The following is a 288,358-nucleotide window of genomic DNA, read 5'->3' on the forward strand; positions in this document are numbered from 1 at the left end:
ATATCAGAGAATATGAGAAGGCAAAAAAGAAATGTCGAGATATCACAACAATAGTAAATGCAGGACACAGCTACAGCCCTATGGCTGGGGAGACACGGGGACAAGGTTGGAATTATTAGAAGTTTGGGATAATGAGAAGCTTGGAGGAGATATTCCATGAAATAGGAATTTAGACCTCTGAGGAGGGGTCAGTAGCTAGCTGCTCCTGGTACTGGGGGTGAGGGTGGGGATGGTAATGAAGCTGAGTCTGGAAGTGTTAGGAAAACTGCACACTGAAATTCACTGTTAAAGCCAAAGTGTAGAATCCTGACTAGAGCAATGCTGACAGGAACAGGGAGGAGCAGGTCCCTTCTTACCCTCCAGCCTACCAGTATCCCTTTAATGTCTCTTTCTGGCATAGCCCAAGTCGGGAGCTGACAAGGCAGTAATGTGGTTTTGAAGAGTCTCCACCTCAGCATCAAAAAAACAAATGAGGAAGGGTAGCTTTGAAGCTAAGAAATAATAGTTTGACAACCAAGGCACGCTACTCTTTTGATGACTTCAGATTCATACCTCCTGTTGCTTCTACCTATGTAATCTGGACCTTCCTTGACTCTCTAAACTCAATCCCTAACTCAAAAGGCTTTGGTCATCTCAACTTTCTTTCAGATCCTCAAATTCACATCATAAATCCTTGCCTTAAGATTATCACACTTTGCCTGGACCATCCCCTATCTCCATGTCACTTAGGCTTTTTGTTTGCTTGTTGTTTGTTTTCATTCCTTTTCATTTTTTCATCTTTAACGTCTCAGCTAAATTATCTCCTGCACAGAGTGGGCTTCCTTAACTACACAAAGTGACTGACTCTTGTTCATAGCACCTCGTCCTTTTCCTTCATTGTGCTTATTATATATTTTCATTATATGTTTGTTTGTGTGACTATTTGCTTTATGACTGTCCCCACCAATAGAATGCAAGCTTCATCCTTACTTTGTTCATCACTTCATATATACCACCTCAAGCAGCTCCTGCCATTTAAATGCTGAATGATATGGATGGAAAGGATGCTGTACTGAACCACCTCACTCTCTTGGCAGGGGGATCGAATTCATCCACAGAAGATTCAATTTCAGATTGAGTAAGTGTTGAATCAGTAATTGCGTGTCTGTGTGTGTGCGTGCATGGAGGCGGGGAAGAGTGGTTGAGAAGTCTAGTGCGAAAGAAAATTTTCTTGACAAAACCAGAGTTGCATTAAGAACATATATAAGAAACAGAGTCATAATTATCGGGGTGGGGGGAAGAGTCCAGAAAGTGGCTTTCTGGAAGAAGTGGAAATAGGCAAGATATATTCCAATGATGGACACTCTGAAAACCAAGCACAGCGTCAAGAGCAACCTGATTTCCTCTGAGAACCAGGAAAGGGTTAGTTTCTGGTGCACTAGCACTGGTCTAGTTTAGCAAATAGAAAATGTTCCAATAAAAGCTATGTGTCACAAGACTACCTTAGCAGCGAGGCTGGCAACACAGCCACTCAGAGGGGAAGTTTGGGAGCTAAAAGTAAAAAGAGAGGAATAAGGAAATGAGTTTTTTCAAATTGACCTATAGTTTGCCCCTTTTCTTTTTTGTTTTTTTACCTGCCTTTCCCCAGGTTCCCCCAAACAAAGTATTTTCACTACAAGGATTAGTCTCCACCAACACCCTTCAGCAGATAATGTGGGGAATTCATAGCTTGTAGTTGGGGCCAGCTTCATGGGTGTACGGTTTGCACAGCTGCACAGGCTCGCAAGGGCAAAACACTTGCTCTGATGTTCTCCTGTTGCCATCTTGAAATTCAAATAACTTTTGAGCAAAGGATACTACATTTTTATTTTGTACCAGACCCTACATTTTTTTAAAGATTTTATTTATTTATTCATGAGAGACACAGAAGGAGAGAGGCAGAGACTTAGGCAGAGGGAGAAGCAGGCTCCATACAAAGAACCCCTTGTGGGACTCGATCCTGGAACTCCAGGATCATGCCCTGAGCTAAAGGCAGGCACTTAACCACTGAGCCACCCAGGCATCCCAAGACCCTGCAAATTATTAATGCCAGTCGTGCTTATAGTGTAATTTTGGGCCATATTATGTTAAATACAAAGCCATATATGTCTTCCCTAACCCTGGGTTTTACTGGAAAACCTTCTTTTATTAGTATGAATCCAGAAGGTGCACCCAGCACCCAAGATAAAGGTCACAAACCAATAGATCCTCTAAAGATGATCATGCACATCATAAATGAGTGCAGGGGCAGCCTGTGCTTTGGGGATATTAAAGTCTATGCAATTTAACATAAACTACCTCCCTCCTTTCTCTACACCCTCAGATCCCTAGACAGCTTTCTTGTCTGTAAAATGGGTTTTCAGAGAGATTAAATGTGAATGAAGGTGTATAAAACTCCAAGTGCAATACCCAGTGTGGAAGAGGGACTCCACATATGGGAGCTTTGGTTGTGTGTGTGCTTTCTTAGGAAATTGGGGACCAGCACCATCCTGATTAGAATTCATCTGGTCTCCTCACTGTTGCCCAGCCAGACCTGGCTCTGCAGTTCCCAGACTGCATCACACTCTCCTGCGGCCCATTGGCTTGCTCCTTGCGACCCTCTCAGAAATTACTGTTGCCCCTTTTCCATCTGGCTCCCCCACTTATCCCTAAAGACTAGCTCCTGGGTCCCCTTTTCTGAACCTTTCCCCAAATGCCCATCCTCCATCTGTGTGAGGTGATCCTTCTTTGGGCTCCTGTCTCCCTCTCTTCTCATCACTACAGCTGCACAGTGTTGCACCGATGCGTCAGCTCCTGGGTTTGTCTCCTCTGGTGTCTATATTTCCCAGTAAGGCAGGACCTGTGTCTTTAATCTCTGGCTCTGTAGTCTCTGAGTAGATGCTCAGTAAATATTTATCCTTAAACGAATGAATACATAAGTGAATAAAAGAAGGCAGGAAGAAATGAATTAATTTGTGCTCTGTGTGTGTGTGTGTGTGTGTGTGTGCGCGTATGCCCCCTAGTAACAGAACCGAGGTGCAAACCAGCCTTTCTAATAACCTGGAGATAAGCCAGCTCTCCCTTTTGAAGCTGAAAGCAGCAGGACATCATTTCCCTAAGTAAAAGGAGTGCTCGAGTTTTCAGGAATCTGGCCTGTGGCCACAGGTATAGAAATGGCAGACTTCTGGATCTGGGTTGGGGGAAGGAGCGCCATTTGAATGCAGAGATCATTTTTCTTGGCACTTGTCAAAGAAGAAGACAGAGACATCTGCATGCCCCAATGACATCACTTGGCCCTGCCTTGCACAATAGAGGAAAAAAAAATGTCAGGGCAAGTTTCCAGTTTATCTAGACATAGCTGAGCCAAGGCCAGGATTTTCCACCCCTCTTCCCACCCCTACTGATCCCAGCACTGAAAATGGCTCTTGGAGCACTGAATAAAACTGCCCTCGAAGAGCCAAACTCTTAATCGGATTTGCAGCCATGAATTCAAGGCACTGTGCCCATGTCCCTCTTTCCCTTTGTGCTTCCATCCCCCCAACCCAACTTCCATCCAAGGAAACCACTGTCTTCAGTGTGAGGGCTGTCATCGCTAGGCATTTCTTTGTACTTAAATGATATATGCATATATTCTTAAAACTATATAACACTGCTTTATATTTTTTTGAATGTTATGTGTTCCACTATGTTGTATGTATTCATCTTTAATTTACTTAAACTTATGATGTCTTCCCAATGTGATATTATAAAATTAATCCACAAGGATAGTTGTAGCCCTACTTCATTCATGATATGTAGTGGCACGCCCTTTGGTAGTATCAACTCCCTTGGGTGAACATCAAATGTGACAGAGATGCCCATTCAAGATGACCTGCATGCGTATGTGAGACAAGGCTGGAAAAGCAAAGGACATGCTACACACACGACCCCGTGTCTTCTCATCTTGGTGTATCTGGGTGTGTCATGGGGCTGGGGGTATTTGTGGTATGTTGTACCACATGTAGGTGAGGCTGATCTTATTCCATGAGCTTTGTTCACACCTTGACTAATTCTGTAATTGGATATCTCGTTGCCAGAAGAACACTAGGCTGGAAGTCAGGAACCCAGATTCTTGTCCCAGTTTTTGACAAGCACTCACATGACCTGGGGCAAGAGGTTTTACCTCCTGAATCTCTGAGTTTCCACATGGAGTATAAATGATTTCTATAAACCACACAGGTCTGAGAGAAACATGAGATGTGTTGATTGGCTGAAATGTGGAGAAATTGTTGGACTTTGTGAAGAAGGACTCAGTGATCCACTCTGCAAAGGGATTTTGCAATGGGATTAAGTTAAGAATGTTGACATAGGGAGATTACCCTGGATTAGTGGGTGGACCCATTGTGATCACGAGGGTCCTCATAAGAGGGAAACAGGAGGCTCAGAGTTGGAGAAGGAGACACGGTGCTGAAAGCACAGATGAATGTGTGTTTTGGGGGAGAGAGGAGGAGAGATTTGAAGATGCTCCATGGCTGGCTTTGATGATGAAGGAGGAGACACAGGCCAGGATATGCAATGGCATCTAAAAGCTAGAAAAGCGAGGGACAGACTTCCTCCAGAGCATCCAGAAAGAACACAGCCCTGCCAATGTCTTGATTTTAGGACTTTTGGCTTCTAGAACTGTAACCTAATACATTTGTGCTATTCCAACCACTAACTCTGTGGCACTTTGTCATAGCACCAATAGGAAATTAATACGAGGAGTGAATGAGCCCAACATGATAAAACCACTCCAGCATTTTTATCTCCTTAAGTATTTTGATTCCTTTGTGTGCCTTAAGCCAAGGCATTTCTAGCATCGCTACGTCCTTGAGTGTGGGCTACAGTTTCCCCGAGTCAATGTTGCAGTCAATACTCCAAGCAAACGTTGAGAACCATTCTCGATTATTCTATCTTAACACACTGAATCCAGGTTCTCCGTAAGTGGCCCCCTTTGATAAATTCAGCATAATCCATATTGTGTTCGTTTCTTTTATGACCTTTAGAATCCCACTCCTATTCTTCCCCGGTTTCTGTTAATATTAATTCGCAAAATCTTGCAATGTGTTAAGTGTGTGAGCCTGTTCCTTTCAGGTGAGAGTCTGCGTTTACCCACTGAATCTTTGCAGGGATCCCTGACTCCATTCTTGTCAGGAATGGAGAAATCAGGGATCTGAAGGCAGTGAGGGAACAGGCACCCCTTTGTGGGGTCATCACCTTAGGTGAGATCTTTACATGAAGTGACAGGAGACGAGGCTCTGCTTCTGCTGTTAAAGAAGCTTCATAAAGACTTAAATCTGACATCCTCCTTCTTATCTTCTCTTTCCTGACATGGTTCCCTTCTCACAAAAAAAAAGACGGTGTGAAGCTGGAAATGCACAGCCTCTGCTATAATTCAGCAGCCCGTAAAGGTAGCAGGTGCCCCTGATGTTTAGATGCATCAGCCTGTGGCTACAAAACATGAGAAACGTTTTTTAAAGGCATTCGCGGAAGTTTCCTGCCTCCCTATTGATTAAAAATAGGATTTAAACCTTGCATTAGCATATATTGTTTTCATTAAGTTTTCTGGCAAGTTGAAAACAAGTAGCCCTTATTCCGAGGGTAAGGTATCTTTACTGCTTTCAAATCCAACCAGATAAGATTAGCATCCCCAGATTCCCCGCATTTTCTTGGGACTACTGATAGTAATTACCATTAGGGTAAAAGTTCAGTTGCAGAGAATAGCTGATTTTAGTAAGAAAAGACTCTTATCACAGACTATTAAACACATTCCAGAATCATTAGGGAAAGTGCAGAAACAAATTCTGGTTTGTGCTTCTAAGAACAACTTTTAAATTACACTGCGGCACCTGGCAGTCAGGAGAGCCGCTGCTTCTACTGCAGTCAGGAGAGCCGCTGCTTCTACTGCAGTCAGACATCAAGAAGCTGCTGACCAAGGGATCAAAAGCTGCCTCTGCACTTGACGGGTTCCAGAACCACACTGGCTCTGCGAAGGTCCATGCAAACAGAAAGGAGGTTCATTGCCCACCTCAGATTTCAATCCCAAGCAAATGATACTGCTCAGCAGATCGAGATCACAACCAAAACACAAAACAAACTAAACAAAACACAAAAACCTTAGGAGCAAGGGAGTTCTAGGAGATGTAATTTTTAGCATCCTGACATTTTGTCTAGGAAGGCTGTGGGAAGAAACCAATCCATGGTGTTGGCTCACTTCCCATGAGGATTTCTGAATGAAGTACCATCAAGAACCTGTCTGGAAAACTGCAGTTGCATAACATGAGCCAAATGATTGTACTGGTGAGTGAGGGCCACACCAGGAAAATCCTCCTGGCAGTGAGCTGGGAAACAGAAGGAGCACGGAGAAGGAGGCAGGACCAGTTGCCTTTAAGGGAGGAAGGCAAGTGAGGAAAGAAATTCAGCCGCAGTGCATATGTTCCTTGGCTCAGAAATTTGAACTCTGAATTCTGTTCCATTGTTATCTTTCTGTGTTTTAGATTTTCCTTCATAGTTACTTTTATCTTTTTTTTTTTTTTAAGTCTTCCGATTCTATTCCAGAAAGGCAGGCAAACCAGTCTCTCTCCTACATTCAAGATACACAGTGAGAGCAACAGTGAGCAAGAGTGGGTTCCTGCCAGAGGGGAATTCCCTCCAGCTAGCTTCTCAATTTAAGAATTCTCAGTTTACATCGAATTTGGCAAGTGGGAGCCAAACATGCACTGTTTTTATGTTGAAGTTTGTATCTATACAATTAACTAAGTAAAAGCTAGCATGCTACATGAATGCTGATTAATCACGCCTCATTTAAATAACAACAATTAAGACATTGTTCAAGCTGTCCTGGTTTGCATATGCAAATTGTGTTTTTCTCTGCTACTGGAAACTCACTCATCACAGCTGCATGAAAAAATGTCTGGCTTATGAAGTTTTCCATCAATCTTCACATGATAATGCTTAGTTATGCTGAATTAATTAGCATTTGCAAATTAACAAATTTGACTTTCATTTACATCTACCTTTAACTCCTAGGATTGTACGATGAATCCTTAAAAGGGCTTGTGAAGAATAATCATTTAATATTAAATCAAATAATAAAACATTTAAGTTGGGAAGCACGCATGTGAAGAAGTTGGACTACAGGCGTGCTTCTGACAAATCGAACATATGGAGCCTTTCGATTTATGTAAGAGCAATGATCCCTGAGAGCCCCCAACAGTCCATGTTGGCACAGATTCTCCAGTGACTGAGATTGCTCTTTTTTCTCTATATCTCTTCTGTTTTCCATAAGCATTTTTAAACTGTTTCCTTACACGGAAATCACCAAATCCCCTCAGAATTTTACAATAAAGCAAGAGGAGGGTTATTACTTAGTCATTGCTGTTAACAGTGGTGCATTAGATTTCTAACATCTTTTATGCTCTGTGTAACCAGAACCACTTATCCCTCAGTACAATCACACCAAGAAAGACTAGTTTGTGTCATTTATTTGGATGTATTTCAGAGATTTATATACCTTAATAGAGAAGCTACCTCTAAGCCTCTAAACCCAAATCTTGGAAAATACCTGCTCCCTCTCCCACAATTATTCGGTTTAGAAGCCAATGTGCTCTAGAAGTCAACTTGGGTCCTTCTAAAAATCCAATATGAATGATTCAATAAAGAAATAGTATCCAACTTTCTCTTAATTACGTAGGTCCAGGCGCAAACCACATGGTTCTTCTGGGTCTTAAAGACTGGGTGATTGACATAAGACTTGTTCCTAGGCTGAATATGTAGCCCTGTCTTCAATTAAAGGCTTCCTTCCTCAGTGCTGTTCTATTGATTAATTTGTAATCTGCTAGAACATCTTCTTGTGTTTATTACCTAAGACACAGTTCCAGACAGGAATTCTTTGTGAAACACCTTGTCAGTGATGATTCAAACTCCAATTGTGCATCTTAATGATTTCTTGGTGAACAGATGTTATTCTGAATAATCAATTTCGTTATTCATCTGCTTCTGTCTTCTCTCATATCTTTCACAGATAATATTTATCAACTGGATAATTTATCTTAATAATCAAGAAATTAGTCACATATGCTTGTGGTGTATGGTAATTGGGGGAAAAAATTTCCTGAGACAAAGAGGGGTTGAAATAAATTGTAACTGACTAGGCAAACTGATTTCAATATTTTATTGATTCTCATAAACTATTCAAAAGCATTCAGATGTTACCATTTCTTGCCTCTCTGAAAACATAACAGAGGGCTCCTGAGCAGTAGCATCTATCTCCATAGCAAGAACAATGTCTTTGGCCTGGCTTCCTTGCCTGGTCCTATAAGGAGGGCAAAATATCCTCTATCTCCCCAGAATAAGTGGTGACTCCCAGGAAACCCACAAGTTTTTAAGTACCAGATTAATCAACCATGTTTAGTAACTTTCACATAGGCAAACACAAGAACTTGCTTCCACACTATTTTTGATAATCTATTCTGGAGAGAGCAAATTGGTCAATTCATGTGCCAACTCCAGTGAACTAATAAAAGCTTTCTGGAACTCTGCATTAAGAAGATTCTGGGGTCATATATGAATTTAATAGGAAAGAACACAGGTCAGACATCATTTCTGCTTCGAGTCACATCTTTTGCTCTGGCCTTTGCTCCAGCAATCACCTGTGCACAGGTGAGGTCTGTTACCACCTCACTTCACCTGCATTGTGTATCTTTTGTCATCTGTCCAGGGTCATCTTTGCTCCTGTTGTGGGGGTGTCTGCAGAAACTGGACCAGCCCTTCTACCAGAGGGCAACCTGTTGAGGCAACCCTTGACCTTGGGCTGGGAGCCAGTGGCCAAGTACTCCATTTCTGTCTTGCACAAACAGGCAAATCTGAAGAATATTCCAAGCTGTTTCTCAGATGATTCTCGAGATTGGGCCTCAGTTGCTGAGCAGAAATCAGCTCAACAATGCATTCGTGGATTCCCTCTTTCACCCCCTCAACTCCCCATTCCTATCCTCTGAAACCTCTTCTCAAAGTAAATTATTGCCATAAAAATTCTGATTTCTACTTCTCCTTTTTCAGGAAATCCAAGCTAGGAAAAAAATGCCACACTAATTTATTGGGGTTAGCCATGAGTGAAAAGTCCATGAGGAGTTACAACTCTAAGCTACAGAGCTGCCACATGGAGTCTCTTCCATCCTTTATAACTTAAATTCTAATAACAGAGCAGCTGACTCTACCCAGATGGTTGGTCAGCTAGAAGTTGTTTTCAATAGGTAAGGTCTAGAACCAACAAATGTTTTAACTTCGAGCTCGATCTTTGGTTCATTATCTTTAAAAAACTGGGACAAATCGTTCATTCCTATCATCACCAACAATACCAATAACATTATCTGGGTGGTTTTTTCTGGGTGTGTACTTTTTCAAAATATGGACTAAGTGTTGGGGAAGATCAAGTAGAGAAAAGCAACAACAAGACTTGCTTTGAAGCCTAAAATGTAAACGATAAAGAGAAAACCCAAGGGGAAAAGTTAAAATAATACCATGAAATAGCATATTTTAAAAGCTACATTAAAAAATAAAATAAAATACAAGCTAAATAAATGACATGAAGAAAGGCTCATTATTTTCAGAGAGACTCTCCAGGGAAGAGGTGGAAGTTGACTGAGGGGACAAAACAGGGTTTCATAGGCAAAGGCGTAGACAGGAATTTCCAGGCTGAGGACTGGCTTGGGCAGAGTGGTGTGGGAGTAATTAGCTAGTTTAGGAGAAGACATTTAGGGAAATAGAGGAGACAAATTTGGGGAGATAGGGTGGGATTAGATGATAGAGGAAGATAAAGATCAGAATTAGAAATGCGTTAAGTAGGGTCTTACTTGACTCAAATTTACTTGACTCAAACTTTTATCAACAGTGCTTCATCTTTTGGATCAGAAACAGTAAGAAAGTATCTCAGGTCACATAGAACACAAATAAGACCACAGTCTGCTCTTAAACATTACAACTGCTCCCCTACTCCCCCCCCCCCCCATATCTTGGGAAGACTAAAGAGTAAATGTGGGAAATTTAAATAATGCTTGAACACAGGAGAAGCAAAAGGCAAGAATTTACAGTTTAAGCCTTCAGTTTCAAACCTGGATACCAGTGTTTTACTTTAAATATTTTATTTTAAGTAATCTCTACACTCAACATGGGGCTTGAACTTATACCCCTGAGATCGAGAGTTGGGTGCTTTTACTGATCAGGTCAGCCAGGTGCCCCACCAGTGTCTTTTTCTGAACTAAGTCACTATTCTTTATAGAAATCATCTCTAGATTCCAAGACTTAGAAGATGGTCTGAGATGCTTAGGAAGCATTACAGGCTTGACCACCAGGGGACCTGGGTGGCTCAGTAGTTGACCGTCTGCTCAGGCCATGATCCTGGGATCCCGGGATCCAATCCTGCATCGGGATCCCCGCAGGGAGCCTGCTACTCCCTCTCCCTATGTCTCTGCCTCTCTTTCTGTGTGTCTCCTGAATAAATAAGTAAAATCTTAAAAAAAAACAAAAACAAACAAACAAAAAAAAAACGAAAAAGGGCTTATATATTAAAGAGTTAAAATGATTCAGCAAGTGAGGATGGAGCAGGAAAAAACTTGAAAATCTGCAGTGGGAAGAGGGACTGAGCTGCCACTTTTTAATTGTATTTCTTCCTTTTTATTTTGTATTCTTAATATTATAAAAAATGCATTCACTTCACAAATATTTTTTGAATGCTTACTGTGTATGATGGAAAGGTTATCAGAACACATATTTGGAGTCAAAGCTGCATCCAAATCCACATTCTGCCATTTTTAGCAAACTGAATATAGTTTCAAGTCCTCAATTTCCTTTTATGTAAAATGGGAGAAATGGTACCCACCTTATAGTCTACAGTAGGAATTGTGCCTGAAAAATCCCTATAGAAAGTGACTGATTAAGTGAAGCTTTAAAATTTTTAAGTTTTATTTTCTATTTCATCAAAAAAATATTAAAAGATCTATGCTGTGCACTAGGGTATCAGTGAATTTCCTAGTTATAATTTCAGCAGTTGGTTAGAACTTAAATGTCTCCATTAAATTTTTACATTTGGTCAGAGCTTAACTTTGGTTAAGACCTAAATATTTCCATTAGATTTTTAATTTTCTGTAAGAAATCCTAACCTGCTTGTCATTTAGGGATGGTCAAGTCAATTTCCATGGATTTGATTTCACTGCTTCCTCTCTGATTGAAAAACAAGTAAACCGAAAGAGCTTTTTATTTGTTTCACAAGATTCTACTCAAATCACTTGGAAAATCTGTTTTCTATATTCTCATTCAAAAATTCTCTCCAGCAATCTTAAAAATGTGCAGTAATTTTTTTATTGCTTCTACCATTCTGCTTTGAGTTTAATTCTGTAAGATTCCATTATTAAAGCTTTTGGTAAGTGATCACTATGATTATATTACATCAGAAACTCAGCCTGTAAATTTTCTACAATTAATGATTTAAACAAGCTTCTTAATACTTAGATTTCCTTAGGCAAAGATAATAGAATGGATAAAAATTTCAGAAATTAGCAAAATGCCTAATATTCATAATACACCTGTTGTCTTTGGTAGTACTGTGGTAGTGTTTCTATGGAATGAAAAGCTTTGTGCAAGTTGGAAAAATACTTAAGAGTGACCTGACAATGTCACTCTTTTTTTCGTTAACCTGTAGGAAAATAACAACAGAAAAGCACATCAGAAACATCATAGTCTTAGTTTCAAGAGCTACTTTTGTCTGAAAATGGAAAAAAAAAATCTACCATATTTACCCATAGTTGACATGTCTCCATCATTTAGAAAGGAGGGCAAAAGTTTGTAGCAAAATGTGATTTCAATCAGTAGCTTGAGGCATCCAACAAAGATATATTGACCCTACAGTGTCTCTTTCCAAGTACGCTGTGCAAGCAAGTATTTTCCTCACAAAAGACAAAACCAGTCACTGTTCAAAACCAACATGGCTAGGTTGAAAATATCGGCAACATCTGTGAATTTCTCTGCAAACCCATCAGCAGGAACAGGCGGTAATTTAACAGCCAAATAAGCAAAGTAAATGACTCTACAGAGAACTCCTTTATACAGGATGGGCTGTGGGGGCTGATGCAATCAAATTACTCAGGCTGTCCCACTGAGTTTGCAATTTTCTTCTCCAAATATAATGCCAACTATGGTGGCTGCTGCTATAACCACCTAGGTCTGAATATCCTCTACTTCCTACCACCCATCTGCTACTCCACTCAAAGAGGACAGCTCCATGTTTTCCAAACCTGTTATAAACTTGTAGCTTATCTTTGCTCATGCTATTCCCTCTTCCTAGAATGACTTGTGCTTATTTCTTTCCTTGAAGAAAGACTACTCATTCTTCTAAATCTTGGTCACACCACTATCTTCCCTCAGAAGGCTTTCTAGGCACCCTGCCTCCCAAAGGTGTGTCATAGAACACTTAGTCATCATTTATCTTTTGTTATGGACTTAATCATGTCCCCCGCCCCTCCAAAATTCATATGTTGAAGTCCTAACTCCCAAGACCTCAGAATGTGATTGTATATGGAGATCGGGTCTTTATGGAGGTGATTAAAGCTAAATGAGCTCATATGGGTGGGCTCCAATTCAATATGGCTGATGTCCTTATAAAATGAGAATAGGACACAGGCATACACAGAGGGAAAACCATAAAAAAAAAAAAAAAAAAAAAAAACCCGGGGGAAAGCAGCTAGTCAACAAACCAAAGAAAGAAATCAACCCTGCCAACAATTGCTCTCATGCTTCCAGCCTCCAGAACCATGAAAAAAATAACTTCCTGTTATTTAAGTCCCCTGTGGTACTTTGTTATGCAGCCCTAGCAAGCTAATCCACTTCTCCAGCTCCTCCTGCCAGAATGAGTCCCCAAGACCAGAATGATGCCTGAGTCCCCCAGTATGGGCTCAGTAAGTGGTTATTGAATGAAATAAATTGAAGATGGAGCAGAACAGGGGCATGGATAAGAAACTGGTAAAGGAATTACTTGTCACATTGACAGAGATGTTCACCCCTCTTCTAGTAGAAAAGCTTTTTTGTTAACTACAAATCTGATTTTCCAAAGCAAGGGTTTCAAGTACCTGGGTGGCTCAGTTGATTAAGCATCTGCCATCAGCTCAGGTCATGATACCAGGATCCTGAGGACTCCCTGCTCAGCGAGGTGTCTGCTTCTCCCTCTGCCCCTCCCCCTGCTTGTGCTCTCTCTCTCTCATGATCTCTCTCTCACAATTTTTTTTTTTTAAAGCAAAGATTTCAAGATGAAAAAAGAAACAGCTTCTGAACATGGTTTCCCTTGCTCTGCTAGCCAATGTCCAGGCAAAGGCCAAAAGACGCCTGTTAATACAGAATAGCTGACGTCAGCAAGAAGTCCCGTCCACCTCAGTGGTGAGTTGTAGGTAGCACTGCTTGTATTGATAAACATTTCCATCTCACACTCTGAAAATTCTAGTCCTATAGTTGGATATCTAGTCCTCAGAAGTAAATCTCTTTAAGATGGCATTATTCTCAAAAGCCAAGATAAGGAAACAACCCATGTGTTTGTCAATGGTGAAGGGATAAAGAAAACGTGATATATATACAAAATGGAATATTATTCAGCTTTAGCAAAGAAGGAAACCCTGTCATTTGCAACAACATGGATAAACCTGGAGGGCATTTATGATGAATGAAATAAACCAATCACAGAGAAAGACGAAGACTGTATGATCTCATTTACATGGGAATCTAAAACAAAACAAAACAAAACAAAACACCGAAAACCTCAAACTCATAGAGACAGAGGGTGGAAAATTGGTTGCCAGGGGTCAGGGGCTGGGAATAGGGGAAAAGGTTGGTCAAAGGGCACAAGCTTCCAGCTGAACAATGGATGCATAAGTTCTGGGGTCTAATGCACAGCATAGTGACTATAGTTAATCATATCGTATTGTACATTCTAAATTTGCTCACAGACTAGATTTTAAGCCTTCTCCGCCGTGAAAAGCAAAACAAAACAGAACAAGAATGCAATTATGCAAGGTGATGGGTATGTTAATTAACTTGATTGTGGGAGTTCTTTCACAACGCATAAGGATAACAAGCCATCACATTGTACACTCTAAATAAATTATAATTTTATTTGTCAGTTATACCTCAAGAAAACTAGAAAAAAATAGCTGTCAGTCTCTGCCCCATCTCTTGTTATTTTAATAACTTTTAAGCTATAATTTATTTATTGATATGTTAAAATCCATTAATTTTATACATTAACTTTGTACATATAACTTTCAAAACACTCAGCCTTATAATTTATTTATAGATCCTTTTTAGTTCTATGAGTACACAAATAATGCACATCATCTCATCTACAAATAATGATACTTCCCACCCCCCTGCAATCCTCATATGTTTACCTCTTATCTTATCTCGCTCTGCTGTCTAGAACTTCCAGTGTAATGTTGAAATGTGGTGAAAGCAAACACTTTTGCCTTGGTCTTATTATCACGTGGTGAAGTCTTCAATGTTTGAGCAAAAAACTCGAGGGGGTTTTTTTGGTGCTCTTTATCAAAGAAGTGCTCTTCCATGACTAAGTTAAGAGAGAGTTTCATCATGGATGGATGCTACATTATATAAGTTGTTTTTCTGCGTTTCTTAGGGGTGATTTTTTTCTCTTTTAATCAGTTATTGTGGTGACTTATACTGATTTTCTAATATTAAACTAATCTTGCAACTAGGCATGATGGATTATGATTTTCAAATATTACTGGAATTGTTTGGCTCATGATTCGCATCTGTATTTACCAGTAAGACTGGGCTGTGATTCTCTGGAGGTCCTCCTCAGATGTGACAGATGAATTCATAAAGAAAATGTGGTGTATACAGACAATGGAATATGAGTCAGCCTTGACAAAAAGGAAACCGTGCCAGATGTGACAACGTGCATGAACCTGGGGGACATCGTGCTAAGTGAAATAAACCAGTCACAGAAGGACGAAGACGACGTGATGATTCCACTTACACAAGGAATCTAAAATAGGAATCCAACTCATAAAACAGAGAGGAGAACGGTGGTTGCCAGGGACTGGGGGGCTAGGAGCAGGGCCACAGGGAGCTGTTGTTCAACAGGTTAAAGCTTCAGTTATGCGAGATGAACAAGTTCGAGAAATCTGCCGTACAACATTGTGCCTACAGTCAACAACACACTATTAGGTACCCCGAAATTTATTATGAGGATAGCTATCGCGTTAGGATTTCTTACTGCAATAAAAATTCAAAAAAATTTAAAAAGTAGCACTGGTCTCGTGCACTTGGTTGGCACTTTTTTCTGTTCAATAATAGGGATATGATGTAAGTGCTTTTAATAATTTTATTATTTTTGACCAATGTATTAAGGAACCATTTGCCTGCAGCAAAATTTCATACATTTTATTCATACAAGTCAACGGCTTTTGCCAAACGTCTATGAGGTACACCCACGGGAGGCACAGAGCATTTCCAGCCCTCTCTTCCATCGCTTGCGTCCCCGCGCTGCCCGTTTCCATCACCAGCACCTGCCCCAGGAAGCCACTCATCGACCTTCTAGTGCACAGATAGGTTTTGCTTGCTCCAGCAGTTCACATAAATAGAACCATGCAGGTGTGACCGGCTTCTTCCACTCAGCAAACGGTGGAAGATGTTGACCGGGACTAGTTCGATGGTGGTGGCAGCACCAAAGCTGTGCTCCCAGCCGGTGGGAGTCACCCTTACCATCACGTCCTGGGCGTGATCCCCTATGATCCTTCAAACGTGGCTTCTCCCAGCTGAAGGCCACACGGACCGGCCTCCTGTCTCAAGCCTCTGACAGTGCTTCTCCGTAGGCTACAGTTTGATGTAGTTGAGATTTCACGCTGTTGGTTGCTGTGGCCTTGTGGCTTTTAGGCAATTTCTGATAGAAGACAGAAACTCTGTTTTAACTCTGCTGTTTCAATCCTGGAAATTGGGGGCTTTGTACATTAGGCTAGAGTTTGCTGCTCTGGCCACCTTGGAAAGCTCTGCTGCTCCCCACCTCCTCCCAAACCTCTGACGTGGATGCCTCAGTCAGGTCTTACTGAACTGCCACACTTCCCCCCACACAGCTCTGGCCCCTTGTCTCCTTCACATCACCCTAGAGTATGGCCTTTGAAGCATTTCTGATTCTCTGAAGGGATCCGGCTGCCTTGGTTGCTTACTTGACTTCAGTTCCTTTCCGTCCTAGAATGGAAGCAATATTTGAAATAATCCCTGATACCAAAAAGGCTCTAATAGATATTTGTGAATGAGGACACTAAAAAAGTTATCCATGGGACCTTCTGGTTTATAGATCAGTCTCCTATATGTTACTTTAACATAAACTGTTATCTGTAGGGCTGATCTTTCTTGATCGGTTTTGAGTCTATCAAAACCACGAACGCAAAAAGTCAAGGGGACTCTGGGACAAAGCAGTAGCTAGTCTAAGAAGCCACTTGTTTGTCCTTCAGTCTCACTCTTTCAACCCAGACCTGTAGCTTGACAAAAACTGAGAAGAAGCATTCTATTCTCAACAGCTACCTGGATTTAGGATCCTTCATTGGCGGTTACTTTTCTTTTCTTTCTCTGAAGATGTTATTTTTTTATTTATTCAAGAGACAGAGAGAGTGAGGGAGCCGTGGGGGTGGGAGGTGGGGGGGAGGAACAGAGGGAGAGGGACAAGCAGACTCCATGCTGAGTGCGAGCCCATTGTGGGGCCGATCTCAGGACCCTGAGATCACAACCTGAGCTGAAATCAAGAGTCAGTTGCTTAACTGACTGAGCCACCCACAAACCCTGGGCAGTTATTATTCTGGGAGTGAAGCCTTTAATTCAAGGAGGTAATATTTTTCTGAAACACTCTTTAAGCATGTGCACCTGTAGGAGGCAGAACAGCACCTCCCAAGGATGTCCATTCCCCGATTCCCAGATAGAACTAAAATTGAAGGTCTTAAAATAGAGATATTATCCTGGATTATCTGGGTGAACCCAATCTGACCTAATGAGCCCCTAAAGGCAGAGAATGTTCTCTGGCTGGAGACCAGGGTTGCGGCAGACGTAGAGTCAGGGAGATTCCAAGAAAGGGAAAGCAAGGACATTGCTGATCCTTGATATGGGCCCTCCTGTGAGGACTCAAGAGGAAATTTAGGGTGGCTCCTATCTGACCACCAGTAAGAAAATGAGGCTTCAGTCCTACAGCTTCAAGGGACCTGCCTCTGACACCAGCCCAAATGAGCCTGGGGAATAGATTCTTCCCTTCCACGGTTTCCCAAGACCCCGATTTCAATGAAGCCAGCTGAGATCACCCCAGCTTCTGGTCTCCAAACTGTGAGATCATGAATCTGTTTTGTTTTAAACTGCTAAGTATGGTAATTTGTTACAGCAGCCATAGCAAACAAACAGCACTCTATTTGAAAATCGTAATTCCTTGACTCAGCACTATTGATGAATTATCAATGAATAAGTATATTCATTGATTTGTTACTGATTTTTATGGAAGTGATTTGATTCCAATTTTCTTTCTTTAAAAAAGATGTATTTATTTATTTGAGAGAGAGGGAGTGAGAAAGAGGGTAGGAGCACGGGCAGGGGAAAGGCAGAGGGAGAGGATCTTAAGCAGACTCCCTGCGGAGCACAGAACCTGAGTCAGGACTTGATCTCAGGACATGAGATCATGACCTGAGCCACAATCAAGAGTCAGGTTTTCAACCGACTGAGCCACCCAGGCACCCCGATGCCTATTTTCTGAAGGAGGAAATTCCATGTAAAGAATTTGCTCTCTGTTCTTACATATAAAGACATCAAACACTTCTTATGATATGTAAGGACTAATTCCTTAGTTATTCAAGAACTAATGCACAATAATGTGGCCATAGTTAGTAGCATCATCTTGCCTGCACATCAAATCATCACATTGCACACCTTAAATATATACGATTTTTTAATTGTCAAGTATACCTCAATAAAACTGAGGGGGAAAAAGAAAATAAATAAGTAAAAATAAATAATTTGCTCTTTGTTTTTACTCACAAATGTCTTACTTTGTGATATGAAAGAACTAATTACACCTACAGCTCTTTAACTCTTTCACATAAATATATAAGTGAATGCATTTCATTATTTATGTAAATGAATTGTGATTAGCTGCCTTCGATTAATTCTATGATTAATATAACTAATATTGTTTGAGTGACTATTATGTGCCAGGTGGTTGGGGACATGACAGAAAATGAAACAAGAAATAGTCTCACTCACATGGAGCTTATGTTCTAGAAAGGTAGAAGAGACTGGAGAGGGGATTTACAGGGAATGGTGTGTATGGTTGGATTGGAGGTCTTAGGGGCTGCAGTGTGATGAGGGAAATACTGAGAAACTGATGCTCAGACCAAGACGCACAGGAGCTGAAGCTTGCCTGGCATGTGGAGGAGCATGAGGAGAACGGAATGCAGCAGGTGCGTCAGGGAGGTGGCTGAGGCGTGAGGCCAGGCCACCGCGTCAGCAAGAAGTGAGTCCCTGGAGGGTTGGGGCAGGGCAGGGGGGTGGCATGCCTGCCTGGGATGTGGACAGGGCCTCTCTGGCTGCTGGGGGGAAGACAGGCTACTGCGGAGCAGGAGGGAAGCGGGAGCACCTCCCTGGAGGACCTCCCCAGCGCAGTCCTGTGTTGACACGAAGACCTATTTACCGCACACATCTGTGCTTGTGTGTAAACACCTACACGCTGATAACATCTCCCTCTGTGGCAGATAAGAGCCCGTCAGACTTAGAACAGTCACCCCGGCTTTCTTGTTATACCTACACCGCTGTTCTCTCTAAAACTGAACCCACATGTGAAAATCACCTGTGTTTGTTCCTCTTGACATGCTAAAGAGCTTCACTTACCCAGTAAGGCAACTCACAATTGTGATAGCAAGAAAAAAAATTAAATTGCCGTGTATTTAGTCCTCTACTTACGCATTTTTCTCTGGCAGCTTTAGCAGATGGCTTCTCAAACCAATGCCTGCAATTCAGCCAAGTGGGCTCTCCCTCAGTAGGAGGTAACCCAACCACCTGAAGAGAGAGGACCTTCTAACTTAAAATAATAGTGTCTTGGGAAATCAAAATTTACATAGAAATTTTTTTCTTTTCTTTTTTTTTAGAAATTTACATAAAACTTACTCCACAAATCTAGAAATCAGAATTTACATAGAAATTTACATAAAACTTACTCTGCATCTCTAATCATTCTCGATGCTTACATTTCACAAAATGCAAAGGATTTTTGTTTGGTTTGTTTTTTTGCATTTACTGCTGATTCACTGTGAAATCCATCATACACTTAGTTGGTGCTCGTTAAAAACGTGTTGAAAAATTACTTAATTTTGCTATGAAGTCAACCGATCACAGCGGAAGGCCGAGCCAGTCCTGGGAATAACTGCGAAGGTCAAATGCAGGCGGGAAAGGTACTTCCAAGGGGCCAATTTGCTTCAAGATATAGTCTGCTACTTGATGTGATGAGCACTGGGTGTTATGCTATATGTTATGCTATATGTTGGCAAATTGAACTCCAATAAAAAAAAATCAATTAAAAAAAAGGATACAGTCTGCTAAGGACACCGGGGCTGTTTGGGAAATGCGAAGAGTCACCTGGAAAGATACTTTCTCCAAACTTCCCAGAATTTTGAATCGAAAGAAGAAACAAGTGGCTACTTAAAAACACTGAAAAAAAAGTAAAAATAAATAAATAAATAAAAACACTGAAGGATTGCAAACGTCCAAGGTCCTGAGGCGCTCATGGCCCTGCGCCCACAGGTCTATCAGAACTGTGACATGTAGGCAGTTGGGCCCTATTTTCAACAACTTTTGAAACTTGCAACAATTAACAGCGTTCTTCTCAAGAAGAAGAAGAAGAAAAAGGCTTCAAGCCTGGGCTTTCATGTTTAAAGGAACTCCCCACAAACACTGTTTCTGAGCTACACTTTTTTCTATCTTCTAGTGGAAATTATAACCACAGGTTACCATGTTTTCTTTCCTGTGTTTGAAAACCACATGTGTTTTAGTGAAAACATTAGGGTGAACAATGAAATGCAAGACTTTAAAATACCAGGTAGCTGTCAATGGAAATGGAAATGTCTTACTTATGGCTTCCTCTGCTGCAATAAATTCTAATAAGTTGAAAATGTTAACTTTTAGCCAATCTCAATGCATACAAATCAATTATCTGAGATCAAAGTAGTTATCTGGAGTAAAAAAAAAAAAAGGACAAATATTTGTCAGAGCCATGTTATTGTATACCTTATGGATTTTTGACATTGTGATAAACATATTGTCCATCCCAACGGAGGAAGCAGAGGCTTAGAGAGATGGATCTCCCTCATATCCATGTGGCTGGTCAATAGTGAAGCTCGGTCACAAATCTGGGCTTCTACGCTTCTAAAGTCCATACACTCTCCACCAGACCTCCCTAACTGTATTCGTAATATAGCAGATCATGTTAGAAGGGGAGAGGGGTACATGGAGTGCGGGCTTACTTACCAACTTCCACATGTCATATTTAATCTAATTCTTACCTGTGAGGTAGCTAAATGGGAGCAAAGAAGTATTATAAAATGTGTTGAGCAACTACTATGCAAGCAAGAACTTTAAATGTCATGGGGAGCCTTTTATAATCAAGATTTGGGTGCTGTAGGAGCCCCTGGGTGGCTCAGCAGTGGAGCATCTACCTTCAGCTCAGGTTGTGACCCCGGGGTCCTGGGATCGAGTCCTGCATCTGGCTCCTGGCAGGGGGCCTGGGTCTCTGCCTCTCTCAGTGTGTCTCTCATGAATAAATACAATAAAATCTTAAAAAAAAAAGATTTAGTTGCTGCTGAAGGTACAGAAATAGGTGATCGTGCTTCTATAAGGCTGTCAGAAACCAAGTAAGTTGACACCTAGACTTTTCTGAAAGCAGCGCTTGAAAATTCCCTCTATTTCTCAGAGATCCTCAGCAGGAGCAGAGGCCCCTCAGGACCAAGGGGTGAAGAGACTTGCACCCTGTGCCAGGCAGCGTCCTGCTTCAGGTTCTGTGATGGGAAGGGGAGGGGAGGGGGCCCCCCCGGGGCCCTCAGCCTGGATGGCCAGCACCTGCCACAGTGGCTCCCTTGCTCCTGCGATGCTCCTCCCTTCTCTGGGCCCCGCTGGCCGCTCAGGGCGGCTGCTCCCTGGGAGAGTCTATCCCAGCACCTGACCCTGGAGCTCTGGCTGTTGTAGAAAATCAATTTTGTCTACTATGATCCGTGCTCGGTTCCAGCCCCTCAGGAGGCTATCCGCAGATCACATCGCTCCTTTGTGAGCAAAGAAATATTTGAAAAACAGTAATAAAGGAACGTGAGTGTTCTCCAAAGGTCTTTATACCGAGCTAACATATAGATTTGTCTTTCTGCAGTGTAGCAACTTTTCTTTTGTAGAATTTCTTTTTTTTAATATTTTATTTATTTATTCATGAGAGATGCAGAGAGAGAGAGAGGCAGAGACATTGGCAGAGGGAGAAGCAGTCAGGGAGCCCCATGCAGGACTCGATCCCGGGCCGAAGGCAGACACTCCACTCCTGAGCCACCCAGGCCTCCCAGCTACTTTTCTTTTGAAATAAATATTTTCAGCTCCTTAACTAAAGAAGTACAATGAAGCATAATTGAACAATTAGGAAGACAAGCAGACAAGTTCTTAGCAGTCAATCTTACTGTTTAATATGCTTTTTCAATCCTCGGTTTTCCATTGTATAAACCTTATGTCTCATTAATGCAAGTAAAACTTGTCTGGATGATTCTCTGTTGCCTTTGTTTCCCTGTTAGGACAGTTACTTCACAATGCTTTAGTCTCACGGACATGCCATCTCCACGTTGGGTGGTCATGATTAACTCCCACTTGTACTTCGTGTTCTTGATTGGATCACATTTAGAAATTGGGTTGAACTGCCTTTTGCCCAAGTTGAAAAAACATTTTGTGTTTTTTTTTTTTTTTAATTTTGGGGGCATTTGCCAACTGATTATAATGAGGAACTTTCATTTTTCTTTACTGGGTATCTGATCTTTAATAGAACAAATATTTTGCATCGTCTGCTCTGTACAAGGTGTGGTGGTAGGGATACAGGGACGCCACATAAATCCATACCGAGGAGATGTCGATGGGCTGCCACTCAGCAGGAGTGGCAGGGTGTGTCACAGGATTTCAGAGAGAGAGAGAGAGAGATCACTGTGAAAACAAGAGGTGAGGAGGAGGAGCCTAGAATTATAGCAAGGAGATTCACAAGGACTGGAAACACCATCTTGCCTAATTCCTTTACTCATAAAGCAAGAAAATTAAAAAAAAAAAAAGGGACTCAAAAGTATTAATGATTTGGGGTGACACTGTCATCATACTTAATTTGTTGGCTTCCTAAAAAGCACAAAGAGAGAGGAAGATAGAGACAGAAACAGAAAGAGCAAGAAATAGACAGAAGCAGGGAGACAGAGATAGAGACAGAGAATCACAAAGAGATAGAGAGACAGGAAGAGAGAATACATCTGCTCTCACTGTCCACATTCACTGAATTCATCAATTCTCCATTACCTGGGACACCAAACCTGTTTCTGCCTATACAGAAAGGCCTTTATGAATATGATAATATTGCAATCCATCTTCAAATAGTTTTTTTTAAATTAAATCTATTTAAACTAAAACAAACGAATAAACAAAAAACAGGTCACCCATTTCTCCTGCCACCATCTCCCACCTCTGGTAACCACAGATATGTTCTCTGTATCTGAGTTTACTTGATTTTTGTTTGTTTTAGATTCCACGTACAAGAGAGATCACATATAATGGCAATTTGTCTTTCCGTCTGTTATTTCACGAAGCGTAATGCCCTTGAGGTCCATCCATGTTGTTGCAAATGACAAGATTCCATCCTTTTTTTTTTTTTTTTAAATGGCTAGGCTAGGTAATATTCCATTATATATATGACATTTTCTTTGTCCATTCATCCACCAATGGACACTAAGGTTGCATCCATATCTCGGCTATTATAAATCATGCTGCAGTGAACATGAGGTGCAGATATCTTTTTGGAATAGCATTTTTGTTTTCTTTGGATAAATACCCAGAAATTAAATTGCTGAATCATATGGTGGTTCTTTATATAATTGTTAGAGGACCCTCCATTCTGTTTTCCATAGTGGCTGCACCAATTTACATTTCCACCAACTGTGCATGAGGGTTCTTCCCCTTTCTCCACATCCTTGCCAACACTTGTTATTTCTAGTCTCTTTCAAATAACCTTTTTATTGGGGTTGATACAGACAGGAAAGTACAGAAGCCACAGATGTACATCTAGATGAATTTTTGCAAAGTGAACATATCTAAGTAACCTACTTCTTATATCAAGTGATCAAAATATCACCAACGCAGCATAGCCATCCTAACCCCTCTTCCCAGACACTACACCCCCACCTCCCCAAATGTAGCAACTGCAATCCTGACTTCTCATAACATAAATGTATTTTACCCATATTTGAATTTTATGTAAATGGAATCACACAGTATGTATCTTTTAGACCAGGCTTCTTTCACTCAATGTTACAATTCCAAGATTTGTTTGTACCCTAGCACTAGTGCGTTAATTTTCACTGCTGCATCGTGCCCATTGATTGACATACCACAGCTTAATTATTGCATTTTACATTGATGGATGCTTGAGCCATTTCCAGGGTGAGATGATTATGAATAGTACTGGTGTGAATATGTTGTACCTATCTTTTAGTGCATATCCATTTCTGTGGATTGTGTGTTCCTGTGTGCCTGGATCATGGAATATGCACCTACTCAGCTTCAATAGATACTGCCAAGAAGTTTCCCAAAGTGGTGTTAATTTGCATGAGAATTCTGCTTTCTTCATAACCTCCCCATAATGTACATAATGGACTCACTATTCCCAGGGAGTCACAAAATAGATGGTGGAATTTTTGGAATTTTCTTCTTTAGCTAAGAAATAAAAGGGAGAATTTAAGTTTAGAACCATGGAAGAGGTCTCCATTCTGTCCAAATGAAATTGAAAAGGAAAGAGTGTGAATCCGCAAAAAAGTAAGTAAATAGAGAGAGGTTTGGAAAAACAAATACACGTACAATAGTTTTTTTAATTCTTTTAAGTTCTTTGACACTTTGTGGAACATGCAGAAGGCCACAATAACCTCAAGAACCTATGTCTAAACGCTTCAGTTGATTGCTTGTTTGGTTTCTTTCTTGAGGTTCTTACTAGGTTCCTAGGAAAAGTAGAAGCTGGGTAATAACATGTAGCAGCTAGACTTTTCTGCACCTTGCTGTGTTTCACCCAGAAGCCTTTTTAAATTCTTAAGTTTTTAAGTCTTTTTAAGTTCCCTTGGCAGGTCAAGTCACAAGACATGACGTTCTCAAGCAACAGCTTTCTTGTCTTTTTGCCTGGAGACAAACTTTCTTAGTGTGATTAAAATTAATCCACATTTCTGCAGCCCTCCCAGATTTATGTAACACCCAAACTTATTTACTTAATCTGGCAGTCAGGATCAGTAGCTTTCACCTGACCAAAATCTTTTTCCTCTAGCTTAATGTGCATGATCCAGCTAGTAAACAGGGAGTTCGTGGGTTGGTTTTTTTTTTTTTTTTTTTTTTCACAGTGAAGGGACACTGCTAAAACAAGTTATATTTGAAGGGGGGAAAAAACCCATTCTGTAGAGTTATAAAGGCAGATTTAAACAGTGGCATTGTTCATTCTTGAAGGTATTTTGTGTAGGGGGGGAATAATTTTTGTCATTTAGTAAAAAGCAAAGCAGCTAGTCCTACTTAGAGCAACCACAGAATTACAATCATTTAATTCCTTGGTAATAATTCCTTGACAAAATATCAACAAATCAAGTAAAAATCAGACATTAAAAAATATCTCATTGATTGTAAACTACACGTGTGATGTACATGGTTTTAGCTTGTATCTCAAGACTTGTACCCTCAGCCATGAGGAGAATAAGAGAACAAAGAAATAGTCATTTTTCTATTTTGAGCTTGAGGGAATTAAAGTTTCTTTTATATACATGCTTATATTTTTCAAGTTTTCTGTGATGAGTATCCATTACTTTACAATCAGGCAACAAGTAAAATTTATTTTTAAAATACAATAATTCCCCAAATTACACATAGTTAAAAGTTGGTAAGGAAATATACCAAAATTTTCATTGCCTTGGGTTGGGGAATTGTGAGTAATCTTTTTCCTGTTTTTACTTGTCTCTAATTTCTAGATATGTGTGTGTATGTGTACATGCAAATAAATTTGTAACTTTTATCATAGGAAAATAATGTTATTTTTCAAAATCTACTTGCAGAATGTGGCCTGGATTTTTAGCCTTCGTAGATGGTGGCCGGAATTCTCCAAACCCAATTAGTGAGGTCCAAATGAGCCCCACCTGGGTTCCAATTCTGGCTCTGCCACTAATTTGCTATGTGATACTGGATAAGTCACTTATCTTCTCTGAACCTGAATCTCATCTGTAAAGTGTGAATAATAACACCCATATTATGAGATTGTTACAACGGCTTAACAGATGATTTATGTAAAATACCATGGCACAAATGCTCTACAAATGGTAGTTGATCAAAGTACAGCATTCTCAAGGTTTTCTAGGGATCAAAGTACTTTATACTTTGATACAAAGTACTTTATACTTTGTATACAAAGTACTTTATACCCATTCATAAATTTGACAGGTTTCATCAAAGTACTTTATAGGCCTCGTCTACTTTATTCTCCCTATGAAATTTGCAGGAAGCAATATGACTATCTCCCCCTTTTATTGATTTTAAAACAGAGGACAGAATTTTTAAAATAATGTATGTTTGTGGTCTATTTAGAAAAGTAAGTGTATCTTCTAATCTGAAATGCCATGTCCTTGATTTTTTTTTAAATTATTTTTGAAATATAGCCAAAATAGAATGAATGGCACATCAGTTTGGAATCCACAACATAGTGATTCTATACATTTAACTGTGGTTCTTGAGCATATCTCCATCAAGTTCAAATAGGTGAGAAAACATTAGTTTTTCATTATTTTAAATGTTGCATAAATGTACAAATAAAAGCTATTGCTATGACTACTTAAATATCCCAGTTTTTTCTTTAATCATCAGAGTACATTTATTCAAGTACTGGGCAATTTGAGTGTGTATGTGAGTGTGTGTAATTAATGTGTAAAACTGAGACAAAACATCTACTCCCCAAAAGATATATTGAATCCCAAGTGTAGTGCTTTACTTCTTTTGTTTGCTGACTCTGTCAAATAATGAGCAGAAAAAAAGAAAAAGAAGAAAATGTCAGCTTGGATCTACTTACAACTTATGAGCCAATATGAGTTTAAAAAAATAACCAGTCTCTAGGGTTGCCATTTCAGGTCAAAACCAAACATTTCAGGGATGAGATGGTTGGGTTGGGGGATGAAGTGTGACCATGCAACAGCACACCTAACTGACTCACATAACAGCAAAATATGGTCAATTTAGCCTCATTAGACCAGTGTTCTGACTAGAGGGGAAAAAATTACTCATATTTTTTCCACAAAATTTGTAAAGTGAATGGCTGAGACTCTGGTGTAGGCCAGAAAGCTGTATACAAAGAAGAAAGTAAGGATTTGCCATGCTTCCTATGCTGTGTATGACTTCCTTAAAAGTATTTGAATATTTTATCCAGTGAATATATTTAAATAGCAATCAGTACTAGAAGCAAATTATATTACATTCCCCATCACTGACAATCAGAACTTTCTTTTAATTGGCATTTATTTGCAGAATTTTAAAGTTAGAAGAAACCTGATAGACTCTCCCACATAGTCCAACATGAATTCTCTGTGTGTGTATTAATCAAAATAAAATCATAAATGATGTGTGTTTGAGGGTAGGATGAAAAAGGGAGTATTGAGGGGCAGGTGTGGTTTTTGCTTTTTTTTACAAAAGGGATTGAGGGAATAAAGTGGTTTCTTCTAAAGTAATATGCCTTCACTGATAGATATTCAAATCCTAGGCAATTGCATTATGTCAAATGGTAGAATTATAATAATCCCATTCATAAATTTGACAGGTTTCATCTTGATTTCTTCCTCTGGGATTCACAGATTAGTTCTCAGATTTATTAGTCTTCCCGGGGGAGAATTTCTCATCAGATGTACAGTCTTTTTGACTTTCAGGCTGCTTTTACTTTCCAGTGGAGGAGAAGCACTAAAAAGGGGTGTCTAATCAATATTTCTTTAGTTTCAGACCAATTTTTATATACATTTGGACCATACTCATTATGCTGATATTCTTGGACTTACCAAATCCAAAGCTGTACCTATGGGTCCTTAGAAATACTAGACCTTTCCTTTTTCCCTGATTCTACTATTAGACCTCACAGAGGCACCAAAAGTTTTTTGTGTTAACTTGTTTCTATGCAACAGTATTGAAAATGTTACCATTTGCTATCTGCTTCAGGTACTTATGTTATAATTAGTCTCTTTGTTGTCAGTGGTGACTTTAAAAAAAAATCAGTGCTATAGGATGTCAGAAGCCACAATTAACACAAGACAGCAATATTGTGTTCTTATAACTCCACTACTTTAAAAAAAATGGGGTGGGGTGGGTGATGGAGAGGAGACACTATCACGCTCAACTTCATTCTTCTGTAATGTAATAATAGTTGGTGTTCAAGGAAAAAAGTAACCCCTAAATGTTCTACTTCATTAAAAAGTGAATTCTGCTTTATTTTCTATGGCTGTCTTGTTAAGTGGGCATTTTGACACATTATAATTTATAAATTGACCGTGTATACATCCGTTAACTCTTCTCCGAAAACCTTGTTAATTAGGACATCTGTAACCCTACACAATTCCTTTACCGTTTCAAGAGTCAGGCTAAAATTTCAGCTCTTGTCTTGTTTCTGTGTATATTATGGCAAAAATCTTGAATTTGGGGCTCAACAGACTAGGAGTCCAGCCATACCCCATCACTTACTGGCTCCGTGAGCCTGGCAAGTCATTCGTCTGATCTCTAAGGCTCAGCTGTCACCTCTGTAAAATGAAGAAGATGTTCCCCATCTCAGGGGGATTCATTGTAACAATCAAATGAAATAATTAAAAACAAAAAACAAAAAACAAAACAAACAAAACAAAACACCAAAATGAAATAATTAAAGTGTTCCACACCAGGCCTTGGCACACGTCATAAATGCACAGTAAACATTATCTACTATGAGGTCACTCATCATCTTTGTCTTAACTGAAGACATAAAACCTACCTCCCATACCTCATCTAAGATTTTAAAACTAGCTTAATCTTACTAAGCATACGTAACAACAACGGAACTTTCAAAAACATCACACGGTGAACATTGTTACCTTTCTACCTCAGAATAAAATCCGTATTCACCATTCCCCCCTCATGGTTTGGAAGAGTTGGCATCAATCTTATTATCAATAGAAATTAAGGTTTATTTACTCTCTTAAGGGAGGGCCAGGTTTGGCTTCACCATTTAGAGCTCTCTTCTTGCAATAACAATTTCTAACTTCTAATTTTCCTTTTTCCCATTTGAATGCATAACATTCGACTGCATAGGAAAAGAAACAAACAAAAAAACCCTCCCTTTCCCTTGTCCAAGCTGTGAATTTAAAATACCTGTTTTTCATCTGTGCCTCTGTCACTTTCACCTCTAGCTCCTAGAATAATTTTGACATTTTCTGAATAAATTTACACTAAATTCCACATGTTTCTCAGGTCTTTGGTTAGGGTAGATCATTGCCTTCTAATTCCATGCCAATTCTTCTGGGGATTCAGGCGGACTACTTTAAACACAATCTCTGCCAGCCCTCTGGGAAAGTGACAGCTGAGTAGCCAACTCCTCATGATGTTGTCCAAACTGGTTTCCCTCTGAGTGGTGACTTTCCGCAGAGACAAAAGTGTCCTTGTTAAACAATCCTTTGCTCAAATTGTCTGTGTTGGTCATGTCCTACTTCTCCCCAAATACTATCTTCCTCCAATTTGAGGCTCATAATAAGAACATCGTCTTTAATTTCTATCCTAAATCCTTCACAGCTGCAAGATGTGGTCTCTTCAGGAGACAGAGGATCACCGCCAGCCAGGTCCAAAATACCAAGCAAGGTGAGGTCTTCGGTCATCAAATTCCCAGTTGAGGAAGATGGACTGTGGTCTCTCCAGGGATAAGATTCTTGACGTTGTTTATTTCTTAGCTCTGGATCCAAAGCAGAAACCATCCCTGTTTCAGCTAAGGTGGACTGAAGCCTCTGTACCACAGTGTGTATTCAGCATCATTCCAGGAAACTTTAGGGCAGAAACCAAAGGGGGAAAAGAGGTACACAACTGAAAGTTTGAGTGTGTTTCATGCAATGAGTGGAACCTCCCCACCCACATGTAGTCCCCTCCAGGAAATGCCATTTCCTCTTCCAGGAAACAAAGGTGTGGAGAACTTCTGAGCAGCAGCCGTGTTGATAAAACAATGAGACAATATCTGATATAAAACACAAATACCTTATAGCCTGGTGAAGGAGGAGGCTGGCCCCACAGGATGCTAGGATCAAAAAGATCTACAGGTATCCCTAGCATTTAGCATGTAACAAGAGCAGATCTGGATTTTTTTTTCCAGGTGAGATTCAAGACAAATATACAAACACCCACCAAAAAAGCCAAAAACCTCTTCCTAGACGTATGATGAATATGGTTTTAAAAGATTCAGCCTTTGGATTAATGTGTTTTCAGTTGTAAGACTATGTGGTCATAGAATAGCAGAGGGGCATAGGGCCCCGGAGACCAGTTGTCCAAAGGCGAGACAAGCAGAGAACACAGGGAATGGGCTGTAGAATGGAGACAATATTCAACGGTGCTTGATGGGCCTGCTTCACACAGCCCTGAGTTTGAATCCTGGCTCTGGTACTTTATTAACTGTAGGGTTTGGGGCAAGCTGCATTATCCTTGTAAGCTCCATTATTCTCATCTCTAATACAGAGATGACTGGTGATGATAGAACATCTACCCCATATCTGTTATGAGGATTAAATGAACAGTGCATCGAAAGTACTCATCACATTGTCTGGTATCCGGGTTCTCAGGACATGGATACCAGGCAATCCATAATGACAATAATGATGACATTATTTGGAACTTTTTTAAAGCCACCAACTTTAGACTATATTAAAAAGACATACGCATTTCTCTTGAGCTTCTTCTACATATACGTAACTCCTTTCTCGAATGGTCAATGAAAATCCCATCAAAGGGGAGTGAGTGTGTTCACGATCTTGCAGGCACTGCAGCATTGACAGTGTCATCTCTTCTTGATGTCGTAGGCTCTGCTTAAGGACGGATGGAGAAGAGCCAGGAGGAAGGCGATTTGAACAGGGAGGTTTCTCTTTTGCAGTCTGTGAAGCTAGACTTCTCAGTGGGGCTAATTCTTCTGCCATCTTCCCAGCCATACATACTTTCTGCCACCAAATTTTACTAGCAAGTATACAATAGGTGCCTACCATGTGCCAGGCTCTCATGATGCCATGATTGAGCGGCACATCTGAGTGTCTATCTACCATCACACCTCTTGGCTAGAATCTTCCAAGAGGTGGCAAAAGGTGATTCTGCTGGGTGATTCTGGCCTAAGTGTCGGTTCAACGCTATTAGGTATTAACAAGTATAGGAGAGGGGCTGGTTTTCAGGGATTATATTTTTATCCATAAAAGGTATGTTTGTTTTGCTGAGTTCATGTAGATTAAAGTTACCAATATGTGGCTTCCCAGCACAGGCCTGCCACAAAGCTGCAAGGTGAATCGCTCAAGTCACCAAAACAGTCTGGGCCTACATTCTCATTTTTATTTTATTTTTTATTTTTAAGATTTATTTATTTATTCATTCAGAGAGAGCGAGAGAGAGGCAGAGACACAGGCAGAGGGAGAAGCAGGCTCCCTCTGGGGAACCTGATGAGGGACTCAATTCCTGGGACACCGGGATCACACCCCTGGGCTGAAGGCAGACGCTCAACCACTGAGCCACCCAGGTGCTCCCATTTTCATCTTTATTTTTTTTTTAAGATTTTATTTGTTTATTCATGAGAGACAGAGAGGCAGAGACACAGGCAGAGGGCAAAGCAAGCTCTATGCAGGGAGCCTGACATGGGACTCGATCCTGGATCTCCAGGATCAGGCCCTGGGCAGAAGGCAGTGCTAAACCGCTGAGCCACCTGGGCTGGCCCCATTTGCATCTTTAGATTAAGAGTTTGGTCGGGATCCCTGGGTGGAGCCTGCTTCTCCCTCTGCCTGTGTCTCTGCCTCTCTCTCTCACATGAATAAATAAATAAAATTAAAAAAAAAAAAAAGAGTTTAGAGCTGTAACCAGAGGACCTTTTTAGCTGACACTCAATGCACCTGTGATCAGAAGCCTACTAATCCAAGGTTTTGCTCTTTTATACCTTTTAGATCACTCTCTCTCTCTCAAAAAAGAAAATATTTCTCAGACTAATTTGGTCTTAGCACATTACAGTAGCAAAAGCCCAAACCAAGTACACTTTAATCATGTCGTGTCATAACTGAGAGAGAAGAGCCCTGTAATAGTTTCGGTAACCAGACATAACAGTTCCCCGACCGGAATGAAAGATGAACTCTCCGGGCTATAGGAAAAAAACCAGCCCAATTATCCTCACCATGATTACCATCAGTACCACCACCACGGTGGGCAAGTCTTCAAATGACAAACGCAGTGTCTGGACATTACGTCGCCGTTCCAAGCGCTGTCCAACTTAAAGCGATGCAACTTTGAAAAGTAGACACAAGACCACAGTGTGCAAAAAAAAAAAAAAAAAAAAAAAAAAAGAAAAGAAAAAGAAAAAGAAAAAAGAAAAAAAAGAAAGAAAGAAAAGAAAAAATAGAAAAGAATTAAAATCGCAGGTTAGGGCACAGTCTAGAAAGGATGATCCACGCAAACCTCCTGGAGTAGGTCACTTGAAAATTTGAGAGCGAATGTGGATGGAGCCCTTTGCAGAGTAAAAATAGACAAAAGCGGTGAAGCCCGTTTTCGCCCAAGGACCCTGCTCCTTCCCTGCGGAAGGATCCTTTTCCATCTCGGGCTGGGGGAGGCGCGGAGTCCCCCGCGCTCGGCGGCCCGGCCCGCGACCTTGCCCCGTCCCGGGGGCGGGGGGCGGGGGGCGTGCGGTTGGGGGTCCCCGTGGGGGGCGCGGCCGCGGGGGGCGGGGATGCGGCTGCGGGGCGGCGTCTGCGGAGCCCGCTGGGGCGCTCGGGCGGCGGGGTGACGAGCGCCCCCTGGCCGGACCCGGCCCGCCAGAGCCCGCGCGGCCGCCGAGCAACAACACGTCGGGACGGCCGCCCCGCCTGCAGGTAGGAGCCCGGGCGCCGCGGGGTGCGCGCGGGGCCGGCCCCACGGTCCGGGGAGGGGGTCGCGGGCCACCCCCAAGCCGCAGAGGGACCCGAGCGCAGCGAACTTTGGGGCGCTCGCGGTTTGGGGATGCTGCGCCCCTGGCCGTGTGAATGCCACCGGGGCCGGGGCTGGGGGCGCCTTCTCTTCCTTCTTGTCCCCACCCCACCCCACCCCAGTCTTACCTGCACGGATTGGGGCGAGCGGGAGGGAAGAAGGTGGCAAGTCTCAGACCCTTGGCAAACCCTTGATGGAGAGCCGCTTGATGCGGGTGGCGACCTGTCCACGGGGGCAAACAACTGGTTTTCATGGGGTCTGTCTCTTCTAGGCAACCCTAAGTTTCTTTTCAAGGGCCTGGGGTAGGGCGAGGCGGCTCGGAGGCAGACACAGGAAAGAGGCAAGTGTGGGCTCCGTCCTGTAACCTCAAGCGAGGCTGCACCGGCTCTCAGGGCCCCGTGTTAGGCAAGTGGAGTTAAAGAGCTTTATTTCATTCGGTTCCTTAGAGCCCCAGGTATCCGTGTGAAACGGCCTGTCCACGCCCCAGGGCTTGGGGGCTCGCTCTGGGCCGCCTTGCGAATCCCAAAGGCCGCCCCCACCCCTCGGAAGACGCGGATTCTTTCCGCCAGGAGTGTGCCATGCAGCTGCCTTGTCCTCTGGGGTTGCCCTGCTCAAAGGGGTGCTAAGAAAAGGTTATGCAGTCATGGCACAAGCTGACCGGACGGGGTGGTGACGTGCAGGTGCAGGGAGAATGGAGAACTCACTGCTCTGCCCCGCAGGGGGTGAGAGTGCAGCAGCCCACCGGGGGGCGGGGGTAGGACGTAGGCCCCCCTGCCCCAGGTGCCCGCCCCAGGTGCCCACCCCAGCACAAGTCTGGCGGCTGCTGCACTAGTTCTCTCCATGCCCCCCTCGCACCTCTCTGTAGCAGTGCCCACCACCTGACGTTTGGCACAGGAGCCCTGCTAAGGCCCCTGGGTCGCCCCCCCTCTCCCACCCTACACCCCAGCCTTGCGAATCACCATCCTCATGCGTTTGTTAGGTTATCTTGGGTATCTCTTGTAAAATGGCAGGCTTACTGCGGATGCTTGATCTCTTTAAAAAATGCTGTGTCTAGTGGGAAAGAGGGTGACGCTTACTAATTTGGTTGCAAATTACTTTTGAAGTTTATGCACAGCTGTTTAAAATCCCTCTGAGATCGGTGCCATTGTTCGAGGCAGGTGTCTGCCACAGATTGGTCCTGTTAGTCCCTTTCTTCTGCTGATTGAATGTATGTATATTTAAAGCCTGGGCACAGGAAGACCTTCTAAAACCTTCCAAGCCCCAGCTGTGAAACTCCTCCCAGTTAGTGATTAAGACTAAATTAAGTTGTTCGGTTTGGTTCGGGTCTTTTTTTTTTTTTTCTCACTCTCTCTCTGTCTCATAAACTTTTATCTCCGATTTCAAAAGTAACCGGCTCAGCATCACCAGCCTTTGTTTTCAGCCTCCTGTGATTTTCTTGTAAACGTTTAAAATGTGAAGTTCCAGGGAGGACTCTTGTCACCACCCTCCACTTTGTCATGTTCACTTCCGCTGCTGTCTTGTGCGATGGTGGCTCAGAGTGGCAAGTAGTGCTTGGGCAAGCTTCTTTGTAGGTTCTCCTACGGGTCTACCTTCTGAAGACAGAAATTCCTTTATCGAGTTGGCTCTGAATGTACATGGGTCAGCGGCTGGAACTTTCTTTTGCCATGGCCATTTCCCTTTCAGCTATGCAGGGATATTGTCCAATCATTGACACCTTGGTCCTTCTTACCATCTCAAAGATCCCTTTCAACACTAATCCTCCGTTTCACTTGTTCAGAGCAGGTACTGGAGTTTCCCTTGAATAGCCCATTTGTCTTTGGTCATTTCTATAAAGGTCACTCATTCTGTTATATTCGCTCTCTTCTGTGGGAAAGATACAGTTCTTCTGTATAATGAACTTAATGTTTTATCTAAAATTCTCTGTGGACTGGGTTCAGGATTTTTTGAGAGTGTGGGCTTACAGTGCAAATCTGTAACTGGCATCCAGGAGTAAAGTCCCACAAATCCCCTCATAATGCAAGATTTAATGATGCTAGGACATTTGCTTTCCTTTAAAATAGGAATTAGAATTAGCACTTCCTGTTTTTAATGCAGTTCATGTTTCAGACTGATTATTATGTTGTTTGCCCCTGAGAATATTGCTGATAGAGTAATCACACGTGACTGTTAATAAGGGTATATTTTATCTCAAGTGATTCTCTTTTTATAGGGTTCAGCCTTTTCTTTTTTTGAAGTGATTTTCCGAAATTGTTTAAAACAAATTGTTGTAGGATGAAAAATCCCAGAGAACACAGATGTAGCATGTGACACTATGTTTATATAATTTTGTTGCCCCAAATCAAATCTGTAATTGAAAGTAGAGAAAGTAGTCTTACGGTAACATACCTAGCATTTAACTTCTTCTTTCTGTTTCTGTACATTATATTAAAAATTTAAATGTCTCATTTTCAAGCAGCAGTGCATCTCATTTTGCCTTGTCACATCTATTCTGCTTGTTAAGGAAGAAATCATGGGAAATGCAGAAAAACATTGAGGCAGGAAGAAATCATGAGAAAGTCAGAAAAACATTGAAAGGTGAATTGAAAGTGTTTTCTAGGGAAATAGCTTCATTACCCTAACACATCAGGTATTTATACACAAATTCACATTGCTCTCTCATCTAAAAATATCCTTGGGGACAGTGAGAATCAGAGACTTCGGAAATTAGGAATAGTTTACCCCAGCCTAGAATCATAGATTTCTGCTCTGGGATTAAATTAGAAGATTTGTAAGGTACTCACTCTGGCGGGACATGCTTCCACAGGTGGATGTTAATTTTTGAGTTAAGCTAGTAATATTGATGATTAGTGATAGTAGTCAGAGCCAGAAAAATCACTAAAGCATGATTTTTAACTTAACTTCCCTTTGCTCATGATGCCCTTGATGCATTCGTACTTATATTTATGTGCCAGATACGAACCTCAGAATTTTGTATTTGACAAACATTACTGTCTCATTTAATCTTCACCAAGCTTTTATAAGTTAGATATTGTCATCACCATTTTCATTTTATAGGTGAAGAAACTGACGCTCAGGGACCAGGGAACCCATAAGCAGGAGGGCTCTTGAAAAATAAAAGGTTGCTCTAAGTAGGGTTGTCCCTACCTAATGTGAAGGACCTCGTGATTTAGAAATAAATCATTGTCAAGAATAAAGTAGGCTTGGTATTAGTGCCACTAGCTCTAAATGTGTGGAACAGGCCTTTTGCAGATTAAAAGTTAAATTATCTCCTGTATGCAATCAAAACAAGACAAATTCCTGGGGCCTGGAGAGAGCCAAAAGGTTGACAGCTCTACTTTAATTCATCAGGCTTTTGTTATAGGCCTCAGAACCACACACTGGAGTGTACAATCCATACGGGAGATGCACACAACTCAAAAGGAAATTAAAATGACCTGTGATAATTTCATCATGTATTTACATTGTTATATGTCAGCTTATAGGATTATGGTGATCACCTATATTGCGTATTTATTTCCCGTTTTCCCCTCTAGAATGTAAACCATGTGAAGGCTAGTGTTTCATCCGTAGCCATATCCCTAGTTTCCATCACAGGGCCTGGCACATAGGAGGGCCCCCAGTAAATCAGTGCAGAGTGAATGTGGAAGTGCTGTCCTGGGGATGTACATGGGAATACCTAAATTTGGGGTGTCTGAGAAGATATCTCAGGAGCAGTGATGGCTCAGCTAGGTGGCAGTGAGCCAGGCGAGGATGTTCTAGAAGTTGGAGATGGCATTTGTAGGATGGCCTGACCGCATGTGAGCATGACATCTTTGCAAGGAGAGGAGTGCAGTCTGGGTTGAGCACAGTGCGGGGGGGTGGGGAGATGCAAGAGAGCAGGGTAAGCCCAGAGGCTTCCCCTCAAAGTGTGTTTGTGGCATCCACTGCCACTCTAGTTAAAAGTACAAAGAGCAGACCCTTAACTGTCCTTTGCTCATCTGCAGCCCCCTGAACCATTCTCCCTGACTGACCAAGTCCCTAGTTACTAGAGTGCCATCAGACCAAACCAGGTGCTATGAGTATATAGTCAGATAAGGTGACTCAAAAAAAAAAAAAAAAAGATAAGGTGACTCCCCACAGCTCAGGTGAACAAGTGAGGCCTTCTATGAGTGTAAGCTGGAACGCCTTTCTTGTCGTTTTGGGAGAAGTTCATTTAGTTGTGTGTTTTGCATTTTTACAACAATAGCCTTCAACCTTTTCCATTCTGTGGTCCATCTGTGTACTGATTTCAGTGATACAAAAAATAGGCCTCTTACACCATTGTTGTTGTTTTTAACTTCAAGACATGATCCGTTATTAGGTTATGGAATTATTGATTTGTGATGAATTTCTCTTTAAAAATGAAATGGAACAGAAAATGCTAGAACCCATTTTGTGCAGCGAGAGTAATTATTTCATGAAGCTATATGTCATGGAATTTAGGGCATGCTCAATCTGCTTCTTACATGAACATTTAAAATTATAGGCTTATGGCATTTAGTTTTCTGTACCATTCCTGGTAAGTCACAGAATCACATAAACTCTGGGCTGGAGGGAAGAAGGAAAAACAGAAAGTGCCATTTGTTGAGCATGCGCTGTGCCGGCTGCCTGGTTGCATGGGATCATTTACTGCTAAAGCTCTGTGCACTAGGTGGGTCATTCATGGTTTGCAGAGGAAACCCTGACTCTTGTTGAGGTTAAGAAGGTTGATCAGGGGTCACACAACAAATTACCGGCGGTGAACCCTGATCTCTTGGCTCCAATTTAATATTCTTTTTATGCCTCCGCGGCATATATATGTGGGTTGGATTCCCCACGTTTATCGGTTGGCTGTTTAGGGAAGATATTTTCTTGGGGCAAGTGTTATAACCATATTCCACATTGTTAGGAAGAATATAAACTTTGAGCTATATCCCATCAGCTTCTTTTTTAAAAAAAGATTTTATTTATTCATGAGAGACAGAGAGAGAGAGAGAGAGGCAGAGACACAGGCAGAGGGAGAAACAGGCTCCCTACCGGGAGCCTGATGTGAGACTCGATTCCAGGACCCCGGGGTCATGCCCTGAGCAGAAGGCAGGTGCTCAACCTCTGAGCCACCCAGGTGCTGCTATCCCATCAGCTTCCTAAAGGACTAGATCAGTTAGGTAGAAATAATATTGATTATATAGACCAGGGATCATTCCACCTGAAGTTGACAAAGATGAAAGCAGCTATTCTTTCTGCCCCTAAAGCTCTCCTTCCCCAGGTGCTTCTCTGGGGAGGGGCCATGTGAGATGAGCCACTTTCCTTTCTAAAGCCAGGACCCCTGGGGCTATGGCTGAGACCAACTGTCTACTTTCCCCAGTGTGTATACAGAGATTGATGGGTGTTTTTACTGGACAAAATTATGCAACTATGTAAATTCATGATGCTATATAATTCCATGATTTCCACCTTCAGCCAGGCTCTCGAACTTTCCCTGGTCACCTCTGCTTGCTTTCTACAGCAGCCACTTCTGACCTTCTCCTGCCACCCCATTCCCGTACTCTCAACACGTTGCCTTGTTTCCTGGTTCACTGAGAAAAATGGAAGTCTTCTTGATGAAAAACAGCCTGACTTTGTGATCACAGGGCTGTAACATATTTCAACTGAGTCTATTCTCCCACCCTCCCCTCCTCTTTACAATGAAAAAAATGATGCCTCATCCCCTGGCAAATGTTCTTCCTCCATTGATCCTTTGGGATCCATTTCTTCCTCATTCTCTCATCTGTGCTACCCTTCCCTCCCTCATCACTGGCCCCATTCTCACTGCATCAAACATGCTTAAACCCCTTCCCTCTCTGAAGAAAAAGACTGTCCTTCCTCTAGCTACTTTCTTTTCTCTTCCCTCCTCCTCACAACCAGACCCCTTAAATTGTCCCCTCTGCCAGCTCCTCTGTCCTCGCTCCACAAAGTCATGGCCACAGACCTCTGGTTTTGCCTCTACTAACTTTTAGGAAGCTGTCACTCATGCTCCCTATTGCTAATCCTTGCTGAATTCCACTCCTTTCTTGCTTGACTTCTCTGCAGCAGACTGTGCATTGAGCACTCCTGCGTTCTTAGAGCAAAGTTTCCTTCTGTCCTCTTTCTCGTTGTTCTTCCTTCTTTTCTTCTCCTTTGCAATCTCCTCCTTTCTTTTCTGTCTCCTGGAAGGCTGATGATCCTCATTTCTCTCTCCTCATGGTAGCCTCACTCCTCATTCATCTTAAGAGCCATCTCCTCACTGACCACTACCCAAAAGTTACCTCTCCAAAGTTCTACTGATCTTCTTCTGCCACTAGTTGATGGACACATTCAATACCGGATGCCCCAAACCGAACACATCAGCTTCCCCTTTCTCTTGCTGCAAATATTTCCCTACCACTCTTTTCTGTATCTGGCATTGGCATCACCTCTTCTCACATAAGCAGAAATCTAGATGTTTTTCCTTGCCCTTCACCTCTATAGCTCACCCCAAACCACATTCTATTAGTTTCACCTCCTGCATCTCTTTATTCCATCCACCCTTTCCCACCTCCTCTTCCCCACTCCGTTTACAGGCCACCACCACTTCTCCTCTCTGTATGGCTTCTGGAACCTCCTACCTGGCCTCTGTTACTATAGATAGTTGTCCCTGTTACAGGCAGAAGAACCCTTCTAGGACCCAGATCTGAGTGTGTCACTCCTGGCTTTAAATTCTCCAGTGGCTACCCACTATACTTGAAACGAAACCCAGACCTTGTAACATGAATTAGAGGGTTTTAGTTGGTCTATACCCCCCTGTCCTCAAGCCTCATCTCTCCAGCAACACACACATCACATTCCTCCCAGTCTGAGCCCCTTTTGGTTCCTTAGTGGTCCCATGCATCCCATGGCTCATGGAACTTCTTGCCCAAATTCTAAAACTCTCCATCTTTTGGCAAATTCCTATACATGTTCAGTCCCTTAGACATCTTTTCCACAGAAATCTTCTCCTCATCCTGTAAATTTGGATTTTGTTTCCTTCCACATGTTCTTAAAAGATATATGAGATCATCCATATAAAGTCCTTACCACAACGTGTAGCATTAGTAGCCAAACACCAAATGTTATGACCACAGCACTTAGAATGTATTGTCATTGTTTGTTGGCTTTTAGATTTCTCCAATAGATTATAAACTCTATAAGGGCAGATGCCACATTCCCACTTATTCTCTGTTGAATCCCTAGTCTCTGTCAACAAATCTGACATATAGTAGGTACTCAATAAATATTAGTGGAATAAATAAATGAGCCTAAATTTTAGAACCTGTTTTGTCTAAGAGACTATGTGCTAAGTGATAGGAGGAAGGAATCCCAGTCTAAGGGTTTAAATATCTGCCCAAGTAGAATCATTATCATCTTGGACAGTCCTGTGGGTCTGTGGATTTATCTGGATAAATTCTAAAAAATAAGAGTTGGAAGTGTTGGGAAACATTCAAAGATGCAAAAAGCAATTTGCTGCAAGATAAAAACTCCATCTCCCCTCTTTATGGTGTGATTTATTTTTTCTCCATCCTCCTCACAGTTTCTCACTTTAATGACCACTATAACACCAACAATAAAAGGAAAAAAGACTGAGTTAAGAATGATCAGGGAATAAAAGGCAATATTGAAATATCCTGAAATATCCTGCAAGCAGAGGATGAAGTAATAGGTGAACTTTAAATATAGATATACCAAGACTCAAAAATTATTTTAGTAAAAAGAAAATATTAAAGGATAAAAGAGGTAAAATATTTTTAATGAAACAATAAAAGATTTTAAAGACTCCTCAGAAAAAAAAATCATAATCATCTTAAAAATTCATTGAAGCAGGTAATAGAAAGAAAGGTAAAAAGTAAAAAAAAAAAAAAAAAAAAAAACTAAATTCAAGAACTAGGACGACAAACGCGTGCCAAAGATAAAATCGTTGAAAGCATTTAAAGAAAGACGTTTTAAAATTAAAGAATAATAAATTACTTAGGGGGACTCACAGGTAGAATAACCAAAAGATATTGAAACCAAAGGAAAAAAATGCCATAATCCTTTAAAGGAGATAAAAAAATAAATCCCAACAATAATAAAACTAAACGGGCCTATGCAGAGGTTCCTAACAGTAAGTAAGCCACAGCTAAAACTGGAGTTTAGGATTCTTGTTTGTAACAACAACAACAAAAAGCCCCTGTGGGATTTCAGAGGCAGATTTCAAAGTTCCACAGTGACATTTCCCTCCTGGAGAGGGGCCGCAGGAGGTCAGCTGAGGATAACCAAATAGTTATGCTCACCTTTGCCGGCAGACTAAGGGAGACACTTCTCACCTCCAAGACTCAGCTACTCTGCATTCCAGCCCCATCATGGCTTCACCATCCAAAGTATCCTGCTTTCCTTTGGGAAATAAGAAAATAAGGTAGCCCTGTAAATTCTAAGTGCATTCTTCCATCTGTTCATGAAGAGCTCTTCACAATCAGAGTCCCTTTGGGGAACTACAAAAACAGTGTCCTTTTGGTTATGCCTTTGCTGTGTGGCTTGTAATGTCTCTCTCTCTCTCTCTCTAATATTTTCTTATGTCTCTGAGGACTTGCAGTTTCTCTCCAGCTCCTCACCAGAGCTCAGTAATGATATTTTAATTATGTTATTATCTCCTCTAGTAAGCTCACCTTAAGGGCATGTGCCAGGTCTTAGGTTTCTTTCTTTTACTTTAGCTCATGGCACAGAGCTCAGGCTGCCTCTGGACCCAAGTGAGGAAGGTCAGGAAGCCCCTCAGAGTCAGGGAATATATTTTGTTTTCCTCCAACTGTCAGCATGAAGGTTTCAGTGAATATCACATTTCCTAGGGCCCGATCATTAGCGTCTAAGAGCCCTAAGCTCTGCAATTTTTGCCCATATTTGCAATGTGAGGCTGAGGGATCTAACTGAAAAGTGGTTCATAGAGCCAAGTACATTGTTGCAGTTGCAGTGCTGACTTCTGGTAGCCAGTCCCTAGTTTGGCATCTGCTGCCCCCCCCGAACCTGCTTCCTCTCACTAGTTATCTGGTGTCTTCTCTGCCCATCATTCTCCAGGCTCCTTGCTAAGTGGGGACATAGATAGTTGGCACACAGGGTTTTAAGAATCTGAATTAGAGCATCATCACCTTCACCTCCCTGCCTTTGTCCTGCTTTTCCATGGACACTCCAGTCTTTCATGGCCATCCAACTGTGAAGGCAGAGAGGAAGGTTGTAGACATGGCTATGAGAACACAATTTTCTCAATCCAGTTTTACCATATGGACCAAAAGATGCAGGAGTTGAATGAGGGGTCTCTAGGATCCCTCCTGATCCTAATATTTTATAGCTGTTTTCTGGGTGTTCCTTTGGTATATCTGCATGTTCCAATCACATGTCACCAGGTACCTGGAGTGGTATAGTGCCGGATAGAGGGGTACAGTGCTGGATAAGTGGCAAGGTGCCCAGGCTCAGGTTAGCCCATTTGTAAGTGTTGATGAATAGCTTGGATGATGAACAAATGTCACCAAGAGCGGTATGTGTAATCCTTCACCCACATATAGGACCATAGTCACCCGAACTCCAAAGCCTTCCATCTGGAGTTCTGATGTTGTAACACCAGAACATCTTTCCTTTGGTCTTAGTAATGATAATATGCCAAATTTTCTCAGATACTGTAAAACCAAGTTTTCTGACAGTACTGGTTCTCCAAAAGGAACAACCTCAGTGGATTTTGTTTCTGGAAGATAAGATAATGAGGAATAGCAGCCAGATAGAATCTTCTCTAAGAATGGGAGTTTTTAAAAATTTCTTCTGCATTATTCAAGTAGAATAATAAATTAACATGGCTTTTTTTTTACACATATTCAGGCTATTTAGATGGGGTGATATTCATAGTAACCATAAATAAACTCTTTCATAAGAGGAACTTGAATCACTCTACCCCTCGCATATAACTAGACCAATCTTAGAAAGTTTTGTAAAAATCCTTTTAATTTTGATGAAATAATTCAGCGAGAAAGAACTTGCATAATCCCAAATTCTGAAGCAAAGGCAGCATAAGTATTTGCCGAAGGCACAGCCCAGGATTCTTGAAACTTCCTTCCTGTCTTCCAATAAAAAAAAAAGGGAGGGGGGGATTTTACTACTGAGATTCTTTCCTGGTTCGTGGGCATTGAGATTTGTTAATGTTTATAGTACACTTGAGATCTGAGAGTAAACGTACTTCAGGAGCGTAAGCCACATGAGCAGTAAAAAAAAAAAAAAAGGCTTTTTGTTACCTATTGAAATAAATGCAATATATTTGACAAAAAAAAAAACCCTGCCTATATTGCTAAGTATAAATTAGCACATAATTTTAGAAATTGATGAAATAAAACTCATCCATTAACAGTTTCTCATGGGTAGAGCTGATAGAGAGAAATGTGTATACATGACATCGTATTCGAATTTTATTATTTCAATAGAAATGAAAGGGAGAACAAGCCCCTTCTCTTCAGAGAAAAGACTGCAAGTATTCAGAACAGAGAGAACATATGTTTATTTAAGTATAAATATTGTAGATATTTTCTCATGGAAAAATAACCAAGTCCTTTGGGTCTAACTATCTAGACCTAGACAGGGATCCCACTATTTATCACACTATGTATTCAAGTACTGCACTATCTCAAGACACTTCATAATACAGCTACAAAAGCAAACTGTAAAGAATCATCAAACACCCTACAGATCCAACGAATGAAACATATATTTCTTCAGATATTTGTCTAAAAAGTACCAATAGAAAAATTTAGACTGAACTCCAGGGAATTTTAATCCACACACCACATTTTCATAGGCTTTTGCAAGGTAGAGTCAGAGGATTACATTTTCTGAGAACCACTGTTTGAAAAGCTTGACCACTAATCAGTTAAGTGTGACATAGGCTTGAAATGAGATGTGGTAATAAATAATCAAGGGTAAAGGACAACTTAACACATGTTGATTGTGGGCCAGTGCTGTTGCCCTGAGGTTGTCAGAGTTGCAGTTTATTATTTATTTGACATTCGGCTCAGAGTGTTGCTTTGGATGTCAATCGCCGTGTAATGAACGTCCACTAAAACTTAGTGGCTTAAAACAGCATCATTTTATTTGTTCATGATTCTGTGGATCAGGAACTTTTTGGGCTGACTCCACTCCTTAGGGGAATCGCCTGGGATCTCTCATGAGATTGTGGACAGATAGGAGATGGGTCTATGGCTCCTAGAAGGTATGGCTAGAAGCCTGGGACCACCCCAACTCCCTTTCTTTCTCTGTGCAGCTCCCTTGAGCTTCTCTTCATGGTGGTTAGAGCCTAAGAGTGAGTGTTCTGAGTGTACAAAGGCCAAAGCTGAGAACTCTTAGGGGCTAAACTGAGAATTCCCAGAGCATCACTTCTGCTTCATTTCCTTGGTCAGCAAGTCAAGGCCAACCAAGGTCACGGTTGCATCTCTCTGGAGTGAGGCCATGCAGCATTGCAGAAGAGGAGGCATGGTATAGCACGAGTCATTAGGCTATCTGCTAAACCATTTCATGAAGGTGATCTCATGTTTGTCTTCTCAGCTGGAGCCCCTATGTCTCTCTTCCCAAGCACACCATACTCTGCGTGACAGCAGAGCTAACACACTATCTTAAGGCGACTCTCCACTTGACAAGTCCATGGTTACTCCACACCACCTGTAGGATGCAATTCAGACTGTTGGCTTGGTTTGCCATGCCCTTCCCACCCCGTCCCCCACCTACTCCTCCAGCCTCTCTGCTCAAAGGCTTATGCACCCCAGTTCTTCAGCTGCTTCTCAGGTAGCAGCACTCCATGTGGGACCGTGTGCTGGGAGGCCCTGCTTACCCCCAGAATCCTGCCCCCCAACACTGGCACATCCCCCATGTGCCTGGGGTCCTGCACTGATGGCCCTGCCCTCTCCCCAGGCCCACTGCTGGTGCACGCGAGCAGACATCTGTCTCTTGCTCTGCCATCCAGCCCTTGACCTTAGCAGGTAGGCCCCTCTGCAAGTGCTTGGTACCATTTACTGATGTCGGCATCCCAGCGCAATGCCAGAGCTGCAGAGTGCCTGCGGGAGAGTCCAGAGAACCCCAAAGAGAAAGAAGGTAGGTGTGATGAGGAGAATGGTGAGCTGTGTGACCCAGCCCAAGCTGCAGGTGCAGTATTACCAAAGTGCAGGTGAAGAATGCGTTGGATAAACCAAAGACAAGAAACAAGCATAGTCAGTAGAACAGAAAATTCGATTAGATATGGGGAAGAGCAAGGCGTGTCCTATTTAAGAAAGCACGAAACTGTGAGCAGAGGGCCTTACCTCAGACCAGCCCCGTGGCCTCTACAGAGATGTGCAAGAGGCACCCCTCCAGGGCACCCTGGACCTGAAATGTTTTGAGAAGCCAGGACACCCTGATCCAAGTGGTGTGTGGCTCTCAGCAAGTGACCACCACCCTGAGAGGGCAGAGGAGAAGCTGAGCAGAGAGAAGGGAAGAGCCTGCTTCTGGGAAAATGTGTGGGGCCATCACACCTAAAAGGGAGATGTCACTTGTGTCGCTTGCGGGAGTACCTCCAGCCCCAAGCTCAACTGACTGAATCACATGAATGTGACCCTGATGGTGATGTGCTTGGCTCTGGTGACAAAGTACAGGGGACGTGGTGTGACTGGGGAGAGGTGGGGTGACCACTAAGCCTGATCAAAGGAGATCCACCTTGAAATAACTCATAGTCCTCTTCTGGCTGAACAACTATAAAGGACGTAACCATCATGTGAAAATATTTTTTCTGTATAACAGATGCTGCTCTGGTCAACTTATACCCATTAACTCACCTGAGGTAGGTCCTCTGTTGTCCTCATTTCACAGATGAGGACACAGGTAAAAGGCTTGTTCAAGGTCACAGAGCTCCTAAATGGCAGAGCTGGCATGTGATCACAGGCAGTTTGGTGTCGTAGTCTCTATTCTTAACCATTCTACTCGGCCAAGCCTGAATTTGCCAATATACTGTAGCTACTGTCTCGTTTTTTAAAAAAATGTTACTTGACATTGTTATTAATTCTGAGAAGTGAGTTTTGAGAATTCCTTCCCTCTTTATATCTCAGTTATTGTTTTCGGCACATTTAAAATTGGCAAATTCTATCATATGTAGATGCACACGTGTACGTACATGTATACTGACAGCTGTAGCTTTCAAAAAGCTGTGAGAGGAACGTTAGTTTAATTAAAAATGAGTGAGAAATGCAGCCAGATTAACATTCTTTAGTAATCACTTTGAAGTCTCAACTTCAGCTTTATGGGATTGTTCTGGAAATGAGAAGAATGATATATTGTTATACTAGGAGATAGATTTAATTTTTTTTTTTAGTATATCCCTGATGTGACTTTATAATCTGCTTTTTAGTAAGTTCTCATATCTATGAATCACTAATAAGGTTCACATTAAGTTTTTGATCTTTTTAGGTCTATGATTTATTATTATTATTTGACAAGTTCCAGAAGCACAGATTCTGAAAAGTTCAGAGAGATATTTATTTAAGAAAACATTACTTTTGTCAATATTTTCCAAAGATTAATTTTTTAAATCCCAAGGAATCTGTACTTTGTCATTTTTTGTTGGTTTGCAAAATAAAATCAGAAACACAATAGCTGCTTCCTATTTGAGCAAATGGCCAATTTTCAGAGGTTGAGCAATTCATTGAATATAAATAATAGCCTTGAAATATATATAAATAGGAAACTCATAATAACTACCTAGGGCATACAACATTATCTCAGAGGCAGATACAAAGTGCCTACGTTTCTGTACGCTTCTGTTTTAACCTGATCCCTCCTTCATGGACCCCTGGCTTCCAGCCAGTACTTTTAGAGGACTTATGGATTCGGCAACAGAGGAAGGGAAGAAGCTGTGAATAGAACAGAGGATTTTTTTTTTTTCTTGGAGTGGACTTCCCAGCAAATCCAAGGGTGACCAGCTTTGGAGCACTACTACCTCCCTGATCTCAAAATACCTTCCATTATGCTGCCAGAATGTTCTCACTTCACTTTAGTATCTAAAATTCTGCCAACTAGAAGTATAAGGAACACACATCCTCTTAGAAATTCCAGTCCTGATGAGATTTCGTTCCCATGTTACTCAGTAACTTAGAGAAGATGGGAGTCTTCATGAGACGGAAGGCTGGAGTTTATTCAGTCCACAAATATGAATCAATCAAGCACATAATTGGTTATTGATCAGTGACTCATCTAGATATTAGGGGTATAGGGGAGAAGAGGGGGCCAAGATCCTGGCCTGCATGAAGCCTACTTTCTTTTGGAGGAGAAAGGCTATGAAAAAAGGTAAACAGTCCATAAATGAGATAATTTAGATGATGACAGTGCAATTAAGTTACAGTGAGGAAAGTAAAGATACTTTCAACTTTCTGGAATGTGGCCTGCTCTTAGATTGCTAAATGCTTTGTTTTTATGGACAATGAGAGAGAGGAAAAATATCTGATATTTTTCTGATATTCACTGTCACAAAACCATGGTTTTATAAAAATGAGATGATGTAGAAAATGCATATTCTGCTTTTTCCTGGTCCCAAATAATGTCTAATTCTCATCCTGCATTCTTCTTGGGACCATGGCTCCTTTTCCATCACTGTGTTCCTTTGTTGATACATGCCTGGGATGCAGTAGGTGGTCAATAAATATTTTTCTCTCGATAGATAGATAGATAGATAGATAGATATAGAAATAGAAATAGATATAGATCTATATAGATATTCCATATATGTGGAATTTGACTCAGGATTCCTGTTAGTAATGAGGAGCTACACCTTTTCTTAAAAGAAAAAACAAAATCTTAACTTTGTACTGCCTATTGCTACAATTTCAGCAGGTAAGCACACGAGAAGAAGGAAACTAAAAGTCGGCTTGCCTAATTAATTCCCACTCATGCAGCTCTAGCCCCAGAGCTTTCACTTCCTGTCTTCTTAGTAACTTCCACATAGGCAACATCTGAAGGGACGTGCTTTTTTATGCCTGAGAATGCACCTGGTACCCTACATATTTCCCTGGGAAGAGAATGGCTCTCCTTAGTTCTTAAATAGGGCCATTTCTTGCCCCTTTTTCTTAAATCTTTTTTTTAATTTATTTTTTATTGGTGTTCAATTTACTAACATACAGAATAACCCCCAGTGCCCGTCACCCATTCACTCCCACCCCCCGCCCTCCTCCCCTTCTACCACCCCTAGTTCGTTTCCCAGAGTTAGCAGTCTTTACGTTCTGTCTCCCTTTCTGATATTTCCCACACATTTCTTCTCCCTTCCCTTATATTCCCTTTCACTATTATTTATATTCCCCAAATGAATGAGAACATATAATGTTTGTCCTTCTCCGACTGACTTACTTCACTCAGCATAATACCCTCCAGTTCCATCCACGTTGAAGCAAATGGTGGGTATTTGTCTAATGCAATCCCTATCAAAATACCATGGACTTTCTTCAGAGAGTTAGAACAAATTATTTTAAGATTTGTGTGGAATCAGAAAAGACCCCGAATAGCCAGGGGAATTTTAAAAAAGAAAACCATATCTGGGGGCATCACAATGCCAGATTTCAGGTTGTACTACAAAGCTGTGGTCATCAAGACAGTGTGGTACTGGCACAAAAACAGACACATAGATCAATGGAACAGAATAGAGAATCCAGAAGTGGACCCTGAACTTTATGGGCAACTAATATTCGATAAAGGAGGAAAGACTATCCATTGGAAGAAAGACAGTCCCTTTTTCTTAAATCTTAAGGATAAAAACCATCTCTTAGAATCTTCCCCAAGTCTGATAACACTGAAGGCCTCTTGACTCCCACTATTTAACTCTGACTCTAAAGCAACCTTCACAAATACCAGTAATCTCCCATGCCAACTGGGAAAAAATAGCCTTAACCTAAAAATCTTAACTTCTCTTTCTGTATCAAGGTGACCGACCATATCTTCACAAATGAAAGGGAGTGATTCTGTAGATGACACCATTCTAGCCAGGAGGACTGTTATGCTCCCAGGGGCTCCATGGAGTCAGTCCACCAGCTTCCAAAGCAATTTCCCAGACCTTCATACTACACTCTTGGTGCTTATTTGCTGAAGCATCAGCCTAACTTCTTTACCCCGTATCTTTTATCTCAGTTTTCTGGTTGTATTTTATCTAAGTCATCTTTACCTTAGTTGAGCTAAAGCTGTGGTTTTGCAAATTAAATCAGTTGTGGGTTTCTGCATATATCTACTCCATGTGTTTACTAAGCCTTTTCTAAAAAAAAAAATTAGCATTCTATGTCTGTTTTCATCTTTTTAGTTGTGTGAAGGAAGATTTGTTTTGCTTAAGGTTTTTTAAAAACAAATTCAAAACTATTTAGAAGAACACATTTTAAGAAACCAAAAATGCTTTTTAGACCTATAATTTTAGCCATAGTTGAATTCCCTTAAAGTTTTGATGTTTGATTGTAATGAAGAGATCATGGGACTTTTGAGGCTGGACTCCATGCTTTAAGCAGAGAAGCTGTTCCATGTGTTTCAACATGGAAGAGATTTTGAAAGGCATCTCTTATAGCTGCCATGGAATATGCAAAGGTGGGGAGGTGGTATTAAGTAGGAATCTATTATAATAATTTAGTGAAAATAATGTTTTCAAGCTAAAATACTGAAGAGTAGGGATCAAGTAGAAAATAAATAACCAGATAAAATTCACAGGACGTATTGCATAGCTGTGTGGAAAGGTTGAAAGTGAAGGAATACTCACCGTTGAGTCCAATATGTGTAGCTTGGGGACTCAAGATATGGTAATTGCCTTGATCAAGACAGAGGAGAGATGAGAGGCAGAGGCATTGGGGGCAGAGGCATTGGGGGAAAGGTAGCGTTCCTATTTATTCTGACTGTGTGTGACACCACTTGGAGAAGGCCAATATGTAGCCGAGAACAATAGGACTGAGGGACGTGCAGATGGACTTCAAGAAAAATGTAGCTCTTGAAGTTACCACTAAGTAGAAGATCATTGAAGCCATCGGAAGACAAAAAAAGTCAAGTCCAAACCTGGATGTTTTTTCCATAGTATTTAGGCAAAGCAAACCAAACCAACACAGTAGACCAGGAGTGACCAAAGGGATGGAGGGGACGATGGGAGGGAAGGGAGGGAGCTGCCAGTGCCACGTGTGATATGGAGGAGGAAGACCAAGAGCGAGTCGGTGGGTCTGGAGGCTGGCATCGCCACCACCTTTGAGACAGCAGGATTGGCAGTGTGATGGGTGGCAGAAGCCAAATGGCACAGGGTGGGGAAGCCAAGGGAAGTTGAGGAAATGAAAATGGTCTGCAAAACTTGTTGGCAGAGGAAAGAGGCAGAGCCACATCTGCAGAAGAAGCAATGTCAGAAGTTGTCAGGCGATGGGAAGTGTGAGAGTGTTTGCAGATGGGAGGGGGACAGAGGCTGAAATCACAAGAAGGACAAGGGGTGCAGGGAGGGAGTAATTGCAGAGATGTGGCTGGTGGTGGGCGGGGGGGGGCAGGATCATACATGGGACACTATGGGGAGAAGAGGTGGAGGTAGAGATAGCTTGAACCAGAGGGAAGGAAGCTCGAGCAAATTTGCGCCTTGTGGCTCCCATTTTCTCACCAAAATGGACTGTCCCATATGCCCAGGGCAGAGAAGACACAACCTGTCAGCTACAGGTTGTGTGAACAGATCCTCAGTGTCCAAGAGGAGATTCAAACGTAAGGAGAACAAGCGTAGGATAGCCTATTTAGGAAACAGGAAGGGAAGCAGCCCAGGGATGAGATAAAAAATAAAGTTAAGATTGTTATCAAATTCGATAATAAATCAAATGCTTTATAATCCTAAATAAGATCTTATTTGTTGCTCTGTGTGTGTGTGTGTGTGTGTGTGTGTGTGTGTTTGCTAATGATTTCTGGTTTATTATAAGGAATACAAGCCAAGAAAAGCCAAATGGGAGAGATGCACAGGGCAGGGTATCAGTGGGGGGGAGATGCAGGGCTTCCATGTATTTGTTGCTGTTTTATAGTAAAAATACACAGCACAAATTTACCTTTTTTTTTTTTTTTTTTTTAAAGCTTACGGCGCAGTGGCGTTAGTTAGATTCATCACTGCTGTGATCAATTTCCAGAGCTTTCTCATCATCCCAAATAGAAACTCAGGACCCACTAGGCAATAACTCCCTATGACCAGCTCCCCAAAACTTCTAGAAACCGCCCTTCCACCTTCTGTCTCTGCGGATTTGCCTGTTCTAGGTCTCTCCTATTTGTTGCTTTTAAAGCATGTTGCACAAAGTAAGAAAAAAAGGGAATAACAAGAAGGTAATCATTCTTACTAGAATGTTCTGTAGATGAAGAGATCGTTCTTAAACCCTCCCCTATTTTCTTAATCCACACTGCGGTATCCACTTCTAAAACATAACAACCCTGTTATAAACTCGGTATGACGCATTACCCTTGAAGTAATTCAAATTCACTTTGAGCACCCTTAAATTCACCTTCAGTGTCTGTTCACGGTATCCATATACACCACAACGGGTGTCTTTTCCCCTCACCCAAATGATAGCACAGAATTGCAGTTTGGTAAATATTTTTCCGTGTGGCAGTCTGTTTCCGAGGATTGCTTTCTTCAGCTGAATCTGTGTTGTCTGAAATAGAAGCTCCTAAAAATAGCCTGTATGTGCATCACTTAGAAAGATGAGAGATTCTACTACTAAGATATGCAAACAGATAACCCCTCGGCTTTAATGTCAGCTACAGGTTGTGTGAACAGATCCTCAGTGTCCAAGAGGAGATTCAAATGAGTAGTTCTGGCATGAGACTCCTTTATTTTTCATGGAAATCCTGTTTGATTCCCAATGAAAGTTAATTTGGATGGGAAGACCTATTGGAAGAAATGTCTGATACTATAATCATCTTCCAAACACAACTTCTATTTTCATTTTCTGTGACCAACCCCAGAAAGAGAGGACAAAATTCCCGCAGTGGAGGTGAGTGACATGTACCTCTTCTTACGGCTGTACCCAGTAGGTGGGGCCTTGCCAGATGCCTTCTAAATTGGGGATTCAGAATATGAGAGACTCCTAACTCTGGGAAACAAACTAGGGGTGGTGGAAGGGGAGGTGGGGGTGACTGGGTGACGGGCACTGAGGGGGGCACTTGATGGAATGAGCACTGGGTGTAATTCTATATATTGGCAAATTGAACACCAATAAAAAATTCATAAATAAAAAAAATTTAAAAAATAAATTGGGGATTCACATGGAAAGGTCAACAGCCGGGAGGGGGGCACGCCTGGGTGGCTCAGTCAGTCAAGGGTGTGACTCTGGGTCTCAGTTCAGGTCTTAACCTCGAGATCGTGAGTTCAAAACCTTTCCCACTTAAAAAAATAAATAAAAAATAAACTTGCATTGGGCTTTACGCTGGGCATGGAGACCACTAAAAAAAAAAAAGAAGAAGAAGAGATATCAACAGCCATTGCACTTCCCAAGCCCCAAAGCTAGCTACTCCCCTCTAAACATTGCTGACCCTGCTATCAAAAAGGGGAACTGTGTTCATATTGTTTCCCTTCCCCCGACCTTACCTCCCCTCATCCCATTCCCATGCATCTTTGCTTCTCAGCTTTGAGCCCCGTCTGTCTCCTAAAGCCACTAATCTGGAGTTTCCTCTCATCAGAAACACTTGCCTCAGAAATCTGTGTGGACGTGAGCACAGACTGTTCTTTGTTGCTTTATGTGGGTCAGTCATGTATCCCAGGGAATCTATAATCATCTTGCAGGTGTGTGTTTTCATCTGTAAAATCATAAAATGTTACTATTTTACAGATGAGGACATTAAGCCCAGAAAGGTGAAGTAACTAGGCTAAGGTCACACAGCCGAATTCAACAGATAGATGGTAGATTAGCACATTTAAGAGGATGGAGGGAGAAATGTGTGTTTCTTCCCCAAAATTACTTGAATGGGCTCTGCCAGAGTTTCTCTCTGTAGCTTTTTTTTTTCTGTTTCTATTGCTAATTGGCACCTTCGTGTTCCAGAGATCTTTCTCCGCACAAGGTACAATTCCATACTATTAGTTATAGTTTGGTTTTTAAAATTATAATCCCATTTCCTGCCTTCCAGAGGTCATCTTGATTGAAGTTTTAGGTGTTTGGAAGCTAGTGATGCATTTACAGATTTTACATTTTAGAGAGCAATTTGCAAACAGCTACTATAATTGAAGATGTGTCTATACCCAGTAGTTCTCCTACTTTGCACACATTCTATAGAAATTCTCAGACATGTGCCAAAGGGAACACCTACAAGAATGGTTGTAACACTACTTGTTTATTACAGCAAACAAACAAACCAGCAAAAACAAAATGAAACAAAACCCATCAAACATCAACCGAAGAACAGATATAAGATTGTCATATCTGTATTTCACGGTATACTAGAGAGCAGTACTTCTCAAAGTGTGATCCTGGGGACCCGGGAGATCCTCAAGACTTTTTCAGGGAATTCTCATCTCAAAACTGACTTTACAGAACTACTAAGGCATTTTCACCTTTTCATTCTGTCCAGTGGGAATTTTCCAGAGGCTGCATGTTAGAATAGAAACAGACTGGGTGCAGAAGTAGATATGAAAAGCCTGCTGTCTTCCATGAACTGAGATATTAAAAAGATTTGCAAAAACATAAAAGAGTACCACATTTCTCATTTGCTTGCCTTAAAAATACTATTTATCATAAATCATGCTTACGCTAGGATATCATGTATAATGGATTTTTATTGTTACTTTTAGTTAGAAAATAGCAGTTTTTGCATTTTCTCAGTGTTATTTTCTGATACAGCAAAGAGATTTAATCCATGTAAACCAAAGGTCTTCATCATCCTCAATAATTTTCAAGAAAGTGAAGGAATCCTAAGATCCAGAAGTTTGAGAACCACTGCTATAAAGTCAGGAAAGTGAATAAATTGAGACTGTATGTATCAACAAGAATGAGTCTGGCAAACACAATAAATGGAGTTGCAGAAGCATATAAATAGAATTTTAAAGCCAGAAAAACATGCTACATATAGAGTAGATATATACTACATGTATCAAAATATGGTGGAAATAATAAACTCTACAGTCTGTACAGTAATTCTTTTGATAAAAAGAATGAAAATGAAAGAGAATGCAGTCAGTGGGAAGACATTGGAAACTTGAAACACATTGGTTAGGTTTTCCTTTTTGGTTGGATTATAGGTGTAAGGTGTTCCTTAAGTTATTTTTTTTTATGTTTTTGTATGCCTGGAATGTTTTTTAATAAGATTTAAAAACTAATAACCAAGGATGCCTGGATGGCTCAGCGGTTTAGTGCCTGCCTTTGGCCTAGGGCATGATCCTGGAGTCCTGGGATCAAGTCCCACATCGGGGTCCCTGCATGGAGCCTGCTTCTCCCTCTGCCTATGTCTCTGCCTCTCTCTCTCATGAATAAATAAATAAATAAAGTCTTTAAAAAAAAGAGAGAAGAAAAAAACCCTAATAACTGGGGTCACCTGGGTAGCTCAGTCAGTTAAGCATCTGCCTTCTGCTCAAGTCATGATACCAGGGTCCTGGGATCAAGCCCCATGTCGAGCTCCCTGCTCCGCAAGGAGTCTGCTTCTCTCTCTCCCTCTGCCTCTCCCCACCCCCACTCCCTGCTCAGGCTCTGTCTCAAATAAATAAATACAATCTTAAAAAAAAAAAAAACTAACTAAAAGTCATATACAAGTCAGTAATAAAAAGCAAAAGCCCAACTAAAAAATAGGCAATGGACTTGAACAGACATTTCTCCAAAGATATTATACTAATGGCTGAGAAGCATGTAAGAAGATGTTCAACATCACTAACCATTAGAAAAATGCAAATATCACAGCGAGATATTACCTCACACCTACTGGATGGCTACTCTCAGAAACCCCAGATAGCAAGTTTTAGTGAGGATGCAGAAAAATGTGTGCACTGTTATTGAGAATGTAAAATGGTACACCTGTGTTGGAAAACAATATGGCAGTTACTCAAAAAATTAAAAATAGAATCGTAGTATGATTCAACAGTCCCATTTGTGGGCATACAGTCAAAGGGACATTGCGCACCTCTTCATAGCAGCATTATTCACAATAGCCAATGTGTGGAAACAATCCAAGAAAACATTGCTGGATGAATGGATAGACAAAATGTGGTATATACATACAGTGGAGTATTATTCAGTCTTAAAAAGGAAGAAAATTCTGACACATTCTATAACATGGATAAACCTTGAGGATATGATCTAAATAAGCAAGTTACAAGACAGACAAACGCTGAGTGATTCCACTTACATGAGGTATCAAATGTAAGTCAGAACTGTAGAAACAGAAAATAGAATGGTAGTTCCATGGGCTGGGGCTGGGGGCAACGTTGCCAAAATGGGCAGTTGTTGATTAATGGGTACAGAGTTTCAGTTCTGCATGGTGAAAAGTTCTGGAGACCTATTGTACAACAATGTGAATATACTTAACACCCCTGAACTGTATACACTTAAAAGTGGTTAAGATGGTACCTTTTATGTTATATTTTTTGGCCACAATAAATAAATTAATGGTTATAACAAGATTTTGTCTGACCTAGGGATTTTTGGGTTACTTGCTGTCACTCCAGTTATTGTTAAAAAATAGTAAATTAACTAAATCTGAATTATCTAATTGTATTTCTTTCTCAGACTCCCTGCTTCTAGTCTTTTACGTTGGTTCATAGTGAGCATTTTGCCTTTCTGGAATACTGTCTATTTCCTCTTAACTATCTAAATCCTACCTGAAGGTAATTCTGATGGATCCCACTGGAGGATGCCCAACTAAACTCTGCGTTCTCCTTGATAGAATCAGGAACCATCCTAAATCATTTGGATCCCTACTACCTGGAAGACTCAGTACACTTATTTTGCATACAACCTATTGTCCATTACTCGTCTCATCTATGTATTTTTTCTTAATTTTTCAGAGGTATTTGATCACCTTAACTAGAATTTTGTTGCATAGGTTTGTCACTGAGCTTTGCCTATAGCTAGCACACAATAAGATTGGTGAATAAATGATCAGATGAATGGATGGATCTATCAGTGGGATTTTAAAGATGTAGCTGAACTGAATGTGGTAAAAATTAAGTATAATATTTTCTCAGAATTACTAAGGTTCTGGTTTCCCTATGCTTTACTGATATTCCTTGCACCAAACACCACATTTCCTCTCAACAGCCCCATCTTGCTTTATCCAAAGAGCCACTTCCACCCCAAGCCTGGATGGAGAGTCCATAAGGTTGGCTTTACTCTGCTCTCCTGCTCCCTGTGCCACCACATTTTTATGGCTCTCTTTGTTTTAAGTGGCTTACTATTAATTGGCACATGAAAACAAACACCAGGTAGCAAAAATGATAAATACCAGGGCTTATACAACATCGAAAGAATCATGCCTTGTTTTGATATCTAACGTCTCTGATCTCAATTCCTTACTATTCTACATACAAGCTGTGACAGTTTAAGTCTTTTTAAAATTGGGGTAAATATACATAGCACAAAATTTACCATCTTAACCCCTTTAAAGTGTGCGATTCAGTGGTATTAAGTACGTTTACATTGTTGTACGGTCCACAGCCACCTTCCATCTACAGAATTTTTCAATTTCCCAACCAGAAACTCTGTCCCCGCTAAACACTAGCTCCCATTCCCTGCCCCTCCCCAGCCTTGAGTAACCTCTACTTTACTTTCTGTCTCTATGAATTTGACTATTCTATATACCTCACATAAGTGGAATCATAATATTTGTCCTTTTGTGTCTGGCTTATTTCACTTACGATAATATCCTCAAGGTTCAACCATGTTGTAGCATGTATTAGAATTTTGTTCCTTTTGGGGACTGAATAATATTCTACTTTAAGCCTTTTGGACTTCAGTTGCCTCCTCTGTAGGATGGGATCAGTGGCCTGTTCCTCAAAGTTTGCTGTGATGATTTAACAAGACCATGAACAATGGTGGACTGTGCCCAGCACAGGGCTTTGACTTAACATACTGATTTAGTTTCCTTCTTTCCCTTTCTACTTTATAAATTTCATAAGGACCAGATGCAAAAAAATATGTGTTTCTCATTTCCCTAATTCCTTACGTCACACGGTAGTGAGTGCACAGAAATGATTAGGTGTAACTGAGTCGAGGAATCCCCAGATTTGGTAAATTAGAGATCCTCTGCCAGGGTCCCAGCATTATAAAAGTGATTGTCTGTTTCACACTTTTTCTGCTCCTGCTCCTCACCCCTACCTATAAATCAATATCATAGAGATAATAATAGCAGACCTCCATCACTCAGGAAGACAAAGTTGTAATACACCATAGGATTCAGATCTTTAATAGCTTAGGTAATAACGAATGTTTCAATGGTTATCTCATAAATTCAGACAGTTAGGACAGGCTGAGAAAATCAAGCCAAAGACCCAGTTTTCAGTTATCTTAATTTGTGATCATCTTTTGGCCTAAGTCAATTAGAGTTAATCACTATGGACTTAATTATAGTCTCACTTCTTGCTGTTAACAGTATGTTCTGTGGTCTTTCCATTAGAATGGCAAATGGATACTTATGTTGCCAGGGTAGCTGGGTCACTAAAAAGGCAAATCTGATGAAGAACCTTGAGTGATGTTGATTATGGTAGAAATAGAAAGACTTCCAGGAACTTTCCAGAATGGATGCTGAGTGGCAGGAATTAAACTAAAAACCAACTCTGTGACAATCAGATTGATTTTCCTCATTGGTAAAATTACTGTGAAAGAATTTAGTTTACATTCTCTCTTGATTTTTAAAACTCTATTTTCCCCAAACCTCTCTTTTTAGAGCTCCCCCAAAATATTAATTTAACACATAAACTTTTTGCTTTAAGAATTTCTTTTTGCTTCAGTATGAATGATTTACTCCACCCTGAGTATGCTCAGAGAGAAAAGTCAAGTTTTTTGAAATTATTTTTCAATTAAATGAATCTTGCCTATCTAGGTTGAGACAGCAGTGAGCATGTAAATGTATGTAGAAAACAATGTCACATCTCTTTTATTTTTTCTTAGGAAAAATTAGATTGGTAAAGTATGTGAATATTTTATTAGGCACCTAAAGTAATATAGCTTTCCAGTTTGTTGAAAGTAAATGTGTCTTCTTTGTTAAAAAACTAGGCTTCCGAATCTTTTAGAAATAATATATTACATATCTCAGGAAGTCCAACCCTTTAACTGAGTGGAAAATAAAGGAATGCTTTATTTGTGCTATAGGCATATCTCAGAGCCATTATGGGTTTGGTTCCAGACCACCTGTAAATGTCACAATAAAGCAAACATCACAATAAGGGAAGTCAAATGAAGTTTTTGGTTTCCAAATGCATATAAAAGTTATGTTTACACTATAGATGGTCTATTAAGTGTGCAATGGTATTATGTCTAAAAAACAATATACATACTTAATATTAATTTTAAAATATTATTTTAAAATGCTAACCATCATTTGAGCCGTCACTGAGTTGTAACCTTTGCTTGTAGAGGGTCTTGCATTACTGCTAATGGCTGCTGACTGATCAGGGTGGTGGTTGCTGAAGCTGGAGATGGCTGTGGCAATTCCATAAAATAAGACACTGATGAAGTTTGCCACACTGATTGGCCCTTCTCTTCATGAACGATTTCTCCGTAGCATGTGGTGCTGTCTGAAAGCATTTTATCCCCAGTAGAACTTCTTTCAAAATTGGAGTCAGTCTTCTCAAACTTTGCTGCTGCTTTGTCAAGTTCATAGAATATTCAAAATCCTTTGTCATCATTTCGATAAGCTTCACAGCATCTTTAGGAATGGATTCCATCTCAAGAAACCACTTGCTTTGCTCATCCATGAGAAGCAATTACTCATACATTCAAGTTTTATCACGAGATTGTAGTAGATCAATTCCATCTTCAGGTTTCACTTCTAATTTTGGTTCTCTGGTTATTTCCACCTCATCTGTAGTGACTTCCTCCACTAAAGTCTTGAGCCCCTTAAAGATCTATGAGGGCTGGAATCAACTTCTCCCAAACTCCTGTGAATGTTGGTATTTTGACCTCTTCCCATGTACCATGAATGTTCTTAATGGCATCTAGAATGGTGAATCCTTTTCAGAAGTGTTTCAATTTACTTTGCCCAGATCCATCATTATAGATGGATTTTCCCAGAAGAATCACTATCTATGGCAGCCATTGCCTTATGAAATGTATTCCTTAAACCATAAACTTGAAAGTCAAAATGACTCCTTGATCCCTGGGCTGCAGAATGGGTGTTGTCTTAGCAGACATAAAAACATTATTCTTGTCCATTTCCATCAGAGCTCTTGGGTGACCAGGTGCATTGTCAATGAGCTGTCATATTTTGCAAAGCATCTTTTTTTTTCTGACCATTAGGTCTCAGCAGTGACCTTAAAATGTTCAGTAGACCATGCTGTGAGCAGATGTGCTGTAATCCTGGCTTTGTTGTTCCATTTATAGAGCACAGAGAGAGTAAATCTAGCATGATTCGTAAGAGTCATAGACTTTTTAAAATGGTAAATGGGCTTCCCCTTAAAGTCACCAGCTGCATTAGCCCCTAACAAGAGAGTCAGCCTGTCTTTTGAAGCTTTGAAGCCAGACATTGACTTCTCCTCTCTAGCTATGTAAGTCCTAGAAGGGATCTTCTTCCAACACAAGGCTGGTTCATTGACATTGACAGTCTTGTTGTGTAGTGTAGCCACCTTCATTAATTATCTTAGCTCGAGCTGGATAACTTGCTGCTTCACCTTGCACTTTGATGTTGTGGAGATGGTGTCTTCCTTAAATGTCATGAACCAACCTCTGCTAGCTTCACACTTTTCTTCTACAGCTTTGTCCCCTCTCTCAGCCTTCACAGAATTTAATAGAGTTGGGACCTTGCTCTGAATGAGACTTTGGCTTAAGGGAATGTTGTTTCTGGTTTCATCTTCTGTCCAACCACTAGACCTTTCTCCATATCAGCAGTAAGGCTGTTTTGCTTTCTTATCATTCGTGTAGCATGTTTAATTTACATGTAGCATGTTTAATTTCCTTCAAGAATTTTTCCTGGAGGTACCTGGGTGGCTCAGTGGTTGAGCACCTGCCTTTGGCTCAGGTCGTGATCCCGGGGTTCTGGAATCGAGTCCCACATCAGGCTCCCTGTGCGGAGCCTGCTTATCCCTCTGCCTATGTCTCTGCCTCTCTCTCTCTCTGTGTCTCTCATGAATAAATAAATAAACCTTAAGAAAAAAGAATTTTTCCTTTGCATTCATAACTTAGATAGCTGCTACAAGAGGTCTTGCTCACTGAGAATAAACATATCTAGCTTCTGGTTTAAAGAAAGAGATGTGTGACTCTTTCACTTGAACACTTAATGCCACTGTAGGGTTATTAACTGGCCTAATTTCAGTATTGTTGACTCAGGGAATAGGGAGAGGGAGAGATATAGGGGAGTGACCAGTTGGAGGGACAGTCAGAACACATTTATTAATTAAGTTCACCATCTTATGTGGGTTTGGTTCATGGCGCCCCAAAACAATTACAATAGTCACGCCAAAGATCACTGCTCACACATCACCATAACAAATATAAGAATAATGAATAAGCCTGAAATATTGCAAAGATTACCGGGATGTGACATACAGACATGAAGTGAGTGCCTGCTTTTGGAAAGTGGTGCTGATAGCCTTGCTCAAAGCCATATTGCCACAAACCTTCAATTTATACCCTCCCCCTCCCCAAAAAAAAGCAGCATCCACAAAGTGTAATAAAACGAAGTTAGTAAAATGAGGTTACCTCTGTACTAAAACTAGAGACCAAAATCAAGTGTGGGTCTTACAGAGTTGGAGATCGTATAAAAATAAAAGGCAAAACATAATACCATACAAACAACCCATCCTGCTCTTCCTTCCCAGGGTCCCATCTTTAAGGGTTACACAGGGTCTCCCAAAGGAGAGAGTATCTTAGCAATTAAGCAGCGGTTGCTTTGGAGACAAACACGGCAGTGCTAGATCCCTGGTTGTGGGCAGGGCAGGTGGGGATGCAGAAGGGGCTCAGATCTCTGGATCCATCCTGCACATAATGATAAAAACGAACACGGCACTCATATTTTTGCCGTCTTGCCTTTCTCTCCACGTGTACAGAAGTTGTGAGCCCTTTGTGTTACCAGACACGTTGTGAGAAAACTAAGTGTGAATTAATGAAATTTCAGAATAAATAGTTCAATTGTTTTAATTCTAGTTTATCAACTTGAGGGCAGGCAAAGTAATTTAAATAGCTAAAAATGGGTTGTCAGCAGCAGCCACCTTTAAAACTAGAAACTGGGGGGTCCTGGTATAGGGGAATGGGCCTCACATGCTAACTCATAGCTCTTTTCTTGCTTACCTGTAAATCCTTGTGTGAAATGTTTAACCCCTATGCCCAGTTTCTTCATCTGCAAAGTAGATGTTTTCTACTTTGCAGAGCAGCTTTGAACCTTTTTTTTATGTGAGTATAGGGCACATAGTAGGTGCTCAATCAATGGTAGCCAATCATATTATTTTAACTCGCATTTCCATCATAAATATCTGTAACTCATGTACTTCAGCATATCCACTTAAGACTCAAAATAGTCTTAGCACTTCGCAAAGTCACCAAAACATGTTCTCCAGAGTCAACGTCCAGTCTATCTCTTCCTTGGGAAATTTGACACACATTCCAAATCAATCAGGGATGAGGGGTCAACTGAATTAACGAGGTTTTCTGTTTATTATAGTAAGTGATACTGTGAGTTTTACTTACCTGAGGGAAGAATGGTAACCTACCTTGAAGCTGTATGCAAACCATCTGAAAAATGTGTGACCCTCTTAGCAATAGGGGTCTAGAAATGACTTCTCCTTTTCCCATAATGAGGAGGGTTGACCTGCTGGTTCCCAGTCCTGACAACTGCCTACACACAGCATAAGCTAAATAAGATGACTTTTCCTCTCAGCCAGGAAGGATGCACTTGAAGAGTGAATGCCAGGAGGGGCACAGGTGGAAACCGTGTGCCCAGTGCCCAGATTTCCCCACTTGGGTAGTCATCCCAGCACTGGTGTGGCCCTCCCTGAATAACACCCCCGCCGGGCACAGGACAGCCTTGTCAGAAAATGTGCTCTCCTAGGGTGAGTCTGTGTCATCCTCAATGACAGTGTCTTAAGCGTCTGGAGGTGTATGTTTGCTTTTCTTATGTAACCACAAAATAGCGGTTGGTTTCTCTCTAATAGATAAGGGTGAGAGAAGTTGCTGCTGGCTTAAAAATGATGTATGAAGTCTAATTCTGAGAATGAACTTAGTTTAGTCAAACAGACCTAGCTCTTACTTCTTCCTCTCTCCTTTTTCCCCAACTCAACCCATCCCCACGTGGGTTTCCCCTTCCTTTGGAGATACAAAGAAACCCAAGCAGGCTCAGCAGAAAATGTCAGGAAGCATGTGCTGTGCTGACAGCATTTTCAGACACCCGGGCTCCACCTGTGTGACTTTTTCTTCTTTTCTTTTTAAAAGTAAACACAGCAGGGTGTGCATGCACCAATTACTGAGCACACAGAACTACAGGACTGGCTTCAAAGGATGGCGGAGGGAGCTGCTGCCTCCCTGCCAGGCAGATAAAGAGCTGTGCTCTCCCTGAAGAAGAGTCCACTTCCTACCCCTGGACTTTTCTCAGAGCCCTGCATAAGGAACTCTCACATAGGGAAAGGACAGCTTGGCAGTGGGGATTCCCTCTGGCTCTGGGACCTTCTGAACCCAAGTAAAGAAAGAAATCTTTTTATAAGTTTGTTTGGCAGAAACAATGAAAAGCATGTGAACTTGACCTTGAAATACTTTGCACCTTATGGATGGTGTATTTTCCCACCGTGTTTCTAGGAATACCTAAGGAAACTATGATGTAGTGACTGTGCTTTTTAGATAAGGAATTTGAAGTGCAGAGCAAACAGGTCACCTGGGACAGCAAATTCAACATTGAGCTGATCCTGTGACTTCCTAGTATGTGCCCTGTGTGCCACAATCTAACATTGCAAAATGGGAGGCAAATCCCACCTGACAGTCCTGCTGCTGAATTATGCTCAGATGCTGCTCCTGTCTTAGAATTCTTAGGTCTAGAATCATACATGCTCGTTATTCACATATCCCTGGTTTGTTGCTTCCACTAAAACTAAGTGTTGCAAAGAGGAAATGCCTATGATCCATGCTCAATGAGTATTTATTGTGTGCATGTTATTGAACAGATCATTTATATGTTATTCCTATAACATCTGAGCACAAGGATCTTTCTCCAGGATAACAGCTTTGTGTCTGTAAATACTTTAGAAGAGCAGAGTTGTGAGCACCTAGCAGGCCCAGAAGCCATCCCATACCATAGGGCGTTGGGGCGTAGAGGGGAGAGATTAATCTCTATTCCCATGTCTTACAGGCCAAGAAGCTGAGACCCACAGAGATAAAGTGATTTTTCCCAGATTTGCCACTTCCTCTCTGCGCTTTGTATTGGCCTCATATTCTCGGTGCAAACACAAGAACCGGCCACAGTTACAATCTCGGTCCCTTTGCGTAGCCCAGGCACCTGCCTATAGCAGAGAATCAAGGAGCATGGTGATTGTCACAAAACGTGTTTGCTTTCCTAGATCTTGAACTTAATATTGCAGAACTGCCCTTGGGCTGATCATTTTAATAAGTTCATATGGAAATCAGATACTATCCAGTGAGTAGGGGGAAAATCATTTGAAATTTGAATATGAACACTTTTTGGAGAAAAGAATAAAGAATAGATATTACTTTGTATGGCAAAGAGGAGGCTTGGGGGTGACTTTAATATGTAGCATCAATATAAGCAAGATAATTGAAAAGAGAGTACTAACTAGCAATTTTCTGGTCTTCACTTAAAAGGGAGAAATAGGCTTTTAATATAGCAGAAAGTTTTCTGTTTAGTTATTTGAAAAAAAGGATAAAAATGATAATCAGCAGAAGTCAGCACAGATTTACTAGATTTCATGCCAAACTCCCCTAATTTCCATTTTTGTAGGGTTACCAGACTAGTGAAATACTAGGCCAGCGAGGGAGCATTTTGATTTTCCCCGAGGGAGCATTTTGATTTCAGTGAGACACTTACCCGGAATGTCTTATGTCTTATAATCCTCTTGCTGAGTATATGGAAATGGCCCCGCTGGTGCCAAGGAGCGACAATCTCAGGATTAGTGGAGGAAGTGGTATCTGGGGGGGTAGATTTCAATACAGAAAGGCATCTCCAACCAAATTAAAACTATATATATATATATTTTTTTTTTTTTTTTTTTTTAAGGAAAGACCTTTCATAGCTAAATGCACATCTGAGGATTCACAGTATTCTCTGGAAAGAACTTTTTTTTTTTTGGTTTGGGTTTGGGTTTTTTTTGTTTGTTTGTTGTTGTTTTTTTTTTTGGAAAGAACTTTTATGCAATCTGTGATTCCAAGTGCTGAACTCAGAGACTGTCCACAAGGTATCTGGGCAAAATCCTCCAAGTTCTAACATGTCACTGTCATTTACTGACGAGTCGTGGAATTATGGTAAAACAAAGTATTAGGATCCACAGAGAGGAAACCAGAGGCTCTAACTATCAAATCCTCTAATATTTCTTCTCTTGATGTGAAGAACCATAACTCGATGCTTAGCCGTGTCACTTTCGATTATTTAAATTAAAAGCACTTCCTTTGCAGGTCGTTTGGAAACAGTTCAGTTAAAAGCTGACAGGCAGCCTAGACTCGGAAGTAGGATGCTTGGTCTTACTCCAATTCAGACTTTCCTCCAAGCAGCGGTGAGAGGCCTGCTCCGTCACACCTGTGTCACCCTGGTGACAGCAACATGGCATCAGCGCTAAGCCAGGAAATTCTCAGTTTTAGTGCTGCTGGGATCTCTGAAAGCAGAAGGAACCAGTGGGGAGAGTCTTGGTTTTAAAGAGCCAATCCTCATGCCCTTCAAAGCTAGTCATGCCAGCTGTTAGATCTGAAACCAAGAATTTAACATTTCCCAATGAAACGGACTTTGTAAGATGCTTCTCGTCTCCCTCTGCTACGAGGCCATTCCTGTTGGAATGCCATCTTCCTCCAGTCAGAATCCAGCCCGGCTTTCCTAGCTAACTACAGGCCCAGCAAGGACATAGCTGCAATTGGTGAAGGTCAGTTGGGCCAGACTTGCATACCGATGTCCTGCTGCCCCAAAGTCAGCCATCCCTGGACCCCAGGTCCAATGGTCCCAAACGTTGGATGCCAGAGCAGAGCACAGCAGACATTCTCCCTGGACAAGCCACAGAGTCTAATCAGCTCAGCAAGATGAGGGGCATTTCAGCCAGGAGCTGAAGGCAGATTGTGGGGGACACTGGCAGAAGCCATGGTCCCATTCTTACTGCTCCTTCTGGGGAGAGAGGGTGCCGGGAGCAAATCTCCCTCCTTCCTCTCTGCCTTCCTATTTGCATGAAGGCCAGATGTTCTGTTTCTGTCACTTTTTATGCCATTCCATCACCAGGGAGGAAGCACAGAACTGCAGAGGCCCCAGAGGAGGAAGCGTGGGTTGGGTGGCACCATAGTTGTGGAACCAGAAAAAAAACCAGTATTGCTCCTGCTTCCCTGACCAGCTTTGCAAAGACAGGAAGTGTGGTTTCATTCCTGGGATCAATTCAGGTGAAGGTGTCCCTTGAGGACCTTAGAGAAGCATTAGATGAATAATACCTTTTAATCACCGTGCGTCCGCAGTGAAGACCAGCTGTAGAGAACTCGGTGGGAACCCCAAGGTTTTCTTGGCAAAGATGTCAACATAACTCACTCGGTCAGATGTAATTAAAAATAATTACTTACAGAACAGAACTGAGCTTACAGGAGATCAAAGAACTGTGTGTCTTTTAGAATAGACCCCATAAAGGGGAGAGAACGTTTACAGCAGAGGGCCCTCGGGTTAACACCTGTGGTTCTTGAGTTCCAGTCACCACCCCACCATGATTAGCTGTATGACCTTGGACAAATGTCCTCACCTCTTTGAGCCTCTTTCCCTATCTATAAAATGTGGATAAGAAGAGCAACTTGAATATGTCATAAGACCCCAGCATTCAAATGGAGGAAACGTATATGAAATCATTTTGAGTAAATGTCCATTTCTGCTATCCTTCATTCTTATTCATTTCCTTGAGAGGTAAACTGAGGCAAAGATTCATGAAATCCTTAATGCTTTCAATTCTTTCTAGAACAAGATGAAATGGTAGTTTTAAAAATAAATAAAAGTAAGAGAGAAAGAGAATCCCCCACTTCCCTAGAACCATTCACAAATGCCCCTAGTGAAGAGCCAAGAGTACTCAGCCTCTCTTCCATGTCTGCCAATCCATGCTCCTGCCTCCAGGACCTGTCTCTGTCCCCAAAGCCTGACCAGCCTATTGTAGAGGCAGCCTGACCAGTGCTCACTCCACTCTCAACCGTTGGGATGGGAGATGTTGAGAATTAGAGGCAAGAGTATTTTCAAGATATTGTAGGTTTGGTTTTCTTTCAAGGAACAAAAGGTTGTGCCCCCGAGCTCAGCCTTTTGCTACTTGCAGCCCAAGAGCATGACAGAGGTACTTAGTACACAATGTGTTTCCTTCTGCTTTCTCACTCAGAGATCTTCCCCAGGCAAATTTGAATTTCAAATTTTTAAACCTCAGATAAATATCTGTGCCCAGAAGATGGTTTGGGTTTGTTTTGCACTGTCGGTTGTAGGGACGGGAATATGACATCGATGCCAGATGCCCCATTGTCACATCCTCTTTTCTTGTTGAGCAGGACAGAGAGACTTGGCTGCTCACTCTGAAGGCAGAGAAGAGGAAGGAGCAGAGAGGGGGAGGAGGAGTTTGTAGAGTATAAGAATAAAATTCTGTTTTGTCATCAGGATAATTCTCTATTGTTCAGAAAATGCTTTCAGTATATTCTTGTTTCCTACTTAAGTCTTGTGAAGTGTGGTATTTGTTAGTCTATCTGTTTGGGTGCTGTGACAGAGCTCCGAAGTAACAGTGGCCTAAGCTTGATAGCTGACTTCTCTCCCACCTGAGAATCTGGGCTCAGGTGGCCAAGCGCATTGCCAACACAATTGCCAAGGTGATTCAATGCCACCACCTCCATATTCTTGCCAGTGGCAGGAGGCAGGTGGGCCCAAACTTGGAAGTTGTGCACCTGTTTTGGCCACATCCAGCTCCAGGGGAATTGAAGGGAATGGATCTAAGGGCAGCTCTTGGTCTCTGTGCTGACTCTAAGGTTTGTGCCATAGGCTGCCCCGACCTTCAAATGCCCTCTTTTGGAGACTACCATTGGCCATGTTCTTTCTCTTGCCCTCATCCTCCTTTTCCCCTAGTTCACCTTCCCTGTCATCCCCCTTCCCCTGCCCTGTTTCCATGCCCACCTCCAGCCAGTCTCTGTTGCCATCCATCCTCTTTTCCTGCTGCACCTCTACTCTCCATGCTCAGCATCACCTGCCCGGCTGTCTCCCCCACATCTGCCTTCCTCCCCAGAGTCCTTCCCTGGGCCCTGACTCTCACTGCCCTTGGCTGTGGAACCCCTCAGATGTCCCCTCAGGTGTTCTGGAGCTAGGGAGGGATCTGATATCACTGCTCAGTAAAAATAAAGAACATCTGACCTGACTGCCCAGCGGCCTTACAGTGTGTTCCTAAAACTCCCAATGGGAGCTTGGAATACATTTCCTGGTAAATCTATTGTAAATCCACTGTAGGTGGTTTCACAGTATCATTGAGTGCTTTAGAAAATGTGTACATTTGGATTCAGTATCATGGATAACACTTCTCTGGGAAAATTATATTCTCTGATCTAAACAAGCTAGTTATTAAAGGACTTGTGGACCACTGTTCTTTCCTAAATTAGGAAGCCCTATTTATAAGAATTGGGATAGTCTGGAAATCAAGGGCTGTGGCTTCATTGTCTTAGTGCTGCCCCATGACACCTCCTGCCTACGATACTCCCAAACAAGTGATATCAGGTGAAAGAATGACTTGTTAAATCGCTAAATCTTATCAGGACTTGGGATCTGAATGCACACCACATGAGACCCCGGGCCAGGCCCACAGATGCCTTGCCATGGAAAGGGACTAAGTGTGGAATCAGAGAATGAAGGCCTCATCACCTACAAGTTCTGCAGCCTTGAAGAAAGCCCTAACTTTTGTGGGGACCCATTTCTCCCTTCTCTGTAATGGGAACCATCCATCCTACTTTACATAATTGTTAGGAGTGAAAGATGAGTCAATAGATGAAAAGCATTTTCCCCTTTTTGTTATCTAAGATCATTCTTAAAAATCAAAATTATAAAAAAAAAATTGGAATTGCAATCTCCTCAGAAGTAACTATTTAAAATCACCTAAAATCTGGTCTACCCAGTGATGGCATTTTGTTCAGGTTTTTTTCCCCACCAAGATTTATGCATGTAAATTTATAGCTTTTTAAGTGAGTTCCTACTATATATATGTATATTATATATTATATACATATATTATGTATATATTGTGTATATGCATATTATATACATGCATATTATATATGCATATTATATATATAACTATGTATTAATGTAGTTATGTAGTATGTGCTAACCATAGTATGTGTATATATATAATGTATTTATATTATATATGTACTATATATAATGTATATTACATATATAATGTATATTACATATATATATGGTCAGTACATCCCTTTTTTTAGCTTAACTATATCCTGTAAATATCTTTATTTTACTGAATAACAATCTACTGGTTGTAAAATATTCCATTGTAGTTATTTGCCTTAATATATTCCAACAATGTCATATTTTTGGTCATTAAGGCTGTTTCCAGTTATGCCGTAATTAAGCAATGCCACAATGGGCATTCTTATAGGTATACTTTCATATGCTTGCCTTATTTTAAAGTCATTTAATACTTGTTTTCTTTCATAAAAATTGTACATGTCCCTTCTACAAACCATTATGGCCACATCTGTTTCTGAATTTAGACTTTATAAAGGTAATAAAGTTATGCACTGTATATTACAAAATATTCCCAATAAACTTGCATGTTGGGGGGAGGACATTAACAGTTATGTTCAGTATAAAAATTGGTCATAAATAGCCCATATCAGGTTTTGCTATGAAATCAGCTTGCACTACAGAATTTTTTTTTTCTATTTTCTGAGCATCTTGGATTTTGGAATTGCAGAGAGGGGATTATGAAGCTGGCTAATTTACATTTCTTCTTTTCTAGTGAAATTGACCTTTTTCATATTTTATTGACCCTTCATAATATTTATTTTGTAAAATTCTGCTCTCAAACTTTGCCAATTTTTTGATTAGGCAAATAATATTTCATTATTAGGCTTGTCCTTTTATTATTAGCTTTTCACATTATTAGCTTTTCACACATTTGTCAGATATTTGCCATATACTTCACAGTCCTGTCTCCCAATTTGCTGTTTTTCTTATACTTTGTTAATGTTTGCCACACATACATTCTTTAGGTAACATAGTATAGACATGTATTCCTTTATGGAGCTGGTTTGTGGTATCATATTTGAGAAGTCCTCCCTAATTCCAAAGGATATAATTATTAATCTACATATCTAGTACTTCTAGTAGTGTAGAGGTTTTAATCTCTGCATTAATACCATCAACCTGTCTGAATTTTATTTTGATGTTAGCTTTAACATCAAGCAAATGGCCACAACCCCATTTATGAAACAATCCTTCTTTCCCCCTGGACTTCAAATGCAATCTTTATTATAACCAAAACTTTCGTAAATATTTGGATCTGTTTTGGGACATTCTATTTTCTTCTGACAATCTGCCCAACTCTTCTGCTGCCAGCATGTCACAATTTATATTATTACACCTTTATTTTGATATCTATTAGGGTTAGGGAGGAAGGAAGGATGAATAGGCTGATCACAGGGTTTTTAGGAGAGTGAAACTATTCTGTGTGATTCTATAATGATGGATAACTTGCCATTATTTGTTTGTCCAAACGCAATGAATGCACAACACCAAGAATTAACCCTAAGGTAAACTCTGGAGTTGGGGTGATGATGGTGTGTCAGTGTAGGTTCATGGATCATAACTAGTGTTTCATCTGGTGGGGGATGTTGATAGTGGGGGAGGCTGTCAGGAGTGTGTGGGAAATCTCTGTACCTTATGCTGAATTTTGCTGTAAATCTAAAACTGCTCTGAGAAATGAATTCTATTAAAAAACAACAACAATCCAAAACTAGACATTGCTTCTGAAATCAAAGAACTTACATCCAAGTGGGGGGGGTATAAAAAGATAAATAGAAAATTAGAGTAGATTGCAATTTAGCAAGTATTGTGATACAAATGGGTACTACAGAACAATGCTTCTCAAACTGTGATGAAGAACCAATTTTTTAAAAAAACAAAAGCAATTTCCAATACCTATTAACACTAGCAGTCTCTTTTATTACCTTCATTTTTGAAGAGCTATTTGTAAACTGTCAAGTACTCTATGCATATTGCTTGTTATTTGCCACTAATCTGTAATGCATTCCTTGTTAAAATGAAGATACTTATTCACTCCACCTACCTTCTACTCTGGAGAACAATGAAATTGCAGTTATGAAATGCTGCGGTGTCCTTTTAAGAGACTGTTGTCTTATAAGAATAGGCTGAAGTACATTTCAAACAATGGCTCTGATCACCAAATAATCTTAAGAGCTCACTAAAAATTCACCACATAAAGTCAAAGCTTGGCATTTGCAAGAGATATATCCCATAATCAAATGCTTCTTTTTCTTTTTACCATTTTTTTTCCTTCAAAGAAGCAAAGTTTCTAATCTCTTCACATTTTGTATGTGTATGATGAATACAGAAACCCCCCTTTGGGATGTGCATAATGAGCAGTGAGCTAGGTTCATTAAGTGAGTGAGTGCCTGGCTACTGTATCTGAAGCTGCTGCTGCTGGCCAAAATTCGCAAAGTCATCCATGTCACAAATAAATCTGAGTGGGCCAAGGGTCTCACATCTGGTGGGTTGCACAGTCTTTCTGTGTGAGCAGAACTAATAATACTCTAGGCATATAGTACTTTAGTATATAAATCCAACCATTTGTCCAGATCATATTCCTCACTGAATGATACCCACAACAGTGGAATACAGGCACAGTGGAGAGAGAAATGAAGAAGAAACTAGGGGGGCCTGGGTCCTAGTTACACTTCTTCCCCTCATTAGACAGGTAACTTTGATCTCTTGCCTTAATTTCTCTGAGCCTTAATCCATCAAGAGGACAGACCACTTGATGACTCAGAGCTCTTTCAGCTTTCAAAAAGAAAGAAAATAGATCAACTAATTTATTCACTGATTTATTCATTCGTAGTTCATTTATCCATTCACTTTTTCAAATGATACTTATTGTGAGTGTTATATGCCAGTTACTGTGCTACTCATGGTCCCCAAATGGGAAGGCAGTATGAAAAAGACACCCTGCCCCATGCCTGTGCACTCCCTTCTTCCTGTGGGGCTAGAATTCACTAACCATGGGGAAGTGATGAGAGATAGTAAGGGATGGATAAGGGAAATCCTCTGGGCTTCACCACATTTAATGCATTTAGTTAGAACAAGGGCTCCTCAACCTCAACGCTGTTGATGTGTTTGTGTGGGGGCCGTCCTGTGTGTTGTAGGTTGTTTAGAAGTATCTCTGGCCCCAATGCACCTGGTGAGAGTCACACCCTCACCCTGACATTTGTGACAACCAAAGAAGTCTCCAGACATTGTGAAATGTCCCCTGGAGTCAGACCACCCTGGTTGAGAACCAGTTATATAGAACCACCTAAGTGCCCAGTACTGTGCTAGATGCTGCAAGTCAGAATGAAAAGGACATGGGCCTGGCCTTTTGGTGTTTATGCTAATGTGCTCTTTCTAGAACTTCAGAGTGTTCCTAGTAAGTGGAAGCCTCAGAGTACTGAGCCCTACCTACAAAGCTTCTATTACAAGTGGGGCTGGGTGGGGCTAGAGCATTTGCATTTCTAGAGTTCCCACATTGATAGTGATGCTCAATGAGAACCCCTGAGCTAGTGAGTTCCCATCTTGCTGGCTAGGTGGGTGTCCACTGCAGTTATGGGTGACAATACGGAAGTTCTCTTTTCATGCATTAAAACTGTTCCCTGAGAATCAGAGTGATATGTGGTTTTTAAAATGAAGCAATGGACCCCAGATGGGCTACTAAACCTATAATGAATTTGACATGTCCCAGGGAGAAAAACAAGTAGAGGATCTCATAACCTAGAACAATGACAAATGTTGCTCAATTTTATAAATTAATTTTGACTTCATTCTGAGTGACCAGATTAATAAGTCAGTTAAGGAGCTAGTGTAGGAACCTAAATAGTATCTAATTTCACAGTTTCCATGGATTCTCACCTCTAATTCCAAATAAACTTTTAAAACCTACTCATTTCTAAGTTAGGGACATTTCTCTCTGCAGCAAGGTTGGGGTGATTCCCCTAGACTCACATGCACAGATCCATTCAAGATCATATGACCCTACTCTGCCTCTTTTGTTTCCTTCTGGTCTCTATCCTTGGTCCATCCCATCCCCTTCTCTGCAGCACTCTTCATGCGATGAGTAGTAACCCAGAGCAGCATTGCTTGTCACAGCTTACACAGGGAGGATTCCCTGTACCTTATTCTGTACAAAGCTCTTAGCTCATCTGTGGACTGAACATTGCTATTTCCGTTTGCTGTGGTGATACTACTAAATACTGTATTTTCTTTGAAAAGTGTCACACACACACACACACCCTCAGGAGGAAGTGGGGTGTGGTATCAGAGCAGCACTGGGAAGGCAGAGGTGTTTTGCTACTGATGTACTCAAGAGTGAAAGCCTCTGTTGCCATTTCTTGTTTTTTTCTGTCTCTAATGCAAAATCCACGTTGACTGGCCATTTCACTTTACTAACATGATAAAAGGGCAAGGGAGTAGAGTTCAGGCTCTCAAAACCTCCTTCTTGTGTCCAGCGTGGTGCTTTGTATATAGCAGGTAGGTTAAGCAGATGCTTACTGGGCAATGGCAAAAGGTTGATGTGCATGTTGCTTCTTTCCTTAACCAGTAGTTTAGGTATATAACATAGTTCATTGAGCAAGTTATCATCATTGGTAACTCATTTTCATCGAGGAGATTTCTTTTTTTTTAGATTTTATTTATTAATTCATCAGAGACAGAGACAGAGAGAGGCAGAGACACAGGCAGAGGGAGAAGAGGCTCCATGCAGGAAGCCTGATGTGAGACTTGATTCTGGGACTCCAGGATCACGGCCTGGGCCAAAGGCAGGCACTAAACTCCTAGCCACCCAGGGAACCCCCCCGCCTTTTTAAGATTTTATTCATTGGGGAGATTTCTAAGGATACTCTAGGAAAGTCTGAAGTGATTCCACCAAACACTATTGTAAGCATTTCCCATAAATTAATTAATTTAATCCCCATGACAACTCTATGAAATAGATCAATTATTTTCCTTATGTTACGGATATGGAAACATAGACACAAAGAAATGGGGTCATTTGTCTCATACTATGCAATTGTAAAAGCTGGCTTTTATTCCATGCCAGTGTCATTTGCACATCTGTGAGTTCATCCATGTGTCTCCCTCTTCTTTGTCTACTGCCCTGCAAAGGCTGGAGGAAAGTGGACTGTGTGTCCAGGGACTTCAGCTTCACCTTCTCAGTCAAGGTGCTCATTGACCAGAGTGCCCTGGGCCCTGGCTCTGATTGAGGCAGTTGCTTTTCTTCACTGAATATCTAACTGCCAGAAAGAACTCTTACTCTTGTGCAGTAGGAAGATTTCAAAGCATCCTGTGTCTCATGAGAGTCCTGGGTTGACAAGAAGGTGGAATCACAGAGAAAATTGTCTCTTTCCCCCTCAATCTGATTGAGATATAAATGACAACTTAAAATTAGACATACTTAAGGTATATAACTTGGTGATTTGACGTACCTATATATTGTGAAATATGAGCACTATCAAGCTAATTAACATATCCACTTCATAGTTACTTTGTGAGTGTGTGTGTGTGTGTGTGTGTGTGTGTGTGGTGAAGATCATCTTTTGACACAGGGACAGAGCCTTAAATTAAATTTGCTTCCTACCTGAGGCAGCATCTTTGGACTCAGTAAGAGATTACCCTAACCGAGGTTAGAAAATGGTGCCAAGGAGACCAAGTCCCTCCCAACTTTATGTAAAGCAGCTTTGTTCTAGACCCTGGCCACGTAAATCCCCACTCATCCCAACCTGCCATCTCTAATATCATGAATGACAGAAGCAGGGAGGTGAGATAGCATACACTGGTGACGTCCTGGAGATGTTACCCAGTTCAGCAGCATTGACTTCACTTCCACACAAGAGCTTTTGTTATTCCAGGAAACTTAAACTCCAATTATATTAGCCACTTTTTCATAGCGATGGGGTAGAAAGATCATTAAACCACAGGTACTGACAAAGAGGAACATTATTTTAGTACCTAAGGTAATTAAGCAAGTACGCAGCATGGAGGCTGCTGAGAAAGCCCATGCGGATGCTCGTAATAGTCCTTTCTAATTAGGGGCTGGTAAAGCAGATGGAAACCACTCTGTGGGGAAATCTCCATGCTTTCACTTCCTTCCTGACCTAACCTTAAAAGGCATTTTCTAACAAGAAATAATGAACTAGTTTGGGTGGAGATGTTTAGCAACATCCAAGGCTGGAATCCAGGCTCCGCTCTGTGCTAGCTTTCTGAGTAGCTCTCAGCAAGCTACTTACCCACTCAAGCCTCAGGCTTCTTATCTGTAGACTGGAGCTAATTACACCCACCTCGTGGACTTAGAAGACTGAATAATATAAACTATGTAGAGCTCTTTACATACATGTGAATTGTAGAGGACCCAATAAATAACCTCTCGAGGCTACGCTTATAACAAATGGAGAGATATTGGAAGTCAGAGATGGAAAAAAGTCAGCTTGAGGCTGGATTGATGGATATGGCTAAAGTGTTCAAGCAAATAGGCTGGTTTTGTTCACAGTGTCTTAGGCAATGCTGGACAATGGCCGGCCTCCCAGGACTGAGGTGAGTGGGCCCCACCCTGCTTATGGCAGAGAAGAGTGGAGAAACATGCTCCCTGAAAGTCAGCAAATTCTACCCAAAAGAAAGGAGAGGCTAGGCTGGGCAGGTACAATTTATTCTCCTAAAACTTACCCATCAGATAAATCACTCCTCTTTCTGTGGGGAGCAGGGAAGGATTTCTAAATGAGGCAGTACATGAAGGAGGTCCCCAAAAAAATGAGAAGGATTGAGAGACAGCAGTTGTGCTGGAGAGGGTGGAGAGGACAGAGCATTCCAAACAGAGGGACTGGTGTACACAGCCACCAAGATGGATGGTCAAGAGGTCCCCAGCAAATAGAGAAGTCAAGATACGCTAAGAGGCATGCTATGTGGGGAGGACAAGTTGGAGCCAACATAGGAGGCTCTGAAATAACAGATTAAGAAGTCATGATTTAATTCAGCAAGTACCAGGATAGTGTTCTTGAATACTGGTGTAACTTGATCAGAGCTATGCTTTAGTGGACTGTCTGTTCATATCACACATTAAAATTAGTGTCAGAATAGGAACAATGTCATTCCAGGTGTTTTGTTTTCTATATTTCAATATTTATTTTGCTTCTATATTATTTTTGGTTATATTAGTTATATCTGCTGGGATGGCATAACAAAATGCCACAGAGTGGGAGGCTCTCCTAGTTCTGGAGGCCGAATATCTAAGATTAAGGTTGGTTTCTGGTAAGATCTGTCTTCCTGCATGTTGTGGCACCTTCCCACTGTGTCCTCACATCATGAACAGAGAGAAATCACTGGTGTCTCTTCCTCTTCTTATAAGGAGACTATCCTATTGGATTAAGGTCCCACCCTAAGGACCTCATTGAACCTTAGTTACCTCCTAAAGATCCTATCTCCAAATATAGTCACACAGGGGCTTAGAGTCTTAGTGTGTGAATTTGTGGGGGACACAGTTCTGACCCTAACAGTTGGTAGAGGGATGTCTTGTTAATGTTTTCAGGTAGGAGGACAGTACTAGCTCTGTCAACAAATCCCCTTTCTCATTCTTTCTAACAGCTGGTTCAATGTTAGGCTTAGATTCTTCGGTCATTGTAGCACATACTGTAGGAGGGATTTTTTTTTTAATTTTTTTAAACATTTTTATTCATTTATGACAGTCACAGAGAGAGAGAGAGGCAGGGACATAGGCAGAGGGAGAAGCAGGCTCCATGCACCGAGAGCCCGACGTGGGATTCGATCCTGGGTCTCCAGGATCGCGCCCTGGGCCAAAGGCAGGCGCCAAACCGCTGCGCCACCCAGGGATCCCTGTAGGAGGGATTTTTTAAAAAATATTATCTTCAGGTCATGCTTATTATGTTAATTCATCTTTAAGACCATATTTTTGGACAAAAGGCTAATATTTAATCTGATGCTTTTTATTATACTACTTTGTAGAACAGTAAAACACTTTTCATTCTATCGTTCACTATTTGCCATCTTTCTTCTCTGCCCACTGCAAGGCAAGTTATGCTTAATTTATAGGTTATTTTCTACAACAGTCACTTTTACCCAAGAAACATTTCTATCTGTAAAGAAATGCAAATGCTACAGATGTCACTTAATTTGCCTGCATTTGCCTGATGTTTGACTTCTCAAACTTTAGCAGAGCTGACCCAGTTGGATACCACTGAATGCTTTTTGTCTCATTCCCAGGTTGACTGCTGATTCATTCGTGTTCTCTCTTCTACACGTTCGAGGTGTTGATATTTCTGTAAGACCCTCCCTCTGTCACTGAGAAACCTCCTGCTAAATTATCACAATACAAATGCTGTCCACACTTTTGTTTTTAAATAAAGAAGTATGCTCATTCTTACTTCACTTGCTGCGGAGAAAGAGAAGTCTTGGTATTTTTTTTTTAGCCGATGAGAGTTTATAGAACTTGTGTTGCTTTCTATTTCTATGGAACTTCTCTTCTTCAGCTTTTGTTATGTGGTGGCAATCCTGAACATTACTGTGAAAGCATTTGGCAGATTTGAATTGTGGTAGGTGAGTCAGTCTGGGTAAGTGGGTGAGTCAGCACCAAGGGAGTCAAGATCAGAATTCTCAGTACAGCACTTAATGGTGTATGACCTTAAACATGCTGCTGAGCAATTAAACTTGGCCATCTACCCGCATCATAGCTACTTGCTAAAGACAAATGAGATCACACTTAAAGGTGAAAACATTGAGTCATAAGAGTAAAGATTCTCTGCAAATTTAAAGTATGTATTATGATGATATTTTGCAGCTGAGGTAGCAAAAGCAAAGATTGGATGGGCATACTGACAGTTCATCATGATAAGTGCCAGCATCGAGATGACTCTATCAGAGAGTAATAAGTGCTCTAGGAGAGATACATGTGGGGTTTTATGGGAGCTCAGTGGCAGAGCACAGAGGGAGGCCACATAATTCACTCCAGATATGCTCCTAAAAGACTATTTCTACTCTCTTCCTGCCCTTTTTTGGTACAAACTAATAAAGTCAGTAAAGTCCATTGGAAAATAAATCAGGGTTGCAGTAATAATAATAACCAACATTTTTGAGTTTACTGTGTGCCAACCCCGTTCTAAGCACCTCCATGTATTTGCCCATTCCATCCGCATAGCCCTTCAAGACAAGTAATGGCATTATTACCACTTTCCAAATGAAAAAATAAGTTTGGGAGGCTAAATAATTCCTGCATTTGAGTTCATAATGGCCTCCATTCTTTGTCTATAACAACGCCTGGAGCATTTCCCCTGTAGTGACTTCCTTTACTACTGCCTGCTGCCTAATTGGACCACAGTATACCGTTGCAGGTAAAAGAAATGCATGAAGTTTTATTAAGAGATCATTTCAGAAGCATTGCTTTTGAAAATTAAGTTCCTTAGCTAAAATGCATTGAGCATCTACTACGTATCAGAGGGATTAGCCCTGGAGATGCATGGATGATGAAGGTTTGGTCCCTGCTCTCAGAGCTCACAGCCTTATTTAGAAAGACCAATATGAAGAACTACATCTAATAAAGTATTAAGGGGAAGTCTGGCTGTGTAAGTGCCAGCACCAGATCTCCTCCACATGCCCATGAAGCTGAGTAAAGTGTCCCAAGGGATGTGTTAATAAAAAAAAAAAAAAAAAAAAACTCGCTATCACAACTCGGGTCTAGTAAGTAAGGCACCCACATGTACTCACTCTGGAGGGATTTTGCTAGATACATTGCAGAAGAAATCAGAGGAAGTTCTATAGTCCCTCTGAGTCACATCCCTCTTCTGAGTATCTGTGGTACCTCAAGAATTAATCAGGAGAAATCCTGGTGGGGCTCTGCTGTGCCCTCAGGTTTGGATGCCAAGAGCAAAAGACAAAGAGAATGTGAGTGGCAGGATCTCCCCCAATCAGAAATGGGAAATGACAAGCCATGGCAAATAAATATGGCAGGTGCTGTCTCAAAGCCATGCCCAGAAAGCTGTGGGGGACCTGGAGGGCTGAGGGAGGATGCTGAAGGAAGGATGTTGGAGGTGGAGGGAAGAAAGACTTTATAGAGGAGGTAGGGACTGAGCAGGAACTTGAAAGATGAGGAAGTGGGAGTGGGGTGCAGATAGAGGATGGAGTGAGATAGGAGGGCGTTCCAGAGAGAGGGAACAGTATTACTAAAAGCCCAGAGCTGTGAAACAGCTTGTCACTTTGGAGAAACTGCAGTAGTTCTGCACGGTCCTACATCAGATCCTTTGGGCTGCAGCATGGAGATCTGACTGGGAGTGAGAGGTGCCAGGACTGGGTAGAGTGACAGGTAAGCTGCGGCGATGCGGAGTCAAGTTAGGCGAGTGGAGCAGAGAGGGAAGTGGGGAGGAAGGAAGCAAATTGTCTCTGGCACAGGAGGGGAAAGGTGACATCTGCGTGCTGAGCTGAGAGCCATGGTACCAGCTTCTGAGCTGGTGACCTAGAAGGGGCAGATTCGAAAGGCAGGACAGTGAGTTCTGCTTGGACCCGACAGGGTGAGGCTCCTCGGGAGCTGATCAGGAGAGAATTGAATGTGTAATTGTGTTGCTCAGAGGGGAGGTCTATAGAGGGACCTGACCACTGCACTATCCAGAACGGCCTGGCCAGTCAGTCCTATACACACCTTATTTGTTGTAAAGGGTGAGGCCACCATGAATGGCAAGCAAAGAGGAGATTTATGAAATTTGCATTCCACAGACAGAGAGGGGGAGGTATCCCTGATAGATGCTATTACAGTGCATGTATTATTGTAGACAGCAATTCCCCTTTCTATTTTAGTACCCAGGGAAATCCCCCTTCTCCCTTACCATCAAGCTCTGAGCACTGAAGGCCAGCCCACCCAAATATTGCATGTTAATACCACCCTTATAGGCCCTCAACATATGTATACATGTATACGTCCACATAGCTGTGTGTGTTCAACAGGATTGTGGACGTTTACGCTCACAACAACATCGTATCACAGTGTATGATTCGTGTTGTCCTTGCCGGTGTTAGGTGAGAGCATTTCAAAAATATTTGCTAACTGCGCCAGTAAAAAATATTATTGTGTTTTATATTTTAAATAATTTACCTCTTTTTTTATTATTATAGTTTAAATCAAGAGCTGGGTATTAATGGATCCCCAAGGAAAATGCATTATCAAATTCTAATGTTATTTTTCTCTCAGCTATTTTGCTCCAAAATGCAGAAATTTTCACAAGAGCTTAAATAGCAGAGTAAAAGCTATTTATATTTTTGAGGCTCTGACATTTTCCCTTCAGTAAATTGAAGCTTCTCTTGATAACTTTAGATTTTAATTTCATATTTTATTATATGAATTCCCAGTTTCCTACTTTGTATTCTTTCATCTTTACCTTATATGCATTTTATCTATATAACCTCTGAATTTATAGTCCATGTCTTGAAATGCCAATAGCATATCTTAAAATTTTGGTCTTTAAATGATCATATGGTAAAAATGATGGTTTTACTGATGGTTACTGATAATTCTATGAATTTACATCTAGATTTCTGGGATCACTACCACAATCAGGCTATAGTGCAGTTTCATCTTCCCCCCTAAACTTATTTATGCTGTATCCTTATTACACCCTGTCCACTGCCCAAACTACTGCTAACCACGTTTTTGTCATACAGTTTTGTCTTTTCAAGGATGTCATATAAATGCAACTAGGTATCTTGTTTTATTAATTTTTTAAAGATATATTTACTTATGAGAGAGAGAGAAAGCACAAGGTGGGGAGAGGTAGAGAGAGCGGGAGAGAGTCTCAAGCAGACTCCGCACTGAATGCAGAGCCTGATATGGGGCTCAGCCCCATGACCCTGAGATCACAACCTGAGCTAAAAGCAAGAGTTAAGTGCTTAAGCAACTGAACCACCCAGGTGCTCCATATCCTATTTTAATTTGCATTTCCTAAATTGCTCCACAAGGTTGAACATTTTCCCACATACCTAGTTATTTTTAAAAAATATTTAGTATAACTTGTGTCATTGCCACTTAATTACTTGGGTCATAGGCAGCTTTTGTTTTTGATTGCTTTTACAACTTTGTGTATGCTTATTATGTAAGAATGATACTTAGCTATTGTCCATTGTACTTACCATAGATTTTTTCCCTGTTAAGGCTTTGCCTTTATGTTTTATTACTTTCTTTAAATGTATAAGACTTACAAATAGTAATACCACTTGATCTAGTAATACTGAATACTCTAGTGATCCATTCTGATGCAATATTCCTAAATTTAAAAAAATTTGAAAAAAGGTGCTAATCATAGCACCTTTTCCATATTTGTATTATGGAAAATCTGGAAACAGTCCAAATATGTAACTATAAGACTTTAATAAAGCAGATCATGGAGCTGCCCCTCATTAGAATATCATGTAAGAATTAAAAAGATGCTTACAAAGATGACATACTAATGGACAATTTTTATGATAAAATGTTAAATTAAAAAGCCAATTATAATCTCATAAACACTGTATGAGCATAGCATCTAGGACAAACCCACAAAACCTGTAAATTTTAAAATACTAGAAAAAAAATACTAGAGAAAATGCCTTGAAACAGTAATAGAGATTTGCTTCTGCTGGTGGAAGGAACTATGAAGAGATTTTTTTAACCAATGTTCTGTATTTTCTTTATTTTTCATAGTGATCACATTGCAGTCTATACAGGAGGGGGAAAATGTTCTGAGTAACTCAGGAATCAAATGCTTCCTTTTGACCTAAAAATGCACCCCTGAGCAAACAACATGTTAGGTTCAGCTCACAGATGACAATTCTGTCTTCTAGATGTCAAAATGTCAGATCACGTCACCGTGACTAGACCTTTAAAAAGAGAGGCAGTGGCTTGGCTATCCAACAGATGCATGCATTGGGTAATCTGCCAAAATGTTGATGTGTGAGGGGCTGGGGCAAGCGAATCTGGACGGCTAGTGGGGTAGGAAGTCAGCTAATATCTAAGCAAGGCATGCAGGAGGAGGGGGGCTTCCACTATGACTCTCTCCCATACCGTACCAGAACCCTGGTCACTCTAGAGGTTTCCGTCTACTCCCCAGACAGACTTTCCCAGGTGCACGTTGAGCTGCTGCTGCTAATTCTGAACCCTGCCTGGAAATAGCAGAATGACACATCCGTCACAAAAGGTCACAGTGCTTGTAACTCACGCTTTATGAGTCAATGATCCTTCCAGGCTCAAATCTGAATTAATTACTTACCTTTCCTTGCATTGAGGAAATCTTCAGAGCATCCACACATGGTAAACACTCTCATAAATGAGGATAGTTCTTGGTGATCTTTCCAGATTAGTGCAGAAATATAGGCTTGTCCAGGAGACCTACGTGACCCTGGAAAGGCGGTTCTCTAGGAAATTTTCTCCAGAGAGCTCTCAGTCATTAGCCTGAGAATCCTAAAACTAGGAGGATAATGGGGGCCCCTACAGACACATCTAGAAGTCATGTAACAACTGTTTCAACTGTGTGACTTATACAGAATGTGTTTCAGAGACTAAGAACACCCGGAAAATATGATTGTATAACCATCTCCTTTAATTAAACCTGCTAAACTGTGGGAAATTGAGACTTCCTTAGAATCTGTGAAGTTAATAGCAGTTGTTAAGAGCCCCTAATCTGTCTCGATGGGTTCAAAAAATACCCAAAGACCATGAGCATTTCAGAGAATTAGCGGTCTTTAATGGCTCTGCTGGATTTGAGATTACCGGCCCCAGATTTCTAGTTATGCATTGGTGCTCACGTATGGGCTCTTATTATTCTGAGGAGTTGTCTTTCTTTAACAAATGTAGAAAGGACAGCTCATACTTTGTTCTTCTTGTCTTTGGCTTACTTAAGAGAGTGAGGAAAATTAGGGAGGAGAAAACAGTTCAAAACGAATCAGAAGAAGCAAAGAAGTAACTTTTTTCACTGGATACCAGATGATAGTTTCAGATTAATGGAACTTCATGGTAAAGTAGGTTTAAAAAAAAAATAAGTGGGGATGGGGGGGTGGTTAGTTGAGGTAAGTGGCCAAACAGCGACAAGGAAGGAATTGTAGATGAAGAATCAGACTGGAATCCTGGAATTTGTTAGCCAATCTGATGATGGTTTTCACCTATATATCTAAGTATGTATAATGACTGGTAATTTGGCTTCTGTGAAGTACTTTACTTATTCTTAGATGATGGAGCATTATTTTATGGTGAGCAATGATTTTTTATGTAGTTTATAATGTTCAAAGGCTTATTATAGGTATAGGTATACATATGTGCCTATGTATATATATATACACACACACACACATATGTGACTGTGAAGAAAGTAGACCTTTCTGAAATGTCTGAAGTAAACAGTTCAGCTGCTAAATGCTCAGAGCCAACTGCGTCACTCACATAAATAGCCCATGTAAGAATCTTGTGGTGTCATATTTAACTGTTGTGACTAAAATAGACTTACCCTTTCTAAACTCATTTTCTTGTTATTGTGTATTATTTCTTGGGTACCTACTCGAATAATAGATGTTGGAAATTTTTTGCCCCTCTCTCTCTAACTATTAAATGTAATTCCATTAAATTAAGAGTAGAATTATAGTTCTAACTGATGAGGTTGAATAATAGAGACGTCCAGAAAGGCTCTTTCCTTGGCAAGTTAGTCTGTGGTTTGGGGTGAGCCCAGTAATGTCCTTTGCAGAAGGGGAAATAAAAGCATTTGTTCAAATGGATAGTTGAACCATTTGAGCCTCTGGGCTGCTGGTGATAAAGCTCTGGTTAAGTGAGAATGGGATACCAAAAATAATTTATTTTATAGCATTTGTCTTTGGTCACTTTGCAGGGAGCAACCACCATGTCACCATTTCTTCGAATTGGTTTGTCCAACTTTGACTGTGGATCCTGCCAGTCATGTCAAGGAGAGGCTGTTAACCCTTACTGCGCTGTGCTTGTCAAAGAATACGTTGAATCGGGTAAGCTTGAGTGGGTATTCGAGGTGGTGGGGGAAGAGGAAGGTCCTGCTGTGAACTATGAGGCAAGTCCTTCCAGGAACTTCAGAGTCGTCTGGTTCAACCTAATTTTACAAATAGGACTGATGCCCAGCCAAGCCAAGTACTTCCTCAAGGGCATATGAGACAGTGACAGACTCGGAAGGAAACCCAAGTCTCCTACCTCACGTTCCATTTTCCTGAGCTATTTTTCAATATAAGCAAAAGGAACAAAGGGAAGGAGAAATGGGTTGAGGACATGATGTGAGGAGTTAATGGGACTGATAAAATCTACTGGTAAGCTCAAGTAGAACATGGGCTCCATATTGTTAACCTGAGGTGTTTCCAGTGCTTATCGATAAAGTCTTCATAATCTTACAATTAACCCTAAAGACAGCTTATTTCTTCTTTAGGCTAAAATTAGATGAATGTTAAAACAATATGTAATTAGCCATTAGAATCCAAATTTCAGAAAACTTACTTATGTATTTATCAAGACCCTGGATGAGTGAAAGAATAGTCATGTTTTGTCAACTGTAGCTATTTAAAGGCAGTTCATGGTGACAGGGAAAGTGTGACAGATCCCCAAATTCCTTTTCTGGGTTTAGATCATTCAGTTAAAATAATCCTATTCTGCTTGGAGTCTCTCTATGAAGTTTACATCTCAACTTTTTCCCAGTTTCACTACTTTTCTATATTTCCCTACATACCTCTCTTGTTTTAGTAGACATGTTGGAGAGACATGTGATTAACACTGATACAGGTTTGTAGTAACTATAGGAGCCGTTCCAGTTGATTTACACAGAAAGTATTTATGGAGTGCCTAGTGTACAATGGGAGAGGAAAAGTGCACTTTCTTTAGAGTTTCTATTCTAGCAGAGGAAGAGAGGCATGAAACAAACTGGAATATACGGAAATAATGGTAAGTGCTGGGCCGAAAACCAAAGCAGGGCAAAGAGGAGAGAAGGCTTGAGGACAGAGAGGTGTGTGTTATTTCATATAGGGTCATCCTCCAAAGGCCTCTTACGGAGTGGCATTTACAGATGCAGGAAGAACCTGAGTTAGCAGTTGAGAACCTCCAAAGAGGCATTTCCAGCTCCGAATCTGGGGTTTACAAATCCTACCACACTGGCTTTTACTTCCCTTAGAAGACCTGTGCTTTGTGATTGACTCCATTCTTCCAGCCACTGTGAGTGCATCAAAGCTGAGGAGAATGTCTGAATCATCCTGATTTCCTTTCTGCCTGGATTTCTCTCCTGTTCAGTTAAAAGTGAGAATGGCACTTGCTCCCAATCTAAAACGTTTCAAATGTCACAGAAACCTTTGAAGTGTAAAATGTCTGAGTTTTTCAAAGCTGCTTTCGACTTAATGGATCTCCTGGATCCCATTCTCTGTAAACACAGGCCTCACTGACATTTGCCTCCTGAGAGCCTCTTTTTTTAAAAAAAGATTTTATTTATTTATTCATGAGAGAACAGAGAGAGAGAGGCAGAGACACAGGCAAAGAGAGAAGCAGGCTCCATGCAGGGAGCCTGACATGGGACTCGATCCTGGGTCTCCAGGATCACACCCTGGGCTGAAGGCAGGCACTTTAACTGCTGAGTCACTCAGGCGTCCCAGCCTTTTATTATTTTTTTTTTTTTTAATTTCTTCTTCTTTTGGTCTTGCCTTTGAACTTGGTCTGATCAGCTATGTGGATCAAGAGACCTTGTCAGAAAGAAGACTTTGTTTTTCCAAAAGGTTAGCCTGCAGAGTTTGGAGATTTGGGTTTTTGATTTTGTTTTGGTTTTGTTCTGAAAAGAAATCACTCTGCACATTACAATTCAAGTACTACTTCTACAGAATTTATGGTTTTTTCGATTTTTTTAAATTGAGTTATAGTTGACATACAATGTTATATTCATTTCATATGTGACATGACAAATCTATACATTATGCTTTGCTCACCACAAGTATACCTATCATCTGTTACATTGCATCACTATTACAGTACCATCGACTACTTATTCATTCCAGAAGTGGAAGCCTGGACCTCCCACTGCCCTTCACCCATTTTGCCCATCCCCCCACCCCACCCTTCTAGAAACCATCAGTTTGTTCTCTATATAGGTCTAATTCTGTTTTTTGTGTATTTATTCATTTGGTTTTCTTAGATTCCACATATGAGTAAAAACTCATGGAGTATTTGTCTTTCTTAAACTGACATTTCACTTAGCATAAAACCTTCTAGACCATCTATGTTGTTACAAATGACATGATCTCATCCCTTTTATGGCTGTGTAATATTTTGGGGTGTGTGTGTGTATAGATAGATACAGATGTATATATATATATATATATATATATATATATATATATATATATATATATATATATATATATATATAACAAAGGTTGTTTCCACATCTTGGCTATTGTAAATAATGCTGCAATAAATGTAGAAGCGCATGTATCTTTTCAAATTAGTGTTCTTGTTCTCATTGGCTAAATACCCAGCAGTGGAAGAACTAGATCATATGATACTTCTATTTTTAAATTTTGGGAAGCCTCCATACTATTTTCCACAGTGGCCGTACCAACTTTTAAAAATGTATGAGTCTTGGAAGTCTTAGACTGCATTTTCCATAATAAATCAACAGAACACGGACAAACAGGGCAGAGTGCTGTCAGTCTGGCAGCTTTGGGAAATGATAAAACTCACTGCAAGTAGAGAGGATCATGAGTTCCAGTCTTCTTTTAAGGTGGTTACAAACCTAGTGAATGAGAGGGTGAGAAGAGGCTTACTGCAGGCATGTCAGTCTCTTGCAGAGTAGTGGAGAAAGGTTACAGTTATAAGAAACTCCTGTTTACTTCCTGTCTGTGGAAGTAAAATGTTACTACGGTTGTTAGAATTGCTGTTGGCATTTTTTAAAAGTCCAGTTTCCAGCTAAAAATTTTTTTAAGCAAGCCATAAAAACTTTCTCCTCCCTCTTCCACCCTTAACATTGTTAGAGTTTATCCCTTTAATAACCAGGTTTATCTAAAATTCGAAGTTTCTGTTTATCCAAGTGCTTATATACCTCCCAAATGACAATTTAGCAAATCGTAGGTGCGTGTTCTGCTTTGGCATTGTGCATCAGGGAGAAGGGGCCATCAGGAGTTGGAACTGCTTTGTTTCCATGCTTAAATGGATTTTTCCCTTTTGCTTTACCAACATCCCTGAATTGCTAAATCTGCCACTTAGTGTGCTTATTATCACAAGAAACCAACACTCAAATACAGCTGCAGTTTGCTGCTCCTGAAATGATTAAAGAATAAATATTACAGAAAATCCAGTGGGGATGAAAGCTCTGCCAACACCACTTAATTCCATTAGCAAATTCTTTTCCAATCACTTGGTGGTTCGGAAGAGGTTTTCCTTACACTTTATCACCCTGACCAGACTTCTGGATCCCCTGCCTGCCTGCCTTTCCTCACTTGTAGGTCTTTAGCCTGCTTCTCTGATCCCATGGATTAAGATCACTCTTTTTAGTTGTTACTTGTTAGTTTTTGTGTAGGGTGCATGGTGCATGTAAAAATATATCCTCACTTGAGATTTAGAGAAAGAAATAATGGCTTATTATGTTTTAAAGGATTTTACCTCACAGTGCATTTATTTATGTCAAATGGAAAATAAATTTAATGTCTTTTTAAAGGAGCATTCACTATAAGCCTTAAATTATGCTACAGAGTCTTTCCGATGAACACACAGTAGTAGTCTATCAAGTTTTTTTTAACCAGATGACAGTGAAATTAGTTATGTGTCCACCCTTTGTAGATCATCAAAGGAAGATCCCCAAAGGCAAAAAAGTGTATGATATGTAAAGAATGGGACTTAGTCACTCTGCCCTCCCAAATATAGCAGCTAGGCCCTGATGTCTTTCTATTTGCTCCAAGTGAAGCAACTAACTGTTGAATAGGAAAAGAACATTGCCCGTCCAAGACATTATCATATTTTTGTTACTTAAACTAAGAGATTGACTTCTAAGTTTCAATATATCACCTTGCATGTAGACCTCAGGACTATCTCATCCCCTCCTATATTGTCTCTAATTGTTTTACATGTTTGTTTTGTTTTTGTTTTTTTTTTTTTGACTTTCCAATGGAATTATATATCCTAGAGAACAGAGGGAGCAGGTGCCGCTGTCAAGTCTAATTATTTTCCTGATTTGGCTAAAGGAATAATGAGAACATATCTTTCTGTTCCTAGAGAATGGGCAGATGTATATCCAGAAGAAACCAACTATGTACCCACCCTGGGACAGCACTTTTGATGCTCACATCAACAAGGGAAGAGTAATGCAGATCATTGTGAAGGGCAAGAACGTGGACCTGATATCTGAAACTACTGTGGAGCTCTCCTCTCTGGCAGAGCGATGTCGGAAGAACAATGGGAAGGCAGAGATATGGGTAAATATCCAGCCTGTGAGCTTCTTTTAAAGTGTTCACACTATTAAGTGGTAAGCACCAGGCTCACTGAAGACTAATGCACAGTTTCAGTGTCATCCTGAAATTATGACACACCAGTCATGGGTAAACAGATTCCCTACCACTTACTCACTGATGACTTGATAATGACAATGACCATCCATTGTAGACTATAGACATATTCAAATATCTTGATTCCTGTGAAAGGTGAAGGAGGTCTCTTAGGCTCTGAAGAACTATTATTGATTTATAAGTATAAAAGTAAGCTCAGAAATATCACAAATTCCCCTTAACTTGGGAACCTAATTGTTGTCTATTTGTTGAGATACAGTATCTATGTGATCTCTTGATAAGATAGATTAGATAAGGTGATAGATATGAGAGAGGACCAGCTACATCCACGTGAGGCTTGGTCTTCTCCCTCCATACTTTGCCAAGCCCTATTAATTTTTTTAGCCATAATGTATTCACTTAGCTCCCTTTGTACTAAGCAGTACACCATACACAATCTGTGTTGCCACAGTTTTTGAAAACTTAGGTTATAACTGTTTGGGTAGTGAATGTTTAGAAATGTTAAAGAGTGAGATAAAAGCATAAAAAATTCTCATGAAAACTTCTGGGATCCACAAAATGAAAAACAAAACAGTAACAAACACCAGTAAAAACTGTTTTTTAAATGATCTAACACCCAGAAAATGTTTTCAAATGCTTTATCATCTATGCAAAAGGGAAGAATTTTACCTTTTTCCATCTTATTTCCTGTAACTCAGATTTTTAAGAAGTCCACCCTGAAGATTTTGTAATTGCTTGTTTCAAAATGTGAATAATAAAAAGCTAACAATTAGATTTTGGGGTCATTTTTCTATTTTTGACCTCAGGGAAAAAAATCAGTACTTTTTAGGGGAATATGTATTTTTATACATCTTTGTTGGTGACACTAAAGTAATCTTTGAAGGTAAACATATACTAAGATTTTTTTTTTTAAGTTCTCATGCTTAGATATGTTGGAAAATGTAGTCCAGCAATATCTGGGGAGCACTTCTGTGTCCACTTGGAGAAACAATCATGGAAACAGATCTTATCTTGGGGGCACTGCTTAGGTAGGTAAAAAAGGCTAAAGAACTAGATAATGTCACAGGTGTGCCACTTAGTGTGAAAAGGTTTACACAAGACAGGGAGTGTGAGACTTCAGTCTGTTTGGGGCCTGAGTTGCTACAGCACTTAGCTCAGCTAGGAGTAGAGATTAATTAGATGAAATGTTCCCTGGTTTTCCATTCATCCTCATTTATTTTCTGTTTTCTGCCTCATTTTTTTAAAAAGGGTCATCAAATCCCTAATTTTTAAAAGCAGCATCCTATTTGGGGTGGCTGGCTGGCTCAGTCTGTAGAGCATGTGACTGTGGATCTTGGGATTGTGAGTTCGAGCCCCACATGTGTGTAGAGATACTTAAAAATAAGACCTTTTTTTTAAAAAAAAAAGTTTTTTGTATTCATTAGAGACATAGAGAGAGAGGTAGAGGCATAGGCAGAGGGAGGAGCAGGCTCCATGCAGGGAGCCTGATGCGAAATTCAATCCTGGAACCTGGGAATCTCACCCTGAGCTGAAGGCAGCTGCTCAACCACTGAGCCACCCAGGTGTCCCAAAAATAAGACCTTTAAAAACAACAACAACAACAACAACCAAAAGCAGCATGCTATTTAATTTCCTTCTCAGTTAACAAAAGGATAACTAATTTTTAAGTGATTTGTTTAGGCTTTGCTGTTGAATAGGTTGCTTTTCTATTTATCTCTCTAAAAGTTGTATCTGATTTTTTGTTAGGCTTCTTCTGATTTTATTCCTGTCAGAGTTTTCACTTTTTTTTTTTTTTTGCATTCTAGGATTATTTAGACATAAGCACTTGGTGGTCTACAGATCCTCATTTAACTTAAGCAAACTTTTTACGTTTTACAGCTTTTTTTCCCAGGGATATTTCTTAGTTTACTTTCATTTATAGTGTTTAAAGACCAACCGGGTACTTTTGACTTAGATTTCCCCTTGCTCTATTGAAGTCCATTTTCTTAAAAATAAATTTTCTATTTAAAAAATACTTATTTTTTGAAATTTGCTCTTTAGCTCCACAGACTCCATCTAGTTTCTACATACTGCGCTGAGACTTGCCTTCTGCTTTCCCAGGGTTATGACTGTTTGTGTGGTTACCTCTTGTTTGCTCTTAAAATCATGATGCAACGTGATTTGCTGTGTATACATGATTGTTTTTCCAGTAGCTGATTCAATTTCCTTGATCACCACTAAGTCCCAAATAGTGATAACTTTGTGGTTACTTGGTATCAATTTTCCCCCACTTCGCTTGGGAACAAGCCCCTTATTTCTTGCTCTTCTAGTTCTCTTTTTATCCCCATCTTTATTACTTATCCCCTAAATCATAGAACAAGGTGTATAATTGGTGTTAAAAGCACTTCCCTTCTCATTGATATGTTTAAGCTAGCATGAGGGTTTATATAGTTGACCAAGCAGTAAATGCTTATATTATTGTAAAATTCTAATAGTTGTGATGCTATGACATAAGTCTCACTATCATGTCAGCTTTTCAGAGATCCTGAAAGGCTTCGGGACATGCACAAGGTCACACAGCCAGTAAATTATTGAACCACAATTCAAATTCGGTCCCGGGTTCAACCAGACATTTCTTGTTAATTCTCAGCTATTCTCGTTAACCCATAGATGTAATTACCCAGAAATTTTTATCTCCAAGCAAAATTAATGAGTTGCTGAGGTGTTTTAATAAAAGAAAGGCTGGGGGCACCTGGGTAGCTCAGTCAGTGAAGCGTCTGCCGTTAGCTCAGGTTATGATCTCAGGGTCCTGGGATTGAGTCCTGCATGGAGCTCCCTGCTCAGTAGGGAGTCTGCTTCTCTCTCTCTCTCTCTGCTCCTCTCTCCTGCTCATGCTCTCTCTGTCTCAAATAAGTAAATAAAAATATTTAAATTAAAAAATAATAATAATTTAAAAGAAATTTTAAAATAAAAGAAAGGCTGTATTCATGGATGCTGTGCTATTCTGATGGTAATTGGTACGAATGAAATGAAAAGAGGCACCTTTACATCGGAAATCTCCTGCCATTCCCACATTTGTCAGTTACTATGTCATTAAACTCTGGCAGTACTTGTTTCACATTCTGATATTTTTTTTCCTCTCAATCAGTTAGAGCTGAAACCTCAAGGCCGAATGCTAATGAATGCCAGATACTTTCTGGAAATGAGTGGTAAGTGACATTTTATCTTCTTGTCTGGGGGTGAATAGGGCATATTCCTTCTAATGTGCAATTTATTTGACTTTTACAATAGCAAAGAAAAGAATTAGGAGAAAAAGGAAAGACAGGAAGTTTTCTTAAAACTTTTCAGTGGTGCGCAAATATTAGTTGAAAATGTAATATCTGCGCCAGATACACATAGAAATATAAAACATTTATAGCATTATTTTCTTTTTTTCTATTTAAATTCAATTTGCCAACAGATAGTACACATAATTAGTTTCAGATGTAGTTTTCAATAATTCATCAGTTATAGCATTAATTTCTAAATAGTGTGAACTCATGTGCCCAGTGCATTTATATTGTCTTTATTTTAGTTTGGGAATTTAACATAAATACAAGAGGCTCTGTTTACATGTCACTATATATATACACACACTGTGTATAAATGAGTAATAAAACAAATGATCACACTATCAGTGAAATATAAAATAAATAAGAAACCAGTATTTTTCATAATGCTAATAGCAAAATAATAGTGCTTCAAGTTAGTCATCTCAAATCCTTTTAGGAACAGGAAGGAAAACATGCTTCGCTAAGGAGTGTCATTTCAATGCCATACACAGACATGCATCACAGAGGTTACATATATGAGCAGTGTGGTTGGTGCCTGTGACAGTCGCCCGTCAGTTCCTTCCGTTGCATTTGTACTCTGTCATCAAAGTGCTGTGCAAACAAATCAAATGCTACTACTCATGAAATCCTAAACCTCAGGGTGAATATGTGTACTTCCTATCACAAACTAATTTTAGTTTTTCCTAAATCAGTTTTACTACAAAGAAACAAGTTTTAGTTTAGAGATTTATGGTGCTTTCTGGGTTTTGGCTTAACATATACAATGTCCCTCAATCTAGATTCAAACAAATACATTGAAAAAAAAAAAAAAACACGTCATGAGATTATTAGGGAAACTTGAACCCTTACCATATATTTGGTGATATTGAGGCAGTATTATTTTTTTAGATGTGATGATGGTATTATGGCTCTACTTCTTAAAATGGGTCCTCATCTTTAAGACACATACTAAAATGTTTATAGATAACATAATACCAGAGATATGATTTAAAATAACCCATTGGTATGAAGGTGTGGGTAGCAGATTGTGTATATTGGAAAATAGTAACCATGGATAGGTCGTTATTGAAGCTGGATGATCAGCAATGGGAAATTGAATCCAGTATTTGCTCAACTTTTGTATGGATTTAAAAATTCCCATAATAAAGCTTTTAAAAAAAATTTTTTTTAGAAGAAAAGATCCTTAAAGAGGTAGCAATACAATCTGAACTTTCTTCTTTTACCTCGTGGTGGAGGCTCTAGATACATAGAACATAGCATTATAGTATTTCTGAGTTGGCCAAAGAACATAGCATTATAGTATTTCTGAGTTGGCCAAATGATAGAGTGGTTGTAGGAGCTGAATAACCAGGCTTGCATAACAAGTGCAAGTGCCGGGCTAAATGATAATGCCAATAGTGTTTGATTCCCACAAGAAAAGGAAGTATGTTCTTTCCATTAGTTCAAAACATGATCTAATGTAAATTGAAGTAAATCTTCCATGAGAATGCCAGGTATTTTGGGTAAATGGTTTAAAGACTGCCACTTTGATAAATAATTCCATGAATATTTATCCTATTACTATGAAACTTAAATTTTCTCTTAGAATGAGAGAGAGAACATTCAAGTGGGGTGAAAACAATGATCTTTCATAGACAATAATTATGGAAGTCCAGGAAGGTTTTTTTTTTTTTAAGGATAAAATGTTGTCATGTTTAAAATCTTTTCTATCTAGACCCAAATTGAGACTCCATTTCTAAATTTTTATATATCTCAAAGCTCTGGTTTATAACAAACAATATTGTGGAATTACCCAACTAGAAAATTCTTTATTGATGACAAGAAGTATAGGATATCATTCCATTTTAAGGATACTATTATATATAAGAAATTGTTTTCAGAAGGATTCAGAAAACCAAGACACAAGTTCTCATACCCAAGGAACTTAAGTCTAGTTTGGAGAGGTGATACAAACTAAACAACTGGAGAAGAATTTAGTCCTAAACCACATAAATATTGATTAACCAAGAGATCAGTTTGGGTTACCTTCATTCCATAAAAATCCAGAGTGGACATTGAAGGATAGGCAGAGTTGAATTTGCAGACAAGACGGATAGCTTTCTAGGAGGAAAACATGAAGATTTGAGCAAAAATAAATGGATGCAGAACCATGAGAAGACCAGTCTAGGCAGAACAGAGGGCCCCTGCTAAAACCAGAATGAAGAATCTAAGACAGATGTTGGAAGACTTGGAAACCAAGCAAGAGTGTGAAGACCCCGGAAAGTCACCAACAAGGAGTCACAGCCCCATTCTTGAGCAGGCCAGAATATTCTGGAAGCAATGTTTGGGAGAAATTGCTTTTAATAAAATGTGGGACAGATATGGGAAAGGAAATAGACTGGATATAAAGAGAGACTATAAAATTTCATTTTTTCAGTGGAGAGGTGATGAAAAACTGGTCCAATCTTATGGTTATAAGATTGAAGTATGAAATAAAAGAAAGAGAATAAGAGCTCATGGCAGTGTAGATGAAAGGGTATGTCCATTATAAGTACATAGTTGGGGGATCCCTGGGTGGCTCCGCTGAGCGCCTGCCTTTGGCTCAGGGCCTGATCCTGGAGTCCCGGGATCGAGTCCCACATCAGGCTCCCTGCATAGAGCCTATTTCCCTCTGCCTGTGTCTCTGCCTCTCTCTCTCCCTCTCTGTGTCTCTCATGAGTAAATAAGTAAAATCTTTTTTTAAAAAGTATGTAGTTGAACTGCTTTGTAATTCTTTAAAAATAAAAGTTGAATGAAGGGAAAGATGTTGATGGTATTTCTTAGAATAGTTGGACTAGGAAAATGATAATAGGAGTGGTAGAGATTAGAGATATGGAAAGAGAAAGCAATTGGGAGAGGATATGGGATTTCATCGTAGATAACATTTAAGATTATATCATGTCCTCCACACTCTTCTTTTATGGAAGCATCAATATTTTTCTACTCTATAGGGAAGCAAATGGCTCATTGCTCTCCACACACACATCAGTCCATTCTCTCTCCTTCAAAATCTTTGTTCCATGATTTCTGTGATAGAATTACTTTGTCTTCTCCTCCTGCTTTCCTACTATCACTCTTGGTAGCTTTAGTGTTCACCATCACCATCTAACACTCCCTCCTCATATGTTGACACCTTCCTACATCTTTCTTTATCCTCTCAAGAACCAGCAGTGACACCAGAGTTTGTCACCTGGAATTCTCCACTGTCAAGGACTCAGGGTCAAACCTTTCTCTCAGAGCTCAGCCTCCTCCCCTATCAATTCTGTCCTCTCTTTCACTCACTCAATACAAGAATCTGCTGTAATCTGGTTTCTCTCTTCACACCTTTCGTTAGCCCACATTGGCCTTGACTCCCTATGTTGGCCTAAGTCCATAACCCTTTCCAGCTCTCATGAACACCCTCTTCTGCCAAAGATGTCCTGATCTCCAAACCTTGCATGTCTTCCTCTTATTCAAGGTTTTGCTAGAAAATGCCATCCAGCTGAGTCCATTACAGACTGTTGCCGGTAGATAATATTCTCATGTTCCAGACTCATATACTTAATGGCTTAGTGGATCTAAGTTGATTTCCCACAGTTACTTTAAATTCAATATGTTCAAAGTTGTGCTCACCATTTTCATCAGTCTCCTATTCCTTTTGTAGTTATTATCTCAGTTAATTATTACTCTATCCACCCAGAAGCCTGGAATTAACTTTTATAGTCTCCCTTTTCTTGACCTTCCACATTAATCCAACAGTTTCTACCCATGTTGTTTCCTTAGTATTTTTTTTTTTAATTTTTCCCCTGCTTTGCATCATCATTACCTCTTGCCAAATCCCAGTCATTCCCCTCCATGGCTGCCAGAATAAACTAAACTATATAAACTCTGTTCTGAATATGCCATGCCTCTGTTCCTCCTTTTGGCTCTGCCCCTGCCTACAGCTTTTCAGTGTTTACAAATTATCTACAGGAAAATATTCAAACTGACCTGATACTTACACATCTTTTGTGTGTGATCACTGATGCTTTTTGCTTCATATTCCACACTCTGACAGTACACACATCCTCAGGTACCTTATCTGAATGTGCCCTTTTACATTCTCTTCCATCTCAAGAGAACATCTTTTGCTTTTCCCCACCATTCCTTCTCCCACACATTAGTAGAAATTATTTATTCTTCAGAACCCAGCCCAGAAATCATCTTTTAGTAGCTTTCCTGCTCAACTTTCCTCTTTTTCTCTCCTCCACCTATATATACTTGCTTTATCTGGTGTAGTTTCCTTACCTCTGGTCACATAGCATCCTATGAATATTTCTGTTCTGACATTTACTACATTAATTGTCCTTCTTTGTGGACTCTAAATTTCTTGCATGGCTGAATCACATCTTATTTGTCTCTTTAACGCCAGCACCAGGTTGTGTGCTAGGTACATAGGAGGTATTTAATAAGTGTTTGTTTGAACTATTCAGTCAGACTCACCCTGGCATTTAGAAATTCCTTTTGTTTTCTTTTGATTCCCATACAATGGCTATTCCAAAAATTCCCATATTAGTTTATCTCCTTCTTTCACTTTTGGAGATTGGCCTTGCCCCCAGTTTAACTGGGAAAGACTCTGTCTTCTGTCTGTCTCTGCACTTTAGAGATAGCTGCTGCTCCCTACACTTGCTTCCTGCTCTTTTGCCTCCCTCCTTTTCTTGGTCTCCTGCCTTAAATTCCTAGCAGCTATATACCATAAGCCCTGTAGTGTCTTCAATGTTTCCTTTTCTTTTCAGTTTCCAACTCATTGCCAAGACATACTGAATTAAACCATCTTGTCCAATCTGGAATTTTTTTTTTTTTTTTTTTTTTTTTTTACCCTAAGAGGCTGGCTTATATTTTGACCAATCCCACTACATTGCTTTCTTCAAGACTGATTCCTCAAAACAAATTTCTATTTCTTAGGCTCCATCCAGTTCCCTGATATCCCTATATCAATGCTGAAAAACTCATTCCTTCCTGGCTTACTCAATTTGATACTATTTAAGATTTCCTCTTAATTTTTTAGCTTGCTTCTTCATGGTTTCTTTTGTAATTCCTTTTACTACCCTAAAAGATATGGGTGTACATGTCTATACGTCTATTCCAAACCATCATTTACTGTTCTTTGTGTGAGTGACATGTCTCCCTGACTTGACTGTTAGCCACTCAAAAATTAGGGATAACATCTCATATTTCTTTAGAACATTCAGCATAACAGTTGCTCATAGCTGTCCAGGAAACATCTGTGGTTGACTGATTACAAATAAGTGATAGGTTAGGCTAAATAGATAGATTATGAACCATTACTATAAAAGAAATAACCAAACATACAGAAACCAAAAACTTACTCAAGCGAATAAACACAAAAACAAATTAACTTCAGAAAAAAAGCATAAAGCATAGTAAATACCAGAAGAATTCAAGAAATTCTGAGCTTTTATATAGTTCCTCTCTTGTAATGATCGAAATGGTTAGAGGATAAAAAAAATCAGAGGAAGACCCAAGAGAATAAATTTATTTCTAGCACTTTTTGACATTTAAAAAAATTTACAGTATTAAAGTTTAGTGCTCAGACTCTCTCTCTCTCTCTCTCTCTATATATATATATATATATACATATATATATATATATACATATATATATATATAATTTTTTTTTACAGTAATACAGTTAGGGTTCCCAGAATAATTCACTTCCATTGCCTGAATTTAAAAGTAATTTTATACTTTATTTCACTTCATCTGAACTAAAATAGAAATGAGTCAAATCTTACTGACAAACCACCTACTACCACCAGTCACAAGTTGGAAATAGATCTGCTATACCAGAACTTGCAGAAAGCAGCAGTTGCCTCAGCGACCCTGAATTTAACCCCTCATTCACCAAAGCTAATTTATCTCTAACCCAGTTCTAAATAAAAAGACCTACATTACCTAACCTTAGAGTATTAAGTACAGAACTTTTTAGAGAGTTATTCAGAGTGTTCTTTTTTTTTTTTTTTTTTTTTTTTGTGACAGAGTGTTCTTTATCTGGGAGTTTGGATTGCCATAAAACAGACCTGTGGACCATTGTAGAAAAGATGTTAGCCATAAAATGTGACTAGGATGATGGGTTCCTGGGGGGAGGTCTCCATCCACATGCCCCCCACCTTTTATTTACCCAATGAGCTTCTAGCCTGGCCATTATTAGGAGTATGGAAAATAACATGCCTTGGCAGAGACATTTGTTTCAAGTGTGTTAGCAGACCTTAGCCACTGTTTATTCAGAGTGGTAGTATTTAGTTTAAATATTGTTAACTCTTTATATTTGTGAAAGATGAGCCTCTTATTCTCACTAGAGCTCTATTTTTTATACTTGTAAAAGTATAATAGAATAAATAATCTGAGAATCTTTCAAGCTACTAAAAATTATAACACTAGAAGTTAAAAGCACTAAATGCATTATCCTTATTTTAGTAATGATCATTATTTTTCATATTGCTTTCTTGTTTACCATTTTATTCTGTCCTGCATGCTGGAGTTGTTATTATGCTGTTGAACCATGACTGCCTTGCTTTTGTGTGTTTTTTCTGAGTATGGCCTACAGCCAGGGAATCACTAGTATTTCCAGAATTCTATCAGCCTTATGGGAAGATGTTATGTGGCATGGGGCACTACAGTCACTGTCATAAATACCTTCACCAGTATCCTGAATCCAGGGTGAACTGAAAAAATGTGAATGTGATGATTTTATGTAGATGACTAAATAATATCCAAGATACCTAGACATTAAAAAAACAATTGCAGTGATCTATTGATTTCTGGATTTTTCCACACTGACCAGTGTAGTCTATAAGCCTATATCTGGTGCACCTGACTACTGTGGACATCGGGAACCAGAGCATAAACAACTTTCCAAAGTTCTTTGGCCCTCACACACAAGTCCAGCTAGCTCCCCTCAGTCTACTGGACCCTGCCCATAAACAACCAGATATAAAGTATCTTGGGAAATTTTTTAAAAATGCTGTTTCTAAGTTGTTGTCAGTAACCACATTGTTCTCTAGAATTACAGGCAGAAAAGTATTTACCACTTCCTGCTTTTTCTGGCTGATTCATCACTGACAGTGAATAGGAGAGGTTGATAAATACTTTGAAAGTTCTGACCTCTGGTTTTAAAAACTGAAAGAGAATAGCTCAGCATAGTCAAAGAGGAATGAGGGATTGAGCCAGTACTCCAACCCCATTGTTTCAACCATATAGTAATACACCCTGTGATAATTCTGTATTAGAGAACTAAAGAAGCTTAGAGCTATACCGACCTTAATAAGTACTTGGGATTTTACTGGTTTCAATGCTTGCCTAATTCCTTGTCCATCTCCATCTTTTCTCCATCTCCCCAACCCTCTCCACCTACTTTGTACCTTGTCCTGTTCCTGCAGACACAAAGGACATGAGTGAATTTGAGACTGAAGGCTTCTTTGCTTTGCATCACCGCCGAGGAGCCATCAAACAGGCCAAAGTCCATCATGTCAAGTGCCATGAGTTCACCGCCACCTTTTTCCCACAACCCACATTTTGCTCTGTCTGCCATGAGTTTGTCTGGTACGGTAACTTGGCATTTCACTCCAAGCTTCAGCTTATGCATTTTGTCAGATCCTCTCAACCTGTCAGGCCTGGCATGCTCCGCCTCAGGGGAGTGTGCTGGCATAAGCACTACATGGAAGGATAAGGCTGAAAGAGTATGATTCTAAACAATATTTTCATACTATGACTCCTATAGAGCAAGGAAGCCAACTCTAGTAGAAAAAGTTTTTAAGAACTTTAGCTTCTGATTAAATGGGAGCCACTGGGGGTAAGAGGGAAGGACAGAAGAGGGAAACATCTTTACTGTTGGCACAGTTTTATAGTTGAAATGTCTATCACCTTGATAGCCCAACTGTGCTAATGTGTGCAAAAGACAACACTTTTGCATTGGAGCTAATGGGTTTAGATGTTTACAGGGCTCTTGGGCATCTTAGCAGCCCTCAGACGGAGATCGGTTCAAGCCTCAGTAAGCACATAGCAAAGGCGATAGGACTACAGAGACTTGAAATGACTCCTGTCTCTGGTTTCAGCCTTCTCGCTTCTTGGTAGGGTGTTCTTTTTCTTGGGCTACTTCAGAATCCATCAACTCACAACTGCAGCCTAACTAGGGTACTCAAAGGTCAAATAGACTTTTGGTGGATTTCCACCAACTGTTTTCACTGAATGATTAGAATTGCCTTCCTTTCTAATAGTAAGTGCTACTCAGGAATGGATCTTAAGCTTAAGAATTAGTAGTTGCAAGTGTTCTCAGATACTTGGAAAAAGGAAACACATTGTACAGATGTCTTTGCTCATCTATACTGAGCTTAGACAATGAAATTTGCTACTAGGAGCCTGTGATGCGTTTTCAGTCAGGCATTTTCATCTCTACATGTTTGTTTGGAAAGACACAAAAGAGAAGAAAAGCAGTTCCTCGTTTCTTTAATTATCAGACTTTTAACAAAGCACTTAAAAAAAAAAACAAACAAACATGTGTTAACACTCTTGGCCAGTGACCGACTACTGATCCGAGAATACTGTGGTAGGAAACTCTGAGATCTTGTTTTCATGTTGATGGTGCTGCTGTTGACTCAGACATCCAAGTAAATCAAACATATGCTTTATTGCAGGGGTCTGAACAAACAAGGCTACCAGTGTCGACGTAAGTAAGAAGGATTTCTGTCGTATTATTGTCATTGTTTTTATTTCATTTTTCCTTAACTTTGGAAAATCTTAAGCTGCAATAATTTCTTTTCAGAGTGTAATGCGGCAATTCACAAGAAGTGTATCGATAAAGTTATAGCTAAGTGCACAGGATCAGCTATCAATAGCCGAGAAACCATGGTATGTGTTCATGTTCTTCTTTTTGTCTGGCATATGTTAATTTTATCCTAACATTAAATTTGGCAGCCCACTAATTCTTTTTAGTATTGCCTGAGAGTGAATCCTTAAACGTGTCAATGAACATCAATCTCCTTAAAACCCTTTCCTCTTCAATATGATTGTTACTGAGATCCAAAACTAGGGAATAAATATAAAAAGCATAATAAAATTGTTGACAACTACCTTCCAGAAAAGCATGATAGAAAGTGGCCAGAAAACACAGTTTTGGTCAATTATATGAGAACAACTCTCGTGGTATCTATAGCTATAAGTGACAGTTAAGGAATAGAGGCAAATGATGACAAAATATAGATGTAAGCATTTACAAGGTTGGTATGAGCTATAACAAGTCTAATTCTTATGTTGAGAAACAAATGTCTCTTTCATAATGAATTTTAAGATATATAGCATGGGGACAGATTAGACGTTACCCCACAGGATAAGCAAGCAGAGCTGGAAAGTCAAGCACACTTCCTTTTCCTACACTTTCTTCATTCAACAGATATTTAGTGTGTATCTATACACGGAAGGTACTATACTATGTACAATGCACAGCAGAGCACAAAACAGACCTGGTCCTGGCTTTAGGGACCTTACTGTAAAATTAGGGAAACACATAACTAACAAAAGACAATGTATTGCTTCCATTTATATTAAATAACCAATAAGGTGTGATGATGGAGAAAAAAAATGAGTGACCTACTTAAACTGGGGCCAGGGAATCTCCCAGGGAAGCATGTAAGCTGAGAGCTAAGGGTGAAAGGCACCAGCTATATGAACAGCAGGAGGAAGCAGCCTTCGGACAGAAAAGGCCCAAAGGGGGAAAAAGTCAGCATGTTCTAGGAACTGAAATGAGACCATGCAGCTGGAACAGCAAGAGCAAGAGAGTGAATAGAATAGGAAGTTGGGGAACTTGGCAGGACCTAGATTTTTTAAGACCCTGGAGAAGTGGTTGGATTTTATTTGACCTATAGTGGGAAGCCCTCTTGGTGACTGCTGTTGGGGAAACTGTGGGTTGAGGTATGAACATAAAAACCAGAGGCGACTACAGAAGTCCCCCCAAGGGGGAAGGTTGATGGCTTGTACCAGTATGGTAACAATGGAGGTGGAGTAAAGTGAGCAGATTTTCAGGTTATTTCCTTGTTAGAAATGACTAGATTTGTCAATAAATTGGGTGTGAAAAATAAAAGTTTCTGTCTTGAGCAGTGGGGTAGTGGCAGAACCATAACAATGTAAGAATGGGGGAGAAATTAATATTTCAGTTTTTAATAAGTCCATCCTAAGCCTGAGATGCCTGTGGATATCCAAGTGGAGGTTTCAAGTGAACAATTTTACATGCACTTGGAATTCACGGGAGCCAACAGACCAAATATATAAATTCCACCACCACCCCCCCACACTCCAAAATCTAAAATTACATGGTAGGGAGAAGAGAAGGAGCTGGTAATAAAGACTGAGAATAAGAGTTCAGAGAGGGCTCTTCATATATTAAAATTACATAAAGTTATAGAAACCAAAAAGCAAAAGGGTCAGTTGCATTCAGTGCAGCTAAGATGCTGAGGAAAATGGGATCCACATGGAGATCTCCAGAGCCCTCCAGATCCAAAAAATTTCATAGAATTGTAAAGGTGTTTGCTTCATTGACCGACACAGAGGATTACTGAAAGTTGGTGACATGGCAACAATTTATATGCTAATATTATCAAGAACATTAACCTGAAGTTCATTGAGGTAGAACAGTAGCTGAAAGGACATGAAACCCAAGGGATGGAAGTACTCACATAGCTAGAGAAGAGAGGAGAGGTGGATGAAGCTGGAGAGGAAGGGACAACAAAGCAGTAAGGGGGAAGAAGTCTAATGCACAGGTGGAGATGGGTCTCTGATGGACAGGTGGGCGGTTCATCAATTGTAACAAAAAAGGAAGAGAAGATGGTTGCAGAGGGCAGTGGGTTGTAGATTTGGGGGCAGGCAGATGAGAGAGCTTCCCTTAGACAGCTTATATCTTCAGTGTAGTCTGAAGGCTGAGAGAAAGAAGAGAAGGCAGCAAGTGGCTTTGGGGAGAAAGGATCTGTGAGATAATTATCTCAGGATGGGAAGCAAGTGGCTGGAGAAGAGCAATAGGATTGCTGAGGACAGTGAAAAGTCCACTTGAATTTGAGAGGCCAGCCTGCCCAGGTGTGTGATTTTCTCTAGCCAAAGGACAGGCTCAGAAAAGACAAATTGGTGGAGTTTTTGCAGAGTAGACTTTCTTCTAAAATTTAGAGCCAGAAGGGGACAATTTCCTATAACAAGTGACTTTGCTGAGGCTCAAAGAGGCTAAAGTAGTTTGTTTGCAGTCAATCACCTATGGTATATGTAACTTGGCGGGGTCGAAATTTCAGATCTCAATCTCCCAGAGCAGTATGATTGACTTTTCTCTCCCAGTTTTATTAAGCAATACTTGGCATACATCACTGTGTGAGTTTAATGCACACGGCGTGATGGTTTGAGTTACATATACTATGAAATGATCACGATAGGTTCAGCTGCCTTACGTAGATCTTAGATACAATAAGAGAAAACAAGATTTCTCCGTGTGAGGAGAACTCTTAAGATCCACCCTCTTAACACCTTCCCTGTATATCACACAGCAGTGTTAGCTGTGGTCACCATGCTGGACAGTCTTCCCTAGGAATTATTAATCTTATAACCAGAAATTTGTACCTTTAGACCACCTTCCTCTACTTCCTCCTTTCTTGCAACCCCCCACCTCTGCAACCACAGTCTGATCCCTTTCTTGGAGTTTGGTGTGGTCTTTTGGTGTTCTTTTTTGGGGGCAGAGGGTTGGGTTTATTTTGATTTTGGGTTCCACGTATAAGTGAGATCATACAACATGTGTCTTTCTCTGGCAAGCGTTTTGTTTGTTTAAGTCAAATTGCCACCTCCCAACCTGTCTTCCTGCTCTCTCTACATGATGCCTTCAGCTTTCCTGGGAAAATCACAAATTATAAGAATGACTGTTAACCTCAATAGCTAATGTCCCCTGGAAATAGAATGAAAGCCACAAGTTTAATTTAAAATTTTTGGGTATCCTTACATAAAAAATAAGGAGATAGTTTATATTCTTTTCCTCATAAAAAAAATCTTCATACATAAAAAATAAGGAGATAGTTTATATTCTTTTCCTCATAAAAAAAATCTTCAGAATCCAGTGTGTATTTTACACTGATAGCATATTGTTTTACCACCTCACAAGTGCTCACTTGGTCCATGTGGCTAAGTGGATATTATATCGGAAAGCACAAATCTACAGTCTTTTCCAGACATATCTTGAACTATTTTGAGCTAGGAGTCAAGATCTGAGTTGCAAGTCTTCCAGCCAGAATATTGACATTAATTGTTAATATTTGCATGGAAACGTTTATATAAATGGGACCTGAAAATTATTTTTTCTTGGTTGAAAATGGCTAAAATAAGTTCTGGGCAACTTTTAAACAATTCTAAACAGCTGTTCTAATGACCCAATGCTAGCCCACATCCTCAGCGGGAACATTAGATATATCACTATTAGTGAAAAAGGCTTCTTTGCTGTGCACAAAGAATTGTTTAATTAAAAACTTCTTGGAAAGATCATAAATCTTAAGTAAAACTTTCTATATTACACATGAATATTGGTATTCTTACCAGGAATCAAACCTCATGATTTTGTTATTGTTGTTGTTTATGTGATATGTTTGGCTAAAGGAGAAAATTTCAACTCTGGAAAACTAAAAAAAAAAAAAAAAAATCCTGTAATATATCAACTGCCAGCATCCTTCTCTTGTCACCCCACTCCCCATCCCCTAACTCATCACATTGACTTTGAGAGAAGAAAGGGGTAACGGTGGAAAGAGAATAGGCTGATTCTGACTTTAGGCTTATAGATGTCCTAGCTTAGTTTCTAGCTGCGTGATCCGGACAAGTGTCTTGCCCTCTCCAAGCTTAACCTCCTCATCTATCAAATGAAGATTCTAATACAGGCTACTTCAAAGGGGGTATTCCAGTATCAGAGGTGTAAAAAAATACATGTGACACACTTGTCCGCAGCACCTGGCAGGACCTGTTACCTGCCCTTCACCCCCTCTGGTCCATGTGTAATAGCTGTGAAATGGTTCATACTCAGGCTTTTATACTAATAGAGCCATAGCAGTGTTTCCTCTAGAGGAGGTATTATATAACCTCTTCCAAAGCTTAGAGTCCTAGTTCTGGGTTGAAAAAGAAAATAAAATATTTATAGTAAAATAGGAAGGACAGTCCAATGTTTGCTCAGATCCCATTTAGATAAATAACCCTACTCCCGTCCTCCTGAAGATGTTAGCCTATCTGTGGGAATGCCTCAGACTTCAGCCTATCCCGGGTTACTTGATATGTGTATATCGTACACATGCCCCTTGCCTGGAAGAGCTAATGGCTGCATGCCTTCTTTGGCCATGGCTCTAAGGCTTGATGAGTAAGGCTTATGGCTTAAAGCACACATTGTCCCAGTGTTTTTAGTGCTCTGTTATGCTAGAGTCTCTGCTAAGACACCAGAGGTTGCAAATCAGGGACATGCATATGGTTACACATTCTCCCTTCTTTCAGTTCCACAAGGAGAGGTTCAAAATTGACATGCCGCATAGATTTAAAGTCTACAATTACAAAAGCCCGACCTTCTGTGAGCACTGTGGGACCCTGCTGTGGGGCCTGGCCAGGCAAGGACTCAAGTGTGATGGTGAGTCCAGCGGGAAATGGACATGGGCCCTGGTACGGAACCCCTACAGGATGGCTTTGCAGCTCTAATGGAGACCATGAGGGGAGGAGGAAGCATAGAGGGTTGACTTCTCTAACTAGCCCAGATGACCCCGAGATCATGAAAATGAACTAATTGCTGCCTGTTTCCTTCCATCCCCAACACCATCATCCTTGGATCCCAGAGAAGTGCAAACCCGTTCAGACTCAATGTCAAGTCTCCTGGCCTGTCACTCTTCCGTTGTACCTGGCCCCCTTCACTGAGACCTGCCCTTTTGCCCCTTCTGACCCTGGCAGCTCAAGCTGTGCCCCCACCACTCTCCCTCACACCTTAAGATGCCTTCTGTAGCCCATGAAGGACCAAGCCTGGAACAGATTCTGTTTGGCCAATGGGTGATCTTGCACATAGGCATTCTGTGACTTAGATTGGAGAGTCTGTGCCCAAAGCATGCCCAGTAAGGGCCCAGTCCCCCACACTGACCATCATGTTCTCTCCTCTGGTCTCTCCTTAAAGGCTGGCATTACATCAGGGCCTGAGCCTGTAGCTCTGTTAGTTATGCTAGAGTCTCTGCTAAGACACCAGAGGTTGCAAACCAGGGACATGCATATGGTCACACATTCTCCCTTCTTTCAGTTCCACAAGGAGAGGTTCAAAACTGATGAGTTTTGAGCTTTGAGTTTTGACTTTTGAAGTTCTTCAGACCGGTCCTGAGAAAGAGCAAAAAAGAACTTTCTTGCCCTAAAAGTTCAAATTGCTAAGACGATAACCTTTAGAAACTGAGATGCTGTTACACCAGGATTAGGCAGTAGGGAGGGAAAATTTCAGCAAGGCACTTCTGCTTTGTAAGTGGGGGTGAGATAGACATTCAAAAGGCCAGATAGACATTCAAAAAGGAGGGCATCCTGCTGCGTCAGAGGCCTTTCTATTTCAAATTATTAAATATGGAAGCCACTTTATTTCTTCTTGGCTGCCCCATTTTGTTTTAATGCCACTCACTAAATCTTTTGCAATTTTTATCCTTTAAGTGCTAAAGGTGAGGATCACCCCCCCATGGCTTTCTCTTCCTCATCCCCGTTGTACTCCCATGTCTGACAGAGTCTGGAGGGACATCTTAGTGGAGATAGGGAAGGTTGGGTTTTCAAGCCATACTGAAAGCAGAACCCACATGCAGTGAAAGTTCACCTTAATAATCCCTCCAGGAGTATCACTGGGTGCCCTGCTCTCTACACCTGTCCAAGAGCTCACGGGGAGCTGGTACTGACTGTATGGAGTATTTTTAGGAGTTCATAGGCGAGATGTAATTTCAGAACTGAACAAGGGGACATGAATAATCAGATCCCCTCTGATGGCCCTCCGGGTCTTCTAATGGTCTCCCTCACCTGGGGGGAGGTTTCTTTTCCCTGTAGCTGGAACATCCCACCTGCCCGGTGCTGCCAACAGCCTGATGATGCCTCTGAGCTTAGAACCTCCACAAGGGTTCCTTGCCATTGTTTCATGGCCCACATGCCTGTTCTGTTCCATCTCCCCTAACATTCTTTCCCCCTGGTCCCTTCTCTTTCCTTCTCTCTCTTCCTGCCTCCACGCCAGGCAGACCCTCTCCTCTCACCTCTCCTCTCCTTTCCCCTCTCCTCCCCTCCCTCTCCTCCCCAGCACCCTCTCCTCTTGTGGCTGACACCTGCAGACATCTCTGTGTCCTTACCCACCCTCCATGCCCTTGACTTTACCTCCCATTCCAATCTACTTTTCAGGCCCTGCCTTCTCTGCCTTGGCCCCGCTCTTTCTGTCTTGTTCTCTTCTAAACCACCTTCCTAAGTACGGCCTCCCTTCATCTTGACTCTGTTCCTTTCTGTCTTCACTTTAATTCCCATGAAAATCATCGTCCAAAGGGACTGTTCGCACTCACAGAGATCAAGTTGTCACCTAATAGGTTAGTAACAGTGATATATGACATTATCATAGTGGGAATGAATGGGGCCTATCTTCCTGTGAAAGCATCCGAGACAAGCTTAGGTCCAGCTACCATGTTGGGAAAGCAAAGTGAAACTCTCCAATCCCTCATGCTCAGTCCTTGCTCACTGCCTCCCTTTGCCTTGCGCTAATGAGTAAAGAAATTCAGTGAGGGCTGTCCAATCTGTATCAACAAGTCCAGTATGAGTCATGCTAAATTCAGAAAGAAGAAAGCCCTCATCAATAGCATCTTTACTATAGTAAAGGCTTTAGATATACATAGAAGATTTCACTTAGAATGGATTTTGGTTGTATCAGTGCATATATGCTGGCACAAGTACTGGTCTATACTTAGAAAATGCTGTTTTATTTTGTTTTATTATGAACTATCTGAGGAAGAGTAAGCTAGTTAAAACTAAAGCCTGAAGCCTGCTAAGATTTCACTTAAATATTAAACACATATCTTACTGGAATAAATAATGAAGATGAAATAGTTGATTTGTTGATTATTTGATGCAAATCACTGTGCTAAGTTCTTTGCATAAGCATGTGGGGGTAAAAGTGCTTATTTTGTAGCTTTATAATAATCCCTTTTAATAGACCTTGATAGAATGAAATAGAACTTGAGAATTTAACTCTATCAGCCAGGTTTGGAAATCTTAAGTTAGATTTTTTTTTTTTTTAGTAACAGTGATGTTTCATAATCAGAATTTCAATATTCCAAGCTAAGGACATGAAGTAGTAGTTGTCTTTATACAGACACACAATCTGTATTGTGTGTATTGATACATCCCAATCCAAGAAGCCTCCTGGGATCATAGTGAGTGAAAGGTGGACCTTTACTGTGCTATTTTCAGGACTAATGAATCATAATATTCCCCCCAGAATTATAGATCTATATAAATCATTTGATTCAACTAGCACAACTCAGCCATAGGGTGAGAATGAGGTCTCTAGCCCACTTTCTGTACTCCCACTCCTGCTCCTATGCACAGACCACCCCAACCATTTATTTCTATTTCAGTTCTACAGGCTGAGGCTGCACCCTAGACTTCAATCTAGAGGGGAGAGAAGCTCCTTGCAGCCCATGTAGGAAAAGGGATGCATGGGCTCCAATCTAGAGTGGGAATTGAACACCTTCCATCCCAGCATTGCACATCTCCACCAGAGAGACCCAGTGTCAGGTTTTTTTCCTCAGCAATGGCACAGTGTAAATGCATTACACAGACAGCAGCCTTCAGTGCTGCTGGTTCTGCCTCTAGTGGGAGTCATTCTGCAGCCTCACATGGAAGAGCATCTGGTGTGGTCTTCGGAAGGGGGGGGGGATGTGTAGTGGCATCGTAAAAGCAATGCCTTAATTTATTTGTATGCAGTCTCTCCTTCTGCTGGGAAGAGGGCTCTAGGGATTTGCCAATCGCTCCTCAACATCTGTGTACCTTAAACAGTCCTGTGCAAAGTCCACTCGGTGAGTTCTATTCATCTTGTTCAGTGTCTCTTTCTCCTTTTCAGCATGTGGCATGAACGTACATCACAGATGCCAGACAAAGGTGGCCAACCTTTGTGGCATAAATCAGAAGCTAATGGCTGAAGCACTGGCAATGATCGAGAGCACTCAACAGGTAAGAAAGCATTTTAGGTTAAGTTCCTGCAATTTCAACTCAGCAAAGACTACTCTAGTCCGTTTGCCCTTGGAGCTGTGGGACAACATGGAGTCTGTTCCTGAGCACTTGTCTTGCCTTTGACTTTCATCCTCATGCACATATCCCCACTTTGAGATATTTACTTACTTAATGATTTTGTCCTGCATAGATCTTTATAAGATCTTAAATTCTTTGTGGAATGACAGGACTCCTGGGTGGCTCAGTGGTTGAGCATCTGCCTTCAGCTCAGGGTGTGATCTCAGAGTTCTGGGATCGAGTCCCACATCAGGCTCCCTGTGAGGAGCCTGCTTATCCCTCTCCCTGTGTCTCTGCCTTCTCTCTCTGTCTCTCATGAATAAGCAAATAAAATCTTTTAAAAAAATTCTTTGTGGAATGAGCAGGGGCAGAAACAAATTCATTAAAATGAGGATTCATTACAAGCTTTATACCTATATACTTGCTAGATTCATCCCTAAGATGTGCACAGAACATGGAGTCCAGGATGACTTTTGCCTTGTCATTTACTCACATGCATTAGCACTAGTGTGTGGAATTTACGTATCCAAGAACAAACCCTCTTTCAGACTTGATGTTGTTTATGTAAGTTCTTTTTCCATACATTGACCTTCCATTCTTATTTGTGACCAAATTATGTAGATAGCATGGAAGAAACCAGTTGGCCCCCCCAGAAAAGTATGAAGGAAGCAAACGTGTTCAGCTGTGCACAAAATATAATAGACTCTTACAGGGTATGGGACCCTAAAGAGTGCTGAAGGAAAGAAGAATGTTAGTTATCTAATGCATTTAGGAATCTTCAATGGATTTCATCTCCAAGGGCAGCAGGCCAAGCTGTCCTGACAGTAGTGGGTGGGTTGGTGGGTGGTCTGACTCTTTGTTTGTTATCTAGGCTCGCTGCTTAAGAGATACTGAACACATCTTCAGAGAAGGTCCGGTTGAAATTGGTCTCCCATGCTCCATAAAAGGTGAAGCAAGGCTGCCATGTGTACCAGCACCTGGGAAAAAAGGTAGCTATCCCGATCCTCAATAGAAACATTGTCAGTAATTAATCTTGGTCAACCTTAACCTGAGTCTTCTGCATTTAAATTCTCCATTTACCTGGTCTGATAGGTAAGAGGCTCCTATGTCTTGGAAGTGAAACCCAAATGTGCCCCATTAGGAAACCTTTATAAGAGGGTGGGAAGTGGGGGCAGGGAGAAAATGGAATAGGTCTGTAGTAAAGAACTGCAGAAGTTTCCTTAGAATTTTAGAATGTTACTTCCTGTCACTGTTAAAAGGTTTTGCAAAATAAATCTACCAGAAATCTTAATGGTGGAAATGCCACAGGTGACCATCATATTACATACCTTGGAGACTCTTTTGGGAAATTGAAGAGTAGAAAGGTGGGACCTCAACGTTTGTGACATTATGGAAGTTTACCCCTACTTTCTGAAAGCAGTTCACTAGAGGATATGCCTACGTGAATCCGGGAACAGAATAGTTTCACGATACAGCATGAAATACAGATTTTTCCCCACTATCCTAAAGTATAGTATTTCTGCGAAACCTTTTTTTTTAATTGAAATTTAATTAATATACAGCATTGCTTAGTTTCAGGTGTACAATATACCAATTCAACAATTCTGCATATTACCCAATGGTCATCTGTCACCATACAATGTCACTACGATATTATTGACTGTAGTCTCTATGCCGTACTCTTCATCTCTGTGACTTACTTATTTTGTAACTGGAAGTTTATACTTCTTAATCCCCTTTACATCACCTGCTTCCCCACCCACCTCCCCTTTGGCAACCACCAGTTTGTTTTCTATATTTAAAAATGTTTGGTTTGGTTTGGTTTTTTAGATTCCACATGTAAATGAAATCATATGGTGTTTGTCTTTCTCTGTCTGATTTATTTCATTTACCATAATATCTATTCCTTTTTATGGCTGAGTAATATTCCATTTTACATATACCACATCTACTTCATGCATTCATCTATCAATGGGCACTTGGATTCCTTCTCTACTTTGGCTATTGTAAATAATGCTGCAAGAAACATAGTAATGCATGTATCTTTTTTAATTCGTGTTTTCATTTTCTTTAGGTAAATACCTAGTAGTGGAATTACTGGATCATAGGGTATTTCTATTTTTAATTTTTTGAGAAACCTCCGTACTGTTTTCCACAGTGGCTACATCTGTTTGCATTCCCACTACCAAGGCATGAGACTTCCTTTTTTTCCATATCATTGCTAGTACTTGTTATTTCTTGTCTTTTTGATACCAGCCATACTGACTGGTGTAAGATGATATCCCATTGTAGTTTTGATTTGCATTTCCCTAGTGATTGATGATGTTCAGCAACTTTTCACATGTTTGTTGGACATCAGTATGTCTTCTTTGGAAAAATATCTGTTCAGGTCTTCTGCCCATTTCTTAATCAGTTTGGTTTTTTTTGTTTTTGTTTTTGTTTTTTTGTTTTATTGTTTTTTTTTTTTTTTTTTGGTGCTGAGTTCTATAAGTTCTTTGTATATTTTGGATATTAACCCCTAATCAGATATATCATTTGCAAATATCTTTTCCCATTCTCTAGGTTGCCTTTTTGTTTTGTTTATGGTTTCCTTTGCTGTGCAGAAGCTTTTTATTTCGGTGTATTCCCAATAATTTATTTTTACTTTTGTTTCCCTTGCCTCAGGAGACCTATCCATGTTGCTAAGACTGATGTCAAAGCGATTACTGTCTGTGTCTTCTTTTAGGAGTTTTATGGTGTCAGGTCTCACAGTTAAATCTTAATCCATTGTGAGTTTGTTTTTGTATTTAGTATAAGAAAGAGGTGCAGTTTTGGTTTTTTGCATATATCTGTTCAGTTTTCCCAAGACCATTGTAGAAAGGACTATTTAAAAAAAGAAAGACTTTTCCCCCCATTGTATAGTCTCACCTCCTTTATCATAAATTAATTGACCATATAGGTATGGGTTTATTTCTGGACCCTCTATTCTGTTTAATTGATCTATGTGTCTGTTTTTGTGGGAGTACCTAACTGTTTTGATAATTATAGCTTTGGTACTATATCTTGACATCTGGGATTGTCATATCTCCAGCTTTGTTCTTCCACAAGATTATGTTGGCTATTTAAGGCCTTTTGTGATTCCATGCTAATTTTAATATTATTTGTCCTAGTTTTGTGAAAAATCCTGTTGGTATATTGATAGGGATAGGGATTGATTGATAGGGATTGATAGGGACACTGAAAACTATAGATTGCTTTGGGTGGTATGGACATTTTAACAATGTTAAGTCTTCCAATTCACGAGCACAGACATCTTTCCATTTGATCCTGTCATCTTCAATTTCTTCAATGTTTTATAGTTTTCACAGTACAGGTTTCACCTCCTTGGTTAAGTTTATTCCTAAGTATTTTTTTTTTTGATGCAGTTGTAAATGGGATTGTTTTCTTAATGACTTTTTCCCTTTAATAAGTGTATAGAAATGCAACAGATTTCTGTATATTAATTTTGTATTTTTGACTTTTATTTGTTTTTTAGTCTTTTTTTTCTTGATGATTGTGACTAAAGGTTTATTAATTTTGTTTGCCTTTTCAAAGAACCATCTCTTAGATTCATCTTTTTTCATTGCTTTTAATCCCTATTTCACTTATTTCTCTTCTGATCTTTATTATTCCTTCCTCTATTATTTTTGGGCTTTGTTTTCCTTTTTCTAACTCCTTTAGGCGTAAGGTTAGGTTGTTTATTTGATTTTTCTTATTTCTTGAGGTACCCCTGTATTGCTATAAAGTTCCCTCTTAGAATTGCTTTTGCTGGGGCCCAAAGATTTTAGAACATTTTTTTGTTATTTGTCTCCATGTATTTTCTGATTTCCTCTTTGAGTTGTTTACCCATTTGTGTTGCTTAGGAGCATGTATCTTCAGCTCTATGTGTTAGGTTTTTTCCAGATCTTTTTCTTGTAATTGACTCCCAGTTTCATACCATTGTGGTTCGAATGGAGGCATGATACGACTTCAGCATCCTTAAATTTACTGACACTTTTTCTGTGGCCTAACATGTGATGTATTCAGGAGAATGTTCCATGTGTCCTTGAAAAGAATGTGTATTCTGCTGTTTTGGGGTGGAATGTTTTATATATGTTAGGTCCATCTGCTCTAATATGTTGTTCAAAGCGACCATTTCCTTACTGATAATCTGCATGGATATTTATCCATTGATATAAGTGAGATATTAAAGTCCCCTACTGTTACTGTATTACTGTCCATTTCTCCCTTTATATCTGTTAATATTTGCTTTATATAATCTGGTACTCCAATGCTGGATGCATAAATATTTATAATTTTATGTCCTCTTGTTGGGTTGACTCCTTTATCATTATTTAGTGCCCTTCTTTGTCTCTTGATACAGTTTTTGTCTTAAAGCCTATTTTGTCTGATGTAAGTATTGCTACCCCAGCCTTTCTTTTTTTTTCACTTCTATTTGCATGGCATATGTTTTCCCATCTTTTTTATTTTCAGTCTGTATGTATCTTTAGGTTTGAAGTGAGTCTCTTGTATGCAGCATATAGATGGGTCTTGGTTTTTTATCCATTTAGGCACCCTGAGACTTTTGATTGGAGTGTTTAGTATATTTACCTTTAAAGTAATTATTGACAGGTATATACTTCTAGCCATTTTGTTGATTGTTTTCTGGCTGTTTTTTAGTTTTTCTCTATTTTTTCTTTCCTTCATTACTCTCTTTCATTGTGATTTGATACCTTTCTATAATGTTAGGCTTGGATTCCTTTCTCTTTATTTTTTGTATATCATAGGCTTTTGATTTGTGTTTACCATTGAGTTCATATATAGCATCGTATGTGTAGAGCAGTCTAGATTAGGTTGATGGTCACTTAAGTTCTAACACATTCTAAAAGCACTGAATTTTTACTCCTCCCCCACCCTTTATGTATATGATGTCATATTTTACATGCTTTCATTTTGTGACTACATTGACTAATTTTTGTAGATATAATTGATTTTACTACTTTTGTGTTCTAACCACTATACTGCCTTTAATAAATGTTTATGCTTACCAGTAAAAGTTTTTCCTTTCATAGCTTTCTTCTAATTATGGCCTTTTCTTTTCACTTGAAGAATTCCCTTTAACATTTCTTATAAAGCTGGTTTAGTGGCAATGAACTCTTTTAACTTTTGTTTGTCTGGGAAACTCTTTACCTCTCCTCCTATTCTGAATGATAGCCTTGCTAGATAGAGTATTCTTGGTTGCAGATTTTCTTCTTTCAGCATTTTGAATATATCATGTCACTCTCTCTGGCCTGCAAAATATCTGCTGAAAAATTAACTGATAGCCCTATGGGGTCTCTCTTGTTTGTAACTCTTTTCTTTTTCCTTGCTGCTTTTAAGATCTCTCTTTATCATTACTTTTTGCCATTTTAATCATTATGTGTCTTGTTGTGGACCCCCGTAGGTTCATCTTGTTTGGGGCTCTCTGTGCCTCCTGGACTTAAATGCCTATTTTTCTCCCACAGATTAGGGGAGTTTTCAGCTATTATTTCTTCAAATAAATTTTCTGTTCCCCTTTCTTTCTCTTCTCTTTCTTGAATCCCTATAATGCAGATGTTATTATACTTGATGGTGTTGCTAACTTCCCTAACTAAACTCTTACTTTTTTTTTTTCTTTTTGCTATTCAGCTTGGTTGCTTTCCATTACTCTCCTTTTTAGATTGCTGATCTGTTTTTCTGCATTCTCTAACCTGCTGTGGATTCCCTCTAGTGTAATTTTATTTCAATTGTTATTGTATTATTCAGCTCTGGTTCTTTTTTTATATATATATTTTCTATCTCTTTGATGAAGTTCTCACTGAGATCATCCAATGTTTTCTCAATCCAGGATGTATTTTTATGACTACTAATTTGAAGTCTTTATCAAGAAAATTGCTCATCTCCATTTCATTTAGGTCTTTCACTGTGATTTCGTCTTATTCTTTTGAGACATACCCCTCTGTCTCCTCATTTTGTTTATCTGTGTTTCTGTGTATTAGGTAATTCAGCTACATCTTCTGGTCTTGAAAGTAATGGCCTTGATGAGAAGTCCTGTGGTGTCATGTAGTGCAGTCCCCCTGGTCATCAGAATTGGGAGCTCTAGAGGTATCCCTGGTTGTGCTGCATTTACCCTACTATGGAGGCTGAGCCATAATTGCCTTCAGCCCAGCTGGCTGTACTGACCCACTTTGCCTGCTGTGGGTGCACAGGGCAGGGTTTCTTCCCCACGCTGTTGAGAGGCCTATCAGAAGCCACTATGGGGTTGTTGGTGGGTGGGGTCATCAGTCAGCCTATCTGGAGTTAGCCTTTCTGCCATAGCTGCAGGTACCCTGAGTGGCAGGGATTGCTCCCTGCACAGCCAGCTAGGAGACTCAGCTGTTGGAACTGGGGGTGCACTGGTGTGTGAAGTTATCTCTCCTACTCCCCAGGGGAGGAGTCACTTTGGAGTGGTACTGGTCTCTACTGGGACTTCCTGGGGGTGGAGGGTGAGGCAAGACCTGCTTTAGAGGGATGCCTGCTAAAGTGGGCAGGTTGAATGGGCAGGTCCACAGGTGATCACTGGGGCAGGTGTTAGCAAGGTTGATGGTGCTCACAACCATCTGGTTATCTAGGATTGGGAAGAGGAAGAAAATGGTGCCTGCTAGCAGTTTGGTTCCCAGAGAAATCTCCTGAGGATCCCTGACCCTCCAGCTCACATTCAAAGATTAATTAATAGACCTCCTCATGTATAACCCCAGGCATTTTTTAAACTGCTGCTTCTGTGCTGTCTTGGACCAAGTTATTATGGTGGCTCTTTAAGTTCTATATAGTAGGGACCCAGTTTCCTATCGCCCTCCTGCTCTGCCCAAAGTTAAGGCCTCTCATTATTTAAAAGTTCACAAAGTTAAGACTGGTTGATTTTTAAAGCTCCTAGTTTTAAGCCCCGCTGGTTTTCAGAGCCAAATGTTATTGATATTTGTCTTCCCACTGCAGGTCCCCCACCCAGGCCTGTGGCACCTGTGGCACCTGTGGCTTCTCTATGCTTGTGGTGTCCCTCCCATTTGTGACTAGTCTCACAGGGGTTTGGCTCCTAACTGCATCTCCACTCCTTCTGTCTCTCTCACTGTGGCCTTTTGTCTGTAATCAACTGTGGAAGGTCTGTTCAGCCAGCCTTTAGACCATTTTCAGTGTTAGTTGCATAGATGTAGCTATTACCTTGTGCTCATGGGATGAGGTAAGCTTCGGATCCTCCCCCACCATCTTCCCCTTGACTCCCTGAAAAATCTTTTGTAAGCCAGAATGGCATAAAGCAAAGAAGCAATTACTGTTAATTTACATAGAACAATTTTTTAGTATTCCTAGGCCCCAAAAATCACCTTAGGCTTTTCTGATAGCCTAGAACACATGTTGCTAACAGAGGCACAGAATACTCAACATCAAGCACAGATGTTCACACAGTTCAAAGCTTTTTCAGCTGGTTGCTCAGGTGCTGAGTGTTGTTTCCACAGAAGGGGCTGGGTGGCACTGCTCTCACTCAGGTGCACTGCCTCTTCCGGCCCACTGCAAAACCAGTGCTGAATATTATTTGCACTTCTCTTTTTTTCTGTAAAAGACAAAGTTCTCTCCAGGTTTTTTACGGTCAGCGAGAACAGGTAACAATGTAGATTTTTAATGAAAGCAAAGTGGCAAAGGCGAACTTTCAAAACTAGGGGGATGCCTCTACTGACTTTCCTTGGACTCAGGGAGAAGAAAGGTATATCCAGAGATTTAAAATAAAAAAAATGTCATTATTCCAACCACGAGAAAGAAGTGAAATTATGTGATGTGATAGAGGTGCTATTGTAAAATGGCAAATTATGTCACAATATATAAATGTATCAAGTCAACATGTTGTACCCTTTAAATTAACATAATATGTTGTGTCAAATATTTTTCAATAAAAAAGAAAAGAAAGGGCACCTGGGTAGGTCAGTGGTTGAGCATCTGCCTTCGGCTCAGGGTGTGATCCCGGGATCCTGGAATTGAGTTCCGCATTGGGCTCCCCACGGAGGGTCTGCTTCTTCCTCTGCCTATGTCTCTGCCTCTCTCTCTACGTCTTTCATGAATAAATAAATAAAATCTTAGGGAAAGAAATGTTGTAAGTGGAAAGGAGGATATTTTCAAAAAAGTTTTCTGCACTTCCTCTGGCATTGGGTGTGGAATAAATTGGCTGACTTGAATAGAGTAAGGGGTGATGCAATTCTGATCTCCAGCAGTCTGGTTTCCATTTCCTCTTCCCTCACATGCAACATCACATGATGCTACAATGCCTGTGAGCCATGCAAGTAGCTGAGAACCATTTTTCCTCAAATTTGCTTAAAATCTTTATTTGTCCATGATTTGACATTGAAGTTCTCCTTTGTTTTGCATAGTGGTATTTTACTAATTATAATATGTTTCTTAACATAAAATTTCTCCCAATTTGTTGAGTAGATAAGAGATACAGTCCATGTTCCAAGTACCAGGCTCACAGGCGGAAGGTACTGCCTTTCCACCAAAGGGGACCCTTCTCTTCATTTTTGTGCATGGAGCCTCAGAGTGGGAAGTGGAAGAAAAAGTGTTCTCAAAATAATAGAATGATCCTCCATTGTTCCTTGTTTATTTTTAACCACTGGCTTACTATTTTCAGAGCCTCAGGGAATCTCTTGGGAGTCTCCTTTGGATGGGATGGAGAAAATATGCCATCGTCCGGAACCTGAACCGAATGTAGAAAGACCATCTGTACATATGAAATTAAAAATTGAGGATTTTATCTTGCACAAAATGTTGGGGAAAGGAAGTTTTGGCAAGGTATGACATACACTATGGAATTCTGTAGACCAACTTATAGAAATTGAAAAGCAAAGCTCTTAAACTCATGGGATAAGGACTGGTTGTGTGTACGTGGAGAACATTTCTCCTGTGCATTTTTTAACAGGATAGAGAGGAGTCCTAATAAAAAGGAAACCCAAGAACTCTAGGAAATAGTGGCCTCTGCTTCCTGGGAATCATTGTTCCCAAGCCATTTTGTTTCAAAGATGCATACCCACACACTTATAAGTTTGGTATAGTTGGACATCAAAAAAATGAAAAGCTACCTCAGCCAGTTTCTGTTTCACACAGGATTTTTTGTTGTTGATGATTCTCTTTTGTTTCCTTCTCAAACTTGGAGTGTTGTTTTACTTTGAATGCAATTTCTTTCTTTATCAAATGTCCTCAGTCTTATATTAGTTTGCTAAGATGAAGGTAAAGTATCACAACTGAGTGAGTGAAAGAACAGAAACTTATTTTCTTTTCATTCTGGAGGCCAAATGTCTAAGACCTAAGTGTTGGTAGGGCTGTTTCTTCTGAGGTCTGTCTTTGGCTTATAAAATAAATAGCCAAAATAAATAAATAAATAAATAAATAAATAAATAAATAAATGAATGAATGAATGAATGAATGAATAAATAAATAAATAAAAATAAAATAAAATAAAATAAAATAAAAATAGCCATCTTCTCCCTGTATCTTCACATGATCGCCCTCTGTGTGTATCTGTGTCCTAGTATTTTCTTCTTATAAGGACACTAGTCATGTTGGATTAAGGCCCACCCTACTGAACTTATTTTAACCTGATTACCTCTGTGAAGACCCTACCTCCAAACATAGTCACATTCTGAGGTACCAGGGTTAGGACTTCAGCATGTAAATTTTTGGAGGGGACATAATTCAGTTCATCACAAAGCTGTAGTTTAAGAGTCATGAGAAGAGTTTCATGGGGGAAAGTCCCTCCTCTAAACTCTTCCTGCCACACACTCAAGTTATGGGCCGTCTCTGTCAGTCACAAAGGACAAGAGGAAAAGAAGGAAGATGACATAATTTAACGATCAACTATCAGTGATGGAAAAAAATTTCAAGCTAGTGAATGTAAAAAGAGATGCCATGGAACTTTAACTGTGAGATTATTCTAGATATTAAGGATATCTACTATATTAATGGCACCCTCTGTTGTCCTAGTCTTGGATGAAACTCTTCGGAAAATTTTAGCCAGAGACTACTGTTCTATGAATTTGTGCATCCAAAGCCAGCGTTATGCTCCACATCTGCTCCCTGGTCTTTGGCCAGGAAACTCACCCAGTTTATTTAATAATAAACTAGAATGCAACTGAGCATCACCACAGCTGAATGACACTGTGCTACAATTGGGTTTGGATTGAAACACCGCGCATTGCTTTTGGCAAAATCTGTTCTGCCCTGCAAACTAGCTGATATCCATTAATTCTTTTAGTTCATTTCCACAATAATATGAAACACAGCAGGCTCATTTGGTGTTAATCTGTGTGATAGGCAATTTTACAGCCAGTCTTCATTATAATTTAGCATCAATTAATGTGCAATTATAACCTGTTACCAAAAATTGAAAGCCCATTATAGAGATGGAAATTGCCTTTTCAGCTTCTTAGTTTATGGCTGGCTTGGGAATGTTTTATTGAAAGAAACAATTACCAAAAGAGCACTTTTAATTGTTAATGAAATGTTTATATTTCTTTGTTCCCATGTGGGTTTCTATATATGAACAAGGTTAATAAGAAAGACATTAAGTTAAACCTACAAGCCTTAGTAAAATATCCCAACAGACAATTGAGAGCCTCAGGTATCCTCTGCTCTCTGTCCAAAGCAGTATGCCCCTCGCCATCAGGACCCTGAGTCCCTACATAGTGAGAAGATAGAACCATAGGGCTCAGAGAGGAGGACGAAGCACCAAAGCAAAATGGAACAGCCATATTTCCCTTTCTTACAACACTGAGAATACTCCAAAACTTGTTTTTCTCCCTTTTTTAGCTGTAGATAGAAAGTATGGTTTCTCATCAAAATGGTAGCCTCTATATTCCTTTTTTTTTTTTTTTTTTTTTTTTTTAGCCTCTATATTCTTATTCTCAATTTACCTTGAGGTCCAGGAAAAAAAAAATAGCATTGTTTTCTGGAGGTATGCACATCATCCATTTGCCTGCATTCTCATCTAAGTTCTATGCCCTCTATCAAGCCAGCTACCCTCAAAGCTATATATCTGCGCCATATTATTTTAAATATAGACACATGCATTTTCAGTACTGGTTTGGTGTCATTGATTTTGACATTCCCTAAAAGTCAAGAAACAAATGACAAGTATTCTTAATAACTGTCATTTAGAGAGCATTTTATAGCTTCCAAATCACTTTCCCATGTGGTAGTCATTTGATTTTCACAATGGTCTTGCAAGTTGGAGAATGTCATGACAATTATCTCTTTTACACATTAGGAAACTAAAGCCCAGAGAGGTTAATTGGTTTGCCCACATTCCCACAGCTAGTAAATGTCTGTGAAAAGAGACCCAAGCTGGAGTTTTCTTCTTCCAAATGCCATGTCCTCACAATTGTCAGTCATCTGTTGCATCATTTGCAAAAGCAAAAGTTGTAGAAACTCCCCATTATACGCCATCTGGTGTCCTTTCATATAAGATCCATGAAATCAAGTAGAAAAAGTAAATTTGGAATTAGATTTTTTTTCTTACTGAGTAGCTCCATGAATTTGAGTAAGTTGAGTAAGTTTACTCTTTAAACCCAGTTGTTGTTGTTTTTTTTAAATTACTATCTGTCTTGCAGAGAGTTCTGAGCTAAGAATTAGGTAGCACATATAAAGCATAGCAGAGTGTGTAGCACATAGTAGGTGATAAAAATGGCATTAGCATCTATGCCATCAGATGAAATGGTGTACATTCTTTAAGTATATAAGTTTTATGCTCATTTGCACTGATGTTTCAAGTGTAATCAAATCTTCCTCTCTCTCTCCTGCTTATTCTTGCTTCCTTCAGTATGCCCTTAGTCCCTGGGGATTTATATTATAAATTTACTCAGTTCCCTAGGCAGACAGGTCATATTTTTTTAAACAGAATTTTTCAGGGACTGAGAGTAACCCATCCAATTGTACAGTACTTTTGTGGAATCCTTTGAAAGGTACAAAGCATGTCTGAAACTACTAGGTAATATCCTAAAATCAGTAAAGTACTTTATTTTGTCTCTATAAAGGGATATTGGAGAAGAAATCCTCTTTTCTCACCCAACACAGATCTCTCTCAGAATTTTGTCTCTTCTTTAATGAGTGTGAGATCAACTTCTAAAATAAAATTACTTCTCACCCTTCCTTCTAGGTCTTCCTAGCAGAGTTCAAGAAAACCAATCAATTTTTCGCAATAAAAGCCTTAAAGAAAGATGTGGTTTTGATGGATGACGATGTTGAGTGTACAATGGTAGAAAAGAGAGTTCTCTCCTTGGCCTGGGAGCATCCGTTCTTAACGCACATGTTCTGTACATTCCAGACCAAGGTAAGGCTTCTATTTGGACAACTCTTCATCCAATTCTTACTTAGCAAATGTGCCTGTCTATGCAGGGTGCCCCTAAGGTGCCCTTATTGGGAAATGTGGGGAATTGTCTCCATATTTTTTTCTTTACTTTTCAGCTCACCTTCCATTTGTCCAAACATCATTGAGATATTATTTTAAATTTTTTAGCATAGTCGGTTGGGAAAGGGCTTTACTTGTGGGTTTGTCTGTTTGCTTGTTTTTAGAATTTGGTTTAATTTATATAACAACCAGGATTCTAAGCAGCTCTGACTTGCTTGACAAAGCAGTGTTTTATGAGGAAGAAAGACATAACACTTGTTTCTTTATCTACCATATATGTATTTGAAAAGACAAAAGTTGGACAGTAGATAAAAATACATGTGCATTATTATTTTCCTAAATATGGTCAGTGAAGAAGCAGCCTTTACAGTGAGCTTTATCAGTGAGTGAGGCCTGAGCAATGAGGTAAAAGAGTGAATTCTTTCAGAAGGTTCTCTTATTCTGGGAAGATTCTCTTCTTGATCTCCTTATTCCTTAAATAAATTTTTTAATTGCCTATTTTTTGTGACTAAAGAGTTATTCAAGATCATTTTAGAGAATTTGGAAAAATGCTTCATACTCAAAAAAAAATCATTTAAAATATCTCATCACTTGGGTATACTCAGAATTAGTATTTTGAAATTTAAACTTTCAGATTTTTTCCCCCAGTGGATTTTGTCAAATAAAAATAAACACCCATTGTAAAGACCTCCTATTCTATAACTGGCATTTTCAATGCTCTCTTATTATATATTTCCTCACATCAGTGAATATTCTACAACGGGATTGATCCAATTAGAACATTTCTAACTTTCTGTTCAGATTTAAATAACACTGAAATGAACATCCTTGCAGATCAGTCTTCATACACAAGCATTATGATTTTCTCTTTTCATTTTTCTACTCTCCTTCACTCTCTCCACATTGTACACGGGCTAGAATAGTAAGCAGACCCACGTGGGACTGTGTGGTTAAGATCCAAAGGGCATGAAGACTTTATTCTGCTGTTCTGTTTCAAGCCTGCATGATAATGTTCTACCTTAATGTAAATACGAGTAACAGAAGGCCTCTAAGCTGCCCCAGTCACAGAGGGTAGAGTGTTCGGGAAGCTGTGGAATCAGTCAGAAAATGTGGATGGCAAGTAGGCCTTTCATCCCTACTTCCCCAGCCCCCAGTAGATTCTCAACAAATGTTTAATAAAGTAATAAATGCATAAATACACTTAGATAAAAAAGAAAGAAACCAGATGACTTTTTAAAGCACTTAATAATCATGTATAGTATCTAAAGCACCACCAAGGATACAGGAGTGTAAAATAAAGTTCCTGACCTCAGGAATTTCATAGTAATACTGAGGGGGCAAGACTAAAAGAGGTGAGTGATACTAAATTGCAGAACAGAGACTCCATACAAGAGTCCCCAGAGCTGAGAGAAGCTAGAAATTAGAGTACGAGTAGGCGGAAAGGGTCTTGGGCAGAAGAGGTGCGGGTGGCTAGTGGAGAAACCAGAAAAGAATGAAGGGATTATAAGCTATTTGAGAAAAAGTAGACTCATTTTCTTCAGCAAGAAAGAGCTTGAGATTTCTGATAATGAGTTAGAGATTTCCTCCCAGAAATTTCCTCCTGGGGATCATAAATATCTGTCACTATGTTACCAAAAGGCGAAGTGAAGTGCTCTGCAATGTGCTCACAGTCTGCATTCGGGATTATCTGTGCATCCTGGGCTGTGTGATCTCACTTCTTCTCTTGAAATATTGTGAGGCTTGTATCCAACTGCTAAATACACTTAAGACGAGGTCCCTGTAGGAGTATGATGTAATCAGGCTTCATCTGGTACTTTCTCCCTGTTTATGCATACATACAGATTTATATATATAATTGTTATATATATAATTGTTTTTATATCCTATGGGGAAAGCTCTTATAATCCTCTTTGTAGAAACTATATTCCCTTCTCATGCTTGTCTATCAGAGCTTCAGGCAGTGTTTGCTACTTTTCTTCTCTCAGAAGATGCTTTTAAGGTTCCATGCAGCTGTAACGTATTAGCAAAACTAGAGAAGGAAGTGCATGGGGGAAAGTGGCAGAGAACATGTACATCAAATGTAAAAACTGACTGGCTCACTACTTAGAGTTCAAGGAAGTGAGTTCGTTTTGAAATAAGGGATGGAGGAATTCATCTTGCATTATACTTTCCCGAGGACACTGAGTTGCTTTTTTTGAGATGTCCCGACTTATTATTCAGATCTTGCATGTCAAACAGAATAACCAATTAAACACCAAAGATGAGTGTGAAAAGCAACAGTTGAAATGGATGACAATTTGCTATGGGAACATTTTGGAAATTGCCTTTCTTGAGGGAATAATAGTTACCTTTATACACGAGGGAAGGTACTAGATAACATAAATGTACTATGTACTTTTCTGTGGAATTGTTATTTTTAGGAAAAGTTATTCATTGCCTTCTACCTTCAAAGAGCCCAGCTGTTGAATGCCAGATGATTCAAGAGATTCTGATGATAGTTATTCATTTACTATTTATTATTATTTTTATTGAAGTATAATTTACATGTAATATTAGTTTTAGGTGTACATCATAGTGATTCAGTACTTGTATACATTACAAAATGATCCTCATAAGTGTAGTTACCGTCCATCACCATAAAGAGTTATTACAATATTATTAACTACATTTTCTATGCTAACATTATATCCTGTGACTTATTTACCTTATAACTGAAAGTTTGTATCTCTTAAAACCTGTCACCTATTTCACTGACCTCCCCCAACCCCTCCCCATTCAGATGACTCACAGTTTCCTGTATCTATAAATCAGTTTCTGTTTTGTTTTGTTTTATTAGATTCTCTATATAAGTGAGATCATATAGTATTTGTCTTTCTCCATCTGACCTGTTTCACTTAACATAAAACCCTCTAGGTTGATCCATGTTGTCACAGATGGCAACACTTTATATATTTTTACAGCTGAGCAATGTTCTATTGTATGTATGTGTGTTATTATGTATTATGTATATATATTCATATACACATTTCTCATATTCTTTATCCATTCATCTATTGATAGACATTTAGGTGGCTTCCATATCTTGGATATGATAAATAATGCTGTAATGAACATAAGGGTGCATATGTTTCTTCAAATTGGTGTTTTTGTTTTCTTTGGACAAATATCCAGAAGTGGAAGAGCTGGATCATACAGTAATTGTATTTTTAACTTTTTGAGGAACCTCCACACTGTTTTCCACAGTGGCTGCCCCAGTTTATATTCCCACTAACAGTGCACGAGGGCTTCGATTTCTCCATATCCTCTCCAACACTTGTGATTCTTTTTATCTTTTTGATAATAGCCAATCTGACAGGTGTGAGGTAATTTTGACTTGCATTTCCCCATTAGTGATGTTGAGACTCATTTACATACCTATTAGCTATCTGTATGTCTTCTTTGGGAAAATGTTTATTCAGGTCCTATGCCCATTTATAATCCAGTTGTTTGGGTTTTTTAAATAATAAATCATTAAAGTTCTTTATATATTTTGGATTTGACACCTTATTAGATGTATAATTTGCAAATATTTTATCCCATTCAAGAGATTGCTATTTCATTTTGTTGATGGTGTCCCTCACTATGCAAAATCTTTGTAGTTTTATGCAAACCTATTTGTTTACTTTAGCTTTTGTTGCCCTTGCCTGATGATACTGGTCCAAAAAATATTGCTAAGATAAAAAATATATATATATTTCTAAAATAGATGTCAAAGAGCTTACTGCCTATGTTCTCTTACAAGAGTTTATGGTTTCAGGTCTTATATTCAAGTCTTTGATCCATTCTGAATTTATTTTTCTGTATAGTATAAAATCATAGTCCAGTTTTCCCAACACCATTTATTGAAAGCACTGTATTTTTACTTGTACATTTTTGCTTCATTTATCATAGATTAATTGACCATAGTGTGTGGGTTTATACTTGGGATCTCTGTTCTATTCTATTGATCTATATCCGTTTTTTGGCCAGTACCATACTATTTTAATTACTGGAGCTTTGTAATATAGCTTGAAATCTGGGCTTCTGGGATCCCTGGGTGGCGCAGTGGTTTGGCGCCTGCCTTTGGCCCAGGGCGCGGTCCTGGAGACCCAGGATCGAAACCCACATCGGGCTCCCGGTGCATGGAGCCTGCTTCTCCCTCTGCCTATGTCTCTGCCTCTCTCTCTCTCTCTCTCTGTGACTATCATAAATAAATTTAAAAAATTAAAAATTAAAAATAAAAAAAGAAAGAAATCTGGGCTTCTGATACCTCCAGCTTTGGGTATTCAGAGTCTTTGTGGTTCCCAAATAAATAGTAATAATTAGTGATTAATTAATAAATTAAGATTGCTTTGATATTCAGGGTCTTTTGTGGTTCCATACAATTTTAGAATTCTTTGTTCTAGTTCTGTGAAAAAATTCCACTGGTATTTTGAATGGGATTGTATTGCATCTGTAGATACCTTTAGGTAGTATCTAATGTTAATTCTTCCAGTCCATGAGCATTATATATCTTCAATTTGTGTTGTCTTCAGTTTCTTTCACCAGTGTCGTACAGTCTTCAGAGTACAGATTTTTCACCTCCTTGATAAAATTTATTCTAAGGTACTTTATTCTTTTTGATGCATTATAAATGGGGTTGCTCTCTTATTTTCTCTGATAGTTCATTATTAGTATATAGTAACCAATTTCTGAATGTTAATTCTGTATCTTGTGACTACTGAATTTGTTTATTAAATCTAATAGTCTTTTGCTGGAGTCTTTAGAGTTGTATATAATATCTCAGCCGCAAATAATGAGTTTTACTCTTTTCCAATTTGGAAGTCTTCTATGTATACATTTTGTTGTTTTGGGTGAAATTCTCTGTACTCTCAATTAAGTCCATCTGGTCTAACGTGTCATTTAATGTCAATGTTTTCTTACTTTTCTGTCTAGATGATGTCTCCATTGATATAGGTGGTGTATTCAAGTTCTCTACTATTATTGTACTGTTATCAATTGTATTGCTATCAATTTCTCCCTTATATTTGTTAATATTTGCTTATTACATATAGGTGCTCCTATGTTGGGTACATAAATATTAATGAATGTTTTATCTTCTTGGACTTCCCTTATTATTTAATGTCTTTTGTGCGTGCGTGTGTGTGTGTGTGTGCTTTCTAAGAGTCTTTGTTTAAAGTCTGTTTTGTCTGATAGAAGCATTGCTCCATCCTTTCACTTTCAATCTGTATGTCTTTACATCTGAAGTGAGTTTCTTACAGACAGCATATAGGTGGGTCTTATTTTTGTATCCATTCGGCTATCCTGTGTCTATTGATTGGAGCATTTAGTCCATTTTCATTTACATTAATTATTGATAGGTATGTACTTCTGTTTTATTGATTGTTTTCTGGTTGCTTTTGTAGTTCTTTTTTTTTTCTCTCTCTCTTCTTTTGCTATCTTCCCTTGTGGTTTGATGGTTTTCTTTAGTGTTATATATGGATTCCTTTTCTTTACTTAGTGCATATCTATTGTAGGTTTTTGGTTTCTCAGTACTATGATTTGTGTGTGGTGTGTTTGTATATACTGTCAGCCTATATATATGTGTGAATGTATGTGTGTATATTTGAAGCTGATAGTTGCTTAAGTTGATACACATTCTGAAAATACAACATACCCTCATTTTATGTTCTCTTTTTAAGATTTTATTTATTTATTCATGAGAGACACAGAGAGAGAGAGAGGCAGAGACACAGGCAGAGCGAGAAGCAGGTTCCGTGAAGGAAGCCTGATGTGGGACTTGATCCCGGGTCTCCAGGATCACACCCTGAGCTGAAGGCGGATGTTCAACTGCTGAGCCACCCAGGCATCTCCCATTTTAAGTTTTTGATGTCATATTTTATACCTTTCTTTTGTGTATCCTTTAACTACTTATTGTAGTTATAACTGATTTTACTATTTTTGCCTGTTCAACTTACATACTAGCTTTTTTTAAGTGGCTGATCCACTGCCTTTACTATATAATTGCCCTGGACAATAAGATTTATTCCTTTTATATTTTCATTTTTTTAATTTAAAAAAAAATTTAACTGCAGTATAGTTGATACAATATTATATTAGATTCAAGTATACAACATAGTGATTTGGCAATTATAAACATTATGAAATGTTTACAGTGATAAGTGTAGTTAGCATTTATCACCCTACAAAGGTATTATAATACTTTCACTGTATTCCCTATACTGAACTTTTTATCCCTGTGACTTATTTTATAACTGGAAATTTGTATTTAATCTCCTTCACCTATTTTACCCATCCATACAGCTCCTCACCTGAGGCAACTACCAGTTTGTTCTCTGTATTTATGAGTCTTTTTCGGTTTTTGTTAGTTTATGTATCTGTTTTCTTTTAGTATTCTACATATAAGTGAAATAATGTAGTATTTGTCTTTCTCTTTCTGACTCCTTTCCCTTAGGACCCTCTGGGTCCATGAATGTTGTTGCAAATGGAAAGATATAATTCTTTATTTGGCTAATATTCAATTTTATACACACACATACACACACACACACATCCTGCTTCTTTAGCATTTATCTATTGATAGATACTTAAGTGGCTTCCACATCTTTGCTATTATAAATAATACTGCATCGAATTATTATTTATGGGGGTGCATATAACTTTTTGAATTACTGTTTTCATTTTCTTTAGATAAATATCCAGAAGTAGAATTCCTAGATCATATTGTATTTTAATTTTTGAGGAAACCCCTCCATACTTTTCCATAATGGCTACACCGATTTACATTCCCACCAACAGTGCACTAGGGTTCCCTTTTCTCTACATCTTCACCAACACTTGCTCTTTCTTTTTTTAAATCTGAGCATAGCTGACACACAAGATTACATTAGTTTCAGTTGTTATTTCTTGTCTTTTTAATACTAGCAATTCTAATAGGTGGGAGGTGATATTCATTGTGGTTTTGATTTGCATTTCCCTGAGAGTTATCAATGTTGAGCATATTTTTATGTGTCTGTTGGCCATTTGAATGTCTTCTTTGGAAAAATGTTTGTTCAAGTGTTCTGTTCATTTTTTAACCAGGTTGTGTTGTTGCTGTTGTTGTTTTGATGTTGAGTGCTTTCTGTATTTTGGACAATAACCTCCTACAGAATAATCATTTGCAAGTAACTTCTACCATTCAGTAGATTGCCTTTATGTCTTGTTGATGGTTTCTTTCACTGTGCAAAAAAATTTGTAATTTAATGTGTTCCAAATATTTACTTTTGCTTATGTTTCCTTTTGCCTAAGGAGACAGATCCAGAAAAACACTGCTAAGGCTGCTCTCCAAGATTTTACTGCCTATTTTTTTTTTCCTGTAGGACTTGTTTGGCTTTGAGCATTACAGCTAGATTTTAATCTATTTAGGTTATGTGGGTGCGTATATATGGTATAAAAAAAAGGTCAGTTTCCTCCCTCCTTTCTTTTTCTTCCTTCTTTTTTCTTTCCCTTTCTTTCTTTCTTTCTCTTTCTTTTCTTTTCTTTTTTTCTTTCTTTTTTCACATAATCATCCAGTTTTCCAAACACCATTTGTTGAAGACCTGTATTTTCCCCTTTCATATGCATGCTACCTTTGTCACAGATAATTGACAATATAAGCATGAGTTTCTTTCTGGTCTCTTTATTCTGTTCCACTGATATGGGTGTCCAGTTTTGTGCTGGTACCATACTATTTTTATTACTTTAGCTTTGTAGTGTAGTTGAAACCTAGTATTGTACTTTATTCCTCTTTCTCAAGGTTATAATGGCTATTTGAGGTCTGTCATGGCGCCACACAAATTAGAACTATTTATTGTAGCTCTGTGAAAACTACTATTAATATTTTGATAGGGATTATATTGGATTGTAGATTGATTTGGTAGTACAGATATTTGTCAATATTAATTCGTCCAATTAATGGGATTGGAATATCTGTCCCTTCATTTATGTCATCTTTATTTCCTTTCATCAGTGTCTTACAAGTTTTCAGAATACAAGGTTTTCTCCTCTTTGGTTAAATTTATTCCTAAATATTTTAAACTTTTGATGCATTTATAAATGGGATTGTTTTCTTAACTCCTTTTTCTCTTAACTTATTATTAATATATAAAATGCAACCAATTTCTGTATATTAATTTTGTATTTGGTAACTTCACTGAATTCATTTATATTAGAGTTTTTTAGTGGAGTCATCATTTTTTATATCATATAATCTTCAAATACTGACAGTTTTGCTTCTTCCTTGCAAATTTGGATGTCTTTTTTTTTCTTATCTGTTTGCTATGGCTAGGATTTCCAGTACTATGTTGAATAAAAATGGCAAAAATGGATATCCTTGTCTTGTTCCTGATCTTGCTTGAATCCTGATCATCAAAGAATATGTTAGCTGTGTGTCCATCACATATGGTCTTTATTATGTTGAGGTATACTCCCTCTAAATCCATTTTGTTGCATTTTTATCATAAACAGATCTTAAATTTTGTCAAATGCTTCTTCTGTATCTATTGAGATGATCGTATGATTTTTATCCTTGATTTTATTATTGTGATGTACCGCATTGATTGATTTGCTGGTGTCAAACTGTCTTGCACCTCTGGGATAGATCCTGCTTGATCTTGTTAAATAACCCTTTTATGTATTGTTGAATTTGGTTTGCTAGTATTTTGTTGAAAATTTTTGTATCTATGTTCATCAGAGATAGTGGTCTATAATTTCTTTTTTGTGGTTTCTTTGTTTTTTGTGTGAGAGTAATGCTAGCCTTAAAGAATAAATTTGGAAGCATTCCTCCCTCTTCTATTTTTTGGAATATTTTTAGGAGGAGAGATATTAACTCTAAATATTTGACAGAACTCACCAGTGAAGCCATCTGGTTCTGGACTTTTGTTTTTTGCAAGTTTTTGTTTTGTTTTGTTTTGTTTTTTACTGATTCAATTTTATTACTAGTAACTGGTCTGTTCAGATTTTTTATATCTTAATGATTCAGTCTTATAAAATTGAATGTTTCTAAGAATTTTATCATTTCTTTTATCCAACTTATTGGTGTATGATTTTGTAGTACTAGTAGTAGTCTCATAATACTATCAATTTCTGTGGTATTGGTTATACTTCTCTTTCATTTCTGGTTTTATTTATTTGAGTCCTTTCTCTCACTTTTTTTTTTCTTTCTCTCTTTTTTGATGTGATTTACTAGCAGCTTATCAATTTTATTTTTTCAAAGAAACTTTACTAACTTCATTAATCTTTTCTATTGGGTTTTTAGTTTCTATTTCATTATTTCATTTATTGCCAATCTGATCTTTATTATTTCCACCCTCCTACTAACTTTTGACTTTGTTGGTTTACTTTTTTCTCATTTCTTTAGGTTTAAAATTATATTGTTTACTTGATTGTTTTTGTTGTTTTTTGTATCACATAAACTTCCCTCCTAGAACAGCTTTTGCTGTCTTCCAAAGATTTTGAACCATTGTGTTTCCATTTTCAATCTCCATGTATTTTTTAATTTCATCTTTGATTTATTCACTTACCCATTGGTTTCTTAGTAGCATTATCTATTTCCATGTGTTTGTCATTTTTTACAGTTTTTTCTTTTTTTGCTTTTACTTGATTTTTAGTTTCATACTGTTATTATGGTCAGAAGAGATGTTTGATATAATTTCAGTATTTAATATTTATTGAGATTTGTTTAATGGCCTTGCATGCCATTTATCCTGGACAGTGTTCCGTGAACACTTGAAAAGACTGTGCATTCTCCTCTTTTGAATGGACTGTTCTGTTTATATCTATGAAGTCAATCTCATTAATGTGTTTTTCAAAGTCATTGTTTCCTTATTGATATTGTCTGGATGATTTACCCATTTATGTAAGTAGGTATTAAAGTCCCCTATTATCAATGCATTACTTTCAATTTGTCCTTTTATGTCTGTTAATATTTACTTTATGTGTTTAGGTACTCCTACGTGGGGCATATAAATAGTTACATCATTATTTAATCCCCTTCTTTGTCTCTGGGTAGTATTTGATTTAAAGTTTATTTTATCTGATATAAATATTGCTACTCCAGCTTTCTCTTCATTTACATTTGAATGGGATATATTTTTCCATCCCTTCACTTGCAGTCTGTATGTGTCTTTAGGTGGAAGTAATGCTCTTGTAGGCAGCTAATAAGACATGAGTCTTACTGTGTTTTTTTTTTTTTTTAATTCATTCTGTCACCATGCCCTTTGATTGCTGTATTTAGTCCATTTAAAGTGTTTACTGAGGGGATCCCGGGTGGTTCAGTGGTTTACCGCTGCCTTCGGCCCAGGGCCTGATCCTGGAGACCCAGGATCAAGTCCCACATCGGCTTTCCTGCATGGAGCCTGCTTCTCCCTCTGCCTGTCTCTCTCACTCTCTCTCTCTCTCTCTCTCTCTGTCTCTGTGTCCCTCATGAATAAATAAAAAAATAAAATAAAATAAAGTGTTTATTGATATGTATACTTATTGCCATTTTCCTCATTGTTTTCTTGACTTTTTTTGTAGTTCTCAGTCTTTTCTTGCTCTCAGTTTTTTTTTAATTTATTAATTTTCTTTAGTATTATACTTGGATTTTTCTGTTTGTTTTTTGTGTATAAATTATAGGTTTATAATTTGGGTATATCATAAGGTTTCTATACAACATGCTGCTTTATAACATAATATAGCAGTCTGTATTAAGTTAATAATCACTTAACTTCAAATATATTTAAAAGCACTACCTTTTTGCTTCCCCCACCATGTCTTATGTATATGATGCCATGTTTTACATCTTTTCATTTTGTGAATTTCTTATCTGATTTCTGCAATTATAATTAATTTTACCTTTTAACATTCATACTACATTTATAATTGATCTACTACCTTTACTATATATTTGGGTTAACCATTGAAATTCTCCTTTCATAAATTTCTTATATTTCTTACTTCTGCTGGTGGCCTTTGACTTTCTGCTTCATGAACACCCTTTAACATTTCCTGTAAGGCTGGTTTAGTGGTGAACTCCTTTAATTTTGTTTGTCTGGGAAACTATCTCTTCTTCAATTCTGAATTTGCAAAGTAGAGTATTCTTGATCATAAGCTTTTTACCTTTATAACTTTCAATGCATCATGCCATTTTATTCTGGTCTGCAAAGTTTCTGTTGAAAAATCATCTGACAGCCTTATAGGTTTCTATGTGACTTTTTTTCTCTAGCTGCTTTTAAGACCCTTTCTTTATCTGTAATCTTTGAAATTTTAATTATTAGGTGTCTTGATGTGATCCTTCTTAGGTTCATCTTTTTCAGGCTTACTTTTTAAAAATTCTTTTTCTTTTTGCTCTTCAGCTGGGTACTTTCCACTACCCTGTATTACAGATCCTTGATTTGTTCTTCTATATTATCTAGTTTAGTGTTGATCCCCTCTAATGGGGATTTTCATTCCAGTTTTCATTCCAGTCATTCTTATGCTCTGATTGGTTCTTTTTTGATATTTTCTAATTATGTTCTGGTGGATGAATTCTGAGTTCATCCACTCTTCTCTAGTCCAGTGAGCATCTTTGTGATATTACCTTGAACTCTTTATGAGAAAGATTTCTTACCTCTCTTTCATTTAGTACTTTTTCTGAGCTTTTGCTTTGTTCTTTCACTTGCAACATATTCCTCTGTCTTCCCATTTTGTCTGATTCTGTGGGTTTATTTCTATGTATTAGGTAAGTTAGTTATGTCTCCTAATCTTAAAAGTGGTGGTCTTATGTAGGTGTCCTATGAAACCCTGTTGCACAATCCTTCATTGTTTTCTAGAACCAGGGATTCTAGGGTATCCTCTCTGTGAGCTGCATGAACCCTCTTTTTATGACTGGCCTAAAACTGCTGCTGGCACCCTGGTTGATGGGCTTGGCCCTCCACCCAGGTATTAACAATGTCAGGCCATGACTAATGCAGGAGCACTAGTAGATAGAGCTGACTCTATCATGGCAGGCTGAGAAACCCAGCTGGAGCTACTGCAGGTGTACTTATGGGTGTGTTTACCACACCTACTTGAGAGGTCTACTGCAACTGCTAAGGATCTACTCATGGGCATGGCTACCCCCTGTGCTGAGGGAGAGGCCTTGCAGAGTCATCAGTCTCTGCCAGGGCTGTCTGCTAGGTGTGGTAGATGTAGTCACTTTCCGGGGGCAGTGCGGGGGGGAGCTTGCCAGTGCTGATCAAGGCTGCCCACCAAATGTGGTCAGATGGGAGCTGCTTTGGAGGGGTGTCTGCTAACGCAGTTGTATTGGATGGGGTAGGTCCACAGGGTGAACAGTACTAGCAAAGTAAATGAAAAGTGTCAGAACTTGCTCCTGTAAGTGTCTGGCGAGCTAGGATGAAGAAGGGCAAGAAAAATGGTGCCTGCCAGGACTTTTCCTTCTGGAGAAAGCTCCCACAGATCCCTCACCTTCGAGCACATGTTCTAAAATTAGTCACTGAATCTCCTTCACATATAAGGAGGTTTTTAAATGCTGCCTCTGTGCTATCTCAAACCAAGTGCTATAGAACACTGGCCCTTTAAGAATGGGGTCTCTGTTTCCTGTAGCCCTCCAGCTCTCCCAGAGGTAAGCCCCACTGATTTTCAAAGCTCCTGGAGTTAAGTCTTACAGATTTTCAAAACTGGATATTATGTTGACTTGTCTTCCAGGTACAGGTACCCAGGGCTGGTGTGTGCTTGATGTGGGGTTCAATCCCCTCATTCCTCAGAGGGAACCCACTGGGGTCTGCCATGCTAAGAGTTTAGTCCTGACTCCATCTCTGCCTCTTCCACCATCCACACCATAAAGTGTGACTTCCTCTTTATGTCTTTAGCTGTGGAAGATCTGTACAGTTAGACTTCAAGTCTTTCCAAGTGAGTTGTATCACTTAAGTTGTTGGCTTGTGTGTCCATGTTGCAGGGATAGAGGTGAACTCAGGATTTCTTGTTATGACCTTTTGTCTTCCACTAAAGACAACCCTTTAACATTTCTTTTAAGACCAGTATAGGGGTGATGATAGTTTTTCTTCCTTTTTTTAAGATTTTATTTATTCATAGAGACACAGAGAGAGAGAGGCAGAGACACAGGCAGACGGAGAAGCAGGCTCCATGCAGGGAGCCCTATGTGGGACTCGATCCCAGGTCTCCAGGATCATGCCCTGGCAGTGCTAAACCTCTGATCCATCGGGCTGCCCAGTTTTTCTTGTCTGGGAACTTCTTTATCTCTCCTACTAAATGATAATCTTTCTGGGTAGAGTATTCTTAGTTGAAAGTTTTTCCTTTTTAGCCCTTTAAATATATCCTGACACTCCCTTCTAGCCTGCAAAGTTTCTGCTGAAAAAAAATCAGCATCATTTTTATACTGAATGTGTCTGGCAGCTTTCGCAGGCCAGCTAAAGCTGGCAGGTGCAGTCTTAGGGGTCCCAGGGCATGCTGCATTGGGGTCACCTTGAGGGATGGCTGGTTCTGGAGCTGGCATGGGCAAGAAGGTCCTGAAGCATGCTTCCCTTGGGCTGACTTGGCAGGACAGCTAGAGCTGAAGTAGTTGTGGGCTAGGTGTACTGGAGTGAGCTTTACTGTAGCCGTCTTGTTAAACAGCTGGATTGGGCACAGGCTGGGAAGTAGACTTGAGATATACCACACACAGGCCATCTTGTCACAACAGCAGTATTGTACCAGGTGCAGCCCGGAGGATCCCAGTGTGCACTGCAGTCAACCTCCCTGAAGGGATAGCTAGAGCTAGAGTAGCCATAGGCTGAGGGCCTTGGAGCACACTTTGCTGAGGCTACTTTGGTGATATGGCTTGATCTGGGCCAGGGGTGGGCAAGGGTACCTGGGGTACACTGTGGTAGGGCCACCTTGTGGGGACTGCTGGGGCTGGTGTGGACAAGGGGTCTGAGACTCACTGGGGTAGCCCTAGCAGGTTGGCCAGAGCAACTGGATCCTGCCCCCATCTGTCCTATTGAAGTAGAGTGTGAACATAAAAATGGTACTTCCTGGCATCTCCAGCCCTGGATAGAATTCCAGCAGTTCCCCACCCATTGGTAGACACCCTAGGGTTTGTAATTGGATTTCACTTACAATCTAGTTGCCTTTCAACCAGATTTTTTTTTTATTTTTTTTGCTGTGCCCTAGAGCAAGTGAGTACACACCAGCCTCCTAGTGATATCCCTACATACTGTAGGTCACTATGTTAGAGTAGAGTTCCCATCATTACCACTTGTCTCCATCTTTCCTGCTCTCCTCTATCTGGCCCCTCTTTTGTTTGTTGAGCAAAAGCTGTTCAATTAGCCCTCAATTCTTTTTCTAGAGAATTGCATGGAGCCTGCTTCTCCCTCTGCCTGTGTCTCTGCCTCTCTCTCTCTCTGTGTGTCTCTATGAATAAATAAAATCTTTAAAAAAAAAAAAAAGGAAGAAGAACTATCATCACCCCTATACTGGTCTTAAAAGAAATGTTAAAGGGTTGTCTTTAGTGGAAAAGAAAAGGTCATAACTAGAAATCCTGAGTTCAACTCTATCCCCCCAACATGGACACACAAGCCAACAACTTAAGTGATGCAACTCACTTGGATTGCTTTATATGTAGGTATATATTCATTATGTCTAGGGAAGGTGAGTGCAGCATCTTCCTGTGGCACCATCTTGGACTGATCTTATTCATTTATTATGAGGGAAACTGGTTTAAATCATTAAAGGCTTTTAAAGTTCAGTATGAGGAACCTATGACATGTGAAGTGTGTGCAAATATGGCAAAACCATTTAGGGAGCTATAGAGAATGAAAATAGCTGTGGACTTGGATTCTCAAGCAGTTTAGTCCCAGCTCAACCATTTATCAACAGGGCTCTGAGGCTCCCTTCCTCACCTGCATGGAATAGAGAGAATTACCACACAGAAGGGTTGTAGAGTATAAACCCAGTACCATATGTGAAATCAGAGTGCTTAGGATCTAGATATGTAAAACAATATCAGTTGAATCTAAACCTGAATCTGAGTGAGGCTCAAAAAATTTTTTTTGAAATTTTTTCTGTGATACATCAAGATTACTTTGTACATCGTTCAGGCTACAGCATCAATTATTGGTATCAGAGTCTAGTATAAATTAATATTATGAAAAGTTGTCTTAGGAGGGAATGACTTTTTATTCTTTATTTTTACTAACATTCCTCCATTTTAAAAATATTTATATTTTCCATATCTTGTATGAAAGTCCAGAAGGGCTTAAAATTGCATGGTTCCTCTTGGTATCAATTTCAGTATGTATGCCAGCCAACTTCAGACTACTGTGTTTTAAGCCCATATACTCTGTACATATTTCCCATTACTTACATTCCAAAAAAATGTAAAAATAAGAAAATCCACAGTAAAGTTTTGTCTACAAGAATAATTGTCATAAATCTTTTCACTGTACTAACAAGTAAATTAAAAATTATTAGAATTAAATTAATCATAAAACCTTAAAAAAACATCCATTTCAAAACCTACTTTCAAACATTACTCTGTAATTCAAATTTTTATTGTGGGCCTACTGTTTGTAAGTTCTCTACGTTTCCCCAAAATAGGCAAGATTCTAAAACTGTATGGGGATTAAATCACAAGGCTATTTCCCTTTCCTACCTAAATCTAGTAAACAGAAGACAAAGTCCTACCAAACTTGGAAAATATTCCAATTTCTTTATCTTAAGATATCTTTAACAATGAGATGCAGTATTAATTTTCTTGATAAAACAATTATTTTAAAATTTTATATATTAGAAGCTATTTCCAAATTTTAAGATTGTCTAAATGTGAAAATGTGTCAATTAGAAATTACCATTGGGGTGGCGCCTGGGGGGTGCAGTTGGTTAAGCATCTGACTCTCAGTTTCAGCTCAGTTCCTGATCTCAGGGTTGTGAGTTCAAGCCCCATGTTGGGCTCCAGGCTCATCAGAGAGTCTACTTGAGACTCTCTCTCCCTCTCCCTCTGTCCTCCCTACTCCTAAAATAAACCTTAAAAGAAAAATTGCCACTGGCTGCTGGTAACAATGACATGGTTCAATGAGCTAGAGGTGTTTCTTCATCTAAAGGGAGTGAGACACATGCAGTTCAGAGCAGCTTTGACAGTTCTATGGTGTCATCAGAGATCCAGGCACCATCTGCTCCCTGTTCCATCATCCACAGCACTTTGCTTCCATCCTCAAGGGTACTCCTCAGTCAAACGTGGTTGCTGGAACCCAACCCTCACAGCCATGGTCTAGATAGGGTTCTGGAGGTAGAGGGAAAGGATAGAACAACCCCATGCTAACTCTCTTCTTTAATAAATCACTTTTCCATAGGACCACAAAAAACTTACTTACATTTTTCTGAGTCATCTATAGCTGCAAGGAAAGCTAGACATTTAATCTTTCAGTTGTGCACACTGGCACCCAGAATAAATTTTTTTGCTAAAGTAGGCAAGCCATCCCTGTACCGACAAATATTTTAAAATAGAAAAATATGATTAAAAATACCTTTATTGAGGGTCTATTTGTTCCAGGTAGCTTCCTAAGAACTTTAAAAATATTATCTCACTGAATTCTGTTAACTCTGATGAAGCAGGTATTATTATAAACCTCGTTTTACTTATGAGAAAACTGAGGCTAAAGGGGATGAGCTTTGCCTGAGACCATTCAGCTGGGAACTGGGAACAATGTTCAATCTTACTTTTGTCTCTGTGTCCAGATATTGGCCTCCTGTATATTCATACATTGCAAATGTCTTGGCAACATGTCATCTCTCTAATCACTAAATGTATACTTTTAGGGATGCAAAAACACCATGAAAAGTAATATTCCTAATTATATTAGGGCAAAAAAAAAAGGGACAATAATCCAAAATTTCTCTATCTCTGATAACACTATGGAAAAATAAGGGGGGCTTAGTTGCTAAATTAGTTTGGTAAGGAAAGATGCATCTAACAATGTGAGAATGGTTTTGTTTTTGCTTTTTTTTTTTTTCTAATTGGAGTACAGTTGACAATGTTACATTAGTTTCCAATGTGCAATATACTGATTCAACAAGTCTGTACATTATGCTATGCTCACCACAGGTGTAGATTTTTATCTGCCACCATATAACATTAACAAAACCACAGACTACATTTCCCTATGCTGACCTTTCATCCCTGTGACTTATTCTTTCCATAACGGGAACCCTGTACCTCGTACTCCTCTTCACCAACTTTGCCCATCCTTCCTCTCTCTTCTGGTAACCATCAGTTTATTCTCTGTATTTATGAGTCCGTTTCTATTTTTGTTTGTTTTGTTTTTTAGATTCCAGATAAAGAGAAATCATATGATATTTGTCTCTCTGACTTATTTCACTTAGCATTATGTTTTTTGGATCCATCCATGTTGTCATAAATGGCAAGATCTCATTCTTTTATACACCTGAGTAATACTCCATTGTGTGTGTGTTTTACTAATTTTTTAATTATTTTATTTTAATCCTAGTTAACATTACAATTTTATATTAGTTACAGATGTACAATATAGTGATTCAACAGTTCCATACATCACCCAGTGCTCATCATGACAAGTGCGTTCCTTAATCCCCGTCTCCTATTTAACTAACTGTGCCCCCATCTCTTCTCTGGCAACCATGTTTGTTCTCTATGGTTAAGAGTCTGTTTCTCTGGTTTGTCTCTCTCTTTCCCCCTTTACTCATTTGTTTTGTTTCTTAAATTCCGTATGAGTGAAACCATATTTTATCTTTCTCTGGTTGACTTATTTCACTTAGCATAATACTCTCTAGCTCCATCCAGGTTGTTGCAAATGGCAAGATTTCATTCTTCATCCATTCAGCAGTCAATGGACACTTGGGTTGCTTCCGTATCTTAACTTCTTCCATACGTTGTAGATAATGCAGCTATAAACATAGGGGTGCATGTTATCCCTTTGGATTAATGTTCTTATATTCTTTGGGTAAATACACAGTAGTGTGATTGCTGGATCATAAGGCTGTTCTATTTTTAACTTTTTTGAGGAACCTCCATACTGTTTTCCACAGTGACTGCTCCAATTTACATTTCTACCAACAGTGCATGAGGGTTTCTTTTACTCCACATCTTTGCCAAAACTTGATATTGCCCATCTTTTTGACAGTGGCCATTCTGATAAGCATAAGGTGATATCTCACTGTGGTTTTGATTTTCATTTCCCTGATGATTGGTGATGTTGAGCATTTTTTCACATGTATGTGGGTCACCTTTATGTCTTTTTGGAAAAAAAAAGACTATTCAGGTTCTCTGCTTATTTTTAAATCAGATTTGGGTTTTTGGTGTTGAGTTATATAAGTTCTTTATAGATCTTGAATGTTAACCCCTTATATGAAATGTCATTTGCAAATTTCTTCTCCCATTCAAGGTTGCCTTTTCATTTTGTTGATAGTCCTTCACTATGCAAAAGCTTTTTTATTTTGGAGTAGGCTCAATTGTTTAATTTTGTTTTTGTTTCCCTTTCCTGTAGAGGAATCCTACATGCTATTAAGGCCAGTACCAAAGAGAATATTGCCTATATTTTCATATAGAAGATTTTCATTACAGGTCTCACACTGAAGTCTGTAGTCCACTATGATTTTACTTTTATATATGGTCTAAGAAAGTGGTCTAATTTCATTCTTTTGCATGTAGCTTTTCCCCATAATATATTCTTGCTTCCTTTGTTATGGGTTAATTGACCATATAAATGTTATTTCTGGGGTCTCTATTCTGTTCCATTACTGTATGTGTCTATTTTTATGCTAGTACTATACTATTTTGATTACTACAACTTTGTAGTATATCTTGAAATTGGGAATTGTAGTACCTCCAGCTTTATCCTTTCTCAAGATTGCTTTGGCTATTCAGGATCATTTAGGTTCCATACACATTTTAATATTATTTTTCCAATTCTATGGAAAATGCTATTGGTACTTTGATAGGGATTGCGTTGAATCTGTAGTGTGCTTTGGGTAATGTGGACATTTAAGCGATATTATTCTTCTAATCCATGAGTATGGAATGTCTTTCCTTTGTTTGTATCATCTTCCTTTTTTTCATCAAAGTTTTATAATTTCTAGAGTACAAGTTTTACCTCTTTGGTTAAGTTCAGTCCCAGATATTTCATTCTCTTGGTGCAATTGTAAATGGAATTGTTTTCTTAATTTCTCTTTCTGCTACTTCATTAGTATTTAGAAACACAAATGATTTCTGTATATGAATTTTATATTCCATAACTGATTTATTCCATTTAATTCATTTATTCTTTTAATTCTTTAGGGTTTTCTATGTATAGTATCATGTCATCTGCAAATTGTGAGTTTTACTTCTTCCCAACCAATTTGTGCTAGTATATTTTTGAGAATTTTTACATCTATGTTCATCAGAAATACTGGCCTGTGGTTCTTTTTTTTTTTTTTTTTTTTTTTTTTAATTTATTTATGGTAGTCACACAGAGAGAGAGAGAGGCAGAGACACAGGCAGAGGGAGAAGCAGGCTCCATGCACCGGGAGCCCGACGTGGGATTCGATTCTGGGTCTCCAGGATCGTGCCCTGGGCCAAAGGCAGGCGCCAAACCGCTGCGCCACCCAGGGATCCCGGTTCTTTTTTTTTTTTTAAATGTATCTTTATCTGGTTTCAGTATCAGGGTAATGCTGGCTTCATAGGATGAATTGGGAAGTTTTCCTTCCTCTTCTATTTTTTGGAATAGTTTATGAAGAATAGGTATTAACTCTTCCTTAAATGTTTAGTAGAATTCACCTGTGAAGCCATCTGGCTCTGGACTTTTGTTTGCTGGGAGTTTTTTGATTACTGAGAAAATTTCCTTGCTGGCAATTGGTCTATTCAAATTTCCTATTCCTTCCTGATTCAGTTTTTGAAGGTTATATGTTTCTAGGAATTTATCTATTTATTCTAGGCTTGTCCAATTTGTTGGCATATAATTTTCCATAATAGCTCTTACAATCTTTTGTATTTCTGTAATGTCGGTTGTCATTTCTTCCCTTTCATTTCTTATTTTATCTGAATACTTGCTCTTTTTTTTTTTTTTTTAATGTGTCTGGCTAAAGACTGATCAATTCTTTTGAAATTCTTAAAGAACCAGCTCCTGATATCACTGATCTTTAGCTGTTCTATTGTCTTTTTAGTTTCTGTTTTGTTTCTGCTCTAACTTTATTATTTCCTTTCTTCTATTACTTTTGGGTTTCGTTCTTCTTATAGTTTCTTTAGATGTAAATTTAAGTTGTTTATTTGGGATTTTTCTTGCTTTGTTAGGCCTGTATTTCTATAAACTTCCCTCTTAGAACAGCTTTTACTATATCTCAAAAAATTTGGACAACTATGTTTTCATTTGCATTTGTCTCCATGTAGTTTTTTATTTTGTCTTTGATTTCTTGGTTGACCCATTCATTGTTTAGTAACATGCATTTGTTTGCCTTTCAGGTTTTCTCTTGTGGTTGATTTCTAGTTTCATAGTGTTGTGGTCAGAAAAGATGCATGGTGAGACTTCTATCTTTTTTAATTTGTTGATACTTGTTCTGTGGCCTAATATGTGATCTTTTCTGGAGGACGTTCCATGTGCCACTGAAAAGAATGTGTATTCTGATTTGGGATGGAATGTTCTGAATATATGTTAGATCCATCTGGTCCAATGTGCCATTCAAAGTGATTGTTTCCTTGTTGATTTTCTGTTTGGATGATCTATCCATTGATGTAAGTGGAGCTAAAGTCCCCTACTATTACTGTATTACTGTCAATTATTTTCTTTGTTTTTGTTATAACTGCTATATATATTTGGGTGCTCCCATTTTGGATGCATAAATATTTCCAATTACTTTATCTTCTTGTTGGATTGCACTGTTTATCATTATGTAGTGTCCTTCTTTGTCCCTTGCTATAGCCATTATTTTTTTTTAAAGATTTTATTTATTCATGAGAGACACAGGCAAAGGGAGAGGCAGGCTCCATGCAAGGAGCCCGATGTGGGACTTGATCTCTGGACTGCAGGATCACGCCCTGGACCAAAGGCAGATGCTCAACTGCTGAGCCACCCAGGGATCCCCTAGCCATTATTTTAAAGCCTATTTTATCCAATATAATTATTGCTACTTTTTCACCTCCATTTGCATGATAAATGTTTCTCCATCCCTTCATTTTCAGTCTTCATGTCTTTAGGTCTGAAGTGACTCTCTTGCAGGCAGCATACAGATGGGTTTTATTTTTTTTAACCATGCCTTTTCCCTATGTCTTTTGATTGGAGCATATAATCCATTTACATTCAGGTAATTATTGATATGTGTGTATTTGTTGCCATTTTGTGACTTGTTTTATGATTTCTTTTGTAGTTCTTCTCTGTTTCTTCTCTTGATAGCTTCTCTCATGATTAGTTGGCTTTCTTTGGCAGAATACTTGAATTCCTCTTTATTTTGTGTATCTCTTACAATTTTTTGCATTGTGGTTACCATTTGTTTACTTTATATATAACATCTACATATAGCAGTCTATGTTAAGCTGATGATCGATTCCTTAACATTGAACTCATCCTTAGCCCTCTCCCCTCCACATTTCAGATCTTTTGTATCATATTTTATATTCTTTTGTATTTCTCTTAACTGATTTTTACAGATCACTCTCTGGTTTATTGGATGTGAGTGATATCTAGTTGTAAACATAAGATGGAGTAAACTTAGGGTCCTCTGACTCTGCCATTTTCCAAGTTCCTCCCTGGTCATGTACTTTGTTTGTTGGGAGATTTTTGATTGCTGATTCAATCTCATACTAGTAATTGGTCTGTTCAGATTTCCTTTTTTTTTTTTTTTAAGATTTTTTAATTTATTTGACAGAGCGAGTAAGAGAACACAAACAGGGGGAGGGTCAGAAGGAGAGGGAGAAGGAGACTCCACAATGAGCAGGGAGCCTGACTCAGGGCTTAATCCCAGGACCCTGGGATCATTACCTGAGCTGAAGGTAGATGCTAACTGACTGAGACACCCAAGGACCCCAAGATTTTCTGTTTCTTTTTTATTCAGTTTTGGAAGATTGCATGTTTCTAAATTTATCCATTTCTTCAGGTAGTCTAATTTTCTGGCATATAATTTTTCATAGCAGTCTTATAATCTTTTATTTCTGTGCTATCAGGTGTTATTTCTCTTTCATTTCTGATTTATTTGGATTCCCTTTTTTCTTGTAGAGTCTAGCTAAAGGTATATTAATTTTATATTTTCAAAGAACTAGCTCTTGGTTTCATTTTTTTCCGTTTTTTCAGTCTATTTCTCATCTGATCTTTATTATTTTCTTCTTCTTACTTTGGGCTTTGTTCTTCTTTCTCTAGTTCCTGGTAAAGGTTAGATTGAGATTTTTATTTCTTGAGGTAGGCCTGAATTGCTATAAATTTCCCTCTAAGAACCACTTTTGTTGCATCCCAAAGATTTTGGACTATTGTATTTTCATTTGTCTCTATATTATTTTGCTTTCTTCTTTGATTTCTTCATTGATTCACTGCTGTTTAGTAGCACATTGTTTAGCCTTTGTCTGTTTTTGTTTTTTCCAATTTTTTGCTTTTGATTGATTTCTAATTTCATGCAGCTTTTGTTGTCAGAGAATATGTTTGATATGATTTCACTATTCATTTATTGAAACTTGTTTTGTGTCCTAACATGTAATATATCTTGGAGAATGTTCATGTGCATTTGAAAAGAATGTATATTCTTGTATTATTGTCAGTTTGTCCCTTTAGGTCTGTTAATATTTGCTTTATGTATTTAGACACTCTAATGTGTTGAATTGATCCCTTTATCATTGTCTAATACTCTTCTTCATCTCTTGTTCCAGTCTTTGCTTTAAAGTCAGTTTTGTTTGATATAAGTATTGTTTCCCTGCCTTTTGGTTTGCTTCATTTGCATGGAATATCTTTAATCTTTTCACTTTCAGTCTGTATCTGTCTTTATGTATAAAGTGAGTACATTGGTGGGAGCATATATGTGGGTTTGGGTTTTTTATCCGATTTGCCATCCTACATCTTTTGGTTAGAGCATTTAAACCATTTAAAATAATTATTTATAGGTATGTATTCCCCATTTTGCTAATTGTTTTCTGTTTTTCTCTCTCAAATTTTGAATGTTATTACTTGCTTGATAGAGTGTTCTTGGTAGTAGGTTTTTATCTTTTAGCACTCTGAATGTATTATGCTACTCATTCCTGGCCTGCAACATTTCTGCTAAAAAATAAGTTGGTAGCTTTATGAGGTTTCCCTCATATGCAACTATTTGCTTTTCTCTTGCTCCTTTTAAAATGGTCTCTTTATGTTTAACATTTGGCATTTTAATTATTATGTGTCATGGGGTGGATCTCCTTGGGTTCGTCTTGATTGGAATTCTCTGTGCTTCCTGAGCCTAGGTGTCTGTTTCCTGCCCCTTTCTCTCTCTCTCTTTCTCTCTCTCTCTCTCTCTCTCTCTCTCCTTCTTCTAGGACCCTTAGAATGTAAATTTTTGTTCATTTGAAGTTGTTCAAAAGACCCTTAATTTAGCCTCTTTAAAATTTTTTTCTTTTTGTTGTTCAACCTAAGTATTTTCCATTTTCCTGTCTTTTGGATTGCTGACCCATGCTTTGGCATCTGCTAATCTGTTCTCCATCCCCTCCAGTGTATTTTTTCATTTCAGCTATTGTATTCTTTAGTCTGATTGGTTTTTATATTTTCTAACTGTTAAAGATCTGAGTTTATCCATTCTTCTCTCTAGTCCAGTAAGGATCTTTGTGATTATTACTTTAAACCTTTTACCATGCATATTATTTCCATTCCAATATCTTGTTTTGTTTGTAGCTATTCTTGGTCTTGTCATTTTTGACTTTCTGTGTTTCTGTGAATGATTCAGAAAAGCTACTTCTGGGCAGCCCAGGTGGCTCAGCGGTTTAGCGCTGCCGTCAGCCCAGGGCCTGATACGGGAGTCCCAGGATCAAGTCCCACATTGGGCTCCCTGCATGGAGCCTGCTTCTCCCTCTGCCTGTGTCTCTGCCTCTCTCATGAATAAAATAAAATTTTTAAAAAATACAAAGAAAAACTACTTCTAAACTTGAAGAAATGGCCATGTGTATGATCCTCCCCTGTGTACCTGGTGACAATGGCTGGCTGAAGGTGTAACTGGATCCTGGGGTATTCAGTACCTGGATGGCCCAGGTGGGGTGGCCCCTGCAGTCTCTGTGCAGAGAGCACCTTAGCAGGACAGCTGACGTTGAAATGGGTGCAATCCAGGGAATCGTAAGAGTGCCCAGGACTGGGGTGGTAGGCTAGTGAGGATACCCAGACACTACTTGCTCCTATCTGTGCTGTCAAGGTAGATGGGGAATATATCCAACTGGAGAGAGTTTTAGCAGGTCCCCCACCTTTTGGTGGAATTCTAGGGCTAGATCTTTTATATTCTAGTTGCTCTTCTAAGCCATAGCTTCTTTTCTCTGCACTAGAGCATCCAGACCTGGTGTGGGCTAGGGACCTGGGGCTCCCTGAGACAGTAGGCTGGATAGGACAACCAAACACTGCTCTCATCTGTGCTGGAGGGCAGGGGGGTATAATTCACAGTGTTTGCCTGCCCCTCTGACCCAGAGAGAGTTCTAGTACCTCTCTCACTCTTTGTCAAAGTTCTAAGGCGTATTCCTTTATATTCTAGTTGCCCTTTAGATCTCTGCTTATTTCTGTGCCCCATGGCCCTCAGTACTCTCTCTCCCTACTGTAGTTCCCAGCCTCAAGAGTCGGGGTTCCTTTTATTACCATGTTTCCATCTCTTTTGCTGTTTTTCTATATGGTCTATATGTTTTATCATGCAGAAGCTCTTTAGCCATCTGTCAGTTCTTCAGGAAGAATTGCTGTATAAATAGGTATATGGTCTGTCCCTGGAGAAGGATGAGTTCAGGGTCTTCCTGTGTCACCATCTTGAACTGGATCCTTAGTCTTAAGGAAATAATTTTTCCTTATAAATTAAAACTATAGGCTACCTTCATTTGTATCTCCTTTGAATTGATTTGAGAAATGTTAGAATTTCACACTCTAAGAGAAGTTTTAGATTGTCTGAGAACAACTCTGGGCCCCTCAGGTTGAATGTGAGTGAAAGCACTGTGGTTTTACAGGTCTCTGTATACAACCTCTCCAGCACAATGTCAGGAGTGAGGATGCTAGTGTTACTTTACATATTTATACCACTGCCCTTGACTTCCACACTCCCATGCTGAATCGGTTGAGCCTTTTATGTCAGTATCACTTTGCACATTAGTTTTTATGAAAAATAAAATGGAGTTTCACTTTCCATATATATAGAATACACAAAGCTTAACTTCCGGACCAACCTTACCATGGTCATCCCTCTGCTTATGATCTCAAGGTATGAGTTTATGCCTGATGCTTCATGTGACTTTCAAGTCACCACTTGTTTATATCCTTTGCTCTCCTCTTTTTGCTTCCAAAAGGATCATATTTTTAAAAAGAACACTTACAAAGAGGTTTGAATCCTTTGTGGATAAAGTACCATACTGACTTCAAGATATTATTACTATTTGAAATAGAAGAAAAACCCCTTCAACATGGTAGGTTTTTAAAGTATGTCATTCTGGTATTTCCATGGCTTGAAGGCAAAATCCATCCAAGATTGCCAGAAGGTTTTTAATTTCAAGCATTTTATTCAGGAACTGCTTCATCTAAAGCTCTAACACTTCAGTCCATAAGCCCTGCAGTTAAGAGTGCTGCTAATTATCACAATTTTAGCAAGAAAAAAAAAAGCCACATAAACCACATCCTCAAAAACACTTATCCATGAAGTAAGAATTAACTTTGTGTTGTCCCATTTATAGTGACTGGTAAGTCTCTTTTCTTTAAAGTACTTTAGCAGTTTTCTGATACTAAGAATACTTGAAAATTGTTATTTCAGAAACTGCACATCACTTTGATGTGCTTTGGATGCCCTTTGTGTGCAACCAGACTGTGATTTGGCAGATGATAGAGTTATGGTAAATTGTGTTGCAAAGTTTGCTCTAGATTCTTCCTTCCACAAGACACTGGAGATAATCAGCAATTAGTGAATAAATATTCAGGAAGTCTTTGACTATGAGCATTGCCTGGTGAGTCTGAAATGTCATGTCCTTTCTGCACATCTGCTTTTTAAGCTCACAGATATTTTCTCACCTTTGTGTATGACTTTTTAATGTTTCTTCAGGGATTATGTGCACACAATGTCAATCTATTCCTCTGTCAGCTGTTCTCTCAAAGCCCCAAACGTATTGTCACCAGCTTCTGCTCAAGACATGACCATTTTGCATCTCCCTCAAGAGTAGGAAAAGACCCCTTCTCTGTGAATCTACATACCTTCCTTTCAAAGCTTGCTCCAAGACCATCTCCTCCATAATGGCTTTCAGATTCACTCAATTCTGCTTAATTACCACTGTCTTTCACTCCCTAAGGTTGCTCAGCTTACAAGACCGGAAAGGTGGTTTTGTTCCTGTATTATTCAGCTTTTTCTGTGACTGCTTTCATATGTACTTACTCTATCTTGCCACTTAATACATTCCTTCGTATGGAGAAAAATGTTTTGCACTTTTCCTGTTTTATATTTTCCCACAGACTGCTAATGTTCTGAGGGTAGAAAAAAAAAAAAGAAATGTCCTATAGCAAATTCTATTGCTTGTATTATATTGACTATACTATGTCTGCCAGAGTCCTCAGGTGGTCCTGGACAAAACTATAGAGGAGAGTAGGCCTCTTTAGCATAATTTCTACCACTTCTCTGTTCCTGTGATCTTGTGCTTGCTACCGGTCTCTGGACCCTCTGCCTTCATCTCCAAATCATTCATTCCTAGTCTCTCTACGTTAAAACTCGTTTTGCTTCAGTGTCCTTTTCTCAGCTAACAATCTTAAAGGAAATACATGATAAAAAGCATATGACAGATTAAAATGTATTGTTCTCAGCAATATTTTCTGAAAGCAGAGTACCTGAAGATGCATTCCCTTATTCATCTGTTTTTTTTTTTTAATTCCACTGAGTACATATAAAGATCAAATGGGCTTTCTTAAAAGATTCATGAATTGGGCACCAGCCATCTAGCAAATAGAAAGGTGCTCCAAAGAGCTGTATAAAACTTTGGAAGGCTTTTTATAGGCAGAAAGTGAGCAAGACGTGGAGTGTATTGCTTTAGGCATGGTCACTTTGGAGGAAGGTCAGGAGCCTGTCATGCAGCTTACCACACTTAGTGCTGACCAGGTAATTCCAGGTTTACTGCTAAAGGTCACATTCCTGGGAGAGGCCGAAACTGCAGTTAGATTAGACATTAATCTAGGTTTGCTGATGGAAGCTTCACACAAGTGACTCTTACTTGGTGTCTTTTGTCTCTTTTTAAACAACATCCCCCTTTTTGATCAGACTCCTAGTCCATCTGAGACATGTGATCAAAATTTAAGGGATTGGATCACTGCCAGCTACCCCGCTGAAGTTTTCATTGTTTTATTGGTGCTTTGTGTGGTGTTCAAATTTTCAAGTTGGTCATTTGTTTTGTGGTTGTGGCTACAAACATGCATTTAAAGCTTTTGAGAGAACACAATATGCCAGGAAAACTACTATGATTATTATTAGCAGGATAATTCCCATTGTTTGGAGGGTTCTTGTAGCCATGGTCCCTAAGACTGACTTTGATTTTTGGGGTCTTGATTTTGATCTGTTTCAAAGAAAGACCTTATGTTTTAAACTGAGTGGCTTGCATAACCAAGTTTCAACTCCCCTAGAAGTGCTAATCCAGGTACATTAAGTGGCTGGGAAAGTAGGGCCCTGCCAAAGGAAGCTAATCCTGAATCCTGAACACATCCTGGGAATTCCTATTTGAATATGTGGTTTGAAACTGGAAAGGCGACAGTCACAGGGGCCAGTGAAATTTTAACGGTCTGTAGACTACAAAGGCAGTTTTATTCTGGCCATCTTTGCCTTATTGTCCCTTACTTTGCAGAGAGCCTGAATATGAAGTTTCCCAAGTTTGGGGTTGTTAATCAGAGATAAGAAAATGGTGCCGGGGGCGGGGGGAGTGGGAGGGAAGGGGGTCTCTGACATACAGATCAGGTTGTTGTTTTTTTTAAGACTTTATTTATTCATGAGAGACATGGAGAGAGAGAGAGGCAGAGACACAGGCAGAGAGAAAAGCAGGCTCCATGAAGGAAGCCTGATGTGGGACTCGATCCCAGTATTCCGGGATCATGCCCTGAGCCAAAGGCAGATGCTCAGTCGCTGAGCCACCCAGGTATCCCCATACAGATCAGGTTTTGATGCCAAATCCTGTGGTCTGAAGGGTTACTCCCCTTAGTAAGGGCTGGGGGGATATGGACAATGGGCTTTTCTTTCCAGGCCAGTTCTAACATGAAGGAAAGAAAAAGAAGAAAGGATTTTACTTAATGTATGAAGTCTTGGCAGGCATCTTGGGAAGAAGTAGTCTACATCAATGTAAGCTACTCCTCCTCATCATCATCACTTTGATTTACATAGCAGCAGATGCCAGGCAAAGCCTTCTTTAGCTGTGAAATATGTGCCTCAGGTTTATATATATGCCCTAAAGTTGGGAGGCAATATGGGGAGGGAGGAGGACATGGTACAGTCCCTCCCATGGAGATTCAAGACCAGTCTTTGTTTTTAGTGATTCCAAATTCTTAAGAACGGTGGGAGAAAACTGAAAATGTTAGTTTGGAGAGTTGTAGCCAGATATTTAAGGGAGCTAGGATAATTCAGGGCCAGTCCAGTTTACAGGTATATAACAAAACTTCAAATACAATTAACAAGACTGGAATCTAATATCTGCAAAGGTGCAGACATAATTTCTCTAATTACCCCCATTTTTAAGTCAAAGATAATTATAGTAAAACAAACTTGTTTGCATTCAGTGTGGCCTGATTAGTTACATAAGAGTAGCAAGAATGGTGATTGACCCTATAAGCTTTTTTTTTTTTTTTTTTTTTTAAGACTGTGCTGGAGCTTTTCACATGGAATGTCAGATTGAACCCTCAGAAGCCTCTGAGGCCAGGAAGCTAAACCAAGGTTCACCATCAGACTTCACCTGCAGGGCCATTCCAGTCAAAGCCATCACGACATAGCCAATGTTTTCAGTTGTGTCCTATTATATAAATAACTATACTGCCATGAAATAGAGTTCAAGAGTTTCCCAACACTGGAAGAATCAGGCAGAAAGAAAAAAATGTTTCGTCTTTGTTTACAAAGCTATACTTTACCAAATTATAAACCATAGATAGCTTAACAGAAAAAGTTTCCTCAAATTTGTAAAAAAAAAAAAAAAAATTAGTGAACCAGCAATTGTTCAAATAAGAAGTCATAAAAACTATAATCCTCCTCCTTACTTCATTCAGTCCCGTTATTAATTCTTGTTCTGCTTGAATCTAGCTTTTTTTTTTTTTTTTTTTTTACTAATTCTGGAAATACTTACCCAAGTCAGTTTTATGATCTTAAAGTCCTTTCCAGAATCTCCTCAAAGATGAATTTTTGCAGGAACACTTTTGCAAAAGCATCAGAGTAAAAGACTGAATGACAAAAGACTGAATGTCCATGGTTAAACGTCTGATGAGAGTTCATTATTGTAGAATTGACAAGGATATGTAGTTGATTTGTGCTATAGGAAAGTATTACTAATCACATACCAAAACAGCTCTGATTTTTAGGAATTTCATATTATTTTTAGAACACTTAAAACACATACAAATATAACAAAGCTGATTACTATTTGACAATTCTTCCTATGTAATTTAACATATCAAATAAGCCTAATCCTTTTTCTATCTCACTTTTTATAAAAAGAGAGAGAACAAATCTTTTGTGACCTATGGACCTCCTTCAAAAGTTAGTTTGGGATCAAAACTTATATAGTTTTAAAATTTAAATTCCAGTAAATGTATTCATAAGTTTGTTAATTGAAAGAATACTGAGGTGGCTCAGTCAGTTAAGTGTCTGCCTTTGGTTCAGGTCATGGTCCCAGGGTCCCTAGGGTTCAGCCCCATGTTGGGCTCCCTGCTCTTAGGGAGTCTTTTCTCCCTCTCCCTCTGCCCCACCTTCCTGCTCCTGCTCTCTTTTTCAAATAAAATCTTAAAACAAACAAACAAACAAACAAAAGAATACTGATACAACAAAATTTCACAATTACTTACTGATGTAGGAAAGGACATTATGGTTCAAAGCCAACGGCCAAGAAAGAATTCTTGAGATGTCTTTAGTGGGAAAAGGTGATTTTATTAAAGACTGGGGCCAGGACCTGTGGGCAGGAAGAGCAGCACTGGGGGCATGAGGAGTGGCTCATTATATACTTTCAAGTTGGGAGGGGGTCAGGAGAGCCTAAGCCTTTTAAGGAATTTTGGAAGGAAGGTTCCCAGGACCTTGAGGGGGTCGCTATTGTTGGGAAAAGGTCATTTGTTACCATCTAATAAAACCTGAGTCATGAGACCCTTCAGATGTACATCTGTGGGTCATGTGCTTGGAGGATGATCACCAACACGTATCTTGGGGGGTTTAGACATAAAGGAAGTTTCTAAAGGAATTTTTATATGTTAAAAGTAGACTCACAGGATTCTGGGGGTTGGGCTAAAATTGCCTTTTGCCCTGAGCAGAGTATAACACCAAAGTAGCTGAGTCCCTGAGGAAGGTCACTCTGTCTGTCTCAAGGACTTATCAATGGGCTGTAAGTAGTAAGGAAATCTAAAAATTTCTCTTCTGCCTTTGTTTCCCACATCACTTTAGTTTCTAGTGAAAACTAAGAGTTAAGAATTCTAAATGTAATTAAGACTATTGGAAATAAGGGAAACAACTATATACAAGAAAACAAAGATTTGTGTTTTTGAAAAACAATATGAGGAATGAGAATACATTTTTTATTGAGGGAAAAGAAAACAATTTTGTCCTAAAGTGAGACTGGTTATTTAAAAGAAGGAACACTTAAGACAAAATCTGAATGTAGAGAGTAAAGTTGTAGAAGGTTTGCAATGACGGAAATCTCAGAAGGGAATTGTGTGTGGTCAGTGCTAAGACTGGAACAAATTAAAGTAAGTTAATGAGTTTTAATATCAAAAATACACTGATACAAAGTTAAGTTTTGTTTTCTTAAGTTTTCTTAAACTTTTGATCTCTTAATAGGTGTTAAGAAGTTGTCAAAAATATCAAAAGTTTTAAAAATATTTGGTCATAAAGGATCATAGATAACAAAAGAAATGGAGTCTTCCCCATTTAAAAAAAGCTAAGGTTAATGTTTTACTGCTATTTAACTTTCTTTAAAGCCTTCGAAATTCTCTGTCACTCTGGTTAGATACTTAAGTATTGTTTTAAAGTAATCAGAGAACTGATAAAACAACAGAAGACAAAATCTTTGTTTTTCTAGGCATATTACTTAAAAAGGTAAACAAAAAAATGTTTTACAATCTCTTATCCAGAAAACTTTGTCCTTTAATAACAAAGAGAAAATCAAATTCTAATTTTGTACCAGTTTACTTTTGTTATTAAAATTCATTTAATTAGGGATCCCTGGGTGGCGCAGCGGTTTGGCGCCTGCCTTTGGCCCAGGGCACGACCGGGAGATTGAATCCCACGTCGGGCTCCCGGTGCATGGGGCCTGCTTCTCCCTCTGCCTGTGTCTCTGCCTCTCTCTCTCTCTCTCTCTCTCTCTCTGTGACTATCATAAATAAATAAAAATTAAAAAAAAAATTCATTTAATTAAATTCATTCCAATCTTAGCCAGTCCTGACCACACCTACAATTCCTCTCCACAAGCCTTAGAGGCTTTAATTACATATATTAGAATTTTTAACCCTAAACACCTTAATTATGAATTATCTCTTACATTAGCATTTAGTGGATTGGCAGATTTATGCTTTTTATAATTTCCAGAAATGCGTGCTTTCTCAAGCAAATTTCTCAGCACGGCACAAAACGTATTTACTAATAAATCCAAGTATCTTTAGTTCCTCTGTAAAAGGAAGCAAAAAATGGATAAACCAAAAATGGATAAACCAAAAATTTAATAGTTAATTTTTCAGTATTCTATCTCATTTGGAAATGATCTAGATATTTAACGACTATTCATCAGTTAATTTCACTTACTTAACTTTAAGGTTTCAGGTTACCAAAAAGATTAGGAAAATTACCAAAAAGATTAGGAAAATTATTTTAAAAATTCCTCTAAAAACTTTGATTTTAATTACATCTATTTAATTCACTTGTTTTCAGCAATTAGTTCAGAAGTGTCCTAAAGTAAGACTGGTTATTTTTTTTTTCTTTCTGACAAGTTTTTTAATAGTAAGAACTTACTTGACTAGTAAACCCAGGCAGAATAAATGTTGTAGGTCTGCATTATATTCAGTGTTAAGAGGGCCAAAGACGTGTCTATTTTAATTAAACCCACAAACTTAAATTAGTTTTAATGCTGAGTATGTTCCCAGTCATGTGAACCTGAAAAGCATTTGAGTTCATTTCTATTATATTTCTGGAGAATTTTAGGAATACTTTATATAAGTGCTTACTTTTCTTGAAGCCAATTACATCTCTTTTACAAATTAATTTTAGCATTAAAAATACCACACATCTACAACACATATTAACAGATGTAAACAGAGAGACTTTATAAGTTCCATTTAAAAATTACTGCCGTGAAAAAATGAGTGGGAAATATCAGAAAGGGAGACAGAACATTAGAGACTCCTAATTCTGGGAAACGAACTAGGGGTGGGGAAAGGGGAGTTGGGCGAGGGGTGACTGGGTGATGGGCACTGAGGGGGGCACTTGATGGGATGAGCACTGGGTGTTATTCTATATGTTGGCAAATTGAACACCAATGAAAAATAAATTTACAAAAAAAAAATTACTGCCGTGAATCAGGTACAATGCAAAGCTTACTACTTATAAAGAAGTTGGTTCTTTTTTTTTTTTTTTTTTTTTTTTTTGCTCTTTCAGCCATTTCTTTTTATTTACAGTTTGTGTTCAATGCAAATCAATTCCATAACATGAGAAGTTACTATGAATCAAAGCATAAATACACAAACACAATATACAATCCAAAACTGATGTACAGCATTCAGGGATGAAACAAAACGTAATGTTCATTCACACACACAGTAGCTTGAGATCTGTTGGATATTGTTCTGGTGTAGGCTCCTAAAGATGGGAAAAATGACTTTGGTTATCAAGACTACTGTGGCCATATTAGATACTGGAACATCTAAGCATCAGTGTGTGACCATGCGAACAAAAGACCTTAGAGTGTCTATTTTTAAAAAGCTTTCTGTGCATCGAGGCAGTTGTGAAAAGATTTACTTTCCAGAATCAAGCCCACTTTAGGCTTAGGACCAGGTTCTAACTATCTAAAAATATTGACTAACAGAAAGTGTTCCAAATGTGGCTATTCTGATTCAGAGTTTTTTTTTTTTTTTAAAAAAAAGTATTTACAGAAAAAGTATAAAAGTTTTTCCGAATTTAATGTAAGCAAGCTTCCAGTCTTCACTTCCCAAATACTTGATTTATGATTTTTGGCTCCCGCACATATTTTGCCTTTTTTAATTTCAAGATTTGTCGATTTTACCTTCAAAACAGATCATTTTTAAATTTTAAGAAGTACTCCACCTATGCAGAAATAAGCATTTTGAAATTAGTTGAAGTCAACGTACTTCTACTCTTTGGAATCAGTTTAGCTAAATGAATCTGGCACCCTTGTTCAATAGGAATAAGTGATAAGTATTTAAGCAAAATTTATCCGTTATGCTTCACAATCAGGGGTAGATTCCAATCCATCATTGCCCTGGCACATGTCAATTACTATATAAAAAATCAAATGCAATGTCAAACCCAAAGCCTCAGAGGAAAGAGTTCAGTTCCCAAGAAACAGTGATAGCTTAACAATGTAAAACTTTTATCTAGAGTACATAGGCATTAAATTAGTACTGCTGAAACAATGCATTGAGGATTTACAGTAACACCTGGAAGTTCCTTCTAATGTACATATAAATAGAATCATGGAAGCTTCTTGTATTAACCGTTTTATGGCCTTCAAGATTTAATGAACCGAATGAAAACTGAATCTGTTCATATCCCATCTTTTACATCTCGGTAAGAGAAAATCTATTCTCATTTTCAAGGTAGAATTTTACATGTCCATACTTTTTAAGCCACATTTAAAGAAATTATCTCTTATCTAATCTTGGATGTTGTCTCTTCATCTTGTACATGAAACTCCAGTAGATTTAATAGACATTCATCATCTAGTCAAACCCTTCACATGTTCTTCAAACCAATCAAATTTGGGATCCTCAACATTTTGTGTCAATAAAATAAGGTGTGGAATTAGCAGATTCAATGAAGACCTGTATTTTTCCTTGTCACACTGGATGTCTAGACGCCATTTGGATTGGGTTTAGAAGATGGGGAAGTATAGACGCTTCTTGGCCTGAGTCTTTTAACAGTAGAGATGTAGAAGGGAGAACGAGATCACGAAGAGACTGGCTGTTGACAGCAGAGCACCGCCAGTTGGTGTGGTGGTGGTATTTGCTGGATTTGGGGCAGTCGAGGTACTCTGGGAGGAGTTACTTGAAAGTGTTACAATAGTTGTTTGATTTGAATAAATCTGCGTGGGTAGGAGCAGCGCCAGGAGCAGCAGCCCCAGTCCGAGCCTGGCCACCATCGCTCTGCCCATGTCCGCTCCGTCGGGGTCGGTGCGCGGCGCGTGTCCCTGGCTGCGGGGCGAGTGGAGGACACGGGCTCGGGGCGGGCGCAGGCCAAGAAGTTGGTTCTAAGTAGGTATAATAAGATTATCTGCTCAGATGGCCAAAGCTTTTTACTAATATTTGTGTAGGATACATCTATTTCATTTGAGCTGACACTGAAGAATTTGCATAGGAATTCTGAGAACACTTTTTTTTTCTGGTGTAGATGATTGACTGCAGGTCACTGTTTGGATGGTGGATTTGTAGGGGAGTGTCATGTGGGGAGGGTCCAGGTGTTATGTTAGGTCCCTGCCCTTAGAGCTGTCCTAGCTGAAAGGGCTGTATCTTGGTAGACTTTCGCTTACAGCTGTCTTCCAAACTCCTTTCGCAGTGCTCAGTTCTGTTCACAAGTTCAGTCAAACTGGTGGCCTCCCATCCCATTTTCTACCTTTTATTTAATCTAATCTCAGGAGATATTCCATTTACAAACAGGGCAGCTAGAACAGTTTGGGTGACCTCATTTAATGTATGGAATCTAGAATGCCATAGGAAGAGAGTTTCCAGACTGGCTTTAAAGTCTGCCACGAATTTATCTTTCATTGTTTGCATCTTTGAATGATAGGCCAATCAATGTGGGCTTGGAGGACTCCAAGAATGGCAGAGTAGCAACTGATCTTTTAAAAGCCAGCTTTTTCTGGTCTTTGTGGGAGCCATGTTGAAAGGCAATGATTTTGGATATCATCCTCAGGGTTACACAATCCCGCTTCTTGCATTTTTCTACCAACAGATACATAAGCTGGAAAAGATCTGGAAGCCTGGGGTAATGACCCTAAATTGTTCAGATGCTTTTGTGTACCTTCCCCTGGGTTGAGGAGGTTCTTAATCTATGGTCCTTACTTAGTTCAGTCTTTGACCAAAGAATGAAAGATACCTGAGGAAGGTCTCCTGTAACCTTGAGTAGCTTTATTTTTAAACGTAACTGTTTAAAAAGTAACTGGAGTGGAAAGGCATTCAGAGGATCAGTAGACCATGAATGCTCAGGCAAAGGAGGATAGAGTGAAACAAAGAGTCACATCAGTTTTATCATCTTTATTTTGGGTGCCTCTTGCATCTTTAATTTTTCATTAGCCTTTGCAATAATTTTTTAAAAAGCCATTCATTTTGGAATCTTGAAGCCTATTAAAATGCATTAAAAATGCATATAAATTAAAATAGGTATTTCTGTTTATGTATTCCACTCTTGTTTCAAGTACATTTCTTAAATGAATGATCTTGTCTAATTGTTCCCCATAATAGCCATTATCATCCTAGGTTATCTTTAGTAAGATTTTGTCATTTTGTAGTATTTATAGCTTCCAGGACCAAAGTTCTTAGACATAAATAAGCAGGTGTGCTTGCAGGTAGCATGCTTAACTTTTTAGAATTTAAGGATTCTTTTTCTTTTTTTAAAGTAAGTCTCTTGGTGTCAAGCTAACCCCTAAGGTGTATGTGCTGCTGCTGGGCTGGGGACGTTGTGGTGTTTTTCAGTGTACCTTGCTGCATAGAAATTTTATCCTAATGTAGGTATCTTTGAGTTAGGTGGCGAGCATTCTAACAGTGGACACCTACCCATTAGCAACAGCCTTTATCTACACAAAACAAGACAAAAAGTATGTGCAGCTTAACATTGTAGAGTAGTAATCAAGATATTTTATTACATCCTGACCCAAAGAAGGCCCCATGCCAAACAAACAAACATGTGCACCCTAGTCTGTCAGTAGTAACCAAGAGATGTTATCGCATCCTTGCCAAGAGAAGGCTTACATACTGTGGCACCAATTCCCACCCTGGAACCTTGCACTGGGGAAACAGCTGAACCAGCAGACCTCAACAAATGCAGACTGTGGACTTAGCAGCTCTACTTAAGCAGGGAACTGCAAACTGCCATTAACAGTTCCCCTGTGGATTCTGGGACAGAATTAAGGGCTGGATGTTTCCACCAATTAAATGAGAATTGTGGCTTGAATTACCAGCAGCTGCCCATGTACAACTGATTAAAAGCCAATTAGATCAGGAGCTTCACACAGAGAGAACTGAGAGGAACTTACCCATGGCCCTCAGAAATGGGGGGTGGGGGTGCTCAGAAGAACTCAGGGGTACCACACCTGTGTTTCTTGTTGTGTCTGAATACTGTCAGAAGTTTGCCTTGGATCCCATCCCTGCCACCAAATCTTTTAAAAATTCAATTGAATGAATTTAAAGATCAAATTGGTTTTATTCAATGATTTAAAATTAGCATCCCATCTAGTTAATAGAAAGGAGCTCCACAGAGCTGCATAAAATGGAAGGTTTTTATAGGCAGGAAGGAGGCAAGACAAAGAATGCGTATTGTTTCAGGCAAGCCACTTTCTTTTGGAGGAAGGGTGGTGGGGGCTGGTTTATCACGCAGTTTACCTCACTAGGACTGGCCAGGTAACTCCAGGTTGACTGGTTAAGTCACATTGCTGAGAAAGGCTGAAACTACAGTGAGGTTAGATATTACATCTTGGTTTGATGATGTGGGTTTAGCTCAAGTGATTGTGTTTTGCATCTTTTGTCTCGTTTTTTAACAAAAGCAAAGACTACATTGCATTTACGGGGATTATGCATACACACTGAGGAGGCTTTACATGTGGTACTCTTTGCAAACAGGCAGTAGTTGAAACTATGGGAATATATGTGAGTTGTAATAAACCCACTAAAGAGGTTCAAGTACCAAACCAAATCACCCCCCAATCTTAGGAAGTAGAAGGAAGAAGAGGAAAGATAAGTGACAAAGGCCCCTGGGGAGGGAAGTGTGGGGAGGTGGGGGAGGGCAGGGGTAGAGGGTGATCAGAGCAGAAAGATTAATGGAGAGGGAAGAATTTCAAAAAAGAAGGGACTGTGTATTCAGAGTGGTGAGGGGTCTGACTGGGTGGTTTAGGAGGAACAGAAAGAAGCATCTAGTGAGAGGATGAGGGCCTCGGTTGGGTTACAGAGTTTTGAGTGGCAGTTTGGGTAGACTCAGTGGTTACATAGAAGTCTTTCAGAAAGCATGTGATCATAGGGCTCAAAGGTCAATGGAGGGAGAACTCTTGGGAAGAAGGAAGCCAGACAAAAGGCAAGAATTCATGGAGGAAGATTTTGGAAAAATGAAGAGGTTAGGATAAATCACAGAACAAACTGGTAAAGAGAGGGGCACTTGTAGGACATGAAGTGAAAGCTGGAGCCAGGAGATGTTTGAGTGCATGTGCATGTCACCACAGGAAGGAAGGGAGCTTTCTCAGGCTGGAAATGACAGGGACAGGAGTGGGAATGAGCACCAGCAGACTCAGAAAAGGCTTGAAAGGCACCTGGGTGCCTTGGCGGTGGAGCATCTACCTTCAGCTCAGGGCATGACCCCGGGGTCCTGGGATCGAGTCTCACATTGCAGGGAGCCTGCTTCTCCCTCTGCCTGTGTCTCTGCCTCTTTCTCTGTGTCTCTCTCATGAATAAAGAAATAAAATCTTAAAAAAAAAAAAAGGCTTGAAATGTCAGCAGTGAGGGCACCAATAACAATTTAGTACAAGACAGAGCACAAACTGTGAGGAGCCATCTAAGGGCCAGAGTGTGAAGAGGAAGGTGGGATGAGAATTTGCCAGGGATAGAAACTGGCAAGGTGAAAACAGCCTTTAGACAAATAAATCGAAATAAAATGACAGTATACCTTCTGCATCCACTTTATAAGGATTAGGATTTAGCTAGAATATGAATAAGCTCTTAAATCCTAAGTGTGGAATAGGTTAAAAGACATAAGCAATGATTCTCCAGGAAACTCTATTATAAAAATTTTTTTTCTAGAAGAGCAGTTACAAATATTTTGATTAAGTAGATGCTGTCAACCAAAGTAAATAAAAATGTTTCTGGAAGTCATATTTTCAAGGAAGATTTTACATAGGACCTGCAATGCTACCTTCTTGGTATAAATTCCTACCTTTCTAGGACATATAGAGTCCTAGAAAGGGGAGTTTTATTAGTCTTCATATTCTTCAGTCATTATTCTATTGATATTTGTGTGAATTCCACAGGAGGAAGAATTTTAAGCATGTTTTTCTTCTAGGCTTCTTGTATATTAGCATCACTTTGAATGTACTGGCTAGCCTAGAGCTACTAGCTTTTTTAAATTAATAGACTATATTTTTAGGGCAGATTTAGGTTTATAGAAAAACTGGGGAGTAAACATTCATTCCTCCCTGCTAGCCAGAGAGTTTTTATGTTTAAATCTTGCTTCAGTGTGGTATGTCTGTTACAACTGAAGAGTCAATATCGATATATTATTATTAACTAAAGTCCATCGTTTCTATCAGCGTTACTTTTTGTATGAACATTATATAGGTTTTGATAAATGTAGGACATGTATCCATGATTACAGTATCATACAGAATTATTTCTCTGCTCTAAAATCCTCCCTCCCTCTCCTCCACCCCCGGCTACCACTGATCTCTTTACTGTCTCCATAATTTTGCTTTTTCCAAAATGTCATATACTCGGAATCATTCAGTATGTAGCCTTTTCAGATTGGCTTCTGTCACTTAGTTATATGCATTAAAGTTACCCCATGTCTTTTCATAGCTTGCCAGCTCATTTCATTGCTGAATTATATTCCATTATCTGGATAGACCACAGCTTGTTTAAACATTCACCTGTTGGGGAACATCTTGGTTGCTTGGAACTACTAATTATATCTGCTGTACTCATTTGTTCTTCTTCTAATGATAAGGCATTATTAAAGAGGCTTTCAATTAACAAGGCGTTGGGGAAGGGGTCTAAGATGGTATCATATGAAGACCTTGAATTTGTGTCCTCCCGCAGACAGACCAAATCCACGGTTGCATGGGGATCATTTCCCCCTGAAGAATATATGAAACTAGATGAAGTGCTCATCACAACAAAGGATAAAAGGACCATGTTGAGATCAATGAGAGGCAATAGAGGAGGTGCTCTCTAGTTCTCTCTCTCTAGCACTCTGTATATTTGAATATATAGGAATATAGAATATATTTAATACAAACTGGTAAACTTGATTTAGAACACTTAAATTTTTATATGCATGGTATTGGCATCCATTTGTACTCTTGCTCCAGACCTTACAGATATGAGGGCCATCCTTGCTCTGACTATAATACAGATTAATGCTTTCATTCCCTGTGTGATAAAATAATGGTAATATGCACTATCCCAGGCATAGAGCTAAATAGTTTAGGTGTATTATTTCATTTTAATTTGGACCAGCTCTTCTGTGTTCTCCAGGGAGCACTTCCCACTCCTTCCACTGGCTCTGTTAGAGTATATCCCAAAGACTTTAATTCTCTCCAATTTCCATATTGTTACACTATAATCTTGAATATTACAGCATTTATTAAAGATACTTGACAGAGGATACTCTGAAAGAGGTACTGGTATACTTTGTAATAAATAGTTGTATTTCTTCAGACACTGTATGTCTTCTCTTGTATACAATTTATGACATTCTTACTAGCCTTTGAAGAAAGCTAGGGAAAAGGACTATAGTTCTCTTCCTTTTTTCTGGAGATAGTCTATATTCCTGACCTCATGTGCATATTTGCCAAGTTCTCCATTATTTTTCAAAATCATTACAGCTTTGATAAGATTATTAATGTCTCTAATGCCATAAAGTCTGCATTCATCCAATAACATGAGCACATTTGGCAACTGTTCTCTTATTTATTCAGCACTTGGCCATATTGAATAGTGGTCCTCACTAAATAATTTCCCATGCTCTTTATTTTCATTCTCTTATTAAAAAGAACTATGGTGATTCTTAAGGAGAAGACAGCATTGAGGGCACATTATATTAACATAATTTTTTTAGTCTACCTTGGCAATTCCCCCCTTCACTAATTCTAGAATATTCATTCACAAAATATCACATAATATTTTAAGAGGACATGTTTTGACAGCCCTAGGACTTTAAACTTCACTAAATGACATCTGTCTGCAAACAGCCCTGTGGGAATTATACAACGGGTTTTATGAAATCTGTCGCTTTCATCTTCTATTTAACCATCTTTCTTTCATATCATGAATATAGATTTTTATTCTAAGGATGCTTGCCTTTTTACATCTTTTCAGTTTTGAGTCTTTTTTGAAATAATTATTCTATTTATATACTATTTCGATTACATACTTTCAAAAGCACTTCTAATCAGAAGACACTACTACTCTGTGCCTGGGCCATACTTTCATCAGAAGGTTTACACCTGCCAATTTCAATTTAGGTGAGCTACAAAAAAGATAGCATCTTGCTTTATATCAAACACTTAATCTAAATTTCTGTGCCAGCACTACAAATAGCAATACTCATTTTGATCTATCAATGGATCAGACTTCTTCAGACCTCTTTGAAATGGATGCATTGCCTAGAGTGCAGTGAAATGGATGCACTGCCTAGAGCGCAAGGCCCTAGCTATTCCTTATACTTTGGGGATTTGTTCCTCAGTAGCATAAATCTGAACAAGATTAACAAGTTCCCTGGGAAAATATTGAGAATCTATACCATATAAATATAAGGTGATAGAAAAACCCCTCCCTTACAACTTTTAAGTCACATTAATATTTTCCCTAATTATAAAATTATACCTAAACATACATTAAAAAGTGGAAAATACATAAAGTACTAGAAAAAGGAAGAGAGTCATTCCAAGTTATATCATTCAAAGGTGCTCAGAGGTGGGATTTTTGAGTATTTTATCTTCTTTTTGCATCTTTCTTAGTAACTAATAATGTAGTAACTAGTTAACTAAATCTAGTATTAACTAAATAGTAATAAATAGTAAATTAAATTTAGTAGTAACTAAAAATCTTTAGCAAAGTAAGTCATTTTCACATGAAAACCATAGATTCCAGGGACACCTGGGTGGCTCAGACCGTTAAGCATCTGCCTTCAGGTCAGATGATGAACCTGGAGTCCTAGGATCGAGCCCCATATTAGGCTCCCTGCTCAATGGGAAGCCTGCTTCTCCCTTTCCCTCTGCTGCTCCCCCTGCTTGTGCTCTCTCTCTCTCTCTCAAATAAATAAAGTCTAAAAAAAAAAAAAAAAGAAAACCATATACTCCTTAAACTTGCCTTTTATGTTAAAACTCAGTCTGTTCCTGAGATCACTTTGTGCCTGAGAATATATATCTCAACATGCATATTCACATATATCATACATAGACAATAAATGTACTAAGTTATAAATGTACTAAGAGCTGTCATTTATAGAGCATTCACTCCCTACACTCCAGTCCATGTTGCAGGCAGATTACATATTTTAGCTCAATTACTCTTCATAGCAACCCTATGAAGTAGATCCTATTATTATAGCCATTTTATACATAAAGAAATTGAGGTGACCCTAAGGGGATAAGCAACACATCAAAGGTGAAACACCTGGTAAGCAGGGGAGCCAGGATTCAAACTCAGGCGTTTCAAGTGATGAGGTCCATAGGCCTAACTGCTATATTGCTTCTCAGTAGAGACCTGTTTTAAAACAATTTTAAAATTCATGAAATGGAGTCCTGTTTGTACTTTGTTATGGAAGGAAATAATTTGTTAGTTAATGCAAAAAGACCCCGTGGGACAATTAAGCCAGTAAATACCAACTGAGTCTGAGTTCCTGTTGCAAGGTACAAACCTCTAGCAATTCAGGCACATTATTTCTGAAATGTACTAATAGGTCTATTAAAGGCAGTGAATTTTACTAATTAGAGTTTACAGTAGAAATATAAACAAGCTGTAATGAATGAGTTTGCTGGTGTACAGAGAGCAATTTCTTTTCCCTTTCCTACCCCCACTCCATAGACTCCATATTTAGATATAAAATGTACACATGTGATTATCTGTTGGGTTTGAGACTGTGTCCTTAATGAAAAGGGAAATAAACCTGTTGTTTGTTGTAGGATGTTTAAATATATAGCTCACATGAGAAGAAAGCAATAGATATAATCCCCCAGATTCATAATTGCTCCAGCCTCCTAAACTGCAGACGTAACTAAGAAATTGAGTGTTGGTGTGACCAAAACTGACAGAGGGTGTGTAAGTAAGTACCCAGGTGAGCCCACCATCCTGTGCCCACCGGAAGCAAGCTCTGCCCCCACCTGGGGTGCTCCGTCCAGGCACACAGCTTGGGCAGCTCTGCCCCCACCCAGCTCTGTGTTCTTCCAGACAGGAAACCCCTCCATTTCTACATGACCACAGACCTGGGGATGTCAAAAAGGCAACTCTCACAGGTTGTAATTCTCAACTAAAACCTTACTTTTGGGGGGACAAGAAGCAGAAGTAAAAACTTCTAAGGGAGTTCACACTCTGAAGAGGACCCACAGTCGCTTCTAATACTAGTTAAGACTCAGCATGTCAAGGGTATAAGTAAAAATGATGGGAGGCACAAAGGTAGAGATTCAAAGGCAACATCTTGGTTAAATTTAGAACAGAATGATTTAGAGGTTTCAGCCTTGAATACCACTGAAATTAGTACATAATAGCTGAAAAAATGATTTTTTTTCTAGTTCTTGGATTGGCAAAGTACTTAAATATTTATATTCTTATATACGATATTTACTTCCTTTCCTCTTTACCAGTATAAATCATTTTTACAGCTAAATTTGATATAGCTATTTCATAAAGTATATGAATACAAAGATATTTAGATATTAGTGTCTCCCTACAGCAATTTCATATTTTTGTAAAAATATAGGAGAACCAACTATACTGTCCCACCAGCCAAGTAATGAAAGAGATTTGTGGGAACTGGAAAATCCAGTACTTTGTACACAAACATACAGAATTCTTTGCTAAAATGCTAGACTATTTTGAATTTTTGAAAGTACTTGAAAAAAGATAGTACTTGATATGTATTAAGTGATCTTATAAGAATATCATAAATACCATTTTTAAAGCACCAAAGAAAACAGCTAGCTATAGAACTTTGCCCATCTATCTACGAGTATCAGCATTGATTATTGTGTTCAGTTGTCAGAAAATCACAGCAAAGCAATACATAACTGTCACTCTCTTGTTTTTATGGTCTGGCGTATAGAACAGCATGCCACAGGTATATTTATGAACTGGAGTGTTGATAGATAAAAGTTATTGAATGGTATACCAAATACTTTCTTGTTAGGTAGAGGTTCTGCAGGACTATTCAATGAAGTGCTTCTTCCAGTGGCTCTAATGTCATTGTACTCTCAAACCCCAACTAAACTTAGTTTACTGACAGGATGGAAATATGCTCAGTGTTTTTACTGCTTTATTAACAAAATCAGTGGATGATAGAAGGTCACTCATAGAACTCACTCAAAAGACCACGAAGCCTTACTAAACACTCATTTTATGAATCAGTCCATTTGAGCTGACACCAACAGAGTTTGCAAGAACCTTAGCATGTTTCCTACTGCAGGAAACTGGCTAAGCAAGGCAATCTTCTATAAATTTCACTTTTCCAAGGAGTACTTGACAAAATGCTAGGTTTTTGCCACCTGCATACACAAAATGAGAAAGCTCAGTGATTGAACTGGGGACAATAACCCTACAGGTGGTCAGGCTCTACTCCTTTGTTTCTATTCTTTTCTAAAGTCGGAGATGTTCTTAAAGCAGGTCTGCTTGAGTTCAAAAAGAATAAGATGCGGGATCCCTGGGTGGCGCAGCGGTTTGGCGCCTGCCTTTGGCCCAGAGCGCGATCCTGGAGACCCGGGATCGAATCCCACATCAGGCCTCCCGGTGCATGGAGCCTGCTTCTCCCTCTGCCTATGTCTCTGCCTCTCTCTCTGTGACTATCATAAATAAATAAAAAATAAAAAAAAAAGAATAAGATGCATGATTCAGAAATAATATAGACCAATCAAAAAGTTATTCTTTTGCCACTCAGAGTCTGCTCAGAACAATGCTAAGGCACATTCTGTGGCCCCTAATCCATTGTGACATTCAGTCCTTTGCAGGATTAATTTAGCTGTTAAAGCAGTCACATTCTAGACCCTTGGGAAACAGAGGTATCTGCACTCAACCAATAGCCATGTTCTAGGAGCACAACCAGGAGGCCACTTAAATGAAAGGAAGCCATCTGACCACTATTGTAGAACCTTCTTTGGGGTGTCATGGTGGGCCTTAACACTGACATCCTTTGAGGAGGGTTCCAAGAGGAGGCTCATCTCTATTCTTCAATTTTACTTCAAATATGCACTGTTACTAGACAAAGACTCTTTGTAACATTTTTGCAAGCATCACATCCTCTTATATGTATTTTATCATCTGGGAAGCACTGCATGGATCTTCCATGCTCTAGTTGTTAATGTCATCTTTATTCCCAAAGGAAAACAATAAAATGTATGGTGAAAGTCAGGGGGTGTTGAGGCCACTAAAGGGGAGTTTAGTCAGTACTCCTCATTTCTCAGAGGTTGAGACTATGGTCCAGGGATGGTGTGATTTATTGATTGCATAACCAGTCAGTGACAGCACAGAGACAAGAATTTCTACCTCATGGATGCTGTACCAGGAGCTGCTGATAAAGTCTAAATCCAGGGCAGATTGGAGCTATTGGAGCTATTGGAGCTATTGGAGCACCCCATCCCCCAACACCCTTACCACCTTTAGTTCTCACTCCTCAAAAGAATTATGTGCATCAGTTAATGTCTTACTCAGCATTAAGGGAAGTCCACACTGTTGTATGTTGTTCACAAGCCCACGTCCCTCCTCACTAGCCTGCTTTGTGTTTTCTCTCAGCTCATGACCAGAACAGATAGGACAGCACTGGAGGAGACCTAGCTCTCTGCTTTCCTTTTTGTTTCAAGAGCCACCAGGACTGTGAGGGCCCCTTTCCTGAGAAGTATCTGCTATTGTTTCATTTTTGACATCATGTGAATTCTTCCTTTAAGACATAATGAAAATTAAGAAAGGTGGAATTCCTTCTATACATGTCCAGCACCATTTCTTGAAGAGTATCTTTAATATATTTTGCTCCTTTGTATTGCTTTTGCTGCTTTTTCAAAGATCAGTTGACTGTTTGTATAAGTCTCTTCTGTTCCATTGATCTGTTTGTTCTTTTGCCAATACCACACTGTGTTGATTATTGTAGCTTTATGGTAAGTCTTAAAGATGGGTGGTGTCAGTCCTTCAACTTTATTCCTCTCCTTCAATTTTTACTTATTTTTTTTATTTTTTTGCAATTCAAGGTCTTTTGCCTCTCTTTGTAGACTTTAAAATCAGTTTGTAGATATCCACTGGATAACTCACTGGGATTTTGTTTGGGATCTCACTAAATCTGTAGGTCAAGTTGGTAAGAACAGACATCTTGATAATATTTAATTCCTATTTATAAACATGGAATCTCTCTCCATTTATTTAGTTCTTCTGATCTGCTGAGGTTTTTTGAGTGGATTTTAAATTGTTTCATGTGACAACAGCTACCAATTAGCAAGCACATGCTGAGTGCTAACCCTGAGCCAGCTTTCTACATATATCATTTCATGTCTTACTCATGAAAACCCTATGAAGCAGGAACATTATTCCTCCATTTTGCAGATAAGAAGACGAAGCTTAGAAGATGTTAACCTCTTCAAGGTCACAAATAGAGGAAGCATGAACTCGGTTCTCAGTAAGGGCAAAGCCCCTGGTCTTGACCATTACCCTGAGTCTTGTCCTTCTGGGTTTATTTCTACCAGACCCAAAGTGGAGTCTTCAGTGGCAGAGTTTTCTTTTTGAGAGTGGTCCTGCAGGGTTCCAGGTCAAAGGCTGGTCACCTTCATTCAGCTCTGAGCACCCCTCTTACAGCCATTTATGAAAGTCTGAGTCTATTATATTTGTATTTTCTTTTTATGACTGGGACTTGGGATTCAACTTTTAAAAGGTTTATCCATCCTTCAAAATGGGATTCTTGAAACACAAACCCTAGGACTGCATGGTTTGTATGTGTATATATTTATTATGATTTCATCACAGAGCCATCTCATTGGGCTCAGAGTGGACCCAAAAGTTCCCTGGATGAGTAGATTCCTGAGACTTCCAAACCCTCTAGAAAAGGGCAGCACCATCTAGCAGTATAACAGGTTTCCTCCATCCTGCCCATCCTAACTGGACCTCTAGACATGGGCTGCCCTTTTCCCTGTAAGCAGCACATTTTAGCTGGTAGTCACCCAAATCAAGCACTCCAACTGAAGCAAAATGCCATCGTAAATAACCAAAGATGATCGATTGGCTTTTTTCAGTGCCCCTGGCTTAATATAAAGATGAGAATTAGAAGAGATTGTTATAAAGGATTTATTGTAGAGACATAAAATATTTTAGTAGGATTAAGTGTGGATCCAGGATGCTATAAATCTCCATTACTATTTAATTAATAATCACTGTGATACTGTGGTCATCTTGGAATGCTCAAGGGAGTAAACAGTGATTGTGCCTATGATATCTTAGACTTTTGCACTGCACAGATTCAGCACCCAATCCTTCACACCTAGGTGCAGAACTGATTTAAGCCTAAGAACAGGTGGGACTACTATGCCCAGGGTTGTGTAGAAGTTAGGGTTGGCCTTTTGCCTCTAGTCCTAACTGAAAATATATAAATTTTCAACTTTTATTTTTTTAAAGATTTTTTTATTTATTTATGATAGAAAGAGAGAGAGAGAGAGAGAGGCAGAGTCACAGGCAGAGGGAGAGGCAGGCTCCATGCCGAGAGCCCGACACAGAACTCAATCCCAGGACTCCAGGATCACACCCTGGGCCAAAGGCAGGTGCTAAATTGCTGAGCCACCCAGGGATCCCCAATTTTCAACTTTTATAGGAACTTGTAAGCTTCCTAACTCTTAAGAGGATCCCTTCATCTGAGCACTATTATAAATGGTCTTACTTTAAGCTTTTATATCTTTCATTCTTTCCTGAGTACCTAGGCGATTCCACTACTGTGTGCATATAGGCCATCATAGTTTTATGTTGAAAGGTAGTTAGAAGCTGTCCAATGAGAGCTAAAGGAAAGATGTGCTATTGATAAAAACAGATATGTACAGATTAGACAAATGATTAATCTCAAGTTATGTGTGAAACAGCAATGTTAAGTTAGGACTTCTGTCAGCAGAGTATTTTGGCCTATCCATAAGAAAAAGGGACCCAACTAAAGATATACAGAACTAGTAAATTAGATCAGAGGTCAACCTTAGAAAAAGCAGGACAACACTTAGCCTTCACTTGAACCACTGAGGTAATAGCCACAATATTTGGTTTCCCAGTAGAAGTGGCAGGCAGTGTATGTCACTGTCAGACCAGAACACCATCACTTCGTATGCCCCAGGGCCTTGGTTAGTCTCACATCAAAACTCAAAGGTTAATTCTGTTAAAAAATCACCCAAGTGAGGCTTTTGGGTGCAAATTCATGCACTGACATGTTAAATGTCTTCACACTTTAAGGATGACTAATTCTGTGGTTCATGAGGGCTCTCAAAATCAAGATGCTCAAAATGTCATAAATGTACTTACTGAAGAAGTATTGTCTCACATAGTATGAGTACCTCAGGCTCATTGCAATTGTAGTCACTTCTGATGCTCTAAACACAACCTGAAGACCACTCAGCCTTGCTTTTGGTGGCTGTCATTCAAGGGGGCCAGCTCTAATAACAAGCATGGCGTCTTCTGTTAGGAGCAATGTGCTAGCTCATCAGCTGTGGATTGAAACAAGAAAAATCAGTACTGGAAAGAAATAAGACTATACTTAATTGTAAGGTTTCTGAAGGCAGGACTGTGTTTCATCATCTCTGGTGGATGAGGCAGGAATGCACGTCCCCACTCACTCCTCCCATAGTGCCACGCTCATAGAACATGTTCAGAACTAAGTTTTGAATACATGTTTCCAAGTCCTGCCCCCAATCGGAGCCCTGATTTATATTCTCTACCATCCTACACACTATCAATTTCAATAGGTATACAGTCAGCACCTATTAAGTGCCCAACATCATCCTATTGTTGGGTGGGCAAGTCCAATTGGACCCTTCCTCAGACTGCCCCATTTGCTGAATCATAGCATGAAAGTATCCCAAGAAATGTTACACATATGCCTCCCAGATGCCTCAAGCTTCTTGGTGTTCAGAAATGCTATAGATCAGCTAAATTATTTTTTTTAATTTTATCTAAATTCAATTTGCCAACATATAACACCCAGTGCTCATCCCCTCAAGTGCCCACCTCAGTGCCCTTGACCCAGTCATCCCATCCCCCCACTCTCCTCCCCTCTGTAACCCTTTGTTTGTTTCCCAGAGTTAGGAGTCTCTCATGGTTTGTCTTCCTCTCTAATTTTTCCCCAGTTTCCCTCCTCCCTTGTAGTCCCTTTCACTATTCCTTATATTCCACATATAAGTGAAACCATATATGATTGACTGACTTCACTTAGCATAATACCCTCCAGTTCCATCCACATCGAAGCACATGGTGGGTGTTCGTCCTTTCTGATGGCTGAGGAATATTCCATTGTATACATATACTACCTCTGCTATATCCATTCATCTGTCAAAGGACATCGTGGCTCCTTCCACAGCTTGGCTGTTGTAGACATTGCTGCTATAAACTTTGGGGTGCAGGTATCTCAGTCTTTCACCACATCAGTATCTTTGGGGTAAATTCCCAGTAGTGCAGTTGCTGGGTCATAGGGTAGCTCTATTTTTAAATTCTTGAGGAACTTCAACAGTTTTTCAGAGTGACTGCACCAGTTCACATTCCCACCAACAGTGCACATCCACATCCTCCCCTGTTTGTTACTTGTAGCCATTCTCATTGGTGTGAGGTGGTATTTCATTGGGGTTTTGGTTTGTATTTCCCTGATAGCAAGGGATGCGGAGCATTTTTTTCATGTGCTTGTTGGCCATGTGTAGGTCTTCTTTGGTGAATCTTCTGCCCATTTCATGACTAGGTTGTTTGTTTCTTGGGTGTTGAATTTGATAAGTTCTTTATAGATCTTGGATCCTAGCCCTTTATCTGATAGGTCATTTGTGAGTCTCTTCCCCCATTCTGTAGGTTGTCTTTTAGTTTTGTTGATTGTTTCCTTCACTGTGCAGAAGCTTTTTATCTTGATGAAGTCCCCATAGTTCATTTTGCTTTTGTTTCCCTTGACTTCATAGATGTGTCCTGCAAGAAGTTGCTGCAGCCAGATTCAAAAAGGGTGTTGCCTGTGTTGTCCTCTAGGATTTTGATGGATTCTTGTCTCACATTTAGATCTTTCAACCATTTTGAGTTTATTTTTGTGTACGGTGTAAGAGAATGGTCTGGTTTCATTCTTCTGCACGTGGCTGTCCAATTTTCCCAATACTATTTATTGAAGAGACTGTCCTTTTTTCAGTGGATAGTCTTTCCTGCTTTGTCAAAGATGAGTTGACTGTAGAATTGAGGGCCCATTTCGGGGTTCTCTATTCTGTTCCATTGATCTATGTGTCTGTTTTTGTGCCAGTACCACACTGTCTTGATGATCACAGCTTTGTAATACAGCTTGAAATCAGGCATTGTGATGCCCCCAGCTTTGGTTTTCTTTTTCAACATTCCCCCAGCTACTCAGGGTCTTTTCTGATTCCATACAAATCTTAAGATTATTTGTTCCAACTCTGAAGAAAGTCCATGGTATTTTGATAGGGATTGCATTAAATGTGTAAATTGCCCTGGGTAACATTGACATTTTCACAATATTAATTCTGCCAATCCATGAGCATGGAATGTTTTTCCATCTCTTTATGTCTTCCTCAATTTCTTTCATAAGTGTTCTGTAGTTTTTGGGGTACAGATACTTTCCCTCTTTGATTAGGTTTACTCCTAGATATCTTATGGTTTTGGGTACAACTGTAAATGGGATTGACTCCTTACTTTCTCTTTCTTCAGTCTCATTGTTGGTGTATAGAAATGCCACTGATTTCTGTGCATTGATTCTGTATCCTGCCACACTGCCGAATTGCTGAATGAGTTCTAGCAATCTTGGGGTGGAGTCTTTGGGGTTTTCTATATACAGTATCATGTCATCTGAGAAGAGGGAGAGTTTGACTTCTTTGCCAATTTGAATGCATTTTATTTTTTGTTGTTGTTACCCGATTGCTGAGGCTAGAACTTCTAGTGCTATGTTGAATGGCAGTGGTGAGAGTGGACATCCCTGTCATGTTCCTGACCTTCGGGGAAAGGCTCTCAGGTTTTCCCCACTGAGAATGATATTCACTGTGGGCTTTTCATAAATGGCTTTTATGATACTGAGGAATGTTCCCTCTATCCCTAAACTTTGAAGAGTTTTAATCAGGAATAGATGCTGTATTTTGTCAAATGCTTTCTCTGCATCTATTGAGAGGATCATATGGTTTTGCCTTTTCTTTATTGATGTGATCTATTACGTTGATTGTTTTACAAATGTTGAATCACCCTTGCATCTTGGGGATAAATCCCACTTGGTTGTGGTGAATAACCTCTTAATGTACTGTTGGATCCTATTGGCTAGTATCTTGGTGAGAATTTTTGTACCCATGTTCATCAGGGATATTGATCTGTAGCTAAATTATTTTGACAGATTTTTTATAAGTGATCTCAAGACAAAATTGGTTCCCCTGAAATAACCTAAATCCATTTAAAAAGTAGTCCTTGTTTTCTTTTTTAAAAAGCTGATTTGGAATTGTTTTGTTTTTTCCTAGGAAAACCTCTTTTTTGTGATGGAGTATCTCAATGGAGGAGACTTAATGTACCACATCCAAAGCTGCCACAAGTTTGATCTTTCCAGAGCAACGTAAGAGCCTTTTAAAGGGTTTGGGGTTTTTCCACTGTTCTTATCAAGTACTGAGTACCCATGATACCCACAGAATATTTCTCCCATGTGGCACTTTCCCAGGTCAGGGTAACCCTCTGGGGACATATCAAACAAGGTAACTATGTTCCCAATTTGTGAAGCTTAAACTAGAATGCATTTTGTTTCATTTCTTTGTGTTTTGAAATCAATGACTTAATTTCTTAAGAAACTGCCCCAATTCACCACACTTCTAAATAAACACAGAGGCAAATATTTGCCCTTTGAAAAGAAGTAGTCAAATGAAACACAGATCTTAAAAGGTGGTCATGGGGATGAAGCTTCAACTAAAGCTTTTAACTAAGGCTTTAACTAATGGGAAGCTCAATGTGAAGGCGTAAAGCATCTGGTTCCAGAGGCATGAGTATTAGGAAACCAGAAGAGGCTTTTACTCCTTGCGAATTACTCCTTCACCTTCTTTGGTGTCAAGTGAAATCGGGCAGGCTGCATTTAGCAGGTGTGAATTCAGCTGAGTCCCACAGAATCCCCTGCCACTCTTCCTCCTGTGGGCCTTGTTTCCTCAGTGATAAAACCACTGTGACATTCAGAAAAAAGAAAACTGTGCCACTAGGCCCACTTAAAAATATAGGTACATGCTAGCTTTCTTTGCCTGATGCTCAGTAATCTTCACTAGCCCCTAATGAGCACTTTGAGTTGTTTATGCTGAGCTGGGTTGAAAGATGGACTGGTCCTACCAGCTCCTACAGAAACTCTAACTGAAACGGCTTTTTGTCAAAGCCAGGGGCTAGCATACCACTAAGCTCATCACCTCCAGGAACCATAAGCAAAGTGCCCGGAGATATTTTAATGGGATTTCTGCAGCAGAGAAATCATCAGGCAGTTTTTGTGCTAAAGGATTCTCAGTCCGCCTTCCTCACTACCTCTGGAATGCCATCACAGACTCACTGTCTGCTGTGCCTTCAATGCCTCCCAGGTGTCTGTCATCACTGGATATGGAGAGCAGCATCTCACTCCTATCTTCCAATATCCTAGCCTCTGCCTTTGGGCTGCATTTCTTGCCCATAAACAACTCGGGTCTATGTGGAATGACTCTGAATGCAGGTCTAAGAGCTCTAAGCAGAATTTAAAATAAAAGGGAAAATTATTTTCCCTTAATACTTACACTATTACGTTTGATGTCCATGTGTGTTTTATTAGCAAAAAAATTAGTTTGAACATTAACTTTAATGTATAAAAATAAGCACTAGTACAGGTAAGACTAATTTAAGGTAACTTCTTTGTTTCAACCTCTCAGCGCTGGGACTGCACCAGTAGAATGGATGACGTCTCCCTTTTGTTAGGACTGAATAAAGTGACGTACAAAGTTGTGTGTACACACGTGGGACAGTACTTGACAGAAAACTCACTATACAAAATGGGGATTTTATTTTGTTCCATTAATGCATCCATACTCAACTTTGATTTTCCTTCCTTCAGGTTCTATGCTGCTGAAATCATTCTCGGTCTACAATTCCTTCATTCCAAAGGAATTGTGTACAGGTAAATTTTACTCTTTGGAAACACATACTGAGATATCTGGATTTCCCTATCCAGTTAATTTAGCCACTGTAGTGATGTGAAATGGTGAGTGTACTTTGGGGCAGGAAGTTCCATACCCATGGTGATGACAATCAAGTCAGAAACTCCAGTCTCAAAAGCAGTAAGGTTCTGATCTCATTTTGTTCTTTATTCTAATCCTGACAATTCTTCTCCCTCTCACTTCCACTTTTCTCCTCTCCTTCCATTGCCATGCTTTCTCTTTGGCATCTTATGGCTTTCTCTCTCTGCCTTTTTCATATTTCCTATTTTTGCTTGGGCCAACTAGAAATGCTTACTGAATGTTCTCCTCTTGGGTAAGGGAGGAGAACTCTCCCTTAAATACCCAAACACACCTCTGGAAACCTTCTTGCCTGTAGAAGTATATAGGAAGTCACATGTACCCTCTGTCATGAGTGTATACTCATCCAAACTGTCTCTATCCTATACCATCTTTTCACATCCTTCTTAGAGGAAAGCTATTTAATCTCCTTACCTCCTTTCTCAAAATAGAGTTGACATTTATTTAACATAGAAATCATCAAAAGCTTAGTTGTCTCATTTCTGACTCACTGAGGATAGAGAAAAAAGTAAAACTTTAAAATAAAATAAAATAAAATAAAATAAAATAAAATAAAATAAAATAATAAAATAAAATAAAATAAAATAAAATAAAATAAAATAAAAAGAGCTAGACAGGAGGCTGACCAAACAAGCACAGTGAGAAGGGCATGTTGAATCTGACCTAAATGGAAGATGCAAGAAAAAGGGGGGGGGGGCTCTAGGAGAGTGGGATTATGTGCTCTTCTGTGGCAAATGTTCATAACACTGACCCGGAGTCATCAATAAAGCTCAGTGGTAAGAGGGGATAAAAGATGGCATCAGAGGAAAACCCTAAACTCAACTCCTCCCATGGACACACAAATCTACTCCAGTACATAAAGGAGCAATTCCTCCTGAAGAACTGAGCACCAGCTGGACAGCTTCTCCTCAATAAAGGATAGAGGCACAGTAATGACGGAGCCCCATCCCCAACACTACCAACTGCAGGGGAGGGGAGATGGCACTGAGGAGGGCCATGTAGATTTGCCCAGCTGGAGGCACAGTGGTTTAAAGGGCAACTAGACTCTAAGTGAAGGAAACCCATTTACTAATCCTAAAATGTCCACCAAACAGTGGAAGAACTGCTGGAACTCTCTCTCCAAGGTCAACGGTCAAGGTCCCTCCACCTTGATAGTGCAGATAGGAACAGGGTCCAGGCACTCTAGCCAGGCTGCTGTTTCCATAAGATCCAGGGTGCCAGTACCCAGCCTCATCCATCCCCCTAAGGCAGCCCTCCACCTGTGCCTGCCTCACCTCCAGCCATCGAGCTAAGGCAGCATAAATGCAAAGCACTCTAGGACACCCATAGTCATGCCCACTCCAGCTCCAGCCATCCCAGCAGGGCAAATTAATGCAAGTTGCCCTAGGACATACCAGCCTCTGTTCACTTTAGCTCCAGCCATCCTGCCAGGGCACCCCCTATATGCAGCATGCTGACCCATGCCCACACAACTCTAGCTACCCTATCAGGACCCTACCTATCAGTGTGGAGTGTCCCAGGAAACCCCAGGCTGCACCAACTTTAGCTCCAGCCATCCTGCCCTGATGGAATGCCCTAGTGCAGAATGCCCCAAGAACTCTTGGCCTGTACTTGCTTCAGCTCCAGCCATCCCTCCAAGAAGCTTTCTAGCCAGACCAACCCAGGCATACACAGTCCATACAGAGGACATTCCTACACAAAGTCACTCCTTCAAGACTAGGGGAGGTACCTTTTTCACCTAATTCATAGAAATAAACAAAAAGTCAAAATGAAGAGACAAAGGAATATGCTCCAAGCTAACAAAACAAAACTTCAGAAAAAGAACCAAACAAAGTAGAGATAGCAATCAGACAAAGAGTTCAAAATAATGGTCATAAAGATGCCACCAGACTTGAGAGAAAAGTGGATGGACTCAGTGAGACTTCAACAGACAGAAAATACAAAAAAGGAATCAAATAAGGAATGCAATAACAGAAATGACATATATACTAGGGGGAATCAATACCAGATTAGAAGATAAAGAAGAATAGATTAGCATCCAGAAAACAAAGTATAGAAAGCACTCAAAGCTGAACTACAAAAAGAAAATAGAGTCTTAAAAAATTAGCATAGGGGCACCTAGGTGGCACAGTCAGCTCAGGTCATGATCTTATGGGTTGTGAGAATTGAGCCCCATATTGGGCTCAGTGCTCAGGATGGAGTCTGCTTGAAGATTCTCTCCCTCTGCCCTTTCTCTCCTCCCCGCCCCCGCCATAAATAGATAAATGAATTTATTTCATTTATTAAAATTTCATGCCAAATAAATTTATTTATTTATGTGTTTATTTATTTATTTTAAAAGATTAGCGTAGATTAAGGGACATCTGTGAAACCATCAAGTATACTAACATTTGTATTAGAAGAGAGGGAAGAAGAGAAAAGGGGGTGGAAAACTTAATTGAAGAAATAATATCTGAAAATTTCCCTAACCTAGGGAAGGAAACAGACATCAAGGTTCAGGAAGCATAGAGGGTCCAAAACAAGATGAACTCAAGAGGTCCACACCAAGAAATAAAATAATTAAAAATAATTGAAATGTAAGAAATTAAAGAGAATCTTTAAAAAGGTAAGAGAAAAGCAACTAGTTATGTATAAGTGAAACCCCATAAGGCTGTCAGCAGATACTTTGAAGGCAAGAAGGCATGATATATTCAAAGTGCTGCATGGAAGAAACCTGTGATTAACAAGGTTATCATTCAGAATTGAAGAAGACAAAGAATTTCACAGACAAAAGTTAAAAGAGTTCTTCCCCAGCAAACCAGCCTTATAAGAAATGGTAAAGAGACTTCTCTAAACAGAAAAGGCCTTGAAGAAAATTATGAAAGGAAAAAAAATCACTGGTAAAAGTAAACATATAGATCACTTTTAAACCTAGTATGAGGGTTAAAATGTAAAATCAATTATATCTACAAAAATTAATAGGTCACAGTATAAAAATGTACATAAAATAGAACATAATATAAAACATGGAGGGGAAGGACTAAGAATGTAGTGTGTTTGCTTTTAAGTGACTATCAACTTAATATAGACTGCTATATATCCAGGATGGTATTATATAAATGGAGTTACCATGAGACATATATATCTATAATAGATATACAAAAATTAAAGAGAAAGAAATCCAAGCATAACACTAAAGGAAGTCATCACAAGGGAGGAGAACAAGAGAAGAAGAAAGAAATAGAGAATTACAAAAAACAACCAGAAAGCAATTAACAAAATAGAAATAAGTACATACCTATCAAATTACTTTAAATGTAATCAGACTAAATGCTCTGGTCAAAAGACAGAGATGCCTGAATAAAGAACAAGACCCAGTTATATGCTGCCTACTTTTTGTCATACTAATCACAAAAAGAGAGAGGACCCAAATAAGTAATATCAGAAATGAAAGAGAAGTTACAACTGACACCACAGAAGTATATAGCATTATAAGAGACTACTACAAAAAAATTTCATGCCAACAAATTGGGACAACCTAGAAGAAATGGATAAATTTCTACAAATATACAGTCTTCCAAGACTGAGTCAAGAAGAAATAGAAAATCTGAACCGATTATGAATAACGAAATTGATTCAGTAATCAAAAAATCAAATTCAGCAATACTTTAAAAAGATCATTCACCATGATCAAATAGGATTTATTCTAGGGATGCAAGGATACATACCTGCTAATCAATATGATATGCCACATTAACAAAATGAAAAATAAAAATCATATGATCTTTTCAGTAGATGTAGTAAAAGCATTTGACTAAGATCAGGAAATCAGGAACAAGACAAGGATGTCCACTCATGCCACTGTTATTCAACATAGTACTAGAATCAGACAGGAAAAAGAAACATTTATATTGGCAAGAAAGAAGTAAAACTCATTATTTGCAGACGACATGATACTATATGTAAAAAAAAACCCTGAAGATCCCAGGAAAAAAACTATTAAAACTAACAAATGAATTCAATAAAGTTGCAGGATACAAAATTAATAATTAGTATATTAATATAGAATCTGTTGCATTTCTATATACTAATAATGAAGTATCAGAGAAATCAAGAAAATAATCCCATTTACAATTACATAAAAAAATACGTAGGAATAAATTTAACCAAGAACGTTAGAGATATGTACACTGAAAACTGTAATACACTGATGAAAGAAATTGAAGATGACAAATAAAAGGAAAGATATTTGGCGCCCATGGTTTGGAGCACACTGTTAAGATGTCCATACTACCCAAAGCAATCTGCAGAGTCAGTCAGTGTAATTCCTGCCAAAATTCCAATGTCATGTTTCACCAAACTAGAACAAAAAATTCTAAAATTTCTATGGAACCACAAAAGACCCCAAATGGCCAAAACATTCTTGAGACAGAAAAATAAAGCTGTATCAAACTGATTTCAAACTCTACTACAAAGCTATAGTAATCAAAACAATATGGTATTAAGACAAAAGCAGATACAAAGATCAGTGGACTAGGATAGAAGGTTCAGAAATAAATCCATGCATATATGGCCAACTAATTTATGACAAAGGAAGTAAAAACTTCAATAACTGGTGTTGGGAAAACTGGGCAGCTACATGCAAAAGAAGGAAAGTGGACCACTTTCTCACACCATACACAAAAAAATCAAAATGGATAAATCCTTGAATTTTAGACCAGAAGCCATAAGACTCTTAGAAGAAAACATAGAAAATAAGGCTCTTTGACATCAGACTTAATGGCGTTTTTTAAATCTGACTCCAAAGACAAGGGAAACAAAAGCAAAAAGAAACTGTTGGGACTATATCAAACTAAGAAGCTTTTTCACAGCAAGGAAACCATCAACAAAACAGAAAGGCAACCTACTGAATGGAAGAAGATATTTACAAATAATATATGCAATAAGAGATAATTGCAATGTGTGCAATAATATCAGAAATATATAAAAAACTCATACAATACCAAAAAATAATCTGATTAAAATGGGCAAAGTACATGAATATTCATTTTTATGAAGAACACATGGCCAAGAAACACAAAAGGTGCTCAACACCCCTAATCATCAAGGAAATACAAATCAAAACCACAATAAGGTATTACCTGACACCCATCAGAAGGTCTAAAATCAAAAAGACTATGGAAAAGAGGATGAAGGTTCCTAAAAGAATTAAAAATATAAATACCATATCACCCAGTATCACCACTTCTAGTATGTATCCAAAGAAAACAAAAACACGAATTTGAAAAGTCACATGCACCCATATGTTTACTGCAGCATTACTTACAGTAGCCAAGCTATCAAAGCAACAGGACTATCTATCAATAGATGAATTAATAAAAAAAGATATTCAATAAATATACAATGGAATATTACTCAAACATATAAAAGAATGAAATCTTGCCATTTACAAAATGTGAATCCAGAGGATATTATGCTAAGTATAAAAAGACAAATGCCATATGAATTCATTTATACGTGGAATCTAAAAAAACAACCAAACAAACCAGAAACAGACTCATAATCGAAACAGATTCTTTTTTTTTTTTTTAATTCATTTGAGAGAGAGCACAAAAAGAGGGAGAGGAAGAAGCAGCCTCCTTGCTGAGCTGGGAGCCCAATATGGGGCTCAATCCCAGGACCTGGACCTCATGACCTGAGCAGAAGGCAGACGCTTAACTGCCCGAGCCACCCAGATGCCCCGGAAACAGATTCTTAAAACTGCTAGAAAACTGCTAGTTGCCAGAGGGGAGACTGGCAGGGAGGATCGGTGAAATAAATGGAGATTAAGAGGTACAAACTTCCAGTTATAAAGCAAATAAATCACAGAGATGAAAATTACAGCATGGGGAATATAGTCAACAGTCTTGCTAAAGTGTCGTATGGGGACAAGTGGTGACTACACTCATGGTGAACATAGCATAGGGTATGGAATTGTTGAATGACTATGTTGTACACCTGAAAAATATAATATTCTCTGTCAACTATACTTCCACAAAAGAAAGGTTAAATGATGCTCCACACTGAGTGTTGAAGGTTGCAAACTGTGTAATATAACCCAGAAACATTCCATCAGAGATGGTCAATATTGAGATACTTACAGGGTAGGCTGCAAACACTTTGAAAAACCTCTCCATGGGACACCTGGGTGGCTCAGTGGTTGAGCATCTGCCTTTGGCTAAGGGCGTGATCCCAGATTCCCAGATTTGAGTTGTGCATCAGGTTCCTTGCACAGAGCCTGCTTCTCCTTCTGCCTGTGTGTCTGCCTCTCTCTGTCTCTCTCATGAATAAACAAATAAAATCTTTAAAAAAAAAAAAAACTCTCCATTCCTGGAGGGCATAGTCACAGGAGAGTTGCCCTATTTCAAGTCACAGAATAGTCTTAGGGGAGGTGTGCAAGTCATTCTTCTTAAGCAGTCTCTTTGGTAATCTTTGGATATAATGGGGCTGGTTTTGGGGGGTTTTTTGGGTTGTTTCTGGTCTCTGTACAAAAATAACATGAAAAAGTTGTTTTGTACAATTCCTTAATCTCCAGGAAAATTGAAAAATACCCATCAGAACATTGAAAACCCTGATCTGAATCTATGGGTTTTTTTCTCTTTACATCTGTAATGCCTGTAATATATACAAAATATACCAGCACTGAGGTCTCAGTAGCTTGTGTAGGTTGCATGGATTGGAGGGAGAGAGGAAAGAAGATTAGAAAGAGCAAGACATCTTAGAGCTGAAAGAAACCTCTTGAGAGAAAAGCCCACATGCCCCCGTACAGTCCACTTCTCCATAGCACAGTGCTTTTCTCTAACATTTCACCTTATAAATTGACATTCAGAACAAAAAGACCAATAGCATCCTTAACTGTCTTTACTGACACAAACTGTACCCACCTGAGGGCCCTTCCTATGTCCATGTATGAGAAATCATGAACCAATAAGACAGAATTTTATGCACCAAGACAGAATATTGGGTTTATTTAGTAGTGTATTCACTGAAGTTGTAGAGAGACCTTGAAAGATACCATCAAATAATTAAAGCTAAGAAGAGGTCATCATCTAGCAAGTACATGAGACTGAGACTGGCTTGCATTAAAAACCATTCAGCTCCCTATGTGTAACTTTACTGACCCAAACTGTCCATTTGGCAACTAAGTTAACAAGGGGATTCTATTAATTTCCTTCTTCTGACCACTTGGATTTATGAAGTCTGGGTTTGTTCATCAAAGAGGTATGTTAGTTTTAGAGCATTCCTATAGAATTACCACACAGTTGACAGCTTAAGCCAACAGAAGTTTATTCCCTCACAGTTCTAGAGCCCAGAGCTCTAAAACCAAGCTGATAGCAGGACCATCCTACTTCCCAAGGCTCTCAAGGAGAATGCTTCCTTGCCTGTTCTAGCATCTGGTGGCTCAGGCGCTCCTTGGCTTTGGGTGGCATCCTTCCTGTCTGCCTCTGTCTTCCCACAGCCTTCTCATTTCCCTGCACCTCTTCTGTCTTCATTGTATATCTCTTTGGAAGATACTTGGCCATCAAGATAATCCAAGATGATCTCATTCCAAGATCCTTAATTAAGGATATGAGCTTATCTTTTCAGGAGCCACCATTCAACCCCATATGGCTGGTGATGTAGATGGAATAGCCCTGGAATGTGTGGCCCTTTGTTAAGCATTGTGGCATGCACAAAAGCTACTGAAGTTCCAAGCCCTGGATGCCTAATGCAGGCACTTCCTGGGTTTTTATTTTATAATTTTTGGAGGTAAAGTATAAGTACATGAAACTACACTCAAAAAAAAAAAAAAAAGTCCAAGTGAGTAAGATTCTAATTAAAAGTGTCAACAGGAAGAAAAATGGTGTCCTCAGAATTAGGGGAGGGTTTGCCAAAAAAAAAAAAAACTTATCAGAAAGGGGATTTTTTTTTTAGAGGAGCAGAGCCTTTGCAGATAGAAGACGTGATTCCAGAAAAGGCACAGAAACAGAAGTAAGGAGGTCAAGGAAGGAACACTAAACAAATGGGTCCAGTTTTATTGGAAAGGTTATGGCTAAAGAGTCCCAAGAACTGAGGCTGAGAGAAGTAGAGAAGCAGGTGCTAACATCATCATTTACCATCTGCCAGTGTTATAAAAATTGTGACATCTTAAAAGATGTCTCAGCCCTGGTTTGGGTTAAATGTAAAAATGAGGAGCTGGGAAATATGCAGACAAAGAAAGATAAGAGAATCTCCAATCTTAGAACTGAAATCCCTCTTAAGATGATATCTTATTAGTGATAGCACTGGCCCAACCCTTATATTTGAAGCCACTTACAAATGCTTTCACATGAATTACCTCATTTGAAGCTCACAAACGTACTGCGGGATAAGCAAGACAGGCATCATTATACCCATTTTCCAGATAAGTCATGGAGGCTCAGTGAGGAGGTAGCTTGGCTGAGCTGGTGTTCTGTAAGGTATATATGTGGAGTGAATAGCTGATGTACCTGTGAATGCTCTGGCCTTTGGGTTCTGTGGCATTTCCAGTTAGTCTTCCTCTGCCCTCATTCCTTTTCCTCATGGAGGTCTGGCTCTGCAGGGCAGACCTCTGGACCTTTCACATTCTAACTTAATCTCTCAAAACATCATTGACCTTTTCTCTCCCAATCCTTAACACTTGGTTCACCTTAGAGGGTGGAATGAAAATCAAACATGATGCTCATTTTCCTAGCCTGAGGCCCAGAGAACATTTATTTTTAGGATTGATTAAAATTCACCCGTGTAGTCACAGAAGACCCTGGATGTTAGCAAATTCAGTTCAATGAGAAAGACTAGGCAAGCTTGGTTTAAGAGGATGTAGAAGAGAAGGCCTGGGTTTGCATCCTGGCTCCCTAATTGTGTGAGCTGGAATAAATTATACAACCCTTAAGAGCCTTGCTTTCAGTCAAAAAAAAAATGTGAATACAAATAATAATTCCAGGTCAGAGGGCTGTTGTGAGAATAAAATGATGAAATGGATGTGAGAGCAAGAAAATCCAATACGAATATTAGACACAATATTCACTATCCTCAGGATTTACATATAGCACTGTAGCTGGATATCTGGCTCCCTATTTATGACCCCCAAATCATCCTTTAGCCAAATTTCTAGGAACATGTGTACATGGCTATAAATGATGCAATATGTTCCATGTAGCAGAAACCCAAAATGATGCCAACATTGCATAGAGTGTAGATTAGAAAATGAATCTGTAGTTTTGGCATAAGGAGTAACATAACCTATACTTGGATTTATTGGAATTCATAAATCACAATGAAAGTGTACTTAATTAAAATTAAGGAACAGAAAAAAATTAAGGAACAGGAAGGTAGAAGACCTAAGGAAAGACAGACATATTGGACAGATATATTTGTCCTGATAATAAAAGTGTGACAACATTTGAGTTAGGATGAGAGAGAAACAGAACCAGTATGGATATGAATGTGAGATACATATTCACGTGTCCCTCTGGAGATACTCTGGCTACCCAACCAGACAGGAACAGTCAGTGATGCCCTGGTTTATGGGGATTATGGACCAAGCTAGCCCAGATGGAAGATGTCAACTCTAGGGACATCTGGTAATAGTGTCACTCCACCAGAACACAGCTGCATTCCATGCTCATTCTCTGTAGCTAATTTACTCTAGCAGAAGGTGGAGAGAGCAATGGAAGGGAACAGTGACTCTGAACTTCATTGCAACTCCTAATTGCTGGTGTTGAGCCAGTCCCTGGTAGGTGACGATTCATTCAGCGAACATGTATTGAATGCTCCATATGTGCTACCCTCCTGCCCAAGGTGTCACATACAGTGGACAGCAAACAATACACATTTCCACCCTCATGAAGGGTTTAATGAGAAGCAAAGCAAACAGTGATGGGAACCTCAGGCTAATATGAATACTGAAGACCACTCAAACTTTTGCTTAAGCAAAATCTCAGCCTCCTTGAGAAACTATAACCGAGAGCACAGACCCATCAGAAACCAAGTAACTTCTCTCTCATCACTATCTCTCTTTGGGTTTACATAGGCTCTGTCTCTGCTCTTGGCCTAGCCACTTCACTTTTCTAACTGGTCATCCGTTCCTCAAGGGCATGCTGGAGGACATCCATCAGCAGCCCTTATCAGAAACCTAACGGAGACAGAGAGACCAATTAGTGCTGCCTTCTCACAGCCCCAACATCCCCCAAAAGAAAACCTGAATGATCCAGCTGAATCTAGTCACCTGAGGCGGAGGAGACAGGGCTACTTGCGAGGCCCTTTGGGAGCAGGATCTTTGAGAAGAAAATGCTAAGCAAATTCTCCAAGAGGAGGTACAGAAAAGAGTAAACCGACAGCTGTTCCTATTTTCTCCGAAGTCACCTTCACTAATAAGGAAGACCATGGTAGCCATCACTGCCACATGTCCTAAGCTTGGGTTTCAGAAAATTCAGAAATCCAAGGGCAGAGGACATAAAGGAAAAGAAACCTGGATGTTATATAACAAACTAGGATTCATAAGCTACCATCAACTAAAAAAAAGTTTAAAGCAATTGATGTCAAGTGTAGTACTTGGATGATCTTTAAAACATGAATTTCACTGGTAAGAGTGAGAAGAAATTGGCATAATGGCAATTTGTGTAGGAAAAGAAAAAGACACCTGGACTTTTTAGTTCATAGTAAGCTCACTACTAACCGCTACAGTAACCGAGTGTTAGGACCTAGCAGGGAAACCCCTAGGTTGCAGCAGGAAGGAGCAAGGGAGTCAGGACAGAAGCTATCAGTGCCACCCACGGTCATTGGCACAATTCGATTATATCTCTGGAGGATACTGGTTCCAGTCTCAGCACCAAATTTTAAGGAGAAAACTGATGAATTCAAGCTATTTGGAGGGCAGGGGCCAGAATGCTAAAGCATTGAACACCAGGCCATATGAGGAACAAAATTCTTGACCTCGGTGAAGGAAAGACAAGACAAAACTTGAAGTCACTTTCCAAATATTCAGAATATCATGTGTAATAATAGTGATCTAGTACAATCATAGGGAGGCATAATTTGTTTTTGTTTTTAATCTTATCAGTCACATTTACCTAAAAATGGAATGGGTAATCTACAAGGGTACTAGTTCTCTAAGTAAAGAGGAATTTATTGATATGGTTTCCAGCATCAGATGGATTCTGGTTCTAGAATTATTCTTAGTTAGGAGCAGTCTTCCTCCATCAGTCTTGGAATTAGGTGCAGTATAATTTATCCACAAAGAAACAGAAATACATGAAAAATCACATAAAATGAGTATATTTTTCAGGCCTTTCTTCCCTCTCCATAAAAGAAAGAAACTGAGGGGATCCCTGGGTGGTTCAGCAATTTAGCACCTACCTTCGACCCAGGGCATGATCCTGGAGTCCCAGGATGAAATCCCACATCGAGCTCCTTGCACGGAGCCTGCTTCTCCCTCTCTCTTTCTCTCTCGCTCACTCTCAAATGAATGAATGAATGAATGAATGAATGAATGAATGAATAAATAAATAAATAAGATGATAGATAGATAAAATCTTTAAAAAAGAAAAAGAAAGAAAGAAACTGGGATAAAGAGTCCCAAGCCCATGTCTTGCCTATTGTTAGTATATTGAGCTGCACTTGGTCAGTCAGAAAGAGGAATCAGAAAACTTGAACCATTCCCCTGAAAAGTCAGTGCTACCCACACCGCTATCTTGTACACAAGTAGACAGGTGTACATGTTGTGTAGTATTAAATACGACCCTATGTCAGACCATCCCCAACTACAAACCCAGATGGCATTTCATCACTAGCTATTTCTTTACATCCCAATATAGTTTCTTGAAGCCACCTTAAAACTGAAAGATGCTACACTGGAGAGAAAACACATTTCCTGTCCCACCACCCATGCAGCCATCCATCCATAGCTCCAGAGATGCACCAAGCATTTCACTGGGCATGGGGGATGCAAAAGTCTGTCAGAGTCCAGCCTGAGAAAGCTGACCTGAGCCAAGTAGAGCCAGGTCAAGTCCCAATCACGAGACACTAGTCAAGGAAGAACCACCAAGGAGAAGGCAGTGAGCCCATGGACAGAGCCATAGATTGAAGAACAGGGTTGAAAGGGAAGAAGAGGAGCAGCAAATTATGTGCCCATGATCATCTTAGGCTGTGATGGGACAAGTGAATGCCCCTCATGTGGCAATTCTATTTTAACAAAATATATATTTATTAAAGTGAGATTTTGCTTTGCTTTTGTTTTTCAGAGACCTGAAGCTAGATAACATCCTGTTAGACAAAGATGGACATATCAAAATAGCAGACTTTGGAATGTGCAAGGAGAACATGTTAGGAGATGCCAAGACAAACACTTTCTGCGGAACCCCTGACTACATTGCCCCAGAGGTAGGGATGTGTTGCCCGAATGGTGTGCACGGGCCCTTGCCCAGCCCCACATGTCCCAAGCCAAGCATCACTGCTCTTTCCTCTCCTGAAAAAAAAAAATCCAAAGAATTTAAGTAGTTTGTTTCAGGATTTATATTTGTTTTTCTGAGTATTTCATAAATATGGCTGCACACAGGGCTATATTATTATTTGATGAGTGCTCAGCTGACTAGTTAGTCTAAGTCTTGAATGGCTCAGCATATCCTCCATAGCCCTGGCTCCTCCTTACCACAGCCTTAAGCTGTATTCACTCCACTCAGACCAGCCGGAGGAAACAACAGTGAAGATCCAGGTGGTCACTGAACAGGCTCATAAGTATCCACCTGAATAAGTCCAGTGATTTCACCTTGGGACCAGAAAAACCTAAACTCTGGTTTCTAAGCTCTCTCGTGTCATGTGACCAGATTGCTGAAGTCTGCTGACCCTCATCCCCTCTTCTGTAAAATGAGGAGGATATTTATGGTCAGTGACATTTTAAGAGTAAAATGGAAAAGCCAAAAAAAAAAAAAATGGAAAAGCCTATAAAAGTTGTTTTGTTTTTTAAAAGATTTACTTATTCATTCATTTATTCATTCATGAGAGACACACAGAGAGAGGCAGAGACACAGGCAGAGGGAGAAGTAGGCTCACAAGGAGCCCAATGTGGGACTTGATCCCTGGACCTGGGATCAGGTCCTGAGCTGAAGGCAGACGCTGAACCACTGAGCCACCCAGGCATCCCGAAAGTGTTTTTTTTTTTTTAAAAAAAAAGGGTGAGGAGCTCATATTCTAAGCCCTTAGAAGAATGGAAGTTGCTCAGAAGGCATCCAGCAGTAGTACTCTATCCATGTGCCCCCTGGTAATGGAGTCCTCCCCAGCTGTCAACCCCAGGGAGGTTGGACATCCCCTACCACTTGAGCCTTCTCATAGCAAAACACTCATCTTCATTGCCTTTTTTATCTCAATCTCCCTGTGCTCCTGGTTGATTGCTCTAAAGTCAAGCTATTTACTTTTTAAGTTTTTATTTTGAAATTATAGATTAACAAGAAGTTGCACAAATAGTACAGAAATGTCATATGTGTGTGTGTGTATATATGTGTGTATGTGTATATATATGTATGTGTGTATATGTATATGTATACACACACACACACACACACACACACACACACCCCTTTTCTCTAGTTTCCCCCAATGGCTACATCTTCTCTAACTATGGTACAATACCAAAACCAGGGAATGGATATTGGTACAACGTATATATAGTTCTGTATCATTTTATCATATGTATAGATTAGTGTGATCTTATGCAATTTTATATTCAAGGAACAAGCATGGCGCTTGACACATTGCACTGCTAATAAAATATCTTTCAGAAGGATGAATGAATATCAATCAATGTGGAAAAAGGGGATGGTTGTTCGATAGTGATGGAATTCTGATTTCTTTGGTCAAAACTTAGCAAGTCTGTCATTGCTCGCATAATTGTGGCACCCTGAGTCTAAGAAATATGTTGGCTTTGTCCTGTGCTTATTTGGTATTTAATTTTGATTGAACTTCAACTTTCTTGTCTGCAAATTCCTTACACCAGAGCCTTTCCCTGGTTCTGATTCCTTCTGCATCTTCCAGAATATAGCGTCAGCAACCAACTTCTCTCTTTGCAACTTCAGTCTCTCTCATCTTCCAGCATGCTTGTCTTCACACTCTTCCGTTCTGGGCCCCCTTGTCTTCCTACTATAGATTTTCCATGAGAGATAGTACTTAGGACTATAGTTCTAACTCCAAACTCAATATGGCCAGCCCAAACTTCTTGCTGCAGCTATCACAGGCCATTCAAATATAACAGGTCTCAAACTCACTTTCTCTGTTGAACCTGCTCCGCCCCACCCCACCCTTCTCCTTTATGGTAAATTACACACCTATTCATCTACTCACCTGGCTAGAAAGCTAGGAATAATCTGAGTTTTATCTTTCTTACCTTTCCCAAATCCAAACGCCAAAATGTAGCCCTCAGGGACGTCTATTCTTTCCCCTCCCCAGTCTTGTGACTGAATTAAGAATCTCCCTTGATTCCTTCTCAATCCTCAAAATGAATCCCTTTGATTTGACCTCCATTGATTCTCCAATTCCCTCACCAACTTCCCTGCTGCTACCCTACTCCAGGCCCTGAGCATCTCTTGCCTGGACGCCCTCTGCTCTCCAACACCATCCAACTTCAGGGCATTCTCTTTACATAGTTTTAAAGTTTTGTAAAAGATGCTCCCTCATCACTTAAAAGCATCCCCAGTCTACTTTTTATATGAATCACACATATTATTGCCAACCAGTATAGCCTATATGTTATAAAACATGCATAGAGAAGAATATAATCAGGTTGAACTAAAAATGAAATATACATTTTTTTTTAAGATTTTACTTTTTAAATAATCTCTACACCCAACATGGAGCTCAAGTTCAGAATCCTGAGATCAAGAGCCAGCCAGGCACTCCAAAATAAAATTATCTTAAGTAACTAAATTTTATTGTTTATGAATAGTACATTTGTGATTCATTAAAATACTGAGATCAAAAAACTTCTTAAATTTTTAATTTAATGTTTTAGCACCCTGAGATTCAAAAGTCTGATTAGTTTTTTAATTCTTAGTTTCATTGGCCATCATACCTGGAAAAGATAGCTCATGAAGGCATAGTTTCACTTAGACTTCACAGTATATATTTTGGGCAAGTTTCATCATTGACAGTAGTGGTTGCAATTCAAATAATTCCATAATTCAAAACAATGTCTTTGATACATCTGACTTTTTTATTGTTTTAGCTTTCTTGTCTCAATGAATGGCACTGTTGGTGACAAAGAGCTGTACTGAGAGTCAGAGAGACCACTCTGCTACCATTTTCTTACATTCTATATCCTTGTATTCTTCAGCATGATCTTCAAGCCTCCCTCCAGACAAAGTTTTAAGGATTTGCCATTTTGCCAAAATGAATTTTGTTTAAAGAGAGCCCAGCAATCCACATAATTGGGCACACAACATAAACGACATGCCTCAGGATAATAAGTAATAGCAATGATGGTAACACACCTTACAATATGCTGAAAGCAAACATACAAATGCAACCACCCCCACACTCCCTCTGAGAGGGGCTTCCCATTTTCCTCTTTGGAGACCTCAGTTACTGTTTAAAATTCTAAATGAGGGCACCAGTGTCACTCATTTGGGGAAGGAAACAGGACAAAAGATGATGAGGCCATAAGAAGGCAGCAGAGGCTGTGAAGCAGAAAAAGGAGCCACTCCAGCCATTGTTTCTCTACCAGTTTCTTTAAAAAATATGGACAATGTGAGTATAGCCATGTTAGGTTGCGGTTTAATCTAGGAGACATTAAATATGAAAGGATCAGGTTTCAGAATATCACTTCAGCTCACTAAGAGATCTTAAATAAGACAGGTAACCACCCGAAGTCCAATCACTCCCTTTGTTATATAGGTATCACAGGACCTGCGCCTCAGGAGTTCTTATAAATAAAACACATAATTATGGCAAACACCTAATGCACGTCAGCATATATCTGCAGACTTTCTGTTGTGGCTGTGTGAGTCTGCTTTGTGCTTCATCCTCCCTACTTAAAACAAATTCTTTATTAACATCACCTAGCTTTATGGACACCTGGGTGGCTCAGTTGGTTAAGTATCTGCCTTCTGCTCAGATCATGATCTCAGGGTCCTAGGATGGAGTCTTGCATCAGGCTCCCTGCTTAGTGGGGAATCAGCTTCTCCCTCTACCCCTCCTCCCTGCTTGTGCCCTGGCACAATGCGCGCTCTCTCTCTCTCTCTCTCTCTCTCTCACTAGCTCTCTCTGAAATAAAATCTTTAAAAACAAAATCAAAAACAAAAAGAACATCACCTAGCTTTAGAAAACTTAATTTCCACCACAGCTGTGTCCTGTCTTCCAAATTTCATCTGTCCTTCCAGATCAAGTGGTTTATGAAGACCTGAAGCTCAGAGCAATTTCTGGTTGCTTTAGCTCCCCCTTCTGACATGTCCTGAGAATTGCATGTGAAGCAGCCCACCCCTACCCCCTCCCCCACCCTCACCCCCACTCCCAACCCTTTTAAGGCAAATGCATCTGAATGAAAATTGTGTGCATGCAAATGCACACAAACGTTTTCTTTATCTTTCTCCCTGCAGCTACTTTTAAACTTTCCCTTAAGGAATACTACATCTTCTCTAAACTTCAACTTTTGTATTTAAAAACTGAGTTACAGATGGTGGCTAGCATTTTTATGCTGGAAGTCAGCCGCAGATTGCAAACATCTGTCTGCAACTTAGTCTTTATTTTCACAAATGGGTACCAGTTGACCAAGATAGGTCTTTATCCTAGGACATATAGTCATTTCCGTAGGATGCAGCACGCGGTCTTGCCTACTTTTCACTGGGTTCTCACAGCAACCCAGTAATAAGCCAAATGTTATCACCACTTTTCACAAATGAGATGCAGGGGCGGGGCCGTGAAAGAATCTGCCCCAAACTACACCATGAGGGACTGAGCCAGAGAGAGAACCCACAACATTTTGCATGGTTGACACAGTTGCATTGTGGCTTATCAACTCTTGTGTTAGAGACACTCCTGCCATATCCCTGAGACTCATACCAGATGTATCTGATTCCCCAGGACAGGCCTGGAGTCAGGTAGCAGTCAGAGATGGAAGCTATGCACATCATTCTGCTGCATCGCAAGCCTCACCAGCACCAGGACATGGAATGTCTAGAATGTAGCATCATTTTCCTTTCCAAAAGCAACCAGTGCTTTTTGAATAGTACTTCTACTATTCATTCCATAGGTCCGTGTAAGAAAAAATTCCATTTCAAACAAGGAATTCTAACAGTAAAATGACCTTTGTGTATTTATGAGTATATGTTCACACAGGGAGGCCCACTGAGGTAGGCCTCAAATTGTGGGGCGGGAAGGATGGCCATCCCAAGAGTCTCACTTTTTAATCCTGTGCTTCAATACTATTATCACTTCTCCCTATTGGGTAATAAAGCAGCTCGTCCCCAACCCATCCTGGAAGTGGCAATTGTGAAAGACAATGATTTTCTCTTTTTTAAAAAAAATATTTTTTTAAAGATTTATTTATTCATGAGAGACACAGAGAGAGAGGCAGAGACACAGGCAGAGGGAGAAGCAGGCTCCTTGCAGGGAGCCCAATATGGGACTTCATCCCAGGACCCCAGGTTCACGACCTGAGCCAAAGGCAGATGCTCAACCACTGAACCACCTGAGTGTCCCATAAAAAAAAAAAAAATTTATTTAAGTTCAATTTGCCAACATATAACACTCGGTGCTCATCCCACCTCCTTAGTGACCTCCTTAGTGCCCTTCACCCAGTCACCCCATCCCCCTACCCTCCTCCCCTTCTGTAACCCTTTGTTCCCCAGAGTCAGGAGTCTCATGGTTTGTCTCCCTCTCTAATTTTTCCCCAGTTTCCCTCCTTCTCTTATAGTCTCTTTCACTATTTCTTATATTCCACATATAAGTGAAACCATATGATGATTGTCCTCCAATTGACTTATTTCACTCAGCACAATAGCCTCCAGTTCCATCCACATCAAATCAAATGGTGGGTGTTCATCCTTTCTGCTGGCTGAGTAGTTGTTCTTTGGAGAAATGTGTGTTCATGTCTTCTAACCATTTCATGACTGGATTGTTTGTTTCTTGAGTGTTGAGTTCAATAAGTTCTTTATGGATCTTGGATGCTAGCCCTTTATCTGATATGTCATTTGTGAATATCTTCTCCCATTCTGTAGGTCGTCTTTTAGTTTTGTTGATTGTTTCCTTTGCTGTGCAGAAGCTTTCTATCTTAAGTCCCAATAGTTCATCTTTATTTTGTTTCCCTTGCCTTCATAGATGTGTCTTGCAAGAAGTTGTTGCAGCCGGGTTCAAAAAGGATGTTGCTTGTGTTGTCCTCTAGGATTTATGGATTCTTGTCTCACATTTAGATCTTTCAACCATTTTGAGTTTATCTTTGTGTCTGGTGTAAGAGAACAATCCAGTTTCATTCTTCTGTATGTGGATGTCCAATTTTTCCAACACCATTTATTGAAGAGACTGTCCTTTTTCCAATGGATAGTCTTTCCTGCTTTGTCAAAGATGAGTTGACTGTAGAGTTGAGGATCCACTTCTGGGTTCTCTACTCCATTCCATTGATCTATGTGTCTGTTGTTGTGCCATTATCACACTATCTTGATGATCACAGCTTTGTAATACAGTTTGAAATCAGGCATTGTGATACCCCTGGCATTGGTTTTCTTTTTCAATATTCCTCTGGCTGTTCGGGGTCTTTTCTGATTCCCTACAAATCTTAATCTCCTCTTCTTCATTTAACAAATTGTTATTGTATTCCTACGGTGTACTGGTTTTAATTGAGGCAAAATATACATACTATAAAATATACCATTTTACCATTCTTAAGAATATTATTCAGTTAGTATTAAATACATTCACATTATTGTACAGCCAGTCTCTAGAATTTTTTATCTGGCACAATTCAAACTCTATATCCATTAAACAACTCCCCATTTCCCCAAACCCCAGCAACCATCACTCTCCTTCCTGTCCCTATAAATAAGACTCTTCTAGGGACCTCATATAAGTGGAATCATTACAGTATTTGTTTTTTTAAGTCTGCCTTATTTCACTTAGCACAATGTCCTCAAGGTTTATCTAGGTTGTATCATGTGTCAGGATTTCATTCTGTTTTAAGGCTGAATAATATTTCACTGTATGTATAGACCACACTGTTTATCCATTCATCTGCTGATGGACACTTGCACAGTTTTAGAGAAGGTCACAGCTCGGTTTGTTAGGATGACAAGCATCAAGCACAGTCACGTGTATGCTCTCTACCTTCTAACATTAAACAAGGAAGCAGCTGAAAGGCCAGAATACAGTCTTTCCTACCAGGAGAGTGGATTGGTGAAAGGGTAGAAATCTTTTTGTTAGGTGGGATCCCAGACTTTAAACCCATGTCCCTAAAGGACAGATCAGATCAGTTCTACTCAAAGCACTGCTGTCAAGCTGGACACTACTCTCAGAGGATTTCTGAATCTGAAGTCTGTTATCCTAGTCTGTTATACAGGGGGGCCACTGAGCTAGGCATACTCCCTAAATTTTTTTTCTAAGAGAGAGAACTTAAGCTGCGAAGGAGGGGGTAGGTGCAGGGCAGAGGGAGAGAAAGAATCCCAAACAGGTTCAGTGTGGAGCCTAACACGGGGCTCAATCTGCCAACCCTGAGATCATGACCCGAGCCAAAACCATGAGTCAGACATTTAACCGTCTGAGCCACCCAGGTGCCCTACTATATCTTGACTTTTTAACAGAAACCATAGATGGAACTCCTTAGTCATACAACTGTGTCTGGACAGGTTTTAAGGAATGGATTTGATCAGATGACTTATCTGGATGTGTGATTACCTACTGAAAGTTTATGCAAAGTCTCAGGTCAGCAGAAGTCAGTAAAACATGTGGGTTTGGTTTAGCTACTCACAGGAGAGCAGATACCAGTTTGCTTAGGTCTAAGTCTACCACCCAAGTCCTCACATCCCAGGTGGGAAAATGAAGGCCAATTGTACAAGTCACTTGTTGCACATAAGGCCAGAGGAAAAGTATAAATTAAAATCAAAAAATGTTTGCTCAGTTTGGCACTGCCCACTCATTTCTATCCAATCATTAGCTTCTCAAAAGATGCAGTTTTCACTGTGATGGGTGTTAAAACCACATAGTGTCATTGCCATCAACTATTTACTGAGTGGTGTTGAAAAGTTCAAGCAGGGGATCCCTGGGTGGCGCAGTGGTTTGGCGCCTGCCTTTGGCCCAGGGCGCGATCCTGGAGACCCGGGATCGAATCCCACATCGGGCTTCCGATGCATGGAGCCTGCTTCTCTCTCTGTCTGTGTCTCTGCCCCTCTCTCTCTCTCTCTGTGACTATCATGAATAAATAAATAAAATCTTAAAAAAAAAAAAAAGAAAAGTTCAAGCAGGGTTTTCACTCATCCACCTCATGTTTATTAATTACACCTCTACCTCTTGGTCACAGATCTTGCTGGGTCAGAAATATAACCATTCTGTTGACTGGTGGTCATTTGGAGTTCTCCTCTATGAGATGCTAATTGGTCAGTCACCCTTCCATGGGCAAGATGAAGAAGAGCTTTTCCACTCCATCCGCATGGACAATCCCTTTTACCCTCGATGGCTTGAGAAGGAGGCGAAGGACCTTTTAGTGAAGGTAAGAAATGAAGTCAAGGAGACTCCATAGGATTAGTATTACGTATTCTGATTGGTACTCCCAGACAGATCTAAGCTCTGATTTATATATGGTAAACAATAGTCCTTTCAAACTGGGTTTAAATGGGATGTTAACCATCTGCGTCGAGTTACCAACAGGATGGACGTTAGATACCAAAATGAGAAGATGAACATTCATGGGCATAATTTACACAAGAAAGGCCCAAAAACTAGTTCCATGACTCTTTTAAGATTTTATTTGTTTATTAATTCATGAAAGACACAGAGAGGCAGAGACCCAGGCAGAGGGAGAAGCAGGCTTCCTGCAGGGAGCCTGATGGGGGACTTGATCCCAGGTCCCCGGGGTCACCACCTGAACCAAAGGCAGACGCTCAACCACTGAACCACCCAGGCATTCCGAGTTCCATGACTCTCGAATGCCCTCACTCTCAGATATAACTGGCCCATTTGCAAGCACAATTTGTGGCTTCACACTCAACCTTTGGTTTCCCATTGTCCCCATTAAACCCACTTGGTCCAGTTAATCTTCCCCTTCCCACCTGGACAGAACGTGCAACATTCCTGTTCACTCTTCGGTGAAAGACAAATCTTTCATCATTCCTAAGCCATAAAAATCTCAGTTTAGAAATTAAAACTGTTCAACCCCAGACAGAAGTCATCACATCAACCTAATCCCTAACGCAAAGACTTCTAATGCCTCTCCTCCATCATGTTCAGGGCTGGCAGCCAATCACCTTTGGAGAAGGGAATGTGGTCATATTGTGGTCAGCTGTGTCCTCCAACTGTTCTCTTCCTAATTCTTGAGTTTCTATTTCAGGTCATACCCAGTTAAAAGTAGGGAGAGAACGGAGGGATAAGGAGAAACAATTGTTCTTTTGTCTGGGTGGCTTCATACTCTGAACCTGGTGGGTTGTTAAGGCCACCACTATTGTGGAGCATTCTAGTGGGTCTTTTCAAAGTACTATTTGGTGGGGACATTTTTGGTGGCAGCCCTTGATACACAGGCTGTTCAGTCTATTCCCTGGCCCAGCTACTGTACCAAACTCCACTTTCATGATGCTCCATCTCACTACTCGCTGCCTGCTGAGTGAACCTCTTAGGCAGTATTTAAAATGATGCAGACCAGCTCCCCTGCCACATCACTTTCCTCTGTTCACTGGGAAAAAAAATGGATGCATTTTTCACCCTATAACTCAGAATTCAGACTGTCATCACCTCTGCAGCAGTCCCCAGAAATCACCACCATAGGAGTCAGATCCCTATCCATGATAGCCCAGAATCAATGCAGAACTGGTAATGCCACAGATGGGCACTGGGAGCTCCTCGGATAAACTAATGTAGGGACATAAGAAGCACCTGAGAGCCGTCATTAAAGATTTAGATTTTAGGGGCACCTGGGTGGCTCAGTCAGTGAAGTGTCTCTTGATTTCAGCTCATGTCATGATCTCAGAGTTGTGAGATTGAGCCCCGCATTAGGCTCCGTGCTCAGCAGAGTCGGCTACGGATTCTCTCTCGCTCTCCCTCTGCTACTCCCCCCCATTTTCTCTCCCTAAATAATAATCTTTAAAAAATTTTTGATTTTAGGCAGTCTTAGTTTACCTTTTTGTAGGATGCAAAACAGTGTATCAGTACAAAAAAAAAAAACCATAAATCACAGTACTACAAATCCTATTACATATAACAACCACCTGCTCCCAATGAGCTGTCCTGACATCTACTTAGATCAAGGAAAGATGTACCAGTGTGATCAAGAAGCTAACAACTCTAAAAGAAGTGGGCCAAGAATACAGGTGTTTTGAATTTTGACATCTCCTATCTCAGCTTGCTTTAAAAAATCATTTAGGTAAATAATTTTCAGCCTTGGTGTCTTTATATTGAGAAATGGGAATAAGACTTTTCAACATCAGAACATACCAGTGGATTTTAAATCTAAACTTAAAAAGATTACCAGGTCCATTTTTTTTTTCCACTAGTCTACTTGTTTCTTATGAACTATTTGGACTTAAATGTAAAGGGCATCCGCTTCTCCCGCTCTCATACAACTGACAACTTGTCCAGAGTCTTTGAAATGTTGAGGCAACTCTAAAGTTCCCCCTCAGGAATCAAGATGTTGAATCTAAAGTGCTGACAAAGCCCTCCCAGGACACCTAGCCCAAGGCTGATGGCATTTAAAATCTGACTCAGTTCAATTCAACTTTCCATTTCTATTATCCAAACAAGCCATAAACCTAGAAAACTCTCAGAATGACCAATTAAATACGCTTTTAATGACTGAACAACACACATATTAAATGAAAGCTGATTTCAAAATTAGCCAGTTAAAAATATGACTACAGTAAAAACAAAGCAGGAACGGGAACAATTTTGCTTTACATAAAGGCAAGTTCAAACATTATTAGAGTTGCTGCTGTTATTTTACACATTGCCCTCCGAAGGACTTAAGGTGGTTAGTTGGCTCCAGCTGCTGTAATGAAATATCACAAACTGAGGTACTCAGACTCTAACAAATTTATTCATTAACAGTTCTGGAGGCTAGAAGTCCAAAAGCAAGGTCCAGCAGGGTCAGTTTCTGGTGAAGGCTTTCTTCCCAGCTTGCAGGCAGGCACCTTCTTGCCACGTCCTCACATGGAAGAGCTCTCTGCTGTTTCTGTTTAGAAGAATGCTAATTCTATTGGACCAGCTTCCCACCCATATGACTTCATTTAACCTTAATTACTCCCTCATTCCAGGCACACTCACTTTGGGGGTTAGGGCTTCAATATATGAATTTTGAGGGGACACACTTCAATCTGTGGTGTGAGGGTACACTGGGAAGGCCTGAGCCCACAAAACCCACTGGAAGAAGGAAATAAGGAAAGAGTGTAGGGGCTGCCTGTAGGCGATCCACCTTCATCTCTTGGTGTTCCATAAAGCTCAACAGCTGTGCTTCCCAAACCCAGTTCCTCCTTGGGTTCTGGAAGAGCTCCCAGTGAGGAAGGAGGGTGAAGGAGTAATGGGGCCAGGTGGAGTTAATCAAAAGTAAATGCTGGGAGTGATGGTTTTAAAGGACAGAAGGACTGGTGGGGGTGGGGGGAAGAAAGAAGGCATCCAGTTGGAGGAGGAAAGATGACAAGTCACATGTATGGAATATTACTCAGCAGTAAAAAGGAATGAACTATTATTGATGCACAAAACCACTTGTATGGCATTATGCTGAGTGAAAAAAACCCAGTCTCAAAAGGCCGCATACTGTGTGAGTCCACTTGTGTAACATTCTTGAAAGGACATTGTGGGGACAGAAATCGGATTAGTGGCAGTGGGGGTTAGGGAGTATGACTGTAAAGGGGTATCCCTAGGGACAGCTTTGTGCTGACAGGACAGTTCTGTATCGTGTGTGTCATGGTAGTTACCCCAATCTGCACAGGACATAAAATGACAGAGAACCAGACACAGATATTGTATCAATGCCAATCTCCTGGTTTTGGTGTCACACTGTCATCACAAATGACGTAAGCATTAGTGGAAACTCAGTGAAGGGTACTCAGGACACCTGTACTAGCTCTTAACATCCTGTGAATCTATCTGTACAGACTGAGTGTGCCCATCTCAAATTTCTATATTGAAACCCTGACCCCCAAAAGTGATGATTATGGGAGGTGAGGCCTTTGGGACCTAATTAGGCATAGATGAAATAATGAGGGTGGGACCATATGGACTGTACAGTTATACAAAGAGGAAGAGAAAGATTTTGCTCCCTCCAAGTGCACTTACCAAGGAAAGGCTATGTGAGGACATAGCAAAAAGGTGGCCACCTGCAAGATAAGAAGAGAGTCCTCACCAGAAACTGCCTAGGCTGGCACCTCAATCTTGGACTTCTAGTGTCTAGAACTATAATAAATGTTTACTATTTAAGCCACCACTCAGTCGATGGCATTTTGTTTTAGCAGCCCAAGCAGACCGACACTATAATTACTTCAACATAAAAAAGTGTAAAAACAAAATAAAATCTAAGGCTAAAGCTAACAAATACCAAAACCAAAATCAGGTGCAGCTTCAATAGCAGGAAAAAGATTTGCTGTCACAATGGAAAATAAATCTTGTTGAACAGAGCAGAAACCAAGACAACTGGAGATAAAGAATGCTGGAGGGAAGGGCTGGTTGGTGAACATGGTTTTAAATCCCTGTTGAGGAGATGGGGCTTATTAGTTCCCATGTGAGTTAGTAAAAATTCCCTGTCCTTTGCTGCATGAGAAAGAAAGTCCTCTCCTGTGTTCCAGCAGTTGGGCTGATAAAAATTAGTTTCCATCATGCCATTTGCTGACAATAAGACTGGCTTCTAGTTTCATCTCTGCTCCCCATTTGCTCTATAACTTTGATCCAACAGTTCCCCACATCCTTCAGATCCGTTTTCTGCAAAGATCAAAGGTAGTAACATTTCTGAGAAACTTCCTCTAGAGGATTATATATAATGTTATAAAACCCAGAAGAAATGGGTCCTCTGAAAAAGTGGCATCTGTTACAGCAGCAGCAGCAATGTCAGCCTCTATCCCTTTTAGCCCTTATAGGGCATAGATGCATGTGGTGTCCTGAACAGCTACACAGTGGAGGAGGCTGTGCTCTGTCAAGAATTACAAAAGGGACACTGCTGTTCAGTTGACTCTTGCCAATGAAACACCCCTCATTCATTCATCCAGTATGTTCTGCTTGTTTATTTGGAAACTGCTGGAAAATGAATGATCTCAAACAGAACCACCTTTCCTTTCTGTAGAAAGATGTATCTGAGAAGGGAATGAAGAGGGGAGAGCACTCCTGGGATGGGCACTACATGCTGGTGGCCATCCTCAGCAGCCCAGCACTGACGTTCTAGCCCAGACAGTCGGATAAGTTTAAACAAACTCCAGCTGCATCCTGGCCATTCATGTACAAGGTGTGCTGTTTCCTATAAATGTAAACCATTCTCTGACAGTGTTAGTGAACAAAAGCAAGTCTCTATTCATGAACATTGAGTCCCCCCCGTGCAGCATCCAAGGCACAGAGCCAATGGCCTCCTGTGAGTTCACCAGTCATCTTCAGGACCTGGGAGGAGGAGGAGTGATTTGCCATAGGCCAGAGAAGACAGTGATTTACTCTTGTGCAAAACTAGAAAGAAATTTGAGTTCTGAAGCTGGAGATCATGTTATAGTCTCATTACATGTCTTATCTTTTTAAATATATATTTAACTTCACAGGTACATAGACCAGGCTCAGAAAGCTTTGTCATGATGCTCTAGGTACAAATGCCACACATGGTACTGGGAAAATCTAATGGGAGACAGCATGGTGTACATGTGGCCTGGGGCAGTTACTTCTAATTTAATTCACTGAAGCCTTTAATTATAACAACACAAGCTACGTTTTGGTCTGTGCTCAAGGCACATCTTCCCTCTCATCTTATTTCATCAAAATATCCTTAAGAAGTAGAGGTCAATAGGATATTATGGTTGTTTCAAGGGAAGAGATACAGGGCAAATCACTTATTCCCTCTGCTTCTAAGAAATCAATCTGCTGGTTTAAAAAAAAAGATTTTATTCATTTGAGATAGAGATACAGAGAGAGAGAGAATGAGCAGAGGGGAGAAGCAGACTCCCCACTGAGCAGGGGAGCCCAATGCAGGGCTTGATCCCAGGACCCTAGGATCATGACCTGAGATGAAGGAGGCAGACGCTTAATCATCTGGGGCCACCCAAGTGCCCCTCAATCTGCTTTCCATCTGTTGACTTACACTGGTGTTTGAGTCTGCAGGAAAAATATTTACTGTGTGACCTTGGTGCCTTTTCTATATGCTGTTCTATTGCTAAAAACAAGAGGCTAACAGAAGCTGAGACTGAAGACATGGTCTGCAAGTAATAAAGTAGAAGGATAGCTTGCTCACTTACTCAACAAACATTTATTGAGCATCTACTTTTTGCATGGCTGTGCAAGGTTCTGTAAGAAAGAGAAACATAAATGGTGTCTGCCCTCAGAGCTTATACTCTGGTAAAACAAAAATACTCTTTAAAAAAATATATATAGTGATATTTTCTCTAATGAAGGAAATATGTTCAGATGTTCTGTGGAGCTTAGAGGAGAGACTAATTCAACACCAGAGCAAGAAGGGGCTGCTTATAATTTATTTTTTTTTTAAGTCTGAAACTTAAATTAAATGTTTTAATTACATATTTCAAGCTGCCAAATCCTCATGTGTAAAACTACCTTCCATATCAAGGAACATTTTTCAATGATGTGTCACAAAGCCCCTGGGGAGATGAAAATTTCCTCCAGCCTAGAGAACTGAGACAGACGTGGTCACAACCAAGGATCCGGCAGTGATAAATCTTGTAAGATTTATTTTTTTTTAATTTATTTTTTTTTAGACTCTACCCCTGACTAGGGCTGGATCTGTGGTCTTGTGCAAGTTACATAGCTACTCTGAGCCTCAGTTTCCTCAGCTGACAATGGGACACTGATATCTGCTTTTAGAATCTGTTTTTAAAATCAGGATGATATAGCTGAGACATCTAGCAGCATCCCTGACTCTCAAAGAACATTGCTTGGAATGAGTCAGAGAATCAACCATATGACCGTGAGCTTGACTTGAAGGGTAGGGAGAGCTCACCAGAGTTAATGTAATCAAAGAAAGCTTCACAAAGAAGAGGGAGTATAATGTCACCATGACTGGTGGGCTGGGATTTAAAGATGAAGAGGAGAGAAAAAATAAAAAAAATAAAGATGAGGAGAAGGAAATAGGAGCAGAATATGGGGAGAAGTACCTCCTTGCAAGATGGAAATGTCACTAGTGAAGGACAATGGTAGGAAAGACAGGTGGCACATCCAGTGAGTAGACATGTCTGCACAAAATAGAGGGGTACAGTGGGAATGGAAGGATGTGTGTCAACAGAGAGCCTGGGATGCCCTAGGCGTTCCTAGGTCACTAGGCGGTCAGAGGACTAGGGCTCACCAGGGCATAGAGATGACCTTGCTTCACCCTGCATTTTACAGGTGAGGAACTCGAGACTCAGAAAACTTGCCCACAGCCTCGTGGGTAGTAAGTCTCTTGGGTGACAGCCTCATGTTAGTGGTTTTCTAACAGAGCTGAACCTTAAGTTCCATTGAGAGACCTCAGCAGCCAGCATAGGGTAAGGGGGGAAGGAAGTTAGGGTGACTAGCCATGTGGCTCTACTAGGTGGTTGCATGAGTGTTACACTTGGACTTTTAAAAAGATTATCATAATTACAAAAAAGGAAAAAAACACTTCACTTTGCACGAAGTGAACATGCAACATCCAAGCATGTTGGTTTTTGTTATTTTAGTTTTGGGATTGCGGGATAAGGGTGGTTTTGGTAGAGCCTCTGAAGATTTTCAGGTAGGAAGGCAAGACAAGTAAAGCAGTGTTTGAAAACATATAGACTGGCTGTTCTTAAAAGAAGTAAAAGCAAGAGATCCCTATAAATTAGTTGTTCATGGAGGTGAGTTCCTGCCAGAAGCTCATGGAAAATCACTTCATTTCACTCTGGTTTCTGTTTCAGGGACCCATGGTGTCCTTAAGACACCCTGTAGCCAGCGGTTACATTCTAAACAAACATCTAGCAGGGGTATGAAAAAAGGGGTAACCACTGCAGGCACTCAGGACCTGTGGCTTGCCTCTTGGCTCAAGAGGCTTGGTCTCTCCCATTCAGTACTGCCCTTGACCTGCTGTGTTTCAGTTCGAAGAGTTTCCAGATTTCTTTCCTATCCTGGCCAATGTTCAGTTTCACCTCATGAGGAAAGTAACAGGAGAGGGGACAGTGTGGGGAAAAAAACAAGTCAAAAAATATTAAAGATGATTTGAATTAAACATTACTTTACCAGCAGGTTTGCAGATGTCTTGTTCCAAGGGGGCTATTGGCAACTAGTTTATATTATCCCTGAAGTGAGCTTCTCCTCATAGCAAGACGGTTATCCTTAGAAGGCAGCTTTGTAAGAAATCAGACTTGATCAATGGGAAGTCAACCAATTGATCACTTATTCTATGTTGTTGCACTTTACACCCCAGGAATCAGTGTGTGTGTGTGTGTGTGTGTGTGTGTGTGTGTGTGTGTGTGTGTTTATTTATCATCCCACCCACAGAACAGCCCCACAGGAAGGACACTTGACTCACTTTACACATGAGGACACTGAGTCGAAAAGTTTGGTATCCTACCAGAGGTCCTATAAATTGGTCTAGATCCCCTTGAAAGACAGCATTTCTAGGGCAAAGAGCAAGGAAGCAAAAGCCCAGATTCCAGAATATTTAGAAGGCTCAATTGAGGGAGAATGTTGTCACCGGTGTGACTTGAAGCAACAGGTGACACTGGTAAGTAGGAAAATAAAGTTAGAAAAGCATGTGTCAAATCGCTGAGCCTTTACCTTCATGGAGTCAAATTCCTGGGGATCCAAGCTCAGGTACTAAGAGATGCAACCTTGTCTGAGGCTTCCCTTTAGAAATAACTGCTCCTTTCTGCTGTTGCTCAGCTGTTCGTGAGGGAACCTGAAAAGAGGCTGGGAGTGAGGGGAGACATCCGCCAGCATCCTTTGTTTCGGGAGATCAACTGGGAAGAGCTTGAAAGAAAGGAGATTGACCCACCATTCCGGCCTAAAGTGGTAAGGACCCACCCAGGACCTTTGGCTCCCCACCATTCCCGCCTTGCTCCACTCACCCCCAAGGCTGCCTGCCTGCTTCCCCTCACCCCTGTGTGGGCCCCAGCTTCCCTCCTGGATTCAGTTCTTGGAGGAAGGTGCTTCCTTAACCATAATTCAGGTTGTTTGGCTGGTGGGGGGTTGGGGAGCAAGGGGATGTTACTCTTGTTTGCAGTATCTAACCTCTGCAACGAAAATGTACCTGCATGAAAAGGAGCTGTTGGGCGTACGTGCCTCAGACTTAACACGCACGTGCCAGGTGACTCTCAGATGAGATAAGGAGTTTGTCTGATGTTTGTAATTCATTCACATACCTGTATCTCCTAATGGTGATTGTTACATGTTCTTTGGTTTAAGAAGTAAATTGGAGCTTAAGAAAAGACAGGTCTCTAAACTCCCATGTGTACGCTCACTAGCAAAAGTCACTAACCTCACTGAGAAAAAGTGACTTGACCACTTGCAGAACAAGCCGCCATAAAGTGAAGACAAAAATAAAACACAGTTAAGATGAGAAAGTTCTGCAGATGGATGTTGATAACAATGCATGCGCTTAATGCCACCGAACTGTACTCCTAAAAATGGTTCAAATGGTCACTTTTATGTTAGGTATATTTTAGTACAATTTTTACATGAAGTTATTTTTTAAAAGAGTAAACCAAAGGGGTGTGTTTGCCATCTTTACCCATTCCTGGTGATTCCTGGGAAAAAAAGAAGTAATGACCCAGATAGATATAAACCATCTCGACTATCTCTTTGCATAGAGATGACATCTCTATGTCTGTTCCATGGGTGAGATGTTCCATGGGTGGGATGACATGCTCCACTCTAGAAAAGAGCTACTCCCATTCATCAGGATAGCGGTTGACCAGAGGAGGCAACTGTGTTCTCAGGGTTAGCAAAGTTAGTCTCAACATTTGACCCAAGCTCTGGGGATGCTCTAAGGGTTCTACAGGCTGGCCTATAGCACTCTTGTTATTTTTAATAGCGTCATACCTAAACTATGAGTTAATAATTTGTGATAAAATGAATTTTTACCTTGTTTTAGCTCATCAGAACAATATAATTCATGTCTCAACTTCCATGGTACATTACAATCAACTTGATATTATCCACCTAAAAATCAGACTTTTGATCTACACTTTCCCTAGAGGACAATTCTCGATTCTACCAGTAGGAAGGAATTTCCCTCATGTGTTGTCTAAACAGCTATTTGTAGGCAGAGGCCACAGGCTATTGGTCTCACCAGCCAGGAGCCCTCTTGAGGATAGGAAGAGCCTGACTCTTAGTTACTCATATATACACAAAGGTGACTTTTGATAATCTAAAAAAATTGAACCATACACCATACAAAGCAGTATTTATAAATAGGTGTTCGTTTTTACATTCTTTCTTTTTCTTTTCTCATGAGCACCAATGGACCAGGTGGCTTAAGGGGAGCTAGTCCCAATCTGTCTATAGAAGAAGTCCAAAATGGTTAATAATGAAATTAATATGGGTAGAGGACTAAAAATAGTGAAGGATATTGATATAAGAACAGGAGTATATAATCTGCAAAAGTCCTGACTTCTGCTCCGACCCTCTTCCCCTTCCCCAAACTGTCCCCTGAACACCAAAAGGCTACAGGTCAAATCTGGGCTCACCACTGTTTCAAAGGTTGTCAATCCTGTCTCATGTAAACTATTGACCAGAAGCATGAGATACTATTTGATGTATATAATGAAATTCCTTGACATGAATTTAATTGTACCATTGCTAAGGGCACAGCTCAGGATCTTAGAAATGTTCCATAAATCCTATGACCATCTATAAATATTATTTCAGTTTACCTGGAATGCCCACATGGTCATACACAGATTGAACCCAGATAACAAAAATGAAGAAAAATAATTCAGTGCCTGATTTTCTTCCCTTTTTCCCTCCACCCTTCCCTTAAACTCGGATGAAGAAATCACCGTATGACTGCAGCAATTTCGACAAAGAATTCTTAAATGAGAAACCCCGGCTGTCATTTGCTGACAGAGCCCTGATCAACAGCATGGACCAGAACATGTTCAGAAACTTTTCCTTCATTAACCCAGGGATGGAGAAGTTGATATCCTGAAGCACATCCCCTGACACACAAGGGAATTTGTCTTGTGTCTGTGAACTGGTTCCAGTGACGCTCCTTGGATTCCTTTTCACCTTGGGAAAGAAAAGAAACACTCAATAATACAGGCTGAGACCTTTTAGCTCCTCACTGACTTTGCATCTACAGCAGAAGCCAACTCCTCCACTAATAACTACACCCTTCGGTGCTTCTCTGTCCTCTCCTGTGGCCACTCTTGAAGCGAGGTCATTACTAACCATAGTTACTTACTGGCACAATGGTTCTCTGCAATGTGAAAAGACCTGAAAAGTTAATACTGCCCGAAATCATGGCTCTTCACATGGGCATCAACAGCTGATGAGTGGCCGAAGGCAGAGTGAGCACAGACGTCTCAAGACTGAAACAGCACCTCACCCTCTGCAGGAGTGGACTTCATTCAGCCACAGACAAGTAACCACTAACCTGTTTTGTTCTGTTTGCATCTGTGGAAGCGTAAATGGTGGTGGGGGAAGCCCTGAATAGGTTTTTATGGGAATTCTTCACAATAAACATAGCTTGTAACTCGAGATTTACAGATCCATTCATTCTGATTAGGCATGAGATTCTCGGGAAAGAGGAAAATGGAAAGTAAAGAAGAGCTCATGTCACTGAGATGGAGGGTTTAATAAAACACCTACTCTGGCTATCTTGTCAACATAGACAGTAGAGTCCAACAAAGATAGAATCACTTACTCCTGCCAATAGAACCACCCCATCCACCCATTCTCAGTTGATTTCAGTATCAGTGGAAGTCACTCATTACCATACTCTTCACACTGTAACAAAAAAAAGGAAGTGCATAATCCTTACAACAGAAAAGCAAAGCAATCTCTTATACCCTTAAAGTTGATTTGATGACTCATTTGTCTCCCTTTAGGCATTATTCAAGATAAAAGACCTATGCATGCTACTTGTAGCAGTTGATCTTGTTTAACTAGAATTTTAGCTATACATTTTTAAGTATCTGTGCTATTTGTATATTTTGATAAAATATTGTGACTTAATGACAGAGGTGGAGATATGTAAAAATGGAATAAAAGAAAGAAAGAAAGATGCCTCCTAATAGTTTTATTCCCTACTTGCCCCTAAGAACTTGGGTTTTTTTTTGTGGTTATCATCAAAATGTAGCTAGCATGGAGTTTATGTTGTAAATTTTGGGAATCCCTAAAAATCCCCAAATAGGTGAGAAACTCAGGTAACTTCTAAATTACTGTTACTATGTTCCTCTTTCCCTTCACCATGAGATATCTCTGGAGTGGTCTACACATTGTCTCTACTCCTCCAACATCTGAATCCAGCTCTGTCCTCCTACATGTCCCCAGGCACTGCTTCCTCCCAGGACTACCTTCCTGGAATGCACTAGGTCCTCACCTACCTTTCTGCAGTTTTTTTTTTTTTTTTTTTAATACGAGGAAAGATCCTCCCTTCAATCTCAGCCCCATTAGACACTGTGACACAGCACTTTCCCTTGTTCTCCCTCCACCTTTGACTGCCCCCTTGACCAGCCCCTTTCCTCCTACCTCAAGTCACTTCCAAGGCCCCATTCCTCATCTTGGTTTCACCTTCCTTTGGTTCTTTCCTGCCACATCATACCTCATACCTTCATCACCCAGTGCATATCATCTCAAGTCCACATCTCCAGTTCTAACTTTGCTTCCAGCTTTCAAACAGTCTCTGCTGACTTGCTCTATTTTCTTATAATCTCTATGTCTCTTGTGTTTCCTAACTCTGTTAATGGTACCACTCTAGGTCCAGTCATCTAGGCTCAGAACCTCAGAGTCATTGTTCACTGTCCCCTCTCCTTAATTTTTAACCAAATCCTTATGATTCTGCTTTTGTAGTGTGTCCAAAAAAACATACTCATCTCTACATTCTCTTCTGCTAGTCATGCCTGGATCAATATCCCCCATCTTAAGCCTTTCTCCCCATTTTAATTCATGCATACAACATACGTTATAGGGTAGGAATAACTTTTTATCTACCCTCCTCCATTAATAACCTGGGCCTGCTGATTAAACTGACAAAAGACATCAGCAAGAGAAGCCTACTTTTACTTACACATGCTACATGCATATATATAGGATTGCCCAGTGATGAGTATTTCAAAGGAGTGGTTTGGGGAATTTGGGACTTAAGTTCCTAGCTTAGCAGGAGAAAGGAGGGTGGGGGCAGAGAAAAGCCTCCTATGGGAAGGACAAATAAGTTTCTTTAAGTAGTATAAATGGGGTTTCAGGAGAACAAATAGGAAATAAGAAAGTTTGTGATAATGTTTGTCTATACAGGTATGAGTGCTCTTTCCATCTTCCTTAGGGCCATAACATTCCCCCAGAAAGGGGATTTATGATAAGTAGGTTTACTCTTGGTCTCACGCCTACCAATAGACCCACTCTGAAGAAGGAATTTTTAGGAGTCCTCATTTCTCTGAAATTTCTGTTCTTAGATAAGGAAAGCTCCCAGAAGGCCTCTTTCTGCATCTGTTGAATCCCAAGTGTCTTAGCTTAAGATAATCTTTATTATTTATGAAAATATCTTCACAAATCAAAGTTTTTAATCCCATCACACTCATTTTCAAAACTCTGTGTCATCTTCACTGCCTAAAACCCATGTAAGACCACCCATTCTGTCCCCAACCTCTCTACCCGACTTCCCATTTCCACCTTTCACTCACCTGTGCTCTAGTCAATCTGAATTTCTTAGCGCCACCTAAACTCCCACCACTTCCCACCTCTGGGACTCCCTGATATTAGTTTTTCTGTCTAGAATGTCCCATTTCTACACATTCAACATCTGTCTCTCAAGATCCAGTTCAGTTGACACATCTGCCATAAAGTATCTCTGCCCTGGGGTATCCCATGAGCTTATGTATCTCTGACCTTTCTAAGCTCCCATCAGATTCAGAAAGGGAGACAGAACATAAAGACTCCTAACTCTGGGAAATGAACTAGCGGTGGTGGAAGGGGAGGTGGGCGGGTGGTGGGGGTGAATGAGTGACGGGCACTGAGGGGGGCACTTGACGGGATGAGCACTGGGTGTTATTCTGTATGTTGGCAAATTGAACACCAATAAAAAATAAATTTATTATTAAAAAAAAAGATTGTATTTCTCTGTCCTCTCATGGCACTCTATCAAGCTATGAGAGTGTGTGGTTTGCCTCCCTTTCTAGGCTGTAAACCCCTAAGGGTAGGAACTCAGTCCGGTTTGTTTTTATGCTTCCACAGCTCCTTTGTACAGTTGGCCCTTGAACAATATGGGATTTAGGGACAGTGATCCCCCTGCATAGTCGAAAATCCACATATAACTTTTGATTCCCTCAAAAATCAACTACTAATAGCTATTGACCAGAAGCCTTACCCATAACATGCACAATTAACACATATTTTGTATGTTGTAGATATTCTATACTGTATTCTTACAAAGAGTAAGCTAGAGTACAGAATATGTTATTAAGAAAATTATAAGGAAGAAAAAATACATTTAGAGTACTGTACTGTGAAAATCCACATATAAGTGGATATGCACAGTTCAAACCTGATTTCTTCAGGAATCAGTGGTGTATTAGTGCTTAAAAAGAATCATTGGACAAATGAGTAATAAACAGATGCACAGAAAAGTATCTGAATGGTAGCCCCTCAAAACATATGTCCACCTGGGACCCTGGAGTGTACAGATGGGCACTAAATCCAGTGTCAAGTGTCCTTAAGAGAGACATACAGAGAAAAGAAGGCTGTGTGAAGAGGGAGACAGAGACTGGAGTGAGGTGGCTGCAAGCCAAGGAACACCAGAAGCCACCAGAAGCTGGAAGGGACCAAGAAGGACTGTACCATAGAGCTTTCAGAGGGAACATGCTCCCATCAACACCTTGAGTTTGAACTCTTGGCCTCTAAAACTGTGAAGGAATAGATTTCTGTTGGTTCATCCAGTTTGTGGTAACTTATTCTAGCAACCGCAAGAAATACACACTATTAAATGACACCAGGGGTGCACTAGGGAATTACAGGGAGCTCTGTGTGCCCTGCCTACCCCCGCCACTACACAAACAGGGGTGTCTGCTTCCTGCCAGACCCTCACACCACTTCTCCTATGATGTAATGTCCCGTATCACTCAACTTTCTGTCCATATGAATTCTCTGAAGTAGCTCCCACTCTTCCTTGCATTTTTCTCCTATTACCTCATTTCTCTTGCCTGCTTTTTCCCTCACCTGCCTCCCTTAGCAAGGAAGACTTTATTCAAGGAGAGCCATCACAATGGTTGTAGGGACCCCTGTGAAGAGGTCTTGCAAGGGAGAGAGAGATTGGACGACTAAATACAGCATGGCAAAGTGGGAATTTATAGACAGTAGGTCAGTGAATGAAGGGGAAGTAAGAAGGAGTAAGAGGGATTCTGACCAAACCAGGTGATCAGAGATTACCTGCCGATGGTGGAAAATTAGGAACTCAATCAGATATCTAGAATAGGAGGTTCTAGTTAAACCAACTTGCCAAGATTTGTGCTAAAATTGGACAATGCAAAGACAAACACAGAAGCCCAAAAGTTATACCTCATTAAAAAAGAATTCAGGAGAACCTGAGTAGAGTTTGGTCAAGGAGTGACCAGCAAAGATCACAGTCTTAGCATTGTGAGGGCTTTGGGATTTCAATTAGTTTAGCTTTCCTTGTGGTCCCAGAACTGTTCCCATACAGCACTGAAAGGCTGTTGTTCTCCCTGCTGTGAACACATTTGTTGAAAAGAAATGCCTTCCTTTCATCTCATTAGTACGCTGAGATGTGCTGGGTCTGTGAGGCCATGGGGTGCTATAGAAAAATGGCAAGTGTGGGAGCCAGAGAGACCTCAGTCCAAGTCCAAGCTCAGCCATGATAAGCTTTGCAGCATTGTGGAAGTTACTTTCCTGGATGGGATTTTTTCCATATAAAATGGAGCTCATTTTCCACAGTGTGTTGTGTGGTTATGAGAATACGAGATGCTCTGGCACAGTGGGGGAACTTTAATGGATGTTTCCGAAATGAGAGTTATTGTGACAATTTCAAGTTAATCATAAGCCTGCCAGAAGATATTTATATCTGCCTGTATGTACCTGCTTACCTACCTACCTATCTCTTAATATAGATAGATATCTACAGGAATACCTCAGAGACATTATGGGTTCACTTCCAGACCACCACAATAAAGCAAGGGGAGTCAAATGAAGCTTATGGTTTCCCCGTGTATATAAGAGCTATGTTTACACTATACTATAGTCCATTAAGTGTGCAATAGTGTTATATCTTTAAAAAATCAATGTGTATACCTTAATTTTAAAATATTAACTGCTAAAAAATGCTAACCATCATTTGAGCTTTCAGTAAGTTGTAACCTTTGCTGGTGGAGGGTCTTGCCTGGATGTTGATGGCTGCTGACTGATCAGGGATGCGGTTGCTGAAGGTGGGGGTGGTTGTGGCAATTTCTTAAGTAAGACAACAATGGAATTTGCCACAGCAACTGACTCTTCCTCTCACAAATGGTTTCCCCATAGTATGTGGTGCTGTTTGATAGCATTCTACCCATAATGGAACTTATTTCAAAATTGGAGACAATGTTCTAAAACCTTGCTGCTGCTTTATTAACTGAGTTTATACAATATTATAAATCTGTTGTCATCATTTCAACCATCTTCATAGCATTTTCACCAGGAGGAGTTTCCACCTCAAGAAATCACTTTCTTTGCTTTTCCATAAAAAGCAACTCTTTATTGTTCAAGTTTGACCATGAAATTATAGGAATTCAGTCCCATGTTCAGAATCCATTTCTAATTCTACTTCTCTGGTTATTTCTACCTCATCTCCAGTGACTTCCTCTACTGGCCTTGAACCCTTTGAAGACATCCATGAGAGTTAGAATCAACTTCTTCCAAATTCCTGTGAGTGTTGACATTTAGACCTCTTCCTGTGAATCATGAATGTTCTTAATGGCATCTAGAATATAACTCCTTTCCAGCAGGTTTTCAATGTACTTCGCTCAGATCCATCAGAGGAGTCACTATCTATGGCAGCCGTAGCCTTATGAGATGTATTGCTTAAACAATAAGACTTGAAAGTCAAAATTGCTCCTTGATCCATGGGCTGCAGAATGGATATTATGATAGCAGGCATGAAGGCAACATTAATTTCATTGTCCATCTCCATCAGTGCTCTCAGTGACCAGGTGCATTATCAATAGGCAGTCATATGTTGAAAGGCATCTTTTTTTATGACCATTAGATCTCAACAGTGGACTTAAAATATGCAGTAAACCATGCTGTAAACAGATGTGCTGTCACCCAGGCTTTGTTATTACATTTATAGAGCACTGTCAGAGTAGATTTAGCATAATTCTTCAGGTTCTTGGGATTTTCACAGTGGTCATTATGGTTGGTCAGTGTGCACGGCTTCAACTTAAAGTCACCAGCTTCATTAGCCCCTAATAAGAGAGTCCTTTGAAGATTTGAAGCCAGGCATTGACTTCTCCTCTTTAGCTATGAAAGTCCTAGATGGCATCTTCTTCCAATAGAAGGCTGTTTCATCTACATTGATAATCTGCTGTTTAGGGTAGCTACTTTTATTACCTTAGCTAGATCTTCTGGATAACTTGCGGCTTCACATAGAACTACTATGTTATAGGGATGGCTTCTTTTCTTGAAGCTCAGGAACCAACCTCTGCTCTCTTCAAACATTTCTAATGCAGCTTCTTCACCTCTCTAAGTCTTTATAGAACTGAAAAGAGTCAGAGCCTTGCTCTGGATGAGGCTTTAGCTTATGAGAATGTTGTGGCTGGTTTGATCTTCTATCTAGACCCCTAAAACTTTCTCCATATCCATAGTAAGGCTGTTTTGCTTTCTCATAACTCATGTATTCACTGAAGTAACACTTGTAGTTTCCTTCAAGAATTTCCTTTGCATTCACAATTTGGCTGTTTGGTGCAACAGGCCTACCTTTCATCCTCTCTTGGTCTTCAACATGCCTTCCATACTAAGTTTACTCATGTCTAGCTTTTGATTTAAATGAGAGATATATGATTTCAATTCACTTGAAACTTAGAGGCTATGGTAGGGTTATTAACTGGACTAATTTCAATATTACTGTATCTCATGGAATAAAAAGGCCAGAGGGAAGGGAGAAAGAATGGGGGAATGGCCAGTCAGTGGAACAAGCAAAGCCTATACAACACTTATCAGTTAAGTTCTCATCTTATACAGGTGCAGTTCATGGCTATAGTTACATCATAGCTCATCATAATAAATAAAATGATAACGAAAACTTTGCAATATTGCAAGAATTACCAGAATGTGACACAGAAGCACAAAGTGAACAAAGACTGTTAGAAATGGCACTGATAGACTTGCTGGATGCAAGGCTGCCACAAATTTTCAATCTATAAAAAAAATGTATGATACACAATAAAGCAAAGCTCAATGAAACATGATATGCTTGTATGAAGATGGATAGACAGGCGGAAAGATAAACAGATATATCTGTATCTTTAGACAGATGTTTAGGTAGATTTGAGATATATCTAGTGTGTCTTATAAATGAAATTGGCAGCAAGAGAAATAATTATTTATTGTCTCCACCAAGTAGTACAAAAACAGCCTTTGTGACATTAACTGAGTGGCTGTTACTAGCCTCCTTTGCCTTGATAGTGTGAAGTGACTGGAAAAAAGAGAATCTAGCAACTTTAGTTAAAATGAGGGAATTCTTTTTTAATTGCCTATCTCCTGGTTATTGGGTGGTCTTCAGTTCAGATTGGCTTGCAAGTGGAGCCCCCTCCATCTCCCATCCCACCACCTACAGAGATTACAGAAAGATTTTTGATAACTTGGATCACATCTGGCCCACAATAATTCCAGGGTAAAGACAAATACAAATTAACAAAAGAGGTTTAATTCTCTCTGTTAAAACTAAGGAAAGAAACATCTTCCCCACCTCTCCCTTTTCTTTCAGAACCTTTCTCTGTCCTTTTCAAGTGTATGTAAGACTTTATAATGACTAAGTAACCTTTTTCAGGTCTCACAATTCAAGAATGTTTACTCACCGACCTGAGAGCCATCCTTTTTGAAATGCAAACATCAGGTGAGGTAGCTCCCCCTGTATCCCTGTTCCCTTGAGAGGAGAAGAGCCTAACTTTATTGGGTACCTTGTTTCCATTTGCAAAACAACCTCCTGTCCTAATTCTATGAGGAATCCGTTTCTTCTCTGGATAAAATCAGGACAGGTGGTCTCCCAGTTACTATGAACTATGTACAGCAAAAGATGCTGTAACACCTCTTATTTATCTTGAGAACATGTATTTATGAGAGGTTGTATCTGCTTCACTGCATAAGGGGCCTCCTATCTCTGCAATCTCTTAGCAGATTTACCTGTGATACATGTTACAGTCTGGTTTAATGCCTACTCAGGAAAAAAAATTAAAAAAAAGAAAAAACTGTGTTCTTTCTCTACCAATTTTGTGGAAAGATTTTCTGGATTGAGAGAAGATTTGAGATTTCTAAATTATACTTCCCCAACCCCATCTTTTCCTAGCTCTCAGTATAAGGAGGGGATTTGGGAAGATACACGGAACATTTTTTTCACTTGCCTTGGTCAGTCTAATTTACCCTAAAGATAGGCTGGCATGAAAACAATTCTAATATTCTATTTAAAGGCACACTCTTGTGCTTCCTCTTAAAACACTAATAAGAGACTAGAAAACCACTTGGTCAGTCCACTATTTCTCAGACATTGTTTTGGTCCCCAATCACAAAATCATTCAACAAATCTTTATTGTGCACCTACTATGTATCTAGAAGTACCTGGTTTGTCTTCAAGACCCTCCCAAAGAACTCTAATTTTCCTCTCTATTTCCTGTTTTTTTTTTTTTTTTTTTTTTTTTATGATAGTCACAGAGAGAGAGAGAGAGAGAGAGGCAGAGACACAGGCAGAGGGAGAAGCAGGCTCCATGCACCGGGAGCCCGATGTGGGATTCGATCCCGGGTCTCCAGGATTGCGCCCTGGGCCAAAGGCCGGCGCCAAACTGCTGCGCCACCCAGGGATCCCTACTTCCTGTTCTATGTAAGATATGTGCAACTCAAAAATTTTTTAGCCAAAATTTGGTAAGTGCAGTTGTCATAGACATGATTTTTTTAAATCTATATATTTTTCTCCCACAGACTAAAGACTTTTTTCTTAAATGGTGATACTATTCCTTAATCAATTCCCTGAAGCTGTCTTCAGGGCTAGTCTTGCTTCTTTGCAAAGAGCACCCTTTACTCTGAATTGTGAGGAAGGCAGATGAACTTCTGCTATCTTCAAGGCAAGGTGGTGGATTAGTTTGTAGTCAGACTCTGCTGTTCTTTTTCTGGTGACAACCTCCACGCTATTGCAAAGACTGCACACATGGGGCTTGGCCTTCAGGGGCAGTAGGCAAACCAACAGCCTAGCAGATGCATGTGGAGTAACAGAAGATTAAAGACAGAAAAGTACATGACAGCCAGATTTCCAGTGCTGCAAATATTTGGACAAAGAGTTTAAATGTCATTCTGTGAGCAAGATAGAGCCACTGAAATTATGCCAACAAACCCCAATGAAATCCCCAAGGCATAAGCACCAGAAACACAAGTGAAAACATTTTTAATTAAAAAAAAGAGAAAGTTTTCTGCCAACCTGGAAGCAAATTTTCTAAAGCAAAGACCCACTCAGAGTTTCCTACACATAAGATCATATCATCTGAGGAGGAGGAGGAGTTCAGCAAGATGGAAGAGTAAGAGGTCTTGGCCCTCATACCCCTGCAGAAACAATGAGTGAACAACTATTCATGGATGTAAATAGTTCTGGGAGAGCTCCCAAGTAAACTGAGAAGCAGCAACAATCCAGTGGAGGACAAAAAACCAAGGATGGACATGTAGAAAAGTAGAGTTGACCCACTTCAACAAATCGGAGGATTAGGGGCATCAACTTCTGTGCTGTCAAAAATCCACAAGTAACTACTAACTCTCCCAAAACATAACTATTAATAGCCTACTGTTGACCAGAAGCCATACTAATAACAAACCACCTATTAACACTTATTTTGTATATTATATGTATTATATGCTGTATTCTTACAAGAAAGCTAAAAAAGGAAAGTGTTAAGAAAATCATAAAGGAAATGCATTTATAGTACTATATAGATATAGATATATAGATATAAACTATATATCTGTGGGCCTGTGCAGCTTAAACCTGGGTTGTTGAAGCATCCACTGTACTGGCGTGTTTTACCTGCATCACTATTTCTCATACTGGCACCACTCAGCTGCAAGAAGTCCTCCAGGCACAGCTTCTCCCTGAGAAGGAAAAGGAGGGCAGGAGACTCCAAAGGCCTGCACACCTAGGACCCCAGCAGCTTTTCCACTGCTGCAGACATTTCTGCTAAGAGGCTAATACCCAAACTACATAAGGAACTCATACTAGTAAATAGAAAAAAAATTTTTAAATGGCCAAAGGACATATATAGATATTTCTCAAAAGAAGACCTACAGATGGCTACAAAAGGTAGATGAAAATTAGAGAGGGGGACAAACCATGAGAGACTACTAACTCTGGGAAAGAAACAAAGGGTTGCAAAAGGGGAGGTGACTGGGGGGATGGTGTAACTGGGTGATGGGCACTGAGGAGGGCACGTGATGGGATGAGCACTGGGGGTTATACTATATGTTGGCAAATTGAATTTAAATTAAAAATGTAAAAAAAAAGTTATATGAAAAGGTACTCAACATCACTCATCACCAGGGAAATGCATATCAGAACTACAACAAGATACTAGCTCACTCACATCTGTCTCAGAATGTTAGTATCAAAAAGTCAAGAAATAAGTGTGAGCAAGGACCTGGAGAAAAGGGAACCATCATGCACTGTTGGTGGGAATGTAAACTGGTACAGCCACTATGGAAAACAGTACAGAGTTTCCTCAAAACACTACAAATAGGACTATCCTATGGTCCAGTAATTCCACTTCTGCACGTATACGTCCAAAGAAAAATGAAATTAGTACTTCAGAAGATTTGCACTTCTATATTCACTGTAGCATTATTCATATTGACCTAGATATAAAAAACAACCTACATGTCCATAAATGGATGAATGGATGAAGAAAGTACGGTGCATATATGCAACAAATGCTATTCAGCCTTAACAAAGAAAGTTCTGACATTTTGCAACAACATGGATGAATCTGGAGGACATCACAGTAAGTGATGAGCCAGAGAAGGCTCCATGACCTCACTTACATATGGAATTTAAAATAATCACACTCAGAGAAGCAGAGAGGAGAATGATGGTTGCCAGGGGCTGAGACGAGGAAATGGGAAGATTCTGGTCAAGGGATACAAAGCTGCAGTTACGCAAAAATGAGTAAATTCTGGAGTTCTAAACTAGAGCACTGTGACTATAAAACAGTACTGTCTTGTGTACTTGAAATTTGCTAAGAGAGTAGATTTTTTTTGTTTTGTTTTGTTTTGTTTTGTTTTAATATGAGAGAGAGACAGACAGAGGGGGAAGCAGGCTCCATGCAGGGAGCCCGATGTGGGACTCGATCCCAGGACTCCATGATCACGCCCTGAGCTAAAGGCAGATGCCCAACTGCTGAGCCACCCAGGCATCCCTAAGAGAGTAGATCTTAAGTGTTCTCTACACACACACACACACACACACACACACACACACAGATAAGTATGCGAAGAAAATGGATATGTTAATTAATTTGTGGTGAAAAATCTCACAGTGCCTACCTATATCCAAACATCAAGTTGTACACCTTACACAAGTTTTGTCAATTATACCTCAGTATAGCTGGGGAAATTTTCTTTTAATTTTAAAGAAAGAAACTCAAACATAAATACAATGAAGAAAATAATCTCTCTACATTAAATTGGCCTATACATATTTTGTACACTGCTTATTTTGTATGAATGAAGAAGCATGTGCATCTCCCAAGCCTCTGGCAGCAGTAGGTCCCTGAGGCACCAACGCCAGAAAAGTTGATTTGGTTTCTACAGAAGGAAGATGCTCAGAGGAGAAAAGTATTGACCAGGAAGATGGAGTGACAGAGTAGCTGAGTCAGAATTAGAGTTCACGCACTTGGCCTCCCCATCCCTTGGCCTCCCCACCCCTGTGTCTAGACAGAGGCCTGTGGGTCTGGCCGATTGTTCACAAAGAGCTGTCTACTGTCCCTTAGTGAGAAGGCCACAGGGGCTGGATACCTGCATGCAGAGAACACAAAAACCTCTCTCTGTCCCAGAAGAGGCCCCTACTACACTCCCAGGGGAAGCAGAAGAGCAAGTACCCATTCCTCCCATCAGAACAAAAATTTTTTGTGACTACACCCAGGTAATTTCTGCCTGGGATGAATCAGCCCAGTGGGGCCCTCCAAATAGTTCTTGGTGTTTTAATGTATTTGTTACATTGATTTTTAGAATGAATTTGAGACCAGTTTTATTTTTGGTCAATGCAGTATTCTTAGCCTTTTCATAAGAAGTAAGGTTCCTTCTGATGCAGGAAAGTGATTAGTGCCTCTAATCTATGCTCACAAACTCATGGTTTCTGTGTCACGAGCCCACCATTTCTTTTAAAGCAAACTCTATTTTTTTCTAGACATCCTTGCCTTATATTACTGTAAATCTTACACACATTCCCTCCAGATGTGTGTGGGAACTCTGAGAATAAATCTATGTCCATTTTGGTTTCTTTGTTCATGTCACAGCTTCTGTGACAAAAGCATATTTAAAACATTCATCTATACTTACGTAGTCTATTTATAGCAGTGTGTGATGGTCTGACTTATAAAAATGGGATGAAAGTGTTTAATTAATTTAATACAGATTCTGATTTCCAGAGAACAAACTTTTGCCCTTGATCACTGAGCTTAACCCTCTTCTCTAGATCTTCTATCATCTTCATAGAAAGGGAGCACGAAGGCAGATGGCCATGGCCTCCTAAAATTATAAAGGCATCTCATTGCATTTCAGAACTGGAGGATACTTAGCTATCCTGACCCCTTAGTTTGTGTTTAAGGAAACAAAAGCTTCTGAAAGACAAGTGGTCTCCCCTGAAGTCACAGCTAGACAATGATGGAGAGAGATTGCCATTTCTGAGCTCCTCTTCTGGGTCATTATGACCCAATCCATTGCTTCCTCAACCATGCAGAGCAAGATAAATTCCAAATTTTCCATACCAGAGCTTTGGCTTAGAAAAGGGAAGTTGGGTGAAGAATCAATACGTAAGCAGCTTATATATCAGGGAGAGAGAAGATACACACACAACCCCTTGAGTCAGGTATTATAATTTATATCCATTTCACTGCCTCGTTTTACAGCCAATTAGCCAAAGCAGAATTTGAACCTCGGTCGCTCTAATTTCAAAGCTCCTCCAGCTTTTAACCTGACAGCACGCTTTTTCTAATTCTCTCCCTTTTCAAACTAAACTGTCCATACTCTTTCCATGTGAGGCCATTCCCTCCATGTTACACCACCAACCATTTCCTCATTGAACCTACATTCCGCCTTATCAGCATGAAATAGTCCCTGTCCCTGTCCTCAGGACAGTCTAGCAAGTTCTCTTTCTTCAGCACCTTCTTTAATTTTTCATCATGCCCAGTAACAAAAGCAGGGGTGGGCAGGCGAGTGTGTATAGCTTCCATGTTACTCTCACTCCTCCCTCAGAACTGCTTTACCCATCATCTTAACAAGGGAGTCCATTTACAGAAGACGTAGCAATGAGAAAATATCCAGACCACTATGCCTTTTTTACTCCCTTCCAGGCCAGCAGAGAGGAGCACAAGCAATTCCTTCAAAGGCAGAACAAGTTATAAAATGGTGGTGTAGCTTCACCTTAAAGACATAGCTTCCCCACACTGTGTCATAGACAGGATGACAGCACCTATGCCCCTGATGCTGGTGATTAGCCTTACTGACCCAAGATTCTCAAGGAGATCCCTTGAAATAAAATTATACTGATCGTAAAAATTCTCTTCCCAGTAGTTGTTTTCTGGAGCCATTTTGCCAGATTTCATAAAAGGGGTGTTCAAATTCTGTTCACCCCTCTGTTATAGACTGTGTCCCCCCCAAATTCACATGTTGAAACCTAACCCACAGGTATTTAGACTGTGAGGGTGAACCCCTCATGAATGGCATTAGTGTCCTTATAAAAGAGACTCCAAAGAGACCCCAAAGAGTTGCTCTTTGCAAGTACACAGCAAGAAGATAGCTACCTACAACCCAAAAGAGAGCCTTCACCAGAACTCAGCCCTGTTAATATCTTAATCTCCTACTTCCAGGATCAGGAACTGTGAAAAACACAGTTCTGTTGTGTATGAGCTACCCAGTCTGTGGTATTTTGCAATAGCAGTCCAAATAAACTAAGAAATTCTCCAAAGCTGAATGTCTCTGGCACTTTATATAGCCTAGCAAATTATTTGCTCCTCAGTCTTTAGGGAGAGACATCAAGTGACCAAAGGATGAGATGAGAGCCCTCTGATTACACAAGCAACTGGTATTTGGGGGTAGAAATGGCACCTAGGCAAGGCTGCCCCAAGTATATGTCATTACCCATAGAGTGTGACCCTAGGGCTGCTTGAAAACCTTCCTTTACAGTTCAAAACACTCCTACAAAAACAAGATCCCACAGACTGATGCTTGGTCAGAGTTGCTAAGAACTTGGAATGAGCCAGCCAGTAAACAGAAATATCTGATAACCCAAGATCACTGAAAGGAAGGAAAAGGCACAAGAGGAGGCCGGAAGAAAAAGACCTTTTTAGACATTGCAATTTTTCTGACCTTCAGAACTACTAGAGCTGTGAGTTTTTGTGAAGTATTTTCACCCATAGCAGTGTGAGGAAGGGAGACACAGCTACTCTTTATAGAAACTGGAGGCACAATAGAATAAAAAGGACTAGCTGTCCTTTTTCTTCATATACTTTGAGCTTGGTATGTGTGGAGAAAACCTTTACTGATGCTAGGTAACAACAGAGCCCTAGGACTACAGTGGGTAGTGGCAGGAAATGGAAATGTAGTCTTAGCAAATTGGTATTCCAAATACCTGACCTCAAGATTGGATCTCCATGGGAAGGTCATCATGAGCCTCCAGGCACCATAATGATATCCACATGTCATGACAATTCCTCCCGTAGTACCCATAGGCTACCCTAAATGAGTATTGGCACCATTTCACTTACTCATCCACCCATTCATTCATTGATTCATTCTTCAGAAAACCTGGAACACATTCTCCATCTTGAAGTTTAATTTCACAGCATTCGAGTGCTGAACATAGGTCAAATATGGTGCTAGATATGAGGGAATGAATCACTGAGGAAGATGCACAATTTCTACCTTTGTGACATGTACAGTAGTCAAACATACAATTTGCATCATGATAAATATAAAGTATGAAACACAGGGTGTGCTGGGAATGCAGGGGATGGGGGTTGTAAATTAAATAGTGGGTCAAGGAAGGCCTCCTTGGTAAAGAGGCATTTAAAGTGACGTGAATGGAAGGACAAACATATGGTCTCATTCATTTGGGGAATATAAAAATAGTGAAAGGGAATAAAGGGGAAAGGAGAAAAATGAGTGGGAAATATCAGAAAGGGAGACAGAACATGAGAGACTCCTAACTCTGGGAAACAAACTAGGGGTGGTGGAAGGGGAGGTGGGCGGGGGGTGTGGGGGTGACTGGGTGACGGGCACTGAGAGGGGCACTTGATGGGATGAGCACTGGGTGTTATGTTGGCCAATTGAACACCAATAAAAAATAAATTTATAATTTATAAATAAAATAAATAAATAAATAAATAAATAATAAATAATAAATAAATAGTAAATAAATAATAAAGTGACATGAATGATGCAAAGAGGGAGGGAAGTTCCAAAGACCAGAAGGTGAAGGAGAATGCAGTGGGTTTGGGGGACTAAGGAACATCTGGAAAATCTGAGGTGAAGAGGAAGGGGGCAATAAGCAAGCCTGCCAGCATGTCGGAGCCCAGGAGGCTAGACTTGATCCTACAGAAAACCGGAGGTGAGCAGTAGGAAAGCAACATGATCAGATTTCAAGTTGGGGAAAGTGAAGCTAAAAAAAGGTACTGAGAAGGCAAGGGGCACCTTCTGGGTGCCTGTTATTGCACCATACCCAATTCTCAAGTAGATTATTTTGTTTGCTATTACCTGTGGCTTAAAATTATGTAAATTATTTTTATATAAATGATCCAAAGTCAAGCTACTACTAAAAACTTACTCAAAAAAGCATTTGCCTACTCTAATAAAGAAAGACCTCTAAGAACTGATAGGGAGTGCTTTCTACGAGACAGTGGTAGGTGAAAAAAAGAAAAATGCAAGAATATACAGTTGACCCTTGAATAGCACCATTGTTGGGGCACCAACCACCCTTCCCTGCAGTTGAAAATCTGCATATAACTTTTGACTCCCCAAAAACATTACAATGCCTACTGTTGCCTGGAAGCCTTACCAAGGACATTAACCAGTTGATTAACACATATTTTGCAGATTATATGTATTATATACTGTATTCTTACAATAAAGTAAGCTAGAGAAAAGGTCATTAAGAGAGTGATAAGGAAGAGAAAGTACATTTATAGCACATACTGTGATCTGCATCTAAGTGAACTTGTGCAGTTCAAAGCAATATTGTTCAAGGGTCAGCTGTATATAGTATGCAATACTTTTCTTAAAAGGGAAAATCCATACACATTTGTTTATCATTGCAGGAAGAAGCACAGAAAGGAGAAGCCAAAAAATACCAAAGGTAGTTACCCACAAGGGTAAAAGTGACAAAAGAGATTTGGGAAAGAATGGTATTCTCTAAGAACACCTCTTATATAATTTTGACTTTGGAAAATATGCTTTGACTTGGAAATTCTACATATTCAAAAAGAAAAATCAGAGTAGAATAGGAAGAGAGATAAAGATCTATAACTGAAAGCAAACTAAGACAAATTAGTCCAATTGTATTTCAAATGAACAAGATAACCTCATCAAAGGAGAAGGAAAGAAAAGTAATAAGGAAAAGAAAAAGGGAAGAGAAAGAAAGAGAACTAATCCAAGTAACTCATGAACACAGTATTTATTTTTTTTAAAGATTTTATTTATTTATTCATGAGAATACACAGAGAGGAGAGAGAGAAGCAGAGACACAGGCAGAGGGAGAAGCAGGCTCCATGCAGGGAGCCTGATGTGGGACTCAATCCCGGGTCTCCAGGATCACACCCTGGGCTGCAGACAGTGCTAAACCACTGAGCCACCAGGGCTGCCCTGAACACAGTATTTAAATAAATATCCTGAGTCCAGGAAGAATGGATTGAAGAATTGCAAACAAGTCCGGAACTCCTTTTCGGTATTTTGTTTTAACTACAGTAGTATCAGCAAAGCAATTCTGACAGTGCTTTAGATGTAATACAGGGTTGAACAAATGATTGAATATGTTGACACTGGAGGCAAGGTTCTCACTGTGGAAGAAGGGACATACAGAGATTGAAGGGAAAGAGATGAGAAAGAACTTGGCCGATAAGCTGGAATTGAATCAGTATGGGCTCATAATTTCTAACATGTACATGCTTAGAAGTACTCTCATTTCTATGCTGATATACATATGTGCATATATATGTGCATATACATGAGTATGTATGTTTCTCATGTGCCTATAGTCTCAATTCTTTCTGCTGAAAAAGCCAAGGATTAAAGACACCCAGTGGCAAGGAGCACTCCGGTCTTAGTCTCCAATACTATTCTTCATTAAAGGAACCAGAGTTCCTTAGAGAAATGGCTGATTATATGGCTGGTGTGGTGTGAGCCAGGACTTCTTGTCATATCACAAAGTAATGAAGTACTCAAAAGAAATGATAGGAGTGTGTCACAAGGCACCAGATGGAAGGAGCTCCCACTGATCACACCAGGGACAGTCTGGGCATCAAAATAATGTAGCATAGTGACTGGGTGATGGTCACTGAGGGGGGCACTTGATGGGATGAGTACTGTGTGTTCTACTATATGTTGGCAAATCGAACTCCAATAAAAAAATATACAAAAAAAAACACAAAATAGTGCAGCATAGTAATGAATTATAAATCACTGAAAATGAGGAATGTGTTAGTCCATAAACCCATTAATAAATAGATAAACAAGTGAAGAAGTAGAATGCTGAGGACTGACTGGTAAATATGGAGACAGTATTAGAATTGGAAAGCATCATTTGGAGCAGGCAATAACCATCTGTGGATGCTAAATCTAGGGGGAAATTGTGATGAGGAACAGAATATTTGCACTGTCATAAAGTGTCTTTTCATAAATGGCTTCTTAGTTGCAAGGAAAGGGGAAAAAACCCAGTGATTAGTGGTATACAAACTGGGCAGTACTTTGACATCATCAATAAGGGATAAGAGAATCATAGGACCTCCAGACCATCTATACTAAGAAGGACATATCACCTATGTGGTACTCCAGCCATGAATCCCTAACCTCAATATAATCCTGATGAGAAAGCATCAGATGAGCACAAGTGTAAATTTTTTTTTAAGTTGAGAAAGAGAGGAGAATATTGTTCAAAATTATCAATGTCATAAAAGACAATGACTGGAAATGTTCAGATAAAAGGAGGCTGAAGAATCACAACTAAATCCAAAGCCTGCCCCTAGATTGGGTTCTATGTTGCAAGAAAATATACCATTATTGTGTCAATTGGCAAGATTTAAATATGGAAGGTTTATTAGCTAAAATATTGTATCACTGCAAGTTTATGAAGCTTATCACTGAACTATAATTTTGTAAGAGATTATCTTCATTCTTAGGAAATATACACTGAGGTGTTTAGGGATAAAGAGCCATAATGTATGTCATTTACTTTCAAATAGTTTGTAAAAAATACAAACAAGAGAGAACAAATGATAAAGCAAACGGGGCAAAACATTCAGAAAGGGTGAATCCAGTAATGAGTGTTTGGGTATTCTCTGTACTATTTTTGTTTTTGCAGTTTTTGCAAATTTGAAATTATTTCCATAAAAAAAATAATAGAATCATAGATTGTTAGTAATAGTTGCAGTGAGTCCTTTTTATTTTGCCCCAAATGTTGCCTTGGCATGCTGTGGTCATGGTGCAGTGGAAAGAACATCAGACTTAATGTCAGAAAACATGGTTTTGAGTGACTTTGGAAAGGCCACTTAAGGTCTTCTTAACATGGTTTGTACATTTGCAATATGGAAACAATAAGACACACTTCAGAAGCAAGGATTCTAAAATCAAAGATATTACATAAGGATACTGCATAAACTCTACTGTGTCATAACAAATCTCAGAAGGTCACCACAACCCATCCACCCTGAATTTCAAGGTAGAAAACTTGGGGTCCTCCTGCATGCTTCCCCTTCTCCCTCCTATATCTCCGACTTCTTGTCAAGAAGTCTTGTCTTTGCTTCTCCCATCTGTCCTCTGCCCTCCACCTCTACTGCCTAATCTTAGTTCTAGTTCTCATTTCCTCCTGCTTGGACCAGGCAAGAGTGCATTAAGGGTCTCCCAGTTATAGTGCCAACCTCTCTGATGCATCCGTAGTGTGCCCAAAATCATTCTAACAGGCTAATATGATAGTATCATTCCTACCTCTCCTTCTTAGGTACCTTTATTTTTTTAAGATTTTATTTATTTTTCATGAGACACACAAAGAGAAAGAGAGGCAGAGACCAGACAGAGGAAGAAGCAGGCTCCACACAGGGAGCCCAATGTGGGACTCGATCCCGGGTCCCCAGGGTCACACCCTGGGCGGAAGGTGGTGCTAAACCACTGAGCCACCTGGGCTGCCCTCTTAGGTACCTTTAAAGCAATGGTTCTGACCTTTTGTGAATGCAATTTGTCATACAATGTCAAAGGGGGCATGGACTCCCCGAAGTCTCCCTGTTGAGCCTAAATTAATAACCCTGGGTATTACAGTTCTTCATTTTCTTTCACATCTGGGTCCTGACTCTCTCTCCATCTGCATTTTCCACTCTTCCTCCACCTACTTCCTAATTTCAACCACTTGCAGTCCATTAACTCTACTCTTGCTCACTTCCTGGCTTTATTTTTTTTTTTTTACTTTTTTTTTTTTTTTTTTACTTTTTTTTTTACTTTTTTTTTTACTTCCTGGCTTTAAGCCTGCAGTCGAACATGCCTAGAATAGGGTTGCCACTTCTTGCCTTGGCCAATTCCTAACCATCCTGCAATTCTCGATCCAAAATTGCCTTGTCTGGGAAACATTTCCTGACTCCTTCTAGCCAAATTAGAGGCCTTCCATTATGCTTCCATAGCACACTTTGCACACCTCTCCTCTGGCCTTTCTTTCTTTCTTTTTTTTTAAATTTATTTATTCATGACAGAAAGAGAGACAGAGACACAGGCAGAGGGAGAAGCGGGATCCATGCAGGGAGCCCGACGTGGGACTTGATTCCGGGTCTCCAGGATCACGCCCTGGGCTGAAAGTGGCACTAAATCACTGAGCTATTAGAAATGACAAATACCCACCATTTGCATCAACGTGGATGGAACTGGAGGGTATTATGCTGAGTGAAGTAAGTCAGTCGGAGAAGGACAAACATTATATGTTCTCATTCATTTGGGGAATATAAATAATAGTGAAAGGGAAAATAAGGGAAGGGAGAAGAAATGTGTGGGAAATATCAGAAAGGGAGACAGAACGTAAAGACTGCTAACTCTGGGAAACGAACTAGGGGTGGTAGAAGGGGAGGAGGGCGGGGGGTGGGAGTGAATGGGTGACGGGCACTGGGTGTTATTCTGTATGTTAGTAAATTGAACACCAATAAAAAAAATAAATAAAAAATAAATAAAAAAATAAAATAAAATAAATAAATCACTGAGCCACCCGGGCTGCCCTACCCTGGCCCTTCTTATACTGGTCTGTCTCTGCCACCAGACTGAACTCCCTGAGGATAGGGACAATGAGTGTACCGTTAGCCCCTAGAATCATGCCTAGCACATCACAGGTGCTCAATAAATACATAGTGAATGCATACATGAAATACTAAGTAGAAGTGCTATTATAAGGCATCATTCCTCTTCCTTTTCTCCAAAAAGGCCAATCCTCAATAGTCAATGATGATGTAAAGACAGGAAAAACAATATAACTAGAATGCTGATATGATCCAAAAATTCCCTCTTAAACATTTGGTTCAAGCCATCAAGCATTTTTCCAGAACACGGGGCAAATATCATCAATACTGAGAGACCACTGATCCTCTTCATACACTCTAACAAGATGATCCCTTAAAAAAATACAAGTTGTAAACTCAGAAGGATAATAATTTGCTGCCTTAAGATCCCCTGACTACATTAAAAACGTCGATATAGGTCTACAATCACAAGTCACAATCTTCACTCTCAAATTTCAAATAAGATACTTAAAATGTCAATAGACTGTAAATCCAAAGACTTGTTCACTCATGGGAGCAATTACCTTTTGTAAAGGAAATGCAGCAGTCTGCTCATTATTCATCTCTAGTAGAGATGATTTTAATTGCAATAGTAAAATGGTCAAAGAGAAGGAAACAATAAGGAAACCTGAAAGAAGAAGAGGCAAAATTATTTACCTAAATTTATTAAAAATTAGAGGTAGAAAGTATACTAGGTTTAAATGTTTTCTTTTAATGTAAGGAAAAGCCCTAGAAGATTAGAAATAGGCTATTTTACTTACAAACAATTAGAAGGGAAAAACAGAACAAAGTTTTAAAAAAAAGAACAATTCAAAGAAGAATAGTAAAAGGGAAAAATAAATCCAGGCATGACACAAATCATAATATATGCCAATGAGTTCAATCTTTCTGATAAAGGATAGAGTCTCAGGTTGATAAAGAAAAAAGAGGGATCCCTGGGTGGCGCAGCGGTTTGGCGCCTGCCTTTGGCCCAGGGCGTGATCCTGGAGACCTGGGATCGAATCCCACATCGGGCTCCCGGTGCATGGAGCCTGCTTCTCCCTCTGCCTGTGTCTCTGCCTCTCTCTCTTTCTCTCTGTGTGACTATCATAAATAAATAAAAAAAAAAAATTAAAAAAAAAAAAAAGAAAAAAGAAAAAAAGTCTGTCGAATGCTTTTGAAGAGGGGTAGATCTATAACAGATAACAAGACATTTTGAAGAAAAGAAGATAAGACATACTAGTCAAATGGAAAAGAAAAGAAAGGTAAAGTAAGGAACAGTGGAAACGAAGAGAGGGAGGAACAGACAAACTCAGGTTAGTAATACTGATGCCACACAAAACAGAATTGAAACAAATACATTCCACATTGAAGAAAAACATGAAAATACATGCAAAAACAAGGATTTAAAAAGAATATAAAAAGCAAAACTGATAAAAATGAAAGACAAATTCATTGTCACAATGGAAAGCATTAAAATACCCATGTCTTAAACAAGAATAAGTAAGGACAGAGAATATTTCAACAACAGAATTAAGAATTTTGACCTAATATATAAAAAGAGAACTTTATAGCCAATAAACATTGAATATACACTCTTTCCAGGGAAAAATGTACCTTACCTCACAGAGTTACTATGAGAATTAAATGAGTTAACATATGGAAAATACTTAGTGTGGGGCACCTAGTAAATACTCAATAGGTTCATGCTATTGTTATTCTCAAAATTTGCCAATGAAAATGTCAACAAAGTCTACAAAGCAAAAGTCATAAAGCTGTAGCCCTGACCACAATCAGAAAGTAGCAGTAGGAAGATAGCAATGATATTCTAGCTACATGGGGAGTTTAAAACAGACTTGCAATCAAAATGAAATTTATAAATTATCTAGACATGAATGACAATAAGAATATATAGGTTAATATCTGTGGGATATCCCATAAAAGTTCTCAAAGAAAAAATGTAACTTAAGTTTATATGTTAGGGGATCCCTGGGTGGCGCAGCGGTTTGGCGCCTGCATTTGGCCCAGGGCGCGATCCTGGAGACCCCGGATCGAATCCCACGTCGGGCTCCCGGTGCATGGAGCCTGCTTCTCCCTCTGCCTGCATCTCTGCCTTCTCTCTCTCTCTCTCTCTGTGACTATCATAAATAAATTTAAAAAAAAATTTTTTTTTAAAGTTTATATGTTATAAAACAGGGAAGATAAATAAATGAAACGTGGTTTTATTAAACAAACCACCAAAAATAAAGTCCTTATCTGCTAGAAATACAACCTAAAGTACTCAAGTGAAAAATATGACATCTGGAATTTGCTTTAAAATATTCCAGAAAGAAAAAGTTTAAAAGGAGATGAAACACAACCTGCAGAATTTTGATGTCTGTTGAAACTAGGTGACTGATGTCTAGGGATTGTTTTTTTTTTTTTTTTGTAGCATCTTCTCCACTTCCATGTATGTGAAAATTTCCACATTAAAAGTGTTTTAGTTTCAGGTGTTAAAAAAAAATACTTAAAAATGAACTAAGAAGAAGTCTAGATTTTTTTTAAATATTTTATTTATTCATGACAGACACAGAGAGAGAGAAAGAGAGAGAGAGAAAGGCAAAAGCACAGGCAGAGGGAGAAGCAGGCTCCATGCAGGGAGCCCAACGTGGGACTTGATCCTGGGTCTCCAGGATCACACCCCGGGCTGAAGGTGGCACTAAACCACTGGGCCACCAGGGCTGCCCAAGAAGAAGTCAAAATAGCAAAGAAACATTAAAAATTAAAAGAAAATTATACTGATAAAAAACAGAAATTAAGAAAAATTATATAGTATACTTCATGAATAAATCCAAATTTTGGTTTCTTAAGTAAAAAAATTGGCTACTTGTTAACAACTGAGCTTCTATGGATTATAATTACAAAAACAAAAGGAAATGATAGATATTAAAGTTATAAAAATATATCATGTATAATTACATCTCAATAAATTTGGAAATCTAAATGAAATGGATCATATCCTAGAAAAAACATAAATCATTAAAATAGACTTTAAGAAATAGGTTTTAAAAAAATCTATTAATCCTGACCAAGTGGGATTTATTTATGCAAGGATAGTTCAACATATAAAACTCAGTTAATGTAATATATCACATTAACAGAATTAAAGGGGGAAAACACATGATCATCTCAATAATATCGGACAATCATTTGACAAAATTTAACATCCTTTCATGATAAAAAAATGGAAGTAGAAGAAAACTGTCTCAAGATATAAAAGCCATATATGAAAACCCCAAAGTTAATATCATATTCAATTGGAAAAGACTGAAAATTTGTCCTCTAAGACCAGGAATAAGACAAGGATATCTGCTTTCACCACTTCTATTCAACACAATACTAGAAATCTTAGCTAGAGCAATCAGGCAAGAAAAGAAATAAAAGGCATCAAAATTACAAATGAAGAAGTAAAATTATCTCTGCAGTAATATGATCTTATATGTAGAATCCCCACCCCCCCACACACACACATACAAACTATTATAACTAATAAATTAATTAAGCAGAATTTCAGGATAAAAAAAAGAATTTCAGGATAAAAAAATCAACACATAAAAAAGCCATTGTATTTCTCTATGCTAACTATAAACAATCTAAAAAAGAAATTAGGAAAACAATTCTACTTACTACAGCAGCACTAAAGAGAATATAATACTTAAGTATAAACTTACTAATTAGATAAAATATATGTACAGTGAAAACTACAAAATATTGCTGAAAGCAAATAAAGACATAAATAAAGTAAACATCTCATGTTTGTGAATTGGAAGGCTTAATATTGTTAAGATGTCAACATTCCCAACACTACCTACAGATTTACTGCAACCTCTATTAGAACCCAATAACGGTTTCTGCAGAAAAAGAAAAAAAAATCTAAAACTTATATGGAATATCAAGGGACCCTGAATAGCCAAAACAAAATCATGAATAAAAACGAAATTAGGGACACGGTTTTCTCAGTGGTTGAGCCACTGCCTTCAGCCCAGGGCATGATCCCAGAGTTCCAGGATCAAGTCCCACATCAGGCTTCCTGCAAGGAGTCTGCTTCTCCCTCTGCCGTGTCTCTGCCTTCTCTCTGTGTCTCACATGAATAAATAAATAAAATCTTTGGGAAAAAAAGAAATAAAATTAAACATCTTACACACTTCATGATTGCAAAACTTATTTAAAAGCTACAGTAATCAAAGCAGTGTGGTATTAGCCTAAACAGACATATAAACCAATGTAATAGAATAGAGAGGCCTGAAACAAACCCTCACATCTATGGTTAAATGGTTTTTTCAACAAAGGTGATAACACTATTCAATGGAGAAAGGACAGTTAATTCAACAAATGACATTGGAAAACCTGGATATCCACATACAAAAGTATAAAGTTAGATCCTTATCTTAAACCACATACAAAAATTGAAATGGATCAAAGACCTAGACATAAGACCTAAGGCAATAACATTCTTATAAGAAAACATAGGGAGATATCTTCATCACATTAAATTTGACAATGATACCTTGGATATGACACCAAAGGAAAAGGTAACAAAAGTAAAAATAGATAAATTAGATTAAATCAAGATTAATAATTTTTGTGCATCAAGGGACACAATCAACAGAGTAAAAAGGCAACCTATATAATGGGAGAAAGCATCTATAAATCACATATTCCATAAGGGATTAATATCCAGAATAATGAAGAACTCCTAACTCAATAGCAACAACAAAAAACAAGTAATCTGGCTTAAAATGGGCAAAGGACTTGAAAACATATTTCTCCAAAGTATAAATACAAATGGCTGGCAAGTACATGAAAAGATGGTCAGCATAAGTGATCATTAGGGAAATGCAAATCCAAACTGCAATGAAGAGGAAGGTTCAAAAAAAAAAAAAAGAGGAAGGCTCAAGGTAGCAGAAAGAATTAAAAGAAATGAAGGTGGCTTAAGGGACCTCTGAGACATGAAGTATCTTAATATCCATATTATAAGTAACCCAGAAAGAAAAAAAAAGATGCAGAAAAGTTATTTTAAGACAAATAGCTGAAATTTTTCCTCATCTGGAGAAGGAAACAAACATTCAGGTTCAGAAAGTAGGTGTCTCAAACAAGATGAACCTGAAGACATACACACTAAAATACATCAGAATTAAAATGTCAAAAATTAAAGATAAAGAGAGAATCATAAAAACAGTAAAGAAAAGCAATTAATTATGCAGAGAGAACCCCCCCACCCCTCCATGAGACTATCAGCTAAGTTTTCAGCAAAAATGTAGCAAGACCAGAAGGGAGTGGTAAGATATATTCAAAGTACTGGAAGGAAAAAAACCTACAACCAGAAACACTACACAGCAAGGTCACTGTTCAGAATTGAAGGAGCAATAAAGGTATTCCAAATAAGCAGAAGCTAAAGGAGTTTATTATCAATAAATAGGCTTTACAGAAATAATAAGGGACTTCTTTAAGCAGAAAAGACCATTACTAGCACTAAAAAAATATATGAAAGAAAAAAATCTTACTGGTAATGCAGACATATAAAAAGGGCCATAAATCAACCACTTATAAAGCTAGTATGAGAAGTAAAAGACAAAAGTAGTAAAAATCAATTAAATCTATAATAATTACTTAAGGAATAAACTAAGTAAAAAGATATAAACTATGACATCAAAAATGCAAAACATGGTCAGGGAGTAAAAATGCAGTCCTCTCAGAATGCATTGGAACTTAAATGATCACCAACTTAAAACATATATATACATATATCGGTTGTTATATCTGAACCTCATGGAAACCAAAAACCAAAAACCTATGATAGATGCACAAAAATAAAGAGAAAAGAATGCCAAACATAACATTGAAGAAAGTCATCAATTACAAAGGAAGAGCAAGAGAACAAAGAAGAACTATGAAAGGAAGCAAAAAACAATTACCAAAGCGATGGTAAATATAAACTTATCAGTAATTACTTAAAATGTAAATGGAATAAAGCTCCAACCAAAATGAATAACTAAATGAATAAAAAAACAAACCTATCTGTATGCTGCCTACAAGAGGCTCACTTCATATCTGAAGATACCCACAGCCTGAAAGTAAAGGGATGGAACAAGATATTCCATTTAGGTGGAAATGAAAAGAAAGTGGGGGTAGCAATACTTACATCAGAAAAAACATATTTCTAAAAAAAAAAAAAAGAGCTTTAACAAGAGACAAAGAAGAGCATTGCATAATGATAAAGGGATCAATCCAACTAGAAGATATAATACTTGTAAATACCTAAACACCCATTACAAAAGCACCTAAATATATAGGGCAAATATTAACAAATGCAAAGAAAGAAATTTACAGTAATGTAACAATAGTAGAAGAATTTGACATTTTATCTACATCAACGGATAGCTTATCCAGACAAAAAATTAATAAGGAAACAGGGGCTTTGAATCACATATTAGACCAGATGAACTTAATATATATATATGGGAACATTTCATACAAAAACAGTGGAAAACACATCTTTCTCAACTTCACCTGGGACATTCTGCAGGACAGATCACATGTTAGGCCACAAAAGAAGTCTCAATAAGTTTGAGAACAGTGCAACCATATCAAGCTTCTTCTCAGACCACAGTTGTATGAAACCAAAAATCAACTAGAAGAAGATAACGGGGGGGGGGGGGAGAAATAAAAATATGGAGACTAAAAAACATGCTACTAAACAACCAATGAGTCAATGAAGAAATCAAGAGAAAATGAAAAAAGAAATACCTGGAGACAACTGAAAATCAAAATACAATCCTCCAAAATCATTGAGATGGTGACAGAGCAGTCTAAGGGGGAAGTTTACAGAGATACAGGTCCTACATCAAGACATAGAAAAAGTCTCAACCTAATCTTACATCTAAAGTTCCTAGAAAAAGGAAAACAAACAAATCCCAATGTTATAGAAGAAAGGAATAAAAACCAGAGTGGAAATAAATGAGAGACACTGCCCCCCCCCAAAAAAAGACAAACAAAAGCACAATAGAAAAGATTACTGAAACTAACAGCTAGTCCTTTGGAAAGATAAGCAAAATTGAATTGTCAAGAGAAAAAAGAATGCATCCTAAGTTTTATAGTAGCATTATCTACAATAGCAAAACTATGGAAGCAGCCCAAATATATACGGATTGATGAATGATTAAAGAAGATATGGCATATATATATACAATGAAATATTACTCAGCCACCAAAAAGAATGCAATCTTGCCATTTGTAATGATGTGGATAGAGCTAGAGTATTATGCTAAGCAAAATAAGTTAGTCAAAGAAAGACAATTGCAACATGATTTCACTCATAGGTGGAATCTAAGAAACAAATGAGGAAAGGAGGGAGAAAAAGAGAGGGAGAAACAAACCAAGAAACAGACTCTTAACTATAGAGAACAAACTGCTGGTTACCAAAGGGGAGTTGGGTGATGGATGGATTAAATAAATGATGGGGATTAAGGAATGCATTTGTTGTGATGAGCAACAGGTATTGTATATAATGTTGAATCACCATTTTATACACCTGAAACAAACAATGCACTGTATGTTAACTAACTGGAATTTAAATTGAAACCTGAAAAAAAAAGAGGGCCCAAATAAATCGAATTGGAAATGAAAAAGAAGTTATAATCAATACAACAGAAATATAAAGGATCACTACAAACAACTATACACCAACAAAAAATGGAACCTAAAAAATTGGATAAATTATTAGAAACATACAATTTCCCAAGACTGAATTAAAAATATAAAATTGAAACAGGGGGCAGCCCGGGTGGCTCAGCGGTTAAGCACTGCCTTCAGCCCAGGACGTGATCCTGGGAACCTGGGATGGAGTCCCATGTCGGGCTCCCTGCATGGAGCCTGCTTCTCCCTCTGCCTGTGTCTCTGCCTCTCTCTCTGTGTCTCTCTCTCTGTGTTTCTCATGAATAAATAAAATCTTTTAAAAAAAAAATAAAATAAAATAGAAACAGATTGATTACTAGGAATTACATTGAATCATTACTCAAAAATCTCCCAACAAACAAAAGACAAGGACCAGATGGCTTCACTGGTGAATTCTACCAAACATATAAACAAATATATGTATTACCCTATCCTTTCCAAACTATTTCTTCTTTCTTAAGATTTTATTTATTCATTCATGAGAGACAGAGATAGAGAGAGAGGCAAAGACACAGGCAGAGGAAGAAGCAGGCTCCTGCAGGGAGCCCGACATGGGACTCGATCCCAGGTCCCCAGGATCAGGACTGCAGAGCCACCCGGGCGGCCCCTTTTCAAACTATTTCAAAAACTCAGAGAGTAAACTATACTTCCAAACTCATTAAATGAAGTATTACCCTGGTACTTAAATCAGACACTATTTTAAAAAGAAAAAAGAAAAGAAAATTATAGGCCAATGTCCCTGATGAACATTGATGCAAAAATCCTCCACAAAATATTAGCAAACTGAATTCAACAACACTAAAAGAATCATACACTGTGATTCAGTGAGATTTGTTTCAGGATACAAGATTTGTTCAACATTCAGAAATTGATCAATGTAATATAAACCATATTAACAAACAGAAAGATAAAAATCATATAATCATCTCAATAGATAAAGAAAATGCAGGGTCTTGGGTAGTTATGTGATTCTGGCTCAAGTCATGATCTCAGCATTGTGGAATTGAGCCCCAAATTGGGCTCTGTGCTGAACATGGAGTCTGCTTACTCCCACTTGCATGCTGTTTTTCTCTCTAAATAAATAGATGATAGATAGATAGATGATAGATAGATAGATAGATAGATGATAGATAGATAGATAGATAGATAGATAGATAGATAGACAAACGCATTTGACAAAATTCAATATCCATTCATGATAAAAATTCTTAACAAAGTTAGAGAGCACACACCTCTCAATATGATGAAGGTAATACGTAACAAGCTCACAGATAATATCATATTCAATGGTGAAAAGTTGAGAGATTTTCCTCTAAGATAAGGAATAAGACAAGGACAGGGGATAAGACACTATCCCCACTTTTACTCAGAATAGAATGGGAATGTCTAGCCAAAGCAATTAGACAAGAAAAATAAAATGTATCAAACTTGGAAAAATTAAAAAAAAAAAAAAACTTGGAAAAGAAGAAGTAAAGCTGTCCCTTGTTGTGGAAAACATGATATTCTCTAAAGAAGACCCTAAAACATCCATCCAAAAATTATTAGAACTGATAAATAAATTAAGTGAAGTTTAAGGACACAAAATCAATAAACAAAAATCTGCATTTCTATACACTAAACTATGAGAAAGAGAAATTTTTAAAATAATTTTATTTATAATTTCATCAAAAAGAATAAAATGCTTAGGAAAAAGTTTAACCAAAGATGAAAGACCTGTACTCAGAAAACTACAAGACACTATAAAAGAAATTGAGAGAACACAAGTAAATGGCAAAATACATTGGGATCATGGATTGGAAGAATTAATACTGTGAAAATGACCACACTATTCAAAGCAATCTGCAATTCAATGCAATCCCTATCAAAATGCCAATGGTATTTTTCATAGAATTAGAATAAAAGTCATAAAATTTGTATGAAACCATAAAATACCCCAAAGAGCCAAAGCAATCTTTAGAGAAAAAAGCTGGAATTATCATGCTCCATTATTTCTAACTATACTACAAAGCTATAGTAATGGAAAGAGAATGATACTGGCACAAAAACAGACTCCGATTAAAGTAACAGAATTGAAAGCCCAGAAATAAACCCATACTTACATGGTCAATTAAACTATGACAAAGTTGGCAAGAATATACAATGGGGGACAGGCAGTTTTCCAATAAATAGTTTTGGGAAAATTGGACAGCTACATGAAAAAGAATGAAACCAGACCACCATTTTATAACATATACAAATATAAACTCAAAATGGATTAAAGACTTAAATATAAGACCTGAAACCATAAAACTCCTAGGGAAAAAAATAGCATGTAAGCTCTTAGATATTGCTCTTAGTGATATATTATTATATACTCAGGCAAGGACAACAAAGCAAAAACAAATAAGACTACAGCAAGCTAAAAAAACTTCTTCCCAGAAAAGGAAACATCAACAAAATGAAAAGACAACCTACTGAATGTGAGAAGATATTTACAAATGATATATCTGGTAAGGAGTTAACATACAAATTAATAAATAACTCATAAAACTCAATATAGAAAAAAACCAATCTGGTATAAAAATCAGCAAACGATCTGAATAGCCATTTTTCCAAAAAGACACACAATGGCCAACAAATATATGAAAAGAGGTCTATATCACTAATCATCAGGTAGATACAAATCAAAACCTGTCAATAAGAGATCATCTTACACCTCAGAGTAGCTCTTATCAAAGGCAAAAAGTAACAAGTGTTGGCAAGGATGTGGAGAATATGCACACGTATGTACTGTCAGTGGGACTATAAGTTGGTGCAGCCATTATGAAAACAGCATGGAGTTCCTCAAAAAATAAAAACTAGAATTACCATATATTCTAGTAGTTCCACTTCTAGGTATTTATCCAAAGAGAAAACCACAAATTTGAAAGGACATATGCGCCCCTATGTTTACTGCAGCATTATTTATAATAGCCAAGACATGGAAGTAACATGAATGTCCACTGATAGATGAATGGATAAAGATGTGGTATATTATATACAAGTATTCATTACTCAGCCATAACAAAGAATGAAATCTTGTCACTTCAACCACATAGAAGGACCTAGCAGGTATTGTGCTAGTGAAATAAGTCAGAGAAAAAAAAAAAAAAACTAACCACATGAATTCACTTACATGTGGAATCTAAAACACAAACCAACAAGCAAACCAAAAACAGACTTATAGATACAGAGAACAAACTGATGGTTACCACAGGTAGGGGGTGGAGCATGAATGAAATAGGTAAAGGGAATTAAGAAGTACAATCTTCCACTTATAAATAAGACATGGGGGTGTAATATAGCACAGGGAATACAGTCAATAATATTGTAATAATTTTGTATGGTAACAGGATAACTAGATTTATTAGGGTGGCCATTTCATAATGTATATAAACATCAAATAAGTTTGTTGTACACCTGAAACTAGTACCATACCATATGTCAATTATTCTTCAATTAAAGAAAAGAAAATGTGAAAATAATAATATTAAAATAAAAACTACAATAAGGTATAGTCTGGACATCCATTGAAATAGTTACAATAAAACAGACTATGACAAGTGTTGAAAAGGCTGTAGGGAAATTAAAACCCTTGTGTGCACCACTGGTGAGAACATTAAATGGTGCAATGCTATGGAAAACACTATGGTGGTTCCTCAAAACATTCAAATAAGAGAAGGAGCAGGAAAATGGTGATGGAACAGGAAGATGCTAGGCTTGCCTCATCCCACAAACACAACTAGATAACTATAGAATCATCCTAAATACCCCAGAAATCTATCTGAGGACTGGCAGAAAAACTCTACAACTAAAGGGACAGAAGAGGCCACGTGGAAGAAGGTAAGAAGTGCAGAGACATGTTTTAGGGGAGAAACAGATCATAGCTACTGCTGCAACAAGGGAGTTGTGGTCATGGAGAGGGGTGCAAAAGAGAGAGGAGCACAGAGGGAATGCACAAGGAGAATGTTTCCACAAAGTCACACTGGCTTGGAAAATGAGAAGGACTGAATTTCATGAGTTCTTGCAACTAGTGCAGCTTACAGCCTGGAGTTATAAATGTCAGCAGGCTTGTCTAGGATACAGACTAAAGGTATCCTGCCCTGTTCCTGGAGAGAAGACAGACAAACAATCCAGGGGCAGATGACATGAAAACAGAAATCTGAAGAACCTCTGGAGCACACAGTGGGGAAACTATTCACTATCCTTGTAGTGTGTCCCTGAGAGGCAGAGTTCATGGGACACCTTTCCAGGAAGAAAGAAGTTGGCTTAAACAGAGAGCCACCTGTAGAAAGCAGCACAGCACTGACACTAGCTACCTAACTTGCCTACACCGAGCCCTAATCCCCTGTGCTCCCCTCCCTTTCAGTCAAGCTTGCCTCACTGGGATTGACAAAAGAATAGAATATATCATGGAGACCCTTACCACAAAGATAAAACCATAGGCTAGGAGATTTTTCAACAGAAATGTGGCAAGCCAGAAGAAAGTGGCATGATATGTTTAAAGTGCTGGATGAGAAAAATCTGCAGCCAGTCAAGAATATTCAACAAGGCTATCTCATTCAGAATGGAAAGAGAGAGTTTCTTAGACAAACAAACACGTACAGAATTCATGACCACTAGAAACATTAAAGGGAATGCTTGGAGTGCAAAGGAGGGAACAAAAGTGACAAAAACAAGAAGGGATCAGAGAAAATCTCCAGAAACAATAAGTAATAAAATGGCACTAAATACATATGTATCAATAATTACTTTCCATTTAAATGGACTAAACACTCCAACCAAAACACATAGGGTGTCAAAATGGATTTTTAAAAAAAATTCTATTTATATGCTGTTTACAAGAGACTCTTTTTAGACCTAAAGATCCCTGAAAATAAGAGGATGGAGAAACATTTATCACACAAATGAATGTCAAAAGAAATTCAGAGTTGCAATACTTATACCAGACAAAACAGACTTTAAAACAAAGACTGTAGGGATCCCTGGGTGGCGCAGCGGTTTGGCGCCTGCCTTCCGCCCAGGGCACGATCCTGGAGACCCGGGATCGAATCCCACGTCGGGCTCCAGGTGCATGGAGCCTGCTTCTCCCTCTGCCTGTGTCTCTGCCTCTCTCTCTCTCTCTCTCTGTGACTATCATAAATAAATAAAAATTAAAAAAAAAAAAAAAAAAAAAAAAAAAACAAAGACTGTAACAAGAGACAAAGGATACCATATCATAATAAAGGGGACAATCCAACAAGAATATACAGCAATTGTAAATATTTATGCACTCATCATGGGAGCACCCAATATATAAAACATTTAATAACAAACATAAAGAACTAATTGATAATAATACAATAATAGTAGGGGACTTTAACACCTCACTTACGCCAATGGATAGATAATCTAAACAGAAAATAAACAAGGAAACAATGGCTTTGAATAACACATTGAACCAGATGGACTAAACAGATATATCTAGAACATTTACCCTAAAACAGCATAACACACATTCATTTAAAGTGTGCATGGAGGGGATCCCTGGGTGGCTCAGCGGTTTGGTGCCTGCCTTTGGCCCAGGGCGCGATCCTGGAGTCCCGGGATGGAGTCCCACGTCGGGCTCCTGGCATGGAGCCTGCTTCTCCCTCCTCCTCTGCCTCTCTCTCTCTCTCTCTCTCTCATAAATAAATAAATAAATAAATAAATAAATAAATAAATAAATATTTTTTTAAAAAGTATGCATGGAACATGCTTGAGAAGAGATCACATATTAGGTCACAAATCAGACCTCAATGAATACAAAAAGATTAAAGTCATACCATGCACCATTTTTTACCACAACACTATGAAACTAGAAGTCAACCACAAGAAAAAAACCCTCCAAATACGTGGAGGTTAAACAACATGCTACTAAACAATGAATGGGTCAAGAAGGAAATCAAAGAAGAAATTTTTTTATAATAAATTTATTTTTTATTGGTGTTCAATTTCCCAATATACAGAATAACATCCAGTGCTCATCCCGTCAAGTGCCCCCCTCAGTGCCCGTCACCCATTCACCCCCACCCCCCGCCCTCCTCCCCTTCCACCACCTCTAGTTCATTTCCCAGAGTTAGGAGTCTTTGTGTTCTGTCTCCCTTTCTGATATTTCCCACACACTTCTCCCTTCTCTTATATTCCCTTTCACTAGAAGAAATTTTTCAAAACATAGAAAAACAAATAAGAATGAAAACAAGACTGCCCAAAACTTCTGCAATGCAGCAAAAGCAGTCCTAAGAGGGAAGTATACAGCAAAATCTCAAATAAAAACCTAACCTTACTAAAGGATCTACAAAAAGAACAAATGAAGCCTAAAGCTAGAAGAACAAAGGAAATAACAAGAATTAAAGCAGAAATAAATTATATAGAAACTAAAAATCAAAACAAACAATAGAACAGATCGATGAGTCCAGGAGCTGTTTCTTTGAAAAAAAAATTAATAAATCTGATACCTATAGCCAGACTTATCAAAAAAGAAAAGAGAGAGGTGCCTGAGTGGCTCATTTGGTTAAGCATCTGACTTCAGCTCGGGTCATGATCTCAGGGTCCTGGGATCAAACCTCACATCAGACTCCTCTGCTTTTCCCTCTCCCTCTGCTCCTCCCTCCTGCCTTTGCTGTCTCTCTCTCTCTCTCTTTTTCAAATAAATAAATAATCTTAAAAAAAAAGAAAAGAGAAAGGACTCAAGTAAATAAAATAACAAATGAGAGATGAGATATCATAACCAACAACACAGAAATAAAAACAATTATAAGAGAATAACATGAAAAACTAAATGCCAACAACACAGACAACCTGGAAGAAATGGATGAATTCCTGGAAACATATAAACTACCAAAACTGAAACAAGAAAGAAACAGAGAACTTGAATATACTAATAACCACGAAAGAAATTGAATCAGTAATCAGAAAACTCCCAATAAACAAAAATCCTAGGTCAGATGGCTTCACAAGGAAATTCTAGCAAATATTTAAAGAACAATTATTACTTGGTCTTTTTAAACTATTCCAAAAAATAGAAAAGAAAATTTCCAAATTCATTGTATGAAACCAGAATCATCCTGATACCAAAATCAAAGATGTCACTCAAAAAGAGAACTACAGACAATATCCCTGATGAACCTAGATGTAAAAATTCTCAATAAAATACTAGCCAACCGAATCTAACAATATATTAAAAGAATCAATCACCACAAGCAAGTGGGATTTATTTCTGGGTTGCAGGGTGATGCAACCAATATTCACAAATCAATCAACATGATACATAATAAAAAAAATTAAAAATATGATTATTTTAATAGATGCAGAAAAAGCATTTGACAAAGCACAACGTCCACTCCTGATAAAAATCACCCACAAAGTAGGTTTAGAAGAAACATACCTCAACATAATAAAGGTTTTATATGAAAAACTGACAGCTAATATCATCCTCAATGGGGAATAACTGAGAGCTTTCCCTCTATAGTCAGGAACAAGACAGAGGCATCCACTCTTACCACTATTATTTTGCACAGTACTGGCAGTACTAGCCACAGCAATCAGACAATCAAAGGAAATAAAAGGCATCCAAATTGGTAAGGAAGAAATAAAACTTTTCACTATCTGCAGATATATGATAGTATATCTAGGAAATATGAAAGACTCCACCAAAAAACTGCTAGAACTAACACATGAATTCAGTAAAGCAATAGAATATAAAATCAAATAATCTGTTGTATTTCTACTAATCAATAATGAAGCAGAAGAAAGAGAAATTAAGGAATCAATCACATTTATATTTGCAGCAAAAACAGTAAGATACCTAGAGATAACTCTAACCAAAGTGAAAGACCTATACTCTGAAACTATAAAACACTGATGAAAGAAATTGAAGAGGACACCAAAAACTTGAAAGGCTTTCCATTCTCATGGATTGGAAGAAAAACTATTGTTAAAGTGTCTATGTTACTCAAAGCAATCTACACATTTAATGCAATCCCTATCAAAATACCAAAAGCATTTTTCACAGAGCTAGAACAACCCTAAACTTTTTACAGAACCACAAAGGACCCCAAATAGGCAAAGTGCTCTTGAAAAAGAAAAACAAGCCAAAGTCATCACAATTCTGGACTTCAAATTATATTATAAAGCTGTAGTGATCAAACCAAGTATGATACTTGCACACAAATGGAGATCAACAGAATGGAATACAAAAACCAAAAATAAGCCCGCATCTATTTTGTCAATGAATCTTGACTAAGCAGGAAAGAATATCCAATAGAAAAAAGAGTCTCTTCAACAAATTCTGTTGGGAAAACTGGACAGCAACCGCCGAAAGAATGAAAGTGGACCATATTCTTACACCATACACAAAAATAAACTCAAAATGTATTAATGATCTAAATGTGAGGCCTAAAACCATAAAAATCCTAGATGACAACACAGGCAGTAATCTGTTTGACATCAGCCAGAATAACTTCTTTCTAGATATGTCTCCTGAGGCAAGGGAAACAAAAGCAAAAATAAACTACTAGGACTACATAAAAATAAAAAGTTTCTGCAGTGAAGGAAACAATCATCAAAACTAAAAGGCAGCCTGCCAATGGAATGGGAAAAAAATATTTGCAAATGACATATCTGATAAAAGTTAGTATCCAAAATATGTAAAGAACTTATAAACAAATGCCCCAATTTAAAAATAGGCAGAAGACATGAGTAGGTATTTTTCCAAAGAAGACATACAGATGGTTAACAGACACATGAAAAGAATCTACTCAACATCACTCAGCACCAGGGAAATACAAATCAAAACTACAATGAGATATCACCTCACACTTGTCAGAATGGCTAAAATCAACAAGAAACAACAGACGTTGGCAAAGATGTGTAAAAAGGGGAACCCTCTTGCACTGTTGGTGGGAATGCAAACTGGTGCAGCCACTCTGAAATATAGTATGGATGTTCCTCAAAAAAATAAAAATAGAACTACCCTGTGATCCAGCAATTACACTATTAAGTATTTATCCAAAGAATACAAAAATATTAATTCAAAGTGATACCTGCCCCCTAATGAAGACTGGTTTTAGCAAAAACCAAAGCCCAGCTTTAAATAATCCAAGTCACTGAAACTGAATGAAAATAATTCCAGATTACGAGCAGTGCTACCTGAATGCAAGAAGCAAACTTAGATCCTCTCTGGAGAAAGTCACCATCATGGTAAGACTTAAATTATTTCTGTACTTCTCTTGTACAATGTACAATGCTCAGTAAAAAAATAATAGGCATGTGGGAATATAAGCAAAAATAGAAATCACAATAATAAAAGAAAATCAAAACAGGCCAACAAGACATCCAGATAACAGGTGTTATCAGATACACCTTACAATAATTATGCAAAATATTTTCAAAGATATAAAAGATACAAATAAGAATTTCAGGAGAGAACTGTTAGCTATAAAAGTATGAAAATTGTATGAAAAATTAATACAAATAAGACCACAATGGGTGATTTTAACAGTATATTAGAGTTAAATAAGTAGAGAATTAGTGAAGTAGAAGATAAGTCAGAAGAAACTATCTATTGAAGTATGAAAAGACAAAAGTATAGAAATACACAGAAGTATAGAAAGACACAAGGTCTAGAAAAGAAGGTATCTAATTAGAGTCAAAAGAAGAAAAAAGAAAAGACTAGGCAGAAGCAATATTTTCAAAGATAATGGATGATAAATTTGGTAAATAATTAGAGACTTCAAGCTCTAAAATCCTGACCTTTGAAATTCAAAGACTAGAAAGAAAACATCTAGGCATATTTTATAAAGATGACCCAAAAAACTTTAATCAAAGAAAAAAAAATAATCTACAAAGAAGGAACAATTAGATAGATAGCTGATTTTTCAGAAGTAAAGCAAGAAGACAGTCAGATTATATCCTCTAGATGCTAAAAGAAACTCTTCCAATTTAGAATTCTATATCTGGCAAAAATGTCTTTCAAGAATAAAAGCAAAATACAGATATTTCAAACAAACATGAAGATAGCTTATCACCAATAGACCAACACTAAAGGAAATATTAAATATAATTTATAAATATGATTAATACTAAATATTAAAGGAAATTTTAAAGGAAATATTATTAGGAAAATGGAAAATGATCCAGCATGGAAGCTTACAGGTGCAAGAGGAAAAGAACAATGAAAAAGGTAAAATATGATTCCACCTATACATGGATTTCTTTTTCAATAATATATTGGAAAACTTCATGGAGATATGCAAGTTTTTTTTTAAAAATTATTGCTTATGAACTGCATAGCCTAGAAATACCAAAAAAGTGTCTAAAGTTTAATTGTAAGAATACAGTATATAGTACATATAGCATACAAAATGTGTGTTAGTCAACTATATTATCAGTAAGTCTCCTAGTCAATAGTAGGCTATAAGTAGTTAAATTATGGGGCAATCAAAACTTATGCAAGGATTTTCAAATGTATAGGGGCAGTGCTCCTAACTTCCATTTTTCGAGTCAATAATATGCTAACTTCCATTTTTTGAGTCAAGTATATGTATGAATGTGTATATATGACCATAAAACATATATATGTATATATTTTTTCAATACAAAAAGAGTATATTGGGAAGTGGGAAATGCACAAAGGTCTCTGAATTGCATAGGAAGCTGCAGAAAGTAAAAAATAACATTGGACTTTGATAAGGCAAAAATATATGGAATAATTGCTAAGGAGATCACTTACAAATAGTATAAAATACATAACTACTATGTAGCAGAAAGTAATAATGGAATATTCTAGAGATATTTTTAAAGACTCCAGTTAACTCAAAAGAAGGCATGAAGCGAGAAAAAAGGAAAGTAGAAATTAAGAAAGACAAATAAAAAGTAAATAGTACAATATATATTGAAACCCAAATGTATCAGATATCAGATTAAATTTAAATGTCCAAAATGCTTTAACTAAAAGGTAAAAACTTTAAGATATAATTAAAAATAATTAGATGTTAATTGTATATGAAACATCTAAAATACATGTATGCAGAAATGTTGCAATTTAAGGGCTACAAAATAATTTTACCATGGACACATTGAAAACAATTTTTTAAAAGCTGGCATTGCTGTAGTCATATCAGAAAGAGTACATTTTAAGCATTATTTAAAAAGAACAATAATTCACAATGACTGAAGTTTTAATTCAACAATAAAAATCTCTAGATCTGTATGCCCCTAATAACATTGCTTCAAGATATACAAGGCAAAAAATTAACAAATTAACCCTGAGTGGAGCACCTTGAGAACCCCCAACCTGCACCAACTTCAGCTCCAGCTGTCGCATATGGGCAGCCCTTGCATGGAAAACCCTCCAATGTACTAGCCCATGCCAACTTCAGCTCCAGCCATCCTGCTATTGTGTACCCTTTACAGAGCATGCCAACAATGCCCAACCTGTGCCTGATTCAACTCCAGCCATTCCAGCAGGGCAACCCTGGTACAGAGTGCCCCAGGACCACTAGCCCATACCTGCTGCAGATCCAGCCACCCTGCCAACGCCACCAGCAACATGCAGTCTGCATAGATCACCTTCTCATACAAACCCATACCTTCAAGACTCGGAAAAGTGGATGTTCCACCTAATTAATAAAAACATCACAGAAAGTCAAATAAAATAAAGACACAAAGGACAATGTTCATAGTGAAAGAATAAATCTCCAGGAAATAAAGAACTAAATGAAACAGAGAGATAAGCAATATATATATATATATATGATAAGCAATATATGTAATAAAGAATTCATAGTAATGGTCATAAAGATGCTCACCACACTTGAAAATAAGAGTGATAAACCCAGAACTGCAAACAAAAAGATTAAAAATGTTAAAAAGTCCCAATCAGAGTTGGAAAATTCAACAACTGAAATGAAAAATACACTACAAGAAATCAATAATGGATCAGGGTGCAGAACAATAGATGAGCAATCTTGAAGGCAGGGTAATAAAATGCACCCAGGAGGAACAGCAAAAAGAAAAAAGAATTTTAAAAATGAATACAGGTTTAGTGATCTCTGGGACAATATCAAGTTAACTAACATTCACATCATAGGGGTCCCAGAAGGAGAAGAGAAAGGGGGGAAAAACTTATTTGAAAAAATAATAGCTGAAAACTTTCCTAACCTGGGGAAGAAAAAGACATTTGGGTTGAATAAGTAAGAAGAGCCCCAAACAAGATTAACCTAAGAACTTCCACATCAAGACACATAAAAATTAAAATGTCAAATACTAAGATAAAGAGAGAATCTTGCCGCATGCCTGAGTGGCTCAATGGTTTGAGCATCTGCCTTTGCTCAAGGCATGATCCCGGGGTCCAGGATCAAGCCTCGCATTGGGCTCCCTGCAGGGAGTCTGCTTCTCCCTCTGCCTATGTCTCTGCCTCTATCTCTGTGTCTCTCACAAATAAATAAATAAACCTTTAAAAAAAGAGAGAAAGAGGGAGATCTTGCAAGAGAAAACCAACCAGGCACATAAAAGGAAAACCCCATAAAGCTATCAGATGAGTTTTCAGTAGAAACTCTACAAACCAGAAGAAAGTGGCAGTATATATTCAAAGGTTGGAAGAAAATTCAACAATAGATTAGAAGCATCATTAGCACAATCAAGTGAGATCTGTTCCAGTGATGCAAAGATGATTCAGTACTCACAAATCAATCAATATGATTCACCATATTAACAAGAGTAAGGATAAAAAACACATGATCCCCAGCAGTGCAATTGCTGGGTGTAGGGCAGATCTATTTTTAACTCTTTAAGAAACCTGGGTGTTATATGTTGGCAAATTGAACTCTAATAAAAAATAAATTAAAAAAAAACACATGATCATCTTAACAGATGCAGACAAAGCATTTGATAAACTTCAACATTTACTCATGATAAAAACTCTCAACAAAGTAGGCCGACAGGAAATATACTTTAACATAATAAAGATCATATATACAAAACCCACAGCTAACATCACACTCAATGGTGAAAAATTGAGAAGTTTTCCTCAAATATCAAGAACAAGACAAGGATTTCCACCTTTGCCACTTTTATTCAACATTGTACTGGAAGTCTTAGCCATAGCAATCAGAGAAAAAAGAAAGAGAGAAAGAAAGAGGGAAGGAAGGAAGGTAGGAAGGGAGTGAGTGAGTGGAGAAAAGAAAATAGAAAAGAAAAGAAGAAATAGAAGGCATTCACAGTTAAGGAAGAAGTATAACTGTCATTATTCACAGATGACATGATATTATATAGAGAAAACCCTAAGACTCCATCAAAAAACTATTAGAATAAATGAATTTGATAAAGTAGTAGCATATGAATTTAACACTCAGAAATCTAACAAAGGGACAGAAAGAGAAAATGATTTTTAAAAATCCCACTTACAATTGCACCAAAAATAATAAAATACTTAGGAATAAATTTAGCTAAGGAAGTGAAAGACCTGTACTCTGAAAACTCTAAGACACTGATGAAAGCAATTGATTACAACACACAAAAAAATGGAAAGATATATTATCCTCATGGACTGGAAGAACTAATAGTGTTAAAATGTCCATACTACATAAAGCAATCTACAGATCAGATTCAAGCAATCCCTATTAAAATAGTAATAGTATAGTTGACAGAACAAGGGCAAAAATCCTAAAACTTGCATGAAACCACAAAAATGTAGCCAAAGCAATCTTGAGAAAGAAGAACAAAGCTGAAGGTATCACAATCCCGGACTCTAAGATATACTACGAAGCTCTAGTAACCAAAACAGAATGGAACTGACCTAAAAATAGAAACATAGATTAATACAACAGGATAAAGATCCCAGAAACTTAAACCCATGCCTACATGATTAATCTATGATAAAGGAGGGAAAAATATACAATAGTGAAGAGTAGTCTCTTCAGTAAATAGTATTGGGAAAGCTGGGACAGGTACATGCAAAAGAATGAAACTGGAGCACTTTCTTACACCATACAAAACAATAAACTCAAAACTGGATTAAAAACCTCAATGCGGGGTGATCCCTGGGTGGCGCAGCGGTTTGGCGCCTGCCTTTGGCCCAGGGCGCGATCCTGGAGAACCGGGATCGAGTCCCGCGTCGGGCTCCCGGTGCATGGAGCCTGCTTCTCTCTCTGCCTGTGTCTCTGCCTCTGTGTGTGTGTGTGTGTGTGACTATCATAAATAAAAAGAAAAGAAAAGAAACCTCAATGTGCGGCTGGAAAGCATGAAACTCCTAAAAGAAACCATTGGTAATAATCTCTTGGATGTTGGATAACAGAAACAAAAATATAAATAAATAATTGAGACTACATCAAATTAAAAGGCTTTAGCACAGCAAAGGTAACCATCAACAAAATGAAAACACAGCCTAGTGAGTGGGAGAAGATACTTGGAAATAAGACATCTGATAAAGGTTAAAATCCAAAATATATAAAGAACTAATATAACAACACCAAAAAAATTATCATAATTTGATTTTAAAATGGGCAGATATCTGAAAAAGACATTTTTCCACAGAAGGTATACATAAAGCCAACAGATACGAGAAAACATGCTTGATGTCATTAATCAGGGAAATGCAAATCAAAACTTCAATGAGGTATCACCTCACACCACTCAGAATGGCTAATATAAAAAAATAAAAAAAGAAATAACAAGTATTAGTGAGTATGTGGATAAAACATAACCCTCATGCATTGTTGGTTAGAATGTAAATTAATGCTGTCAACTATGGAAAGTAGTATGGAGGTTTGTCAAATAACTAAAACTGCCATACAACCCAGCAATTCCACTTCTGGATATTTATTTGAAGAAAATAGAAATACCAATTCAAAGAGATGTATGCATGACTAGGTTTATCACAGCATTATTTACAATATCCAAGATATGGGAACAGCCCAACTGTCTACTGATATACGAATGGATCTAGATGATGGGGGCAGTACACACAAATACAATGGAATATTAGCCATAAAAAGGAATAAAACCTTGCCATTTTCAACAACATGGATGGACCTAGAAGGCATTATGCTAAGTGAAATAAGTCAGAGAAAGACAAATACTATTTGATTTCACTGATATGTGCAATCTAAAAAAAAAAGAAAATGAACAAACAAACAAACTTGGAAACAGACTCATAAATATGGAGAACATACTGATAGTTATCAGAAGAGAGAGGAGTTCAGAGGATGGGCAAAATAGGTGAGGAAGATTAAAGAAGTAGAAATGTCCAGTTATAAAATAAATAAGTCATGGGGATGAAAAGTAGCATAAGAAATATAGTCAATAATATTGTAATAATATTGTATGGTGATGGATGGTAACTATACTATCTTAATTAGCACTGTGTAATGTTGAATCACTATGTTGTACACCTGAAACTATTATAACATTATATGTCAACTAAATTTCAATCTTAAAAGTTGACAAATTGAGAAAAAGGCAAATCCATTATCATGGTAGGGGTTTTTGACATACCTCACTGAGTAATCAATTCACAGAGCAAACATGAAAATATCAATAAGAACATAGAAGATTTGAACAACATGACTAACCAGAAGTAAAAAGTTGAAAAACTGGAAAATCAACTTTTTAATATTCAAAAGAAAAGTGGTCACATTTTAAAGATTTACTTACTTATTTTAAAGAGAGAGACAGAGAATACATGAATAGGAGGGGCAGTGGGAGGGGGGGAAAAGCTCTCAAGCAGACTCTACACTAAGCACGGAGCCCAATGCAGGGCTAAATCTCAGGACACTGAGATCACGACCTGAGCCAAAACCAAGAGTCAGATGCCCCTAAAAAACACACTTCTAAATAACATATGGATCAAAGAAGAAATCTCAAGACAAATTTTAAATACTTTTTTAAAGATTTTATTTATTTATTCATGAGTGACCCAGAGAGAGAGGCAGAGACATAGGCAAAGGGAGAAGCAGGCTCCCTGCAGGGGAACCCCAGGATCACACCTTGAGCCAAAGACAGATGCTCCACCACAGAGTGACCCAGGTGTTCCAATTTTAAATATTTTGAAGTAAAGGAAAATAAAAACATGACCTATGAAAATTTGTGGAATGCAGCAAAAGCAGTGTTTACAGAATATCCATAGCAATGAACGCATATATGGGAAAAGAAGATCCAAAATCAATCAGGTAAGCTTACACCTTAGACAACTGCAAAAAGAGAAGAGTAAATTAAATCCAAAGTAAATAGAAGAAATAACAAAAATTAAAGCAGTAATCAATGAAATTAAAAGTGACACTAATAAAGAAAATCAAGGAAGCCAAAAGCTAGTTCTATGAAATGGTCAATAAAATTGATTATCCTCTAAACAGGCCAAATGAGAAAAAAAAAAAAAAAGAGGCACAAATTACAAATAAAAGAAATAAAAGAAGGAATGTCACTATAGATCCCACAGGCAATAAAAAGGACAATAAAGGAAAACTATGAACAACAACTATGCCCATAAATTTCAGAGATTAAATGAACTAATTACTTGAAAGACACAATTTCCCAAGACTCACAAAAGAAGTTGAAAATCTGAATAGGCCTATATCTACTATAGAAGTTGAATCTATAATTAATCTATAATTAATCTATCATAATTCCAGGGGTGCCTGGGTTGCTCAGTTGGTTAAGCATCTGATTCTTGTGGCTTGCATCATGATCTCAGGGCTGTGAGATTGATCCTGCATAGGGCTCTGCACTCAGCGGGAAGTCTGCCTGAAATTCTCTCATTTCTTCTCCTTCTGTTCCTCCCCCTACTCATGTTCATTCTTCCTCTCTCTCTCTCAAAAAAAAAACCTTTTAATAAATAATTTTTAATAATAATAACCTTCCAAAATGGGAAGCACTAGGCCCAGATGAGTTCGCAGAATTCTAGAAAATATCTAAAGAATAAATTCTAACAATTATCTACTATCTCATACAGAAAATGGAAGCAGAGGAAATACTTCCTGATTCAATTTATGATCCCAGGATTACCCTAATACCAAAACCAGACAAAAACATTTCAGGAAAAGAAAACTCCAGATCAAGATCTCTCATGGACATAGATGCGAAAACCCTCAACAGTAACAAATCAAATCCAATAATGTGTAAAAAAAACAAAATTATATACCATGACCAAGTGGGATTTATTCCAGGTATGCAAAGCAAATACCACTTTCAATTAAATATAATCCATCATATCAACACGCTATAAAAGAAGCATCACATGATCATATCCATACATGTAAAGAAAGCAGTTGAGAAAATTCAACACCCATTCATGGTAAAAATTCTCAGTAAACTAGGAATAGAGGGGGAACTTCCTCAACTTAATAGAGGATGTCTACCAAAAATCTACAGCTAACATACTTATTAGTGAGAAACTTGAAGCTTCCCAGGGCACCTGGGTGGCTCAGTCAGTTAAGCATCTGCCTTCAGCTCAGGCCATAACCCCAGGGACCTGGGATGGCTCTGTGTTGGGCTCTCTGCTCAGCAGGGAGCCTGATTCTCCCACTCCCTGCCACTCCCCCCCCCCCCCCCCGCTGCTTGTGTACTCGGCCTTTCTCTCTCTTTCTGTCAAATAAATAAATAAAAAGAAACTAGAAGCCTTCCTTCTAATATCAGGAAAAAAGCAAGGATATCCCCTCTCACCACTTTCAACATCAAATTGGAAATCCTAGCTAATGCAATAAAACAAGGGGAAGAAGATGGAGAAGGAAGAAATACCATTGTCTTTGTGTGCAGATGGCATGGTTATCTATGGAGGAAATGCAAAAGATTCAAAAACAACATAAAAACTCCTGGAAGTAATAAGCAACTATAGCAAGGTTGCAGGATACAAGGTTAATATACAGACATCAATTGTTTTCCTAAAAACCAACAATGAACAAATGGGATTTGAAATTAAAAACACAATACCACTTACATTAGCACCCTCTAAAATGACATACTTAGGTATGTCATACTAAGACATTTTGAGTATGTCTTTGAGTATGACATTTCAGTACATACTGAGAAAATGTGTACAAGATCTGTATGAGGAAAACTGCTGAACTCTAATGAAAGAAATCAAAGAACTAAATAAGTGGAGAGATAATCCATGTTCATGAACAGAAAGACTCAATATTGTCAAAATGTCAGTTCTTACAAAGTTGTTCTAGAGATACCAATCAAAATCCCAGCAAATTATCCTGTGATTACCAACAAACTGATTCTAGAGTTTATATGGAGAACAAAACACACCAGACCAGCCAAATAATACTGAAAGAAGAAAACAAAGTGGTAGGACTGATACTACCAAACTTCAAGATTTACTATAAAGCTACAGTAATCAAGACAGTTTGGTATTATGGAAGAGAACAGAGAGAGCCTAGAAATAAACCCATATAAATGTTATCTGATCCTTGATATCAGAGTAAATACAATGCAATGAAGAAGGCTTTTCAACAAATACTGTTGGAAAAACTGAACATCCATGTGCAAAAAAGTCAGTCTAGACTCAGACCTTACACCCTTCAAAATAATTAATTCAAAAAGGATCACACATCCTTACATTCTATTACATTGCTCTAAATGTAAAATGCAAAAGTATAAAACTCATAGCAGATAATGTAGGAGAAAATCTAGGTGATGTTGTGTATGGTGATGACTTTTTAGACATAACACCAAAGGCATAAAGCATGAAAAAATGAATTGATAAGCTAGACTTCATTAAATTAAAACTTCAGCTTTGTAAAATACAATTTCAAGGTAAGGAAGAGATAAGCCACACACTGTGAGAAATATTTGCAAAAGACATATCTGATAAGGGACTGTTATCTAAAATATACAAAGAACTCTTAAAATTTAACAGCAAAAAACAAAAACAAAAACAAAAACCTGGTTAAAACTGGCCCAAAGACCTTAACAGAGACCTCAACCAAAAATATATGTGGATGGCAAAGAAACATATGAAAAGACTCTCCTTATCATATGTCATCAGGGAAGTGCAAATTAAAACAACAATGAAATGTCACTACATGCCTATCAGATTGGCCAAAATTCGGAACACTGACAACACCAAATACTGACAAGGATGTGGAACAACAGAAACTCTCACTTGGGGATGTCTGGGTGGCTCAGCCTTCTGCCTGTGTCTCTGCCTCTTTTTGTGTCTCTCATGAATAAATAAATAAGAGAAAAGAAAGAAAAGAAAGAAAGAAAGAAAGAAAGAAAGAAAGAAAGAAAGAAAGAAAGAAAGAAAGAAAGGGAGAGAGAGAAAGAAAAGAAAGAAGAAAGAAAGAAAGAAAGAAAGAAAGAAAGAAAGAAAGAAAGAAAGAAAGAAAGAAAGAAAGAAAGAAAGAAAGAAAGAAAGAAAGAAAGAAAGAAAGAAAGAAAGAAAGAAAGAAAGAAAGAAACTGTCACCTGCTGCTGGTGTGAATACAAAATGGTACAGCCACTTTGGAAGACAGTTTGGCATTTCCTTATGAAATTAAATATACTCTTGCCATATAACCCAGCAGTTGTACTCTCTGATACTTACCCAAAGGAGTACAGAATTCATGTCCACCCAAAAACCTGCACAGGGATGTTTATTTATAGTAGTTCTATTCAAAATGTCCCAAACCTGGAAGCAACCAAGACGTCCTTCAGTAGGCAAATGGATAAATAAACTGTGGGGCATCCAGAAAAAGAATATTATCCATCTGAAGAATATTGCTCATCTAAAAAGGATACATGACTCTAACTCTATGACACTCTGGAAAAGGCAAAACTATGGAGACAATATAAAGATCGGTGCTTGCCAGATGTTTCGGGGGGGCAGCAGATAAGTCACCTGAAAAAGTGATTACAATGAAATAATAATCAGGTAAAGTTAGCATCTCAAAGCTTCAAATTAAACACAAGTATAAAGCTAAACCCATTTTGGAGCTGCTCTGTTTGCCTCCCCTTCCACCGCCCCCCTCCCCCGGCCCATTTTTGGCACCACGATGACCCTTATGAGGAATAATCTACAAGTGCATGTGAAACTGAATTGTTCCAGACATAAAAAGCCTGTTAAGGAAAATAAATCATCGAAGCAGGCCAAAGGGCTAGGGAATTCATGTTACCTTAAGGCAATAATAAAAGTGAGTAGACAGTCTGACAGGTGTGCTGTGAAATTATCATGACTATCTTGAGGCTATTATGGCATTTTAGAGAATTTTAAGACATTCTGCTGACATGAACCCTGAGAACCTCATCTAATGAGATGAAAATAGGTGGCTATCTTCACAAGTACTGATTCAGTGCTTGGGTCCTCTGCTCCAAAAATACTATTAATACCACAGCTCTCTAGTTATATAGAAAATCAATACTTCTCTTTCCTTTGCTCTAGATGAAAATGGTCACAGATGTTTACCAAATGCTCATACTTGAAGGAGCAGGAGAATGGACAAAGGAAGCAAGGAATGAAAGGAAAGGCCATGGGCGGAGGTTCGGAAATGTCTGGGTCATTTGTTCTGAAACAGCTGTGCTTCTCACTCACTGTGAAACTCTGAACAAGTCATTTAATCTCCTGGGGCCTCAAAATAAGGGGTCAGTGAAGATGATATCTACGATCCCTTCTAACTTGAACATTTTCTGGTTCTAATCTGAATCAAAATCCTGAGGTCTGCAAAGGTTGATGAGCAATACTTTCCACACATACAGAAATTCACTGATTCTGAGCTTTGTAGACCTGAGGGAAGCCTCAGGCCCCTCTTTCTCTCAGCATGCCTCTCCCTTAGTCTAGGTCTCTACACACCCCTTGCCCAGGCATCCAGGCCCAGGCCCCCTGCAGGAGACATTCAGGGGTACCTGGGTGGCTCAGTGGCTGGGCAGCTGCCTTTGGCTCAGGGCGTGATCCCGGGGTCCTGGGATCGAGTCCTGCATCGGGTTCCCCGCAGGGAGCCTGCTTCTCCCTCTATGTCTCTGCCTCTCTCTGTGTGTCTCTCATGAAGAAATAAAATCTCTGGAAAAAAAAGAAAGGAAAAGAAAGAAAGAATCACATTCAGATTTTTATCCATTCCACAACACCCAAAACAATGTTTAATCCATAATTGGCTTTTAATAGATGTTGCTGATATGAATTTGTTAGATGACTGACAATATTTGCTTCATATTTTAGATTATACAGAATGTCGACACATCTCATTCCATTCTTATGGTAGCCCTCTGAAATTACTTATTAACATAGCTGCTTAACAGGTAAAGAAGCTGAGGCTCCAGGATATAGAAAGTTCCCACTTGACAGTGGGAACTTGAACCCAGATTTCTTAAGATCAGATCCTGCTTTATTCCTGTATCCATCTTCAATATTATAATAGCCCTGTAATTTCCTGAACAGAGTTTTAAGTTGACTTGCCTTATTCAGGGACACCTGGCCTTACCTGTTCCATTTCTAGGGAATTCAGCACAAGGAGACCACTCCATGGAAGCCTGGCCCTTACCACCTCTCCCAATGCTCTCCCATATCATACTTCTGCCTAGACTCAATCTTGCCAATAAAAATGGGAACTCTTCCCTGGATCCCAGTCAAAGGTATTGAAAAGGGGGAGATCAGTGTTTCTTTTGGAAAGATATAGAATGAAAGTTTGGCTGTTCTCATGGAACCTTTAGTGCACATGCAAACAAATAAAGAGACATGAGTACTTCCTGTGTACAAGATGCAGGCCATAGAGAGTGACTCCCCCCACCCACCCTGTTTTTCTCAGAGCCCATTAGCTGAACTACCTAGAGCAGCCACTTTTCTGGGGCTTTTCCCATCCATGCCAAAGTGTGCAGGAAGAAGTCATACACCACCAGCCAGAGGAAAGATAGCTCTGCACACATCTAAAACATGCAGGTGGACATCTCAGTATTCAGAGCATCTGTCTTGGATAGACTCACCAAGGACCCCCATGAAAGGAACCATCAGCTTTAATCACCTACCAGGCTGAGGAAAGGTATGAATCCACTCACAACTGTCCAAATCAAGGAAGACTTCTTCTGCCCCTCCTTTTTCACGTCCCCTCTCCCTACTTAGAAGAGGGCAGGAGGGCAGAAATCATAGTTGTCAAGTCAGAAAAGGAGAAGACTGATGCACAGGGAGATGAGAAGCCATAATTAAGCTGTGAGCCTCTTTCTTCCCACTCTGAGTGGCCACCATGCAGCCCATTTGAACTAGAGGGGAGAAGACCTACATTGAACAAATTGCGGATTTTGCCATGGCACTGCATATTTAAATCACAGAGGTGAAACTTGAGCTCAGGAGGAGCAGAAGAGAGTGAGCAACATTTTCAATCACCTAAAAAACAACCAGAAATGTCATGGGACCTTTAAGATTTCAAAAGTTGAAGAATTAGTCTCACAAAGCAAGTCTGGGTGCAGTAGACAAAAAATAGCAAAGATGGCTCTGTTTTGTTTTACCCTAAGAGTTCTGTTTACACACAAACATGTATTAGAGCCAAGACGATGTTGCTCTTGGCACCACAGCACTCATGAGAGATTTTGGATGCAGAGATCATCTGCCCTTTTGTCACTAATCTTATGCCCTAGCAGTTGCTCAAGACAATGTATGAATGAATGAGTGAGTGAGTGAGTGAGTGAGTGAGTGAGTGAGTGAGATTGTGGGTGAGCACATAATTATGATCATCTATCAATGTATGGGCTTGGTTGATGAGGAGGCCTGGTGGTAAGTGCTCTGTCAGAATTTTGGTACCAGATTCTCTTGGGGAATTTTAGGAAGGGCAGAAACCAGTTGACCAAGAGAAAAGGCATCAAAAAAACAAAAGGGGTAAACAGCAGAAGCCAGGAGGAAGAGAGCAATCACTGAAGATGATAGGGAGTGTAGCCTGTCACTTAATGGGGAACTACTCTAGTGGTCTAGAACTCACCAATTCTGGGGGCACCTAGAGTTGCTCTAACGCCCTAGAGTTACTGAGGTCTCCACAAGGTGTCTGGGGAGTTTTTGTAGGTAACCCTTTAGTCAATCCTGCTTTGGTTCTCTGACTCACTGAGCTGACTCTAACTCACTCAGGGAACTGTCCTGAAAAATGTGCGAGCATCCACCAATTGAAGGCAAGCTAGAAAACCAAAGGATGCATGTATTCCCTCAACTCCATGAAGATTAGCAGCACAATGGAGTCCCGACTGCCTTGTTTTCTACGTACCCTCATAAGCCATGACCCCAGAGAGTCCTGAGTGTATCTCTGCTTAACTATTACAAAATACACCATACGGTTATTAGTATCAGACTGGTTGACTCATTGTTCCCTACATACCTGATGTCCCAGAACTGACTCATTTTCTCCTCCCAGCCTAAAAGTTCCTTCCATATCTTGTAAACAACCCCAAAGCCAATTTGCTCCCCAAGGCCCAGCTGAGACTCAAACCCCCAGCAGGAGGCTTCTGCTGACCATGTCAGTAGACACTGGTCAAGGATGCTTCTCCCCTCACTTTGTCTTCTAAAATGACAGAATGTGAAAGCCGGCCCAAATAACCAGAGCCCAAGGATACAGGGGGATGGAGTAGGCAGTTTTCGTACAGCTTGAAATTCACAGTCAGGGAAGCACCTTGGAGGCCAGAAGCAACTCATACCCAGGGGGCCTCCCTCTGGGAGACGGAGTGATATCCTACCAGGGAGACAGGAAAGGAACCTATTTTTTCTCTCTCGGTCCTCTACCATCTGTATCACTTTGATTGCTGATTAATAGAATGCATTCGCTTCATTAATAAAGTGGCTATTGGGCCAGCCCCTAGATGGCAGGTGGGGAGCAAGAGATTTCCTCATGGAAAACTCTTACCACATACCAGGGACTGTGCTGGAGGGTTTATGTATCTTATTTCACTTCTTCCTCAAAACAACCCTATGAAGACAACATAATTGCCCCCGTTTTATAAATAAGGACACTGAGATTTGGAAAGGTTAGGTATTTTGCCTAGAGTCTTCAAAAAAAAAAAAAGTTTGATTACAATGCCTGTGCCTTCCATCACTACAAGGGGATGCACACTGGCATCATGGCTGAGCGAGTGGTTCTGGATTCAGGCTGCCTGAGGAATATCCCAGTTTTACTACTATATGACACATAACGTTGGACAAGTCACTTAAACACTACATGCCTCAGTCTCTTCCTTTCCAGAAGGAGGACAAGAACAATGCCAACGTCATAGAGGCATTGTGAGCCGTGAAGGAGTTAATACATACAAAACACTTAAGAGACCCTCTACTGTACAATAAGCATCCACTAATACATCAGCATTGTTATTATACTAACATAGCTCAACAAATAATTTAGAGATCTCTTTTATAGGAGAAATAATTGTCTTATCACCAAGGAGGGAATCAAACTTTAATATGAACAAGTGAAAAATAAATATACGCACACACACTCTCTACCTTATTGCTCTCATGCAGCAATAGAACCAAAGCAAAGTTATGGTTTGTAAAAGTTGAGACAAAACTATGAAAGTGACAACACTGAAATTAACAATATTAATTGTACGTGCTGATGACATTGGAAGCTGAAACGAAACCACCACTCCCAGTGTCAATGTGTCCTGACTACACAGAATAAATTCTTTCAACTTTGGCACAATTTAGATGACCGTGTACAGTGTGATGACTCAGTCCATCCACTGCTTTTCTTTACTGAAATATCATAGAATCAGCTACATGTCTGGATTCATTTGACCTTTGTTTGTCGCAAATGCTGAAGTGTACCTCAGCTCTTTTCTTACAGCGCATGACAAAGTAATTCCGTTGTTGCTAACACAGTTGTGAACAAAATGTACCACAAGCTCTGGATTTCAACACTGATAGGACTTTCTGCAATGTTAGAAATGTACTGTATCTGTGCTGTACAAAATGGTAGCCAATAGCAACACATGGCTACTGCTTGAAACGTGGCTTTGACTAAGAAACTGAATTTATGTTTTTATTTTAATAATTTAATTTTAAATAGTCGCATGTGTCTAGTAGCTACCATGTTGACAGCACAGCTCTGAAATCTCAAGATGGAACTTGGTACTAAGGCACTTAGCATGATCCATAACTTACATAAATAAAAAATCTATGCATGTGTGTGTATAAATATATATATAACCAAAATAACATACATATGTGTAAGTACACACAAATTTCAAATGTGTAGTGAGACCCTTCAGACAATCGAAAATGTCCCAATTTGAGGAATACTCCTCTATAGTATACTGTGTTCTTTCTTTTTGGGAAGATTTATTCAATTCCAGTCTTGATCACCAAGGTTTCTACTCCCCCAGAACAGACCTGGTAGTGGGTTCAAAGTAGAGAATCTAGGAACAACAGTAGCAAATTCTAAAATTATAAGGCCATGTCAAGAATTTGGGTGTTACATTCTAAAAGGGACCTCAAAGACCTGAAGCTGGCGGGGGGGGGGGGGGGGGGGGGGGGAAGCAGTATCAGAAAGACAAAAGGAAACCAAATTATGTTACACCAGAATAGTCAAAAGAATTGGAGGTGGTTGGCTTGAAGAAAAGGTAGAAGGAAAAGAGAAGCTATGGTTCTAGGACAAATACTTGAAGGGTTACATAAAAAAGAGTTATTTGTCTCAGCTACAAGTTAGAGAAAACAGAACACGGACACAAGTGAAAATGGGATCAATTATAACAGCGTGAGTTCCCAGGCCAGTGATGAAACATTACAACACAGCAGCCTTGCTGTAGTGTAGCCCAACAGGGCAACCAGTTCAGACGACAGCAGGCAAAAGAGGCTACCAGAAGGTTCACCCTGAGGGGAAGTGAACCAAACACAGAGAAGAGAATATGGTGGGTTTAAGTGCACACACACACACACACACACACAAAAGCCTTCATTTCTATCAGAGATTTGAGGGTAAATTACTGATAGATATACAGAAAACCAAACTCACGAATAAATGAGGTAGCTATTAGTTCTAGATAAAATAAAAATGTATAATCACAATACATTAGATGGATCCACCGTGAATAAGTCACATGCCAATCGTTAGGTAAATTCAGAATTAATCAAACTGAGAGCTAATGGAATCGGGAGACCAGTGGAAGAGTGGAGGGCAAGTGTAGGAGGGAATGGGTGAAATAAATGCTCGTCTTTAGTATCAGGACAACAAAAGATATCTCAACATTTACAAATCATGGAAGAGCAATACCCAAATGTACTTGAGATATATTAAGCTAAGCTAGACAGGTTAAGATAGATAAGATAAGGTACGATTGACAGCTCCTAAATTGAATGCCTAGGGTGGGGAGAGGGCTGGAAAGAGTCCTGAAAGGATGAGCAGACAGGTTTCGGCTCACCCCTCCCACCCTCACCTGCCCCTTACTGTGGCAGCTCACCAGAGCTGGGGACAGAGGGAAAGGACCACAACCAGAAGGAACCAGGCTTAGCTTTGTTTCCTGTCTCTTGGGGGAAGTCAGAGGAGGCCCAGACTGGCCTCTCACAGGAAGGAGTACGTGGGGATTTACGCCGGAACAAATTCTAGCATTCCTATGGGTTCTCAGCTCATCAGTGTCCTCTGACAAGAGACAGATGCCAAGAAATGTTATCAGTCTAAAAACTGTTCATACTCAAAGACTGATTCTGCCTCACGTATTTCAGAGGTCATCTTCTTCTTTTCTTTCTAACAAATGCAAAAGTTCTCCTCTGCATTCACACGTGGCACTTTAAAATGCAAACAGCAGCATGTGATTAATTTTAAAAGAGATGTTGCTATTTAGAAATAGCTTAAACCTAAAGGGAAAGGGGATATCTCCGCAAGCGCTTGTAGTAATGACCACACGGTATTTGTTTTTTTCCAGTGCTTCGGGCTTTAAGAGTTCTGGGTGTCCAATCAAAGATATAAATCTGAAAAACAAGTGGAAAATCTAAGTCCAACAAAGCCTACTCAAATTTCAGTCAGTATGTCAAAACACCAACAGATGACATCCACCAGAGAGAAACTAGAAACCACCCATTTTGAACTGTCCTCATGGTCACACAGATTTCTCTCTCTTCAACCTCCCCCCCTCCTACCATCCTCCACCACCTACTCATTGTTGCCATGGAAATTGTGCTTTTAAGGTTTTCCTCTGAGAAGTTATTTGTTGTATGGTGAGGTAGAGACCTCTAGTGTCCTAAAATTGTATTTCCTCCAAGTATAAATGATGGTATTGGTATTTATGAGGAAGAATTTATCAAAAGGAAAGTTGATCCTACTAGCCAAGTTTGATCCTAAAATAGCTGAACCCCCGAGCGAAATGAAAATAAGAATCTTTTGTACTTTGCGCTTGTTATATGTCTCTTCAACCATAACAAATATTTAAATTGTTTTATCACGGTGAATATTTGACTCCCCCAAGGAGATGTATTTGCCAAGTAGCCTATAAACTGGCCCAATCCTTTTTCAAAAGGAAAAAAAAAACATTAGGAGCAACTGCCCTGCTCTGGAAAACAGTGTGGAGGTTTCTCAAAAAATTAAAAATAGAGCTATCCTACAATCCAGCAATTGCACTACTAGGTATTTACCCAAAGGATACAAAATACTGATTTAAAGGGACACATGCACCTTGAGGTGTATAGCAGCATTATCGACAATAGCCAAATATGGAAAGAGCCCAAATCTCTATAAAGAAGAGGTGTGTATACACAATGGAATATTACTCAGCCATCAAAAAGAATGAAATGTTGCCATTTGCAATGACGTGGGTGGAGCTAGAGAGTATTATGCCAAGTGAAATAATTCAAAGAAAGACAAATACCATGTGATTTCACTCATGATGTGGAATTTAAGAAGCAAAACAGATGAACATAAGGGAAGGAAGAAAATAAAAGGAGAGGAAGGGCAGCCATAAGGGACCATTAACTACAGAGAACAAACTGAAGGTTCCTGGAGGGGAAGTTGGTGGGGGACAGGCCTGATGGACAAGGGGTTTTAAGGAGGGTGCTGTCGTGATGAGCACTGGTTGTTGTATGTAAGTGATGAATCACTAAGTTCTACTCCTGAAACTAATATTACACTATAATGTTAACTAACTGGAATTTAAATAAAAACTTGAAATGAAAAAGAAACAATCTCCAACAGAGGAGTTCCATAGACCCCACCAATCCCAGAATAGTGCACAAAAACATACACTCTCTAGATTCTTTTTTTTTATATTTATTTATTTATTTATTTATTTATTTATTTATTTATTTATTTATTTATGATAGTCACACAGAGAGAGAGAGAGGCAGAGACACAGGCAGAGGGAGAAGCAGGCTCCATGCACCGGGAGCCCAACGTGGGATTCGATCCCGGGTCTCCAGGATCGCGCCCTGGGCCAAAGGCAGGCGCCAAACCGCTGCGCCACCCAGGGATCCCCACTCTCTAGATTCTTAACATAAATGGAATTTTATGGATGGTGGTAACAAAACCTTAACCACTGGTTTTCAGTATGATTTGTTACCTCTCCCTGACCATGAGCTTATCTTCACTTCACTCTCTTGATCTAAACTAGGGAGTCCTTAACCTGGGTTTTATGAATGAGCCACATTTTCCCAATTTTACTGTGTAGATAGATAGATGTATTTTCTTTGGTTAAACTAATTTTCTTCTTATTGCTAGTTTTAAGAAATTTGATTATGATATGCCTGATGTAATTTCCTTCATGTTTTTTGTTTCATTGGATCTGCTGGTTTAACATTTTCATCGTATTTGGAAAAAGGGGTCATTATTTCTCTAAATATTTTTCCTGTCTCTTCCTCTCTTTGGGAACTGCAATTATATATATATTTGATCATCTGAGGTTTATCCCACAGCTCACCAACATTATTGTTTTGGGGGGAGGAGGGTCACTTTTCTTTCTGGGTTTTATCTTGGATGTTTCCTACTTCTACATCTTCAGGTTTACAAATCTTTTCTTCTACAGTATCTAATCAGTGCATATTCACCTCAGACACTGTAGTCTTCACCTCCAGAAGGTTACTTTTTAAAATACCTTTCATGTCTATACTAACATGCTTAATATTTCTTCTTTTTTGAATTTACAAATTCAGTTATAACATATTTAATGCACTTGACTATTAACTTTATGATCTGTGTCATATCTGGGTCAGCTTTGACTAGTTGACTTTTTTTCCTCCTAATTATAGGATTTATTTTCTAGTTTCTTTGTATGCCTGGCAGCTTTTTTTTTTAAGTTTTTATTTACATTCCAATTTGTTAACATACAGTGTTACATTAGCTTCAGGTGTACAGTATAGTGATTCAACAGCTCTATACATCACCTGGTATGCATCACATAAGTGCACTCTTTAATCCTCATCACCTATTTAATCCATCCCACACCCACCTCCCCTCTGGTAACCATCAGTTTGTTCTCTTAATTAAAAGTCTGTTTCTTGGCTTCTCTCCCTTTTTCCTTTTGCTCATTTATTTTGTTTCTTAAATTCTACATATGAGTGAAATCGTATTGTATTTGTCTTTCTCTGACTTATTTCATTTAACATGTAGCTCCATCTACATCCATTCATCAGTCAATGAACCCTTGGGCTGTCTCCATAGTTCGGATATTGTAGATAATGTTGCTATAAACATTACGGTGAATGTATCCCTTTGAATTAGTATTTGGTATTCTTAGGACAAATACCCAGTACTATAATTGCTGGATAACAGTTTAGTTCTATTTTTAATTTTTCGGGAACCTCTATACTGGTCTCCACAGTGGTTGCACCAGTTTGCATTCCCACCCTTCTCCACATTCTTGCCAACACCTGATGTTTCTTCTGTTGTTGATTTTGGAAAAATACCTATTCATGTCTTCTACCCATTTTTAAGTTGTTTTGGGGTGTTAAGTTTTATTTATAAGTTCTTTACATATTTTGGATACTAACCCTTTATCAGATATGTCATTTGCAAATATCTTCTCCCATTCCATTGGTAGATTGCTTTTAGGATTGATGACTGTTTCATTCACTGCAGAAGCTTTCTTTTGTTTTGTTTTGTTTTATGTAGTCCTAGTAGGGTTTTGTTTTGTTTTGTTTTGTTTGTTTGTTTGGGTTTTTTTTGCTTTTGTTCCCCTTGCCTCAAGAGACATATCTAGAAAGAAGTTGCTCTGGCTTATGTCAAAGAGGTTACTGCCTGTGTCGTCTTCTAGTAGAATTTTTATGGTTTCAGGTCTTACAATTAAGACCATTAATCAATTTTGAGCTTATTTTTGTGTATGGTGTAAGAAGGGGTACAGTTTCATTCTTTTGGATGTTGCTGTCCAGTTTCTTAACACCATTTGTTGAAGAGATGGTCTTTTTCTCATTGGATATTCTTTCCTGCTTAGTCAAAGATTTATTGACCATACAAGTGTAGACTTATTTCTGGGTTTTCTATTCCATTCTATTGATCTAGGTGTCTTTTTTTTTTTTTTTTTTTTTTTTTTTTTGTGCCAGTACCACATCGTTTTGACCACTACAACTTTGTAATATAACTTGAAGTCCAGAATTGTGAAGACTCTAGCTTTGCTTTGCTTTTTTAAAGTTGCTTTGGCTATTTGGGGTCTTTTGTGGTTCCATACAAATTTCAGGATTCTTTGTTCTAGCTCTGTGAAAAATACTGTTGGTATTTTAAAAGGGATTGCACTAAATGTGTAGATTGCTTTGGGTAGTATAGACATTTTAACAATATTTTTTCTTCCAATCCATGATCATGGAATGTCTTTCCATCTCTTTGTGTCCCCTTCACCTGGTAGTCTTTTGAATAGATGTCAAACACGGAAAATTTTCTTTTTGGTTACTGGATACATTTGTTCCCCCCAAAAAGTATTTTTGAGCTTTGTCTGTGATGTGATAATGTTACTTGGAAACTGCTTGCTCTTTCAGATCTTGCTTTGAGCTCTCATAGAAAAGACCAGAAAAACGTTTAGTTTTTCTGCACTATTGAGGCAAGATCCTTCTTATATTTTAGCCACTGCCCTGTAGAGTGAGAGGATTTGCAATCTGGCTGTTGGAAACAGGCACTATTTTGGGTTCTTGGTGAGCTCTGGGCACTTTTTTCTCTAGTCTTTTCTGGTAGTTTCTCTAAGCCATGGGCAGTTTCCTCATGTATGTGCTAAACACTGGAGTGGCACCCTCTACAGATATTTGGATTCCCATTGCCCCCAGCTCTCTGATGCACTGTCATGTGAACTCCAGCTGCCTTAGAACCTCTGGACTCCTGCTTCCATCAGCTCAACTCAAGGAAATTGCCAGAATCTCCCTGGATTCCCCCTCCATGCTCCATGACCTTGAATCAGCTGGTACAAGGCTAAGGCTAACCTCATTTTTTTCCCATCTCTTGGCAATCACTGTCACAGAAGTTTTAATATTCATTTGTTTTTGCTTTTTAAATTAAGCCTAACCTTTTGAGAGTTGTGGAAACACACAGAAAATTATTTATGTGCAAAAAACTGGGGCACCTGAGCAATCGTATTCATAAATGACTGTGGAAGACAACAAACCTAGGAATTCTGACAATATCAGTTGTGTCTACTGGCCCTAACTGTTGCAGGAATCAGTAATTCAAGCCACGTGTTATCCACTTACACTCTACCAGTGTACAGAGGCACAGTGGTCAGAATGTTCTTATCCGATCAATCAGGAATTTATTTAATATATGGTGTGAGGCAGGGATGTAACCTTATTGATTTTTCCAATGGATAACCAACTGACTCAATACTACTTACTAATTGGATAATGTATTCTTTCCCCATTGATTCAAAATTCTATCTCCGTCATGTATTATCTACCACACACATTGTTGAGTATTTCCTATTATGATCTGTTAAGCTATTTATTCTTCCACCAACAGCCGTTTTGATTAATTATTTTCTCTTTATGATACAGTTTGACATCCCGGATGGCAATTGTTCTTTTTCAAAAACTTTTTGTCTATTCTTACATATTTACCATTACAAATTAGCTTTAAAATCAGCTTACATTTTACTTTTAAAACTCCCACTTGAAATTTTTTTTTTAAGATTTTATTTATTCATGAGAAACACACAGAGAGAGGCAGAGACACAGACAGAGGAAGAAGGCTCCCTGCGGGGAGCCTGATGCCGGACTCGATCCCAGGACCCCGGGATCATGATCTTAGCCAACGGCAGATGTTCAACCACTGAGCCACCCAGGTGTCCCCCAACTTGAAATTTTTATTGGGATTGCACTGAATCTATAAACTAATTTTAGGATAATGTATTTCTTTTACATCTTTAAGCAAATTCTAAGATAACTAAATTCTCCATTGCCTAAATATGGCTTCTTAGATTTTTCTTACCATAACTTTATCACATTTAAAAGCCTCTCTCTAGAAAAAAGGGCGGGGGGAATGCCTGGGTGGCTCAGTGGTTGAGAGTCTGCCTTCAGCTCATGTCATGATGCTGGGGTCATGGGATCTAATCCCACACTGGGTTCCTTGCAGCAACCCTGCCTCTCTCCCTCTGCCTCTGTCTCTATCTCTCTCTGTGTGTCTCTCATGAATAAATAAAATATTTAAAATAAATAAATAAATAGCATAAATAATATAAATAAATAAAAGCCTCTCCTCAACATCCAGTTATTGCCTGGGTTCATAAGCTGATTTTGCCAGTTACTAAGTAAGCTTGAAGAACATACTAAGATGCCAGACATTATCATAAGTACTCATTTAAAAGGGTTAATACCTCTCATATACTTAAAAGCATGTCTGGCCGTAGTGGGCAAACACATTCTAGCTATTATCACCAGTATTATTATCAATATAGAAACCCTTTGTTTTTCTCTTTCTGAGCTATGTTAATAAATGGTCACTGGGAAACAGTGATAAATAGCCATATTATAAGGTAAATTATGTGCTAAGCCAGAGGTCAGCAAACTTTTTCTGTAAAGGACTAGACATTAAACATTTCAGCCTTTGCAGGCCATAGAGTCTCTGTTACAGCTACTCAACCCTCTGTACAAAAGCAGTCACCGCCAATATGGAAACAAATGGGTGTACTAATACAATTTTATTTACAAAATAAATACAAAATGGAATTACATATATTACTTATATTTACAAAATGGAATTTTGGCTAATCCCTAGAATTGGGAATTGGCTAATCCCTAGAATTGGGAATTGGCTAATCCCTAGAAAAAAGTCAAGAAGTCATTTATAGTGGGGGTGAATGGGTGACGGGCACTGAGGGGGGCACTTGACGGGATGAGCACTGGGTGTTATTCTGTATGTTGGTAAATTGAACACCAATAAAAAATAAATTTATTATTTTAAAAAAAGAAGTCATTTATATCTGATCATGATGCCCCACATCTTCTGTCTTTCTGAAGTGATTTGGCATCATAGGAATTTGTCTCACAGTAGAGAAAATAATGTTAGACTTTTGGAAATTTCCCAAATCAGAGTCACGTTTCTGCTATAACTACTAAACAATGACAAGTTTTCCCAAGAGGAATAAGGAGAATAATCATGGCTAACTTTTTTTTTTTTTTTTTTTTGAGTACTTACTACATGGTAGGGAACTTTTTTTTTTTTTTTTTTTTCATGGTAGGGAAATTTAAATGCACTAGTTAATTTAATCTTCATGACTACATAAAGTAGGTACTAAGATTATGCTCACCTAACTGATGGAGAATTTGAAATACAGAAAGGCTAAGTAACTAGGCCAGGATTACACCACTATTAGAGAATTAGTTGAGATTTTAACACTAGACTCTTCTCCCATTATAAGCTAGAGGCTAAAATAAAAATTACTTATTGCCTAAAAAACCTTTAGATTTTCTATAAAACTTGAAGGTCAAAGTGGTTACTTCCTCTAAGAAGTCTGCAGTGTTTCTCAAAAGTAATAACTAGAATTAGGAGAAGGACCATTATTTGCTGTTTTGAGATGCTCAACTCATTGTAAGATGCTTTGCCCACTTGGTCCCCAATACCTAAATGCCAATAATGCCCACCACTGCTACCTTGGGGGCCATTTCAAAAAACCAAAAATGTGGAGTAGCCAGGGTGGCTCAGCGGTTTAGCGCTGCCTTCGACCCAGGTCGTGGTCCTGGAGACCTGGGATCAAGTCCCATGTCAGGTACCCTGCATGGAGCCTGCTTCTCCCTCTGCCTGTGTCTCTACCTCTGTGTGTGTGTGTGTCTCTCATGAATAAATAAATGAATTTTTTTTTAAAAATGCACCCATGTGTTTCCAAACACCACTGCTACCTAAAGCCCTGGATTGTAATGCTATTGGGGGTCAACCTTCGCAGCTGTTGACCTAGAAATAAAGCTCCACTTTCTGCCCTAGATTTCCTCCCAAGAAGGCAGTAGCATGGAAGGAAAAGGTATTTTCTCATCAGCCTCATTCAGCCAGGATGATGAAGAGTCCCATACAGAAAACCAGCTGCAATCTCTGGCACTTTAGATTCCAATTTAGGAGCTTTGTTCATTTACTTAAGGATTTATTTCACTTTAAAAGTGCATATCCTGGCCGCCGGGTCCCGCTTCCCGCGGTCCGCCGCCCCCGCCGCCCCCGCCGCCGCCGCCCCCGCCGCCCCGCAGAGCCCGGCGCCCGCCGCCATGAAGCCAGCGAGGACTAAGACGCCCAGGAAACTTCTAGTGAAGAAAGGATCCCAAACAAGTCTTAAAGACCCAGTGGGGGTGTACTGTAGGGTGCGCCCACTGAGCCTTCCTGATCAAGAGTGCTGCATAGAAGTGATCAATAATACAACCGTTCAGCTTCATACTCCTGAGGGTTACAGGCTCAACCGAAATGGAGATTATAAGGAGACTCAGTATTCATTTAAACAAGTATTTGGGATTCATACCACCCAGAAGGAGCTTTTTGATGTTGTGGCTAATCCCTTGGTAGATGACCTCATTCATGGCAAAAATGGTCTCCTTTTTACCTATGGTGTGACAGGAAGTGGAAAAACTCATACCATGACTGGTTCTCCAGGGGAAGGAGGTCTGCTTCCTCGCTGTTTGGACATGATCTTTAACAGTATAGGGTCATTTCAAGCTAAACGATATGTTTTTAAGTCTAATGACAGGAATAGCATGGATATACAGTGTGAAGTTGATGCCTTGTTAGAACGGCAGAAAAGAGAAGCCATGCCCAATCCAAAGACCCCCTCTAGCAAACGACAAATAGACCCAGAGTTTGCAGATATGATAAATGTACAAGAATTTTGCAAAGCAGAAGAGGTTGATGAAGACAGTGTCTATGGTGTATTTGTCTCTTATATTGAAATATATAATAATTACATATATGATCTATTGGAAGAGGTGCCATTTGATCCCATAAAGCCTAAACCACCACAATCTAAATTGCTTCGTGAAGACAAGAACCATAACATGTACGTTGCAGGATGTACAGAAGTAGAAGTGAAATCCACTGAGGAGGCTTTTGAAGTTTTCTGGAGAGGCCAGAAAAAGAGACGTATTGCTAACACACATTTGAATCGTGAGTCCAGCCGTTCCCATAGCGTGTTCAACATTAAATTAGTTCAGGCTCCCCTGGATGCAGATGGAGACAATGTCTTACAGGAAAAGGAACAAATCACTATAAGCCAGTTGTCCCTGGTAGATCTTGCTGGAAGTGAAAGAACTAACCGAACAAAAGCAGAAGGGAACAGATTACGTGAAGCTGGAAACATCAATCAGTCATTAATGACGCTAAGAACATGTATGGAAGTCCTGAGAGAGAACCAAATGTACGGAACTAACAAAATGGTTCCGTACCGAGATTCAAAGTTAACCCATCTGTTCAAGAACTACTTCGATGGGGAAGGTAAAGTACGTATGATCGTGTGTGTGAACCCAAAGGCTGAAGATTATGAAGAAAGCTTGCAAGTCATGAGATTCGCAGAAGTGACCCAAGAAGTTGAAGTAGCGAGACCAGTAGACAAGGCAATATGTGGTTTAACACCTGGAAGAAGATACAGAAACCAGGCTCGAGGAGGTCCAGTTGGAGATGAACCACTGGTTACAGAGGTGGTTTTACAGAGTTTTCCACCTCTGCCTTCCTGTGAACTTCTGGACATCAACGACGAGCAGACTCTTCCCAGGCTGATCGAAGCATTAGAGAAACGACACTATTTACGGCAGATGATGATTGAGGAGTTTCACAAACAATCTATTACGTTTAAAGCGTTGTTACAAGAATTCGACAGTACTGTTTTAAATAAAGAAAACTACATTCAAGGAAAACTAAATGAAAAAGAAAAGGTGATCACAGGACAGAAATTGGAAATAGAACGACTGGAGAAGAAAAACAAAACTTTAGAGTATAAGATTGAGATTTTAGAAAAGACAACTACGATCTATGAAGAAGATAAGCGCACTCTGCAACAGGAACTCGAGACTCAGAACCAGAAACTTCAGCGGCAGTTTTCTGACAAACGCAGACTGGAAGCCAGGCTGCAGGGCATGGTGACGGAAACGACCATGAAGTGGGAGAAAGAATGTGAGCGCCGGGTGGCAGCCAAGCAGCTGGAGATGCAAAATAAACTCTGGGTCAAAGATGAGAAACTGAAACAACTGAAGGCCATTGTTACTGAACCCAAAGCCGAAAAGCCGGAGAGACCCTCTCGGGAGCGGGACCGGGAAAAAGTCACTCAAAGAGCTGTCTCTCCGTCACCAGTACCTAACGCACCACCAATTCGTCTCCGCCACAGACGATCTCGCTCTGCAGGAGACAGATGGGTAGATCATAAGCCTGCCTCTAACGTGCAAACTGAAACAGTCATGCAGCCACATGTCCCTCATGCCATCACAGTATCTGTTGCAAATGAAAAGGCACTAGCTAAGTGTGAGAAGTACATGCTGACCCACCAAGAACTAGCCTCCGATGGGGAGATTGAAACTAAACTAATCAAGGGTGATGTTTTCAAGACAAGAGGTGGTGGACAATCTGTTCAGTTTACGGATATTGAGACTTTAAAACAAGAATCGCCAACTGGCCGAAAACGAAGATCTCCCACAGCAGCACCTGCCCCACCAGATGGTACAGAATCTGAATGGACTGATGTAGAAACAAGGTGTTCGGTGGCTGTGGAAATGAGAGCAGGATCTCAGCTGGGACCTGGCTACCAGCATCATGCACAACCCAAGCGCAAGAAACCATGACCCGACCATCTTTTCATTTGTGTTGGTGATTTCTCCAAAGCCATCCCAGGAGTCTTCTGAATCATCTTGCAGAACTGCAGCTTTGTTGAATATCACAGACCTCAGATATATTATACACTGGTGCAGATCAATGGTTCCAAAGATACCTAGGATTCAGCACACTTTTTATATTCTATGCCTTGCTATATGAACTTTTATAATGCTATTGTTTTGTATATTTCTTGTGTACTTAATAACTAATTCGCACAAGTGTTTTGTTTTGTCTTGGGTGATTAAAGAAATATATATATAGACCACACTTTTTTATTGTGACTTTTCCAGCTCTTGTCTGAATACTTAGGGTTTTATAAACAAAACAAATGCTGCTATAGATTAGCTTGCAAGAATGCACTTTAGACATATTTGACAATTCGAACTTTCAAAATAAGAATGTCACAGTGACTCGCCAATACTAAAACCATTTTAGGAAGTTGTTTTGAATTCTGTATGTATATATACACTTTCTGACCTTTTAGATATACCAAAAGAATTAAAATAAACACTAAGAAATAAAAAAAAAAAAAAAAAAAAAAAAAAGTGCATATCCTGCCAAAGTGGCAACACTTTAAACAATCCTGTAAGCGTCCCTTAATAAGAACAAATTGCAAATCATCTCAAAATCAACCAATCAGTAAATGAAGACATTTATTGACGAGTACTCAAAGTGTTAAAGGGCTAGGCCTCTGCTCTGTCCCCACAACATTTGCCTACAAAGTTAATGAGCATGCTACCAGACCTCAGATGGAAGGCAGTTCTAGAGTTAAAAACGCTTCTTAAATTTTGTGCTTATCATGGCATTAACCAACCTTTTAACACATTTCCCCAAAAGCCTAATGAACTCACCTTGCCACATTACAAGCCTTGTAATTTTGCCATTGGGAGTAAATGGATGAACAAAGAAACTTCCTCTTGGTCTGCTACCTTAATCCTAGCTGTTTTTCCCTCTCCATGAAAAATAGCTTTCCATTATTATGTTGACATTCCTGCTACAATATCTCCTCCAGGCTATAAAGTGAAAGATATTCTGTAGGTTGACTCACTTTAACCCAAGTGGAGGATATTATCTTACTATTATCAAACTGTAGTGTTTGGAAATCCTTTTAGGAATAGCTGCAATGGAATTCCAATGAGAAATTCTAGAAAGTATATGTGAAATGAAACAGAAAGGAATACTCCAACTGGGGGGTGGGAGAGGAACTCCGGTATTAAGTCTTGTATAATGAGGTTACAAGGAATAGCAAACATCTGGATTTAGTTCTTTTTTCCATAAATCCTGAGGCAGCTCAGATTGAATGGTGAAAAATGTCCTTGGTCACGTAAAGTCTTTATACTAAACTTCCTTTTAGCCCTCTCTATTACTGCGAAAATGAAAATTACAATGAAATACCATCACACATCTGCCAGATGAACAAAACTTAAGTTAGACAAGGAAGTAAAGCGGCAAGAATGCTCACCCACTGCTGGTAGAGACATAAATTAGGACAATTGCTTTGGAAAACAGTTTGGCACTGACTAGTGAAGCTAAATATACCCTAAACTCAGCCATTTCTTTTATGGAGAAATTACTGTTAAAATTATTAACCAGAAGATAGCAGGAGAATATGTATAACAACATTGTTTTTAATAGCAAAAATCTGGAGGCATTCCAAATGCCCATTAACATTTGAATGGATAAATAGTAACACCTAAAGAATTAATAGATGTAGGTGTTAAGCATCAGCTTCTAACATCTCCAAAAGAAAGATAACCCCAATTTTGTCTCATAAAAGAACAGAACACTGTTATCCTTGCCAAAAAATAAAAAATAAATCAAACCTAAGTCTAGCCAAACTTCTATATCCAAGTATTAATTTATAGGAAATACAGAAAGAACACAGAGTAATATGTCAAAGTACACCTAGGGAATGGAATCAGCAAGATCCAAGCTAAGCAATTCCATAAGACAAAAGTTTTCCAACAAATAAAGTTCAAGGAAAAGGGGGGAAGAGGTAAAACTATAGATTTAAGAAGACTCAAAAGACATCAACTCATCACAGTGCATGTGCCTTATCTGAATCCTGATTCAAAAAAACTGCAAAACAAATAAACAAACATGACATGAAGTCTTTGGAAATTTGAAACACTGAAGCATTGGTAATATTAAAACTATTGCTGATCTTCTTAGTATAATAAATGGTATCGTAGTTATGTCTTTTAAAAACTTCTTTAGAGAAGTTTAGAAATACATGTACATTATTTTATGTATTTAGAGATGCAGTGAAATGATTTGCTTTCAAGAACAGCAAGAATGAATTCAATGTGAACATGGGTGAAACAAGAATTGGTAATTACCAAACCTAGGTAATGGGTACAGGAAGATTTATTATACTGTTCTGTGTTTGTATATGGTTGGAATTCTCCATGTAATAAAAAGTTCTTCAAATGAGACAATTGTTTCTAGTATATTCTGTCAACAACATATAACAGTTAATAATGTACAGTTTATCCATTAGCAAGTTTGAATCACGAAGACACAAAGTTGAGTAAAAGAACTAGGTCAAAGGTCAATACATACACTTTGATTCCATATATGTAAAGTTCCTAAATAAAAGTAAAAAGAAGCAAAATATTGACTTAAAAAATAAAAAATAAATTTAAAAAAATAATTGACTTATAAAACATAAAGTGGGGCACCTGGATGGCTCGGTCAGTTAAGCATCTGCCTTTGGCTCAGGTCATGATTCCAGATTTAGCTCAGCATCAGACTCCTTGCTCAGTGGGGAGCCTGCTTCCCCCTCTGCTTCTGCCACTCCCCCTGCTTGTGCTCCCGCATGCGCAGGCCGTCTCTGTCAAATAAATATTTTTAAATAAATCAAAATAAAAAATTTAAAAAACATAAAGCAAAGAAATTAAAGCAAAATTCAAGTAGTCACCTCTGAGAGATTAGAGAGAGACACAAGAAACTCCTAAGATATGGTTACATTCTATTTATTGGCCTTTTTGGTAAATACATGGATATTTGTTATTATTTTCTAAATTGTACCTTTGCCTTTTCCTATACTCTTGTCTTTTGTCTATTGTCTTTTTTCCTATACTCTATTAATACTCTATTTAAAAAAATTTATAAACCAAAATCTGTCGCTACCAACACAATACTGACCTTAGAAAACTTATAACACGTTGTGTCAGCTGGAAATTAGATGTATAGCTTACTAAATTTAAGGAAAGCCTCCCAAAGATTAGCATGCCTCCATATTTTTTTTAAGTTTTACAATTCATATCTTATTTAGAACCTTCAGGGAATGATTCACTTCAGAAAACAGCCCTACTGATAATTGAGAGTTAATTATTCAAGAACTGGAAGGTTTTATAATTATTTTTAACAGAAATATCTATAAACTGTGCTGTGCAGTTCACTGAACTACACAGTTTAGTTTATCCTACTGATTTAGGGCAAGCATTAAAGACATTTCCAAGGGAATCATAAGTTAACTCTACACTGAAGATTACTGACTACTACTTCCAACAGTAGGTTCTTAGATTCATTTAAAACCCAAAAGAAGGGCAGCCCCGGTGGTGTAGCAGTTTAAAGCTTCCTGCAGCTCAGGGCATGATCCTGAAGACACGGGGTCGAGTCCCATGTCGGGCTTCCTGCATGGAGCCTGCTTCTCTCTCTGCCTCTGTGTGTGTGTGTGTGTGTGTGTGTGTGTGTGTCTCAATAAATAAGTAAAATCTTTTAAAAAAACAAAAAAAAAACCCAAAAGAAGTAAGGAAAAGAAATCGCTTGCTTATGTGTTTTGATTACTAATATATTCAAGAAAAGTATAGTGAGTACCCCGGCAGAGACTTCCCTCTGTTTTCCAATATCCTGCTTTCCTTCTAATTCCTGAACACACAGCTCAGGTAGATTTTATTTTATTTTATTTTATTTTATTTTATTTTATTTTATTTTATTTTACTTTATTTTATTTTATTTTATTTTATTTTATTATTTTATTTTATTATTTTATTTTATTTTATTTATCTTATCTTATCTTATCTTATCTTATTTATTTAGCTCAGCTAGATCTCACAGCCAACCCTGCACTTAGTTGAAGCCATGTGCCTAAGTTCTAGCCAATAAAATGTGGGAATAAATAATGTCAACTACTTCCAGGCTTGGCCCACAAAAACCTTCCATAATGCTCTGTATTCTCTTTTTACTGTCTGCCAACAGCACATTTACACCTAGAGACCCTGTAGAAGCCCCACATTGAATACAGCAGTGCCTTCATCAGCCTGGTTCCTTGGAGACTGTGTGGAACAGAATTCTCCATCCACCCACCTCTTCATCAACCTTGAACTTAATATGAGTGAAAAAGGAAGCTCTACTGTGTTGGCTCTATTAGCCCAGAGTTCTTCTATGACAGCCAGCACTAACCTACCAAGACACAGTCCTAGACGCTATGCTCAGGACAGACCTTAACGCAGGCACTGCTCTCTGTCCTTGTGGTGCTTATAGTCCAATAAAGTAAGCAATTGAAGGTATAGTTAGTGTGACATGAAGTGCTTTACCCAGAAGGGAGGAAGAGAAGAAGAAAAAGGGATTTGTGAGAAAGAATGGCCAGAGATTTTTAGATCGGAGATCAAGGAAAGTCACCCCAAGGAATTGACATTTACATTAGGGGTTGATGAGTAAGCAGGCATTTATCAGATTAAAAAAAAAGAAGAAGAAGAAGAAGAAAAGAAAAGAAAAGAAAAAGGAAAACAGCTTTTCCAGTTAAAGAAATCATGATTTTGAAGGTACCAGAGTAGAAAGAGATTGGTACATCCAAGACTCTAGAAGAAGGGTGGTGTGGCTGGAGCCTGAGTTAGAGACAAGGATAAGGCACATCAGGTAGATGTTTCTAGTCAGCATTCAGCTAATGATACTGTTTCTCACTGTAAGAGCAAACTACTAAAATTTTTAAACATGGGAGTACCATGTTCAGATTTAACATACAGAAGATCACACCATGAGTTTATATGAATAGTTTGGAGTGGAGAAGGCTAAAACTCAGGGTATTGGGCAGGAACCAGCTACAAGTATCCCCACAAGAGGGTATACAATTACACGGATAGAGGGGAAAAAAAATTTGGGTTATATTTTATTTAAAGATTTCTTTTTTTTTTCTAAGAGTGAGTGAGAGAGAGCATGAGTGGGGAGGAGAGGTAGAAGCAGACTCCCCACTGAGCAGGCACCCCAAGGCGAAATTCAATCACAGGACCCCAGGATCATGACCTGAGCCAAAGGCAGATGCTTAACTGACTGAGCCACCCAGGCACCTGGATCATATTTTAGATCTAGAATCTATGGAGTTTGACTACAGATTACATTTGAAGGCAGTGCAGGGAGGTCTTAAGAACATTCCCAAGTTTCTGGCATGAGCCACAGTTTGGGTGGTCTTTCCTTAAATATGGAGAAAAGCAAGATGACCAAGTGGTGATGTTAAGAGATAGATAGCATATGATCCTAGAGATTAAAGGTTCGGGGGAAATCTAAAAATTGGGAATCTTAGCATATGGAAACTGTTTAAAGTCATCAGGAAGGATTATATTACCCATAGAGAAAGTGTTGGAGAGAAGAGAACTCAAGACTAAGGGCAAGGACCTAAAAACTAAAACATGACAATTAGATGTGGTGCCTTTCAGATCACTGGAGACTGGCCAAGAGCAGCTGGAGCCTCATACCAGAGTGGACAAGGTAGAAGATAAACAGGGACACTGGAGACTAAAACTTATTCAGACAGAAGCTTCAAGGTACTTGGGGTTTTTTTCTTTGTTTTGTAAAACTGAAATGACTTATGTTTTTTTTTTTCATTTTATTTATTTTTTAAATAATAAATTTATTTTTTATTGGTGTTCAATTTGCCAACATACAGAATAACACCCAGTGCTCATCCTGTCGAGTGCCCCCCTCAGTGCCCGTCACCCATTCACCCCCAGCCCCCGCCCTCCTCCCCTTCCACCACCCCTAGTTCGTTTCCCAGAGTTAGGAGTCTTCATGTTCTGTCTCCCTTTCTGATATTTCCTACCCATTTCTTCTCCCTTCCCTTCTATTCCCGTTCACTATTATTTATATTCCCCAAATGAATGAGACCATATAATGTTTGTCCTTCTCCAATTGACTTATTTCACTCAGCATAATACCCTCCAGCTCCATCCACGTTGAAGCAAATGGTGGGTATTTGTCATTTCTAATGGCTGAGTAATATTCCATAATAACTATATGTTTTAATGCATGTATTTCTCACTCAACAGTTCCTCATGGAAACCCTACATGTCATCTGGTAAGCTTCTAATTCATTCATTTTATTTTTTTTTATTTTTAAAAGATTTTATTTATTTATTCATGAGAGACACAGAGAGAGAGAGAGAGAGAGAGGAAGAGACATAGGCAGAGAGAGAAGCAGGCTCTACGCTGGGAGCCCAAAGTGGGACTCGATCCCGGGTCTCCAGGATCAGCCCTGGGCCAAAGGCAGCGCTAAACCACTGAGCCACCCGGGCTGCCCTAATTCATTCATTTTAATGGCTGCATCCTATTCTGTAGTATGTATTCATGATTTTGTCAACCATTTCCCCATGAATAGACATTCAGCTTGCTTCCAGTTAGTGAATGCTACTAAGGATATAGTAATAAATACCCATGTATATTTACTTTTATTTCCATGAGACTGATATTCAAGGGAGTAAGTGCCAGGTTGAATGCCTATTGCCACTTTGTTTTCCAAAAAAGGCACTTTGCAATTCCAACAATGATGATGGAGAATGTGTTTCCTCACATTCCCACAAGCAATGTAGTTCTTTTTAACTTTGCCAGTCTGATAGGTATAAAGTGATATCTCACTATTGCTGGTATAGTTTGCATTTCCCTAATTACATGTAAATTGCAATATCTTCCTTTATTTCCTGCCCATTTAGGTTTGTTCTTCTGTAACATTTCCTATTCATATCATTGATCCATTTTTCTATTTATTTTTTTAATAAGCTCTAGTTTCCCAGTTTGGGTTAGAAAAAATATAATATACTAATATTCACTTATAGGTCTGTTTAGAATGATAGGAGTATGGGGAAAATGAGAGGATGCATATTAAATTGATAACACAGGGAATGAGGGGTCCTGCTACAAGGAGGAAAAGAATAGCTAAGAAAATAAAGTTCTACATTAAGAAAAAATGTATATGACCACTTTGATGTATCCATATATATTTTAGTGTTGGTGTGTGTGTGTGGGGGGTGTATATAGAAAAAGTAATCATGAGAGGGAAGATGGCAGAACAGGAAGATCCTGAGCTTGCCACCTCCCACCGACATACCAAGGCAAAAACTGTATGTATTTCAACTCCCTCTGAAAACAACCTGAAGACTACAGAACACATCTGCCACAGCAAAAAGTCATAAAGAGAGATGGCCACATCAAAAATAGTAGGAGGGGCAGAGTTGTGGTCAGGAACCCAATCACCTGTGTGGCTCCCCACAAACAGGAGAGACATCACAAGCATGGGGGAACTAGGGGATTAAGAACCACACCAGACACCCCAGCCTGGGGTACCTGTACTCAGCGAGTGAGACCACATAATGTCTGGCTTTGATAGTCAGTGGGATTTAACTCCAAGAAAGATTGAGAGCTGTAGGAAACCGGTCTCCACTCTTAAAGTATTAACATCCACATTATAGGGTAGGGGCCCAGGGACGATAAGAAAGAGGGAAAGACCCAAAAAAAAAAAAAAAAAAGACAACAACAACAACAACAACAACAACAAAAAAAAAAAAAACTTATTTTAAGATATAATAGCTGAAAACTTTCCTAATCTGGGAAAGGAAATGGACATCTAGCCCAAGGAACACATAGAGCCTCCAAAAAGATGAACCCAAGAAAGTCCATACCAAGATACATACTAATTAAAAGATTAAAGATAGGAAGAGAGGGCAGCCCAGGTGGCTCAGCAGTTTAGCGCCACCTTCAGGCCAGGGTGTGATCCTGGAGAACCGGGATGGAGTCCTACGTCAGGCTCCCTGCATGGAGCCTGCTTCTCCCTCTGCCTGTGTCTCTGCCTCTCTCTCTTTAAAAAAATAATAAAATAAGGGAACCCTGGGTGGCGCAGCGGTTTGGCGCCTGCCTTTGGCCCAGGGCGCGATCCTGGAGACCCGGGATCAAATCCCACGTCGGGCTCCCAGTGCATGGAGCCTGCTTCTCCCTCTGCCTATGTCTCTGCCTCTCTCTCTGTGTGTGTGTGACTATCATAAATAAATAAATATTAAAATAATAATAATAATAATAATAAAATAAAAATAAGGAGAGAATCTTAAAAGCAGCAGAAGAAAACAAATAGTTTCATTCAAGGGAAACCTCAAAAGGCTATCAGCTGATTTTTCAGCAGAAACTGTGCAGGCTAAAGGAGAGTGGCAGGATTTATTCAAAGTGCTAAAAGGAAGAAACCTACAACCAAGAATACTCTATTAAAAAAAAAAAGAATACTCTATTCAACAAGATTATCATTCAGAAATGAAGGAGATTTAGTTTCCTACACAGCAAAAGTTAAAGGAGTTCATCACCACTAACCAGTCTTACAAGAAATGCTAAAAGAAATTCTTTAAACGTAAAGAAAAGACCATGATCAGAAGTAAGGAAATTATGAAGGGAAAAATTAGCAGAAAAGGCAAACACAGAGAAAAGTAGTTATAAATTATTTATAAAGTCAGGATGAAGGTTAAAAACACAAAAATAGTATAGTCAATTATCTCTGTAAAAACTTGCCAAGGGGTACACAAAATAAAAAAGTGTAAAATATGATACCATATACATAAATGTGGAGAGGGGGGTTAAAATTCACTGCTTTTAGAATGTGCTCAGATTTAAGTGACCGTCAACTTGATATAGATTGCTATGTACATAGGATGTGAACCTCATGGTAACCAAAAACCAAAAACCTATAGTGGTGACACAAAAACAAAGAAAAAGCATTCTAAGCATAACACAAGAGAAAGTCATCAAGCCATTAGGAAAGAGAAGAAAAGAAGAAAGAAACAGAAGAATTACAGAAACAACCAGAAAATATTAACAAAGCTGGTAACAAATACATACCTATCAATAATTACTTTAAATGTAAATAGATGAGTTGTTCTAATCAAAAGACATTAGATGGTAGACTTAAAAAAAAATAAGACCCATCTACATATTACCTACACCAGACTCACTTCAGATCTAAAGACACATACAGACTGAAAATGAAGGGATGGAAAAAGATATTCCATGCAAATAGAAGTGAAAAATAATAAAGAGCTGGAGTAGCAATAATTATACCAGGCAAAGTAGACTTTAAACAAAGACTGTAACAAGAGAGGACAGAAGGGCATTACAAAATGATAAAAAGATCAAGAGGATATGACAACTGGAAATATCTATGCACTCAACTATATAAAGCAAGCATTAAGAGATGCAAAGGGAGATACTGACAGCAATGTAATAACTAATGGTAGAGGACTTTAATACCTTCAATTACATCAATGATTAGATCACCCAGACAGAAAATTAATAAGGAAAGAGTGGCTTTGAATGACACATTAGACCAGATAGGCTTAACAGATATACACAGACATTACATCCAAAAACATCAGAATTTACATTCTTTCCAAGTACACATGGAACATTCTCCAGGATAGATCATGTTAGATCACACACACAAAAAAAGACTCAATAAATTTAAGATTAAAATCCAATCAAGTATCTTTTCTGACCACAATGGTAAGACTCTGAAATCAGTTACAAGGAAAGAACTGGAAGAAACACAAACATGTGGGGAGGCAAAACAATATGCTACTAAGCAATAATGAAGAAATCTAATAGGAAGTAAAAAAATACCTAGACAAATTAAAATGGAAACACTACAATTCAAACTCTTTGGAATGCAGCAAAAGTAGTACTTACCAGAGGGAAAAGAGAAGTTTATAGTAATCTTCTATCACAAGAAACAAGAAAAAATCTCAAATAAACAGTCTAACCTCACACTTAAAGAACTAGAAAAGGAACCCAGAAAATCCCAAAGTAAGTAGAGAGAAATAATAAACATCAGAGTGGAAATAAATGAAATAGGCACTAAAAAAAAAAAGAAAGAAAAACTCAATAAAGCTAAAAGCTAGTTTCTTGAAAAGATAAATTTATATAGCCAGATGCATCAAGTTAAACAAATAAAATTAGAAATGAAAGAGAAATTGCAATTGAAAACACAGAAATACAAAGGACATAGAAATACTATAAAAAATATATGGCAACAAATTGGACTGCCCAGAGGAAATAAATAAATTCCTAGAATCATACAATCTTCGAAAATTGAATCAGGGAGAAATAGAAAATCTGAACAGACCAATTACTAAGTAATAAAATTGAATCAGTAACCAAAACACCTTAACAAACAAAAATCCAGGACCAGATGGCTTCAGAGTGAATTCTACCAAACATTTTTAAGAGTTAATACCTATCCTTCCAAACTATTCCCAAAAAATAGAAGGAAAAAGAATGTTTCCAAATTCATTCTGTGAGGCCAAAATTACCCTTTCCAAAATCAGAAAAAGACACTGTAAAAAAAAGAAAATTATAGGCAATTTAGATGCAAAAATCTTCAACAAAATATATTGAAATATACAATATTTCAACAAAATATGTTCAACAACACATTAACACTATCATTTACCACAATCAAGTGGGATTTATTCCAGGGATGCAAAAATGATCCAATATATGCAAATCATTCCTTGTGATGTACTGCATTAACAAATGAAGGGAAAAAAATCATATGATCATCTCAATAGATAAAAAAAGTATTTGACAAAATTCCACATCCATTTATGATAAAATCTCTCAACAAAGTGGGTATAGAAGGAACATATTCATATAATAAGGCCATAAATCACAAAACAAAAGCTAATATTATACTCAGTGCTGAAAAACTGAAAGTATTTCCTCTAAGATCAAAGCTATAAGACACTGATTAAAGAAACTAAAGATGATACAAATGGAAAGATATACCATACTCATGGATTGGAAGTTATAATAGTGTTAAAATGTCCATACTACAGAAATCAATCTATACCATCAACACAATCTCTATCAAAATACCAATATCATTGCAAAATGGTAGGAGAACCAGGAGAACAAAAAATTCTAAAATTTGTACAAAATCGCCAAAGACCCTGAATAACTAAATACTAGAAAACTTAGGCAGTAAACCCATAGACATTGGCCCCAGCAATATTTTTATGGATCTATCTCCTAAGGTGGGAGAAACAAAAGCAAAATTAAAGTATTAGGACTACACAAAATAAAAAGCTTTTTCACAGTGAAGAAAACCATCAATAAAACAAAAAGACAATACTGAATGAGAAAAGATATTTACAAATGATATATTTGATAAGGGTGAATGTTCAAAACACAAAAAGAATTTATACAACCCACAAAAAAAATCCAATTAAAAATGGGCAGAGTACACAAATAAACATTTTTCCAAATAAGACATACTGATGGCCAAGAGACACATGGAAAGATGCTCAACATAACTCCTCATCAAGGAAATGCAAATCGAAACCATAATGAGATATTACCTCACATCAGTTAAAATGGTTAAATCAAAAACACAAAAAAGAACAACTGTTGTCAAAGATGTGGAAAAAAGGGAACCCTCGTGCATTCTTGGTGGTAATGCAAGTTGGTGCAGCCACTGTGGAAAATAGCATTAAAGTTCCTCAAAAAATTAAAAATAAAATCACCATATGATCCAGTAATTCCACTGGAATTCCACTGGATATTTACCCAAAGAAAATGAAAACACTGCTTCAAAAAGATATATGCACCCCTATGTTTATTGCAGCATTATTGACAACAGCCATAACATAGGAGCAACGTGAGCACTGATAGATGAATGGATAAAGATGTGTTATATATACACGATGGAATATTACTAAGCCATAAAACGTAACGAACTCTTGCCTAATACAAGAGGATCTAGAGGTATTATGCTAAGTGAAGTAAGTCATACAGGAAAGACAAATATATGATTTCACTTATATATGGAGTCTAAAAAACAAAACAAATGAACAAGCAACAAAAATAAATAAATAAAAAGACTCCTAAAGATCAAACTGGGGGTTTCTAGACGAAGAAGGTGTGGGGGATGGGCTAAAATAGGTGAAGGGGATTAGGAAATACAAACTTCCAGTTATAAAATAAAAAGTCATGGGAATGAAAAGCACAGAATAAGCAATATAGTCAATAATATAGTAGTAAGCTTGTAATAGTAACTATACTAATTGTCAAGCCACTATGTTGTCACTATGAAGCTAGTTGTATGTCAACTCTACTCAATTTTAAAAATTTTTAGGGATCCTTGGGTGGCTTAGTGGTTTAGCACCTGCCTTTGGCCCAGAGTGTGATCTTGAAGTCCCAGGATCAAGTCCCACATCCGGCTCCTGTGCAGAGCCTGCTTCTCCTTCTGCCTGTGTCTCTGCCTCTCTCTCTCTCTCTCTCTCTCTCTCTCTGTGTCTCATGAATAAAATCTTTTATAAATAAATAAATAAATAAATAAATAAATAAATAAATAAATAAATTTTAATTATCAAAGTAAACCAAACACACACACAGAAAAACTCAAAAGTGAAAGTTTAGGCAATGGTTTGTCAAGCAGTTTCTATCAAACTGGAGGAGGACTTTTTAGTGCATGATGTATTTTTTCCCATTACTGGTGAAGTTAACTTTCATCATTTGGTTAAGCTGACAATCTACCAGTTTTCTCCATTATAAACTTACTCTACTTTCTCCTTTATTTATGTTTTTAAAGATTTTACTTATGTATTGAGAGGGAGAGAGCAAGCAAGTCAAGCACGAGCGAGGGGAGGGGCGGAGGAAGGAGAGAGAGAATCTCAAGCAGACTCCATGCTGAGCATGGAGCCCAGTATGGGCTTGATCTCATGACCCTGAGATCATGAACGACCTGAGCTGAAATCAAGAGTTGGATGCTTAACCAACTCAGCCACCCAGGCTCTCTTCTCCTTCGTTTATTCTATTTGTCGATGCATTTATTTTTATCATCATGTACTTCCTAGATTCTTATTTCATTTTATGGATCATAAACCTTTACTGTAACTATTTATGCTGATGTTCAAATTTCCCCAGACTTGTTCAGTGGGGGCTTCTTTAGGCTGGCTTCTGTGTTCTTTTGACATGTCTACATCATCCTCTGAGCACTTCTCTACTTTCTGGTGAACAACATGCTTCAGGTTCATCATATATCCTCCCTATTCTAGACCAAGTATCAACCATTTCTCCAAAGAGCCCTGATTTTTTGGTGAAAAAATGGCACCCAGAAACCAAGATCTGGGAACTACATACATTGTCACTGTGGTGTCATTGCTTAGAATTTCTCAGAGGACAGACCCAGGAAATAGGTACTATAAATACATGTGTGTGCAAATATGCATTTCAATATCCACCTATTTCTATGCTTATGTCTACATCTATATATTTAAAAACCATGAATTTATAACAATACTTCCAATTTCACCCCAACACCATAGCATTCATTCTGTCCCTCTGCCTTTTCATATTTGTAACTACTTTATCCAACAGTGAAAAATATTATTCCTGCTATTTACAATATATTTATCTAGACGTACAATCCCAGAATATATAGACAGTGGTTTCAGCTTGTTGCTGTGTGAAAAAAAACTACTAACTGTAATCCATTATTTAGAGTTCTCTGTGTCATTTGCTGAAGAGCATACAGTTCATGCAACTGATATTTAACTTTATTTTCCATCTGGCACAAGTATATTTAAAATATAATAGATTTTTTGTATGTTTTTTATAATATAATTGATTTTTTATGTTGACTTCCTATCCTGCTACTTCATTTACATCTAGTTTCAAGAGCATTTTGTAGATTTCTTAGAGTTTTCTGTTGAAACATGTTATGTGCTAATGAAAACAATTTTACTTCTTTCTCTACAAGCTGTACATTCTTGTTTCCTCTTGCTCAACTGGCTGTGGCCTCTAGTCTGATGTCAAATCGAAGTGGTGAGCACAAGCATTCCTTTCTTGTTCCCAGTTTTAGGGGGACAAAGATTAATATTCCGCCAATAAGTACGATGTCAGTAATAGAATTTTTATAGATGCTTTTTTATCAGGATGATGCATTTTCCTTCTATTCTCAGGATGATGCATTTTCCTTCTATTCTTGATTTTTGAGACTGTGTTTTCATAAACTGGATTTTAACTTCACCTAATGCTTTTACTGCATCTGATGAAATGACTGTGTACTTTCCCTCTCCTTTATTCTTAATGTGGTGAATAACTCTGACCGATTTTCAAAGATTAAATCAACTTTGTACTCTCTGAATACCCCTACTTGGTCATGACAGATTGCCTATATACTGCTGAAGATATTTGTATACATTTCTGCACAAGAGGTTCCAGGCTTTTCATGTACTTCTCCACTCTATCTCTGCATATCAGCTTCTTGTGACTATAGTAACAAATTACCACAAACTGGATGGCTTAAAACAGCAGGTGGTTCTTCTCTAGCAGTTCTGGAGAAAGTCTGAAGTCAGTATCACTGAGTCAAAGTCAAGGTGTCAGCAGGGCCATGTTCCCTCTGGAGACTCAAGGGAAGGACCTGCTCCTTACCTCTGCCAGCTTCTGTGGCTACATAACCACAATCTCTGCCTCCATGCCTCCATGCGTTCTCCTCTTCTGGGTGTGCATGATATCCTCCTGCCTCCCTCTTACAAGGATACATGGGATTATTGTGGGATCACCTGGATAACCCAGGATAAATCCTCCATCCCAAGATCCTTAAATTCATCCCATCTGCAAAGGCTCTTTTTATGCCATATCAGGTCACATTCACTGTTCCAGGGATGAGGTTATGACAGTTCTTGGGGTCCATTATTAGCCTACCACATCTACTTTAATTTTTTTCCCTTAGCATTTTAAATATGTCATTCTGTTGTCTTCTAGCTTAAATTATTTATGATGAGAAGTCAGATCCTATTATCATTGTTCTTCTCATACATAGTGTGTTTGGGATTGGGTTTTTTGTGTGTGTTTGGTTGTTTTGTTTTGTTTGGCTACATTTATCTCTTTATCTTTGGCTTTCAGCAATATTACCTGCATCTTCATGTGATTTCCTTTGTATTTATCCTGCTTGGGGTTTGTTGAGTTTCTTCAATCTACAATTTGATATTTTTTATCATTTGGAGAAAGTCATTCAGTATTTCCTTAATTACTGTGCCTCATTTGCATATGGTTTCCTCATTATACTACTATTGTCATGAAAATCTCATTACATGGGCAGTGAGCAAAGACAACTTTGGAAGATATTTTTGATCAGATTCATTGTGTTCCTGTTTAGTCTCATTCTTGTGCTTGGAAGTAGATAAGCTATTCCAAGTTTCTGCCTATTTTCCATCATTGCTTTACATCTCTCCTCAATTTCTGATGTTAGCATTTTGGTACCTTCCTTATTCCCGCAATTCCCCATCTGAATTCATCCTCAGATCCATACTTCTTTTTTAAAGATTTTATTTATTTATTCATCACACACACACACACACACACACACACACACACAGAGGCGCAGAGGGAGAAGCAGACTCCATGATGCAGGACTTGATCCTGGGACTCCAGGATCACGCCCTGGGCAGAAAGCAGGCTCCAAACTACTGAGCCACCCAGGGATCCCTTAGATCCATACTTCTGATGTAATATCTATGTCAATTATGCATGGCACAAACATTATCTAGTACCTTATAGCTTACCTTTTACAATTAGTCCCTTTTCTTCAGAAAAAAATCTTTAATTTTAGTGTAGTCAAATTTACCAGTCTTTTCCTTGTTCTTATGGCTGATGATAAGGATTTGCTACTATATTTTCTTTTAAGGACTCAAAATGCTTATCTAACTGGAATTTACTTTGTGTTTGATATAAGTAGTCACATAATTTTATTTCTTTTTTCTAATTTGGATAACCAATTGAACCAGAATGTATTGAATATATGATCCTTTCCCTAGTGTTTTATAATACCATCCTATAACTTACCAAGTTTCCATACATACATGGGTCTGTCTTAACTCTCTACTTTGTTCCCTTCTCTCTGATCTGAACAAACACCACACTCTTATAAATGTGTCTCAATGTCTAGTTTCACAAATATCATCCGTTTCCCTATCCTGATCCTACTTAAAGAAAATCTATATTCATAGCCTATGTAAACATTTAGGGATAAATTTGTCAAGTGTCATTTTTAAAAATATCCTATAGTTTTTACTGTAATGGAATTTATGGATTATATGAAAAGAAGCACCATCTTTATAAGTCTCCCATCCACCATTATCATTATCTGTTGTTTCATTTGTCGAGGTCTTTTTTTTGGTTCACCAATAATATTTTTTTTCCATAAAGATATCCTATATCTTTTGTTAAATGTATTACTAGGCATATTTCAATTATTATAAATGGTATATTTTCTTTCTTATACATTATATAAATGATTATTGTTAATCTATAGAAAAGCTACTAATATTTTAATATTTAGCTTGGGTCCAGAAATATTACTAAAGTTTCTTATTAGTTGTTTTCTTGAATTCCCTATATAGTAATCTTAGTATCTCAAAATAATGACTTCTTGACTCTCTTTTTCATCTAACTCTTACACATTTTTCTTTCTTATTTTTCAGCCTAGGTTAGTACTTCTGGAACAATATTTAATAATGGTATAATAAAGGCTTTTTGTTTCTAAATTTAATACAAAGTATTTTAGAATTTCATCATCAAATACGATGTTCTTTAATTTTTATTAAAGAAATTCCTTTCTATTCTTATTTGCTGATAATTTTGTTTTGTTTTGTTTTACCATGAATGTTGAATTTCATTGAAAACTTTCTTTGCATGCATTACATTAATCATAGGTTTTTTTCACCTTTAATCTGTAAGGAAGTAAGATAATACTAATTTTTCCAAAGTGGAAACATCCTCACATTTCCCCACATTTCTGGGAAAGATGTATATTGGTCATAATGCATAATTGAATACAATACAAACTTCATTTGCTAAATTTTTTGTCTCTAAATTCATCAATAAGATTATTGTGTAATTATCTTTTCTCATATTTTGTATGTCCGGCTTTAAATGTTACACTAGTCTCATAAAAGAGAATCATTTATTTATTTATTTATTTTAGTCCTTTAAAATAAACAAGAGAGATT

The 288,358-nt window shown here is 39.0% G+C and overlaps 1 protein-coding gene, 2 long non-coding RNA genes and 1 pseudogene across 12 annotated transcripts; 2 read left to right on the forward strand and 2 right to left on the reverse strand.

The window, feature by feature from the left end:
• Positions 1-15,361: 15,361 nt before the first annotated feature.
• LOC140633412 (uncharacterized) lies at positions 15,362-33,217 on the reverse strand. The gene is made up of 4 exons (XR_012031029.1): positions 32,643-33,217; positions 19,003-19,098; positions 16,171-16,257; positions 15,362-15,952 (listed from the first exon to the last, which is right to left on the reverse strand). It is a non-coding gene; the product is annotated as an uncharacterized lncRNA (long non-coding RNA).
• Positions 32,315-205,846, forward strand: PRKCQ (protein kinase C theta). 4 transcript variants are annotated; one of them, XM_072825893.1, is made up of 18 exons: positions 32,315-32,420; positions 82,962-83,091; positions 87,335-87,534; positions 90,752-90,812; positions 98,372-98,534; positions 99,626-99,657; positions 99,754-99,839; positions 104,478-104,607; positions 108,082-108,191; positions 109,120-109,237; positions 116,911-117,071; positions 120,430-120,603; positions 172,061-172,152; positions 173,647-173,709; positions 186,085-186,223; positions 194,334-194,522; positions 203,030-203,158; positions 205,140-205,846. In XM_072825893.1, the coding sequence occupies exons 2-18, from the start codon at positions 82,974-82,976 to the stop codon at positions 205,293-205,295; spliced, it is 2,121 nt and encodes a 706-aa protein (XP_072681994.1). In that variant the 5' UTR covers positions 32,315-32,420; positions 82,962-82,973; the 3' UTR covers positions 205,296-205,846. The 4 variants fall into 4 exon arrangements, with proteins under 4 accessions (XP_072681994.1, XP_072681995.1, XP_072681996.1 ...); XM_072825894.1 differs by lacking the exon at positions 32,315-32,420 and adding an exon at positions 51,307-51,524; XM_072825895.1 differs by lacking the exon at positions 32,315-32,420 and adding an exon at positions 78,411-78,427.
• Positions 43,152-106,106, reverse strand: LOC140633411 (uncharacterized). 7 transcript variants are annotated; one of them, XR_012031028.1, is made up of 7 exons: positions 106,005-106,064; positions 103,542-103,624; positions 90,356-90,503; positions 85,808-85,859; positions 52,220-52,326; positions 45,351-45,822; positions 43,152-44,205 (listed from the first exon to the last, which is right to left on the reverse strand). It is a non-coding gene; the product is annotated as an uncharacterized lncRNA (long non-coding RNA). The 7 variants fall into 7 exon arrangements; XR_012031023.1 differs by lacking the exon at positions 103,542-103,624 and adding an exon at positions 51,944-51,972 and having other exon boundaries at positions 43,153-44,205; positions 106,005-106,094; XR_012031024.1 differs by lacking the exon at positions 103,542-103,624 and adding an exon at positions 87,682-87,750 and having other exon boundaries at positions 43,153-44,205; positions 106,005-106,094.
• A 62,612-nt stretch (positions 205,847-268,458) lies between the features above and the next one.
• LOC140633413 (kinesin-like protein KIF23 pseudogene) lies at positions 268,459-271,367 on the forward strand (annotated as a pseudogene).
• The last annotated feature ends 16,991 nt before the right edge of the window (positions 271,368-288,358 follow it).

Source organism: Canis lupus, chromosome 5, assembly GCF_048164855.1.
Source record: "Canis lupus baileyi chromosome 5, mCanLup2.hap1, whole genome shotgun sequence".
NCBI lineage: Eukaryota > Metazoa > Chordata > Mammalia > Carnivora > Canidae > Canis > Canis lupus.

Coding starts and splice junctions, on each gene's coding strand:
- PRKCQ (XM_072825893.1), top strand. CDS start 82,974: ATGTCACCATTTCTTCGAATTGGTTTGTCCAACTTTGACTGTGGATCC. Junction 173,710..186,084: donor TCCAAAGGAATTGTGTACAG/GTAAATTTTACT, acceptor TTTGTTTTTCAG/AGACCTGAAGCTAGATAACA. Junction 203,159..205,139: donor CACCATTCCGGCCTAAAGTG/GTAAGGACCCAC, acceptor ACTCGGATGAAG/AAATCACCGTATGACTGCAG.